The sequence below is a fragment of the Onychomys torridus genome, chromosome 2, assembly GCF_903995425.1.
Source record: "Onychomys torridus chromosome 2, mOncTor1.1, whole genome shotgun sequence".
Taxonomy (NCBI): Eukaryota; Metazoa; Chordata; class Mammalia; order Rodentia; family Cricetidae; genus Onychomys; species Onychomys torridus.
The window spans coordinates 87383264-87671621 of record NC_050444.1 but is presented as its reverse complement, the minus strand read 5'-3'; positions in this window follow the sequence as shown (position 1 = coordinate 87671621).

Sequence of the window (288358 nt, the reverse complement as noted above, 5' to 3'; positions counted from 1 at the left end):
GCAAAAACCAAGCAATGGGCAAGCTGATTAGTGTCTTTGTCTCCAACAGTATTGTGCACCTGTTAATGGGGGATACCCTCTGACACAGGCACACACTTTGTGTTTACCATGATATCCATAGGAGGCAAGGTCATGGTAATGGGGCGTGTTGGAGGTTTTATTTCAGTAGGGAAGGACTTTATGAACAAGTGTTGTTCCAGAAACTTGATTAAAGCAAGAAGATGCAAACGTGGTGTCAGGGACAGGGTGCTTTCTGATGAAGCTACAGCAAAACCAACCTCCTTAACATTGGGTCCTTGCTCATCTGCCCCATAAAGGCTAGTATAGCTGGTTAAAGAATGGAAGGATTTATGCTTTAATGGAGCACACGCAAGCACCTGTGTGGTAGAAACATAGTAAAGGTGAAAACAGAAGCAGAGAGGCCAGGATGGAGACTACTGTAGTGCATCTATGTGTAGAAGGTAGAGACAGGGTTTTGGTGAATGTGATCCAACTCGGGATGTGACATGATGCTGTATGCAGTTGAAGGAAGGAAAGGACTCCAGACTAACTAGGACAAATGCTTGTTCATTCCCCAAATGGAGAATACTGGGTCAGAAGCAGAGTTGTTACTGTTTAGGAAGTTAGTGTCAGGGCTCATTTTGGAAACTAAGCTCATGGCAAGTGTACATCTCAGATACATAGTTCCACAGGGATGGTGTTGAAGCCCAAGTCCTTACTCTGATCTCTTTGGTGCAACTATGCTACAGGAGTTAAGGTCTTCTACATAAGGTATCTGTCATTCATTGCTAAAGGAGTAGAGAAGGAAGTAGAAGAGGAGACTGAGCAAGAAGCAGCTGGATCTATAGGAGAAAAATCCAGGAGCCAAATGTCCTCATTTCCTAGGGATTCTTTTTCAGAGCCCCACATCCTGGGTGTATCAAAACAAAAGGATCTTGTTTCCTCACTTCTCTGTAGGCCAACAGTCCAGAGTCAAGGTAGTGGCAGGGTCATACTCCCTCTAAAGTCCTAGTTGAAGGGAAGGACCCTTCCTTGGTTCTAGCTTCTGATATATTGCCAGTCTACGATACTCTTTGATGAATGGCAATGTGACTGCATCTTCTGTCTCTGTCTTCTCATAGCTGTGTTCCCATGTCTATTCTCCAAATCCGTCTATTGTTATTAGTATACCCCTTATTGGTGTTATGGTTCATCAAAATCCACTATGACCTCAACCTGTTTCCATCTACAAAATCCCTGTTTTCAGAGAAGGCCACATTCAGTAGTACTAGGAGCTAGGAGTTCAGTCTGCATTTGGAAACACATAACTATACCTACAAGGGGAAAGCATGCAGTGTCTGCTGAACTCTTTGCTCTGCATCTTCTGTTTGTGATCATTGTTAACAATCATATATCAACTCTCCCTTCATTTCTCATTAAGGTGAAGTCAGCATGTATGCATTTCTATATAGTTGCAATGCAGACATTAAGAAAGTATTGATCTGAGCAGATTGATATCGGTGAAATTATTAAGGCCACTCCATGTAGTTAAAAGGGAGGTTTATTTTGTGGGGTAACTTACAAATGAAGGGGTAGGTTGCAGGGTCTGGCAAAGGTATAGGGCAGTCCGGCGGTGTTCTCTGGAGAACTCTGCTCGGTCTACCTCCAGCGTCCAGCATCCCGGAACCAAGAGAGCCACCTCCTCTTGCTCCATGGTCTTCTGCTCCCTCCTCTGCCCCGCCTTGTGGGCATGATCATTACTGAAGCCTCAATGGGGGTTGGAACTTCCAGGCCAATGCTGGGATGGCTATCCACTACAGATTTCTGTGATCAGATACACTGAAGCAATACAACATAAAACATACACAATTAAAAATGCAGGTCTTCTCAGTGCAATAGAGGTGGAAGGGAATCAGGATCTTCAAGAAAAGGAACATGGCATATATATTGTCTTTAGATCTTAGAATCTTAAAGAACATATCAGATTGAGATAAAAGGGAAACATGGGTGAATGAAAAGTAGGGCTTTGTGACAGAGCTAAAACACAGAGAGAGTAAAGAAGATGGCCTCATCCACATAAATAACATAAATAACCTTTAAATTTCTACCTCCTAGAGGATGCTCTTGAAAACACCACATAATCTGATCACTATCACACCTATCACAATGCAGATGAAATTCTGGAGAAACTGAGATGAGAAAGACAAAGGAAGGTAAATCTACTTCAGGTATCACAGTAATAATGAATACTAGGTAGTAATAAACTGTGTTCACATCCCATGATTTTTCTTGTCAATTCTGGGTGATTTCTGTATATTTATTTCAAAATATTGGGCAGGGGAGAAACCTCAGTGGGTAATATTCTTGATGGGCCATCAGGAGGACTTGAGTTTGAATTTCCAGAACACATGTAATGCTGAGAACTATAGCATATCTGTAATTCCAGCATGTCTAGAGTAAAATGGAAGACAGATACAGGAAAATCCATGGACTACAGAGAACCACAGAGACCGTTTCTCAAACAAGGTAGAAGGCAGGGACTAGCATATGAAATTTTCCTCTGACCACCACACACACTATGACATGCCTGAACCCTCCCCTAGCCACCCATGACCACACATACCTCAAAATGTCAGTGTATTTAGAGACACTTATTTAATGTTAAAGATATAAAATAGTCCAATATACAAGATTTGAATTTTCAGTTTTTCAAAAGAATAAGGAAGAAGCAGAAAGGCTAGCATTACATTAAATAAGGGAACACAATTGTTAATGATAATAAATAATAGTTATGTGTCTGACCATTGGCAGATGCTCCTGGTTCAATTATCATAGCCTACTTGTAAAGTGGACATTTATATTCCATTTTACAGATAAGGACATTCAGTGAATTTTCCAGTTTATAATTGCTATAGATGAGACTAGACTCCAAGTCTGACTTGAGACTTTGGTATTTTTATCCTCTCTGTGTTCATTTTTGGTATTTTTAAATGAGGTCCACCATTTGATGGGAGTGGGTGGTTTTAGCATACAGTGGCATTTGTTTTAAGCACTGTTTCTAGAAGGATTCTGAAGCTCTGTCTCCTTTTGGTGAGATAAAAGGAACTTTAGATATGGCGATTCCACACCACACCACACACACACACACACACACACACACACACACACACACACACACACACACTGGGACATGTGCTTCATGTTCCTCTGTCTCAGGTCTTCTACTATTCTGAACCACTGACAATTCTAGCTTAGATTTCTTCATTGCATCTTGAAGTGACAAAATCCCCATCAAATGCAACATAAGGAAGTATGGTTTCATTGTGGCTCACAGTTTATGGATATAGTCCATCTTGTTAGGGAAGTCAAAGCACCAGGAGAGTGAGACAGCTGGATAAACTGCATCTGCAGTCAGGAGACAGAGAGAGATGAATGCTGGCACTCAGTACACCTTCTCCTTTTACCCAGTTTTGAACACCAGCCTTTGGTATCTTTCCATCCACATTCAGGGCAGGTCTTCCTTCCTCAGTTAACCCTCTCTGGAACCTCATAGACACACCCAGGGGATGTTTCCATGGTGATCTAAGCCTGTCAAATAGACAATGAAATTTATTATTGGTGGAAGTATTAAGGCAACTCCATGTAGTTAAAAGGGTGATTTATTTGGGGGTTTTACTTACAACAAGTAAAGGGATAGGTTACAGGGTCCAGGAAAGGTGAAACGCAGTCCAGCTGTGTTCTCCAAAGAACTCTGCTCAGTCTACCATACAACATCCAGAATTACCAGGAACCAAGAGAGCCTGTGCATCTTGGGTCTTAAGGGCTCCTGTCTTGGCCCCGCCTCAGGGGCAGGCCATAGATAGGCATGATAGTTACTGAAAACCTCACAGCCAGTAGTACTTCCAGGTCAAAACTGGAACAGCTACCTACTACAATTTATTATCACATTGACCTTGAGTTTTGCCTTTATAGACATAGAGTTAGTGAATCTTCCATCTAGGCATTCAAGGTTAACAGTATAGATGAAAGAATTGAGGCTCAATGAAGTGTACTGATATCTTCCTGTCCTCTTCTGGTTTCTAAGCTCAGTTAATAGAATGGGGTGCAGATCATCAGTTTTTAAAGCCTAAAGTCTTTCTGTAGCCCTAACACTTCTTGGTTTTATCTGGCCATTACTGATGGCTCACGGCTGGCTTAAGATGGATATAAGATTAGATCTGGTGATTATGTTTGCATGAAAGAAATGATAGCCATAGATAGTAGGAAGGAGTAAGTTAGGAGCAGAAACATCTTAATATTGTTCCTTGTCTTCAATACATCTAATTCTTTGCTGTAGTGACTAATATTAACAATATGATTATCAACATTTTTAAGATTCCAGATATGAGCCAGGGAGCTTGCCTGTTAACTTAGCTGGCTGATGTAATTACATCTCAATGACCACTCTTTAATTAGGTCTAATTTGCACTGCCTATTTTGAGGATAACAAAACTGAGTCTCAACAGGCTTTATTTGACCCCTACCCCCAAAAGTTTTGAGCTAGCATGGGAATTTAAGGGATTCCAGAGCCAGTATGCTCTGTGATTCTATGATACGGCAGTGACAGACATGCTCAGAACTAAGGGTCCCTTTTGCATACCTATTTGGGATCCCAAAATTGTTTGCTTATAAACATAGCTCTGTCACTGGTGTAACACACAGTACAGAAAGGTCATCATCACAGAGATTGGACTAGGCTAGGCTGTGACCCAGCCAGTTAGTTGCTCCCCCTGTTTCACCATGATTATAAATACAATCTTCTCAGCTGATGCAAACCCAGTCATTTTCTCCACTTCCACAATTCTGACTTCAAATACACTTTCTTCCAGGCTATCTGTCTTTCTTCAAACACATATAAATCTTCAAATTTGTTGTTTCTCTGCCCTGGATCTATTTTCCTCTACTTTGTATTGTTTTAAACAGTAACAAAACTGTCTTTTCCACCTGTTAAATTCAGTTTAATACCTCACTTAGAGTTGCCTCGCCAATCAGGAGATAAAATACACCAGACAAACCCTTAAATTCATTCCTGTCTTCATATTTTGCCATGTGAGTCTTGAAATTTACACAGCCTTGGTTCCCACTCTAATTGATTCTTCTAACCTGACCGTGACTTTTACCATCCTGTGGTTAGAACACTTGGCTGGCCTTATTTCTCCACTGTCAGAACATATATCACCTTTAAAGGGACCTAAAGTGTCAGGAAGTTTATGTCTCAAATTTAAGGTTTCTTGAATGAAACAAGAACTGTTGAGCAGTTTAGAGAGCTTAACATGAATAATAAAACATTCAGAGATGAGGCTTTCTCTTCCTGAAAAACTTTATATATAAAAAAAAGATATTCACTGTTCCCTGTAGCATGGGCACACTCAAGGCAACCAATCAATTTCCTTCAACCTTATAAAATTTGTAACTACAGAAAACTTCCCTGCCTTCAACAACTGTGATACTGTTAGATGTGGGTTCATAAAGAGTGACCCTTGCCCTACCTGTTCAAATAAGCAGAGATTGAGAAAGATGAGTACAATGCTGAGAGGCTGTAGCTGCTGTAGTCAATCTGCTTTGGGAAGAAATCAATTTGTGTTGCCTTGAAGAAAGCTCTGCCCATAATAGCAGGTCATTATGTATGCAAGGTCATTATGTATGCAAATAATGTCCCAAATTGTAGAGATTTGGAGTCTTACTGGAACACACATCAGGCTTAGAGACTAAAATCCTGGACTCAAGGCTCTCTTGTGTCACTAAGAGCCCCATTTACTGTGTACAATCACTCTAAGTCTTCATTTATATCTTCTAAATATGTAGCTACTACTTTTATCTCCTGTTGACCAATAAGAAAATTAAATAAGGAGTTTAGGAAAACCCTCCTAAGGGCATATATCAAGTCAATGAGGAGTTGAGGCTTGAGCATCAGTATGCCCTGCTAGCCACTCCTATTGTTTGTGAGGAGGTGATTAGGATCTATAGGAGGTAGAGATTGCTAAGGGATTGTTGAGAATATTGTCCCCAGAAACAGTTGATTCAGTTCTCATAGAACCGTGGAGGGTGCTGTTCCTAGAAATTGATGTAGTTCTCCTGAGATCATGGGGGATACTGTTCCCAGAAGAAATTGATGCACTTCTCTTGGGACCATTGTAGGTCTAGCACAAAGGTTGCTATAAATGAAGTGCTGTGTTCTCTAGTTGGTCATTTTCAAGTTTTCTGTCTCACTGTGTGATTTCCAGTTCTTGTACACAATCCTGCTACTATGATGTTATCTTCCATGAGGCCTCACCTGGAGTCAAATAGATGATGATACCATGCAGTTTAACATCTGAAACTGTGCTAAAAACAAAACGGAGACTTTGCTCTAGAAAGGATCCAGTCTTGGGTACTTCAGCATATAAGAAAAAAGAATACCACTGCCACCATATTGGATCATTGTGTTAACTTTTACCAGGTCAAGCCATTTCTTATCTGGGTATGAGTTTTCTTCTTAATTGTCTCTTACAAATTAAAGTAGTTGAGTGTTACAGGAGAATTGTCACCCCAGCATCTGACATAGCAGTGTAAGATTTGAGGACGCTACAGATTCTTAAAAATGTTAGGTCCAAACACATAAAGTCTCTAAAAAGGTATAATGTGCTTTAAAATGTGTGTAGGCTTAAAAAAGAAAAGAAAAAGGGTATAGACAGTCATAGAAAAATCAAATGGTTTATAAATAATAGGATAATGTTTTTAAAGAGAAAATAAAATAACTTTTAAAAGATAAGGCACATTAAGATGGAAAACACACAGAAAATCTGGATCCCATATAGTGTCTTGTTGATTTTAAAATTTTTGAAAGCTAATGAACAGAGAACAACAGCTACTGAGAGAGAATTGAATTTTGGAAGAGACTGCTGAATTAAACTATCTTAGATCCTTTAAGAATGCCTTAACTTTAAAATGGAAGTCAAAAATATATCACTTTGGGGAAGAGGTTATGCTTTTATTTACACAGAAAAATAAAGGCTGTGAATTCATTCAAGGTTAAAGAGGATCAGGTTTGATCAGGGAGACCCTATGAAAATCCTGGCTAAAGAGGTAAATAAATAAACCAACCACTAACCAAACAAACAAAAAACTACAAGACAGGTAATATATATTTTATCTACTCAAATAGAAAACAAAAGAGCAAGGTCATCTTTGGCCGGCTTGTGTACAACACAGTCCATGCTTGTGTTAATACAGATATGTATGTTACCTTTGAAAGATTGTGTGTTTTCAGAGGAAGGGGACATTGCATCAGTGAAAGCAGGTGGCCCAGCTGATTGAGCCTCTGAGAATGCCTCTGTTGCAATTTCCTCAGAGTTCTACATTAAGAACAGCTTCAAAGCTGCTGAGTGAGATGGTCCAGCCTCACAGACTATTCTAACCAGAACTACAGATAAGCCTTGCACTTTCCCGTTGTAATAAATGTTACAGCTGGCTCTCCCAGGACTTGACCATTATCCCATTTTTCTAGGGTCCTAAAGATGTTGTTGCCCACAGACAACAGAAAACAGTATAGAGAACATGATACCTATATGGGGATGGGTGGCTTTTGGTAATTTGATGTTTTTCATTATTTAGGGGCATTGGTTATATGTTGTTATTGGTCACCGTCCCAAAAAAAAAAAAAAAAAAAAAAAAAAAAAAACTAAACAAAGGAGATTAGATTCAGGGATCTCTTTATGGAGGGAAAGGGGAAATGTGATATAGAAATGACAGGAAGAAAGGGTAGATTATTGAATCTACTTTCAAACTAAAAAAGCAATAACTAGTCTCAAATATTTTACAATGGTATGAATTTTTGTATATGGATACAAATTTATGGTTATTTTTATAACATTGCATATGTTTCTATTCTTGTTTAAGGTACCTATATATCTCATTTTAAAATGCAGTGTAAAGGTTTAGTCTATTGAGAATAATAGCTATTACTTAGAATTTAGAAAATTCTAAAAGCTATTTAGAATAATAAATTAACACAGGTTAATAGTCATCTATATATTTCAAGTTCATACAGTGATCGATTTTAGATAGATAGGTGATTTTTAAATATTTCAATGACCTACAGAATATGACATTTAAAATATTTTAATAACTTTAATATTTTAAGGCTTTTCATGAAAGTGAGACACATCTGCTCCTGGCAGCACCAACCTACTTCATAAAAGGAAATTGGGCATTGAAGAACCTTGTTGTGGAGTTTATTTTCATTGTGTCAAAGCTCACCAATTTGGTCAAGAAACTGTCCTTGCCTCAACTGCTGACAACATGTTGTTCAAACTGGACAAACAGGATATACACACACAAAAGCTCCTGCTGAACTTTGCCCAAACAAGATAGGACAGTCCTTCAAAATTTCTTCATTACAGAAAAGTCTGTCAGATATTCTAGGCATGTAGGCCAGAGATGGATGACCCAACATTGCAGAGGCACCTTCTATGACTGTCCATGCAGACAGATAATCTCTGTAATTTTATAGTTTTGAAAGTTGCTTCCTCTGCACTTTGTGTTTACTCAGGTAACATTTTATTCTTCTTTAGTCTTTGATGGGAATTAAAGACTAGATAATTACAGTTTTATGGTTTTTCTTGTGACCAAATTCAGAAAGGAAATGTATGAAAGAGATGTAAAGTTTATAGGTTGAAAAACATAAACATTTAAGTTGTTTAATCTAAAAAGATGTTGTAAGGTCTAAAAAGGCATTTTTAGGATGGTATTACAAATTATAAGAAAATTGGTTTAGGTATAAAACTTTGGACTGAGATAGAATAAACAATGGAGTAATTTCTCTAAATTTGGCAAATACAAATGAGATAGACATTGTAAATGTAATTGTTAACTGATAATTGTTCTTTTTTTAAAAAAAAGATTTATTTATCTATTATGTACATGGTGTTCTGCATGCATGCATGACAGAGAGAACCAGATCCCATTATAGATGGTTGTATGCCACTACATGATTGCTGGGAATTGAATTCAGTATCTCTGGAAGAGCAGTCAGACAAAAAGGGGGAAATGTGCAATATTTGGTTACACTGTGAAAAGATATGTCACTGTAATTGGTTTAATAAAAATCTAAATGGTCAATAGCTAGGCAGGAAGTATAGGCAGGACTTCTGGACAGAAAGAGCTCTGGGGAAAAAAAAGGGAGGTACAAGCCAGACATTGAGGAAGTAGGATAGGTAGTATAGAGTATAGGTGACCAAGCCATGTAAAAGAACATGACATGAGTAAATGGGGTAAGCCTAAGCTAAGGTCAAGCTTTCATAATTAATAATAAGTCTCTGTGTCTTTTTTTTTTTTGATAGCCCAAAGAAAAACCCATATACAGTTGAGGTTTTAGTTCAATGACAGAGCACTTTCCTAAACAATCAAAGGTACTGGGTTGTGTCCTCATGGAAAACAAAATAAAGTAATACTAAAAGACCTTGGATTTTAGAATCTTTCTTTTAAAATCTAGAATACCATCAGGAGTACTGGTGTAAGTTTTCTGTGGTTCTGATTCTTTCTCTATATGTATAAAATGGGGGTAAAATGTTCAAAGTGAGATAAACTTTAATACAAAAGATGAGAGTGTTGTACATAGTCAAGGGTGTATTATTATTTGCTAAAAATTATTATTACCATAGGACTTAAATATGGAAATATTTCATCATGTTATCATATAGTGAAAAATACATGTATAGCCTGGTGTTGTGTCAATCCCCTGCAATTTCAGCACTTGGAAGGTAGAGTCAAGGGGATCAGGGTGTTCAGGTTATCTACCTTGAGCTACATAAAGTTCAAGACCAACTTGAGAAACAAGATCTTTGATGAAAAGGCAATATATATATTGGCAAGAAGCTCAACTTCTCTAAGATTCAGTGTCTTCTGGGAATCAATGAGGTGACCCCTTGTAGTAGGTGTGAATATTAATGCTCATGAGTCACTTAGTACACTGCCTCTCACACAGAAGAGATGTTCAGTGTGCACTGATGAGAAAGAAAGTGTTTTGGCTAAGTGGTACATAGAGTAGCCTGGGTTGCAGCACAGCCTACCTGGCAGTTCTCCTGGCTCTTGATCATTGTCATTAGGACAGAAAGACATCCCCTTAGCTTCCCAGGGATGTATACTCTCTTGACCTTTCCTTCCACCTTCCTAGCTGACAACAGTATCAAACCTGTAAAAACTAAGTCCTTCTGCTGGAAGGAACCAGGACAAGGTACTCAGATGGAGCAAAAAACAAATGATGTAAAATCCAAGTTCATAGACACTGCTTCACTGACATTCACCTCCTCCTCCCATGCCTTGGCTTTATTTCAAGTTCTGTGTACGAGGTCTACCCAGTTTATAGAAAAATCCATGAATTAGAAAGCTAATATTTAATTTATTTTTATTGTGTCATTAGAAAATTTTTATTTAAAAAAATACTTATTATAGTATTTTTATCTTATTCTTTCCTCTCCTGAAGCCATTACCAGATTCTCCCCACTCAACTTCATGCTCCCTACAATATCCTTAACACCCCCAATATTCAACTGAACTAAGCAGACAAAACGTACTAAAACAAAAGCAAGAAGATTGTTTAAAAGACGATGGAGTCTGTTTTGTGTTGTCCAGCTACTCTAGGCACAGGGCTGTGCTGGAGGGTGGGACTAATTTTCCTTGTCTCAGCACATGTCAGTCACAAATACCTTTTTGTCCCACCCCAACCAAGAAGCTATTTGCAAAAGAAAGCTAACATTTTTGGTCCTACTTGAAAGTCCAGAAGACAGAGGTTCAGGAAAGATGAATCACTTGTAGTCAAATAACCAGTGTAGCAACCATAACAAAATGTAAGCATTCAAAAATGGATGAATGCAAAAATATATCCATTATATATTCACATGAATCAAAGTTATAAGCATGCACTTAATCATGTATTGTGTGCATATATGTATATGTATATATATACAAACATGTAATTTCATTTTTCTCTTGTTTGTCCAGCTGATTCCTTTAACTTTTAGAAAGAGAGTTGTTTGCCATTTGGAAGCTATAAGGTACAAGATGCTTGAAATGTTTGGAAGACACACTTTGGAAAATATATTTAACATCTGTAGTGTATTGGAATTATACTTCTAAAATGATAGTAAAATCTGTCTTTTACAACTTTATTGTTTTTGGTTTTTGTGAGACAAATAACTGCCATGCAAAGCCGCCTATCAGAATTTAAGAATATGTTGCCCTGCCTGGCAATAGCTTCTATACAAGTATGACTGGGATGTCTCTTTTTTTTGTAATTTCTCTTATTTTTTATTCTTTCCTAGTTTTACATATGTATTTAATGAATTTTAGTTGTTTTCATCCCCATTACTTTCTCCCACCACCAATCTCTGCCAGTGAAAACACCTTTCTCTCAACAATTGTCTGTCCTGTTGTTGCATGTGCATTTTATGTGTGACTGACTGAATTGAATTATAATTGCTTGCATGATCAAGGGCGGGAGGTTACTCATTGCAGGATGGGAGACTGAGCACTGATGAAAGTGACATCCTCTCCCCCAGTAACCATTAATAATCAGTAGGTCTGCAGAAGAGAGTCAGAAGCCCCTCTTCATCCATGATGAAGTGTTGACCTGTGAAGAAGGTCCTATCTTGAGCAAGTTGTGTGCAGGTAACCAGAGCTTCAGCCAGTTTATTACGGCAATGGCCATGTCATATCCAGAAGATGTCTTTTTGCTGTAGACTTCATCTTCTGCCTCTCACATTCTTTCCACCTCCTTTTCCTCAATGGACCTTGAGTCTTGGATGTGATGATATAGAAGTCTCACTCAGAACCAATCCATCCACTACCACTCAACATTTTCACAAGTTATAAGTTTCAGCATTGATTACTGCCTGCAATAAGAAGCTTCAGTGAGGAAGGCAAGCTCAGCACTAATTTATCGATAAAAACATGAGTATTTAAAATACAGTTTGACAACAGGAGCGTATGCCTTCCCCAGACAAGAATAAAGATTTGAGATAGGAATTTATCTCTAGTTATCCATCTGAGATCTCTGTGATTAAAAAAGACCTCATAAAAATGATAAAGGTAGATTGGAATTATAGAGAAACATGATGGTAGGAGCTTGAGGGGCCTTTTAAAGGTTGGGAGGGGAAGTAATTATCTCAGGAGAATCCATTCTGACTCATACTTTGACTTTTAGCTCAATGAGATCCATATCAGACTTCTGATCTTCAAACTTTTAAAATAAATTTGTCTTATTTTCAGCCCCTATTTCTATTAATTTGTTATAGCAGAAATTGATAACTAATACACCTTTCTGTTTATTTGGATGACTTCATTTACCTCCAAATTAGTCTGTTTCTCTTCTATTTTGCTATTCTTCCATGTATAAAATCTATTCTACATACAGTAAAGAGAAGGTTCATGTAAAATAAAAACCCACTAATGATCTTTGTGATTAAAATTCTCCACAGCATTTTATATGCAGGTTAAAGTGGAGACCCCTTATAATGACCATACTTCTCTAAGTGAGGCACAGTGACTAACTAGACTTTCCCAACCATCCCTAGCAGGTAATAGAGAAAGGGGAACAAGAACCTCGAGATCTGGCCAAAGTTTCATATAACAAATGTATTCATATGCTTTGATCTGGATTAGCTTCTTGCAAGGAAAGAAATAAAGAATTTTGTTTCTCAAATGTGAGAGAAATTACCCTACAGTATCTGCAGATTTTAGATGGAAGGCTGAACGAAACTAAAAACATTTTTGGAAATTTTTCCTTCTTCTCAGAAGTAAACAAAGTACTTAAAAAAATCAATGACTCGGGGGCTATATCTTGGGAAAACAAGAACTCTTTAATGCATAAATAGTAAACAAATAGTAATATACAATATACTTATCTATGCAGGGCTGTAAACATGAATGACTGCAGTAGTGGACTGGAAACATATGGCTTGGAATAGAGGACAAATGTTGCTACATCTTATGACTTTCCAAGAGAAATTACAAATCTGGAGTTACATGCAAACCTAATTTAAAAATACTGACAATATATTCAAATAATTATTTTAAGCATGTAAAGATGCAGTGAAATATTCTGGGGTCTCAAGGGCCCAGGGACAAGGGCCCATGGTCCTTAGCTGTATTAGAAAAGAGGCTGAGCAAACCAATAATGAGCAAGAGTCTGCCAAGAGCTTTCCAGAAGCCATCTGCCACCTGGTAGTTCTGGGTTCAGGAGCAGCTTCTTTTTACTTCTAGGCATTGTGTGTTTTTGTGTGTGAAAGGGTGTGTGTTTTTGGACAATACACTTGTGTAGGTGTCATGTGTCTTTGCATGTGTGTACATGTGGAGCCCAGAGGTCTATGTTAATTGTCTCACTCTATGATGCGCTACCTTAGATTTTGAGACAGAATTTCTGAGTGAACCTAGAACTCATCAGTTTGATAGACTGCCTAGGCAGTAAGATTTTTCCCTCTCTGCCCCTCTCAGTGCTGGGTTGCAGAGGTGTGCTGCTGCAATAGGCTTTTGTGAGGGTCCTGGGGTTATTCATATTCTTATGTTTCCATAAGTTCTTTACCCACTGAGCCATTTTCCCAGCCCAATTTCCATATTATTCTGCATGTTAGTCTTTAGCCAGCAGATGGAATCCAGCAGTGCAACTTAGATCTAGGGCAAGGAGTCTCAGAGCAAGTACTCAAGGACATAGTCCAGAGTTAGCTCAGGCTGAGATGTGGGCTATACTACACCTTTGGGCAATGATGGCAAAAGCCAGTCTCTATTTTCAATCTAGTTAAGTCTGTATTGGGGCTGCTAATGATTCAAAATTGATATTGGTGATCAGTCAGTGAAATTGAAAATGACATTTTTAGTGCAGTGAGTATCTAGTGTGGGATGGGGTGGTTCTGAGGCCCATAAACAAATAATCTTCATCATTTGGTCCATGTTTACAAGGACTAATAAATCAAAGAATGTAAGGATGTAAGTTGGTTCATTTTGTTTTGCTTTTTTTTTTGTCAACTTGACAAAAGCTAGAATCATCTAATGTTTCTATTAGATTGGCCCACAGGCAAGGCTGTGGGAGTTTTCTTAATTAGTGATTGATGTTGATATGGAAGGGCTCAGCCTACTGTGGGTGGTGCTATCCCTAGGCAGATGATCCTCAGCTGTATAAGAAAACAGGCTGAGCAAACCAATAATAAACATTTTCTCCATGGCCTCTGCTTCAGGTAATGCCTCAGGTTCCTATCTTGAGTTCCTTCCCTGTCTTCCATCAATAATGGACTGTGACTTGAAAGTATAAGCCAAACAAAGGCTTCTTTCCCCAGGTTGCTCCGGTCACCCTCAAACTAATAGAAATCACCCTAGGACAGGGTACATGATTCTGTCGGGGAAGCTGTTCATCAAGGGAAGGTTGTTAGAGAAAGTGATGAGGGATTATTTAAAAGGGGGAAAATTGTCCTGGATCATAGCTCAGTGATAGTGTTCTGTCTTTGTGTGTGCAAGACCATCATTTCAATTTCAAGCACCAAAATAAAGGTCAAAACTTTTTCTTTTCAAGACTAAGGTTTATAGTGTGTTTTGGAAAGGGAACTCCATGGGTGCAGGTCTTTGCTCTGAGAATAACAGATGAAATGTGGTTAAGGAGAATGGACTTAATATGAGAGCATACTAGATAGGATAAATTGAAATGGATGGAGCAAGATAAGTTACCAGACAGTGTGAGGCAGAGGACATATGCCGAAAAGAGATAAGATGTGCCATTTGCAGGGTGACAAGTCCTCATGCTGTTTTCTTGACTTTGCAGTGATCTTTCTGCAAAGCTTAGTCTTCTCCCCAGAATGCATCTTGTGCTTAACAGCAGGGCTCTTGTGTTGATAAGGGAGGGGTCCTCTCTGTTTCCTATCAGATACTGATGGATCATCTTCCTGGTCATAGAAATGATTCCTGTGCATAGTCTAGGGTTAGACACTGGAGACTAAAGAGGACATCTGTGCTCATGTCAACATTAACAAATAATGTGGATCACAGTTGCCCAGGCTAAGAAAGAGAGAGTAATAGACAATCCAGATGTCTTCCTTTCAACATGATCTCTGTGCCCACAACACTCAAGGATTCAATAGTTGTTATCTTACTTTCTTGCTCCTTTCCTTATAGACATTAAGTATTGTTAGATGTCTCACCATTATGCTGAATTTTCTCTTGAGACCTGCTAAAATATCATCTCCATCCTCAAAGTCCTACTATTTTAACAATTGTTTAAATCCAAATGATATTTTAGGTTTTCTTTGACCATTCTATTTAAATCCAGCTGAAAACTTTCTATCTTCTCTTCTACTCCATTTTTCACTAAAACGTATAGGGTAAATGTTTCTGCTGTTTAATTTACTCCTTTATCCTAATACTTCCAGCAGTATCTAGAACAAAGCTGATTGTCTTTCCCATTGATATTCGTTGCAGATGGTGCATACTGGACTCTAACTTTGCACCAATTATCACATACTTTATCTGCCACTTGCATGTCAGTCACATGCCAGGAAAACAAGTGCATCAAGTCCACCTCAGTATTCCTGAATCTAGGAGGATGTATAATATATAGAAGTTGCACCATGCATTCTTATTAAATGAATTAATCTAGTTATGGTGGCTCCCAATCCCACCAAACAGGAATTCTTAGTAATCTTGAGGAATTCTTTGCCTCCTGAGTCTTTTCAACCATTATCTGCAAATGTGGATTTCAAGTTCTATTTCTAATATCAGTCACTCATGCAGTGATGCATTGAGATACTAAAAAGACAAGCTCTCTGGTTAAAAAGATGTGGCTTAAAACTCAGTGGCCCAATTTACTGCCTCTGCAAGTGCGGCTATCTCCTTTAATCTCTCTGAAACTTGCTTTCTTCATTTTCAAGCTCAACTAAGCAACCATGTGTCTTTCAGTGGCTTAGTCTAAGTATGAAACAAGGCTATGAAATGTAAAACACAAGGTCTAATAAGCACTTAATAATTAACAAATATTAATAACATATGTTTTAAAAATACTTGAAAATTTGAGTGTGTGATTCTAACACTTCCTGTCCAGTTTTCCTGGGATAGCATTTGCTTGCCTATCAACAATTGTTTTCATATCAGTCTTGCTTCATAGTTGCATTCTCTACCTGGGATGTGTTTATTGCAAATGAGTGAGGTGGTAAAAGCAAGGGTGGCACTGCGCAGGTGAGCTCCTGTGTTGCTGTGCAAATAATCATAATCACAGCAACTCACTTCTATGACCTCCACTTCATTCTGTAATCTGATCACAGCAACTATGTACAATCCAGAGCTAATGAGGATGTTCCAAATGATCCTGTTTAAAGAGAGTCTAGAACTCATTTTGTGGTTACTCCCTAGTAATGACTGTGCCTTGTCTCTAGGCTATTTAAAATCACTTGCAGGAGAATGGAATATTTGTGGCAACCAGTGACAGTCTCCTTACTTCCTTCTGGGGCCCTGAACCTTTTGCATGATGCCCTTTTATATTTCACACAATCTCACAGCGGCAAGAAAGCCAGATAGAAATATCTTCCGGGCTCTTGTGGATGATTGGTTTACACCCAAATCACAAAATCTGATTATATCTTCGTAAATGTCTCTGCTTGCAAACAGAGAGACCCATATTATTAATGGTCATAAAATTAAATTACCCGGTGCATTTCTATTCTAAAAGAAAAACCAATTCACCAGTAGCCTGTATAGTGAAGACATATAAACAAAATAGGTGTGGGGTATATCAGCCTGTTATTTATTCAATTCCAAAACAATTTCCACATACCATATGGCAAGATTTTTTTCATTCTCAAATCTTTTTTTACAGATGTAATTATAATTCTTTTCACCTTTCCCAGAGGGAATATCTTGAGTATAGTAAAGATAGTGTGAAACTTAAGATCTTAACACAAATTTGTCACTGTGGAAATTTTTCAGCTGCTAGATGATGGAGATTTTGCTCTGAAGATCATCAGGGCTAAGATTTTTCTAAAAATACAGTTTTAAATGGTTGGTCAAATGATGGAATTAATGAAGGTCAAATGTTTTGTCAGTTTTCACAGGAATTTCCATCTCTCTGTTAGGGATTCAGTTTAGCTGAATCTGTGGTCTATACTAATATCCTGAAACAGACCCCCATATTTCTGGTTTTCGTTATCATCTTTAGATTGTTCTTCAGTCCCATTTGGGAGGTATCTTTGGCAACTTTTCCAGCCCACATTTGAGTCCGAGAGATCTTAGCACATATTTTTCATTTATTTCATATGGTGCCAAGCAAGGAATTGAGCATGACATTGAATAATAGTTGTATTAGTCAATTTGAGCCTTTATAGGAAAGTGTAAGCAGCAAGTTAGCTTATACAAAGTTTAAAACTTACTATTTTAAAGTCTACATGATCCAAGGTCAAGGCACAAGAAATGTCAGCATCTAGTAAAGGCTGGTTTTCTGGTCACTGTGTTCTTATATAATGAAAGGGACTAATAGATATCTGGTGTCTCTTCGAAGGGACTAAAGCCATTAATGACAGTTATGTGCTCATGACTTGAATGCTTTTGAAATGCCACATATTTAGATACTTTGCATTAGTGGATATGTTTCAATATTTTAATGTTGAGAATACAAAATATAATACTTGTTGATTCAAATTCTCTGGTGCATATAAGCATTAGTAAGTGGTAACTTAGTTACATTTATAAAAACCTATTTAAATACGGTCACACATTTTGGAAGGCAAAGACGACCTCCTTCCCCTACCTTGCCAATACTTGTTTTGTGTCAGGCTTTGTATTAAATACTTTGTGTTTGTTAACCCTTGTATATATATCCTAACCTTGTTACACAAATACAACTTTACAGATTTACACATATAATAAACTCAAGCAAAGGGTTCTTAACTGCTGTACTCAAGACCATGGGTGGTTTCTCTATTACAATGTCATGAACTTGGTACCAGATACATCCCACAGTGACCCCAGTATTGTTATAAAAGGTAACCTTCACTGTGTTAGAATTATTTTCACTGTTAAAGAATACATGGAAGAAACACATTTAAGGGGTTGAGGAGAGGATAATTTTGGCTCTTGGGGTTTAGTGTACAGCCATCCAGCTCCATTGGACTTGTGGTGAGACAGACCACAATGATGGGAAGTGGAGACCAAGACAGGGAATGAAGATAAATCCCAGTGACCCCTTGACCCTTACAAAGGTGCATCCTCTCCTCCTAAATATTTGGCAACCCCAGAGGATCAAATCCTTACTTACATGAGCCTTTGGGGAACACTACAGATTCAACTCTAACATGACCTCCTTTGAAAGTGAGGAACTTGGGCTCAGCAAACATAAAGACTGCATGCTTGAGTTCCCAGTGCTCGCAAATATGCTCTTATTCAGTTCTCATTCAGTTCACCACCTAAAATATACAGCATGTCACATACCCTCTGAGTTTTAAAACATAGGAACTTAACCTCCATTTATAGCCTTGTTTCTGTGGGGTGATATGTTCCAAACTCCAAACAGCTGAGCTACACAGGCACTCTTGGCACCCTAACCTGTTTATGTGTTGAAGACTGTCTGTAACTTCCATGCTGATAGTGTGCGTCTGGCAAGAACAAGACTGTCTTGTGATTTACCAGATGGTAATTCTGTTCTCCAGCTGGATTGGGATTCCCAGGGGGCCCATCCCTCCCCGAAAGATTCCAGCAGTGCCACCCTGCACTGCCACTCCACCACCAGACACAGGGCTTTACGAGCCCAAGAACCAAGCCATGTTGCTCTCACTGAATGAGGAGGTTCAGAAGTCCAGAAGGTCTGGTAATTGATGTGATCCTCCAGGATTACCTCAGTGGATATGAACAGTATAAGAATACCCAATGCTGTGCACATCCTCTGAAACTACATATGCACAAACCTTTAGGTCTAGAAGATCGAAGAAATTATTGCTGTGGAAGTCATCTTCAGCAGGACTAAGGTCAAAGTTTTCAAGTAATCTGTAGGCAACTTTCAGAAATGCATAATTCATATTATTACCCAGGTCACACATAGTATATGTGCATATATGCATATAACTGAATATTACATTTAAATCACACTTATATATTCACCTATAGCAAAAGTTCTCTCTTGTCTGTCTTTCTCTGTCTCTGTCTCTCTCTGTTTCTCTCCCTCTTTCTGTGTGTGTGCGCGCACGCGTGCGTGTGTGTGTGTGTGTGTGTGTGTGTGTGTGTGTGTGTGTGTATGTGTGTACAGGCCAAAAGTCTATGTAGAATATCTTCCTGAATCTCACTAACTTCTATTGGTGAAATTATTAAGGCTACTCCATGTAGTTAAAATGGAGGTTTATTTTTGGGGGTAACTTACAAATGAAGGGATAGGTTGCAGGGTCTGGGAAAGATATGGTGCAGTCTGGCAGTGTTCTCTGGAGAACTCTGCTCAGTCCACCTCCAGCATTCAGGGTCCTGGAACCAAGAGAGGCCTATCCTCTTGATTCTGGGTCTTCAGCATCTTCCTTCAGCCCTGCCTTGTGGGTGTGACCCTTACTGAAGCCTCATTGGGGGTTAGAACTTCCAGGCCAAGGCTGGAATGGCTACCCACTACATATTCCCCTTTTGTTTAAATAAGAAAGTTCTAACCTAATACAAGATTATACAAAGAAATGGTTATCAAATATTGTCCAGGAGTAATGAGCGATAATGACCTAGATGAGTTGGAAATACAATAAATGCAAACAATATCAAGCAAAAAACACATACTAAAATCCAGGGAAATCTAGAGTGTGGGTAGGTGGCATGTTACAAAAATCATTCCAAAAGGTGTCCTATCCTAAAGAACTCTCCAGCCCCCGCCAAGCCTGTTAGTCCAACAACCCATTTATAAAATAAACACACAGACATTTATATTATTTAAACTGCTTGGCCATTAGTTCAGGCCTACCATTGTCTAGCTCTTACTCTTATATTTAGCCCATTTCTATTAATCTATACTTTGCCACGAGGCTTGTGGCTTACCATTACCTTATCTCTTTCTTGCCATGGCGGCGGCTGCCAGTATCTCTCTCCCCTAGCCTTCAACCTCCCAGATTTCTCCTTTTCATTGTCCCACCTACCCAATCCTTCCTGCCTGGCTACTGGCCAATCAGCACTTTATTTATTTTAACCAATCAGATAAACACATTTGACATATAGAACATCCCACAGCACTTCCCCTTTTCCTTTTTTTCAAAAAGCAAGGTTTTAACTTTTATATAGTAAAATTTTAGATAATAAAACAATTATCAAGCAAGAATTACAATACAATATTAAAGAAGGTATCCTATCTATCTTATATTTGTGAGTCTAAGGTTTTATATCTAACTTATCTTTTATCATAACTGAGGAAATTGTAACTATCTAGTCTTTAACCACATCAAAGACCTCAGAAGGATATAATATTACCTGAGAACTGGGAGAAGGATGCAAGCAACTTTTGGGAGTCTTACAGGGTAGACAGAGACAGCTGGCAACCTGGACAGTCAGCTAATGTTCCTTTGTAAAGTTAGGGCATTTGTCTTTAGCCCACAGGGATAGAGTCTCTCGGGCACTTCTCTCATTGTCCTGTAGAATGTCTGGCAGTTTCTTCTGCGAAGCAGGAACCTGAAGGACCATTTTGTCAAGCAAAGTTTAGGGGTCACCTTTCTATGGGTACTGTATGTCCAGTTGATCAAGCAGTCCAGGCAAGAGCAGTTTCTTGCCCAAATGGCTATTTTTGTCAAGGTGAAGATAAGATATGAAGTGTCTTCAATGCCCATCCTCCTCTCTGAAGTAAATTGGTGCTGCCAGGAGCAGAAATGTCTCACTGTACAGAAAGTCTAAATTTTAAAAATATTTTAAATGCCATATTCTGTAGGTCTTTGAAGTATTTGAAGATTATCTATCTGAAATATATCTATGTATACCTAGCAAACCTAACTAACATGTTACATACAAGTGTGACTATCATAGATGACTAATTATTAATCTATTTTTTAATTATCCATTACAATTTAAATGAGTTGCATAAACATAATATCTCAAATGAGAGTAGAAGTATATATACAGTATAACAAAATTAACTTTAAGTTTGTATCAATAGACTAAAATCTATACAATGTAAAACATTTTAAACAAGTTGTTCTTTAAAAGTAAGTTCATTAATCTACACTTTCATCCTATGATATCTATATCATATCCCCTTTTCTTCTTTAAAAAGATATCATATTTATAATCAACCTTATTTAAATAAAAATATTGGTTTTTCTCTGTCCTACATCAGAGGGCTCTTCTGATTTGGGACACAAGAATCTCTTAACCTTTTCTTTTAGCAATATGCCTGGGTTTAGAGAAGGAGTTAGCCAATTCCATCTCCAAAACCAGCTTGATAATTTTGGGAATTTGGGCGTAGTTTCTCTTACTACTTCCTGCTGGAGGGGTGCCCTGTATCTTATGGGGACACAAAGAAAATTTTAGGATTATGGAGCGGTCCATGAGGGTAAACCTCTGAGCCAGTTGCCTTGAAACCATTCTGGATGTTAGATCATCTAGGCCATTCTGTCATTGGAGACCTTTCTGGTAGTCTTAGCTGATCAAACCTGATGTGTCTTAATCTGGAACAAATCCACAGCCTCTGGCTCTCTGTGGAAACAAAAGCAGAGCCTCTTTTCCAAAGCAACATATCCTTATATCCAAATTTTGAACTCAAGGTGTCTTTAAAATTTACACATTTGTTTAACTCAACAGCTTTTACAATCAAATCTTTTTCTGCAGTTAAAAATCACAAAGACAACATAAACCAGATTCTCTGTGTAATATCCATCTTTGTAAGACTGAAATGCCGCTGTGGCTGCTGGCTCTACCCACCTCAGCTTCCAAACATGGTGGTGGTACAGTTTACTGCCAGCTCTATGTCTGCAGCCATGTGTACCATCAACTATCAGAAGCGGTGCTATCAAAGCAGTGCATAGCTCAGAAACTTTTTTTTTTTTAAACTAGTAAAGATCTACCATGCAGCAGATTAAAGTGCCTCTTGTAGACTCCTCATGCCCACCACACTGCAGGTCAGACGCACACACCAGGAACCCACCATAGTAGCTCAAACAGGCAGGCTGCTGCTAACTTGAGAGAGACAACTAGGAAGCTGCTTTTAGCTCCATTTTATAATCTTTTTTCCCCCTCAGGTTTTAGGTGGAAACTCTTGCCAATACGTTGGGTGCCATTTGTAGTTAGAGTTTTCCTGCCTGGCTCACAGTGAGGACAAATCTCTTTCACCCACCAGGCCCATAGACACTCAGACCCAACCAAGTAAACACACAGAAACTTACATTGTTTACAAACTGTATGGTCCTGTCAGGCTTCTTGTATTCTACTTCTTCTATCTTAAATTAACCCATTTCTATTAATCTATACTGTGGCTTGTGGCTTACCAGTACCTTATCTCTTTCTTGCCTTGATAGCGGCTGGCAGTATCTCTCTACCCAGCCTTCCACTTCCCACAATTCTCCTCCTCCTTGTCCTGCCTACCCTATCCTTCCTGCCTGGCTACTGGCCAATCAGAACTTTATTTATTTTAACCAATCAGATCAACATATTTGACATACAGAACATGCCACAGCACACTTCTCTGCTTTATTTCTTGAGGCAGGACTTCTTCTTGAACCTAGAGCTCACTAATTTGGCTAGTCTGGCTGGTGAGCAAGTTCCAGGGAGTGTCCTGTTTCTGTATCTCAGGACTTGGATTGCAGATGTGTACTGATATATCCAGTTTTGACATGAGTGCTGAGAATTCAAGTTCAGGCCATTATGACTAGTTGGCTAGGACTTCATTGCCTGAACCCCAGCTTCCTGTAATATTTGTTCTGAACTCTGTGTAGTCTCTCTTCTTTTTCCATTTTAACATACTCCAATTAATTTCTTTTTATTCCTTCCCATAAAAAATATTCATTACAATGCTCTGAGTTGTGAGTACAACCTACAGTTTTCAAACCAGTTTATTAAGTGTCACAGTTACAACTCTTGCCATTCAGCCTCAGTTTCTTAATTTGTAAAATACTTGGTTCTACTATTTTTTCTTTCATCTGTTGAGAGACTTAAATAAGATGTCTGTTTCCAATCTTCACTAAGTGATTATTTTGCAATACAAATTATGAATTTCTATTTAAATCACTCATGTCTTACCTTTTAATGTTGGGAAACAGAGTTACTGAAAGGTTAACATGACTTTACAGATGTCACTATTTTTTAATGTTAGAATTTTTTGTTTTGTTTTGTTTTCAATGCATCACAACCACAGTTTCCCCTCCCTCCACTCTCCCAATCTTCACCTCTTCCCACCTCCCCTCTCCCCCACATCTACTCCTAATCAATTTCCCTTCAGAAAAGATCAGTTCTCCCAGGGATATCAGACAAATCATTATTAAAACAGTGTTTCTGAGAAAACCCAAACTTTTGGCACTACTTACTCTCAGCTACCTCAAAAGCATTAGCACTCAAGAGTACCAGTGACCAGCTTGCATCAGATATAACTCACCTTCCGTGCCTCTGTCAGGCTCCCTGAAACCCATTCTTACAAGCTTCCTGCTGAGAGTCTTTAGAGAATGCCAGCATCTCAGGAGAGAACTGAATTTTGCTATTTGCTGAGTGTAACAGCTAGGAAATGGCTGTTGGCCAGGAGATAAGGCTATGGGGTGTGCAACTGGGAGGTAAAAGGTTCCCTTAGAGCTCTGTCTGGTCCTTCCAAGGCCCTTGGAGACATTGGCATAGGAGGAGAGTGATGATAGAGCATCCTCAAGTTCTGAATCAGATTTGAGAAAACAGACTAGGTATTAGCTCAGATTTTTGAGGGGAACTTGACAGCCACAAATAAAAGATACCTTCATTATCTTTTTAGAGATTTTGGATGCAGTAATGAGACTGTAGTGCCCAGCACCAACATTTTTATGGGATTACCCAGGGCTTCCCATCCAAGTCTTAGTCTAGTTAGTCCTTCCTCCCTAAAGCTTCAAACTCTTCATTTACCACAGTCCAAATGCTCCTGACCCTGATATTTTCTCTGATGTTTGTTCGAAGGCCCCAGCTAGAAGACACATTGTGATAGCTGGTGTATTTGGGGTGACACAAATTTTTTATGTTTCTTAATGTGACATAGATTATTACATATTTTTTTCTCACTAATCTGCTTTAGGGGGCAAGGTCTATATTTGATCCTTCTTTATATCCTTCTTGGTACCTAAAAGTATTTTCCTTTGAACAACACACTGTGAAATGGGTGAATGAACAAATGAAAAACAATGGAGTGTGAAGGTAGATGAAAGCTATCAGACTGCATAGTGGGATTAGGATAAATCATTTAAGATGTATTTACAATTGTGTGTGTGGGGTTGTGGTGTGTTCCATCAGTGAGTTGCAAACCAGAAGTTCTTGCTTCTAGGTGCTCAGGGGTACAAACATAATAGCCTCAATACAAGAAATTCTATTTAAATTGTTCAGGGATAAGACCTGTAACAACCATATATTTAATATTCTCTCTCAGCTATTCTAACAGCACAGTCATGGTTCAGAACCACTGCTCTTAGCTTTCAGATTAAAAGGTATATGATACATGGAAGTAGCTGGCAGAGAAGCTACACTCTGTAAATGTAGCTGGTAGGTGTAAATGGATATAAACACATCCTCTACTTCCTTCCTCTTGAGGGTTGGGATTCTATATTATCCTCTTTTCCCTGTGCACAGAGTTGAACCCAAGGGATGAGTTAAAGAGAAGGGAGCAGGTGCTGCAGGGGGGAATATGGGCAGGTGACCAATGAGCCAGCCCAGAAACAGCTTTACACACTTGGATGCGAAATCAAATCATTGCTGACTAGTGCACTCAGGGAAAACTTTGTGAATAAGGTTGGAAATGAATGTATCCTCAGTGGGCAGATAGAATTTGGTGAGCTATTTAAAAAAAAAAAAAAGAAAGATACCATAAAAGAAATGTAGTATCATGAAAGAAAAGAAAAAAGGGGAGAGTCATTATGTATCAGGCATATTACTAACTACTTTGCACTCATGATCTTATGTACTCATGGGAACTGTTGGCTGTCCTCATTTTATATGCAATGGGGTATGGTTCAGACAATCAACAGGAGGTCACATGCAGAGTAATTAATGGTGTTAAGATCTTAATGTGGCTTGATCTGAGATATTGCCTGATGGAAAAAAAAATGTGAATCCAAGCACCCCACCCAGTAGATGACCAGAGAGAGGGGAAAAGAGGTAGATAGGTCACAGAGCCATGTTTAATTGAGAATGCAGATTATAGTGGATCTCAAGTTATGGAGGTTTACCTTGGGGTCCACAGGGAATCATGAATTTTTGAGTGACATGATAGATATGACTAACAGTGCAGAGAGTCAAGAGCTAACAGGGTTGACAAGAGCCCTAGGCAAGCTGTTTAATGCATAACTTGACTAATGAGAAAATTGATTTTGCCATTCTTAAATTATTCTTGATGGGGAGCAAACCCAACAATTGAACATTTTAGAAAATGCTTGTCAGCATCACCATACGCAGAACTAGCAGTCTCGTCTCACTTCTTTTCTAGGGACACTTCAACAGGTCTGTTACATGTGCCTGAGTATTTGTACTCTGACCTTCAGAAAAAAATCTGACAAAGGCTTTCCCTGAAACTTTCTCCCTATAAGGTGTCCTTAGACCAAGGAATCGAGAGCCTTCACTTTTCGCCACACTCTCTGTTCTCCGAGCTGAAAAACGCACAGAATTACCTTAGTATTCCCAAGTGGTCTTACTTTCCAAGTCTCGCTCATTCTTTGTTTTTATTTCCTTTGAACTACATCCAGTTTTTCACACCACACCCCCCTTTACTTTCTGGAAACATGATGCTCAGAATTGAACACAGCCATCCAATTACACTTAACCACAGCCAACTAGGGTATCTTAATTGTCTAGCTTGTCTTACATGGTGAAGTCTTATTAATAGGTAGATGGGGAGGGGGATGCATACATGGGAGGGCCACTTGAAGTCTCTTTTGAAGCTATACATGAAAAGGTAGGCAGCAGAAACTAATAAGCTCAACAAGCTGCATTGAAATCATTCTTATTTAATTTGTGGATGTGTTTTATTTGAGATGGTTTTGTATTCAGTTATGTTATTACCTTGAAATGTTCGTACCCCTGGTAACATATTTTTCATAAGTTAAGCTTTTACTTAGGTATAGTGTGCTTGAGATGAAAGCCATTATCTGATCCAGAGTTTAGTGTTTAAAAGTTCTGAAGCTAGTGAATCTGAAGGTATTCCCTGCATAATTGTATACTTAAAGGCAGAGAGGAGAGGAGAGGAGAGGAGGAGAAGGAGGAGGAGGAGGAGGAGGAGGAGGAGGAGGAGGAGGAGGAGGAGAGAGAGAGAGAGAGAGAGAGAGAGAGAGAGAGAGAGAGAGCGCTTCATGTTCTGTTTGAGATTCCAAAAACAGACAATTTATTTTTAGGTGAACTGGGAAGAAAGGGAGAGACTGAGAAGGGAGGTGTTGGACTGAGTGATGGAAATACCATATGGAGGCTTGGCTGGAGCAGAAGAGAAGCACTAGAAGGAAAGGGAGATGGAACACCAAGGCTGAGAAGGGGCCAGCACGTGCCAGAAAATGCAGTCTGCTGTAAACTAATACAGAACTGAGAGATGGGAGATAATGTGCCCCTTGGATAAGAAACACAGCCATGAAATTCTTTATAAATTGTAATATAAAATATAGAACATAAAATTTATCACTTTAACCATTTTTGAGTGTCTAGTTTAATAAAATTAAGGATATTTTTATTTCATTGTGCTAACATTGCTATCCATCTCTGAGGATTTTTTTCATCTTCTGAAACTGATTAATGATAATTCCCCATCTACTCTGGCAGCCACTGTTCTGCACAAAACAAGAAAAGATGCAAGGAAGCAAAGAGTCTTGTACCAGAGCTCAACTAAGCCCACTAATTTTATAAAACATCTTCTAGTCACTCCCCTGTAAACATTTGCCTCATCCAAAGTTCAATCTTTTGTTTTATGGTGGCTGTAATTCTTCAGTTCTGTCTTGCCTGTCCAAGCAGATTTTGATGTTCCTGAAGACAGGAAGTCACAAGAGCCTCCTCTTACATGCTCATGACCTCTGTAACATTGAGTGGTAACAGTTCACTTTTCAGAGTTGTTTTTTTGTTTGTTTGTTTGTTTTGTTTTTTGTCTGTTAGGACTACTAACAAAATACTTTACATCTTCTACTTCCAGAATTCTTTCAGCAATCTTACAAAAGAGGTAATGTTTAGCCAGGCTCTTGGTGATTTAAATAAGTTGCTCATGATCAAGAGGGGAAACCATTATTTCAAAACAAAACAGCCTGTTTACTGATGACAAAATAAAAAACAAACAAGAAAACAAAAAAAAAAACAAACAACAACAATAAAAACATCTACAAAGAATCAAGACTTACTTTAACCAGTTAACGATCCTGTGGGGTGGATAGTGTGTACCTGATAGGGAGTGGCCAAGCCATCTAATTGTACCATGGAAAGGAGGACACCTACTTTCTTGAAATGGTCTTCCAGGGTGTCCAGCATGCTTAAATTGGAAATGAACTTTTACATGTTTAATGCAACTTTATCTAACTTATCTAACCTTCAAGTACACAGAGGTTGACAGGCATCAATGTTATCAGTAGTAGACATCTACTGTGCTCTATTATACTGTGTGGGAGTAGAGTAGCTTATTGGAAAAAAAAACATATAGACATAAAGACTAATAGCCAGTTTCTATTGGCAAATGGGTCTTGGTTGCCTGTCTATGGCTAACAGAAGTCAGTCATCTCACTCAACTTCTCTTTAGTATATTACATTTTTCAACCCTATCTTTTAAATATCTCTTAGATTAACTAATTCTTATTTTGGGTGAATAACTCCATTTCATTGAGCACTCCTCAACTATGTACAATATTTATCTCTTACTTACCCATCAGTCTATACTGCTACAAAGATAAAGGCCCTTGACTTTCAAATTCTATTCTGCCTGGTTTTCTTCCAAGCTTATACTCGTACAAAGTAGAGTGGGAATGCATTTTTAATATTTACCAAAGGTCTCAAAAGCTTCGTAATTGTCAATCTTTGATCCTGTTAAATGTTCTAAACTTTTTTTTTTTTATTTTGACATGTTTGACTGATCTAATTGCAGGCTGACCTGCACCCCTACCTCTCTGCCTTTCTGCAGCAAGAAGAGAGAGGAGCAACTGGGCTTATGCGAAACATTTAATTCTCCTGTGAATTCTACTTTTATTCAGTCCAAGTGGCAATAATCTACCTTGGAAAACACACCACTTTGATTGATACTTGGAACCTTATCAAACAAAGATCTCAGTTATTTGTTTGAAAAATTCTTTTCCATTCTATGCACAAAGGAATTGCATTAGACATACTTTTTTTCTGTGAATATAAAGAGCATACTTAAGCACATTGTAATAGAATTATAATTTATGCACTTATTAAATTTTGGTCCTGAATTTGACATACAAATTTAGTGAAACTGAAACTACATAAGGACCACAGCTATACATACAGAAGGTTGAGAAGGATTGTGGAAAAAAAAAACGAAACTGGCTGATTTAATAGGCTGGTGACATAATGGATGAATTTTTTTCTGTTAATTTATATTCTATTAATTACAAATATGCACTCATGTGCATAGATACATGACATAGGGAATCAGGTTATGCATGGTAGATTAAGCAATGCCTTTAGAATCAGCCAAATCTAGGTTCAGATCCTGGTGCTTTTTTTTTTTTTTTTCATTTTTGTAGAATACTTGGACAAATATCCCCTCAGAATGTGGTGAATGGAAAGTGTGTTCTTTTCTTCTCTTACAATAAGATTAAAAGAAATTAAATGAAAGCACCAAATAAGTGCAAAACCCTCCAGCAGTGGAGTAATAGTTCAACTTTTTTTTTTTTTTTTTTTTTGGGTACTGGTCCTTATTTTAACCCACTGTATTCTAGATGTGGTAAGAGATACAACTGTATCACAACTCAATTTTGATTCCAGTTACCCCAAGTACTAGCTATGGCTGAACAGAGGACACCTTTGAGCTTTTCTTTCCTGGAATGTTAAAATCTAGCTTGGTTAGTATGGAACATTTTTCATGTCTTGAGTCTAGAACTTGCTGATAAAGGGGCATCTGTTGAAATGATGGAGATTAGGCTATTATCTCTACTGCTCAGGGTCACTTGGAGAATGCAACAAGGGTTCACAGTATTCTTTTGTTCCCATTCTTTCCTCCTAGGCATTACAGCTGCCTGAACTCAGGAACTCCCGCCTTTATGGAGAGGGCAGAATGCCACCAATAGAGCCCAGGCTCTTAGACCTAGTTCTCTATGCAAAACACATTGTTACATACTCAATGACACTCTACACACTGCTTTTATGTAGTAACTTTCACATGACTAGTACTCAATCAATAATGGTAATCACTGTCTGTACAATATCTTCCTCTAGCTGAAAGACTCAGCTAGTAGCTTTCATGGATGAACTGCTAGATCATGTGGCCATGTGAAGAAAGGTAGCATGGGATGGGGTTTCCAGAGCACAGACTTAAATTCCAGACAGAGGCATGGGCTATGGCTTAGTCAACAAAGTACTTGCCCTGAAAATCTAAGTACCTAAGTTCCATCCCCAGAATTCACTTAAAAACATTGGTTGCAAAGCACCATCGTACCAAAGTCGATGTACAAGAAAACACCAGCTGACTTTAAGACAATGACAAAGATTAAAGCTTAAGAAAAAGTTTAGACTCATAAAGGACAAACATCCGAAAGCAGCACCAGATCCTTCACTTGCAAAGAGGCCAGTCCAGTTCAATCTCTCCTTCTGCAGCCTCCCATCACCAGACTCTGATGGAATCATTCTCCTCGCTTTTCTTTCCTCTTAATACTCATATTTAGACTTGGCTATAGATACCTATCCACATGGATACATTTGGTCAGCCCTTGTCCACTTATTCACTTCCTCTTTTTGTAAAATAAGTGCTTTAATTATAAATTGTATAAAGGTACCTTGTATAAACCTCCTTTTGATTATTACAATAAGCTGAATTGTAACAAATGAAATGTTGATTTTTATAATAAAACAGTGGAAAAATCAGTGAAAAAAAATTGGTTGCTTAGAATCCTAATGTTAAAGTAGGACAAAGCCCCACTCTTTATATTAAGGATGGACAAGGCAACCCAGTTTGAGCAATAGGTTCTCAAAAGCCAGCTCAAGAATCAGGAACAGGCCCTGATCCCACTGCTAAGAGTCTCACAAATAGACCAAGCTATACAACTGTCACACATATGTAGAGGGCCTAGGTTGGTCCCATGCAGGCTTTGCCAGTCCAGAGTCTGCTTTGTTGACACCCATGGGCAACCTGCTCCTTTCTGAAAAGAAGCAGAGGAGTGGATGGGTCAGGTTCAGGGGGAGTAAGGAGGGAGGCCAGGGGGAGGAAATGGGAGGAGAGGAGAGAGAAGAAACTACTGTCGTGATATAAAATAAATGTAAAAAATTAATTAATAAAAAAAGTATAGAATCCCAGTGTTTTGCAGGAAGAGATAGGAGGCCAGGGCTTTCTAGCCAGACAGTCTAGCTGATTGATAAATATCAGAGCAGTGAGAAACCTTGTATCACAAAGCAGGGGAGGGTAGCCAGAGAGATAGTTTAGGAGTTAAGAGCTCTTACTGGCTTTGCAGAGGGCCAAATTTCACATTCCAGCACCCACACAGACAGGTGACAGCCACCAAAAACTTCAGTCCCAGAGATCAAATGTCTTTTCTGACATCCGTGGGTTGTACATGATGTACATACAATACTCAATCTCCCACAGAAACAAATAAAATTTAAAAATAAATAAATCTTTAAAAATAAGTGAATGAAGAAACAAGGTAGACTAGTCATCTTTGTTTTACATCTAGTATTCTCCTATGAGTGAGTACATACCATGTTTGTCCTTCTGAGTCTGGGTTACCTCACTCAGGATGATTTTTTCTAGATCCATCCATTTGCCTGCAAACCTCATGATTTCATTGTTTTTCTCTGCTGATTAGTACTCTATTGTGTATATGTACCATATTTTCTTTATCCATTCTTCAGTTGAAGGGCATCTAGGTTGTTTCCAGGTTCTGGCTATTACAAACAATGCTGATATGAACATAGCTGAGCAAATGCCAATGTGGTATGATTGAGCATTCCTTGGGTATATGCCCAAGAGTGCTACAGCTGGGTCTTGGGGGAGATGGATTCCCCATTTTCTAAGGAAGCGCCATATTGATTTCCAAAGTGGCTGTACAAGCTTGCATTCCCACCAGCAGTGGAGGAGAGTTCCCTTTGCTCCACATCCTCTCCAGCATAAGCTGTCTTCTGGGTTTTTGATCTTAACTACTCTGACAGGTGTAAGGTGGTATCTCCGAGTCATTTTGATTTGCATTCCTGTCCAATAGTTGAGAACGAGGAGGGACTGTAAGAGCGTGAATTGTTGAGACCAAGATTGGAAAAAGCAGAAGGACAAATAGCCAAACAAATGGAAGCACATGAATTATTAACCAAAGGCTATGGAGCCCCCAGCTGGAGCAGGCCCTCTGGATAAGTGAGACAATTGAATAGCTTCAACTGTTTGGGAGGCATCCAGGCAGTGGGACCAGGACCTGTCCTTGGTGCATGAGCTGGCTGTTTGGAACCTTGGGCTTACACAGGGACACTTTGCTCAGCCTGGAAGGAGGGGACTGGACCTGCCTGTACTGAATCCACCAGGTTTAAATGAATCCCCAGGGGAGTCTTGGCCTTGGAGGAGATGGGAATGGAGGGGAGGGGATGGGGAGAAGGTGGGGGTGGGGGCGGGAGGGGGGAGGACAGGGGAACCCATGGCTGATGTGTAAAAAATAAAAATAAATAAATAAAAAAGAAAAGAAACAAGGTAGAGAAAGACTGAGGAGGATAGACACCCAAGGCTGAACTTTTGCCCACCAAAACATGCATACACACATGCATGTGCACATACACACACACACACACACACACACACACACACACACACACATACATAAACACAAACACACATAGCAAACCACACTCATAACAAGACAGTCTTGATATGAATCCCAGTTCCACAAGTTTGGCTGCTTGACATTGGGCCATTTATTTAACCTCTATACAGTTTAGCCTCTGCATCTGTATAATGGGGTAGGAGCAGTAACTACACATAGAGTCTTTATGAGAATTAAACAAGTTAATATTTGTGAAGCACTTAGAGTAGTGCTGACACATAGTAAAAATGTTTGCTAAACATCAATAAATAATGATGACCTAGACATTAATGATAGGGTCTCCCACATTCCACAAGCTAAAAGAATTTAGGGCACCATGATGACATGCTGGACCATCAATATTAATGAGCAGAGATAGTTCTCAGTCCTGTGAAACCTTCTATCTCTTCACATTTTTGTTGGAAAATGTCTATGCTTGGAGAAAGAAAGGATTCCAGGATAAACTGCAGAAATTTAGTTTTCAGATCTATAACTTTCTTCATTCCTCCTAGTATCCTAAATTTCTTGGTTAAATTCCCAGCAAGATGAGGATTATTTATAATTTGGCCCTAACTGAAACACAGCAGGAGAACATGTTAATGAGTTCATTAATTAATTAACTTTCATTTGCATAGTACTTTAGCATTTGCAATACCCTTTCAGATTCATTATTTCATTTTGTGATCACAACATCCCAGTGAGGAACAAGGCAATGGGTTATCCAGATTTCCAGACAAGGAGGTTGAGCTTCTAGGGCTCTAATTTGTCTGTCCTCTTAAAAAAGCTTGGTGGATATGATCAAACCCAGCCTTCCTTTCATTTTTGGCAGGAACTCTGGAGTCTTGCAGACCCTCCTTTAAATGATACATCCAATCTATATTATTCATGGGGTCCTATTGAAGTTATTCAGGCTTTGTGATCATAAGTTTTCCTAGGTTTTAATATAAAGATAAGAGTAGTACTAATCTTATTATGACTATTGTTCATATCAACTAATACTATACAGGGAAACCACACACTGCAACAGCATGGTCAATGATGTTACGATTTTAATAAAATATTGTAGTAAACTTTTATTAATTACAGACATCATATGCAGGCTATGGAAGCAACCCACGCAATGAGCATTGGCAGAAAACAGGCATGCACTGGAACAGAATTTTGCCAAGTGGTTATTAAAGTTACTAGGGAAAGCACAATGAAAGAAGAAAATCACAATGATTAAAACTAGTTTGTATTACAATGGGGGTGAAGTATTTAATGCCCTTAAGAATGAAACTAATATTTTAGGGGGCCAATAAAGGGTACTTAGTAGTTTTAAGGATTTTGGAGATATGAACATAATGATAGCATAGCATTCTCATTGTTTGCAATGGTGGCAGGCTCCTTCACATACATATTGTGTGAAGAAAGAACCTTAAAATTGGGTGATGTTAGTGTATGGGCATAATGATAACATATGGACCCTTGTGGGAGATATGGTGGTAGAAATATAGGTATGGAGTGGATGGACTTTTCCATCACCAAGGGGTTTTGATTTATAAATCTGTAGAAATATAGGCTTGTATGAGACTTCAGAGACTTCTATTCCAGATACTTCTCCCTTGGCCTCTGACTTTTTATACATGTGCTAGTAGAATTCTGGCATATGCATATTCAGGCAAACATGATATTTTTCTCACTGTTAGACACAAGGTCATCAGAAACCATTGTCTCCTGTACTGCAAAAGTGTACTTGGCGAAATAAAATTTGGAAGGGCTGTTGTGATGGTAAATTTTATGTGTCAACTTGACAGGGTCAAGCAGTGTTCAAATTCCTGACAAGACATTGCTAGTGGCTGTGTTTCTTAGGTTTTATTCTCTTTTTTTCCAGAGGAGATCTGCATTTGAGTTAGTAGACTAGATGAAGTAGATTACTTCCACTGGTATAGATAGATATCACCTAATCTGTTGATGTCATAACTTGAATGAAAATTCAGAGTAGGAAAGAATTAGCTGTATACACACACACACACACACACACACACACACACACACACATGAGCAGAGCCATTTATCTTCTATTGCTCTGGACTTTGAGTTCCTGGACACTGGCATCCCTCATCCCTTGTTCTGAGGACTCTACACCTGAACTATACTACTACATCTCCTAGTTCTTCAGATAGCATATTGGAAGATTTTCAGCCTCTATGGTCATGTGAGCCAATCCCTAGAATACATCTCTCTCTTCTTTGCTCTCCACACAGCACATGAAAGCGTATATAAGTGTATGAACACTCTTATATTTCAAACAGCCACGGTTCTCATTGGAAATTAAAGACTCACAGAAAGTGCATCAAAAGTAGGCAAGAAATAACATTGTCCCAAATTCATAGAGCACTGAAACACCATTGTTATTATTTTTTAAGGTAGACTCCTTTTCACAACCTGCTTTGAGACCTATTCAATCTGGTCTCCTGTCATCAGGTGAGACCTGTAACTTTTCTTGAGCTTCAGAAGCAGCTATCTTTACAACTCTGACTGGATTGCAAGATCAACATTTGGATATATTTTTTTTTTGTAAAAATATTTGAAGTTCTGGCTTTATTGGAATTGTGTCTCCATTATAAAGATGGATTCAGGAGAGTTTTGGGACACATGAACATAGCTATCTATCGGTTTTGACATTATGAGTCACAAGAGAGTTTTTCTCATTCTAAGTATCCAAATGTACTGGCTCTGTTTTGTTAGAAAATGTCTAGAGTAGTGAGGATTTTACTTCTATCTCATCTGTTTATTGGCATCTCATATTTGTGAGCAATTCGAGCAATTCATAATAACATGTTTTGTCAAAACAAAGTATTCATTGAGAAAAGATTATTGGTTAGTGATTTATTGGAATGCTATGTTGTTTAAAGGTGTATAATAATTTCTAAGTGATTAGTAAAAAAAAAAAAAAGAATGCCTCCTTTTTATAGACAAAGGCATAACAGGAAGGTCACTACTTCTTCTAATGTGTATACAACTGGGTCTTTGGTGGTTTGGTAAGGACAGGCTTGAAGCTCCTCAATACTTCTTAGACATGAAAGGAGAATATATTTGACTGTATCATTTAGAGTTAACTTAGGGACTTGGGATATGGATTTTACTAATAAGATATGGTTGGTAATATTCTACTTCCTCTTTTTGGATCATGAAGTTATTGTATTGAAGATGGGACCATTCCTGTGTAAAAGAGACTGTTCAAGAGCCAGGTATAAATCTCACCACTATGACATCTCTTGAGCCTACCTCTACAAATTATGGCAGAAAAGGATATAAGTATTTGAAATGGAAGACCGCTTGATTGGAGGGTTGATCACTTATTTTTCCCTAACTTACCTTAATCAATATAAAAACCATGCCACTTAATTTGTTTTTTGTAACATATGTAAATATAGCCTATTAGAAGGGAAGATTTATTCATTGGGATATATCAATTTGTACAGTACCTTACAAAGAGAGTTCCACCTCTCTTGTCCCCTTTAATCCTTCCAATATCTCTTGAAGAATGTCAGTTTTCTAAGATCAATGTATAGGCACAGGGTACATAGCTCAAAAAATATCTGAAATAATTCATGGGGCTGATGTCTCAAGTGAGTTCTAATATCCAGCTCTTTATTTCCAACTCTGCCATATTCTCTTATTATGAATATTCCACAAATTGCTATAGGGATATCACAGGGCCAAATAAGCTAGGACATCAAGTGTGACTCATTTCAAGTCATCTGCATTCTGAAGCTGGGAGAAAGTTAAACAAAATTCTGAAGTGGGTATTATTTCTTGATGAAAGAGCAAAGTCTTCCCATCATTCTGTTATTTTGCTTTCCTGATAGTTCTATATTATTTCTATCATACATTTTTGTGATAACTCAATATATTAGAACAAGTGTTATTTTTGTCTTAAAGATGAGTATGGATGGATATTTTCTCACTGCTAGAGAATACAAGAGTCTTTGACCATTTTAGTTTTTTTTTTTAATGTGTTCATTCCTTTATATTATTTTTGTGTGTCTTCTAATTTTATAAATATTGAATCTGATGAGACATTCAAATAACTGTTACTAATATTTCATACAATCAATATATCAGTTTACTATATCTCTGTTTACATGTATTTGACTTGATAGGCATTGGTGTTTTCTGCCATGAAGATCTATTGTTCATGAATTTTCTTAGTTTTGTTTATCTGAAATTGTCTTTATTTTGCTTTCATTTTCCAGAAGATACACAATCTGTTGACAGTTATTTCCTTTCAGACTTTGAAAGTATTACCTAATTTTCTTTTAGCCTTGGTGATGTCTGGTAAATGCGATCTATAATGCCTACTGTCTTGCCTTTGAAGATAAAACTCATTTTCCTCTCCAGTTACTTTCGTTTTCTTGTTTTTTCTTGTGTTTCTTTCTTCTTTTTTAAAATTCATTTTACATTCCAACCACAGATCCCCCTATCATCCCTCTTCTCTCTCCCCTCTCGAGTCTCTCCCCATCCCTCATCCCCTTCCTTCAACAGGTAAGTTCTCCCATGTGAGGAGAGCTAAGCCTGGTACATTTGGTTGAGGCAGGACCAAGACCCTCCCCCATGCATCAAGGGTGAGCAAAGTATCTGACCATAGGCAATGTGATCCAGAAAGCTATCCCATGCACGAGGGATAGATCCTGATCACTATCAGGGGCCCCTCAAACAGACCCAGCTACACAGCTGTCTCCCGTATGCAGAGGGTCTAGTCTGGTCCCACATATGTTCCACAGCTGTCAGTCTAAAGTTCCTGAGTTCCTTTGAACTTGGTTCAATTGTCTCTGTAGATTTCCTCATCATGATCTTGACCTCCCTGTTCATACAATTTCTCTCTCATCTCTTTGACTGGACTTCTGGAGCTCAGCCTGGTGCACGGCTATGGATCTCTGCATCTGCTTCCATCAGTTACTGGATGAAGGCTCTATGATGACAGTTAGGGTATTCACCAATCTGATTACCAGGGAATTCCAGTTCAGACACCCTTACCAACTACTGTTAGCAGTCTATTCTGGGGTTGTCCTTGTGGGATCCTGGTTATTTCCAAGTTTCTCCCTTACCTTATATCTCCCTCTATCAAGATATCTCTTTCATTGTTCGTCCATCCTTCCTCCAGCTCAACAATCCCTCATGTTCTCAACCTCCTTCCCCTCCCATCTATTGCCTTCCCTCATCCCCAGTTTGCTCATGTGGATCTTCTCTGTTTTCCCTTCCAAAGGTGATCTATACATCCCTCTTAGGGTCCTCCTTGTTTCCTAGCTTCTCTGAGGTTGTGTAATTATCTTTTGCTTTACCTCTAGTGTCCACTTATGAGTTTTGACCAAGAGCTCCAATTGGAGCAAAATCTCTGATTGGACTACAAGTGCTGATTGGACCAAGGTGGCTTCCTGAGACACAGACACTGTTTACACTGATTGGAGGAAGAGATAGGTAGATGCCAGTGCACAGATAAATTCAACAACATAAAGAGGAACATAACACCACCAGAACCTACTGTCAGCAAGATCTGAACATCTCAATGTAGAAGAAGCAGAAGAAAGTGACTTTAAATATGACTTTAAGAAGATGATAGAGGCCTTTAAAAAGCAAATGAAGAACAGTTCAAGACTTCCTTGTGGTTCTTATATAAGTGATTTTTTTGTGTGTATGTTGATGGCCTTTGCAGTGATTCTCAACTTTGTGACTTGATATCATTCATCAGAAAGTTCTCTAGAATTATTTCTTCAAATATTATGTCTGGATATTTTCTATTCTTTTCTTTCTTTCCAGAAGAATATATAAAGTTTCTTTTTCAAATGCCTTTCACAATTTCTCATTGAGTCTTACTTTTTTCATGTCTTACAGAGTTTTATCTCCTTGTGCTTTAGGTTAGTTGTTTTCTTCTATCCCACCTTCCCAATTTTTAAACTTTTTTGTGCTCTCTCTAATTTTCATTGCATCTAATGTATTCTAGTTTTAAAATTACATATTTACATTATAGGAGTTCTATTTTATTACCTCTTCTGGTGTTCATTTCTTTGCTGAAACTATCCATTTATTGTATATACTAACCCTGTAGACAAAAAAGCATTTTTCTTTAATGGATTAGGAGTGGGTATTAAAAATCAAATAATACTGAGCTAATTTGAAACTGGTTGTTAGTACTTTTGAACACTTCTTATATTTTTGCTCATCTGTATTTTTAGAATAAAGTCTTTCAACAACCCCAAGAGAAATGTCCTCCTTCTTGCTGGATTTGACCTTCAACTTTAATTACCTCATTTCTATGAGATTCCTCTATTCAGCCCTGTTCTCTAAGCCACCACTTTATGAGCAGACTTTCAGTGCACAGACACCCTTTAAGTCATCACAGGCCTGTAGGGACAAAGCAACACTTAACATCAGGCTCATTTCTTTGTTTTGTTCTCTTGTTCTCTCTCTCTCTCTCCCTCTCTCTTTCTCTCCCCCTTCCCCCTCTCTCTTTCTCTTTCACATTTCAACTCTCAGTACCTCTAGAAGGTGTTCAGAAAGATGACTGTATTCATAATGGGACTAATAGACATGCTCTCTAGTTGTTTGTCATGGGATTCCTGGTTAGAGATAAATTAGCCAGAAGCTGAATTTCCATTCTAAGCACTTTCTGGTTAAAAACTTTAGATTTCCTTTATCTAGTCTTTTTTTCTTTTCAGAGTCTGGTTGCATTTAAATGTAAATGTGATTCTTCACGCAGAATCGGGCAGTTATGGGTCTCAGAATAGAATTTCTAAGAATTGGTATAATTAAGGGAATGTATCTGGTTCTTAAAACTACAAGAACATATCATGGTCCTGAGAAGTGTGTTTCAGATCTGGAAATGGAAACACGTGCAAGAGAGAGAGAGAGAGAGAGAGAGAGAGAGAGAGAGAGAGAACCAGAAGCTTGGCCTTTGAGTCTCATGGGAGCTCACATCCGCCAGGAGTCCTTCCATTCTCTGTTTAGAACCATCTCTTACTGGCCAAACAGAACCAGAGTGGCCTTTTCATTTTGTAAAAGAGACAGGAAACACTTGTTGGGAAATGTATTATACTGGAATGTAAATATAACCTGCTGAGTGTGTTCAGTATTGACTGAATGTATATTTCTAGGACTGACCACTCACTATTGAATTTTACAAGGCTCCACACCTAGATGAAGAGCTACAGACAATTAAAAATTGCTAAGATATGCTGGGCACATGCCCTTAATCCCAGCACTCAGGAGGCAGAGGTAAGCAGATCTTTGTTAGTTTAAGGCCAGCTTGGTCTACAAATTGAGTTCCAGGACAGCCAAGGCTGTTACACAGAGAAATCTTGTCTTGGAAAACAAACAAACAAATAAACAAACAAACAATAACAACCACACCTCCCAATAAAAACAAAAATGCTAAGAAAGGGTTAAAGACTGACTACCACCTCTTTTATAACAGTACTCAATACTAAGGATGGGCACCCTGGTGTACAATGTTGATAAGAAAACCAGTTTGGCTATTTTTCCCATCACTGGAATTAGGCTAACAGTATCTGATATGTGATAGTTTTGACATTATTTTTGCAAGCAAAAAAGGGTGGGATTTAGAAACCTCTAGTGCCCCCCATTAAAACTTGAAGTAGAAACTCTATACATCACCCAGTTCAATGCTCTTGTTTAACAAAGTTGGAAAGTATGATTCATATTTGATAGGTTATTGCTGAAAGTAGGTATTTGCAAGCAAAAGAATTAGTGCTTGAAACAAAACTTTATAACTTAGGCATTGTTATAAAATTACCAATATAAAAAATATCTGCATTAGTTTATGCATACAAAATATTCTGAAATGTAAGCACACACAAACAGAAATAATTTAGTCAAGAAACTGGATAAAGGACATTTTCAGAGTTATTGAAGGAAACTTTGAGGAAGCCATCCAGCAAAATAAGTAATACTTTTCTCAAATGTGTTCACTGTCTACTGAAAGAGTAGAAGCTGTCTGCCGTGTGTGTGTGGGGAGGGGTGAGTGAGACAGGGACAGGTTTGGTAGATTGGCTAAATTGTCTTAGTGAAGGCAAATGCTACCATTTACTACTAGAGTCATACTTTCTGTTATTTTTTAAGTGCTTTTATCTTTACCTGTCTTTACCTTTATCTGTAAAGAGATAATCTGCTATCATTATTTGCCCATTGACATTTAAGTCTGCAGCCTTTGGGATTAAAAGAAAAACACTACTTAAATCAGATGTCAAATCTTAGTTTTGAAATTGAAACTCATATTACTGTCTGAGCTGATTACCAAAATGCAGATCTAGAAAAAGTAATTTTATTTTAGTCAGTGCCCCACAAATTTAGACCATGAGGTGGATTAACACTGACTTTCCTCTTTTCTTTATTAGATTATCTTTGAAGAAAAAAAAGCGACCCTCATTTTTAATTTGTATCAAATGATTCTTTGCTGACATGTTATCTGCTGATATAGATGCAGTATCCTGGCTAATTTGGAGTAGAGTTGTTTTGTAACAATTTAGAACACAGCTTGGGAATTAGCCATTCAGCAAGCCTACATTAAAATTAATTTGATAAAGTATACATTAACATCCTTGACACTTCCACGAGCATAGATTTTAATAGATCAGAGTATGGGGGGGGGGGCATGACCAGTAAAATCAAAACCTCCTCAAAGAGATGGAGAGAGAATTTCACCATTCTGCCCTCCCACACTGCATGACTAAACCCTTTAGCTATCAGCACAGTACATCAAATTTAAGAGTCTTTAAATATTAAATATCAGTGTGCACCATGGAATGTAATAAACCCACTTTTCAAATAATGTTTCATTCTCCGACATCAAAATGTGTGAGGAGTTTTCTTTTAAATATAGTGTAGAAGTTAATTAAGTTCACTCAAGTTTATTGCATGAGCTCGCTAAGACTACATGGGGATATTTATGATCCACCCAGAATGCAACTCAGTGAAACTTTTGATATGTTGATAAGTGATAAGGATGTCATTTGAGGTTTATTTTTTAATAATAATTTAATTGTCATTGTAAAATGCCTCATAGTTAGGACAGATTAAATTGCCACCAAAACCATTACTAAAATTCATAACCTCTATAAATGTAAAGTGTTTGCCACTATGTCATAAATAACAGCACTTGTTCCAGGAAAATGAGGTGCCTGAAATAAATTAAGAAAACCAAAACATATAAATGCATTGGATTGCAACAATTTCTGCTTGCTGATGGGAATGCAGCTGAGTAGGGAGGTAGGTTCTTTTACTGAGCAAGGGTTACTTATGATCTCAATAAATCTTAGGTCCTGGAGGATTTTGACTGATTTTTTTTTTTAACTTCTTGGCACATTTGGAGGATGCTGCTTTTTGATTGAGAAGTAAGACCACCTGGGAACTCCAGTAGAAAGTTCACTACCAATGAGTTGGCCTTATGGACTTCTTGATTTCTAAGCTCTTCATTTGCAAGATGGGATCAGATTTTCCAATCATTTTGAAGGCAGATTGCCAAGCTGGGTTTTCTCATGAGGTCTTTCTCTGTCTTAATCTCCATGAGATATGTTTCAGTAGGCTTGGGCTGTCCTTCTCTTTCTGCCATTCATCTAGTGCCATTTATCATATGGTTCTCATTACATGCTGAAAGACTGGGTTTTCTCATGAGGTTATCAGCTACTCATAGCCAGTACCTGTGTTGTTCATTTTGGTATCCAACGTGTGTAGTATACTATTATCCATACAGTGGATGAACAAGAGATAATAAAGGGATAAATAGATAATTATACCATCTGATGAAGAATGTTTTCATAGGCTTAAGGGTTTATGGGAGATACTGTCTTAAAGTGTCCCTTTTTAGGATATAGCTTATTCACGATGAAGGACAGGCTGACTCGATAGGATGGACTTCGCAGGGATAGTTGGGGTTAGGAGAATGATGTAAAGAACTGGCTAATTAATTTACAGAATGAGGATCATTCTAAAATGTAGTGAACAAGTAAGTCATGCAGCTGTGTGGTGGTATTGTGTTCCCCAATATATTGTGCACCCTAATACACTTATCTGGGTCAGAGACAGAACAGCCACATAGAGGACTGGCAGTGGTAGCACATACCTTTCTTTAATCCTAGCATTTCAGAGGCAGAAATCCATGTGTTCAAGGATACAGCCAAGCATGGTGACTCACGCCTTTAATCCCAGAGAGTGATGGCAGAAAGAGAAAGATATATAAGGCGTAAAGACCAGAAATGAGAAGCATTTGGTTGGTTAAACTTTTAGGCTTTGGAGCAGCACAGTTCAGCTGAGATTCATTCTGGATGAGGACATAGAGGTTTACAGTTGAGGAAACAGGATCAGCTGAGGAACTGGTGAGGTAAGGTAGCTGTGGTTTGTTCTGTCTCTCTGATCTTCCAGCATTCATCCTAATAACTGGCCTCAGGTTTGATTTTATTAATAAGAACTTTTAAGATTCCTGCTACACAGCTGCCTTGAAACTCACACAGAGAAGTAAACACACAGGCCATATGTAATCCATTGTTTGTGTTAATTATAAATTTAAAAAAATTTTAAGAGTACCAGAAAGAGTTCCAAGAATTGATCACTGTGAGCATGGGTCAGTAGGTGGAACTGTTAAGAAGTATTATCTAATTTACATAGTGGGAAAAATCAACTTTATGTTCAAAGCTGGAAGACTTGGAATTCAGCTCTGATTCAGTATTATTCCTAGTCTGTGATCTTGAGTCTCAGTCTCTCCTCCCCCACCAACCCCACACCGCACCCCATCCTCTCACTCTGCCTTGCTTTCCTTACAAGTGAAATGAAGAAGGTCTAATGAATCACTTGTTATCTACTTCACATTGACCATGACCCGTCTCTGGATGGTCAGATGGTTCTGAGAGACAGAGGCACTCCAGGTGAGAGATGAAGAGAGCTGCAGTTCTGGGAAGATGGAACTTTAAGTCATCAAAGTTGGGAGGCTGGGATGACCTAGCATTTTTAGTTGAGTTCTTATTACCCTTTTGAAATCAGAGCCTAACTAAAGAATGATTTTATACTTGCAAGACATCCAAGATAAAGAGATTGAAGAAGAATGAGAAAGTTCAGCTTCCTGGCCCTCGCAGCCAATTACAGCACATACCTTCACGTCAGGGTCCCTACTGTGTTTAATAACCCAGCAGGAACTAGCCTTGAAGAGGCTTTACAGTTTTTGTCCTAGACATGAAATGAAACAAAAGCATCCCTATTAGTGTGTTGAAATCCCAGGAAAAATAATAAAATGATAAAAATTCTTACCTTTTTAATAGAGTTTTATGCTAGTACTACAAATTAATGTAAATATCATTTTAAAATAGAATACAGAATAAAACTCTAATAAAGTTGGATAGCACCACAGGGGTAGTCAGTAAATTGGAAGAACATCTGATTAGATTTCAAATGTTGCTTTTTAATTTGTGGGCCTTCTTTTTTCCCTTGGTTTTCAGATGTGTTGGTTTAGAGTAAGGTACTTGGTCTACCAGGGGCTGCACCTCACTTTTACTTCCATTATTAATTAGTAGATCACAGCAAGGATTTAGCACTAGTGTAGGTTGTTTATCAAGTGTTTTGGATTATTATGCAGGTTTTATTTTGTTTGCTTTGTTTTGGCAGGAGTAGGGGGAATCAAATTTAAGCATTGACTATCAAATGACAAGTGAAAAAAATCCAACAAATAGTATGGAGCCAAAGTTAAGTCAACTGGGATTGTGAAAGAGACTAAAATCAGGTCTGAAATATGTCTATTTGTGCTTAGCAGTTTCTATTGATGAAGATAAACCCCAGCTTAGACTACTAGCAATAGTGGAGAAGGTGCCTGAACTGGCTTACCCCAGTAATCAGATTGGTGAATATCCTAACTGTCCTCATAGAGCTTTTCTCCATTAACTGATGGAAGCAGATGCAGAGATCCACAGCCAAATACCAGTCTGAGTTCCAGGAGTCCAGTAGAAGAGAGAAAAGGGGGATTCTATGAGCAAGGGGCATCAAGATAATGTTGGGGAAACTGACAGAGACAACCAAACCACACTAGTGGGCACTCGTAAAATTTAGACCAACGAGCCTCCATGGAACTGAGCTAGACCCTCTGCATAAATGAGACAGTTATGTAGCTTGATCTGCTTAAGGGGTCCCCTGGCAGTAGGATCAGGATCTATCCCTGGTTCATGAGCTGGCTTTTTGGAGCCCACTACCTATGGTGGGACATCTTGCACATACTTGAGGCAAATGAGGGCCTTGGACCTGCCTCAACTGAATGTACCAGGCTCTGCTGACTCTTCATGGGAGGCCTTGCTTTCTTGTAGGAGGGAATTGGGGATGGGTTGGGGGAAGAAACTGGAGGGGCAAGAGGAAGGAAAAGGGGAACCTGTGATTGATATGTAAAATTAATAAGAAATTTCTTAATAATAATAATCAAAAGATTAAACCCTCACTCATGTACATACCAACTAATTAGGCAGATGCTCCTGATGACCAGGCACTAAGTACTGGCTATATTTTAGGCTTTGTAAGTGCTCAGTTTTAGAAAATGTTTATTAGGAACTCTTTAGTTTTAAAGATTCGCTATGGATACCTTATACTTGAGACATCACTCTCACATCTCAAAAAACTTTCTAATAGTCAATGGCCTTGAGAGGGAGAGTTCTTCATAAATGAATGAAGAATGTACTGACAGTAGACCAAGAATGTTAGAAGTCTTGTTCTGACTTAGTGTTGTAGTAACCCAGTGAGATTGAGTAAACCCTTTGCACTGGTCCTCAGAGGAATCTATTTGACCAGCTCTGATGTGTTCTACCCATCCCTAGTCCCACAACACACGTCTTGACAGAAGTTCTATCCATGACTATGTATCTCTAGTTAAAGATGTAGATTATGCTGGCTTCTAAGAATACACACACTCCTCAGCATATCAAAGACTCTGATAAGTACTGAAGTAAAAAAAGACTATTGCACTTTAAGTTATTCCTAAGAAAAACAAGTTGCTTTATGAATCTGTTTTGGGGAAGTACCCATAGAGAGACTTTAGGTGTTTCATAGGATATAATCTAGCAAGTGTTGGATAAAATGATCTTAATATACTCTTCTATCTCAAAATTTATTGCTATATATGTGACTATATAGCTTTATAAATAAGAAAATTTGAAGTCTAGAGAATTTAAGTAACTATCAAAGTGACTCATGAGCTGGTAGTTGAACCTGACATTTTAGAATCTGAATATTGGTTCCTTTCTCTGTTAACATTTATCCTATAGATGTTGGGGAATCAACAGATCAATCTAATCCACAAAGGTACATTTATCTCTACAGAACTCACTATCCAGAAGATCTAGGCATCCTCTAAGAATGTGGTGCATTAAAGAAGCCCATCCTGAAAACTGGATAGGCTTGGGCTCTGGATGTCCTTGAGTATTGGATGCAAGATGCTTCATTTAAAGCAGGCATTTCTGACTCTCACAGACTGAGATAGGAAGTGGTTTTGTCTGCATGTCTATACATGTGATTCTTTTTGAATTTCTGAATTTTAGTGTTTTCTCTTTTAAACTGAAAGAGGAACGAATAAATAAATGAAAAAAAATGAGTGAAAAATTGAAAAAGAATTACAATGCTATGGATCTACTACCGTCACGGCTGTATTGGCTTAGAACTGTAACAACTTTGCTAGAGACTCTAAGCCCAAACTGCCTTCTTGTAGCTCACTCATCTGCCATTAAATTCTACAGTTTTCTTCTATTTTTGTTTTGTTTCTAACTTTACCTTTGGTAATGCTTTACCTTGAAGAATTCATCCATTAATACAACACATAGATTCTAAGGACAGGCAAGTTCTTCTTATTGGCTATGTCTCCTTCTTTCCACAGAGTTTGTTTGTGTTTTAAATAATTAAAGCCATCTCCCAAATATTTTTGGTGAAGTGACATCATGTCAGGAAGTAATACAAAGTTTAAGTGATATGACAGTTGCTGAACTAAAAAAAAAAAAGTTAGACTATAGACTAGAAATGCCCGACTCTTGAAATCAGAGAAGGAGAGCTAAACAGAAAGCTGAAGAAAAGGAGTTAGTAAGAAAAAAAAAATAAGTTAAGGCATAAGAAACTAGGTGAAAATAAAAAAAAAATAACATGAGCATGAGAGAAAAGTCTACATTTGGGAAAATGAAAGGTATTCTGTGTTGGGAGCCAGGCTTATCCAAAGCTTCTCAGAGGTTCTGATGAAGAGAAAAGAGGGAACACTAGTTCTATGTTCTTTCCCAGAGGCAAGATAGAGTTTGAGACTGGGGCCAGGGCCTTAAAGTTCCTGGGAACCTGACTTTTTCCCTTGAAGAGCTGCAATTAACAGTCTCAAGGCTACTGGGTGCTTAGTCTGTCACACACTTGAGATACCCTATAATCCCTTTGTATAAAATTGCTTGATTAGCCTTTGCTAACTTTGTCCCATTGTGTAATAGCTTTATGCTGACTCCGTCTTAATCTTTTCCTAGTAAACAGAAGGCGTACTTCTTAATAAACTTGCAGTCATGAGTCATCAGCTCATGAAGACCTCCCCTGATGCCAGCTTTTTATCTTTTTAATTTTCTTATCAGTGGTCCTCCTTCTTGATACCTGGCATTTTGGGCCTCTCATTATTGTGGGCTTAGGTCAGTTCTGTATAGTCAAGGAGAGCTTTGTAGGAAGGACATGAAAGAACTATAAGCACACAACTGGAAACAGAATTGCGTGATTCACCTGGGTGTGCAAAAGGCTCCAGGGGTGGGGCCCTGGAACATTTTTAACAGGTCTATTATGAGAATAAGACTTTTAATATAAATTGGCTAGATCTATGTATGGCTGCAGAGGGGAGAATAGGTCATGAAAAGCAAAATTCAAGGAGCCCAAATAAGATCTTTCTTGAATATTTGAAGAAGTGATTCAATACTTAGCTAGGATAATAATAGAGAGAATAAGAACATTGTTTAGCTTTGTGAGGTTTTTAAAAGGAAGTTGAATCAAATTGGAAGCTGTGTTAACTTGATGATTAATTAAATATGAGAGATGAGCAAGATTGATGAATTAAATACTACTATGTTTTCTGGCCTGACAACCAGATAAAAATCTAAAGATACTATTCATTGATGTTGGAGAAACAAGAGAAGAGGCAGGGTTTTAACAATGGGGTTTCTGAAAGTAGCATTTAAGTCATTCATGCTTCTCTTCAGGGTAATCTGTCAAGGACTCTAACCACTTGTTCAATAATTTATCGGTCACACACAAAACAGTATTTAAAAATGAGTTGAGGTCTCATAGAAAGAAGAGATCATTTATACACACAACTCTGCATCTATCTATAAATAGGCTGTTGGGATCTGTCTGATTAAAATAGAGAATTAGCAATATTTTGAAGCAACTGCTCTGTTTCAAATGGTTCATTAAATTTTATAAGTCCAGTCACTCACACCTTTGGACAGTAGGATAAACAAAATAATAAAAATACTGCAGAAAATAGTTGTGAGCTATTTGGATTTTATGTATTTTTGATGACTCAGAGAAATTGTGGAATAGCTTTTGTTTCAGTGTGTTACCTTCAACTGAAGTATTGCTTTCAGAGAATTTCTGGACTATGTTGGTTTAAAAATGAATTCAAATGAGTATGAACAGAAGGTTAAAGAGACAAAGTGATGTAAGGCTCTGTTAGAGGAATTTGGAGTATTATCTGGAAAACTATCATAAGGAGATTGGGGAAATGACTCAGAGGATCAAAATACTTGTTTTGTAACCTTGAGCACCTGAGAGTGACCCCTGTAACCTACATAAATAGCCAATGCATCTGTAATGTCAACCATACTATAGTGAGATGGGAGGAAGAGACAAGAGAATCACCCAGAAGCTCCTGGCAAGCTAGCCTGAAGTACGCAAAGCAGTAACAGAAACAAGTTAGACCCTGCCTCAAAGAAGGTGAAAGGTAAGAATTAACTCCTGAAAAAGTTCTCTGACCTCTACTTGTGTGGCTTGGGTATGCATATAAGCACATTTACACACACATACAAACATGTATACACACAAAAATTAAAAAGTTAGTAAGAAAGTATAGTTATAGTTCATAAGCATAAACATGGCTCTTGTAGATAAGAAGGGGTTGAGGTTTGGAGATAGAAGAGCATCAGTGAACAATGATAGGAGAAGGCAATACATTTATATAATTGTATTAAGCCAATAAAGTTTGAGGATGGCTTGTACAGCCATCAATTGTCTTTCAATCATACTTTCTCTGTTTTCAAGATTTCTCCCAAGCATCACTGTTTCTGTATACATATCATTTTTCTCTTTCTATTACTTGTTTCCCCTCCTTACCAATCAGTAATGATGTTATCCTTTATTCAGTAGTCTTTATTGAATAAAAAATTAGACAACCCAAGTAAAATGCCAAGACCAGAATGAATATTGGTTTTTGTTATGGTCTAACATTGCTCCAAAGATCAGAGTGACCAGTCCTGAGAATTAATCATAAGTAATTCCATCAGAGTTTTTATGAAGTTATTTTAGGGTATAGATAAGAAATTCACAGAAATGTAATAAAAAAATAATCACTTAACATTTCATAAAGTCAGTCTGATGAAAGGAGAAGTTGGTGGTTATTACTATCAGGGTATGATCCTGGAGAATAGAGATTAAAGCACACAATTATGATAAGGCTACAGGGATTGAAGTTGACCAACACTATGGGACATAGTTTTGTTGTTATCCTCAGTTTCTTTAAAACCTTACTACTGAAATAATAGACATTGAAGATTCTGAACCATTAGTTCTAAGTGTCATGACACATGCATTTCTTGTTCCTCATATATCTTGTTTGAATAATCATGAAGTACACAAAGTAACTTCCTATCATCCAGTTGCACCCAGCATCTCAATGTGTGATGTGTTCTTCCAGAGATTACAGAAATGATTTGTTAGCTAGCCTACTAAGATTGCAACTAATTTGGTTTCCACCATGTCATGGAAAAGCCATAGTTGTTGACCCAAGACAGACTTCTTGGAATCCTTGATCTACCATTATTATGTAACCCATAGTGAGTGATTTACTTTAATTCATGAAGTCTCAGTGTCACCATGGTAAAATGAGTTCGTGATGAAAATACTTTCTTTTTTTTTGAGAACTGTAGATAATCAATGCAAAGTGACTGACATGAAATGCTATGCACTGAGGAAACTGTGACATGGTTTTATACTTACATTTATGTTATATGCATCTATAATTACACGCAAAAATTGTTCTTTACATTAAGCTATTCAATCTCTCTTATGTAAGAGAAAACTGAAAGTAGGCAATTTCATGGCTGGCACAATGACAACAAGATTTTACCAAGAATACAGGATTCTGTTTTCCTACTCTGTGATTCTAAGGTATTAAGTTCAACCCCTGGCCACTCTATGGTTAAATTGTACTATCTAGTTATTCACCTGTTACCTAAACAATGTAATTTGCGAAAGAGGGGAAAGGCAGAAGGGATGGAAAAGTACCATGAAGGGTGAGTCAGTTGCTCCCTAAAGCCTTTCTTGAGATTCCACACACCAGGCTCTTGCAACATATTGACTAGAATTGGATGATAAAGTTGGTTGAGTCTAGCTGCAAGGGAGTCTAATAAATGTAGGGTTTTTTTTCTTGTTGGCAATGATACAACATAAAAATTTAAAAAAGAGGATGGTTAAGAGTGAAAAGTACTAGTTTAGCCTAGCTATTATTAAGAGATTTCAACCTACAGACTGATTCCATTAATGCATAATGACTCCCTGGGACAGAAGGCTAAGTAGATTCCGTAGCTATAAAGGATGCTGGTGTGTGTAAGTGAACATGACCTAGTGACTACCATTAGCATAGTTTGCACTCTGTGTTTACTGTTTGTAGTCTATCCCATTAGAGTGTTAGGATTTCACAATTTTAGCCTCCATGCTTTTAGAATAACAATATTTTATACAAATAACAACAATAATTTGTACTTTTAAATTATTTTCTAATTTGACCTGATTTTCTCCTCAAAAGATGGGGTGGAAAAAGATTATCATCATTTGCACCAGGCATTTGAAAAAAAAAAGCATAGAGGGTGAAACAAAATGTATAAGGTCACATAGCTACATAGCTATCAAGTAGCAGTGCTAGGATTTAAACTTTATCCTCCTGACTTTTGAGTATTGAGCTGTTTACATTGCACTTGACAAGCACTCAGATGCAGCATGGCTTTCAGGTCAGGAAAACAATAGGGCATGAATTCATGACCTACACTTTTGATACAAAATGCAGAAGTAATCACTTTTTGCGACACAGTCCTTTTAATGTTAATATATGCTATGGTTCTTGTTAACACTACCAAAGTAGGACACCAACATCTAACAATTTCCTGTGTGGGCTTTGCTGTAGAACTAGTGTAATGCTTCTACTTCTGTTCCTATAGATAGATGGTCAAAATTCAAAGTTATAGTACAATGCTGCTTATGATGGATATATTGGTTACAAAAGTTTTAGCTGCAATGAATAGAAAAAATGTGACTTGAGAACAAATATATCATTTTATCTCTTGGGAAATCCAGTGCTCAAGTGACTACAAGTTTGTTGTACAGGAGCTCCTAGCCTACTTTTCTCTGAAACTATTGGTCTCATGCTCAGAATATTCATAAAATAACCTATGGATATTTCAGCTTTTACTTTCAGGTATCAGATATCCAAACACATAAAGGTACCACATTCATTTAAATCCAACTTAGAGAAATATGTTTTTGTCTATAAGGCCCAGAGCAAACCCTCCTTTTCTAATGTCAATGACCAATGCTGGACCACATGCCAACTGGTTAACTAACAAATCATGGGAAGGGGAAACATAATCCTTAATTGGCTGGTGCCAGTCATGATACAAACATGAAAGCCAGCATACTGTAAACTTCCCATGATGAACATAATTGTACAGTAGAGTCTATTATACTTTGGAAATGGGCATTGCGGATAATGGATGGAAAGTGAACTGAAAGTCTGAAGGCAGATTTCTGATGACAGTTAACCTTCTTATTCCAAGACCACAAAATCCCAGTCTGAACTGGCCTAAGATTTAATTATCAGTTTAATACAAATATCTTCCCTCTAGACAGAGCGTTTGTGTCTTGTGTGTGTGTGTGTGTGTGTGTGTGTGTGTCATTAGAATGGGAGAGAATACCAGAGGAGGAAGAGGAGGAAGGAGGGGAGAGAGAGAAATCGGGAGAAAAGGAGAGAAAGAACATCTGCTAGACATCTTATATGGAACATACTTGAGTACTACAATAACCATGGTATGTTTTTATTTATTTGTAAATAAAATTAAAAACATATCAGAAGCTTATTAATTATAAACCACTCGATCTCTTCACTCTATAGTCCCAGAAAAACAATTATTGTAAACCAAAACAAGGTGGAGAAGAAAGAATTACTTTATTTGAGATGTAAAAGTTTAATTAATTCAAGTATTTAGTTTTTTTTACTATGTAAGATGAATAAAAGTGTTGTATAATTAATGCATAAATTATCTACAAGATTGAATACTGTTTTAAAATTTATTTTTGGCTAAGATTTTCAGTGTTAGTCTGATAGAAGACCAACATTTCTAAGAAGTTTTAAGATGATATTTGATGGAGTTTCTTTCAGTGATGAGAAAAGATAAGCACAGAACAGCAGGATGTGTTAACAGAGGTGAACTATTGGATTGCATCTGCTGCAGGATGATGCCATTATCTTGATTCATGATCCATTTAATTTAGTCTATTCTATTTATTACTTTCAGAATGTTCATAAATATGTGCATTCCTTGAGGGCAGAACCGTGTCATATTGATCTCTTTGTATCTACATGCTACCTACCACTGGGTCTGGCCCGACATAAGTGCACTATAAAGTCTGTCTGAACTGAACTTAGAAATGGCATGTGGGTGTCCTTGCTACTTGCGATACCTGGTTTACTTATCTTTATGACATCTTTGTTTATGCCAAAATACATTTATTTGTCATACCTTTTTTCCTCCAGAAAGTTTATTTTGGGTAATACAGAAATTCAAAATGATGGAAGAATCTTTCCACTTACTATTTTTTTGTCTTTGCTTTATGGCAGGATACTGAAGCAAGAAATACAATGGTTTTGCCCAAAACCAGGGAAGTTATACCATCCCTAGACTCCCTAGACCAAAATTTCAGTTAACTCAAAATAGGTATTCTATAACCAACATTTTGTAATGCAGTTTGCCATTTGAAGGGGCTTTCTCAACTCAAAGATGCATCTTGCCCCTTCAAGTCTGTCTGAAACTTAACTATTAAGTTTGGTCCCTTTGCACAGATATTCTGATTATTTTTTAAGAATTTTATACATGTGCACACTATAATTACATTATTTCCAACCTTCTCTTTCACCCTCCATTTCCTCCTGTGTCAACAATCTTTATCCCCTCTAGATTTCATGATCTATATGTGTCCAGAGTTGACCATTAGAATGGATAAATGTATCAGGGTTTTGTCTCTGTAGAAAACTGATTATGTCTTCCTCACTAACCATTAAATGACTGTAGTTCATTATCCTGGGATGAGAAATTGTTGAATTTTCCTTACCCACATTGACATGGTGACTGGTATGGTCTTATACAGGTCTTGCTTAGGTAAATACATTGTTTATATTCTCAAGGTAGAGCCTCACTATTGTGGGTATATTATAGAATCTTGAATCTGTTGTCCAAGTCATCTGACTCTTAAAAATGTCTTTGCCTCCTCTTCTTTAATGGTCCCTGTGGGATTTATGTAGTGTGTGTAGCATGGGGACTGGGTATACCACAGTCATTCATTCTCTGCTTTTGACAAGTTGTGTCTCGTTTTCACAGAAAAGGAAGCTTCTTTGATGAGAACTGCGAGCTACAGTAATGTATGGGGAGAAGGTTAACTATTTAGAATACAGCTGGAGGCTATATTAATTTAGGAAAATGAAAGTAGTAGGTTCTCCTCTATGGTCTATTTCATCTCCAGCCATGGATTCTTTTCTCCTTCAGTTGTTTGCATATCATCTTCTGATATTATGAGAGTTAGCTCAAAGGAAGCAGGCTTCCAGATCAGTATCAGCTTGATTCTCCCAGTTTAGTGACCAAAGCATATGATATCTTCAGCAGTAGGATCTTATCTTCAAGTACTAAGTACTGGGATGCAGTCAAGGAGAAGAACAATAGATTTTCTAACTAATTTGCATTTTTTTTTTTTTTTTTAGTTTAAAAAGTACTTTAAACATCTCTTTTGATCTTTAGAGCATCAGAGAGATTGGGCAGGGCAAGCATAATTAACCCTGTCTTCGAGATTAGGAGACTGGCTTTCAGAAAGGTTAAATACCTTGGACCCTGTAAATTCTGAATATTGTTTTCAAATGAACCAACCCTTTGTTTAGTGTCTGCACACCCTGTGAACCTTCCCTGTTTCCACAGATTGGAATTGTTTCTTCCATGATCTATGTCCTTGGGCATTTGTTACACTCTGTTATAGCATTTATTTGTATAAATGTTCAACACTTCTGGAAGACCTAATGTTAATCTGTTCTAGACAGACTTTTTTATAGTTTTATTTTTTTGGTTTTTAGAGACAGGATTTCTCTGTGTAGCTTTGGAGGTTGTCCTAAATCTCGCTCTGTAGACTAGGCTGGCCTCAAACTCACAGAGATCCACCTGGCTCTGCCTCCCAAGTGCTGGGATTAAAGGCATGCACCAACACTGCTGGGCTAGACAGATTTTGAGTTTGGGTTATATCCATACTGTCCTCTATAAGGGGGTCATTCTGTCTCCTTGAATACTTTGTTGACAGGGAATTCACTTTTGATGCATTCAGTTTCCTTATAGTGCCCTGGATAATTTTTATTCCATTTTATACATGTTTGTAAACCCTTTTCAGACAAAACTGGTTTTCCTTATCATTCTTGCATCTCATCCACATCTTCCCATTGTAACAGAGGCTCAATAAAGGTTTGCTGAATGAATAAATCAGTGGGTGAATGGTTGGATGAGTTTCGAATAAAATCTTCAAATAGCTCTTTCTTGTATCTTTCAAAACTATTGACCTGTCTCCCAAGGTGTTTTTAGTTGCTAATTCATTTTCCTTTGGCTGGCATTTTAAAATCCCTAATGCAAATATTTTTAAATATAAATCATTGGTCTAGCTGCTCATAAACTGGATGCATATTACAAGTGAGTGTCAGAGATGTGTGATATGAAAGTGTAATAGTCTATGGCACAGTCATCAGCAGGAAGAAATAAGTAATACCTGTTTGTAACAGAGATAGCTGCTAAGCCAGGGGAGAACCAAGGGTAGAGTTTTATGCTAGAAAAGAGCATAAAACAGAATGATCAGTTTGTGGCAATAAATATGTAGGCAGACAGAGGCATGACATTCTAATGATTAAGTTTTGTACATGTCAGTAAACAAAACAGGCATTTGCATCATGTATGTTCTAGCCATGTGGTGCTGGAGAATGTTTCTATTGTGTACTCTTCTCACATAGGAACTGGAGATGGAAAAAATAAACTAGGTGAAAACTACCAAGATAATTTTAAACAATTACATATGGGGACTGGACAGATGGCTCAGTGTTCAAGGAAACTGTTGCTCTTGCACAGGACTAGGGTTCAGTTCCTATCATCCATATGATACCTTGCAACCACTCTGAACCCCAGTTCTAGGGGACCCAATGCCCTTCTTACTTCTGTGCACACCAGCCATGTAATTGGTGCACAAACATATGTGCAAGCAAACATTTATACATAAAATAAATAAATCTAAAAAGTGTGTGTGTGTGTGTGTGTGTGTGTGTGTGTGTGTGTGTGTGTGTCTTTGTGCATGTAAATGCATATGGAGGCTGGAGGATAACCCTAGGAGTTATCCTCAAGAATGCCTCTCACCTCCTTTGAGATAGGTTTTCCCATTGGTCTGGACCTCCTTACTTAGGCTAGATAAACTGGCAACTAGCCCCAGGGATCTTCCTATCTTCTTTTGCCAGGGCTGGATTTACAAGTGCATATCAATGTGCTCAGCATTTACATTGGTGCTGGGGCTAAAACTTGGATGTTTGTATTTACAGAGCAAGCATGGTAGCAATTGTACCTCCCATTCATCCTGCCTCAAATTATCTTTATGACAGATTGGTAGCCAGTGAACCTAGATTACCACCTTGATGTGCCTCCAGCTAATGGTGCAGTTATATCTCTGTGTTCTGTCAAAGTCATGCATATGAGGTGGCTGTGTGCTGCAGAGAGTGGTGAACAGGACAAAATGAAATGATTCCAAGATCTTATTTGTTAACCAGTTGCCACCTTCTTTCAAATACTGACATTCCCTTTAGAATTTGCCTACATTTCTTATTATAGGTAAACTAACTTTCCCTCAAATCTGAGGGACCTTCTGGGGCAACTACACCTGCAGTACACAGGCCTCAGAGTTCCTCTTGTATTATGGAAAACTGGCTTCCTCTGGTATTGTATGATTCTGACATAAATTCATCCTGTTCTTTGGTGATTTTTATAGTAATCACAACTAGCTCTTAGTCCAGATACTTTTGCAATAATTAAACATGAAGAAAGGGTAGTTATGATGAAAGCCAATGCCTACTCTCAGCTCTTTCTCCAACACTCTCTCTCTCTCTCTCTCTCTCTCTCTCACACACACACACACACACACACACACACACACACACACACACACACACACACACACACACAGAGAGAGAGAGAGAGAGAGAGAGAGAGAGAGAGAGAGAGAGAGAGCTCATTTCTTTGCTTTCTTTTATTTTTCATTTTCTAACATGTAGCTTGTCAAGGAAACCCCAAATTAACATGTGTTTTCTAAAGTGCAATTGATCTCTTCCTCAGACATTCAAGTCTGAATTCCCATCTTCCCACCTAGTAAGGATTTATTTTTTTCAAATATTGACAGTCCTCCACTCCTATCATCCCCCAAATCTACTGGCAAGTTGACATAGTTGATGAAAACTTCAATATATGTTGTTTCAATCTTACTTGATTTTGACTCCATTACTCCCTCTTGTTCCTATCGGACAACTTCCACCTGGCTAGGTGAATTCTGTTCCAGTATCATGGAAAGGCATCAGATGAACGCTGCGGACCCAGCACAGCTCTGCCATTGCCTACTGGAAGCCAAGGTAAAAGCCACTCACTTTGTAGTAAATCCTGACTCCTCCTTCCCAGTTGATATTGATAACTTGTTCTGAATGGAGAATCTAAAAATGTCCCAGGCACAAAGGGAACAATCAGGCAATAAATACCTGAAGAGGAGCCATCCAAGTGCAGAGGAAAAGAATGAGGCTGAAAACTGATCTGAACATTTCTTTCCAGACTTTGACACTTTTCCTCTAGCATGCTCTGATAATTCCTCAAAGGCCAGGCTTACTGTGCATGTGGAATAGAAAGTAAGTGTCCATGCTCCCCCTTTTTTTCTAAGAATGAAACAAGATCTTCCTCTCTGTAGTTTACAGAAAAATTTCAAAGTGATAAGCATTTTAAAAACAAACAAAAAACAACAAAATTTACTTTGGTTTTTAAAGGCAGGAGGATTTAGAATAGGAGATACCTATGTGCTTTATCCTAAGCTGCTGTCATCTCTCCTAGAGAACATCCAGGAAAATTTCCACATATTTCATTGAATAAGAATTATAATTGAGAGCTAAACACTGTTCAAAGATCCATGGATCCTGAAGACAGAAATAACCATGGACAACACAATGTTCACATGTTAAGCAAACAATTGTTCAAACTATTTTGTTATGATAGATTTCTATGTGGTTGAAGACAAACCACAGGATACCAGCAAAGTACAATAGCAAGCCTTGAGGCATCAGCACTTTGAGGAGTATGCATTCAAGCTGACATTTGTGATGACTTATAAATGAGTTGAAGTACATAGCTTATCTGGAGTGTGTAGTACCCAGGTATTTAACTGAAAACTAGCATAGTTGCTACTACAAAGATATTTTGTAGTTGTGGTTAAAATCTATAACCAATGGACTTTAAGTTAAAAACAGCTACTCTTGAATAATGTGGACAAATTGTCTTCAATCAATAGAAGGTTTTAACATTATAAGATTTTTCCAAGGAGAAATTCTTATTAAAAAATGACATCTATTCTTTTTTAGGTTGTGAGTCTGTCAACCTGCCCTGCTATTTTAGGGAGCTTTGCAGTGATGAATTCTCTCTCTGTGTGTCTCTGTCTCTCTGTCTCTGTCTCTCTCTGTCTCTGTCTCTGTCTCTGTCTCTCTCTCTCTCTCTCTGTGTGTGTGTGTGTGTGTGTGTGTATGGAGAGAGAGAGAGTGAGAGAGAGAGAGAGAGAGAGAGAGAGAGAGAGAGAGAGAGAGAGAGACTGTCTGTATTGTATGCATGAGCACACATATATGGAAATACACATATACACACATACTTCCATTGTTGCTGCTTTGCTAGATAGAGACCCTGCCTCAGCATTTGAAAGCCAATGATGAGAAATTGAGGAAAGTTGTTCTAACAGAGAAAAAAGCCATTGTGACTGTCTCATTCACCATTTCTTCTTTGTGCCTGTGGTTCCTCAAATAATATGCTTTTGCAATAACTCAGAGGATTTTTTTTTCTACTTATCTACCTCATACTTATTTATCGACCTTGATTCAAATGGGGGTCCTGAAGATGATGCACATCCCATAGACAAGCAAATCAGTAGGCAGCCCAGAGAATCTCTTCTGAAAACTGGCCTTTCCTTTGGGTTTGGAATCTGGTGTCATATTGTAGCCTAGACCTCTACTTCTTTTATAGAAGCCTTGATTGCACAAGGCTTTCGTCTTTCTGGGACTTAGCGTTGTGTTGTTCCATAAAATGAGAAAGATACTGATAGTTCATATTATTGAGTGATTATTGTGTTCTATACTCTATTCTTAGCATACAGGTGTTAGTTCTGCTAATGCCCTCACTAAAGCAAGTGAGGACATGCTTATAGTCCCATAGAAAACAGGTCTTGGGTATAGGCCTTTGCTCAAATAAAAGTCTAGCTCTTCAACTTTTGCTCACAATTGCACCAATAAAATGACCCATGTGGTCTGCCAGTATAAGGATGCTGTGAACAGTAGCTAGTGAGGAGCCTTTACAGCCCAGACAGCCATAAAAATGGAAATTTTTAACTATTTCCCTGTGAATCTCAGCAGAAGGATCTGATATATTCACCAAGTTTTCCTAAGATTTGCTTTATTTTTATTGAGAGTTTATTTTCTAACTTTTCAGGATCTGCAAAATATCATTTCATCCTGGTCCTATAAAGAAGTCATTTCACCTTTTGCAGAGTGAGACATGTTAAGGCAGTGAGAGATTAATATTGCGCTTTTAGTACCACAGCTGCAAATTGTACCCAAGTTTATCTAAGGGCAGTCTGAGCAGAAGCCCACTTTATCAGCTCTGTGTCTCCTTGCCTTCCTCCTTGCATGCATGCTTTAATGATGCCAGGCTGTGCCAGCATCACTTCTTGTCTTCCTCTTTGGACCACCACTCCAAAGGAAGAAAGTGTTTCATTGGCCTTTTAATGAATTTACAACATCAATTCTGAACATGTGTTCTCCAAGATGTAGATTTATGAGTGTACGCTGCCTCCTCTCTCCACCTGCCCTCCTCTTCCTTCCTCCCCCTTCCCTTCTTCTCTTTTCTTTCCTCTCCTCAGTAAACTCTTGGGCATTATTAAATGTGAAAGTACAGGAAGCCCTATAGCCTTGTCCTCCCTTCCACCATCTTGCTTATCCCAAGGGGCTTTCATTCTCTTGAGCTCTCTTTTCTCTGATTCTGTTTCCTTTCCACTCATATCTCTGCTTGCTCTTCCTTTACATTGCAGCTAAAGCTGCTGATGCAATGGTGCGTAAGGTATTCTGATGTTCTGCTCTATTGTGGAAATAAACTCTTCTTCACACATCCACATACAGCTTGTATTCTCCTGATGGAATATATGCTAAAAGTTGCTATGCACTTCTTGTGCAAAAATGACTATTGAGCTTAAGAGACATCCAGGCAGGTATTCCAATAGCAGAGGTCTCTTTACCCAGAGGGGAATCATACGATTCATTCAAATTTCATTTTGCCTTCATTCCAGGTAGCTTCCCGCTATGTGCTTAGACTGCACTGATTAATCCCATACCAAAATTCAGTGGATATACTGTCTCTCCCTATCTGAATTCATGAGGATACCTGGGAGCAGATAAGAAACAAACACTTGTAATGAGAAGGATAGAGGCAAAGGGGAGAGATTTACAGAATATTCTAGAAACAACTAACGGGGTCAGCTGTACAAAAAGTGCAGGCTATGTTCCTAAGTGCCAGGGTGTGGGATGGTTCTGGCAAATTATGCAAATATGAAAAGGGGACTTATAGAGGAGTTAGAGCTCTTGAGGGTTATAAAATCCCACATACTAGAAGAAAGGAATGCCGAAAAACAGAAATAGAACACTATGGTGCTGCTAGTTTGATATTATTAGTCTTTAGACATTTTGATGTGGCCTAAAACAAAAAGCTTTCAACCTTAGCCTTTATTTTATTGTGAAAAAAATGCAAGCAGAATATTACATCAGCCCAACCATGACCTTGTGCATAAGTCAAAGTCCACATGTGGTACTTAGGTTCCATGTCCTGGTATCTTTGGGTTTCCTTGCATCCTAGCATCTTAGTTTATCCTTGATCTTCTGTTAGCCTGTTTTTCCTGTGGTTGTGACAAACAGGTCTGCTTTGGGATATATGCCTGGTTGAGCAGAAAGAGTCCTGTCACAGCCATGTTGAACTGAGTAAATCACACAAAATTTTCCCAAAGTATCTGTCCACTTGAGGAATGAAGCTAGGCTGCATATCATGTCAAACAAAGAGCCTGGCAAGGAAGACATCAGCAGAGGCCTATGGCAGTTTTGATTTAAAGTCTATTTTGTTTGATGTAGATACAGCTACTCCTGCTCTTTTCCCTGGTGGAACTTTTCTTATACTTTCATGTGAATCCTGTATTTTAAGTTTCAGTACATAATTTGTGGACAATGTACACTCATGTATTTCCCCCATCTAGCTGCTTTATATTTATTAGTTGGAGATCTTAATTTTCATTTAAAATAACCATAAATGGGAAACACTTACTATTGGCATGCCATTGATTATCTCGTCTTTTAAAGTTTTATTTTTCATTTTCTCTTTGTATTTCATTGGCTAAGCCTTGATGTATTTTTGCCCATTACATTTTTCCCCTTTTGTTTGATATATATACCTTTTGAATTTGGGATGGGAATTACATGAAGCTTTGAGTTGTTAAATGATAGTTTTCTGTAATCTAGCAACAACTTAAATCCACAAGAGTCAAGGTTATTATATAATAATGAAAGTTATCATTCATCAGAATGACAGACAAATGACACATATATGTAGCCAACATCAGAGCACCTAAAAATATAAGGCAACCATTGATGAAAGTGAAGAGGGGAATTGGAGGCCATTTATAATAGGATGATATAACAATGCTTTATTTTTGGTCATTAATAGGACACACAGAGGACAAAACAAAAAAGAAACCTTAGCTTTGAGCACCACCACAGACTTCACACATAAAATATTTCACCCAATAGCAATGGAACATATGTATTTTCAAACACATATGTTCTTTAGAATAGAACATACCTTATCAAAACAAGCTTCAATAAATCTAAGACCCTAGTTATACCAAATATCTCTATCTCTTTTTACTACAGTGGAATGAAACTAGCAATAAGCAGCAGAGGGATAAATTGAAAAATCCATCAATGTGTTGAATTTAAGGACAACCCTTTTGAACAAACAATAGTTAAAATAATCAAAAGGGAGATAAAAAAAAAAGCATATTCACACACACACACACACACACACACACACCACCACCACCACCACCACCACCACCACCACCACCTCAACAACAAAAACTAGAAATTAGTAAACATTTCTCATTTGTACGTCTCAATACCAATGGTCTCTAGTCCTCAATAAAAATGCAAAGATTAGCAAAATGAATGTGAAAGCATGATTTGCTGCATCTAAGAAACACACCTAAACATCAGAGATCGATACCACCTCAGAGTTAAAAGATGAGCAAAGGTATTCCAAACAAATGGAACCAAGAAGAAAACTTGTGTAGTAATTTTAATATCTAACAAAATAGACTTCAAAACAAAACTAATCAGAAGAGATAGGGATGGACACTACATACTATTCAAAAGAAAAATTCACAAGGGAACATTCTTAACATCTATTGACCAAACACAGAACACTAAAGATCGTAAAAACAAAACAACAAACAAACAAAACACCAAAAATACACTACTACAACTTTTATCACATACTGACACCCACACAACAATGGTAGAAGACTTCAAAACTCTAATCTTGCCAAAAACAGGTCATCCAGCAAAACCCAAACAGAAAGCTGGAGCTATCAGATATTATAAATTAAATGAACCTAAAAGTATTTTACAGAACATTTCACCTAAGAATAAAGTAATATATTGTATTCTCAGCACCTCGTGTAACTTTCTCCAAAACTGACCATATACTCAAACACAAAATGAGTCTCAACAGATAAAGAAAATTGAAATAACACCCTGCATCCTATCTGACTACCACAGACTAAAGCTGAATATCATCAACAACCAAAAGAACAGAAAGCTTACAAACTTATAGAAACTGAATAACACTCTACTGAATAAAAAATATATCAAGACACAAATTAAGAAAGAAATTAAAAACTTTTTAGAACTGAATGAAAATGAATACACAATATACTCAAACTACAGGTAACAATGAAAGCTAATTTAAGAGCCAAGTTCATAGCACTAAGTGCCTACATTTAAAAAAAAAATGGAGACATATAATATGAATAACTTAGTAGCATGCCTGAAAACTCTGGAACAAACAGAAGAAATCACACATAAAAAGATTAGATGTCAAGATATCATCAAACTCACACTTAGATCAATAAAATAGAAACAACAACCACAAAACAATACAAAGAATCAATGAAACAAAAAGATTTGGGTGTTAGTTCTTTGAGAAAAATAATGATTGGCAAACCCTTATTTAAATTAACTAAAAGGTAGAGACAGAATATTCAAATTAACAACATTAGAAATTTAAGGGGGACTTAACAACAGATAGATATCAAGGAAATCCAGAGAATCATAAGGACATATTTTAAGAAACTTTACTCCACCAAGTTAGAAAAATCTAAAAAAAAAAAAAAAAAAAAAAGAATAATTTTCTTGATATATACCACTTACTAAAGTTAAATCACAATCAGCAAACCAATACAAAACAGACAGACCTATAACTCCTATTGCAATAGAAGCAGTAACTAAAAGTCTCATATGTATAAAGAAGCTCAGAACCAGATGATTTCAGGGCATAATTCTACCCAATATTCAAAATAAAGTAAACTCCAATACTCCTCAAATTATTTCACAAAATAGAAACAGAAGAAATACTGTCAAATTCAGTTTATGAGTCCACAATTACTCTGATACCCAAACCACCTAAAGACTCAACAAAGAAACATTTACAGACCAATTTTCCTTATGAACAAAGATACAAAAATTCTCAATAAAATACTTGCTATCTGAATCAAAAAATAAATTGAAAACTTTATCTACTATGATCAAGTAGGCTTTATTCTAGAGATGCAGGGATTGTTCAACACACACAAATCAATAAAAGTAATCCACCATATAAATAATACAAAAGACAAAACCCACATGATCATCTCATTAGTTACAGAAAAAAATTTTTGCTCAAAAAGCAACACCCTCTCATGATAAAAGTCCTGAAGAGATTGGATACAGTGGACAAAACTAAACATGACAAGGGCAGTTGACAACAAGCACATAGTCAACATCAATTTAATTGGAGAGAAACTCAAAGCAATTCCACTAAAATCGGGAAGAAGACAGAACTTGGTCCACTCTCTTTCTTTTTGTACCTATTTAGTATAGCGTTTGAAGTCTTAGCTAGAGCAAATAAGACAATTGGAGGATATCAAGAGAATATAAATTGGAAAAGTACAAGTTTTAGCATTTGTATTTGCAGATGCTGCAATAGTATGCAAAAGTGACCTTAAAAATTCCAACATGAGGCCAGGTGGTGGTGGCGCATGACTTTAATCCTAGCACTTGGGAATCAGATCCAGGAGGATCTCTGTGAATTCGAGGCCTGCCTGATCTATAGAGCAAAATCCAGGACAGGCACCAAAACTACACAGAGAAACCCTGTCTCGAAAAAAAAAAAAAAATTCCAACATGAAACTCTTACAACTGATAAACACTTTCAGTAAAGTAGCTGAATGCAAGATTAACTCCCCATATCAGTAGCCCTCCTATATACAAATGACAAACTGACTGAGAAAGAAATCAAGGAAAGAATACCCTTCACAATGGCCTGAATGATATAAAATATCTTGGGGTAACTCTAACAGAACAAGTGAAAGATTTATATAATAAAACTTTAAGACATTGAAGAAAAAAATTGAAGATATCAGAAGATGGAAAGATCTCCCATGCTCATGGATTTTGTAGGATTAATAAGTAGCAAAAATGGCCATTCTACCAAAAGTAATCTACAGATTCAGTGCACTTAGCATAAAAATTCCAAAACAATTCTTCACACATCCTGAAAGGACAATTTTCAGCTTCATGTGGAAACAAACAAACAAACAAAAAAACAACAAACAACAAAAACAAAACAGTAACAACAAAAACCCCAAGATAGCTAAAAAAAAGTCCTGAATAATAAAATAACTGATGGAGGTATCACCACCACAGATTTCAAGTTGTACTACAGAATTATAGTAATATAAACAAGCATGTTATTGACACAAAACCAGACATGTTGATCAATGGGCTTGAATTGAAGACTCAGCTATAAATCCAAGCACAGACACCTGATATTTTCTTCTTTTTATATATTTTTTTAATTAAGAAAAGTTTTCCATTCATCTTTACACACCAATTAAAGATCCCCCTCTTCCCTCCTCCTGCCCTCTAAGTCTCTCATTCCTGACCCACCCCCCCCTCCTCCACACAAGAAGGCAAGGCCTCCTGTTGGGAGTCACATCCAGTAGAGGCAAGTCCAAGCCCTTCACCCTGCCTCAAGGCTGCAACAGGAAACACCTGTTTTTTGATAGAGAAGTCCAAGATACAACTGGAAAAAAAGACAGAGCATCTTCAACAAGTATTTCTAGTCAAACTGGATGGCTGCAAGTAAAAGAATCAAAATAGATCTATACTTAATCACCATGCAAAAAAACTTAAATCCAAATGGATCAAAGACCTCAACATAAACCCAGATACACTGAAGCTGATAGAAGAGAAAGTGGGAAATAGCTTTGAACTAATTGACACAGAAAGAGACTTTCTGAATAGAACATTGTTAGCACAGGCACTAAGATAAACAATTAATAAATGGGACCACATGAAACTGAAAAGCTTCTGCATGACAAAGGGCACAGTCATCTGTCCAAAGCCACAGCCTATAGAATAGGAAGAGATTATTTTTATCAGTTACACAAAAGATAGAGGGCTAATATCTAAAATATATTTCAAAAAACTCAAAAAATTACACATCAAGAAAACAAAGAACCCAATTAAAAATGAGTTGTAGGCCCAGAGATTTCCCCAGGGAGGAAACTCAAATGGCTGAGAAATACTGGAAATGTTAATCGTCCTTAACCATCATTGAAATGCAAATCAAAACAACTACTTTAAGATTTTATTTTACACCTGTCAGAATGGTTAAGATCAATAAAACAAGTGACAGTTCATGTTGGCAAGAGTGTGTAGTAAGGGGAACACTCACTCTATTGCTGGTGGGAGTGGAAATTTGTACAGCCACTGTGGAAATCAGTGTGGTGATTTCTCAGGAAGACAGGAATCAATCCAGCGACACTAGTCTCAGACATATGTGTCAACTTCTATTTTATCTTATTATACTTTATTTTATTATCTAAACAAGAGAAATACAGTGGTATAAAAATCTGTTGCTTTGAGAACAACAGAAGTTAGAGGACAATTGTTCTTTGGAGGGAACCCTCTGCCCACCTTTCTTCTTGCTCCTGCTTTATGGTTTCCAGGTTGTGGTTATGTTTTGGAAGAGCTGAGATGATGTGGCATACAATGTAGCAAATAGGTCCACAACTCACCAAATCAGTGGGTTTTCAGTTTTAGTTCAGTGATATCACCAAATACTTAAAACTGATTGAGATTATACCTGTCAATATTACCCTAGCAGCAGCAATTAAAATGGAGAAAATTTTAAAATAGAATTGTATGAAAATGTTTGTAGTTAACATGGTACCATGTACAATGAACACAGTTGATGAAGTCTTTGAAAAGTATCCCTCTACCTAAAAATAACAATTGTATTAGGAAAGTACACTTATTCCATGTGACCCACCTGTAGCACCCCCTGGGTATGGACACAAAGGGCTTCAAGTCAACCAATAAGGCACATGCTATTATAATGTTAGAGAAGTTCTGTTTTGTTTTCTAAAGACTGGACAAAGCCCAGTTTTGCTGGAGTAGTCACTTTCTATTCCTAGATCTGAAACCGCAGCTCCTGAGATCATGCACAGTGACTGAAGTCAGGAGATAGTTGGGAATGGAAAGAGTTATTCAGAAATTTGCACAGACATCTGGGGCAGCTGGTGGGATATTCAAAAGCTCTTAGAGAAAAGTCGACAGATGACTTCAGAATAAATGATCCTTTAAAACATTCAGCGTGTAAAATATTAATGGAACCAGTGCTTGGCCTCCAAAACATTTGAGAATTTTTATTGATGCCAAAACATTTGAAAAATAGTTAAGCAATGTTTAACGACCTGGAAAAGCTGTGCTGTTCACCCAATTTTGTGTTATTTGTGAAGTGCTTGGATGAACCTCTCACACAACAGCTCCTCTGCAGGGATTCCATTAAGAGCAGGCCCCTTGGAGTTTCTTTTTAAAGGGGGTGGGAAGCCAAAGCATAGTAAGAGCCTCATAAGGGAAATGAGAAAACTGCAGAAGTGTTTCCATATTGCATGGAGTTGCATTAGTCAGTCTTCTGGAAAAGGTTCCTGTGTTGTCAGCAGAACAATAAGGGGAAGTGTCTAATATATGAAGATTGCAGTTTGTATTGTAACAATTACTACACAGAGAGAATGATTTATCTGCTCTGATAAGGGAAACAGGGTATGGTTTGGAGTTGTGGGTAATTATTGTTAAGAAATGTTATGCCCCTCTTCCCTCCTGTGATTGGTATATAAAATGAATAAAAAATTTCTTAATTAAAAAAAGAAATTATCCCCCACTGAATTGCCAATGGAATTTTTTGGAAAGGTTAAGAAGATGGGGAGAGAGTTGAACTTGGGGAGCATATTGTAGTCCTGGCACTGTGATAGATGCTCACACAATACTTACCTTAATATGAATTATGAGGCATTATTATATCTATGCCAGAGATTATAAAATTGAGGATAAGGGTGATGAGTAAATTGCATAAGGTCACACAATGGATGTATGGCTGTACCTGGATTTGAATCCAAGTATTTATTTCAAGGAAGGCGTTCAAGGAAGAAAATTTTATAAATGCATATAACTTAATTTGGCCATGCCCCCATATTTATCACCTGTCCCCACTCTTCCCTCTGGCTGTCCCTCTTTCTTTTCCCAAATAGACTTCTTATCTCTTTTCTCAACAGTAGCTTTTGCTTTCCATGACAGAAAACAAAGTATTTTGGGTTGTGATCCAGGTATTTTAAATTCTAACGTTGATTCAGACACTCCTTATTTCATGGGTGTGGGAAGTTCACATAGAAGCTGTTAAAATGTTTTCATGAACCACATTTTAGCAAAATATAACAAGTCTCTTATTTAGATCATTTCCATAAAGGTCAAATAAGTGCAAAGTGATCAAACAAAACATAAAAATTAGTAGACCATCAATAATCAAAGAAGTCTTAGACAAAGAGAACAAAGACGTACTGACTCCTAAACCTGCCTTCAAAATATGCTACAAAGCTATACTAATCATAACAGCATGTATTGATCTTCAAACAACAACAACAGCAGCAGCAACAACAAAACTTTGCAAGTCAAAGATGACAGATTGGCTAGAAATAATTCCCCACATTCATAGTTAATGGATTTTTAACAAAGCTATCAGTAGCATACATTAGAAAAGGATGGTATCTTCAATAAATGGTGTATTGGTAACTGGTTATCAATATGCTTAAGGGTAAAATTACACCCATGTCTCATACCACATAAAAGTAAGTTGAAATGGATTGAAGACAAATGCAAGACCTAAAATTATGAAAGTTTTAGAATCAAACATAAGAGAAAATCTCCATGATATTGGTTTGGGTAGTGATTTTTTTTTTTAGACATGCCCCCAAAAGCACAGGCAACAAAGCAAACATAGACAAATGGGATGACATTAAAATGCATCCACATTCACAGAAAAAGAAATGGTCAGAAGTAAGCAGACAAAGTTACAAAATGATAAAGATATTTTAAACTCTCTGTCTGACAAGAAATGAACATCCAAAATATGTAAAGAACTAAGGAAACTCAATAGCTAGAAAATAAACTCATTTTAAAAATGGGCAAAGGACTCAATTAAACATTTCTCAAAAAAGCCATGCAAATGCCAACTGGATAATGAAAAATGCTCAAAGTAACTAATTATCAAAGAAATGCAAATTAAAACTATAATTAGACATTACCTCATATTGGTTAGAATGAAGATGATAAAAAAGACCCAAGATAGAAGATAGGTGTTTGTGAGTATGTGGAGAAATGGGGAATAACTACACCGTGTGAAGGAACTGAAACTGTTGTATCCACTCAAAAATGCTTTCCATAAGGCTGAAATATGAGAAGTTCTTCAAAAGTTAAGAAAAGAATCTCCTTATGACCTAGAAGCTCCTTCCTTTCTGCTTTCTTTTCTTCCCCCTTCTTTCCTTTGTTCCTCTCTCCATTCTCACTTTGTATTGTCCTTCCTTCATTATTTCTTCCTCTCCTTCCACTCTCTTCCTCTCCCTGCTTTTATGCCAGAGTTGAAGACTGAACCCAGAGAGGCTCACATATGCAACAGAAATATTCTGGGGCTAGGCTACATCCCAGCTCTCCTTTATATGCTTGGAAGAGCTTAACGTGCTAAATATAGTGTACTGGTAATTGTGTTATTCATAGGATATGGGCTGCACACACATCAGGGACTTCAAGGAAAACACAAACACTGGTAAATTTCACTGGAGATTCAAACACTTGGTCTGGAAAACAAAAACAGATTCAACCAGACAGGGCCTTGTGTTATTATAGATAGACTTGACATTCTATGTAAGCTGTGAACATTCCTTGTTGGGAAAAACTTCAGTTCCTATTAAAACCAAAATTGTTAAACAAGTAGCTAATGTTTTTTGGAAAGAACTCAGCTGGTGACTCCCACTGGTCTTCAGAGTAGTAGATCCACCATGGCTCCAGTGACAATATCTGTGGTATGAAAATTTGTACTGCTTATGATCAGTGCTGATTGTCCTAACTCTTGCTTGTCCATCACTTGCTTTCTGCCTTAACTTTCCCTGCTCAAACAGGCTTGCTTGTGTCCTTCCCTGCATGCTTGGTCTTTATAGAGAACTTTATTAACAATAAAAACAAAAATTATATGGTGCTCACACTTCTTAAAAGGCCTGAGTATCTATTAACATATTTAATTGTCCCAGTAAGCCAGTAAAATAGCAACTAACAATTTCACTCTTTTTGACACACAAGGATTTTGAGGCTTCAAGGTTAAGGTACATGATTAAGGACATCATTTTTAATGATTCAGTTTGTATTTCGCCCAAGCCTCCTCATTCTAGAGTCTGTGATGTTTTCAATTTATGTGGTTATTTTAAGAACAAAACTTTGTGAATTTCCTAGTCATTATTTATTGTAAGCAATTGTGACAGATATACATGAGAAAATAATCTGGGCTTCAAATATATTTGGGCAACATTAAACAATGTGTCTAAACCTATGTTATTGGTGGTATATATTTAAATATTAAATATTCCTAAAAGATGAATAAAATAGTCTTGCTTTTTGTTTGACTCAGAACTTTTCCAGTTTTACCTATAGATCATTTGTTAATATGGAGTACCCACTTCTGTAAAATGTGATACTAAAATATCATAAATATAATGGGGGGAAATATTGCCTGATCTTATATTCTGACACTTGACCTTTCAGAATTAAATTTTATCTTCCCTGAAGACTGGCATATAATCGTTAGTTGTATTTTGGGAAAGCCTGTGGCTAGCTGTATGTTAAGCACACATGAGCTAACTTCTATCCAGAACAGGTGACTGAGGAAAGTGACTTCAGTATTTCTTAGAATTACTTTGTAGTAAAATACCCAGACCTGATAGTCCATGGTGTTTTGTACACCTCTTGTATTATATTTTGTTTTCAAATTGCAAGTTTCAAAATGCCCTGTGGGCATTAATTATTTATTAGGCTTTGAAGCCCTCAATAATTCCCTCTCATAAAACAACTATCTTTGAATAAAGTTATTTGTAATGTGGTATCTATTAGTAGTTGTTCAGATTAAGAAACAGTAATAAGAAATTAATTATCTAACACAGCTGGAAAGGAAATAGAAGAAATAGTGATAGACACTGATAAGGAAACATGGGTCATGTTGCACCCAATGAGAATGTCAAAGATCTGTTTCACATTTTTGGGAAAAAAATTTGTTTCTATTTTTCAAATCTCCTCTCTGTGTTCTAAGTAGATTGCTCTGTGGCCTTTTATCTCAAAAAAAAAAAAAAAAAAAAAAAAACCACACTAGACACTGCCTTGCCAGCCTTTCAGCTCCTGAGCATGTAGAGAGGGAATGGAGGAAGAAGAGATGGGGTTAATTTTCTACCTTTTCTTGGATGTCTAAACCCAAATCATTAAAGATTATGTCCTTAATCATGTCCCCGTAACCTGGAAGCCTCAACATCCTTGTGTGTTGGAGAGTGAAGTCATCATTTATAAAGTGAATAAATGAAGTTAACTGAGGTGTCTACAAGGGTTTGGGAATTCAGAGTAAAGGTTAGAAAGTTGCATGTTCTCTAGTAATAGGGAGAAAGAAATGTGCAACAATGGCCATGCATTCTATAAAACAAATAAAACAGAGATATGAACTACAAAAGTGGGACAACAAATTCTTATGAAGTGTTAACCTAGGAATGTCTCATGGAAATGACATTGAAATTGTGGTTTAAAGGTGGACAGATCTGTTCCTGCCTTCCCTTTGGTTCTCATCTACTGCCCTTCTAACCTCTATTTACCAATTTCTAGCTACAATGGTCATCTCTGTTTTCCACTCCAGGGCCTTTGCATGCATTACTCTCTCTTCTAAGAATTCTTACTTCTCTGATGACAATTGGGGTAAGCACCACTCTATGAATATAGCAGAATATCATTAGACTTTTTTTTCCCCTCCAGTCATGTTTGGTACTGTCCTATGTCTCTGGGCCATCCAATCTCTGGGACCCAGTAAGTACTCCAGGTAGTGTTAGGAGTGAGCTCATTCTCTGTGGCTTGGGTTTCAGGTGCTTCATCCAGTAACTGATGAAAACAGATGCTGTGACCCGAAGCCAAACATTAAGCTGAGCTTGGGGAATCCTGCTGAAGAGAGGGAAGAAGGAGCCAGAGGGGTCAAAGACATCACAAGAGAACCCACAGAATCAACTAACCTGGACTCATAGAAACTCCCAGAGTCTCAACAGACAACCAGAGAGCCTACATGAGACAGCTTATGTGAGAGTTGTGTAGCTTGATCTACTTGCAGGACTCCCAACAGTGGGAGCAGGGGCTGTCTCTAACACTTTTGCGGGCTTTTAGGAACTATTCCTCCTACTGGGTCACCTTGCCCAGTCTTAATACAAGGGGAGGAGCTACTTAGTTTTAACACAAATTGACATGCAATGTTTTGTTTATACCATGGGAGGCCTACCCCTTTCTAAACATAAATGGAGGAGGAATGGATTGGTGTGGGGGCAGAGGGAAGGTGGGAGATGAAATGGAGGAGAGAGAGAAGGGAGTGTAGGCATAATTTCTCTCCACCTGCCTTTTCCCAACTACTCAGCTGTCACTTCCCAAATAATTGGCTTGGATGCTTAATATTTCTTATAAATGCTCAGCCAGTAGCTCAGGCTTATTACTAACTAGATCTTACACTTAAATTAACCTGTAATTATTATATATGCTTAGCCATGTGGCTTGGTACCTTTCTCAGTGTGGTATTCTCATCTTGTTTCCTCTGCATCTGGCTGGTGACTCCTGACTCCACCCTTCCTCTTCCCAGAATTCTTAGTCTGGTCACTCCACATGTACTTCCTGCCAGGCTGCTGACCAATCAGTGTTTTATTAAAACAATTTGAGTGACAAATATTTACAATGTACAAGAGCATTACCCCTCAGCATTTCTAATGTCTAATTTAAAAAATTACTATAAAATATAGTAAAATTATATACAACAAAACCAGTTATTAATAATTACAGTAACAATATCCAACCAATTTGCATTTGACAAAATTAGAGAAAATACTTAATTACCTATTTTATCTTGGTGAATTTTGTATCTAATTTACTTTCTATTATAACTAAGGAAAACCATACTTATAACTATATACTTATAACTTATAACTTCAGCTCCATTGAAGACCCCAGAAGGGTGAAATGTTACCTAATAACAGGGAGATCATACTATCTGGATAGTCACTGAAAATTATTCTGCAATGTTGGAGCATCCATCTTCGGCCTACAGGCCTACCATATCTGATAGACTTTCCTGTGAAGCAGGATTTTTGAAGAACTATCCTACCTTGTCTTGTCAAAGTTCTACAGTCACTTTCCTTTGTGTCCTGCTTGTCCAATTTGTATAGCATACTGTCAGCAGTCAAGGCAAAGGTACTCTCTTTGCCCATATGCTTACCTTTTGCCATAAAAAAAAAACCCAAATTTCATATGAAGTTCCTTCAGTGCCTATCATCTTCTTTGAATTTTAAATGCTGTATTCTGTAGGTCTTTGAAGTGTTTTGAGATTACTTGCCTAATTGAAACATATCTTTGCAAATCTAGAAAACAAAACTTAACATGACTATAAATTTAATTATCATAGATGACTAATAATTACTTTCTATTTCTTTATTCTTTTTTTTTTTTCGGTTTTTCAAGACAGAGTTTCTCTTGGTAGCCTTGTGCCTTTGCTGGAACTTGCTTTGGAGACCAGGATGGCCTCAAACTCACAGAGATCTGCCTATCTCTGCCTCCCAAGTTCTGGGTTTAAAGGCGTGCGCCACCACCACCTGGCTTTACTTTGTATTTCTTAATGATATATTACAATTTTAAATGAGTTGCATAAACATAATACCTTAAACAAGAGTAGACGTATACATACAGTGTAACAAAATTGACCTTAAATTTGTATCACTATATGAAATTCCATATCAATGAAAAGTATTTTAAAATGAATAGTTGTTTTTTATTACAATAGATTTATTAATCTACTTTTTTCATCATTTATATATCATACCCCCCTTTTAAATAAAAACAAACACTCATAAACAGTATTTTGGGAATTTGGGCATAGTTTTTCATACTACTTCCTGGTGATTTGGAGGTGCTGGCAATCTTATGAGGATCCTGAGAAAATTTAGAATTATGGTTAAATCTTGGCTGTAGTAGTCTGTGAGGCTCCATTGTCTCAGAAGCTGTTCTGGATATTGGATCATCTGGGCCATTGGTGTCATTGGAGACCTTTCAGGGTGTTTTGGTTGATCAAATTATATTAACCTGGAAGCAATCTACAGGTTCTCATCTTCTGTGGAAACAAAAGCAGAACCTCTTTTCCAAAGTAGCATATCCTTAGACCCAAATTTTGAAGTCAAGATACCTTTAAGATATATATGTTAGTTTAACTTAGCAGACTCTACAATCAAATGTCTCTCTGCAGTTAAAAATCACAAAGACAACACAATAATATACTGTATTTATACTCTTTGTATTTTGTATCTTTATGTACCTTTTTTGTTACTCTATTTCTTTTTTAAGGACCTTCTCTACCCTTTTTCTTTTCTCTCTCAAGCTTACCTATATTTTAAACATATTATAACCTGTTTAGAGGTGTTTTTTTTTTTTTTCCAATCTGGATCTGTTTTATTATGTATCTGTAATCATTTTCTGACCATTGCTTCAAACTGCACTGTCACTAGGACCAAAACAGCTCTCCATTCAAGTGCTCAGGAGCAGGATCTCTCTAAAGAACCATCTGTGCCATCAGCACAAACCGGGAAGCTGTCTCTTAAAGGAGCCATACATCTGTTAGCCACCAGCAAATCTGGAAAAATGTGACTACCAAGAAGCTGCTCTTGCCTCACATTTTTGTGGGTCTAGACTCCCTTTTTAAGCTTTTGTCAGGCTTTATGCTGAAATTCTGGCCCCACACTCAAATGCCATTGTAGCCAGACACTTTTCTCTATCCCACCCTGGTCCCAAAGTCCTGCAGCTGCTTTTAAAAAAGCTGCTTTGGGCCACAGGGGGAGCAAGATGTAATGGAACACAGGTAAAGCCATGAGACACAGATTAATAGAAATGGGTTAATTTAAGATAAAAGAGCTAGCTAACAATAAATCTGAGTCATAGACCAAACTGTTTGTAATTAATATAAGCCTCTGTGTGGTTATTTGGGGCTGAGTGGCTGTGGGACGCAGGAAACTTCCAGCTACAAGCAAGGGAAAGCTTCAGTCAGAATGTAAAATAAATAAGTTTAATTAATAAAAAAGGAATTTTTACTTCTCTCTTTGAATAAAGCTTATTCTATTTGTCCTGTAATTCTCAGTTTAAAGACTTCCTGATGCCAGTGATATTTACATGATACCCATTACATTTTTTATATGGCACTTTGATGCTCTCATCTATTACATATACCATGATTTTTCCTGTTGGTTTTTATTTGGTTGGCCTTTTCCCAGCCTCTTTTAACATTATTTTAGAACTCATATGAGGTTACTAACTGGTCGATTTTCTTTTGTGCTGGAGTCCCTAGTCTCTTTCAGTGCCTATGCTTAAGTCTTCATTCTTAAAGTTGATGAATGAAGTTAAGCAAGGTATCTAAAGTGACTTGGGAATTCAACATAAACTTACTAATATAGAATAAAGTGTATGTGAGTCATTAGCAGATCCTGAATTATAATGGAATCCATCTCTGACTCTACCTGATAAAAGGTGGTACTCAAATATGTCTAAGGATGAAGGCACAGCATAACAGCACATAAAAGGCTGACACAATCATTGAGGCAGACAGAGGCAGCAAATGAACCTGTTTTTTTTTTGTTGTTGTTGTTGTTGTTGTTGTTGTTGTTTTTGGTTTTTGGTTTTTCAAGACAGGGTTTCTCTGCAGCTTTGGAGCCTGTCCTGGACTAGCTCTGTAGACCAGGCTGGCCTTGAACTCACAGAGATCCACCTGCCTCTGCCTCCTGAGTGCTGGGATTAAAGGCGTGTGCCACCACTGCCTGGTGAACCTACACTCTTAACATCATATTTGGCCTTGAAATTAGTGACCCCACCCTCGTGCTAGGTGGTGGCTCTGTGTTTTAGAGCAGTTCTTCACTTCCTTAGGCTTCACTCTCATGTTTCCCAGTATATCAGAATGTTAGATCCTTAATGGGAAGAATTATGGCATGAATCTAGATTTTGGGTCTCAGGCCGCCCTTGAGATTACCTTTAATTAACATCTAGGACTCAAAGAAGCCTAGAAGCTTTCCAGATTTACGCAGAGTCCAGCACAGCTTCTCAGGGTTAGACAGTCCAAGAAGAATATTCATAGTAGATATGTATTGGGCACTAACCACACGCTGGGCACTGAACTGAGTATGCTTATGCATTTTATAAATTGGTACTCACAATGATAATCTGTGAGGCAGGTCCTGTGTTATTTCTACTTCATTGAAGGGAGACTTCAGGGGCTGAGATGAGACTGAGAAAGTCAGCTTCTACAATGGAGAGTGAATCTGCTCCATTTTGTAGTTTGGTCCATTCCCCCAACCCCATGTCTGGGTGTATAATCTGCAGCCATTCTAAATGGATCCCTGAAGATTCTATGACTGCAACCTGATAAACTACTCCACTAGCAGATCCCAGGTGAGATAGGCCATACATGTTGTACTTGGCAGAACTTGGAATATAAGGTTTTTGTTTTTATTTTTTTTTATTCTATTTATTTGACCACTTCATGTAATGTATCTTATTCATAATCACATCCCTGTCCCAGTTCATCCCACATCCATATCTTTCCCTTCCCACCATACCAAATGTCCCTCCCCACCCCAGTTCAAAGCTAATTTGTGATGCTTAAATATTCTTGAATGTCTGACCTGTCTTTGATGCATAGTTGACTTATCAGGGACTATATTTTTAAAGAAAACAAACACTTGATCCCAGCAGCTACAATCTGCAATTAACTCCATAGCTAGAGATGGAACTTCATGCTCGACTCCACTTTCCAAACTGGGATTGGGTCTGGCTTTGGCTTTAGGAGGTCTGTGCATACTTCCACACCTACTGTGGATTTACATGTGCACTGCCCTGCTGCGTCCAGAATTAATGGTTTCCTTGTTATTCACTACTTTGTACTCTCCTAGTACAGACAAAAAACAAAAATGTTTCTGGGTTAATGCTGCTTTGATAGAAGCACAGACCCACAGCCTCCCAGAGTCAGTGGACAGCATGGCTTCCAGAGCTGGTGGTGCATTATCTCTACCATGTTGAAAAACTGAGATGGGCAGAGTCAGCAGCCAAGGCTGCTGCTTCAGTACTAACCACTGCAGTTTAAAGCAATAGATTCACAATAAGGCAGATTCAGATGGAATAATACTTTAAATGGTTTATAGTGTGTGTAAAAATGTACTTAGGCTTAGAAGAGAGAAGAAAGTGAATTTAGACAGTTATATAAAGAAATAGTTTTAAAAAATAAATTCTTTAAAAAGACAGTACAGGTAATATAAAATAATTAAAATGGAGATTACACAGAGAGCCTTTGGGATTTTTTAACTGCTGAGAGACATTTGATTGTAAAAGCTGCTGAATCAAATCAATACATACATATATATATATATATATATATATATATATATATATATATATGATTATTTTATATATATTTTACTATATTATATATTCAAGGTATCTTGATTAAAAAATCTATGGTTAAGGATATGTTGCTTTGGAAAAGAGGGTTCTGCTTTTGTTTCCATGGAAAATGAGAACCTATAGATTACTTCTAGGCTAATATGGTTTTATCAAGGAAGACCCCTTGAGAAGACTTCAGATGATCCAACATCCAAAATGAGCTTCAAGAAAACTGGCTCAGACAATGCAGCATCACAGACTACTCCAGTCAGGACTTGACCATAATTATTAATTTTCTCAGGATCCTCATAAGATTACCAGTGCCCACAACCAGCGGGAAGAAGTAAGAGAAGCTATGCCCAAATTCCCAAAATATTGTTTATAAATGTTTATTTTTATTTAAAGCGGGTTGATTATAAAGGCAATCTTTTTCTAAAGAAGAAAAGGGGATAGTATAGGTATGATAGGATGAAAGGGTAGATTATTGAATCTACTTTTAAAGAGCAATTGCTTGTTTAAAATGTTTTACAATGCTATGGATTTTACTTTATTGATATAAATTTAAGGTTAATTTTGTTACACTGTATGTATATTTCTACTCTAGTTTAAAATATTTTGTTTGTGCAACTCATTTGAAATTATAATGTATAGTTGAGAAATACAGATTAATTGTCATCTATGACAATCAAACTTATAGTCATGTTAAGTTTTCTAGGTATACATAGATATATTTCAGTTAAGTAGGTAGTCTTCAAACACTTCAAAGACCTACAGAATATGGCATTTAAAATGTTTTAAAAACTTAGACCTGCCTGGACTGAATCTACCAGGTTGAGCTGAATCCCTAGGGGAGTCTTTGCCCTGGAGGAGATGGGAATGGGGGGTGGGCTGGGGGGAAGGCGAGGGGAAGGGGTGGAGGCAGGAGGGGGAGGACAGGGGAACCCATGGCTGATATGTAAAATTAAATTAAATTATAAAAAAGCAAAAACAAAAAACAAACAAACAAAAACACTTAGACTTTCTGTACAGTGAGACACAACTGCTCCTGTCAGCACTGATTTACTTCAAAGAGAAAGATGGGTGTCAAAGACACTCCATATGGAGTTTATCTTCTTCTTGGCAAAAATAGCCATTTGGACAAGGAACTGTTCTTGCCTGGACTGTTGGACAAAATGTTGTATTGACTGGACATGCAGGCCCCATAGGAAGGTGACCATTGAAATTTGCAAGGCAAGATGGTCCTTCAGGTTCCTGCTTCACAGAAGAAACTGCCAGACATTCTATAGGACACAGAGAAAAGTGACTGAGAGACTATAGGCTGAAGAATAATAGATGGCCCAACATTGCATAAGAACTTTGGGTAACTGTCCAGGTAGCCAGATGTGTTTGTCATTCAAGATTTTTAGAAGTTGCTTACAATGCTCCTGTTTACTTAGGTAATATTATATCCTTCTGAGTTCTTTGATGTAGATGAAGACAAAATGGTTATAATTTTCCTTGGTTATGATAAAAGATAAATTAGATATGGAATTTTGACTCAAATATAAGATATATAGAATGTCTTATTTTGACAAATACAAATAGACTAGATATTGTAACTGTAATTCTTGCTTGATAACTATTCTATTATATGTAAAATTATACATATACATATACATATGTTAAAGTTAAAACCTTTTTTGATTAGACAGAAAAGGGGAAGTGCTGTGGTATATCATTCTGTATGCTATGAATGTGTGTTGCTCTGATTGGTTGATAAATAAAATGCTCATTGGCCAGTAGCCAGGCAGGAAGTATAGGTGGGATAAGCAGACAAGGAAAATTCTGAGAAGAGGCAGGCTGAGTCAGAAGTGACCAGTCAGACACAGAGGAAGCAAGATGACAAGGCAGAACTGAGAAAGGTACCAAGCCATGTGGCTAAACATATATAAGAATTATGGGCTAATTTAAGTGTAAGAGCTAGTCAGTATTAAGCCTGAGCTAATGGCAGAAGCAGTTATAATTAATAAAAGTCTCTGTGATTTATTTGGGGCTGAGCAGCTGTGAACCAGGCAGGACACGGAAAAACTTCCAACTACAGTCTGTTAACTTGTCTGTTGAAAGATGGTTCTTTATTGGCCCAGACTCTTCAAGTAAGCCTGGTTGGTTGCCAAGCTAGCCCCAGAGATGGACCTACCTCTGCTATACCCAGTGCTATAATTACATGTACGTGCCACCACGCCTGGATTATTTTCATTGCGATCACTGTTTTTAATGTGGTTCTGGGAACTGAACTCATGTTTCCATGGTTTTGCAGAATCAGTTTACCAATTGAGTTATTTCCCCAACCCAGCAAATACAGTTGTAATGACTGGACACAATTTATTAACACTTTACCAAGAAGCATATATTGGCTTAATCTCTGAAGAAGTGTGAGTTCCTGGAATTTCCTGATGAAAAAAATGCTTGATGTTAAAAAGGAAATTGGATGTATTTGAAGTAATATTGTCGGGGGAAGGTGGTGGTGGGGGCGGGAGCGGGGAGGACAGGGGAACCCATGGCTGATGTGTAAAATTAAAACACAAATATAATTTTTAAAAAGTTAAAAAAAGACTGCATTTCTGCATTAGTTCTACTTAACAATGTGTTGATAAATGCACATTTATCTTCTTCCCTGCATGGCTAAGACACTATAGTAAGTCTTAGGTTTTCTTCTAGACTCCAAGTGTCTCCTAAGAAAGGATAATGGCTTTCCTTCTGTGCCTTCTGCACAATTCACTTCCTAAACATTTAGTTTGCAGTTACCTGCCACGTTCCGGGCCCTAAGATACAGCAATGAACAATCAGACAAAGTTCCTGCTCTTGTGAATCATAATTTTCATTGAGAACAATAGAAAAATAGACAGACTTGCTAGATTCAGACACCAAGTATTAAGCAGAGCATGAAAGTACACAGTGAGAACAAAATGGAAGGGTCATTGATTTGGAGTCAGCAAAGGATGTTTGAGGAAATAACTTGGGCAAGTTCTGCATGGTAGAAAGAAGTTGACCTTGCTGTGATCTAGGAAAAAGCATTCAGACAGTGAAGAAGCATATGGAGAAGGACCAGAGGTAGAATGCATTCAGAGATCAGGAAGGGAGCTCATGTGAACTGTGTGTGGTAAGAGAGGGGGGGAGGTTGATTGAGATCAGACCCAGAGTTTTTCTAGGAGGGGACTCTAAAACCTCCAGTGAAAATTCTGAATGTCTATAAGTTCTCCTGCGAAGGCCAAATTCAAATCCTTGAGATGCTCCCAAAGCCTGCTCTCTTAGAAGTCTTAGAAGAAATAAATCCCAACCCCCAAAAGTATACCTAACTTATGTCTCCAATAAACCTTGGGAAGTGAATCATGACATTCTCACCTCATAGTTTAACAGTCTACACTTTACAGAACTTGTCAGAAATCATAAGGATTTCACACAGTTTTTTAGAGTTCAGTCTTTGTCTTCTTAATCCAGGCTCTGGGCATCTAGTCCTATGTTGAAACCTTTCAACTCTTTGGTGACCTCCTTGCTTCATCTCTTCTTAAATTGACTTATGGAGGCATAGTATGATGGTTATTTTTAAATGTCAACTTGCCATAAGTTCTTGACCAGCAAGTGATCTTGAGTGAAGAATTGTCCAGACCAGGTTAGCTTGTGCATGTATTTGTGAACCATTGTCTTGATTGCTTTGATTGATGAGAAAACTGACCTTGAATATGGGTGGCACCATTACATAGGCTATGAACTGTGTAATAATTGGAATGAAGAAGCAAGCATGTGTTTATTTTATTTTGCTCTTGACTGTGGATGTCCTCTGACTGGATACTTGCATCCCTGCCTTGATTTTTCTGAAATAATAAAGGGCTGGAGAGATGGGGCTTATGGTTAAGAGTTTTTTTGTTCTTCCATAATGATTGAGTTTAGTACGCAACACCCATGTGTGTCCACTCATCTCCAATTCAAGAGGATCCATCTCCCTTTCCTGGCATCCCAGGATACATGTACTCACATGACATACATACACATAGGCATGCACACATATATGGAAATGATCGAGTGTAACCTGCAATTATATGCCAAATACAATTTTCCTTCCATATGTCTCTTTTTTTTGTCAGAGTATTTGTTACAGAAACAGAAATGTAATTAGGACACACAGGGAGTCACCTCAGCTCACTAACTATATGGCACATTGTAACATCACTATTACCAGAATAATTCTAACAATGGCCATATTTTAGTCAGCATTTACCACTCAGATTATCCAAGAAATCAGCTAGGCTCTTTGCATATGTCATTAAATTTTCTTCTCATGGTAATGCTAACAACCTGCCATAATTATTACCTTCACTTTATATGAAAATCAAATAACTTCTCCAAAAGTTTAAGTCATTTGCCCAAGGTCACACTGCAGGAATCTGGAATTAACTCCAACTCTGAGCAACACCAATATTCTCCTCCAAATGCACTGGAGAAAAAAAATCAGTCCATTTGCGGCCTCAGGAAGGAATCAGGTAGAGTTTCTGACCTTGAGAAGGTCCCTGTGTGGATGTGAAATCTCTCTCAAGGGAGCTCTTTTGTTCTACCTACCCTACACTCCCAGGTGGACTAAAAACAGAACTGGATTCTGTCTGACAACTCAGTAAGTTAGCATCTGTGGCTGCAGAGGAAGAGAAGCTGGGCAGGAGAAAGCTGTCCAGTACTGTAAATCTGCACAGCATCTTGGGAGGGAGCCTGTAAGAACCTAAAGCCCTGTGAACACTTAAGAGGCTGGCTCCACCTTGCCATAGGGAGATAAGTGAAATTCTGATTTCCCCAGACCAGACTATTGAACCACAATCCAGGCTGTGGTTATTTATATTCCCTGAATAGCATTGTTTACACAACCTTCCTAGATGCAAATCAGCACTTGAAAGCAGTGAGGCTGCATGGTGTGCAGCGGAAAAGGACTTGGGGATTGGTTTTAGTCATGTAGTATTAACACAGCCACACATGGCTGCTCACACCCTTGCAGCTGAGGGATAGAATAAAAACAGACTGTCTGCAAAACCCTTGCTCAGCCCTGCCTGGCAGAAAGATAGCACAAAGAGTGGATGGACTTTCATGATCTGAATTTGCTCCTTCACAACTGACCCCTAACCTTTCTTCTTCACCTCGCTTACTTACTCATGGTGTCTTCTCTTCCTCTTTCCTCCAGCATGCTCAGATATGTCCACTCCTAACCCTGAAGGCATCAGGCTTTTTATGCTCTGCTCAGACCTCTCTCTCTCTCTTCAGGATGCCCTTTTCCTTTCTTTTTCACAAAGTGTATGATGTGTACCGCTGACAGGGCACAGATGGCCTTAGAGAGAACGCAGGCAGAATTCTTATTTTATGCAAATATTTGTTATGTTAGACCTGAGTCAATTTAAACAAAGACTGAATATATAATAGTATAAGTGGAATAGAGACAGGGCAAATATCTTGATGACAGTGGAGGGATTACTGCTGTTTGGGACACAGTGCTGTTATTTATTTATAACATGGGAGATGGAATTGGAGTTATCTTTCCATTTACAGCACCTCCTTCAGACCCTCACGTTTACAGAACTGGTCAGATCTTTCTACATTTGTAATGGCTCATGGTCCCACATGACTCTCAGAATTTTATTCCTCCAAAGGCCAAATCTGCCATTTCAGTGAAACCTGTCTTGGCTCACAGATAAATCTTCCATGATTCTGACATCTTCCCTCCACCCTTTCCATTCACAGTCCCTCCATTTCTCCTTCCCATCTACTCTCCATTTTAACCTTCCTCCCTATACTGTGGCGATCACTATCCTATTCTCTATGCCTGTAATGCATTTTTCCCATTTGTGATATATCAGAGGAATTATACAGTATATACTTTTGAAAGCATTTGTAAAAAAAAAATCTTAATCCTATTGAGATACATTTAAATGGCTATGTGAGTCATTGTTTTATTCTTTTTCGTTACTGAATAATATTCTGTGGTATGACTATTGCATAGTTCAACTACTCAGTAAATGAAGGACATTTAGATTGTTCCATGTTTTATACTAATGTGATTAAAATTGTTATAACATTCATATACAGGTTTTTATGTAAATATATTTTAATTTTTATGGGATAAATATTCAATTTTTAGATTTTCTGATAAGTGCATGATTAATTTTATAAAATTCAGAATTTAAGAACCTATCAACTGTTCTTGCAGAATACCAGGGTTCAGTTCTCAGTATCTGTGTAAGATGGTTCACCATCACTTGTAACTATAGCTTATCTGACGAACTGTTCTGGTCACTCTGGGCACCTAGACTAACACACACACACACACACACACACACTTTAAAGTAAGTTAAAATACTCATTTTTTTACTTTAGTTATACAACTTTTATTATGGCTTGCAAGGGACTAATGTTAAGATTCTCTGTATCTTTGTAGCACTTGGTGCTGTCACTAGATTATATTTGTTTGTATTTGTTTGTTCTGATACAAAGTCTCACAGTAGAAGGAAGACTAACCTTGAGCTCATTATATAGTCCAGGATGTTCTTAACACTTGCATTCTCTTTTGTCTACCTCTCATGAGCTGGTATGAAAGCATGTGCTACTGTACCCAACTGCTTTATTTTATTGGGTAATTCTAGTAAGTATGTAGGGATAGCTCATTGTAAGATTAATTTACAATCCCTTAATAATTATGCCATGTCTTTTCACATACATACTGAGTATGTGTCCCCTTTAGCCACATCTTCATGATCTTTGCCCATTGCTACAAGCATATTTTGTGTTATTTTGTTTTCTTGTATATTCAGAGTCCCTTACATGTTCTAGGCATTTACTAGAGACACAATTTATAAATAATTTTTCCAAGTCTACCTAGTTTCTCATTTCTTTAATTTTGTGGTGTCTTTTAGCATAAAGGCTTAAATTTTGATTTGATCTGATATATCTATTTTCCCTTTTTTAATCTAATCTAAAATTGAATTGTGAAATCTTAAACTCCAATGATTTTCTCATTATTGATGTCAGCTTTGTATTTTTATGTTTTATTTAATTATATAACCTACTTGACTTAATTTTTGTAATATGTGAATTTTAAGCTGGGACTTATTTTTTCCCTGTGGATATCATATTGCTCTAACATTAATTTTTAACATTACTTGTTGACACACACATCTACCTTACCATTATACTGCTTTTGTACTGGTCAAAAATTACTTGGGGATTTGTTTGCGAGTTCTTTGTTCTATTTAAACCCTCTGTCTCAGTGATCATGACTTAGTCATCTTAATGTTGGATAAAGTAGTGTTTCTTGTTTATTCTTTGTCAAGAGTGTTTTAGTTACTATAGATGATGGAAATTTCCATATAAATTTTAGAATAAACTAGCTTATACCTGCTGAACTCTTTGTAATGACCTCAGTAACAATCACCTGGAGCTTACACATCAATTTAGGGAAATTGACATTTTTATTATGCTGAGTTTTGTCATCAAGGAATATTGTATGTTTAATGTGTCTTTTAGGCCTTTGATTTCTTTCCCCATGTCTCATTCTTACTTGACAGGATATTATGGTGATGTGAATGATAACTGCCTATCATAGTCTTGGGAATTTGAATTCATGGTCCTTACTTGGTAGCCTTGTTTGGGTAGTCTTAGGAGGTTTGGCATATATATATATATATATATATATATATATATATATATATATATATATATATATATATATATATATATATGGGCTGTGTCTCTGTATACAGCCCTGGTTGTCCTGGAACTCACTATGCCTATATGGTTGGCCTCAGACTCACAGATATCCACCGGCCTCTGCCAAGGGCAGGTGCATGCCACAAAACCTAGCTCAATTAGTATATTTTAAAATTTGGCTTGCTAGCATTTATCTGTGGATTTAAAAATTTACTTTTAAGAAAAGTTTTGGTTTTTCTTTGTTCTATCTTTGTTTGCTTGTGTTTTTCATTATTGGAGTAACTTTATACTTGTGAGATATCTCTCCCTACTATTTTCTGTAAAGAGTTGAATAAAGTGAGTACTCAGCTTGCAACTGGATTTAAGATTCAAGAGAGTCCTAGAGGAAACTCTCTGGGAGTGGATGTTTCTTTAATGACACTTTTAAGTATAAATTAGATTTATTTAATTGTTACAGGAATTTTAAAATTATCTGTTTCATCTTATCTGAGTTTTTTGATTGATGATTTTTAAGGGATTTAACCTTTATTCTTAATTTTTAAATTGCAATTTTTATTTTTAAGGGACAGTTGTCACATTTCTAGGTCACCTGGTGATTTATGTGTATATGAAGGTGTGGTCACTTCTTTTCTGTTTTAGTTCCATGCTTCTGCTAACCAATTGCCTTGGATTTAGTGAATTAAAATAATCCAAGTTTATGCTATAATTCTGAAGAGTAGGAGTTCAAAACGGATCCCACTGACATACAGTGGAAGTATCAATAAGGCTGCATTACTTGTTATGAGCAGTAGGGCATCCATTTCCTTAATTTTTACCTCTTCTAGAGATTGCATTTCTTGACTTTTGGAACCATCCATTGCAAGGTTTTTTGTTTGTTGGTTGGTTTTTATCTAAAATATTCCACAAGAGATTTGAGCATTAGAATCACCTGGATAACTCTTCAAATGTTATTTTCAGGCTCAAGTCATATTTTATTGGAATATTTACCTGATGTACAGGCTAAGAATATATGTATTTAATTAAAATTGTCCTGTTGGCTCTAATTATCAGCCCAGTTTGGAAGTACATCACTGATGCATCCTTGAGAATTCAGTGCCATCTGGAAGGTCAACTCTGTCTCCCTTCTGAAAATATATAGTCAAGGACACACAGACTTTCTAGGTGCCCTGAATTTGGATTTTTCCATAAAGAGATTGTTTTGGTTTCTTTTCTTATTGCTGTGATAAACATATCCTAATAAAAGTGACTTAATGAAGAAAATATTTATTCTAGCTCACTGTTCAAGATGTAGTTCATCATGTCATGGATGTGAAGGGAACAAGAGCTTGAATTAGCTAGTCATATTACATCCAGGAATAGGAAGCAGTGAACAATAAATACGTGCTGTGACTCAGCTCCCTTTCTCCATTTTAAAGTATAGGATTCTATCCAGGTAATGATATCCTCACAATGGGAAGGTCTTTCCATATCAATTTATGTGATCAATATAATCTACTTATAGACATACCTGGAGGCACACCTTCCAGATGTTTCTAGATTCTATCAAACCAACAATACTAACCATCATTCAGACTGGAGGCAAGGAATCAAGTTCAGGAAATAACAAAAGGGCAGTAGGGGGTGAGTGAGAAAAAGCACCTGTTGAGACTTTTCTCTGGGTACAGATGACTACCACATTGGGTTTCATCCGAAGTACAAAGAATCTATGCCCTGCCCCATACAAAAACAATGACCAACATCAATATAAATGTTCCAGTGTGGTGATCATTTGTGCCCAGAGAAAACCCTCCACAATGAGAATATGGTGTCAGCATTTACAACTACACAGTGTGCAATGACATGATACAGCCAGAAGAAGAGTAGATCACCAGCTGCATCTGCTACACCTTGACTGCTGAGCAAAACATTTACTAAAGCCAACAAGCAGATAGAATTTACAGAATAAAAGAAAGATAAAAGGAATTTTGTTATATCCTACAGGAGCTAGGGATTAATGGCTTGAACCAACAAAGAGCAAGGACCCTAGCTTCTCTTAGTGTCAGAATCTGGAATCATTCTGGCTCATTTTCCTTGGTGCATGTTCATCTTAACTTTCCAAACTTAGCATCTCTGTTGTCATTTTCCAAGTCCAGAAGCAGAATGTCACCCCCAATATACCACATTCACAATTTAGGACATATAGAATAATAGTGCATAAACAGATTATAGGATTAGGCCAGGTTTCTTCTTTTTGTGTGTGTGGAGGATGGTTGTATTTGTGTATGCAAGTGCTCTTATCCATGGGTCTTACTCTTTCTTGTATGAAGGTCAGAGGTTGATATCAAAATGTTTTCTTCAATCCTGTCTTCTAATTTTTTGAGACAAGATTATTTATTTCACTGAACCCAGGGCACACCATTTCAACTCAACTAGCTAGCCAGTGAGGCCTCATAATGGACCTGTCTTAGCCCCTGGCATTGGGGCTACAAATATGTGCCACCACACCCAGCATTTATATATGTGTGTGAGATTCAATTTCAAGTGCTTATGCTTGTTCAATAAACATTGTACCCACTGTGCTACTGCTCCAGTGCTGGAGTCAAGTGTCTCAACAATGTCCATATTAATTGATTGTTGTATATCAATGGTCTTTATGTACCTTGCTTGTCCTTTTAACACAGTGTTTAACCTTCCTGCCCAAATAGAAACTATGAAAGACCCTTTACAAAACATAATATGCATGCAAATCTTGGATATTAGAATAAGGTAGAATGTCTTCACAATTAAGTCAGATCATCAGATGTTGCACTGAGAGATCTTCCTCTCTGTATGGAATCACGGAACTCAAAGCAGGTCAACTAGGGTTGTGGTAATTGTGCTCACTTCTTTTATAAATCACTCTATCACTAGTATCTTTTCTCCTTGCATAAACAGGATGCTTGTTTTGCTTCTGGAGTCAGATATCTAGCCTGGGTTTATTTATACATATTGAGACCCATTCTTGACCACAAGATCTATGATCTGCTGTGGCTATTTGCTACTGACACTGAGTTATCAGGCCCAGGTTTAGCCCTTCTTTGGAAGCCAGCTCAGGGAATTTGAGTTGCTTTTAAGTCACATGTTGGCCTTTTATCCATTGTTAAGGCTCCTCATTGTGATTCCAAACTCAATATTCTCCCTCCACCTTCTCAACCAGCCTAAGTTTTTCAAAGAAAATAATGCAAAGTGGCTCAGATTTACAAGTGTGGTGCTGAATCGTCGGTTAGGAAAATAGTTACATACAAACAAGGAGGCTTGCTATATAGTCTTCATTTTAGTGAGCAAGTTTTTCCATAGTGTTATTCACAGACATGCATTTACTCTTGACATTTCCTACTCTTTACCCTGAATCCTCTTTAGCATAACGCATCCTACAGCCAACCTGTGATGCAATAAATAGGCATGAAAAGGGTCTATCTTATTCAGCAAACCTATTCTCTGAGGTGTTTTTCTTCTCTCCATAGAAAATAAAATGGGCATTGTTGCCTAGGCATAAATTGGGCCAGAAACCTTTTAGAATGCTGCTGATTTTGTATATGTCTTATGAACATTCATGCACTTATCTCTAAGCTAGCCTGATACACATTATGCTGTGCTAGCTAAATGTTAAAGTCACCCCTGAGTCACCCCAACAAAATGGCATTTTTGAGACAACTTGAACTTAGCATAAGCTCTATATACAAAATCAGTTCTGTGAGACAGTGTGCTCCTTGCCAAAAGGAAGAGGGTGGACTTACTAGAGTAACTTAACTTGAGGGAAGCTTCTACTTTCACTATATCTGTACTTTCACCCCACCTCCAGGACTGACTCCTAAACAAGAGTTGGGACAGAGTGTACATAATTCATAGGATGATAAAGTAATGCATATGGAAAAGCCTTATAATGCCTCATACCCCACTCTTCTGTGCTTAAAAAAACTGAGGCCTCGGGAATTAATGATTTCCTCATGGTCACATAGCTCCCTTGAGGGAGCCCCAGAGAGACTCAGCATATCACTCTTCGATCCTCCATTTAAATAAAAGTCTGACTCTCTGTATCCATTCACAGGGGAGTTATCTTAGTTAGGGTTTCTATTGGTGTAAAGAAACACCATGATGACTGCAACTCTTATAAAGGAAAATATTTAGTTGTGGTGGCTCACTTACAGTTTCAGAGGTTCAGTCCATTATTATCATGGCTGAGAGCATGATGGCATGCAGGCAGACATGGTGCAGGAGAAGGAGCTGAGAGTCCTACATCTTGCAGGCAACAGGAAGTTGAGACATTGAACATTATCTTGAATACACAAAACCTCAAAACCCGCCCCCACAGTGACACACCTCCTCCAACAATGCCATACCCATTTCAACAAAGCCACAACTCCTAATAGTGCCACTCCATATGAGATAATGGGACCAATTGCATTCAAACTACCACAGGGGCCTAAATGAGAAGTACTCATTGCAGAAAAACAAAACAAACCAAAAAACAAACAAACAAACAAACAAACCAAAGATCTTAACTTAGGAAAACTGGCTCTGGTTTAATCTTGAGTACCTCCCAAGGGTCAATTAATGAAGGCTTCATCTCAGCAAGGTGTTCTTGGGAGGTGATAGAAAATTTAAGATGAAAGGCATAGCTAACCTCTGTGCATTTGGATGTACCCATGGGTCTTATATGGAAAAGGGAAAGACCTACTAGGATATGCTCCAAGCCACCAGTATTTAAGCAATATGAGGTCAATTGATCAAAGTCTAATCCCCACAAACTGATAGTCAAAAGAAACACTTTCATTATATAAGTTGAACATGGCACACACTAAATATTGCTATCCAGAATATTAAAGAAATGAAACCAAACTGAATCAAAGCATTCAAACAAGCAAGCAACCAACCAAACAAAGTATCTTAATGGACCACAATAAAGTCATTGATGTCACAATAGCATTTGAGAGAGATGAATTTGAAAAATCCGAAATGAAACTTTCTAAATTCCCAGCACAATAGAGAATGTTATCAGGTCATAGTAATGTGAGAAAGGTGAATGAGTGCCCATACCATGTTGCTACCATGATGCAGGAGGAAAGTACTAGAGTGTTTATAAAATGACCAGACAAGAACATACATTCTCTAGGTAGAGGAAGTGGGTTAGAAGAAGGCATGATAACATACTTGGTGGTGAAACTTCATTCCAATGATGCTTGTTTAGAAAATTTAAACTATCAGGTCATGGAACTCATGAATAAAACTTCTTCTTTTTTTAAAATTATATTTGTGTTTTAATTTTACACATCAGACATGGGTTCCCCTGTCCTCCCCCCTCCCGCCCCCAGCCCCACCTTCCCCCCATTCCCTCCCCTCCATTCCCATCTCCTCCAGGGCCAAGACTCCCTGGGGATTCATTTCAACCTGATGGATTCAATACAGGCAGGTCCAGTTCCCTCTTTCCAGGCTGAGCACCCTTCAACTGAAGAATGGATAAAGAAAATATGGTACATATACACAATGAAGTACTACTCAGCAGAGAAAAACAATAACATTGTGAGGTTTGCAGGCATATGGATGAATCTAGAAAAAAATCATCCTGAGTGAGGTAACCCAGACTCAGAAGGACAAACATGGTATGTACTCACTCATAGGAGGATACTAGATGTAAAACAAAGATGACTAGACTGCTACACAACTCCAGGGAGGCTACCTAGAAAACGTGACCCTAGGAAAGACACAGGGATTGCCCAATGACAGAGAAATGGATGAGATCTACATGAACAACCTGAACAACAGTGGGAGTAATGAAGGGCAAGATTTGAGGGAAAGAAAGCTTAGGGGAGTAGGAGATCCCAGCTGGATCAAGAACAGAAAGGGAGAACAAGGAATAACAGACCATGAAAATTGATGACCACATGAGAACAGGAATAGACAGAGTGCTGGAGAGGTCCCCAGAAATCCACAATGATACATCCTCTGTAGACTGCTGGCAATGGTTGAGAGAAAGCCTGATCTGACCTAGTCTGGTGATCAGATGGCCAAACACCCTAACTGTCGTGCTGGAACTCTCATCCAAAAACTGATGGAAGTAGATGCAGAGATCCTCAGCCAGGCCCCAGGTGGAGTTCCAGGAGTCCAATTGTCGAGAAAGAGGAGGGATTGTAAGAGCGTGAATTGTTGAGACCAAGATTGGAGAGGCACAGGGACAAATAGCCAAACAAATGGAAGCACATGAATTATGAACCAAAGGCTGTGGAGCCCCCAGCTGGATCAGGCCCTCTGGATAAGTGAGACAATTGAATAGCTTCAACTGTTTGGGAGGCATCCAGGCTGTGGGACCGGGACCTGTCCTTAGTGCATGAGCTGGCTGTTTAAAACGTCTTCTTATTTTGACTGAAAAGGAATAAAGATTTATTACCATCCTAACCAGAGAAACAGTATTGACCCATGGGCTATTTGAGATTTTTAACACTGTGGGCAAGAATATTTATTGCTTTTAATTATCATAAAGTAGCAAGGATCTTGTTTTAATTGATTTTTTTCCTCCCATTCTTGTGCTTTGCTTTGCAATTTGAGTTGTAGGAAAGAAAATGCTATTTCAATCGTAAGTAAAAATTCTCAGACAAAAGTGATAAATTAGAAATGACCGTAGCTTGTTTTCAATCTCTTTCTACTTTCTGTTCAATCTCAAGACATCAAAATAGTATTCTGAGAGTGAGTGGCTGAGTTGGTGAATAGGTAGATGAAGGGGAGAAAAGGAGAGAGTATCAGAGGTGGCTCTGGTCTACTGTATGACCTTCAGCTCTCTCAATCCCCAGGCATTAGACTCAAATAAGGTCGGGGACCACTTGGGGTAGAGAAGAGCCAAGCAATTATCTCCCTCTATCCAGAAGACCTACACTTTTAGAGTCTTTGAGGCAGAGGAGCTTTGTAGGACAGGTAATACCAGGACTCATTGGTCATCTCTATTTGACCAGGAAATTCCTTTACTCCTCTAAGCCGAAATTTTCTCATTTACAGGATGGGGAAAGCAATCTCTTTGCAGCATTATTTTGATTATAAAATTGGATAATGGATTGTAAAATACTTGGCAGTGTTCTTAGTGTACATAATTCAATAAATGATGGGCTTTTTTTTTTTTATATGTATAGTTACAGCCAGTTGCTCAATTCCTCAGCACCTCCTTTACTCCTACCCACAATGAAAACAAGAGATTATGAGATCTGGGTGTAGTAGCACAGATATGTATTCCTAACATTTTGGAATTAAAGTTAGGAAAATGAGAAATTGAAAGCCTGTCTTGGCTATGTAATGCATTTTAGAAATATAAGTTTCCATTTAAAAATTGGTTTGAATCTTCAGATCAGTTTTTTTGGATATTGCTCTTTCCAAGGAGGAATTCTTCAGATGCAGCAAGCATCCAGGTTTTGTGTGTCTGAGTCCACTTGGGTTTTATGTGGGCAAAGGCAAGAACCTACAGCAATTACAAGTAATGTGTTAGCAGCTAATGCTCCACACTATTGTGGAGGAAGTTCTCTTCATTCTATGTTGACAATGGGGGACTAAAAGTACTTGAAAATAGTACTTTGAGGATGCACTGAAGAAGAACAGTCAGCAAGTGGTGTAGATCCTCAGACATGGCATCCATAGGGTATTAGATTCAATTGCAATACCTTATTGGGTAGACTTCGTTTACCGAATGCTGAGCCTATAGTTCTACCTTTGACTCCTCCTTTTCTATTGCTGTTGTGCCTCATCCTCCATGGGCCTAGGCTCTGTTTCCAGGGCCTGTGGTGGAATCACAATCCAATGACTGAGTGTTGAGCTACATTAGAGGGAAGTTTTGATGAATGCTGAAGCACCTTAGATTTTCTTTTCCTCTTCTCTTGCTTACAATCCTTGCTGCCCTGACTTACTCATGTTTCTGTTGGCACTATATTCAGGGAACCTGGGCTGCATAGAAGGTGACCATGTTTTTAAGGTGTTCTCTCAGGCTGGAAGAAGAAATCAAAGTCTAAAACTTTATTCATCAAGATCATAATGGATGAAACCAATTTTTATATTTAGTACCTTTTATGTGACAAGCAATTTGGTAAGTGCTGTATATAGAGCACAGACTTGGGCTGGTCTTGAGCAAGGGCATCTTGGAGGCTTCATGTGTCATGGCATTCACTGGTCATATAATCATGTCCTAACACTTAATTTTTCTGGACCTCAATGTCCTTTCTTACACAATTGTGCTAACAACATTTAATTTAATGTGCCTAAGGTAATTAAGTGAATGAATACTTGGAAAACACATAAAAGATTATCTGGAGGCAGAGCCAAGTGGATCTCTGTGAGTTTGAGGCCAGCCTGGTCTACAGAGCAAGATCCAGGACAGGCACCAAAACTACACAGAGAAACCCTGTCTTGAAAAATCAGAAAAAAAAAATTATCTGGCTTATTGGTAGAACTTATTGGTTAGCTAAGTTTACTACTCTACCAATGTTCTCTGGCCTTCACCACAACAAGAAATGATCAAACTCATTATCTTTACTTTATAGAAAAAAATGGAGACTTGAAAACTGGCCTAGTTCACACAATAGCAACATCAGAGACAGAAACATATGATTTGTTTATGTATAATGAGCCTCCATCATTTATGTTGTAAATCCCATACAATCATAACTACACAAACAAAGATGTGCAAGACAGTGTCTTGCTTTAGGGGTTTGAAAGACTAAAGAAAGAGAATGGTCAGGAGCACTTATTTTTCAAATGCAGGGAGGGCAAACATATGCTTGTGTGCAAGATATTAAGGGGTGACAGAGAGACTATCTAATCAAACAAGCAAAATGTTATGGGGATTTACAGGGAAGTTCACAAGTATCTGTTGACTCAGAAGAGATATAGGTACAATAAAGGTTAGTAAGGGTCATTTGCAGATAGAAAAAAAGCTTAGAGGTGACTATGAGAAATTACAGAATATGAAGTATGGCTGAGAGCATGTGAGCCTCAGTGTTGGCTATGATTGTTCTGGTGGACTGCACAAATGCTATCCATTAGGTTATCACAGGGAAGAATGAAGAATGGTCTGTGGATTATGTGTCAGGAGACCTGGATTTCAATCTTGATTCTGTCACTAGCTCACTAGGGGAATATCCTCTATATATTTGTAGTGGAGTGTCTTTATAAACTAGCAGGAGTGAGTACTGGAAAGATTGTGAAACTAGATGACCCCAGAGGAATTCAAGTAAGAAAGCATAGCAAAATACTGTGTAGTGACACGGCATGCCTATTGAATAGATGATGATCAGAGAGAATGGACTTGCTCTGGGTCCCATGATGGTAAGATGGTTGAGTGTGCACTGGAATTCAGATGTTCAATTCCAAATCCCATGTCTTACCCCCTTTCAGACTAGAGAGCACACCATACCTCTCCCACCCTCAGGCATTATGTAAGGCCATTTATAAACCAAGTCTGTTGGGGAAATATCCTGCGAGCTCAGCCACTCCATACATATTTTATTTTTTATTTTAATTGAAGGCCAGGGGTCAATCAGAAAATTGCTAGGTGAGTACTTATCTCTTTGTTCTGCCATTTCTTATTTGAACTTTTGCCCATTCCTAACCTCCTAAGGCCCCGTTTTCTCTCCTGTAAAATGGAATAAGCATGGCATAATTATTTCATCATTGAATTCTCATGAGATAACTGAGAAGACTGCACAATGTTTGTGAAGCTTCTGTATTGTGTCAAGCTTTAACTAAGAGTCTACCAATGAGAGGAAGGTGTAACATATGATCTCTAGTATGTTGCTTTTCTTTTTCTCCAGGTAAATTCTGCAGAGAAAATACCTCAAACTTCACATTCCTTAAAGGAAATAACAAACTCACACATACATCTTCCTGTTGTTTGACACAATTAGAGTAGTAATTGTGAATCAGGTTAAAGCTTTCGGGTTTTGTATCACCCCTGCTTTATGAGAACAGCCAAATTTTATAGTAGTGTTTGCCTTTTGGAAGTATTATACATGCACCAAGAACAGGAGGGGCTCTTTGTAAGCCAAAGAGAGTAGAGTTATGTTGCCTTTGTGGAGGTTTAGATAACAAATCTATATCTCAGGGTGTTCAATAGTGCTAGTTAACATATCAATATTAAAGGAAATTTTAACAAATTTACACATTAATGTACTAATTTTTATCGATGCTAAGAATCTATGATGAAGTGTGGATTGGACACACACAGCAGTATAATGTATGGCAGCAATCATATTTAAGTGACTGTCTAAATTAGGGTTCTCTTCTTGTGAAGACACATCACAACAAAGGTGACTTTTATAAAGGAAAATATTTCAGTGGCTTACAGTTTCAGAGGTAGTCCATTATCATTGTTGTGGGAAATTCAGGCAGACATAGTGCTGGAGAAGGAGCTGAGAGTTCTACATCTGGATCTGCAGGCAGCAGGCAGAAAGAGTACCATTGGGCCTGGCTTTGGCTTCTGAAAACCCAAAGCCCATCTCCAGTGACACAATTCTTCCAACAAAGCCATATCTACTTCAACAAGGCCACATCTCCTAATAATGTAACTCCTTATGGGGACCATTTTCCATTAAACCACCACAGAGGGAGATAACACAGAATGAAGGGCTGAGATATAACAAATAGACAAGGATGATGTGGTGGTTTGAATTGGAATGCCCCCCATAGACTCATGTGTTTGAATGCTTGGCCCATAGGGAGTGGCACTATTAGGAGATGTGGCCTTTTTGGAGTAGGTGGGGCCTTGTTGGAGGAAGTGTGTCACTGTGGAGATGTATTTTGATGTCTCCTATATGCTCAAGACACACCCAGTGTGACAGTCTCTCCCTGATTCCTGTGGATCAAGATGTACAACTCTCAACTCCTTCTCCAGCACCATGTCTCCCTGTATGCCACCCACCATGACAATAATGGATTGAACCTGTGAAACTGTATGCCAGCTCCAATTAATGTTTTTCTTAATTGCCAAAATCTTGGCGTTTCTTCACAACAATAAAACTCTAACTAAGACAGAAGCAGATAAATGTTCAGGGTGAGTGAAAAAATGGAAACAAGGAGGGAGTGAATGGTGAAAGCAGCAGTTGTAAAAGCAAAAGAAGAGATGGGAAAGCAGGAATCAGGAAGAGATAGGGAAGATCAGCAGTGAGGAAGACAGTAAAAAGACAAAGCAGAAAATGAAAGGAAAGAAGAAAAGAAAGAATGAATAGAGGAGGAAAATAGGAAGGAAGAGGAGCAAGACTTGTTTTAAGACCAAATCTGAAATATTGAGTCTGGGCTTGTCTTTCTCCATCTTGATGGAAGAGTTCAGCAATGCTTTTAAAGCAGGGGTCCAGCTGTGCTCTGTTAGCTTGCCTGCTTCCAGTTTCTCCTGCTGGGAAGACAGAGATGCTCTCTACAGATTAGAACAGGCCAGTGATGTTTCTTTCTTCCTTGCCTAACAACTCGCCCTTGGAAACTTTGTTTCTGGTTCCTGCCTTTCAATTCTTTGGAAATAAAGAAAATAATAAGGGAGAAGAGGAATTGAATTCTTTTATATTTTCACAGAAAATGACCATGGACGGGAAACTTTTCTAAGTCAATGGCTCTCTTGTGGGGTTTTACATTTCCTCTGTACCGGCAATCAGCACAACCAAACATTGTCTCCTTTATCTTTGGGACCCCTTCAGAGCCTGGTGCAGTGCCTTTTCTTGTTGTGATGACAAACAGATGTTTGTTGAACGAATGGCACTGCTTTCTTGCTGCCCTTCTAGACTAAATAGAAAACAGCAGAACAAACAGGTGCATTTTGTTGATGTTTGACTTGAGTAGACCTGAGCCAGGATTTAATGCAATGAAAGATGAAATGACCAAAGTTTAGAGAGGTAAACAACTGGCTTCAAGTCACTCACTTGACTGAGTGCAGAGCCAAGCCAACCCAGGTATGCAGTTCTTTCTCTGGTACATCCATTTCTTTTTAATCTTTTTGGTAAGTTTGTATAATGAAATGAAGGAAAATTTCCCCTAACAAATCTATAGTTCACTATAACCTCGACATTCTTCAGTGACTTAAATGCTTTTAATTTACTTATTAAGTACATAAATGCCTCTTCTCTTCCTACAGAAGCTATTACTCATGGTACTTAATGATCATTATGGAAATCCTTTAAATGATTGTCTGATTTAACTTCAAAATGCAAACACACAAACAATTTTCTATATGTCAAAAATCTTTCTGTAGAGACATATTTCCAAAAATATTGCAAATGAGTGTAATGGTTAATAAAGACCATATTTGTGCTATATCCATCTGTCTAGAAATAATTTCACACTCATGGTCTTGTTTTATTTTTATAATACCAATAAAAAAAGATGAACAGAGACACAGAAGCTCTGATGCACAGCCAACAATCACAGGCTTGTTTTGTTTTGTTTTAAATAAGATTTAGAGTTAAAGCACTAGACATTCCTGTTGATTTAGGAGCTGTTCAAATGACTGGGGTCTGGAAACCAGTCTTACCATGATTTTAGAGCTTTTCATAGCATCTTTAGCTTTGTGATTTGCATTTCTTAGGCTTACTTTTCTCTTCTGTAAAATGAGTATTCATGTAAGATCTCATAGAGTTTTTGCAAGAATCAAAGATCCTACATAGAGAGTTCCAAGCTCAAAGTAGGTGCTCAGCTAATCTAAATTATCATCTTATGATAAAAACCTCTTCTCCACACTCAGTGACTGACAACTTCTATATTTCTCCATTTCATCTTAGATGTGCAGACAAGATTAGGTTTCTGCAGTCACAGGAAACACATTTTTATATTTGGCAGCAGTTAACCTGCCCCTTCTTTCTGCAGAGTGTAAACCCATCCACTTCTCAGTTTAAAGACAGTCAATGCTGATTCATGCCTTTGCCTCATCTCCTGTCTAATCCTGTTTCCCCATCAGAGGAATGAATTTTCTGCCAGATAGTCTCCTTTATAAAAGCTGTTACATTTGTGATTTTTTTTTAAAATTCTGTTTCAGCAAGTCAAGCTTTCTCCTGTAGAGAAACATAAAGCATCAGCAACTCTGCTTGGTCCTGAGGAAAGTCAGAGCACCAAAAATAGTCAACGAATAAGCTGAAGTTCTGACTTTCCTTGGAATAAAAGAAGACATAGGCTTCCCTCTGCTCTGGGGACTTATGGGCATCAGGAAAATTGTTCAGTCAGGAGGATGCTCTCCAGACAGGATGTGAAGAAACTGGATGCATAGGCTGGGCTCTGTTCTTAATTTAGCATTTTACTTTGGATGGAAGAGGTTACCTTCTTTTGGAGCCTCAGTTTGCTCAGCTATAAAATAAAGAATCTGAACTAAATGATCTCTAAGGAACTCTGAGCTTGTGAATTTTATTGCTTCTATAACTGAAAATCTGTCAAAGCCCAAAGGAATTAATTTTAATGATTGTATTTTTTACACTGTTGGGGTTATAGCCATGGCACATAGTCAGTGGCTTTCAAATCAATTTACCTGGTGAACCCCACCACTGCCTAATTGTATAGAAGGATATTTCAACAAATCTACAAATAGATTGAATCACAACTTAGACATGTCTGTAGCCAGAGCAGAGATGTTTTATGGGATATAATTGCATATGGCCAGCACAGGAAAAGCTAGCTCACTTGTCATTCTATAACCTAAACCCTCTATTACTTGTAAAGACTGCATTCCACTTTTATGCAAAAATAAAATGGAAAATAATTACAAGTCAACAAGCTGGTATCTTTTTTTATTAAATATTGAATTTTTCTAATTTTGTTTTATAATTAATTTAATTTTACATATCCACCGTGAATTTCCCTGTCCTTCCTCTTCCCTTCCCCCAACCTTCCCCCACAACCCACCTCCCATTCGCACCTCGTCCAAAGCAAGGTCTTCCCTGGGGATTCAGCTCAGCCTGGTACATTCAGCTGAGGCAGGTCCAGTTTCCCTCCTCCTATACCAAGGCTGAGCAAAATGTCTCAGCATAGGCCCTAGGTTCCAAAAAGCCAGCTCATGCACTAAGGACAGGTCCTGGTCCCACTGCCTGGGGCCCTCCTAAATAATTCAAGCTAATCAACTGTCTCACTTATCCAGAGGGCCTGATCCAGTTCCATGAGGGGTCCTCAGCTATTGGTTCATAGTTCATGTGTTTCCACTAGTTTGGCTATTTGTCCCTGTGCTTTTTCCTATCACAGTCTCAATATCTCTTGCTCATATAATCCCTTTTCTCTCTTGCTGATTGGACTCCTGGACCTCCAGCTGGGGCTTGGCCGTGGATCTCTGCATCTGCTTCCATTAGCCACTGGATGAAAGTTCTATCATGACATTTAGGGTGTTTAGCCATCCGATCAACAGAGTAGGCTTTCTCTCAACCATATCCAGTAGTCTACAGTGAAGGTATCTTTGTGGATTTCTGGGGACCTCTCTAACACTCTGCTTCTCCCCATTCCCGTGGGGTCTTCATTTATCATGGTATCTCTTTCCTTGTTCTCTCACTCTGTTCCTGATCCAGTGGGAACCTCTCACTCTCCTATGCTCTCTTTCCCTCGACCCTTGCCCTCCAAGCTGATATCTTGTACTTATCTTGAGAAAATGGATTACATGATATGCCCTGAGGACAAGTCTGAATTTAACTCAATGCCAAACAGTTTTGGCAACCACCTCTATGGTGTACTGATGCTATAGGAGCTGACAAAAGTAAGGACACATAATAGCCCAGACATGATAATAGAGATTCACCCTAATTTCCTTTAAAAAAAAAATCCCTAAAAATATTCTACGTGCATTCACTTTAGGTACCCTTATAATCATGGTTTTCAACAGGTAAAAGATTGCTGGCTTTTTGTGCATATGGATGAAAGAATTGGACTTTGAAGAAAACTAATTACTAGAGGTAGTTGTTTGGTCATTGCAGGTGTGCTTGCATTGAGTTGCTGTCATGGTCATCTAATGTTGACATCTTTAAATCTCCATACTGTAGACAGAGACTCCAAGTCTCAAAGAGGTTAAGTATTCAGCTAATGGCCACAGAACTTACAAATGAGAAACAGAGTCTCCCACTCAAGAATACTTGGCTAGGCAAATCCATGTTGCTCATTTTTATTACTTTATCTGTGGACCTGTCACAACTTCACATTCAGTGCCATGGCAGAACTGAGGCATGGCCCAATGACTATGCTCCTCACTACTCTTGGATTCTATCTCTCTCTCTCCCTCATATTCCTTTATGTATTATGTGTCTAGTCTCTGAAAATAATTGAGAGTAACATCATGCTTTGCTGTTTTCTGTAACCAGGAGCTTTTATTTCCCAATGTTAGCTAGTTTGCTTTTAATTTTGGACAAACCTGGCACAGTCTGAAGAAAATTGAAAGTAAATCTGTATTTTGTGTAGTAAGTGTCTACTCCTAAGCATGGTTACAGTTCCTGACATACTGACTGGTTTAGAAAAATTTTGGTCAATAATGAGTTCAGATTTGTCAAATTAGAAGAAAAACCAACTTGAGTTTCTGGTAGAAGGGAGAAGAACTGAAGCAAAGGGGTTCTAGGTATTTTGCTAGCAATGAGTATGGAAGGACTTCTCATATACCCATCCTTCTTATTTTCTCTTTTCCCTAATCAGTCTTGTATCTATTCTATGGAAGGAAAATTGCATTATTTAAAAAGAACATTCCTGTCAAATATCTGGACTATTGAACTAATTTATTGATAAGTTGGGAATAAGCCACATAGGCCCAGACTATAGAACACATGATAGATTTTGAGGTGGTGTATCTACAAAAACTTTTAAAGACAGTATTCTCTGACAAAATAGATTTTTCTTCTTCCCTATATTTCTCATTCGCAAAGAAAAATGTTAACAAAATATTTTTACCTTCCTAACAGCCACAAAGTTGTTCATCAGTTTCACACATGTTTCCCCTCTGGGGTGTTCAAATCTACCAATAATGAATAGAAGATTAATGTTTCTCTCCAAATGTTTCCATAATCACAAAGCAAATAGTTGATTTCACAAAGATGAGAGTGTAAAATCTGTGCTTAGGAAGAGGCTTCTGCCACAGTTACCCACATCATTTAGCCCAAATTCAAGGATTGGACTAATTACTATAATGAAACAAATGTGTATTACAGTACCTTGAAGTTTGAAATAGGTGTACAATATACACACCATTTGACTATTATTCACTACTGTGTTGTTTTGGTGCCAGGTTTATAGAGTTTTACTTGAATATAACACTTTATTTTTTCAAAGTGCTTTCCAAATATTGTGACTCAAGTCAACCTAAATTGAAATATTTTCTAGACAAGTAAATTTGTTTAATTACCATGTTCCAAGAACTAGTTTTCCGCTACAGCTCATATGTACACAGAATGGATGGACTGTTACCAATTTATGCATTAGAGTTCTGTTTATGCTTCTCTTTTTAAGAATCAGCATTTAATTGGTGTTGATTGCAAAGGAGAACACATCGGCATGAATAAAATGCAAGAGATGAGGAGTCTAAAATTTGCAGATGGATCCCAACTTAATCAACCCATAGGAAAGCTGTATTTACACACAGTATAGCAAGAGTAGTTCAACAGCCTTAAATATTTGTGACGGAGAATTATTTGGTGGAGGATTATCCTTTGTTCTGGTTTCTCTTTATTTAAAAAGGAAATTAATGTGGTTTATAACTGGTAAATTACAATTGCACATGTTGTTAGGTACAATATGTGTTAATTTTAATAAAGGATGTCTAATGATTAAATCAAGCTAATTAATGTATCCATCATCTAGTTTGCCTGTCTAAGTCAAAGTTTACCTCAAGAGAGATTCTTCTAACAGTATTTTGTAAATTAAATTTATTCTTCCTGCCAGGTGGTGATGGTACACCCCTTTAATCTTAGCACTTGGCAGGAGGATCTTTGTGAGTTTAATACCAGCCTGGTCTACAGAGTGAGTTCCAGGACAGCCAAGGCTACACAGAAAAACACTGCCTCAAAAAAAAATTGCTTTTCCAATTTTGATTGCCTCATGCTTCCAACCCCATTACTCTTGCCACTTACATTACAAATGGATATTTGTGGAGGAGGAGGAGTTAATAGGATTTTTGGAATGAAAGATTTTACCTTGGTACTTCATTTACAGTGCTTTCTGATTCTATTGTTCATTTGAAAAGTCAAAGTAACAATAAGACTGCCTGTGCAACTCAAGTAACTCATCAATTACATATGTTGTATTCTATGTATAAAAAACAAATGTGTTTCCTTTTAATAATATTTTTGCATTTTTCATGGGGGTTTATATTTGACAATAAAGATAAGAAACCCATCTATTTAGGTATGAGATAATTAGTAATAAACGGAAAGGACACAAGGGAAGGTCCTAAGTATACATATAACCAGTCACACTTGAAACCATCCTAACATGAGGATGTCTGCAGATGAAAGGTCTACACCCAAGTTATTAGATTTCCTTACAACTGCTATAAGCCCTTAGAAGACAGCTGGCACATAGAACAAAATGTTTTATTGTTGGCATCCTTTTCTGATTGCAAAGGTTTTTCATTAATGAGATTGCAGGAACAAGTGTGAAGATAATAAACAGAATAATCATGCTATACCAAATATTTATTGAACACTTACAATGCAAAAATCATTTTGTTAGAAACTTTGGGTGATGTGGATAATTACCATGTACTTCCTACCTTTAGCAATTGTGAAATGCAGTAGCAGATATCAAATAAACAATATAAATATGCAGTCAACAAAGTAAAACATGATCAATGTCATCTGAATCATGTATTTGAATCACTATACAGATTTTAAATAAAAAGAAATACTTGGGCTAAAGAAATGTCTCAGCAGTTAAGAGCACTGGCTCTTCTCGCAGAGGACCCAGACTCAGTTTCCAGCATCCACATGGTGGCTCACAACCATCTATGACTCCAGTTATAGAGATCAACACTCCTCTTCTGACTTCCAGGGCAACCAGGCATGTATATGTTGCATATATGTACATGCAAGGTATATCATAGTGAAGGAAATACGTTAGAAGTAGGACTTAAAAGAATGAATTTGAAAATGGGAGGTTCATCCTTGGTCCTACAAAATGAAACAAACTAAAACAGCATTAACAGGATCTTTTATTTGGAAATGTAAAGTTTAGGGTAGTGTTCATTGTAGTTTCAATGAAATAGAATGTGGAATTTGATTGCAAATATAGATTGAGGCAATTTAAATGAGAAGATTGAATGTTCAGCTAAGGAATTTGAACTTTATGCTGTAGTCAATGGGATCTTAATAGAACATTTTAAAGAACACTATGGTAAGATCAATTAGGTATTACTGTTAAATATGATTAGAATGGAAAAACTGGAGAGATATGTGTTAGAATGGGGAAAAGTTCAAAACTTTTTTTTTGAAGTTTTATTCTGTGCTAGGAGTTTGGTTAATTGTAATTGTCCATTTTTTTGTTATTAAAATGAATCATTTATTCTCATTCACCACCTTTAAATATAGAACAATTTTGAAGATAACAGAATACATACACAGTGTTATAAAACCAGTGTTAAAACTCACATTGGTAGGGTTTCTAAGGCCAAATTCCTTCTACTAAATTGGCTTATTTTCAGAAAATAGACCAAAAGAAAAATGAACTGAACCTTGAAATAGTGTAAAAGTTTGGAAATGGGCCTGTGAAACTTCCTTTGTGAAATAAGAGATAGTTTCCACTTTAGAGACAGATACAACCAGTAGAAATAAAAAAAAAAGATGATAAAAGTGAAGTACTTGATTTTAAAATAATGAATTGTTTAGCTTTGCATGAGTGGACTGATCATAGAGTTACATGATGAGCTCTTGACATCTCTCTAGTTATGGGAGAAACAAGTAAAGAATAGCTAATAGCTTTTAGGTGCCAATATGTGCTTATTTGAAGGACAACACACACACACACACACACACACACACACGCTGAGAGGGGGGAAGAAAAGAGAGACAAAGACAAAGGTGAAAAACTCCAGAGATGCACAAGATTTAGAATTCATGTTTCTGATATTAGCCCAACATGTTCAAAGTACCCAGATATTTAAGGGGAAGGAGACAATGGTCAAAGGTAGGAAAGAAGAGGTTTTTTTTATTGTTGTTGTTTGGTTTGGTTTGGTTGGTTTTGCTTATAAATATCACAGAAAGTGGTAATGGAAACTATGGAAGTGATAGGCATTTATGAAGAACAGTGGACTGAATGAAAGGAAGAAAACACTGGAAATGATGTGTTTGAGTAAAGACAAATAGCAGAAGTTAAAAAATATAAAGGGGAAGCAAAGGTAATGAGGAAGGCATTGGGAAAGGATGGTAGATTAGCACTGGTTCATTACTGATGAATAAAGGAAAAATTTCCATGATCAAGAGCATAACCACAGTTTCAGAGAATTCATAAGAATTGAATGAGAAACTAATTTTTGACATTGTAACTTTTATGATACTATGTAACAACACAGATTTCTGGAGAATAAACCTGATTAAAAAACACATTTGTTGAAACTTATTAACAAATCAAATCACTAATTGCCTAGCAGGAATATGAGGACTGTGCTATTTAATGACCTCAAATACTAGCCAAATGTCTATTGGAAAGCAAGACCATTGCATTCATTTTTAAACATTCCTGATGGAAGGCCAGCTGCTGTCCTTGGTACTAAAAGAGTCATCTGGCATTATAATATTACAGCAGTATGACAACTATAGTTGTACTGAATTAGGTGTTTCATTACATGCCTCTACTTGGGAGGATTTATTTTTTACAGAGATGAGATTTTTCAAATATATATTTCCCATCTGGAAGGTTTTTCAAACTCTCTAATGGTTAACATCTAGAAAGCAATTGCTTTTTTTCTTTCTTTCTTTTTTTCCTTTCTTTTTAAAATAAAGAAATCCCTTGAAATTTAAGTGCGAGAAACCAAGGTGAGAGGAACGCAATAAATGGAAGACATGTTTAAAAAGTTATATAAACTTTTCTTCTTTAAATCATGGAAAAGTGCAAAAACTATCATCTATTACCACCTCACCCAGTATCATTCTTAAACTCAAAATAATTCAAAACAGTGAAATTCAGATATTCTCTCAAAAATCACAATTAATGAGTGAATTGAAACAAGTGTAATTGTCACAAATAACCACAAACTACCAACGTGGTTGATACAGGTGCCTCAGTCATACATTGTACATATTATTGCTCACTAAAATACATTTTGAACTGTTGGTAAAATGGACATTTACTGTGAAAGTCAGCATAAACTTACTATTCAAAGCTGCAGAGGTAGGAAACACTTTGGAAAGTTGATGAAAATCTTGTGAATTTATATTGAGCACATTGTCAAAATAGGTTCCCAGCAACATGCACATAGTGCATGCATACATATATACATGTACAGCATGTACAAACACACACACACACACACACACACACACACACACACACACACACACACACACACACACATACACACATACACACACCAGCTTGACTCACTAAAAGACCAGGTTAGGTAAGGTTAATGCCAATTTTTTTTTTTTTTTTCATTTGTTGAGCCAGGGTTTCTCTGTGCAGTTTTGGTGCCTGTCCTGGATCTCTCTCTGTAGACCAGGCTGGCCTCGAACTCAAAGATCTGCCTGGCTCTGCCTCCCAAACTCTGGGATTAAAGGCGTGTGTCACCACCGCCTGGTGCCAATCATAATCTTTAAAGACACAGCTATGAATGACATTGTCAGAAATGTTGAAATCCAAAAAGATAAATATCCTTAAAATTTTCAAATTAAAATCCTGAATGGCGCAAAGCTACACAGAGAAACCCTGTCTCGAAAAAAAAAAAAAATCATGAATGGTGAAACCCTGAGAGATGCAATTCCCATGCAATAAAAAGTGTGTAGAAAGGTGAATTCTGTGGGGGTAGGATGCACACCACACAGCAATGATGTAGAGTTCAGCTAAAAATGCGTCAGTTGTCTCCTTTGGTATTATTTCCAGCTGATGAAATTCCAGAGGCTTCTTTTTTTAATTTTATAATTATTATTATTTTTTTTTTTTTGCTTTTGGAGTTCTTCTCTTTCCCTCTTTTTTAAAAATTATATTTGTGTTTTAATTTTACACATCAGCCATTGGTTCCCCTGTAACCCCTGCCACCCACCTTCCCCCCAGCCCACCCCCTATTCCCATCTCCTCCAAGGCAAGGACTCCCCTGGGGATTCAGCTCAGCCTGGTAGATTCAGTTGAGGCAGGTCCAATCCCCTCCTCCCTTCACCAAAGCTGAGCAAAGTATCCCTGCATAGGCCCCATGTTCCAAACAGCCAGCTCATGCACTAAGGACAGGTCCTGGTCCCACTGCCTGGGGGCCTCCAAACAGTTCAAGCTAATCAACTGTCTCACTTACCCAGAGGTCTTGATCGAGTTCCATGGGGGCTCCTCAGCTATTGGTTCATAGTTCATGTGTTTCCACTAGTTTGGCTATTTGTCCCTGTGCTTTTTCCAGTCTTGGTCTCAACAATTCTCACTCACACGATCCCTCCTGGGGCCTGGTCGTGGATCTCTGCATCTGCTTCCATCAGTCATTGGATGATTTTTTTAACCACGATAGTAGGGTGTTTGGCCCTCTGATCACCAGAGTAGGTCAGTTTGGGCTTTCTTTTTTGACCATTGCGGGAGTCTATTGTGGATTTATCTTTGTGGATTCTGTCCAGAAGCTTTTTAATGAACTAAAAAGACATTGCCTTGAAAAGACAGGAAAGTTACCAACATCTTCTGAAAGAATTGTGAGTCAGAATGGGAAGACACAAGTGCACCATGTTCTTGATGTATCACTAAGATTGACTTTACAGAGTTTGTTGTCTATACACAGACCAGGAAGAAAACTAGTGTGTTCTGAGGAACACCTTGCCATGAAAGAAAAGGATAAAAATGTAGCAGCTATTTATCACAAAGAAAAACTTCAAAAGGTAGTTAATGATTATAAATTTGGCCAGCTCTCACAGACCTCTGTACAATTGTTTGCAACTTCTCACTGTAATATACTTTTGCATATGTCAAATTTTATTTTTAGATTTGTCTTTTTGCAGTTTCCCCCTAACACTTTAAATGTCATGATAATATTTTTTCCTTAGAATTTGCTATGTGATGCATTTAATATTTACATTCTACTTAATACTGGGTTTATCATTGTAAAGACTTAGAGAATTTCAATTTTTTTTGTGCAGGTCAACAAATCTGAATCCACAACAATTGCATGATTATGATGTGGACTTTGTTCATAAGCATTATACATGTATGTGGAAATGCCAAAGGCTATTAATAACAGAAGAGCTGTCCTTTCTTCTCCTATCCATCTGTGAACTAGACAACTGTGCAAATTAGATGCTAAAGCCATTGCAAAATCAGTGGTGACTCATATTGGGTGGTGTAGGTTGTCTTTCACATTTTACTTTTCAAAATTTGAATTTTAATATTTTTAAAAATATGTGTGTATATGCATGTGTGTGTCCATGGGTGTGTGTGTGTGTGTGTGTGTGTATGTGGTGTGTAGAGAAAGAGAGACTAGAGGGGTTTTTTTTGTTGTTGTTTTCTTTTTGTATCACTCTCTGCCTTATGCCATTAGAATGGACTCAGAGAACATAAAGTTCATATTTTTGCTTAGGCTGTTGAGATAGAAAGCTCCTGGGATCCTCTTTTCTTTGTTCTTGGAGCCATGCTCAACTGTTTCATTGATTCTGAGGTTTTAAACTTTGGTCCATGTTTATGAAGCAAATTCTTTTACCCACAATGGCATTTCTTCAGCCCCACATTTTGTTTTCTGGCAAAATTCTAAATATGTTTTTCTGCCTAAACTGTCATATATGCCCAACTGTTTTGAATGTTTATGACCTGTTTTCATTGTTTCTTTCATTGTATGAAGTGATCTATGATATACTTTGTTGTTTTTGCTTATTTCTCACATAAGTTTTTTTTTGTTTGTTTGTTTTTGTGTGTGTGTGTGTGTGTGTGTGTGTTTGGTGTTTTGATTATGTTTTAAGGGGACTTTCTTTTCTGGTCCAATCTATTTGGTGATCTGTTTGCTTCTTTTACTTTTAATAGGCATCTCCTTTCTTAGGTTAAAAGAATTTTCTTCTGTGCTTTTGTTGAAAGTATTTTCCAGGACTTTGAGTTGGGATTCTTCTCTTTCCTCTATTCCTATTATTCCTAGGTTTGGACTTTTCATAGTGTCCCAGTTTTCCTGGATGTTTCTTGTCAGAAAAATTTTAGATTCAATATTTTCTTTGATCAATGTATCCCTTCTAACATATCTTCAATGACTGGGGTTCTCTTTTCTTTTTTTTTTTTTAGATAGTAGTGTTTTTAATAATCCCTAGCTCAATACATGTACATCATGCTGATAAGTGCAAACTGATTTTTTTCTTTATTATTATGTGTTTTAAATTTTACACATTAGCCATGGGTTCCCCTGTCCTCCCCGCTCCTGCCACAACCCCACCTTCCCCCAGCCCCTCCCCTCAATTCCCATGTCCTCCAGGATCAAGGCACCCCTGCGGATTCATTTAAACCTGGTGGATTCAGTACAGGCAGGTCCTGTAACCTCCATCCAGATTGAGCAAAGTGTCCCTGTGTAAGCCCAAGGTTTCAAACAGCCAGCTCATGCACTAAGGACAGATCCTGGTCCCACAGACTGGGTGCCTCCCAAGCAGATCAAGCTATTCAATTGTCTCACTTATCCAGAGGGCCTGATCCAGCTGGGGGCTCCACAGCCTTTGGTTCATAAATCACATGCTTCCATTAGTTTGGCTATTTGTCCATGTGCTTTTTGCAATCTTGGATTCAACAATTCACAGTCTTGCACACCCTCCTCTTTCTCAATAGGTGGACACCTGGAGCTCTACCTGGGGTCCAGCTGAGGATCTCTGCATCCACTTCCATCAGTTATTGGATGAGAGTTCCAGCATGACTGTTAGGGTGTTTGGCCATCTGATCACCAGACTAGGTCAAATCAGGCTTTCTCTCAACCATTGCCAGCAGTCTACAGAGGATGTACCATTGTGGATTTTTGGGGACCTCTCCAGCACTCTGCCTATTCCTGTTCTCATGGGGTCTTCATTTACCATGGTCTGTTATTCCTCATTCTCCCTTTCTGTTCTTGATCCAGCTGGGATCTCCTACTCCCCTAAGCTTTCTTTCCCTCAAATCTTGCCCTTCATTACTCCCACTGTTGTCCATGTTGTTCATGTAGATCTCATCCATTTCTCTGTCATTGGGTGATCCTTGGGTCTTTCCTAGGGTCCCGTTTTCTAGGTAGCCTCCCTGGAGTTGTGTTGCAGTCTAGTCATCTTTGTGTTACATCTAGTATCCTATGAGTGAGTACATACCATGTTTGTCCTTTCTGAGTCTGGGTTACCTCAATCAGGATGATTTTTTCTAGATCCATCCATTTACCTGCAAACCTCATGATGCCATTGTTTTTCTCTGCTGAGTAGTACTCCACTGTGTATATGTACCATATTTTCTTTATCCATTCTTCAGTTGAAGGGCATCTAGGTTGGTTCCAGGTATGACTATTAAAAACAAAGCTGATACGAACATAGCTGAGCATATGCCCTTGTGGTATGATTGAGCCTTCCTTGGGTATATGCCCAAGGGTGCTACAGCTGGGTCTTTGGGGAGATGGATTCCCAATTTTCTAAGGAAGCACCATATTGATTTCCAAAGTGGCTGTACAAGCTTGCATTCCCACCAGCAGTGGAGGAGAGTTCCCCTTGCTCCACATCCTCTCCAGCATAAGCTGTCTTCTGTGCTTTTGATCTTAGCCATTCTGACAGGTGTAAGGTGGTATCTCAGAGTCGTTTTGATTTGCATTTCCCAGATAATTAGGCATGTTGAGCAATTCCTTAAATGTCTTTCAACCATTTGAACTTCCTCTGTGGAGAATTCTCTGTTTAGATCTATAGCCCATTTCTTAATTGGACTGTTAGGCATTTTGATGTCTAATTTCTTGAGTTCTTTATATATTCTGGATATTAGCCCTCTGTCAGATGTGGGGTTCGTGAAGACCTTTTCCCATTCTGTAGGCTGTTGCTTTGTCTTGTTGACCTTGTCCTTTGCTCTACAAAAGCTTCTCAGTTTCAACAGTTCCCATTGATTGATAGTTTCTCTCAGTGTCTGTGCTCCTGGTGTTATATTCAGAAAGTGATCTCCAGTGCCAATGCGTTCAAGAGTACTTCCTACTTTCTCTACTATCAGGTGCAGAGTAGCTAGATTTATGTTGAGGTCTTTTATCCACTTGGACTTCAGTTTTGTGCATGGTGACAGATATGGATCTATTTGCAGCCTTCTAAACACATTGACATCCAGTTATGCCAGCAACATTTGTTGAAGATGCTTTCTTTTTTCCATTGTACATTTTTGGCTTCTTTGTCAAAAATTATATGTTCATACATGTGCAGGTTAATGTCAGGGTCTTCAATTCGATTCCATTGGTCCACATGTAAGTTTTTATGCCAGTACCAAGCTGTTTTTATTACAGTAGCTCTATAGTAGAGCTTGAGGTCAGGGATTGTGATGCCTCCAGAGGTTGTTTTATTGTACAGGATTCTTTTGGCTATCCTGGGTTTTTTGTTTTTCCATATGAAGTTGTGTATTATTCTTTCAAGATCTGTGAAGAATTGTGTTGGCAATTTGATGGGAATTGTGTTGAAACTGTAGATTGCTTTTGGTAAGATCACCATTTTTACTATGTTAATCCTGCCTATCCATGAGCATGGGAGAGCTTTCCATTTTCTGACATCTTCAATTTTTTTTTCAGGGACTTAAAGTTCTTGTCATATAGGTCCTTCACATGCTTAGTTTGAGTAACTCCAAGGCATTTTATATCATTTATGGCTATGGTAAAGGGTGATGTATCTCTGATTTCCTTCTCAGCCTGTTTGTCTATTTTATATAGGAGGGCTACTGATTTTTTTGAGTTGATCTTGTATCCTGCAATGTTGCTGAAGGTTTTTATTAACTGTATCAGTTCCTTGGTTGAATTTTTGGGGTCACTCATGTATACTAACATGTCATCTGCAATTAGGGTGAGGTTGACCTCTTCCTTTCCAACTTGTATCCCCTTAATCTCTTTATGTTGTCTTATTTCTCTGGCTAGAACTTCAAGTAGTATATTGAATAAGTAGGGGGAGAGGGGACACAGCCTTGCCTTGTTTCTGATTTTAGTGGTATTGCTGTGAGTTTCTCTCCATTTAATTTGATGTTGGCTGTTGGCTTGCTGTAGATTGCCTTTATTATGTTTAGGTATGTTCCCTGTATTTCTGATCACTCCAAGACCTTTATCATAAATGGGTGTTGGATTTTGTCAAATGCCTTTTCTGCATCTAGTGAGATGATCATGTGGTTTTTTTCTTTGAGTTTTTTTATATGGTGTATTACATTGATGGACTTTCATATGTTAAACCACCCTTGCATCCCTGGGATGTAGCCTACTTAATCATGGTGGATAATTGTTTTGATGTGTTCTTGGAGTCTGTTTGCCAGAATTTTATTGAGTATTTTTGCATTAATGTTCATGAGGGAGATCGGTCTGTAGTTCTCTTTCTTTGTTGCATCTTTGTTTGGTTTAGGAATCAGGGTAATTGTAGCCTCATAGAAGGAGTTTGATAATATTCCTTCTGCTTCTATTGTGTGGAACAATTCAAAGAATATTGGTATTAAGTCTTCTTTGAAGATCTGGTAGAATTCTGCAGTGAAACCATCATGTCCAGGGCTTTTTTTGGTTTGGAGACTTTTAATGACTGATTCTATTACCTTAGTGGTTATTGGACTACTTAAATGGTTTATCTGGTCTTGCTTTAACTTAGGTATGTGGTGCCTATCCAGAAAATTATCCATTTCTTTTAGATTTTCCAGTTTTGTGGAGTAGAGGTTTTTGAAGTATGACCTGATGATTCTCTGGTTTTCCTCATTGTCTGTTGTTATGTCCCCCTTTTCATTTCTGATTTTGTTAATTTGGATGCTCTCTCACTCTGTCTTTTGTTTAGTTTGGATAAGGGCTTGTCTATCTTGTTGATCTTCTCAAAGAACCACCTCTTTGTTTCATTAATCCTTTCAGCTCTCAATTTGATAATTTCCTGGGGTCTGTTCCTCCTGGGAGACTTTGCTTCTTCCTTTTCAAGGGCTTTCAGGTGTGCTGTCAAGTCATCAGCATGAGATTTCTCCAGCTTCTTTATGGGGGCATTCAGTGCTATGAATTTCCCTCTTAGCACTGCTTTCATAGTATCCCATAAGTTTGGGTATGTAGTGTATTCATTTTCATTGATCTCTAGGAAGTCTTTAATTTCTTTCTTTATTTCTTCCTTAACCCATAAATGATTCAGTTGACCATTATTCAGTTTTCATGAGATGGTAGGATTTCTGTAGTTTTTTCTGTTGTTGAAATCTAACTTTAAACCATGGTGGTCTGATAGAACACAGGAGGTCATTCCAGTTGTTTTGTATCTGTTGAGATTTGCTTTGTGGCTAAGTATGTGGTTGATTTTAGAGAAGGTTCCATGGGGTGCTGAGAAGAAGGTATATTCTTTTTTGTTTGGGTGGAATGTTCTGTAGATAACGATTAAGTCCATTTGAGCCATAACATCAGTTAAGTCTATTATGTCTCTGTTAAGTTTCAATTTGGCTGATCTGTTCAGAGGTGAAAGTGGGGTGTTGAAGTCTCTCACTATTAATGTGTGGGGTTTTATATGTGATTTAAGCTTCAGTAATGTTTCTTTTACATATGTGGGTGCCCTTAAGTTTGGGGCATAAATGTTCAGGATTGAGACTTCATCTTGGTGGATCTTTCCTGCAATGAGTATGTAATATCCTTCATCATCTCTTTTGATTGATTTTAGTTTGAAGTCTATTTTGCTGGATATTAGGATGGCTACACCAGCTTGCTTCTTAAGATCATTTGATTGGAAAGTCTTTTCCCAGTCTTTTATTCTTAGGAGGTATCTGTCTTTGAATTTGAGGTGTGTTTCTTGTATGCAGCAGAAAGATGGGTCCTGTTTTCGTAACCATTCTGTTAGTCTGTGTCTTTTTATATGTGAATTAAGTCCATTGATATTAAGGGATATTAATGACCAGTGATTGTTCATTCCTGTTGTTATTTTTATTTTCTATTTTTTTTTTTTTGGTGGAAGTATCTATTGCCTGTGTTTTCATGGGTGTATCTGCCTTCCTTAGGTTGGTATTTTCCTTCTAGTGTTCTGTAGGGCTGGGTTTGTGGATAACTATTGTTTAAATCTTCTTTTGTCTTGGAAGGTCTTGTTCACTCCATCTTCGATGATTGAAATTTTGCTGGGTATATTAGTCTAGGCTGGCATCCATGGTTTCTTAGTGTCTGCATTATGTCTGTCCAGGTCCTTCTGGCTTTCAAAGTCTCCATTGAGAAATCGGGTTTTATTCTGATGGGTTTGCCTTTATAAGTCACTTGGCCTTTTTCCTTTGCTCCCTTAATATTCTTTCTTCATTCTGTAAGTTTAGTTGTTTAATTATTATGTGGCGAGGGGACTTTTTTGGGGGGTCTAGTCTGTTTTGTGTTCTATAGGCTTCTTGTATTTTCATAGGCATTTCCTTCTTTAAGTTGGGAAAGTTTTCTTCTATGATCTTGTTAAATATATTTTCTGTGCATTTGAGTTGGTATTCCTCTCCTTCCTCTTTCCCTATTATTTGTAGGTTTGGTCTTTTCATTGTGTCCCAAATTTCTTGGACATTTTGGGTCATGAGTTTGTTGGTTTTAGTGTTTTCTTTGACTGATGAATCTATTTCTTCTACCGTATCTTCAACACCAGAGATCCTCTCTTGCATCTCTTCCATTCTGTTGGTTATACTTGCCTCTGAAGTTCCTGTTTGTTTACTCAGATTTTCTATTTCCAACATTCCTTCTGCTAGTGTCTTCTTCATTTTTTCTATTTCCCTCTTCAGGTCTTGGATTGTCTCCCTTGCTTTTTCATGATTTTCATTCAAGGATTTATTGTTTTCTTCTGCTTTAATTGTCCTTTCCTGTCATTTTTTATAGCATTCTTTCCATTTTTTGTTTGTCTGTTCTTCTACTTTATTTTGATTTCTTCTATATAAAGCTCTAGCCTCTTCATGATGTTACTTTTAAGGTTGTTTTCTTCTTCTTCTTCTTCTTCTTCTTCTTCTTCTTCTTCTTCTTCTTCTTCTTCTTCTTCTTCTCCTTCTCCTTCTTCTTCTTCTTCCATTCTGTGATGTTCAGGTTTAGCTGTTGGATCAGGGCTAGGTTCTGGTGATGCTGTATTGCTCTTTATTTTGTTGCATGTACTTCCGCCTTGACATCTGTCCATCTCCTCTTGTGTTCGTTCTTGGTCTTATCAGTGTACTTGGTCCAGAAAGAGTTGACAGATTTAGGGAGCCTCTCTCTGGTCCAGATGGAAGCTCTGGGCCAGATGGGAGCTCTGGTCCAGATGAGAGTGCTGGCTGGATAGGAGCGGGGGGGCTGGACTCTGAGTCTCGGGAAGTCCCTGGGTTCTCCTTATTTTGTCCAGATGGGAATTCTTCTGGTCTCTCGTCCAGATGGGAGTTCCTGGGCAGGATGGAAGCTTGGGGCTGGTCTCTGAATCTCACGAAGTGGCTGGGGTCTCTGGCAGATGGGTGTGGGGGCACTATGTGGAGACTGCAGTGTCTGCTTGCAGTCTTTGAAAAGGGGAGCCTTCCCGCAGGGCCTGCCAATTGGCAGGAAACTTGGGCCAAGTTGGTCAGGTCCTCCCTGAGTGGTCTGTGTCCAGCGGTAGGACCCGGGGCAGTTGCCTCTCTGGCTATAACCCCAGGCACTCACCTCTGGTCCAGATGGGAGTTCTGGGGCAGACGGAAGCTCTCAAATAAGTTTTTTTTAAACTATTGGAAATAAACATATTCCCTCAAATTGTCTTTAATATAAATTTGTTTTTTACTGATACATATAAAACAAGTCAGGCCAGGTCTAGCATCCATGGAGACAAACAGGTGAATCATAAACTGAAGGCTTGCCTACCTCAGAGATTAAGTTCAAAGCCAGATATGGCAATCTCACACTAGTTTCTTCAAAATAAAAGTTTTTAAAATTCATTTATAGTAGAATCCTTATTCTGAAACATGAGTACCCCAGCTTCGTCTTGATGGCTACAGGCAGCTAACCAATATTAACTTCACAAATTATCAATCTGGAGTGTTCACATGTGAGACATTATGTTGCCAGGTTAAGCATATCTATTCTCAAACATACATCCTTTCTTCATGGCAGAAGTAGTCAAAATTATATTTCCTTTCCTTTAGATTTGTACTGGACAAAACTACTATCTGTAATAATTCTTCTCTTGGAGAGCACCCCAGACATTACTCTTATCTAATTATAACTTAGTGTTGCGTCCTTTCCTCTTTGCTATCTCTGGATTTTGGTAACCATGATACCCTAAATGTCTATGAGACAACAGTTTGAGGTCATGTGTAACTTATCTGTTTACCCTGAATAATCTCAACTAGCACAATGATCTCTAATACTGTCTGTGCTGTCACAAATGACAGGATTTCATTATTATGACTAAATAGTATTCCACTGTATATATGTAACACATTTTATCTTTCACAAATGACAAGTAATGGACTTGTTTCCATTTCTTGGCTATTATCAATAGTACAACAATGATCCTGAGAATACAAATGGCTTTTTGACATATTGATTTTGTTTACTTCAATATATATTCAGACTTTGGACTGGTAGATCATGTATCACCTCTAATTTAAAATTTTTTGGGAATCCCCAAATTGTTGTTCACACTGGCTGTGCTAATTTACATTCCCACCAACAGTGTGCAAGGATTTTCCTTTCTGTACATTTGTCCCAGCCCTTCTTGTCTTTTTGAGAATGGCAATTCTTACTGAAGTGAGATGACATCCCATTGTTACTTTGATTTTTCCAGTGCATATGGATATCCCATCCTCCCAAAACCATTTATTAAAATAAATATCATTTCTATAGTGTGTCTTTGTAGAAACTTTCTGGAAGACTAGTTGCATTCATATATCCAAGCTTTCATGTGGCTTTATTCTATTTCTATTGCTCTTTGTGTTGGTTTACACGATGAGACCAATCTGTTTTGATTAGTATGGCATTGTGTTGAATTCTGGAAGTATGATAGTGAATCTTGACTGGCAACTCTGTTAGACTTAGAAGCAACTGGGAGATGAGTGCATACCACTGGGTGTGTCTGTAAGGCTGTTTCATAAAAGGATTTCCAGAGAGGATTCACTAAGGGAGACAGACCTGAACAGAGAATGGTTGTCACCTTTTCAAATGCTGGGAGCTCAGAGGACATAAGTTGGGAGGGAGAAGAAAACCTTCTAGTGCAGGCATTCCCTTCTGTACTCCTGGACACCTGCTCTGGTTTATTTCATCCCCCCTAACATGGTAAACTGAAACCTCAGAGACTTTGTGCCAAAATAAACCCTCTGTCTGATAAGTTTCTTTTATTCAGGTATAGTGTTTTAGCAATGACAAATATGATTTAAATATGTAGTGTATGTAATTCCTTCTTGCATTATTTCTTTATTTTTCAAGACTATTTTGGCTGTGAATGGACATTCATTGTTATTATTCTTTACAAAATTTAGGATTATTTTTTCTAGGTCTGTGAAATGTCATTGCTATTTTTACAGAAACTGAACTGAATACATAAATTAATTCAGGTACTAAGAGCACAAGATGTCTTTCTACAGTTTTTAATATCTTTATTTCCTTTATAAATAGTTTATAATTTTCATTACATTAATTTTTCTCCTCTTTAGTTAAGTTTATTCATATGTATGTTTTATCAGTTTTTTAAAATAGGATTCCTTTTATGATTTCTGTTCCAGATAGCTCACTCTTAGTGTATGGCAATGGTGCTGATTTTTACACATTAATTTTATGTTTTGCAATCTTATTAAATTTGTTAATTAATTCTAAAGTTTCTATTTTGGAGAATCTTTGGGGGTTTCTCTACATAACATCATGCAGCCTGTAAACAGTCACAATTTGATTTTCTTTTTCCAATTTGGATAATATTTCATTTCATATTATTTTTATTTGATTCTGCTGGCTTGCACTTCTTACATGGCATTGGATAGGTCATAAAAGTAGGCAGCTTTGTCTGTCCCAGGTCTTAGAAAGATGCTTTCTTATTTTTCTACTTTTGTGTGATGCTGTTTCATGGCCAATTATATACATTCTTTATCATTTTAAGGCTTGAAGAACTTTCTAAATTATCATCAGGTTTGGGAATTTTAAAAAACAGTTTATTTAATTTCATTACATAAGTTATTTTAATCTATAATTTAATTTTTAATGAAATGTATTCATTGACAATCTCAGACGTTGATTAACTTTCATCTCCATTCTTTCTTACCTCTGACTCACTTCAATGAGCCCCCACTCCTCCAAACAACTCACTTTCTAATGTCCATGTCTTTTCATCTTCTTTTGTGACTGACTGACATTTGTCAGAGTTATCCACATGACCATGAGTCTAGAATTATCCTTTGAAGTATGGTTGGATCATCAGTGGGTATACCTTTTCTTAGTTTATTTTCTGTTGCTGTGGCATACACTATGATTGAAAATGACTTTATGATCATAATCTGTCCTTATTGGCATTCAAAGCAGAAACTCAAGCAGGAGCAGAGTCTGGAACCATGCTTCTAGTCTTTCTTTCCATGACTCACTTAGCTTGTTCTTTTTATACAACCAAGGACCACCTGCCTAGGGGCAATACCATGAACAATGGGCTGGGCCATGACACATCAATCATTCATACAAAAACACACACACAAAAACCCCCAAAAACAATACACTCAGGCTAATTTATCTATAGGCTAATTTGATGGAGGCATTTACTCAGTTGAAGTTCTTTCTGCCCAGATGACTATAGCTTGTGTCAAATTGACAAAACAACAACAAATAAATATATAATCTGTGAGTCTATGGCGTGCCTATGACTAAGAAGAAAATATATATAGGACTCACTATGAAAAGTCAAGCAATGTATACTATTCATTCATCAAAGGAAAGAGCTGGATATTGGGAAGGCTATTGTCCATTCCTAGCTGATCATTTGACACTGGAAACTGAGAGTTTATCATGTTGTAATAAGCTGTAGTAAGGAAATTTAGACTTGGCTGCTTAGGAAGATCGATACAATAAAATAGTGAATATTTACATAAGCAGTGATAAGGGCATATGCTCTTGGGTGCTCTGGGTGTAAAATGAGAGAGACTTGCTTAATAATATAGATTCTTTTGAGGCTTTCTGGGAGGCTATATCAACTCCAAGAAATAAAGGCTACAAAAATCTACAATATATATATATATATATATATATATATATATATATATATTTCAGGCAGAAAGTGAAACTTACATGGAAGCAAGAGGGACATTGAGCATATATAGTAAAGAAACAAAATTATAGCCCATTTTGAGTGTAGACTAATGTAGGAGGAAGAGCTATATAAAATGATACAAGAAAAGTAAGGAAATCATAAGATGCAAGCCATTTCTATGCATGATTCAAAGTATTGGTTTATGTCTTAGGGAACACATTGGAAAGTACATCCATTCAAGGTTTGATCTTCTTATAAGAACTAGATCTTATGGAATTTTGAAAGCTGATTAAACAGTTAATGTGAGGCTCTGGCTTCAATATCACCTAATGGAATTTGGGAATGGGAAGTCAAAAGGAAAGATGGAGATGAAATAAGGGAAGCCAAATTAGACAAAAAGCTTTGAGGATAAGTTACAAATCATAAGGCTAAACTGGAAACTTCTATTTTTCACTGTTTCCAACTTGATGATGGTGGTGACTGGCCATAGAAGCTGGCCTGTTTTGTACTGGGCAAGCATGCACCTGTCCCAGGAATGGGAAGAACTGCACGATGAGAGCAATAAAAGCTGGAGAAGGTTGCAGGCCTGCCCATAACCCCATGCTACCAAGACAAGCACAGCTCACTAGAGCTGTGGATTAGGAGGCTTCTCCAGAGAAATAAAAGTAAGAATTATATTCATAGTAAGAGATACACTATAAGGGGTTTCAGAAGCTGAGATGGGTTAATAGCAACAGCAGGCAAGCTGGTTACTCAGAAGAGCTGATGGTCCACTTTTAAGATGAAGATGACTAAGCTGGAGACCTAGGAAGGAAGAAATGAAGATTCAGATTAAATCTGACAGGAGTGGAACAGAAAGTCTCAGCATGAAGGTGCTCAGACAGAAAGTTCACCTTCTACTTGAGGTAGGATCAGTATTTTAGTTCTGATTTGGCCTTTGAATCTATATAAAAATTTGGGTATAGAGCAAAAAAGCAAAGAGAAAACTCCTAGTACCCTGTAGGGGTAAGAAGGCTAGTATATCTTTATGAAAAGGACACATTTCAAGGATTCAGTGCCAGGCTGAAATCAAATAGAATATTTGATTCTGATAGGATTTTATTAGGTGAAAATTCTTCAATGCAAACCCTGACCCTCCAATTTAAATGCTTTGAGTGCTGTTAAAATGAAGTCTATAATCATTAATATACTTTATGAGGCCATGATGGAAACAGTTTCTATCCTTGTACTGGATCTTATTGGTATTTGTACCACTATATACCCAGAACCTTCTGTTATTGTACACTGACTTTCTCTTCTTTCTTAAAGCTATAAAATTCCCTTCAAACATAGAGCTTTTATATCCACTAGTAACATGGCCTATAGTGCTTTTGATCCAACTCTTCACCTTTATAAATCTATTCATGCTTCAATCTCAGGTCTTATTTCCTGAGGAGAATTCCCCTATACTCTCTCTTCACCTCTTAGTCCTCCATTCATACAGTTTGACTACTTTCTGTATATCTATTACCATACTGATTAATACTGTAGTTCCAGGGTCATTTTTGAGATTGTGACCTTTTTTTTCATGTTCTAAATATCTATTTTATTATTCTGTTGGTTGTTTTTTCACTTTTTAAAAATTTTTTTACACATCAGCCATGGGTTCCCCTGTCCTCCCCCCTCCCATCCCCACCTCTACCTTCCCCCCATCCTCTCCCCTCCATTCCCATCTCCTCCAGGGCCAAGACTCCACTGGGGATTCATTTAAACCTGATGGATTCAGAATAGGCAGGTCCAGTCCCCTCCTTCCAGGCTGAGCAAAGTGTCTCTGTGTAAGCCCAAGGTTCCAAACAGCCAGCTCATGCACTAAGGACAGGTCCCGGTAACAAAGCCTGTATACTTGACTCTAATATCCCCATCGAGTCACAGGACATTGTAAAAATGTTAGAGCTTTCATGAATGAGTGCATGAAGGAAAAAAAGTAGATGCTTCTACAGCTTAGTCTCAGAGTCTGTTCCTTCATAGATAGATCAGCTACTTTGCTTACAAGGCAAGGTAATACCACCTTAGGTAATACCACCATCATTAACTTGCACTGTTTTCAACTTTTTCCCTTTGGAAACTAAAGTATTTTTTTTTAATTTTGGATCTGCTAAACATGGCCAGAATGCAGCTTCAGAATAAACCAAGCATATCCTAAGCATTTCGTGTCTTCCTTGAATGCCCAGGAATAGTTCATCATCTTTGTGCTCTTGTAGAGTTCAACAATGCTTTGAAAACATCTGCTCTGAGTCCAAATTCCTAGGGAAAAGGGATTTAAGACAGCATTGTATCTCTGTTTTTATGTTTACCTCATTTCCTCCACAAACTCTCTCCCTTTTGAGTTCCTATGAAGTTAAGAACCTTCTGTAAATTCTCATCTGGGAGTTGGTTGCAGAAAGAGTTCATGGGGAAAATCTCTTGTCTAGGGTGCTAGAGAGTTTGGCCCTTTCCCAAGCACTTAATGCTTTCTCTCTTTTAGAGAAGCGGGGGCTGAATTTTGGAGCTATGTGTTTTCATCTGAACAAAGAAAGTAAGGGAATAAATCGAGCAATTATTTGGTGAATAGAAATGTCAGTTTGAGTTCTTCAATCTCTAATTCCTCTTTCAGGTAAATATGAATATAATATGGGCAAAGGACAAGGCAGGGAGATTTAGATGTTGCCTAGGGAGCCAGCAAAGGCTTTATAGGGGGTGCCATTTGAGAGAGATCTTGAAAGACAAGGAAGTATTGGTCATAGAGTGGAGGAGAAAATGTGTTACCTTCAGGAGAAATGAATGACAGCAATTAAGACACAGTGTGTACAGGATGAGTAGAATAAGATCATAAGAATAATGAAATCATTTCCTGAGATGTACATTTTCATCCTTGATTACTCCAGGTGGGAACGTGAAGATAGTTTGCTGCTATTGATGTACCCAAGGGCCCTATGGTCTTTGTTCACCTGCAGAGATCATCAGTAAGGGGCAATGTAAGTACATCTGGACTTCCGTTCTGTCTGTCTCTGATGAGTGAGGATGGAGTACTTAGCACATCGTTGCTTCTCTCTCAGCATCTAAATTTAACTAATCTCTTGGATATTCAGAAACAGATTTGTTCATCATCATTTTAGCATGCATAGCTTTGTTTTGTTTGTCTTTTTGTGTGATTTCCTTCATTACTGAAGATAAAGAATTAAAAATCATACTCTTTAAGTGACAGTGAACATTTAGGATATCTATGTTTCTGGTATTCCAAAGATTCACTATCTTCAACAATTTTATGTGTGGGTATTGCTCATCATCAGCATAAATAGCATTGGCATTTGACACAGGGTACTTGCTTTGCAGCTCTGGTGAGCCTTGAACTTGTGGCAATCCTTCTGCTTCAGCTCCTTGACTGCTGGGATCTCAGACATACCTGATCATACTTGGCATTTAGAAATTGAATTTTATTAATGGAGTAATTGAAGGTTAACAAGCTTTCTCTGAGTTTCTCAGATAGCAAATAGGAAAAGCCAAGGTGTAAACTCAAGTGTGATTCTGTCTTCCATCCTTTTCTCTATTATGCTACCCTGCCTCTCTGCTATACTTTTGATCACCTTTTCCAACATTTGATATAATTTATATTTCTCATATTGTGTAATTGGCTAACATCTTTTTTTTTTGAGAGGGGAGGAGAAATGGTTTATTTTATCTTAACAACCCTCAGGTCATGCTCCATCACTGTTGGAATTCAGGACATGAACTCAAGTTAGGAATTGAAGCAGAAGTCATAGAGACCCACTGCTTACTGGCTTCCTCTCCATGTCTTGCTTAATCTGCTTTTTTATACAATTCAGGATCACCTGCCCAGGGTGCCACTGCCTACCACTGGGTCCTCCAACATCAACCATTAATCAAGAAAATACTCCCATAATCTTGCCTACTGGCAATTTTCTCAACTGAGGTTCCTCTTCCCAAATAACTCTGCCTGATGTCAAGTTGACAAAAAATATAAATGAATCAGGGTAGCCCACAATGGCTAATTCCATTGCAAAGTGTCTGTTATGAGACTGAGATTATGGTTGAAAGAACATGTGGCAGAGAGGAGAGCTCACCTCCTGGTTCCTGGGAAGCAGAGGTGAGAGAGAAAGGAAGAGCCTGGAGACAAAAAGGGCCCTTCAGAGGCATGCCTCTAGTGCCTGACTCTCCTTATTAGGTCTTGCCTTCATATTTCCACAATGCCACCATGTGATGAATCCATCCATGCCTTAGTCCATTGGTTTGGTCTGAGTCCTCATGAGCCAATGTATACCCCAAAGTCCCACTCTCAAGCATGATTCTGGGGACTTAATCTTCAGCATAAGATCCTTCAGATGACATTTCCTTCTCCTCTTTCTCCTGTCATCTTCTTGACTTTCTCCCTCTTCTGTCTCCTGACATTCCTTGAGACACTGTGATTTATTGCCCAGGCTTTGGAGTAATATCTGAATTTGCGATTCCTTGCTCTAGAAACCAGGTGCTCCAGACAAGTCCCTCTGTTGAGCATAGGTGGCCTTACCTACAAGGTATGATTGGTACATTTTAGCTCATAGGTACAAAATGCTCAGCTCACTGCCTAGGCAGGAGTTTCACAAACATGTTGGCTAACATCTTTAAAGACAACATTGAGTATTTGTTAGATCTAAATTTCAGAACAATTCTTAGACATTTTCACCAGTAAGCATGATGTTTGCTTGCTCCATCCATCTTACTTGCTTGTGGTCTGAAACATTAAATGAGATCTTAATAAAACAAACAAGAAAGTGTTTTCATCATAGTAACAGCAAAATCAGCCTCATGTAGGAACTACCACAGCTAAATATGCTTTAGGTGTGTCTCATTTCCTAGCATAGCATTTACATTCCTTTGATTTTTTTCATGATATTTTTGTTATTTTTCTCAGTGTTTGATTTGGAGGTTTTTTCCTCTCTTCACATTAAAGATGAACTACATTTAAATCCCTTTCCAAATTTAGCATCCTCTTATTTTAAGACTAGAAACTGCAGGTGTGCTGGACACAAAATCACAAGTGATCAAAACTGACTGAAGTTCACTCTGTGAATGAGTCTCACCTTGACTTTGATTGAGGATATAGTTACCCACCCTTATGAAGTATAGAATTCTTTCAACTTGGACATTAAGGTCTTACCTACAAATCTACACTATAGCACAAAATCCAACATCAGTGTTATAACAAGCTTACAGTCATTATGATAAAAATCACTTTATTTTTTACTTCAGTAACTCAGAGTTTGTAATTTCTTTCCACTCTCTATGAGTAAAAGATTTGCTAAGCAAATATGTAAAGAGGCAGCCAGAGAGAGTTCATTTACTTACTTAAAACAATAGCTTTTTAAGAAACTGAGTGCATAGAGAATAAATTTATGTTCTTTATTAAAAATTATCATAAGTATCCATTAAAGTAGATTGAGGTTTGAAAGAGGCTATGTTCTGTGGCAACCCTTCTCCAGTAATACCTGTTCTCTAATATCTATCTAAATAATTAGGATAGAGAAAAGAACACAAACCTTGGAATTTGACATACCTGAACACAAATCCTATCCCTGCTCTTTGATAACTGGTTGAGGCTAGACAAGTCATTTAATCCCTTGTTGCTCATTGTGTGGTACTCAGACCATACAAGTTATCAGGGACTTTATTTGTTTTTATTATTATTATTATTATTATTATTATTATTATTATTATATTTGTGTTTTAATTTTACACATCAGCCATGGGTTCCCCTGTCCTCCCCCCTCCCGCCACCACCTCCACCTTCCCTCCAGCCCCTCCCCTCAATTCCCATCTCCTCCAGGGCCAAGACTCCCCTGGGGATTCATTTAAAGCTGGTGGATTCAGTACAGGCAGGTCCAGTCCCCTCCTTCCAGGCTGAGCAAAGTGTCCCTATGTAAGCCCAAGGTTCCAAACAGTCAGCTCATGCACCAAAGACAGGTCCCGGTCCCACAGCCTGGATGCCTCCCAAACAGTTCAAGCCACTCAATTGTCTCACTTATGCAGAGGGCCCTATCCAGCTGGGGGCTCCACAGCCATTGATTCACAATTCATGCACCTCCATTCATTTGGCTATTTATCACTGTGCTTTTTCCAACCTTGATCTCAACAATTCATGCTCTTACAGTCCCTCCTCTTTCTCAACAGTTGGACACATGGAGCTCCACCTGGGGCCTGACTGAGGACCTCTGCATCCACTTCCATCAGTTATTGGACGAGAATTCCAGCATGACTGTTAGGGTGTTTAGCCATCTGATCACCAGACTAGGTCAGATCAGGCTCTCTCTCGACCATTGCCAGCAGTCTACAGTGGATGTATCATTGTGGATTTCTGGGGACCTCTCGAGCACTCTGCCTATTCCTGTTCTCATGTGGTCTTCGTTTATCATGGTCTGTTATTCCTTGTTCTCCCTTTCTGTTCTTGATCCAGCTGGGATCTCCTACTCCCCTAAGCTTTCTTTCCCTCAAATCTTGCCCTTCATTACTCCCACTGTTGTCTAGGTTGTTCATGTAGATCTCATCCATTTCTCTGTCATTGAGTAATCCCTGTGTCTTTCCTAGGGTCCCGTTTTCTAGGTAGCCTCCCTGGAGTTGTGTAGCAGTCTAGTCATCTTTGTTTTACATCTAGTATCCTCTTATGAGTGAGTACAGACCGTGTTTGTCCTTCTGAGTCTGGGTTACCTCAATCAGGATGATTTTTTTCTAGATCCATTCATTTGCCTGCAAACCTCATGATGTCATTGTTTTTCTCTGCTGAGTATTACTCCTTTGTGAATATGTACCATATTTTCTTTATCCATTCTTCAGTTGAAGGGCATCTAGATTGTTTCCAGGTTCTGGCTATTACAAACAATGCCATCAGGGACTTTATTAAAGAGTGCAAGGCTTGCTTGTGATCTGCCATTTGAGAAGATCCTTAGGCTGTTCATTTGCACACTGATAATTACTGAATTTAGCTCCCTGTTCCTTGGATTAATGGTGCTGTTATGTGGGGCAGCTGCCAAAAGTGGTTAATGCACAGAGAAATCTCCCAAACTGGTAGCTGTTATAATTGATGTGTTAAAGATTGAATCTGAACTATCTTCATAGATTGATGTGTTAAGGGCTTGAAGTCAAGCTGTTGGCACTATTTGGGGGCATTCTGGAACCTTTAGGAGGTGGAGCCTTTAAAGTTTTCTGTTTTTTTCTTAGTTCTTTGTTATTCTCTGATTTTTGTCTATCAAGAGGTGAGGAACCTTCTGCAGTTCACAGTCCCTCCACAGTGACATTCTGACCAAGCAGATGGGCCAAGTGACTATGTTCCGAGTCCTCTGAAATAGAGAGCCAAAGAAACCCTTCCTTTATGTTGTTTTTGGGTACTTTTATCAAAGCTACATGCAAGTTACTAACAGAGGGTGCCACTATTGATGCTTCTGTTGTGACCATTGCCCTTAAATCCTTTTTCTCTGTTATCCCATAGCATTTAAGAAAACTGGAGTTTTATTCTGTAGATTGGAGCCTACCCCAAGTCATGGAAAGGGACTTTATAACATTCTCTAAGCCTGTTTTATTGTCTTGTAAAATGAGAGAGGAATTCACACTTGGAAGTTTGCTATGAGAATTAAAGATGGTGAATAACAGTTTCCAGAGGCAAAGCACTATGCTATATCTTGCATCCTTTCTTTCATCAAATGTTCACATTGCCCTTGAGTACTCAAGAGAGGTTTAGACAGGTAAAGGCCTGTGTTCATAGCTTGTTTTTCTGCACAGTTTATGCTTAAATCTGGAGCAACTCTGAATCCAAAGCCTTTAACCACTTGATTCCAGACACTTCCTGGGGCATGAGAATTGAATGCTCAGCATCCAGATGTCTTATAAACCATCAAATGTTCCCTGCCATGAATAATTACCAACAGTGGCCGAGTGGTGAGCTTTTTGACTTTCCACCCCGTTGTGTCTATCTCAGCTAGAGCAGCTATTTTGATGTCCTGCCCACTTGGCTAATTCACTATCATCCATTTCTTTCTCTCACACACACCCCTCCATTTCCTCCAAGGGCTCAGATGGCCAGATTCAGAGTCTGCTGCTGCAGAGAGTCAGGTGTGACCACTCTTGTTAAGGAGCCAGAACATGAGCTAATTATAGTAATTAAAGCTTCCTATTTATGCAGCACCTCTGGGGCTGAAGGAATACAGTGCTCTTTTCAGGACTAGGGCTGGATAGACCAAGCTGTCCAACCTGCCACTGCGTTTCTCTTCCTTCCCTAGAGATCTGAAACAGAGGATTTGAAGGAGCATATGTTCTTGCTACACCAAATCAGCTGAGATACAGGGATGGAAGGAACACTTTTGGTTTAGGAGAGCATTTGTCAGATTACAAAACACCTAGAAAATGGGCTTCATGCAGGGCCCACCAAATCCACTGTTCAGAGATACTCACTATTATGTTTTTTAGTGGTCTTTGGGAGGAATTAACTCTGCATTCAAATGATGTCAGGTACCATCATGCATCTGATGTCCAAAATCTCAAGATAAGATCATGGTTACAAATCCCTTTTACAGATAAGGGAATTGAGGCTTAGAGAAAGAAGATGATTAATTAAAATTGTACAAATACTGGGTGATGTGGTTTGCTATTTCTTCACTCTTAATGTGTTTAATTTAAAAAAAAATGCCAGGTGGTGGTGGTGGTGGTGGTGGCGCATGCCTTTAATCCCAGCACTCTTGAGGCAGAGCCAGACAGATCTCTGTGAGTTCGAGGCCAGCCTGGTCTCCAAATCGAGTTCCAGGAAAGGCACAAAGCTACACAGAGAAACAACAACAACAAAAACAAAAATAAAACAACAAAAATCAAGAGTCCACCATAACACACTGCTCTTAAGTAGTTCACCACTTAACCAGTATTCATTAATTGTTAAAATTTTATACTTGAGTGGATGTTTCTTCTATATTAAGATTAAGCATAGCCTTAAATAGATACTGAGTGAAAACAAATATGGAGTTATTTACCACCAAAGTGATACCTTAGTTCTTTAATCCACTTAGAGTAACTAACATTGACTGTAATCGAACATGCTTGATTTTTTTTTTTAATATGGAGCTCTATTTCCTCATTCTGTCTGTGCAGGCCAGGCCATGATAATCTTTAGCTCATCAGGGAAGTGATTTCCACTTTTGTATGAGTAGATCACTATGTGTTGTTCAAAGCCTCCTTGGATCTACACAGCTGGTGGATACAAATCCAGATTTGAAAGGCCACTGTATTTGCAGTCATATGCATCGGAAATCAGTGTGAAAGGTGATATAGTCTATCATTCAAATGATAACTAAGCAGTTATTGTACACTAGACATTGTGCTAGAGCCAGTTTGAGAGGAATATGACAATGTTTTATTCTTTATAGGTAAGAAAGACAATAAGTAACCAAACATACACACAGACCCAGATAGACACAAAAGGTTGGACAGTGATGGAAAAGGTATAGATAACAATTGGGGCATTCTGCATGGCCCTGAAAGAGCATTTCTAAGGAAAAGAATATTTAAACTGAGATCGAAAGTATAAGAAGGACAAGTCTAGTCAAAAATGGAAGTCACTATCTGTGGTGATATTGTGTTCCCCAAAACATTGTGCACCCTAATAAACTTATCTGGGGTCAGAGAACAGAACAGCCACTAGATATAGAGGCCAGATAATGGTGGCACACATGCCTCTAATCCTAGCATTCCAGAGGCAGAGATCCGTGGATCTCTGTGAGTTTAAAGCCACACTGGAAACAGCCAGGCATGGTGACTCACACCTTTAATCCCCGGAAGTGAGCCTTTAATCCCAAGAAGTGATGGAGGAAAGGTATATAAGGTGCAAAGACCAGGAACAAGAATCTGGTTAAGCTTTTAGGCTTTTGAGCAGCACAATTCAGCTGAGAGGCATCCATTCTGAGGAAACAGAATCAGCTGAGGAACTGGCAAAGAGAGGTGGCTGTGGCTTGTTCTGTTTCTCTGATGTTTCAGCATTCACCCCAATACCTGGTTCCCGGGTTTGTTTTTATTAACAAGACCATTTATAATTCATGCTACAACTACCCCATACCTAGGAAAGTAAAGACGTTGAAGGACCAATAAGTTGAAGTAAGAGCAGGGTTGCTGGGAATAGGCAAGAAAAAGGCAAAATGGGTATGAGGAAATAAGATTTAAAATATGCAAAGAAAACAGGAGGCTTTACAGCACATGGTAAGGATAAGGATTCTTCTTTAATAAAAAGTACATTTTGAAAATAGTGTTATTATTTTTTAGGACATATACCAATGTTTTTATATTTAATGTTTTGCATTAGATGAGGGACTGGAATTTTGAGTCAGAAAGATAAAGGTTTGATCCTGCCATAGCTTTGTGTTTTTCTGTTTTTGATTCTGTACAGATCCTTGTTTAATTTTTTTCATTTTACATATCAATCACAGATTTCCCTCTCTTCCCTCTTCCGGCCTCCCTACCTCCTTCCCCAATCCACCTCCCATTCCCTCCTCTGACAAGGTAAGGCCTCCCATGGGGAGTCAGCAGAACCTGGTACAATCAGTCCAGGCAGATCCAAGGCCCTCCCCCTGCATCAAGGCTGTGCTAGGTGTCCCACCATAGGTAGTGGGCTCCAAAATGCCAGCTCATGCACCACGGATAGATCCTGATCCTAATGCCAGGGGGCTCTATGGTGGTATTGTGTTCCCCCCCAAATATTGTGCACCCTAATAAATTTGTCTGGGGTTAGAGAACAGACAGTCACTAGTACAGAGCCAAAAATGGTGGCTAGAAAATGGGTCAGAACAAACCATAGAAGAAGCTGGGCGGTGGTGGTGCACATCTTTAATCCCAGCACTTGGGAGGCAGAGCTAGGTGGATCTCTGTGTGTTCAAGGATACAGCCAGCATGGAGACACATGCCTTTAAACCCAGAAAGCAAGCCTTTAATCCCAGGGAGTGATGGCAGAAAGAGAAATATATATGAGGCATGAAGACCAGGAACTAGCAGCATTTGGCTGGTTAAGCTTTTAGGCTTTGGAGCAGCAAAGTTCAGCTGAGATCGATTTGGATGAGGACTCAGAAGCTTGCAGTCTGAGGAAACAAGACCAGCTGAGGAACTGGCGAGGAGAAGAAGCTGTGGCTTGTTCTGTCTCTCTGATCTTCGTATTCACCCCAATAACTGGCCTCAGGTTTGATTTTATTAATAAGACTCTGTAAGATTCATGCTACAGGGCTCCTTAAGCAGATCAAGGTACACAACTGTCTTCCTTATGCAGAGGACCTAGACCAGTCCCATGGAGGCTCCACAGCTATTGGTCTAAAGTTCATGAGATTCTATTAGCTTGCTTTAGTTTTCACTGTAGCATGATCTTCATGCTTCTTGCTTATAGAATCCATTTTCTCTCTCTTCAGCTTGGACTCCTGGAAGTTAGCCTGGTGCTTGGCTATGGACCTCTGAATCTGCTTCTGTCAGTTACTGGATGAAGGCTCTATGATGAAAATTAGGGTATTCACTTATCTGATTACCATTCCTGTCTGGACTTCAGTTTTTTCACCAATGAAGTTAAGTAAGCTATGTTGTATATAATGACATCAAAGTTTTTTTTCATACTCTCATTGGCTTAGTAAGTTTTCCACATCTGCATAAAATTAACTGCAGACTTGCTGTGATGTTCCAACATAGTATCCCCAAACACCAGCTTCTATCCTATAGTATGCTCATTTTGGCATATGCTATTAAGGCTTAGGAGACTTTGTCATCATGCTTGAAGACAGTCTGTTTGAGGAGTGGAACTTATCATATGTATATACTCACATCTTTTTTTTTTTTTGTAAGCCAATCAACCAACAATTTTATTTATTTATTTTTTAAATATATTTATTTTATTTTATTTTTTCATATGAATATATGAGACCAAGATTGGAAAAAGCACAGGGACAAATAGCCAAATTAATGGAAACACATGAATTATGAACCAAAAGCTGTGGAGACCCCAACTGGATCAGGCCCTCTGGATAAGTGAGACAATTGAATAGCTTGAACTGTTTGGGAGGCACCCAGGCAGTGGAACCCAGGTACCTGTCCTTAGTACATGAGCTAGCTGTTTGGAACCTTGGGCTTATGCAGGGACACTTTGCTCAGCCTGGAAGGAGGGAACTGGACCTGCCTGTACTGAATCTACCAGGTTGAGCTGAATCCCCAGGGGAGTCTTTGCCCTTTAGGAGGTGGGAATCAGGGGAGGGGCTGGGGGGAAGGCGAGGGTGGGGGCAGGAGGGGAGAGGACAGGGGAACCCATGGCTGATATGTAAAATTATACTCACCTCTTAAAAGATAAAGCAAACCCCATGCCCATCCCTAACTCAGGGGCAGGATGAGTGATTCTTGTTTGGTGAATGTCAGACTACAGTGAAGTGGTACTGATTCCTTCTTCCCATGGTGAGACTTGTTAGAGATGAAATGTCCAGTGACTAGACTGCTCCTAATACAGACTCTGTGAGTGACTGTGAATTTACTTGTCTCCCTTCAATTGTGGCTGCTTCCCCCAGAGAGAGTTTCCAGCCCTGTAATTGGACATTGTGATGTTCTGTTACAGTTTGATTGTTAAATGTGCCTATTCCTCAGTTGCTGGTGGTGTTGCTTTGGGTGGCTGTGGAACCAATAGGTGGTGGAATCTCACTGGAGGAGGTAAGTCATTAGGGAAGAGCTTCAAGGATTTAGAACTTGACCTTCCTTCTTGCTCACTGTCTGCTTCCTCTTCCACAGAGATGTGAAGTGAACAATCCCAGCTTCACACTCCCACTATCCTGCAGCTACCTACTACAATGCCTTTCCATCACTTACTTCAGGTGGTCCAAATCTGGCTGACACCTACTTTTGTAACTGGATTCTCATTTATTTATATATTCCCTATAGATATTTTCATACTACTATAGCATGGCTAAGAACACACAACATGGGCCATTTGGTTTCCAAACCCCAAGATGTTCATTATCTTAACTTTTGCAAAAAGAAAGTTTGTTAACCATTTCTATGTCTCGTAGCTTGACTTCCTGTAGCTATTAAATTCTTTCTGAGGGGTTGAAGAGTTAGTCAACTCTTTCACTGGGTAAAATGCTTGGTATACAAGCATGAAAACTGGAGATCAGGTCCCCAGCACTAATGTAAGTGCTAGGCATGTATGGCTGTCTGTATCCTCTAACCCATCAGTGCAAAAGCTGGAGGTGGAATGAAGACTAGCTGAATCTGTGAGCTCTGGGTTCAAGGGAGAGACTTGGCTTCAGCATACTGAGTTGTGAGTGATCAAGGGAGACACCCAATATCAACATGTGGCTTTCAAAGGCAGACATATGCATGCACATTCATAAACACACACAAACAAGCATACATACATGAATGCGTGTGTGCGTGTTCACACACACACACACACACACACACACACACACACACACGTGTGTATATGAGCACACCCCCATATATATAAATTATTCTCCTTCTGTAATAGTCTCAATTATCTCATTACCTACAGACAATCTAACTTTGCACCTACAACTTACATCTTTGTTCTCCCAACATTAACTTTATTTTATATCAGTCTCCTCACCCCTAAACACAAGAGAAAGCAATCAGTAGGGGGACTTGTTCTTATCTTGCTCTTTTCATTTACGGTCTCTTTCCAGTAGCTCTGGCAGTGATTCAAAGAAGACCTGTGAGCACTGAAAGCCAGACTGCAAACTGCCTGCAGGATAGACTTTCTGGTTTCTCAAGAGGGTGGCTTCACAGAGCTGTTTCTCCTTTTTCCTTATCCCTGACACCAGTTTCAAACTGCAATTAGGGTACCACTTTCCTTCTTTTCATCTCTTGACATAAGCACTGTCTGATGGGGAATGGATCCTGTGAAGATCAGGGGTGTTTGTCAGCAACCATGGAACTTTTTTTTTAAAAAATCATGTTAGAGGGGAGAAAATGGCTGTAAATCCTGTCAAAAAACATACTTTATAGAGCCCACCTGTCCACAATGGATAAATCAATTGCTCTAAATTAAATTCTCTACACCTGAAAGACCTTCGTCTGGTACTGGATTTATTTAGACTCTAGGAAAACAGTAATTTTCTAAGTCAACATCATGACCCTGCTTGACTCAGCTACTGATCATGATAAAGCCTTTCCTTACCACTTGCTTCTCTCTTTGAAGGATTGAGACACACATCCTGGAGGGAAAGGAACTCAAGTCAAAAAGACAGAAAGCAGTCAAGGTGTATCAGCCAAGACAGTAGGAGCACTGCATCACAGATGTCTGCTGCCAAGTTCAGAGGCTGCTGGCCCTGGCAGGACTGAGCACATCGGAGATAGGATGCTGCAGCTGCTGTTAGAGCCTCTGCTCATAAGTGTCAGAGGGGCATCAGTTGAGACTCCTTCCTCCATCTTCTCACTGGATGAAAGGGCATGATTATTTGTGCCATGGATCTTCTGTGCCCCTTAAACTCCTCCATAGTCTACCATATGAGACAGGTATAGCATCAGTGTGTATTTGCATACTGGAGCCACAACTTCATAGGACAAATCTGAATGCTAGGCACCAATGTGTAAACATGTTAGCCTCCCGGTGACTCCAATACAACTCAAATCTACTTCCAAAACAAAGAAATTGTTACTGTGTAGGTTTGATGTCTGATCATCTATTTCTTAAGAAGAAAGGACCTTTTAAGATCATGTGGCTTGATTCCTTTCCTTGGGAGAGATAAATCTGAAACTCCAAGCAAAACTGAAGTCACCCAGAGGAACCGGTTGTGGCACCTTTTGCCCCCTGCCCCACCTTTGAGGTAAACTTAAATGTAACCACACTCCCAGGACCATAACTCTTTCAGCTTAGAGATGTTGCTGAGTGAATGGCTTTCATAGTGGTGAGTGTTAGGATCATTTGTAGAAGTAATTATTATAGGAAGTATGCTTCTAGAATTAATGCATGTGATGCTTGGGCACATGAACAGAATCACAGGAAGGTTTCCTGGGAGCACCAATGAGCCATGGGAAGGGTTTGTGAATTTAAAACATTTTCTTTTGGGGCCATTCCAGAGTCTTATTCTCTGATTCATCTGTTTATAGAAGTTGATCTTTTTTCTTTGAAGCTACTACTGTGATGGAGTCTTACCTCTTTATCATTTAACATGACAGAACAAGACAGCAGTGAGACTGTCTATAGAATGAGCTGCAAATGTGATGTCTTACAGGTTCTTACTCTCTAGTTTTCCTAGGCCCAGCCCATTCCTGAAAATTTTGGTTTTACTTCATGCATAGCCTGAAAGCAAGTAATTTAATCTACATGTAATTGAAGATGTACATTCACTCAAACAAGGATATGCTATAGACAGACTGCAAAGTTCTTCAGAATTTTTAATATAAGCAAACACATAACTTCATAGACATGCCATTTGGTCCACTCATCCTTTTCCTAGTTTCCCATGGAGATCTTTCATTTGGTCTCTGAAATTTAGCATTACTTTGAAAAACAAAGTCCTTGGACTGATTAGGTCATCTTATTTGCAAATGAGAAAATAAAACCTTCTTCCTTTTGAAGACTTCTTGGGTAACTTTGGAAACTATGATAAGCTAAGAAAATAGACCTGGTGATCTAGAAGATTTGCATTTGATTTCTCTCTCTCTCTCTCTCTCTCTCTCTCTCTCTCTCTCTCTCTCTCTCTCTCTCTCTCTCCTAAACCACTTTGAGCATCTTTCAACTATTTCATATAGTTTCTGACACAGTAAAATAGCTTAAGACAAGATTGTGTAAATTTTGAGGAAGATATTTCTTGTAAAGTACCTAGAAATGATTTAATAACTGCTAGGTACTTCTCCCACAAGGTAGAGGCAAAACTAAAGCTAAATTCTAGTGTCCTTTAACTGCCAATAGGTTGATTTACTATGATGCACATTTTTATAACTTTTCGAATCCTACTGTCTATGATCACATTTAGTTCTTATTGAATATTAGAAGTGGTGACATTTCCATTTTCATTTACTGGGTAAACTTTCTTCCCTCATCCATCTAAGAATTCTGTCCCTGATTATTTCCTTTCTTCCATCCCTTAAATAAGTACTGAAAGTCTGACTCCTTCATGAAATGCCCCTTTCTCCCTTCTTTGCCATGTCTTTCTACTTTTGCCACCTCCTCAAGTCTTTATAAGTTTATCTTTTTCAATATTTAGCTTGCCTTGTTATAATTATCTATTAATTCATCCACTTGGATTTGAATTTATAAGCCCAAGTGTAGTGGTTCACATGTGTAGATGTTCAAAGGCTATAACAATGCACAGGTGGCTACACCAATGATATTTATCATGTTGCCCATACCTATTTCAACGGAGAGATTTTAAGATCCAAAATGCTATGCCGGGCAGTGATGCATGCCTTTAATTCCAGCACTTGGGAGGCAGAGGTAGGTGGATCTTTGTGAGTTCAAGGCCAGCCTGGTCTACAGGGTGAGATCCAGGAAATTTGCAAAGCTACACAGAGAAACCCTGTCTCAAAAAAAAAAAAAAAAAAAAAGATTCTAAATGCTGATTTTATTTAAAAGAAGTTGAAATCTCAACTGGAGGGAACAAAACAAGATTTAAAAAATGAATTGCCTAAGGAAAGAGTTCCATCTCAGCCATTCTCATAAGCCAGGCGGCCCCCAATTCCTGTCTGTCCCTACTGCATTCTGACCTTCAAGTTTGTGGTTCCTCTTCTGTCTCCCCTTGTGTAACCTGCTCTCCCTACAGTTTGCCTCCCCTGTAATTAGCATTGCCAACTCTGGCTCTGAATGCCAGACCAAGACTAGGAGTAATTGCTGCTCGAGACTCCTTCTGACACAAATGTTGACATTCTGTTGGCATAACTTGCAATAATGTATGCAGATTGCATCCTTCCAGGGCCATAATTATTACTTCTCAGCAAGAAATAGTCAGGTTATTCCCTGGCTTGATTTTTAGGAGTTTTATTCCCATTTGGAGCTGCCTTGTGAAGGAAAATGAGGAGAAAAAAAAACAGATGGGAGGCTTCTGGAGGATTAGGGAGCACAGAGAAGTAGGAGACAAAGTGTAAGCATGGCTTGGGAGTCTGGGGACCTGAAGAAGCCCTATTCTCAGGTTCCTGTAAGCTTTATTATTTCCTGAGCCTGGGAGTCTTGGAGTAGATGAGTTGGTGGGCTTTCACTCCCAACTTCCTAAAACTTTCATCCTTTCTAGAGCTCCATCCAAAGAAGGCACTCCTTGTAAAACCCTCAGTTTATTCTTAAATGCAGCAGGTGATCCCAGAGGAAGTTGAAGGCTTGCCAACCTCACTTCAGTGACTCTGATATGAGTTAAAAACAGAATGAAAATCAGGTTGATCAATGGTGCCACAACAGTGATTTTTAGAGGATGACTGAAACATTGGAAGCTATTTCCAAAATTCATTTCTTTTTGTTGGAAAAAAACTCAAATGGATCATCACATTTTAGAAACTATTCAACCTTTTGACCTTTGCCTTTTCCAATTAGGTATCAGTTACCTACAGTTTAAGAAGAAAATGGTCCACTTTATCAATATTATTATTGATATAATCAATCTTATTGATACAATCAATCTTATTATTGATTAAATATATTCTTCAACAATTTCATGTGTGCATATACTGTATTCTACTTACTCTCTTCCAATATAATCAATCTTATTATTGATATAATAAATCTTATTATTGATTAAATGTATTCTTTGACAATTTCATTCTGCATTCTATTTACTCTCATGCTTCACTCTACCTCTTATCAACAATGTCCTACCACATCAGTCCCCCTTCCTACAAATCCTTTTCCACATTCTTAAGCTTTGTTATTAAGAATAAGCCCATGTACTATATTAAAACTCTCTAGCAAGACTGATTGATTTGAGAAAAAATTTTCAACCCACTTTATGATCTCCTCTGTCAAGTTCCTAGAATCTGTTTATTGCATTTGACCTCAGCTTGAGATTGACTGAGATCTCAGGTTCTTTTCTAATTTGTTTGTTTTGTTATCCCCATTTGAGGATGATATGATGACATGTCATTTGACACTTCCTATTTAATAGGTGCCCAAATACAAATCTTCTCAATGTCCACTAATTAAAATTGAGTAGAAATATAGCAGGATTGATTGATTATTCTTTAGAGACAAGGATTACTATACAGGCCAAATTTGCATCCCATCTTTAGGCTTAAGAAGAAATCATCTTGGTAGGTATTGTTGGATAAACTGAATCATTCTCAAGGATAAGGATCATTTGTCACCTGCTTGTGTTTTTTACCTTGGAAAAGAGAGTTATGAAGGTGAGAATGGTAGGCTCCCCATTATGGGAAACATATTCTAAGAGCAATGCACAGGTGACAGTAGTGCTGTAAGACTCATGGTACTATCTATAATGTGCTGTTTTCTCCCAAATTGGGACTGCAGACTGGAAATGCATCATACCTCCACTCCTTTTGTTTCATAGAAACCTCACCACAATGTACATCCTTCAGGAGGTCTCCCTAGGGAACTTTATTTTTCTTCTCATTTACATTTTTGCTCTAGCTTTCTGAGTTTCTGGCAACCACTGCTGCAGATCTGTTGTTCGAATGTGGGAGATAGTGGGGCCAAGAGCCTCTTGTCAAAGCTCCTCATTAATATTCTTGATGGGCAGACTCCAGACGTAGCCAGACCCATTAGGAGATGGTGGTTAATTTAGTGTTTTGAGCAGCTATGATAAATTTAAATCAATGTCATTCCTCTCGGTACCTAGATGAAGAAGAGGGTACAAGCATTCCCTCCTTGATATGTAAACCCCAGTCTGTTGATAAAAAAGAGATGGAATCAAAGGATAAATATGCTTCTTGACTAAAGGTTATGGAGAGTAGACTTTGTGAAATGGGCATCTTCTAACTATGTCATTCCTATTCTTAAAGCATCTCAGATTCTCCAATCCACCAGAGGATGGAGTTTCTCCTTTCAAGCATTTCCTTCCAATAATTTTATGCATGGAAACAAACTTTCTTTCCAATGTGAGAGCCCTTTAGCTTCCCCTTCCTAACTGAATAACAACCAAGTCACCCTCTTTTTCTCCATTATGTCTGTCTCTGTGCTTCCCACAATCCTTTGCAGATTCTATTTTCTCCATCTAGACTTACTATCCACCAAAATACTAAATAAAAGAACCAGGAAAATGCTCTGTTCTTACATAATGTATTTTTATTTACTTTCATAGAAATTAATTTTCTTATTTTCCCTCTCATCATATTCAACATGGAGTTAGAAGGGTGTGTTTGTTGCTTCTAAACAGTCTCCCATTGTGGAATCATAACTTCTTAGATATTCACTTCTTATTTATTTTTTCATCTTTGATACCAAATGTAGGACCCTGCATATTTGAAACAAGACTCCAATGTCTGGTTTTCTTTGAGATACATTATCTGGCAAAACTAGTTTGAAGATGGACTCTGAAAGAAAATGTGTCTTCCTTAGCACTATCACCTTGGAGGTTTGGAGTAGGTTGGAGGCTTTTCTAGTAACACATTATTGATTTCTACCTGATCATTAAAGTTTAAAAAGGAAAAGAAAACAAAACAAAGCAAAAACCTAAGTATTCTAGTTACAAACCTTCCAGATGTGCATCTTTTTTTTTTTCCAGAGCTGAGGACCAAACCCAGGGCCTTGCACTTGCTAGGCAAGCGCTCTACCACTGAGCTAAATCCCCAGCCCCCAGATGTGCATGTTACATACACTTAATAAAAGAGAAAAAATTTCTAAGTTATTTTTGCTTTGATCAAATAAAAGTGAACCAGTTATATACTTCTGCTGTGGTTTTTAACATCACTCAGTTTTTTTAGGGAGAAGGGTTATCATCTGTGGATACTCTGTACCAGTGGTTCTTAACATTTTTCCATTGTAACTTCCCTTCACATGATAAAATTTTAAATGAACTCAGGTGTATAGGTACATAAAGTAGATAAAGATATTGAAAAATTACTGTAGCCTCCTCAGATAGAAAAGTCTTAGTATACACCCACACCATGGATTACTTTCAAGCCCTGGGCTGTCTGGAGGCTGGTCTCCAAGGCAGCAATAATAATCAGCTATAAAGGAAAATTTTTGTTATATATATAATTTTACCATTTATGAAAGATGGAGGGAAATTTGCATGATAATGAGATGGATGTGTTTTTATTTTTACAGGAAGAATTAAATCTTGACTGAGTATTTAGACTGAGGATGTGCAGCATCTTCAGTGGTCAATTGATGTTTTGATTTTACAATTGTTAATGTTACAAATACCAGCACTTAGAACAAACATAAACTATAAATGGGCAGAAATATATTTAGGACCATTACAGAAATTTTTGGAAATTTTGTCCTAATCTTAAACTAAAATTCAATGAAAGATTTTTTAATGGAACTCTTATCAGCAACCCAAACAACAAACTTTAAAATCAAACATTCTAACTCAATACAGTCCAAAGATATATTCCTTTGATACTTACATACTAAAGAATGATGCTAGGAAACTACTGTTTTTGTTTTTGGCAATTAAACAAGTTTCTTTCTGTAAGAGAAGAAACTTCAGTGTACAATAAAAACATTACAATTCATAACAAGCATTTGTATTGAATATGGCCTTTCAGATTTTCATTGGTGTTATGTGATATCATGTCATAGATAATATGGAGTATTCATGTATATGCTCAGAAAAGAGACTGCATTGTCACATGGGCATCATTAGATTCATTATATATTTGATTCTGAATAAATTCTATATTGTTCAGAAAATTTTCATTGTTGTCAAAATTTTCACAATCTCCACATTAATTTATACTAAGGATACTTATTTTAAGAAAACAGGCCTGACATCTAGTACATGATTATATGATGGTTGAATTGTGAGATTGCATCATAAAGCTTTTCATTTATCTTCTCTATGCCTACCATAAGTTAAACATCCCAGAGAGATGATGCAGCCAAATTTACATTCTAGGACTTAGACTATGGCATTCCCCCTGCCCATCCAGAGGATATGTAGTAGCATCATCACACACTTCATTATAGAAAAATTATTTTTGGAATCACATGTTTTAGAGATTCATTTGTTCATTTATATTTTCATTTTTTCTTATTTATTTTACATGTTTGGTAATATTGCATGCATTGGTATTATTTAATATCTATGCTAGACATGCTTTGTCCTTTATAAGTACAGTTGATATATTTTATTTTTTTATTTTTTTTTTAAGCACAGCTACACTTTTATTTAAAATGACTCTTTCCTTGGCCGATGTTTTCATGTACATGAAGGTACAATTCCCATAAGTAATGGAGACAACAACCATGTGTGAGGAGAAGGTGGAAAAGGCCTTTCTCCGTTGTTGAGCTGAAGGGAACTTGAGGATGGTTTTGATAATGAATGTGTAGGAGAGGATCACTAAGATCAAGGTGATGACCAGTGTCATCACGGCCAATGCAAAAGCCACAGTTGATATCTTTCAATTATCCATAGAACAGAATGAAATTTCCTATTTTCCATCTGTCTAGTCACAAATATATTCTGTACTCTATAGTCTGTTATGCATTCTTCTCTAATCTCATATTCTATTCTCCACCAGCCAACGTTTCAGTCATTCTCTATTCCTTGTGATTTATTTCCCTCACCATATCTCTCCTGAATTAATTCACATAATTGATCTTTATATTTTGTTTCAACTTCTATGGAAAAACACTCTACAGAGAATTTTTTCTGGCCCTAAAAATACTGTTGATGTCTTGTCCATTAGCCTATAGTTCCAGTTAATACTTATCATAACATTTTATCTCATAATGGTATAATTTCTGTCCTCTTCACTTTCTTTTTCTGATTAAATTGTAAGATTCCTGAGGACAATCCCATTTGTTTTTTTCTTAGGGATTTCTTAAACTCAATGGGGTCTATACATCGAAGGTGCTTAAAATATTTATTTAATAGATGTGTGGGTAGTTTCATCTGTTCTAGAAGAGAATAATAAATAATAACTTCCAATTCAGAGTCTACATCCAGTGGGTAAAACAGCATGTAAATTGAATAATTGTCAAACAGTGTGATAATTGATAAGATGAAGTCTGAGTGAATGGGGAGACAGTGTTACCATGCTACTTCACAAGGAGAGGGTAGGGAAGGATGAGTGAGACATTCTAGCTCAGGATGAGGATTCACAATTGTGAATAAATAGAGTAATCGTAATTTTTGCTTTAGTACCTGACTCTTTTTTTTTTTTTAATAAACAGAAGACAAACACCAAATGCCTTATTCCATCCTTATCAAAACCTTTTCCCATTCAATGAATCCATTCTAGGTGCAGTCCCTTCATGTATTTTTTCCTTATTTTATTTTATATACCAACTGCAGTTTCTTCCTCCTCCTCTTCTCATGTTTCCTCCCTCAACCTCTCTTCAACACCCCCCCCCCATCCACTCCACCTCCCTCTCCATTCAGATGAGGTAAGTCCTTCCTTGGGAATACACAAAGCATGGCATATCACATTGAGGCAGGACAAAGCTCCTCCCAACTGCATCAAGGCTGAACAAGGCATCCCACACATAGGGAATACATTCCAAAGAGCCAGTTCATGCATCAGGGACAGGTCCTAGTACCACTACTAGGGGCCCCACAAAAGACCAAGCTGCACAACTGTCACCAGATGCAGATGGCCTGGGTCAGTCCCATACCAGCTCTCTAGCTGTCCATCCTGAGTCCAAGAGCTCCCACAAGCTCAGGTCAGCTGTCTCTGTGGCTTTTCCCATCATGATCTTGATGCCTCCATGCTCATACAGTCCCTCTATCCTCTCTTCAAATGGATTTGTGGAGCTTGGCTGTGGATCTCTGCTTCTGCTTCTGGATGAAGCCTCTATGATGACAATTAGGGTAGTCACCAATCTGGGAAAGTCTAGTTCAGGCACCCTCTTCACTATTGTTAGGAGTCTTAGATGGGGTTATCCTTGTGGTTTCCTAAGAGTTTCACTGTCACCAGGATTTTTCCTAGTCCTATAATGCCCCTTCTGTCAAGATCACTTTTATTACTCTCCATCCCACACCCAATTGGGTCATCCTGATCCCTCATGTTCCCATTTCCCCTCTCCTGTACTCTATCCCTGCCCCCAGTTTATCCAGGACATCTCATCTATTCCCTTTTCCCAGAGAGATCTATGCATTGCTTTTAGGGTCCTCCTTGTTACCTAGCTTCTCTGGGGCTAAGGATTGTAGTCTTGTTATCCATTGCTTTACATTTAATATCCATTTTTAAGTGAGTACATACTATGTTTGTCTTTCTGGGTCTGAGTTACCTGACTCAGGATAATTTTTCATAGTTCCATCCATTTGCCTGCAAATTTCATGATATCATTGAATTTTACAGCTGAGTCGTACCCCATTGTGTAGCTATACAAAAATTTTCTTTATCCATTCTTCAGGTGAGGGGCATCTAAGTTGTTTCTAGGTTCTGGCTATTACAAAAATGCTGCTATGAATGTAGTTGAGCAAGTGTTCTTGTGGTATGGTTGAGCATCTTTTGGGTATATGACCAAGAGTGGTATCACTGAGTCTTGAGGTAAATGGATTCCTGATTTTCTGAGAAGCTGCCATACTGATTCCCAAAGCAGCTGTAAAACTTTGCACTCCCACCAGCAGTAGAGGAGTGTTTCCCTATTCCACATCCTCTCCAATATAAGCTGTCAGTAGAGTTTTTAATCTTGACCATTCTGACATGTATAAGATGGTCTCTCAGAGTCATTTTGATTTATGTTTCCCTGATAGCTAATGATGCTGAACACTTCTTTAAGTGTATCTCAGCCACTCACGATTCTTCTATTGAAAATTCTCTGTTTAAATCTATACCCCTTTCTTTAATGGGATTATTTGGTATTTTGATACCTAGTTTCTTGGGTTCTTTATATATTTTGGATATCAGTCCTCCGTCAGATGTGGGGTTGATGAAGATATTTTCCCTTTCTGTAAACTTCAGTTTTGTCTTATTGACAGTGTCCTTTGCCTTACAGAAGATTTTCAGTTTCAGGGGGTCCCATTTATTAATTGTTGCTCTCATATTCTGTGCTACTGGTGTTATATTTAGTAAGAGGTCTCCTGTGCCAATGTATTCAAAGATACTTCCCACTTTCTCTTCTGTCAGCTTCAGTGTAACTGGGTTTATAGTGAGGCCTTTGATCCACTTGGACTCAAGTTTTGTGCAGAGTGATAGATACGGATCTGTTTACATTCTTCTACATGCCACCATCCAATTATGCAGGCATCATTTGTTGAACTTGCTTTGTTTTTTCTATTGTATAGTTTTGTCTTCTTTGTAAAAAATCAGATGTTCATAGGTGTGTGGATTTATGTTGGAGTCTTCAATTCGATTCCATTTTCCACATGTCCATTTTTATGCCAATACTAAGCTGTTTTTATTATTGTATCTCTATAGTAGACCTTGAAGTCAGGGATGGTGATACCTCCAGAAATTCCTTTATTGAACAGGATTGTTTTTTAGCTATACTAGGTTTTTTGTTTTTCTATATGAAATTGAGTATTGTTCTTTTAAGTTCTGTGAAGATTTGTGTTGGGATTTTGATGGGGTTGCGTTGAACCTGTAGATTGCTTTGGTAACATTGAAATTCTTACTATGTTAATGTCACTGATCTATGAGCATGGAAGATCTTTTCATTTTCTGTTCTCTTCCCCAATTTCTTTCTTCAAAGACTTAAATTTTTATCATACAGGTTTTTCACTTGTTTGGTTAATTAACCCTAGGTATTTATATTATTTGTGGCTATTTTAAAGGGTGTTGTTATTTGATTTCTTTCTCAGCCCACTTGTCACTTGTATATATCAAGGCTATTGATTTTTTTGAGTTAATCTTATATCCTGCCACATTACTGAAGGTGTTTATTAGCTGTAGGAGTTCCCTGGTAGCATTTTGGGGTCACTTATGAATACTATCATATCATCTACAAATAGTGAAAGTTTGACTTCTTCCTTTCCAATTTGTATCCCCTTGATTTCACTTTGTTTCCTTATTACTCTAGCTAGAACCTTGACTATTACAATAAATGATATGAAGAAAAGGGACAGCCTTGTCTTGTCCTTGATTTTAGTGAATTAGATGTGAGTTTCTCTCTGTTTACATTGATGTTGGTTCTCAGCTTGCTGTATATTGCCTTTATCATGTTTAGATATGTTCCTTGTATCCCGCTTCTGTCCAGAACCTTTATCATGAAGGGGTATTGGATTTTGTCAAAGACTTTTTCAGCATGTAATGAGATGATCATGTAGGGTTTTTTCAATTTGTTTATATGGTGTCTTACATTGATAGATTTTTTTTCATATTTTGAACCATCCTCACATCTCTGGGATAAAGTCTACTTGATTACAGTTGATGATTTTTTTGATGTGCTCTTAGATTCAATCTGCCAGATTTTTTTTCATTTATCTTCTTTTTTTCTTTTTATTTTTTTTAAATTATTATATTTGTGTTTTAATATTACACATCAGCCATGGGTTCCCAGGTCCTGCCCCCTCCCGCCTCCCCACCTTCCCCCCATCCCCTCCACTCTATTCCCATCTCCTCCAGGGCTAAGACTCCCCTGGGGATTCATTTAAACCTGGTGGATTTAGTACAGGCAGGTCCAGTCCCCTCCTTCCAGGATGAGCAAAGTGTCCCTGTGTAAGCCGAAGGTTCCAAAAAGCCAGCTCATACACTAAGAACGGGTCCCTGTCCCACAGCCTGGATGCCTCCCAAACAGTTCAAGCTATTCAATTGTCTCACTTATCCAGAGGGCCTGATCCAGCTGGGGGCACCACAGCCTTTGGTTCATAATTTTATTTAGTATTTTTGTATCAATGTTCATGAGGGAGCTTGGTCTGTAATTCTCTTTCTTAGCTGCATCTTTGTTTGGTTTGGCTATTGGGATAACTGTGGTCTCATAAAAGGAATTTGGTAATATTCCTTCTGTTTCTATTGTATGGAACAATTTGAGTACTATTAGCTCTTATTTAAAATTTTGACAGACAGAGTGGCTAAGTTCAAAAACACAGAAGACAGCTTATGCTGGAGAGGATGTGGAGCAAGGGGAACTCTCCTCCACTGCTGGTGGGAATGCAAGCTTGTACAGCTACTTTGGAAATCAATATGGTGCTTCCTTAGAAAATGGGGAATCCATCTTCCCCAAGACCCAGCTGTAGCACTCTTGGGCATATACCCAAGGAATGCTCAGTCATACCATAAGGGCATTTGCTCAGCTATCAGCATTGTTTGTAATAGCCAGAACCTGGAAATAACCTAGACGCCCTTCAACTGAAGAATGGATAAAGAAAACATGGTACATATACACAGTGGAGTACTACTCAGCAGAGAAAAACAATGACATCATGAGGTTTGCAGGTAAATCGATGGATCTAGAAAAAATCATCCTGATTGAGGTAATCCAGACTCAGAAGGACAAACATGGTCTGTACTCACTCATAGGAGGATACTAGATGTAACACAAAGATGATTAGACTGCTACACAACTCCAGGGAGGCTACCTAGAAAACGGGACCCTAGGAAAGACCCAAGGATCACCCAATGACAGAGAAATGGATGAGATCTACATGAACAACCTGGACAACAGTGGGAGTAATGAAGGGCAAGATTTGAGGGAAAGAAAGCTTAGGGGAGTAGGAGATCCCAGCTGGATCAAGAACAGAAAGGGAGAATGAGGAATAACAGACCATGATAAATGAAGACCCCATGAGAACAGGAATAGGCAGAGTGCTGGAGAGGTCCCCCAAAATCCACAATGGTACATCCTCTGTAGACTGCTGGCAATGGTCAAGAGAAAGCCTGATCTGACCTAGTCTGGTGATCAGATGGCCAAACACCCTACCAGTCGAGCTGGAACTCTCATCCAAAAACTGATGGAAGTAGATGCAGAGATCCTCAGCCAGGCTCCAGGTGGAGCTCCAGGTGTCCAATTTTCAAGAAAGAGGAGGGACTGCAAGAGTGTGAATTGTTGAGACCAAGATTGGAGAGGCACAGGGACAAATAGCCAAATGAATGGAAGCACATGAATTATGAACCAAAGGTTGTGGAGCCCCCAGCTGGATCAGGCCCTCTGGATAAGTGAGACAATTGAATAGCTTGAACTGTTTGGGAGGCATCCAGGCTGTGGGACAGGACCTGTCCTTTGTGCATGAGCTGGCTGTTTGGAACCTTGGGCCTACACAGGAACACTTTGCTCATCCTGGAAGGAGGGGACTGGACCTGCCTGTACTGAATCCACCAGCTTTAAATGAATCCCCAGGGGAGTCTTGGCCCTGGAGGAGATGGGAATAGAGGGGAGGGGAGGGGGAAAAGGTAGAGGTGCAGGCGGGAGTGGGGAGGACAGGGGAACCCATGGCTGATGTGTAAAATTAAAACACAAATATAATAATAATAAATAAAATAAAATAAAATTCTGACAGAATTTTGCACTGAAACCATCTGGACCTGCCAGTGCTAGTTTGGTTAGGGGACTTTTAATGATTATTTCTATTTCCTTAGGGATTATAGTCCTGTTTAAATTGTTTATCTGGTCTTGACTTAACTTTGATATGTGGTACCTATCAAGAAAGTTGTCCATTTCTTTTAGATTTTCCAATTTTGTCACGTATAGGTTTTTGAAGTATGACCTAATGATTCTCTCTATTTCCTCAGAGTCTGTTGTTATGTCCCCCCTTTTCATTTCTGATTTTGTTAACCTGGATATTTTCCCTCTCTGTCTTTTGGTTAGTTTGGATAACGGTTTGTCTATCTTGTTGATTTTCTCAAACAATCAACTCTTTGTTTCATTTATCATTTGTAACATTCTCTTTGTTTCAATTTTATTTGTTTTCATTCCTGAGTTTGATTATTTCTTGCCATTTACTCCTCCTGGGTGAATTTGCTTCTTTTTGTTCTTGAGCTTTTAGGTGTACTGTTAAGTCACTTGTGTGTGATTTCTCCAAATTCTTTATGTAGGCACTTAGTGCTATAAACTTTCCTCTTATCACTGCTTTCAATGTGTCCCATAAGTTTGGGTATGTTGTGCCTTCATTTTCATTGAGTTCTAAGAAGACTTTAATTTCTTTTTTTATTTCTTCATTGACTCAGAGATAGTTCAGTTGAGAGTTGTTCAATTTCCATGAGTTTGTAGTCTTTCTGTAGTTTGTGATCTCTAACTTTAACCTATGGTTGTCTGATAAGATACAAATGATTATTCTAATTATTTTGTAGCTATTGATATTTGCTTTATGAGTGAGTATGTGGTAAATTTTAGAGAAGGTTCCATGTGGTGCTGAGAAGAAGGTATATTCTTTTGTATTTGGATGATATTTTTCTAGATGTCTATTAAGACCATTTCAGTCATAACATCTGATAGTTCCCTTATTTCCCTGCTAACTTTCTGTCTCACAGACCTGTTCATTGGTGAGAGTGGGTGATGAAGACTTCCACTATTAATGTATGGGGTGTGATTTAAGCTTTAGTAATGTTTCTTTTACAAATGCAGATGCCCTTGTGTTTGGGGGACAGATGTTCAGAGCTGAGATTTCATCTTGATGGATTTTTTTTCCTTTTGATGACTATGAAATATCCTTCTCCATCTCTTTTGATTGATTTTAGTTTGAAGCCTATTTTCTTAGATATGAGGATCGCTACTTCATCTTGCTTCTTAGGTCCATTTGATTGGAAAAATCATTCCCAATCTGTTACTCTGAGGTAATGTCTGTCTTTGAAGTTGAGGTGTGTTTCTCATATGCAACAGGACAGATTCTATTTTCATATCCATTCTGATAGTCTGTGTCTTTTATTGGTGAATTGAATCCATTGATATTAAGAGATATTATTGAGCAGTGATTGTTAATTCTTGTTTTTTGCTTTTGGTGGTAGTGATGGTAGTGTGTGTTTTCCCCTTCTTTGGGCTTTACTTTTGTGATATTGTCAATTGCCTGTGTTTTCTTTGATGTAACTGAGTTCCTAACATAGGGGTTTTCCTTCTAGTATTTTCTATAGTGCTGGATTTGTGGATAGGTATTGTTCTAATCTGGTTTTGTCATGAAATATCTTGTTTTCTCCAATTACACTGATTGAAAGTTTTGGTGGGTATAGTAGTCTGGGCTGGCATCCATTTTCCCTTAGTGTCCTTAAAATATCTGTTCAGTACCTTCTGGCTTTTAGTGTCTCAACTGAGAAGTCCAGTGTAATTTTGACAGGTCTGCTTTTATACATTACTTGGTCTTTTCCTTTCCAGCTCTTAATAATCTTTCTTTATTTTGTATGTTTAATATTTTGATTATTATGTAGCAAGGGGAATTTTTTATCCAGCCTTTTTGGTGTTCTGTAACCTTCTTGTACCTTTATAGTTATGTCCTTATTTAGGTTGAGAAAGTTTTTTTTCTATGATTTTATTGAATATGTTTTTTGTGCCTTTGATCTGGAATTCTTCTCCTTTTCTGTCTATTTTTCTTAGGTTTGGTCTTTTCATGGTGTCCTAGATTTCCTGGATGTTTTGTGTTAGAAATTTATTGGATCTAACATTTTCATTGACTGATGAATCTGTTTCCTCTCCTGTATCTTCAATGCTTGAGATTCCTTCTTCTATCTCTTGTATTATGTTGGTTATGCTTGTATCTGTACTACCTTCCCCAGATTTTTTTGTTTTGCTTCCCCAGATTTTCCATTTCCTGAATTCCCAAAGAATTGTTTCTATTTCAGTTTTCAAGTCTTGAACCATATGTTTCACCTGTTTGATTACTTTTTTCTTGGCTTTCTTGAAGGGGTTTATTGATTTCTTCCATTTTTTGTTTGTTCTTTCCTCAATTTCTTTAAGGGAATTTTTTCATTTCCTCTTTAAGAGCCTCTATCATCTTCATAAAGTAAATTTAAGTTCATTTTCTTGTATTTCAGCTGCATTGGAATGTTCAGGTTTTGCTGAACATTGGGTTCTGGTGACTGCTTAGCAATGCATCTACAGGGGATATTATCTGTCCTAGGACTACATATGTGTTTCAAAACCCAAAGATAACCAGTTTCTTTTATATATTTCCCAAATATAATGTATTTATGACAATTATGGGTTTGCACAGGATATCATGAAACACACCACTTTGTATGTAGGAGTACCTAAGTATAGGGTCCTGATGGAAAAGGAGAGCAGAGCTGAATCTTATGGGATAAGCAGTTATACAGGTCAAGGGACTTAAAGTTGCTTTTTGAAGCAGGAAACACAAAACCCAAATAAGAAGCAGTAAGGATTCGTGTATGTATGTTTGTTAGTGTAAAATGTTAAGTGATACTACACAGTATAATGTGAATAAAAACAGTGGTACTGAGTGGAATACAAGATGGTACTGTGAGCTTGTTAATGAGAGGTCTTCCAAATTAAGTAAAGAAGCTGGTGATGCAACTCACGTAGGTACTTTCTAGAATATGTAAAACCTTGTGTATTGGTTACTTTTCTCTTTGCTGCAACAACACACCCAACAAACAAAGCAATTTAAAGAGAGAGAGTTTTTTTTCCTGGACTATAGTTCCATTGAGCAGCAGTCCGTTATGGCAGAGACAATACATCATCGGAAGATTTTGGCTGGTCATATTATCTATAGTTAGGAAGACAGGAACTGAACAAGAAATGTGACCAGGTTACAAAATCTCAAGACTCAGCACAGAGATTCACCTCCTCTGGTCAGACTCCATTTCTTAAAGGTCTCACACATTATCTGAGCCATTAGCTGAGAACCAAACTTCCAAATACATGGACTTATGGGAAACACATTCAAACCACACCACTCTGGGATGAATCTCAGGATTGCAAACCAAATGGATAAAAACAAGAAGTTAAAATCAAATATACATACCTGTGGTTTTTCATTTTTTTTAAACAAGAGTAATGCAGATCCATCGAGAGGTTGTAAGCACCAGAACACCTTGGCAGATTTGTTAGATAAAAGTAACTATAAAGAGAGACTTATGTTAAGCCCACATCTATTTCTTCTTTCTTCTATGACTTTTAAGAGCCATATTGCCCTAGAATTAATATGATCTACACCTAGTCCCCAAATCCCTATGGTAGTTCTCGCTCCTCCTAGGGGAAGAACAAGAACAGCTGGTCACCATCCTACTTGAAAACTATTCTTGAGATGTTTCCCAAAATGTGCTTTATGTCTCATTCCAATTGAATTTATTCCTGTTTTCACAAGCAGCGCCCTAGTTAGCTATTCCATCAGAGGTGGCTTGATAGACGCATAATAGATGCAGGAGCTTGAAATGCTGTATATGGTGAGATGCATGGGATCATTTTCCCTTAGGAACAAAATGCAATCACAACTCTAGCTAATCAGCTAGAGCTATTTCCACCACTGTGTCCTTATGTTTCTAAATATCCACTCAATTTTGCTAAATTCACAGGGAACTTTATCACAGCCTTTATGGAAATGCTTTTCTTTGGAGGCAAGCTACAATATTATACCCATTTTGTAGATGAAGAAAAAGACAAATTATGTCATTGGGGATGGTAGAGTGGAGAGGAGGCGGGATTGCGAAGCTGGAAACTAAAGTCTTTATCTTATTGCAATGTTTGTAAACTAGTGTTGAGTTTATTTGCACCTTAAATAGACAAAGGTTTTTTTTTTTTTTTTTCCTGTGGGTATTTATTACAAACAAAATATATATATTGTGTCAGGAACTGTTCCAAAACAGAATTAAATTACACAGAACTATCCCCAGAGAGCATATACTCTAGCAAAAGAATTAGACAAGAAATAGATAAGCAAATAAATACATAACATATTCTCAGATATATGTATACAATGGCATTCACAAAGCATAGTGATAGAATATTAAACTCGATGATGATACGTTAAATAGAAGGTTGAGAGGTCGCCTCCATGAAGTTGTTACTGTTAAGCAGAGAAATGAATGAAAACAAAGGATGAACAGTGTATCTGCTGTATAGAAAGCATTCCAACTGAGAAAACTAAATCAAAAGGTTCTTGGGTGTTCATATTATTGTTATGTGTTCTAAAATCATGAAGAGAGTATTGAAGAGATCAAACTAAGCAGGTTCCAGAAGGGCCAGGTGAGAAGGAGGTGTACTTTGGCTCACATCTTTGGGGGATTCAGGTTGGAAAAGACATGGTGGCTGAAGCAACTCAGGAGGTAGTGGTAAGAGCTTGTGGTACAGCTCATTTACATCTGTCTGATCATAAAAACTGAGAGCTTAGGCTGGAACAAACACCTCTAGACTCAGCCCCTGTGAGTCCTTTCTATTGGATGGAGTAGCCCCAAAGTTTCCACAGTAACCTGGTACAGTGCTACTAGCTGCAGACCAGTAATGTAAGCACATGGTCCATGTGGAACATTTCACATTCAATTTTTATTAAATTTAAATATTTTCTTTCCTTCCTTCCTTCCTTTCTTCCTTCCTTCCTTTCTTTCTTTCTTCCTTTTACATCCTGACCATAGTTTCCCCTCTCCTCCCATTCCCTTTCAATCTGCCCTTCTCTATCCACTCTTATTCTGTTTCTGTTCAGAAAGGGGCAGGTCTCCAATGGGTATCAACAAAAGCATGGCATATCAAGTTGCAGTAAGACTACTAAGCACCTCCCCTTGTATTAAAGCTGGACAAGGCAACCAGTATGAGGAATAGATTCTCAAGAGCCAGTGAAAGCATTAAAGGACAGCACCTGCTCCCATTGTTAGGAGCCTTACAAGTAGACCAAGCTACACAACTGTCCCATTTTAACAGAATATAACATGAAAGTAAGTACTTTATATTCAATAGTCATGCAAGTCTGTCATTGCCACAGATTTCTATCTTGTTAACAAAAATAACATTCACAAGGTTACGTTGAATACGACAGTCCGTGCTGAAGTTGTTGTTGAGGAAATACCTTATTCATCCTATGGAGTTGATAGATGTTCTTAGTATCTAAATGAGAGAGGAAGAGTGGCAGACAGAATAGAAGAAGAAATGAGAGGCAAAGGTAAAAAACAATGACTATACTCGTGCCAAAGGCATCTGGGAAAGGATGTGGCTAGCAAATGTGTCCCACTTCTTCAAGAGAGTGACAATGATGTGCAGAGAGAACACTTTTGGAGGTTGTCAGTGAGGACAGACAGGAGTCCATCTACACACTTCAGGGTCATAGGTCATATGATATGTCAGGAAGTCATGGCAGGAGATATAAAGATAGTCAAGATGCATCCTCTTTTATCTTCTCAAATTGTAGAAGGTTCTGTCTTCTATATTAAAGGTACTGGAGGAGAAGACCTTAATTTTATCCAATAACAGTTCTACTTTACAATTAATGTGTTAGTAAGAGAGGACACAGGCCTCTGGGAACCATGTCAGTACTTGGTGACATTTGTTAAAATTAGCTGATGGGAAGCCTTCTTTCTCCCAAGAGAGACAGAGGGCGGCTCACATCCACATTCATCCCTTTCACTTCCCCTTCCCCTATCATTTTCCTTAGATGAAAATAAAATGTGACTTTTCTCCTAAGTAATTGATGTTCTGTCTCATTCCCAGAAACAGTGTAATCTTAGCAAAGGGGACAGTGTCTCATCCTCCTTGTTCTTGGTTCTAATGAAATATAACTTGATTGACATCTTTTAAGAAATGAACAGTGAGCAAGAGGACCTAGCATACTTCTTACTTGCCTTGCCCTGACCCCAAGGACTATTGGATTTAGATATAGAGGAGAAATGGGGAAGCGTAATTTGAATGAGAGAGGAGCTAGACTATAACTCTATTTATTTGCTTAATTGCATTTATGTGGACCTGTCTTCTCACCTGTCCATTGTTCTGTTAGTTTTACTAATTTACCTACATCCATGCACTCATTTATATAAATTTTATTATGTTCTTTGATTACAAACAACTTAAATCTGAATGTTTTAAGAAAGGGTAATATAATAGATATATGTATGAGCTCCTATCTCCAGGAGCTGAATCATTCTTATAGGTGGAGCTTTGCTCTCCCAATATTCATGTGTTAAAGTGTCAGCCTTTAAAACTTTAGACTACAACACTGCTTTGTCATTATAACATGACCTCCATTAAAGTAAAGCAAACTAACCAAAAGTCAGAGACCTTTGGCTGAGGCAAGGCCACTTGGGCCCATGATATATTTTAGAATTTGTAAGCTGAGGTCAGGTTCTAGTGAGATCAAGGGACCCTTGATCCCCATCATCTAATGTGACTAGCAGAGAAATTTGGATACAGAGACAGACATAGTGAGAAGATAATGTGAACAGACATGAGGAAAAGGAGCCATCAAAAAACCAAGGAGAGATGCCAGAACAGATCTTTGCTCAGATTATAGAAGGAACCAACCAGGTTACCACCTTAATTTTAGATTTCTTACTTCACAAACTTTGAAAAGATAAATTTCTGTTCTAAAAGTCACTCACTTTGTGGTGCTTTGTGATGGCAGCCTTAGCAAATTAGTGCAATGACAGATATAGGAATTATTAAAAAATGGGCTGGGGAGATCTATGGCTCTTCAGGCAAGAGCTCTTACTGCACAGACATGAGGACCTTAGCTAAAAAACACATGAACCCATTGTAAACATGCTTGGCATGAGCACATGGGCCTGTACTACTGACTCAGAGGGGAATGTAGAGACAGGAGGACCTCTGGGGCTTCCTGACCTCCAGAATAGTTCTAAGTTCTGTGAGAGACTCTGTTTCAGTAGAATAAGGTAGAGAGTGATAGAGTAGGGTGCTAAGTGTCCGCTTCTAGCTTCTTTGTGTGAGCATATAAACACAAATACCTTACATACACACACACAAACACGCACACACACACACACACACACACACACACACACACACACACACACACACACACTTGCACCCTAAAAGTATCCATCCCCCACAGAAAAAATAATGGTTTATTAAAAAGAAATAAAAATATTAAGAAACACTGAACAATTGTAAAGACCTTAGCAGTTAGATTTCCATGCTTCTTCTTATAGCTCCAACTATGAAAAGACTCCACTTCACTGGTCTTTCAGCTTATAAATGTCTTCATTTACAAAAATATTTTTTAAATGTAAATTATGTGAAATTGGGTATATCTGTATATGGCAACATGCATGTGAGCACAATGCTTATGGAGATCTGAAGAGGGCATTAGATCCCCCAAAGCTGGAGTTACTGGCAATAGTGTGCCATTCAACTTGGGTGCTGAGAACCAAACATAAGTCCTTCACAAGAGCAGTGCATGTTCTTAACCACAGTACCATCTCTCCACTTCATGTCTTCATTTTCATTTCCACAACAAGGAGTTGAGGGGTTCAAAGTAACTCAGATATATTTGTCTTTGTCCTTTTAAATTTATTCACCCACCCCTGTCTTCCTCCCCCCCCTCTCTCTCATGCTTACATGTGTGCATGTGTACATGCATGTGTGTGTGTGTGTGTGTGTGTGTGTGTGTGTGTGTGTGTGTGTGTGCGCGCACGTTTGGGCAGGGACATGTGAGTGAAGTACAGATGCTTGTTTAAATGAGGTATTAGATCTTCTGTATCTAGAGTTACATATGGTTATGACCCATCCAACATGTATGCTAGAGATCAAATTCTGGTCTTCTTCAAGGGAAATATGTACTGTTAACCATTGAGCTTTTCTATTCCTTTTACCTTTGCCTGAATTAACCTTTCTAAGCAGGGAATGTGGTGGCATATAGGTAGTCAGTGAATTAGCTTCTCTAAAACTCTGATAGCAACTCAAGTGAGATTTATTATACATGCACTGAACAATTTCTCTTGTCCCTGATCTGAGTTAAGGCTCTAAAGAAACTGCCCTCAACTAAATTTTCCTTTCCCAGATGAAGGAAATAAAACATGTATGCACCTAACCAGTTAGAAGGACATGTATTCCAAGTTACAGGTAGAGGAAGAGACAATCATAGATGAATTCTGCAGAGTTCCAAACAAGGCTTTGTGATAGGTTCTATCAAATATATACCATGATGTGTGGGTAAAACATAAACCTGGCAGTATAAAAGGAGAAAGTACCATTAACTAGGTGGGAAGACAAGAAAGGATCACCCATGCTGTCAAGCAGAGGATTCTACCTTGCAAGGGATTACATTAAATAATGACAGGTTAATTTAGAGACGATATTGTTCAGTTACCCAAGGTTAAGTCCCTTGATTTTGAGGTTAAACTCCATACAGCTGAAAGTGGAAAATCGAAATATAACCTTAAAAGGGCAGCACCATGATGGTGACTCTGAACTAGGGAGTACAGTGATGGATAGCATAGACTAGAGACATCAAAAGTGAGCGAGCAAGAGAAGGGAGAATGAGGCCTCTAGACGGTGTTCTACATATTTAGCCTACACATTTCTGTTTCCATCACTGGCTTTAAAGCAATCAGCAAAGACCTACTGTTTGCCAGGCATTGTAATGGGCACTAGGGCTCCAGAGATGACCTAACAGCCTCTCTGTATTAAAAAAGCATTGTTTTGGAGCATACCCTTGTGGTGAGTCCTGTAATTGCAGCTACCCATGAATCTGAGGCAGAGGGATCACAGCCTCATGGTCTGCTTGGACTGAAGAATGAATTCAAGGCCAAATAAAAGTAAAAAGACACAGAATGGACTGGGGAATCTCATTGTGTAGTGGAGTAATTGCCTAGCATGTGTGAGGTCCTGGGTTGAGTGTCCCGCACCATATCTTTTTTCTTAAAAGTTCTACTGTGCAAATCCATTCTCTCTTTCTGGGCTGTACGGTCTTCAAAGTTATACACCATAGCCACTCACATTGTTTATCACATTTCCCAGGCACAGAGTACAATCCCTACATCTATGTCAGTGACAGATAGCAATGCCTTGTTTTTTGAAGTGAGGGCTATATTTTACACTAAACATATAAATCCCCAAATACATACTCTATGACCTTTGATACAGCCTCTTGCCACTTACATGGACTGAGCTTATAAAACAGAAAATGATAGGCTGATTGATTCTTTATCTTAATCACAAATCTTTTTATGTTTTTCTGTGCCTATAATATTTTATTATGTACCTGAAACGCCTGCATGCAAGTACCTCTCAATGGTGACTGAACATTCAACATAGAGCTCATAGGAGCTACAAATGGCTTCATTATTCCTTATGGCATCTTGAAGAGGCAGCTTAGAGACAGGCATCATTTTCTGTGCTTGTTAAGTAAGAAAACAGATACTCAAGTTGGTATGGATATGGCCTGAGGTCCCAGCCATATCCACATTAGAAACCAAAATTATTTCACATGACATAGAGAAGTCTTTTAGTTCATATATAAAGCCTTTCCAGTTGAGCTCCCTATTTACAGATTGTGAAACTAAGGCTAAGTTGAGAAAATGACTAAAGCTGAGACATGAGAATGGATTTGTCAAGTTGAAGCTTTTGTTTCCCCCATTTCTAATAATCAGTGATGAAAGCTCACACCAAATGTTTTCCACTCAGCAGTCAGAAGATGATAATAGCACACCTTCCAAGTGAAAGCAGGTTGTCCAGAGCCTAGTAGGGCTATCTAGAGCAGTAATCCTAGCACTCAGGAGGCTGCAGAAGGAGGATCACAGTGTCAAGATCCGCATGGTTACACCGTGAGACTGTGACTAGGAAAGAAATAAGAACAATACCCATCACCACCTCCATCCAAACTAAACTTGGATGCTGGTAGTTTATTTGATTCCCCATGCTTTTACTCTGTCCTTGTGTTTTTATATCACAGTAACCCTTCATCTCCTCTCCAGATTTCTGGGGATCTCTGACTGTTGCCAACATCTATTGCCAAGGAAAGATAAGAATTAATGTGTTAAAATCATGGGACTTTAAGCCCTTCAAAATCCTTAATTCAGATGTCTTTAACTGCTGGTCACCCAGGGATTTCTTTGTAACTAACTCCAACAAGGTGAACTCAACATACTGTGTTTGCACAGTTCATGGTTTTATGAACAACCTGTCATTTGTCAGTAGGGTTCCATCTAGTAAATATGCATAGTGAACTTGTTTCAAGTCCAAATGAAGTTTTCAAGGCATCTGAAAGTCTACCTTTTACTTTCCCAGCTAAATATTCCCATCCTTCCAAAACACCTTCCAGTGAAACAGATTCCATGACATGGATCCAGGTTACTTGCCTGGACTTATCTCTAGCCCTTTGGAACTCCCTTCAGTCCCCTTTGTTCTAGTCTTGATACTGTAGACCTATGCATGTCTGAAATGCACGTTGAATTAATGATTGTCTAAAACTTCCAGCTCTTTTCCATTAGGCAGTGTTTCTCAACCTTCCTAATGCTGTGCTGTGGCCCTTTAACACAGTTCTTCATGTCATGGTGACCCTTGGACATAAATTTTTTTTGGTTGCTACTTCATAAGTATAATTTCACTACTGTTACAGATCATAATGTAAATATCTGATACACAGCATATCTGATATGGGCCCCTCCCAACTAGTCATGATCTGTAGGTTGAGAACCACTGCCTTAAGGCTTTGCAGAGTCACAATTTTCCCCAGTTAATTATGAGAAGCACACTTCTTCCAGGGATGTATGCTTAGTGAGGGATGTCTGCATAGTTTAGATAATATTATACTCCAGGGGATGGCTTTCTAATGGCAGGCATTAAGACGTAGTGCCCTTGAGAAGAGGTGAAGGTTACCCTTACAGCTATGTCTCTTATTGCTTCTCTTTTCTGCTACCTATTCCCTGTTCATCTCTCCCACACATGAGAGGAGGGATGGAAAGGCGTTGAGAGACATATCCATCTTTTATTCAATTCCTCTTCTTAAATATGGAATGTTGATTCCCAAAATACATAATTAGCCTCACATCCCACTTACTGCTATCCATGTGGTCTGAAGTCCTGCACTTCTTATAGTTATGGATTTTAATAGATATTTCATTGACATTGGAAGATGGCACCTTTGTGCTAATGATTGTCTAATATTTAATAAACAGTTTTACAACCGGTTAACTTGCAAGTGGCAGCAATTAACCAAAAATGGTAAATAATTAAGGCCTAATTACATGGTATCAGTCATTTCATTTTCCAGCCTATGCAGATCCTGGTTTGTTTTTTTGGTTTTTTTTGGGTTTTTTTTGCTGCTGAATAGAGCTCTTTCTCCATCTCTCTGCCACTTTCTGAATAAGGCTGGAGAGGCTCTGGGTCCACACATGACTCAGGGGTGACAAAGGGTAAATTGACTTATTTGATTGGTAATTGAACTGTTTTCCTCTTATAAGCACTTTGCCATGAAATTAGTTGTGCACTATGAGTCTGGAAGAACAAAGATACGTGGCAAGTGGGCTGAACTCTCCTGTAACTGACTGTAATAATAAAAGTGAAAAGTTCTTCTCTTAAAGCCTCTGTATATGTGTTTGCATGTGTCTGTGGGATAAAACCAACAAAAACATTGTGGGAAGGGGATCTCATTCACTGAACTATCTAGAAAACAAACAGCATTTCCTTGGGTGGATAGATAGATATAAATTACCATCATCCACAGAGGTTATATTATTCCATACTGATGCCCAGTTATAAGGTGTGGAGCCGAGTTGATTTTCTCAAAATGAATAATTAAAGGAAAGATAATGGTGAGGAGTAAGCCAGAGAAGATGAAATTGAAAACAAATATTTTTGAACACTTCTTACAGCCTAGTAACTAGATAAAATATGCTCTGATCATCATGTAATTCACTACATAAGGCTGTAGGTGCCATTGCACTCCCCCTTTTGTGGTCTGCATCAGTTCACTGGAGTAAGTATGAAGTGCATTGGAGTTTGAACACTAGTGGTCTTTTGAACATATGCAGAGCAATTTCCAGTCATTTTGGTGTTTGTCACCTCATCAGACCCCTGACTAGAGCTCTGTAGATTATGTATATCCACTTTCATTTCACAGGTCTTATATAGGGCCAGGTAAGGTAAGCTATACTTTATAAGTGGTACAGCTGCCTTTATAGAATGAGGAATTTGATCAGGTTACAGATTTGAAGTCTTTGGACTCTGAATCCCTAGTCCTGAAGTTTTTTCAAGAACTATTTCCATGAATAGGGCAGAACAATCATGACTTCTGAATCTCAATAACTCTCCATTAAATCAAAGCATCTGAGCTTACATATTGGAGTTTGGTTTATAATTGATTGGGTGCCACCATCTTACTTTCGTTAAAAGAAAAAAAAACACAGGTGATTCACACTTATAATTCTAACCTTTGGGAGGCTGAGGCAGCAGGGTTGCTGTGAGTTCTAGGCTTGCTTAGACTAGAATGTGACGGTCTCTTAAAACTCTACTAAAGAGGAAAAACATTAGTCATTAATACACCAACAGCTTCCTTTCATCTTCTCAGATGCCGAATTTATGGACATTTCTTGGGCTTGCCCTACAGAAAACACACTCCATGGTTCTTTGTTCTCTTCTGAGAAGTAGCAATTCAGGAATATATAGCATCTGTGCTTTAGTTTCAGGATAGATGGTTGGCAAGTTGTCACAGAATTATACTGCAATGGAAGATGGAATTTGGAAAATCCAAGATTGAACACTATACCGTCTTTGGGTTTTGGTTGCCATGATAATAACAGTTGCTATGATAATAGAATGAGGATTTTCCATCTAGACTTTAAGTCTCATAAGGAGAGAGCCCAGGTTGTCTTGAAACTCAGTGCAGCACCCACAGTCAGCTGCTCAAACAGGTCTTGCTGAGCATCCAAATAAAAAGAAGGGGTTTTATCATGACATACAAGCTCTTTCTCAAATTATAATCCTCCATGAGGTGTATGGTGAGTGTTGTCTTGAGAGAAGAAAGAGAAGTTGGGATATCTGCTCTAGCTTCACATGAAAGAACAAAGGCTCAGGGGAAATCTTGGAGCTTTGCCCCATCTTGAGTAAGAGTGGATGGAAACTGATTCCAGGTAAAGCCTCTGATGGAGGGGCTGTTAGACCTATGAAGAAGATAAAATACAATCTGGGTTTTGGCACACTGATAAGCATATTCTTGCTTTATGTGAGACTAATTCTAGCTGCCTTCTGCTGTGTTCTAGCTCAAGCTCATGACTGAGGGGAAGAAATTGCAGGGATAATAAGCCGCCAGAGAATGAAACAGGACATGCATCTGCCTGCCTGTCTCCCTAGGGTCCTGAGCCCCAGAATGAAGGGCTCAGTTGCCTATTATGCATGAGGAGTTAAAAGAAATTTTACTACTTGAAATAAACAGCATCTGTTGCCAAACTGATGTGAGGTCCCTGGTTCATCCTTGGGAAGAATTTTAGAAAATTCTTGGTTTACCAAGAAGGTAGGAAACTCTGTAATAAAGATCTTGCCTCATTCACCACCTCAAAAGATATACTATCCTGTGCTCTTAACAAAGGATTCTTGGAGTATAGGTTAGTTTGTGTAGAGAGTCATACATGGCCTCAGCAGTCTAGTACGTCTTGCTATGAAGGAGTCAGGTGACCTGAAAGAGGCTGTTCATCTTCTCTAGTATGATATTTGTTAAACTCAAGCTTGGTGTTTTTCTACTGGGAAGCTAATTACTAACTCAGCCTGGTACAAAGAAATAAGCCTCCCCCACCCACACCTCTGTTCTCTGCTCTGCTACTGTCTGTCTGAGTTTCTCCCAAGGGGAATGAGGCTGACAGATGGTGGAGGGGAACAGGGAGAAAAGGGGGCTTAGGTCTATTTTTGGTTCCTGCTTTTGAGTTCTTAAGGAACTTCAGTAAGAGGCACTCTTTGCCAAGTTTTCTACCTGCTCTCACTTCATACAACTACAAAGGGATACTAAGTCAAGTGGCTAAAAACATGTATATGTGGATGTGTACACACCCACACCCTTCCACACCTCCCACACAGAAAATTTCCAGTCACAACTCTATGCTATTCTTAATTACAATTTATTAAATCAAATGCAAATACTGTACTTTGTCAAAACTCCTTGTACATTTCACCTAGAAACCCCACCCCATTTTGCTTTTGGCAACAAGTCTTTGTCTTTATGGGGCTTTCTAATGAATGATCTGAGTTAAGTAAACAGGTGTTACCATGGTGGCAAATCACCCTTTGGGTTGGGACTCTGAGTCTGTTCACTACAAAAATGTCTTCCTTGATTTATCCTCAAGCTCCCATAGCAGTTTTCCAGGCCTGTCTTATTGATACTCACATTACACAGTCATTGGCTGGTTGCACCCCCTTCTGGTCCATGGTGAGCTTTGGTACCACAGGATCTCATCTACCCTTACTCTTTCCATGACCCTAACCTGTTTTCAATCTTGGCAATATGTTGTGTTCAAGAAAATAGAAATTATTCTTTGAGCTGTCCATGATCTCTGCAATCTGTTTCTTCTCCTGTTGAACAGGCTTTCCTCTGCAGAGTATATACACCTGTAAACATAATTGTAACCTCTCAGAGGGATGCTCATGTCATCCCACCTCGATTTTCATTTTGCTTGTACTAACTCCTTCAAGGGTTGCATCTTCCAAGTAAATAAATACTGAAAGTGATAATAAACATACTCCCTCCAGTCATTCCCATGCTTCATATTTTGCAAAGCAGCTTCATCTGTGTTCTTATTTGAGCAACTGAATCTGCTTCAAAGACGACCTGTCTTCCCCTCAGAGAGAATGATGCTTCATAGACCAATCTCCATTCAAGTTCCAGCTCAATTGGCTTATCATCTAGAGCTTTATTTCCTTAGCACACCCCAACCCTATATACCTTGATGTTTCTCTATTAAATATTCATTCCAGAATTCATTATTTGTCTATTAAATATTCATCAGCTTGTGAGCCCATATCAGAGGATATGTATTTCTTTCTCTAGGAACAGGCAGATAATTAAACCTGAAATCCAAGTATGTCTACAAAGCCCATATTTTTCTCTTAGTATTATCCTCAGAGAACTGGCCCCTTATACACTTTACTACTTATTCTTGCTGCTTTTCCTGCCAGGTGTTTTTTGTTCCTTCTGGATTTTTCACCAAAGGCAGACTGATTTTATATTTTTGTTATTTTTTTTCTACAATGTGAAGTTCTGAGAAATCATGTCTAGTGTTTTCTGGGCAAGGTTAGAGGTATAATAATGATGTGTTAATTAAGTGGGTTGCCCTTTGATGGCATGGATTCTCAAGCTATGGTATTATTCAAAGAACCTCTTGTTGATTTAATTACAGGAGTTAATGGGAGTTTTGGTAACATTTGTATTTTTTTTTATCACATTTGTTTTTATTGATTCTTTGGGAATTTCACATAGTGCAGGACAATCCTATCAATTTCCTAGTCCCTCTGTATAATCCCTTCACCCTTTTATAATCCCACCCAAAAGAAAACTTAAAAAGAAAGAGCAAAAATAAAGTAAAAATAAGAAATAAAAAGTACAAAATACAAATAATATTAATTAAAAACAAACAAAAAATTAAAGCAAAACATCAAAATCCAACCAAATAAAAATACTATGAACAAAAACAATAACAAAAACTACTTCTCTCCTCTGTTTTTCCCATCCTCTATTGCCTATTCATTCATTTTAGTGGCATTGGGAGATGCTATGTATCATGCAATATATCCTTTTGTCCAAACAGCTTTACTTGCAAATGTTCATTGACTAATGTGTTGTTGGTCAGGTTCAAGGCCTCTGACTTCTGGTGTACTATCAGTACTGGACTGTCATTGAAACTCCTGTGCCAGGGACCAGCCTCAGCAGTTTCGGGGGTCTGAATGATGGGATACCTGAAAGGTGCAGTAACGACTCAGAGACAATGTTCATGCACGCTGACAGGTCACTTTGGACTTCTGAAGTTCCTAGTTTGTTTTGCTTCTCTTAGCTTCTCTTAGTTTTACTTAGCTTCTCTTAGTTTTTCTTAGTTTCTCTTAGCTTCTCTTAGTTTCTTGTAGCTACTTCTCTAACTTCTCTCACTTTGGCTTCTGCTTTTGCCCTGGTAACCTCAGTCTTTCATTATCGTAAGTAAAGGGGGAAGAGAAAGGAAGGGGGAAATTACCCAATACAAAATGTTCTCATGATTCCAAAAATTATTCTGAGAAAATCACCAATATATTCTTCATCATCTTTTAATAAACACAGGAACTATCCCAGACTTAACACCAAAGCAAGCATAATCTATTTTTATTGTTAATGATTACACAATCTTTTGAGCACTTGACCCAAAGGCTAGCAACATGCAATTTTGCAAAAAAGGTAAAAATAAGAACAGTGGTCAATGTACTAGACAGTCATTTCCTTCTCACACAGCCTGCTCCAACCTCAAGACCCCTGTAGCTGCTTAAGTTCCTTCTCAGCCCTCTGCAAACACTAAGCCCCATGACTGGTTACAATGACCCCAGACAAGAAATTCTATCCCTGCAAGTCAGCAACTTCTGTCCTATATCCAACAATTCCAAGGAAGACCTAATCTAATTTATAGAGCTTCTATGAAAGGAAGCTCACCTCTATTGGCAGCTCTTTTCAATCTAGGAACCCAATAAAGCTTGTAGCAATCACTCCATCAATTGTCACATAATCTCCACACTCCTTCAGGAGGAATAAAAAGTATCTGGATTAAAGTTGCCGTCTTCCTTTCTTGGTGGAGGCCAATATTTTCCTCCTATTCTAGGTTCCCACACTTTTAGTTTGTCATCCCATCCCTATGTTATTCCATCCATAGTCTTCAGCTAATACTCCTTAGGGCCTCAAGTTTTACACAATGTCCTTGGAATATCCTCAGAAACTGAATTATTCATCATGGCCAATTTAAGTCCAGTGTGTTGATACACATCATACCATGTGCTGTAGTTGACCACACATTCGGTACAGTTCATTCAAATCTGCAGGTTCTTTTCCATGATATATAAAACTTCCTTAACCCCAGCCTGAGTCATCATCTCTGCATAAATTTCTGTAAAATTTACTTCACTCCTTTCCTGCATCACAGAAATCACCATTGGTCTAAGAACACAGAACATGAAGATCAGATAGAAGAAGAAGAAGAGACTAATATTACAAGAAATATTTATATGGAGGAGGATATGGCATGTGCACGCCATAAAGCATGACTTTAGGACACGTAGGAATTTCTGCCTTGGCCCTCTAGAAGCATGCTAAACAGAAGACCCAAAGGGGAACACACGGAGGGTTGATGGCCCACAATCTTGGGTTCCCTTTTCTCCAGTCTCTGCTGGCAGCACATCAGCCATCTTATATGCCATCCCGGCATTCCAGTTGGAAATCTTGCTTTTGCCCCAAGTCAAGGATATCCTGTGGCTACGATTCATCAAGATCAGTCCCTTCACATGCTCCAGCAGGTCATAGATGGGGTATATATTGAGGAGTGTTAATTCAAAGCCCTGGATGTGTTTCTGGATGGTAGCTGAGTTGGTTAGTCTGGGACCACTCACCTCAGGTGAGAGACACAGCCAGCTCTCCCACTTCCATGGTGAGTGATTTGGCCAGTTTTCTCAAGTAAAGGAGCTAACTCTCTTATGAGGGGTGGGGCCAGCTCTCCCATGACAAAGTCATGGATGGGCAGGGTCAGTTCTCTGGTGAGTGTGGGGGATAGCTCTTTTCAGGCCAGTGAGGGGTCAGGTCAGCTCATCAATGCCCATGTACTTCCAAATATGGTTCCATATGGCTCTACTGGGCCCCTGTGATAACATAGACAACAGACATCAACACAGACCCCAGTTGCAGCAGGACATGACCCTAAACTGGAACTTAGGCCTGGACATCACCATGACCCAGGTGGCAAAGCAGGACATTCAGATCTGTATGGCCCCAGCAGCAGCATGGTCCTCAGATACCAACCTGGCCTCAGGTACCAGTCCAGACCCCAGGCAGTCACATGGCCATTAATGACAACAAGAGCCACAGATATCAACATAGACCCTGGCTGTTGTAGAGCCAGACACCCAGACATGGCCCCTGACCACAACCTGGGACTAGATGTCACCATGGCCCTGAATGGCAGCACAGGCTATCTCAATTTGTGTGGCCCTGGGGGCAGCATGGCCCTTGGGCACCAACTTGGATGACCTCAGGTGTCAGCTCAGGCCATGGGCAACTCCACACCCTTCATTGGTAATAGGAGTCACAGACATTGATGCAGACCCTGGCTGTGGTAGGTCCATGGACCCAGACATGGTCCTCAGCAGCATCGTGGCCTGGATGACTCCATGCCTCTGGGTGGTAAAATAGGCCACTCATATCAGAATGGGCCCAGCAGAAGCAGACCCATCAAGCCAATGTCGGTAATTTTTAATCAAATGAACTCATAGTTTTCAATGGAAGCTTGAAGAATGAAGACTTCAACATGTAAAAGTGGCAGCCATTTTTCCCTAGATTCCTCAAAGTAACTTTAGTTGTCCTAGAGGGGATTCTGGCTGCTGAGTCCTCTTCTCCCAGAGTGGCTGCATTGAGCATGCAAGTTCACTTTATATCCCAAGACTATCGTCTTCCCTAGTCCAACCAGCTCTGTCCCTTCTATAATTATTTAGTCACCTGACCTCATTTCCAACAAAGCAAATGCATCTTGGAGAGAGATGGAACCTGGAATCAGAATCTGTCCTGATTTTAGAATAAATGATATAATATCATTAGGGAGAGAACTTTTTATACTTATGTTGGGGTATATTAGTAGAGTCGTTGTGGAAATAAGTTTGAAGCTCCTCAGAAAACTAAAAGCAGAAATTACCCATGATACAGACTCACATCTGATACAACTAAACTGACCCTGTGTATTTACTCACAATAATCAAAGTCCATATACCAAAGAAATATCTGCACATCCAGCTTTGTTGGACAAGTTATAGAATTAGCTTATGCACCCATCACAGGTGCATAAGGAAAATATGATGTCTGTACATAAAAGATTATCATTCTATTATAAAGGTAAACAAAACTATGCTGTTTGCACAACAGTGGATGGGACTGGAGATCATCATGACATAAAAATGAGCTGGTCTCAGAAAGATAGTTACTGCATGTTCTCACTCATATATTCAAACTCAGCTGAAAAATAAATGAGGGGGCTATAGAGAAATACAGATATAGGGGTTGATGGAGCATCAATATGATTTCAAGTAAATTGCACACATGAATGAAAAAGAAATTAATCTTATTATTTTATATAATTAATAAACATTGTTCTTTCTTGCTACTCAGTCCCTGAAGGGGTTCTGTTGGATTTTTAACAGGAAACTTTAAACATAAATAAAATATTTTAGGTGTGGTATCTTTAGACTCTCTTAATCCCATGTGGTCATTTGCCTTACTTTGTATATGTGAAGGATAATTTTGTTGGGAAAATTTAGTGAATACTTACAATGTAGCAAATCAGTGATGCTGCAATATCCCATGAGACACACATTCAACTTTATGTAAAGTGTGCAGCATCAGAGAAAGTATTCAAAATATTATAGAAACTTAGGTGGTGATAATAATTGGATCTACTAAAGTAGGGCTCTGTAGGGAATCTCCAAATACCTTAGCTTTCATTCTTCCCAAAGCAAAGATATTGTAACACATTCATTATAGGAAGCGGGTCTCAAAAGTCATTATTGTATACCCATGTTGAAAGTAGAGACCATGGCCAGCAAGCCAGCTCAGTGCATAAAAAATACAGATGACACTAAACCTGATGACTTGAGTCTGATCTTCAATACTCATAGGATAAAAGAAAAGGACCAAGTCTCACAAGTTGTCTTTACACCTCCATAAGTGAGCAATGGAGCACATGCCCTCAATAAATAGACAAAAATATAATGAAACTTATTTTTTAAAAACCAGAGACTGCATGTGGCCAAATATAAATAGAGGAGAGCATATGATACCTCATTGATTACAGAGGAAAACAGTTTATGTTTGGATCCCTAGCTCATGAGTTTCTTTTCATTTTGGCCTATGTTACATTGTCAGTAGTGTGGTGACATTGAATGAGATGAAGTACCATGAATAAACACTCAGAAATCCCAGTTCCATTTGATCTAGCTATTTCTTCATCCTTTTATTCTGAAGTCAGTATACCAAATAATATTCTCACTTACAAGTTGTCCTGAAGGCAGAGAAACTGAAGTACCCAAGACCTTTCACATACATGGTGAACAGGGTTCCATGAATCAGCATCAGAACCACCAGGGATCTTATTAAAAACATGATTTTGAGGGGCACATCCTGGACCTAATAAATTAGAAAATCTGGGGTGGAATACAGAACTAATTATGTTTTATTAAAACTGTCAGTTGATTCTGATGTAAATTCAAGACAGACCATGACACAGCTGCACTGTATGGAAGCCCACTCCTTAAAAGAATACTTTTCTTGTCCTTTCCTTCATCCCACATCAACTACTAAAACCCTTCCAAGTTAAGCCAATACTAACATCACAGCTCTGGTGACGGCTGTTTCTGCATTATTACATTGAAGAGCTGCTGGTGAACCAGAACTAGCAGCCAATCCTGTGTTCTTTGTTTTGCAGTCTGACCAAAAAAAAAAATTCACTGCTCAGATCCTCTTGTGTTTCCAAAAGCTAGTAAGGTCCCACAAAAATATGAGCTCAAGTTTTGGTAACTTCAACCTAGCCTGGTCCTGGGGTGAAAGGAAACAGAAAAGAGAGACCAGTAGTGTCCTCCTTGGATTTAGTCAAATTTCTGTAATTCTACCTCTATACATATTCCAGCCATATTTGAACAGAAGAACCCTGCCCATCTTATACAGACTTCTAAGTAGTGTCTTTATTTATTATTTTTATTTTCTACACTTCTACCATAGTTGTGGTTACACAGTAGGCACTCAGTAAATAATTTTGAATAAATCACCCACATTAGACATCAAGTAGCATCAAGAGGCTACTAAAATTGTCTGCAAAACAAATCAATACATTCATAGTAGCTGACCCTTTAAGACAAGTCAACTTCTTTTAATAAATTCAGATGTCTCTCACAAAAATAAAATACCAATTCTTGAACAGAAATGTCAGCATAGAATATCATTTGCCAATGTTGATTTATATAACTTATTGTACTTTCATTTCTGATAAGGTAGAATTTTATCAGAACTAAATTTTAGCAAACAACTACAGATTCCATTATCATACAAAGCAGATTTTCTCAAGTTTGCTAAGAGCACAATAGTTTAGGGCATGTAATCTGTCATACTTTAGAGAGAGGAAATGAGTGGTAGGAATAGATAGGATTTTTTTTTTTCTCCAGCTCAAGGAATAAAGAAAAGTAACTAAAACACACATGCATACACATACACATATCTTTTTGCTTTGGAAGAGTTGGTTGCCAGAATTAATCAGTAGAGCAATCTATAAATTATGAACATTCACAGTGAGGTTTTCAGCCACAGTACTACCAAGCCCTTCTAGCAAATGTAAAGTCAAGGTTGAAGGACCTTTTGCAAAATGTCACCCTGAGAAGGGAGTGATTGTTCTCAGAAGTAATATGGGATTCAGAATAAAATACTTTAAATAAATGCCAAATAGGTCCACACCAAATGGGGTTGTTCACAGCTGACAAACATCTGTCATGAGATAAGCTGCAGAAAAAATTTCTCAAATAAGGCTTGGGAGATAACTGTGGGTAAGAGCAATTGCTGAACAAGCAGGAAAATCTGAGTTCAAATCCCCAACATCCATCTAAAAATCTCAGCATGACCATATAAGGGTCTGTAATCTTACAACTGGGAAGGGAAGGGCTGGCGGAACTGCTTGGGCTTACTGACTGACAACCTAACTCCAGGTTCAGTGAGAGAACCTGTCTCAAAGGAGTAAGATGGAGAGTGATAAATTAGCATGACACATGATGTCCTCATCTGGTCCTTGAACATCAAACACATACATGCTTGTGAAGTTTCCATCACACAAGGATTTTCAGACTGATTAGATTTGGAAGACCTTCTTTTGTTTGGAAGGCCACAATGTCATGCACTTCTTAAAGTTCTTCAGGAAAGACTTTAATATAACTAAGAACCTTTGTTTGACCAGAGGTATAACTGATTATCAAAACCTCTTGTTTATATATTACCTATTAACTATTAACCCTGTAGAGAAAATTTTATCCTGGAAATGTTGATTTCAGTTAATAACCTTAGGAAAACATAACCTGTAGCTAGAAATTGTTATGAATGATGACTATCATATTTGTGTCTCTCCTGTGCAGAGAACTCAGAGAGTTATCAGGGTACTCATAACCTCTCTGTGGTAAATTTTTTGGTCATCTGACTCATGGTATTAATACACTGTGGATACTGAGCACAGTTTGACATGAATTCAGTAAGGTTTGATCCTGAGAGAGAGACAATGGATCTTTCTTTACTGATAGATCTCTGGAGATTTGCCACTGCTCCTTAAGATGATAGCAAGATGAGTTTATTTTATGGAACATGTAATTAAAATGGCCAATGGAAGGATGCCATTCATTATATCTTCTGGAGGGAGAATAACACTATATTTTAGAAAGATGAAAATTCATGGGGAGTATTGATTAATGAATTGGGAAAGTACTGGGCGCTCAGTCTGCATGAAGCCTTGGAGTAAAGTAATATTTCAGTGAACAACTGAGCTCCCTAGTTCTAGTCTCTGTATAAATCTTCCCCAAACAAAAGCTATGATTTCAAAAGTGAAATAACCACCACCCTGTGTAATACAAACACTGAATTTGTTTATCCAGTAAGTACAATGAGAAGAAAGGAGGTTAATTAGCATTTCATAGAACATAAGAAGAAAGATTTAGAGAATCAGGTTATGATTTTCATTATCATATCAGATAGATCTAACTTATGGGCTTTTTATGGACCTATGTGGAACAAGAGACATGAGAATGAAAAACATGGTAAAAATCTGCTAGTCTTCCCATGAATTTTCTAATGGCAGAAGCAGTCATCAAAATATATGCTGGATGAGATTCTTGTTCAGAGGTTAAATGCATATACAACCCTTGACAAATTTAAGCACCATGCTTCCCTCAGTACCTCTCCCTAATTATCTTCAATTTCTGTTGGGCACATTCCATTCTTTGCTATGGACTTCCATTTTGCTTCCATACCTATTTCTCTCTTTGACTGGGGAGCTCCTTTGGTGAAGTCCCTCTTAATCTTTATGACTTGTCACAGGTATCTCTTCCTTTGTGAAACTTTATCTAGACATACTGAGCAATATTCACATTTTCTCCCATTTATTATAGTGTATAATTTTGCACATACTTCTATTTTGAGGATATCTGAATGAATACAAATTTTCATTTGGAATAGGGACTTATGGTCCTTGCTAAAGTTTGAAAGCAGATTTGAGGAAAGGTCAGCATGGAAAAGCACAGTGATGGTGTACCTGGAGTCTGATCATAGGTCTGTAAGCAGGAGGGCTCAGAGCACTTCAATAGTTTGCTAACCTATGGATGACTGGTAATTATCAGCTCAGTATCAGTTCTGCCTCTACCATTTCTCATCACATATATTTTTAATGGTTTACTTCTATGCCTTTTCCATTAAAATAAGAATTTTCACAGAACAAAGATCTGGGATCTTACTCATCTTTGTGACTTCACTGCCTAGTATGGCACTGGACATGGAACACATCTATTGATTTATGCGAAGAAATTGAAGGCTTTCCTTACTTAGTCAAGGTGAAAGCTTTTTCTTCCAACCCTGAGGAGTACCATGAACTTGGATGGCCATCTGGAAATTCACGTATTTTTATTTATTTTATTTTATTTTTAGTTTGTTTGTTTTGTATTGAAGTGGAAATTGTCAAAATATCGGAGAAAATGTAATCAGAGTTGTGAAAAACAAAGGGTAGCCTCGATCAATCCGATGGCAGTTTCCTGCTTAATTTACCATCTTAGATATTTTGGATTTGGTTCAGATAAGTTACTTTTCTTCCTCATATCTTTGCTATGGGATGGTCTTTCTGTATGCTGTGATTATGCATTTCTCTCATTGGTTGATAATAATGTTGTTTTTACCTATGGCAAGACAGGATAAGGTTAGGTGAAAGAATCAAACTAGAACTCAGAGGAAGAGGGGTCAAGTTGGGACAGATGCTGTGAGTCACCCAAGATGCAGGATGCTGGAGAACTGGTAAGCCACAGACCATGTGGCAAGAAATAGATTCACAGGAATAGGTTAAGGGTTAGTTAATAATGAACCTGAGCCATTGGCCAAACATTTATAATTAATGTAAGCTTCTGTGTGGTAATTTGGAAAGTAGCTGTGGGGTATTTGGGAGTTGCTGGCAGGAGAGAAACTCCATTCCCATTACATATCTTTGTGGTGAGATTGTTTGGGCTTAGCTATTCTAGGTAATGAAATAGTCTACTTTGATATGAAATTATTTAGGGCTAAGATTAAGGAGAAGAATGATTGTAATCTAATTTACTAGTTTCCAAAATTCATGTTTTATACTAACTCTGGGGCTATTTTGTAACATTAGTTCATATTTTGTCAGGCACTTTGCAATGAGAAATTTAGGATGCTATTTGAAGATCTTCAAGTTATTGTGTTTATGACACCACTTTTATATGACCTGAACAGCATTTAATTCTAACTATAATTTCTAACACAGAAATATTGGTCTTTGTGTCCTTTTGTCTGTCTGCTTGCATGCCTATCTGTTGATTATATATTTACATATCTGTCGGCCTTCCTGTCTGTTTGAACTATCAATCATCTATCTATCTTTCATCTATTTATCTGTCATCTATCTATTTACCATCTATCTATCTATCTATCTATCTATCTATCTATCTATCATCTATCATCTGTCTTTCTCTCTGTCTATCCATCTATCTATTTGGCTATCTATCAAAAGAAAGAAAGAAGAACAGGAAGGGAGGAGGGAAGAAACAAGGGAAAGAGGAAGGGAGCAAGATCTATAGAAAGTCACCCGACAGGCCTCAGTGAGCTATTGCATAGGCCAAAATGGGAACACAGTCTGAATGTCTTAATAACTACTAAACTACATCTGATTTTAGGAAACAGTGACATCTTCACTGAGGAAAAGAATAAATGAACCTATTTTCTTGAAGATTCAGAGCATTAGTATTCTTTTCAGTGTCTAGGAGCTTTTAGGGTAGTATTTCTTTCACAAATAATATATACAACATCACAGACCTTGGCTAACTTTGATCCATGTATCTCATTTTCAGCCTGTCAATGCATCCCTTCCTAGTCAGAGCTAAATGCATATTATTTGAGGGCCATTGTAAAGCAAGTCTAGTCCTGTGGATTCTGGCTAATCTGTTAGCTTTGTACAGTTGTCCACAGGGTAAGTGAATTTCCCTTTAGTTCCAAAGAGGGAGCCATCACTTGTTGAGTCATAAATAATGGAGCAAAGAGGGCGAGAATCTAGTGATATGACAGTACACAGATGGAAGCATTAGATGCTGAGCTTGGACGTAGTTTAAAGGTTGGGAAGAAACATAGTGAGAACATGTATAATTCAAAATGGGAGAAGAATGTAAGGGCCATAGAATTAACCCAAATGATCTAGATCTGCAAATAGAAGAAGGCATCTCTGATTTTCAGAGTAAGTAAGAACGAAGGAGGGCCTCAGATAGGTCGAAGCATTTGGACTGAGAAGCATGAAATTGATTCTCATAAGTCATTTTTATCAACAGGCATGTTAAGTAAGAGGGAGCAATGTGAGATAAAGAATGAAGTTTGGGAAATGTAAAGTGTGTTCAGAGATGCATAATGTGACTATTTGGTTGAAGAACAGAAGCTACCATGAATGGCTTTTTTATTAGATAAGTGGCAAGAAAAGAATGTTGATTTTGAATGTCCTAGGTAATTTCCACCAAAGTATTCATCTGAAACCAAACCCAGTCTAAGAGAATGACATTGACAATAAGCAGGTTATGGATTGGGTAGATAGATGGTAGACAGATGATAGATACATAATAAGTAGATAATAGATAGACACACTAGATACATGGTTTTATATTAGTATTTCAGAGAATATTTATAAAAGTTTGTGATTTGTTCTAATGTTGAAGTGAGAGCTGTGATTTTTTTTGGACTCCTATTTAAAATCTTAGTTTATTTCAGTTCAACAAGGTTTGCTTTTTCTCATTATTAAAATATTATTTTTTATTTTTATTCATTTTTTAATTAAGAAATTTTTTATTCATTTCACATACCAACCACAAATATCCCTTTCTTCCCACCTCCTGTCACCCCAACTTTCTCTCCCAACTCACCCCCTTTTCCTCCTCCAATAAGGTAGACCTCACATGGGGAATCAACAGAGCCTGGTGCATTCAGTATAGGCAAGTCCAAGCCCCTCCCCGTGCATCAAGGCTGTACTAGGTATCCCACCACAGATAGTGGGTTCCAAAAGAACCAGCTCATGCACTAGGGATGGCTCCTGATGCTACTGCCAGGGCCCCCTTAATCAGATAAGCTACACAACTGTCTTGCTTATGCAGAGGGCCTAGTCCAGGCCTATGGAGGCTCCACAATTGTTGGTCTAAAGTTCATGAGTTCCTACTGGCTTGGTTTGGTTTTCTCTGTAGGTTTCCCCATCATGATCTTGATGCCCTTGTTCAAAGAATCCCTCTTTTCCCTCTTCAACTGGAATCCCAGAGCTTGGCCTGGTGCTTATCTATGGATCTCTGAATCTGTTTCCACCAGTTACTGAAGAAAGGCTCTATGATAACAGGCTGTTCACTAATCTGATTACTTGAGTAAGCCTGTTCAGGCACTCTCTCCACCACTGTTCATAGTCTAAGCTGGGGTCTTCCTTGTGGAGTCCTAGGAACTTCCCTAGCAGCTGGTTGCTCCCTATCCCCATGATGTCTCCCTCTATAATGGTATCTCCTTCATTGCTCTCCCACTCTGTCCCTGTTCTAGCTTGACCAGTCTATTCCCTTATGTTCTCATCTCCCATCCTTTACCCTCTATTGCCCCCGCCCCCCATGTCCAGTTTACTCATGGAGATCTCATATATTTCCCCTTCCCAGGGCAATCCATGCATCCCTCTTCAGGTCATCTTTCTTAGTTATCTTCTCTGGAGTTGTGGGTTGCAGTCTGGTTATCCTTTGCTTTACATGTAGTATTCACTTATGAGTGAGTAAATACCATGTTTTGTCTTTCTGAGTCTGGGTTACCTCACTCAGGATGATATTTTCTAGTTCCATCCATTTGCCTGCAAATTTCAAGGTGTCATTGTTTTTCCTGCCAAGTAATACTCCATTGTGCATATGTACCACATTTTCTTTATCCATTTTTCAGTTGAGGGGCATTTAGGTTATTTCCAAGTTCTGGCTATTACAAGTAATGTTGCTATGAACAGACTTGAGCCTGTGTCCTTGTGGTATGATTGAGCATTCCTGGGATATATGCCCAAGAATGTTATAGCTGGGTCTTGAGGAAATTTGATTCCCAAATTTCTGAGAAACCACCATACTGATTTCCAAAGTGGCTGTATAACTTTGCATTCCCACCAACAGTAGAGTTGTCCCCTTGCTCCACATCCACTCCAACATAGGCTGTTATAAGTATTTTTGATCTTAGCCATTTTGACAGGTATAAGATGGTATCTCAGAGTCATTTTGCTTTGTATTTCCTTGATGACTAAGGATGCTGAGGAATTCATTTAATGTCTTTTGGCTATTTGAGATTCTTCTGTTGAGAATTCTGTTTAGACTTGCAGCCCATTTTTTTTATTGAATTATTCAGTATTTTGATGACTAGTTTCTTGGATTCTTTATATATTTTTGACATCAGCCTTCTGTCAGATGTGGGGTTGGTGAAGATCCTTTCCCATTCTGTAGGCTGTTGTTTTGGCTTATTGACTTGGACTTACAGAAGCTTCTCAGTTTCAGGAAGTATCATTTATTAATTGTTGCTCTCACTGTCTGTGCTAATGGTATTATATTTAAGAAGTGGTCTCCTGTGCCAATGCATTCAAGGGTACTTCCTACTTTTTCTTCTATCAGGTTCAGTGTAACTGGATTTACATTGAGGACTTTGATCCAGTTGAACTTGAGTTTCATGCATGTCAATAGATAGATAGATATTTATCTATTTACACTCTTCTGCATGTTGACATCCAGTTATGCCAGCACCACTTGTTGAAGATGATTTCTTTTTCCATTGTACAGTTTTGGCTTCTTTTTCAAAAATCAGGTGTTCATAGCCATGTGGATTGATGTCAGAGTCTTCAATTTGATTCCAATGGTCGACATGTCAGTTTTTATGCCAATACCAAGCTGTTTTTATTACTATAGCTCTGTAGTAGAGCTTGAGGTCAGGGATGGTGATGCCTCCAAAAGTTGCTTTATTGAACAGGATTGTTTTAGCTATCCTGAGTTTATTTTTTTTTTCATATAAAGTTGAATATTGTTCTTGACAGGTCTGTGAAGAATTGTGTTGGGATTTTGAAGGTGATTACATTGAATCTGAAGATTGCTTTTGGTAACATTGCCACTTTTATTATGTTAGTCCTATCTATCCATGAGCATGGGAGATCTTTCTGTTTCTAATATCTTTTGCAATTTCTTTCTTCAGAGACTTAAAGATCTTGTCATACAGGTCTTCCATTTGCTTAGTGTTACCCCAAGGTATTCTATATTATTTGTGGCTGTTGTAAAGGGTGGTGTTTCTCTGATTTCTTTCTCAGCCAATTTATCTTTTGTATATAAGAGAGCTACTGATTTTTTTGAGTTAATCTTGTATCCAGCCCCATTACTGACGGTGTTTGTTTTCAACTGTGGGAGTTCCCTAATGGAATTTTTGGCATCATTTGTGTATACTACTATATTATCTGCAAAGAACAAAAGTTTCACTTCTTCGGTTCTAATTTGTATCCCTTGATCTCCTTTTGTTGTCTTATTGTTCTAGCTAGAACTTCAGTATGATATTAAATAGATATGGGGAGAGCAGACAGCCTTGTCTTGTTCCTGAATTTAGTGGAATCACTGAGCAGTTTTAATTCATGTAAGCCTCTATGTGTTTACTTGGGTCCAAGCAGCTGCAGGGCTGGTGGGTGAGAGATTTGTCCTGACTATGGGCCAGTTGGGACACAGGAAAACTTCAGTTACATAATGTTCTTTGTATTCCTGATCTCTCAAGGTCCTTTATCATAAAGGGGTGTTGGATTTTGTCAAAGGCTTTTTCAGCATCTAATGAAATGATCATGTGTTTTTTTTTTCCCTTCAGTTTGTTTATATGGTGGATCACATAGACAGATATTCATATGTCAAACCATCCTTGCATCTCTGAGATGAAGCCTACTTGGTGGATAATTTTTTTTTGATGTGTTCCTGGATTTGGTTAGTCAGTACTTTTGTTTGTTTGTTTATTTGTTTTGTTGTAGTTGTTGTTTTTTTCAAGTCAGGGTTTCTCTGTGTGCCTTTGTGCCTTTCCTGGATCTTGCTCTGTAGACTAGGCTGCCCTTGAAGTCACAAAGATCTGCCTGCCTCTGCCTCCTGAGTGTTGGGATTAAAGGCGTGCGACACCACCGCATAGCAGCCGGCATTTTTTGAGTGTTTTTGTATCAATGTTCATAAAGAAGATTGTTCTTAATTCTCTTTCTTTCATCTTTGTATGGTTTGGGTATCAGAGTAACTGTAGCCTCAAAATAATTTGGTAACGTTCCTTCTGTTTCTATTGTGTGGAAAAATTTTAGGAGTATTGGTATTAGCTTTTCTTTGAAATTCTGGTAGAATTCTGCATTGAAAACATCTGGTATTGGGCTTTTTGAGGGGGGACCTTTTAATAACTGTTTATATTTCCTTAGGGGTTATAGGTCTTTTAAAATTGTTTATCTGGTCTTGACTTCATTTTGGCATTTGGTCCCTATCCAGAAAATTGTCTATTTCTTTTAGATTTTCCAATTTTGAGGAATACAAGTTTTTGAAATATGACTGATGGTTCGCCAGATTTCCTCATTGTTTTCTTTTTTCTCCCTTTTCCTTTCAGATTTTGTTAATTTTTCATGTTCTCTCTTTTTTCTTTTGGTTAGTTTGGATAAGGGCTTGTCTATCTTGTTGATTTTCTGAAAGAACCAAATCTTTATTTCATTGATTCTTTGTATTGTTCTCTTTGTTTATATTTTAATGATTTCATCCCTCAATTAAATTATTTCCCGGCATCTATTCCTCCCGGGTGAGTTTACTTCTTTTTGTTCTAGAGCTTTCAGGTGTGCTGCTAAATTGATAGTGTAAGATTTCTCAAACTTTTTTTATGTGGGCAGTAGTCCTGGTTTTTTTTTGTTTTTTTTTTTTCCTCTTAGCACTGCTTTTTATTGTGTTCCATAAATTTGGGTATGTTGTACATTCATTTTCATTGAATTCTAGGAAGTCTTTAATTTCTTTCTTTCTTTATTCCTTGAACAATTGCTGATTCAGTTGAGCATTATTCAGTTTCCATGAGATTATAAACTTTCTGTAAGATTTGTTGTTGTTGAACTTCAACTTTAAGCCAAGGTGGTCTGAACAAATATAGGAGGTTATTTTAATTTATTTTTGTATCTACTGAGATTTGCTTTTTGACCAAGAATGTCTTTGATTTTAGAAAAGGTTCCATGTGGTGCTGAGAAGAATTTATATTCTTTTGTGTTATGATGGAATGTTCTGTAGATACATATTAAGTCCATTTGAGTCATAACATCTGTTAGATCCCATATTTCTCTGTGAAGATTCTGTCTGGCAGACCTGTGTGTTGGTGAGAGTGGTATGATGAAGTCTCCCACTATTAGTGTGTAAGATTTTATGTGAGATTTAAGCTTTAGTAGTGTTTCTTTTGAATATGTGGGAGCCCTTGTATTGGTGGCATAATTGTTCAGACTCGAGATTCCATCTTGGCGTATTTTTCCTGTGATGAATATGTAATAATCTTCTCAATCTCTTTTGATTGATTTTAATTTAAGGTCAATTTTGTTAGATAGTAGGATAGCTATACAAGCTTGCTTCTCTTTTTATAACATTTTTTGAAATTTTGTAATTAATTTAATTTTACATATCAGCCGCAGATTCCCCTGTCTTCCCTCCTCCCCTCCCTCAACCCTCCCACCAATCCAACCCCCATTCCCACCTCCTCCAAGGCAAGGTGTTCCCTGGTGATTCAGCTCAGCCTGGTATATTCAGTTGAGGCAGGTCCAGTCCCCTCTACCCTTCACCTAGGCTGAGCAAAGTGTCCCAGCATAGGCCCTAGGTTCCAAAAAGCCAGCTCATGCACTAAGGACAAGTCCCAGTCCCACTGCCTAGGGGCCTTCTAAATAGTTCAAGCTAATCAACTGTCTCACTTATCCAGAGGTCCTGATCCAGTTCCATGGGGGCGCCTCAGCTATTGGTTCATAATTCATATGTTTCCACTAGTTTGGCTGTTTGTCCCTGTGCTTTTTCCAATCATGGTCTCAATATATCTTGCTCATATAATCCATCCTCTCTTGCACAATTGTACTCCTGGAACTCTACCTGGGGCTTGGCCATGGATCTCTGCATCTGCTTCAATCAGTTACTGGATGAGAATTCTATCATTACAAATCACCAAAGTAGGTCAGCTCAGGCACTCTCTCAACCATTGCCAGTAGTCTATAGTGGAGGTATCTTTGTGGATTTCTGGAGACCCCTCTAGTACTTTGCCTCTTTCTATTCCAATGGGGTCTTCATTTATCATGGTATCTCTTTCCTTGTTCTCCCTCTTTGTTCTTGATCCAGCTGGGATCTCCTACTCCCCTTGCCTTTCATTACCCACCCCTTATGTCCAGTTCGCTCATGTAGATCTCATCCATTTCTCTGTGGTTGGGTGATCTCTGTGTATTTCTTAGTGTCCTCTTTACTAGGTAGCCTTCCTGGAGTTGTGAGTAGCAGTCTAGTCATCCTTTGCTTTACATCTAGTATCCACTTATGAGTGAGTACATTTTTCTTTCTGAGTCTGGGTTACCACACTCAGGATAATTTTTTCTAGATCCACCCATTTGCCTGCAAAACTCATGATTTTTTTTTTTTTTTTTTTTTTTTGGTCTGCTGAGTAGTAATCTATTGTTTATATGTACCACATTTTCTTTATCCATTCTTCAGTTGAAGGTCATCCAGGTTGTTTCCAGGTTCTGACTATTACAAACAATGCTGCTAGGAATATAGCTGAGAATTTGCCCTTGTGGTATGATAGTGCATTCCTTGGGTATATACCCAAGAGTAGTATAGCTGGGTCTTGGGGAAGATTGATACCTGGAAAGAACAATACTCAACTTCATATGCAAAAACAAAAATCCCAGCATAGCCAAAAGATTCCTATAAAATAAAACAACCTCTGGAGGCATTATGAGTCCTGACTTCATGCTCTATGATAGAGCTACATTAATAAAAAACAGCTTGGTACTGGCATAAAAACTGACATATGGACCAATGGAATGCAATTGAAGACCCTGCCATTAATCCACACACCTATGAACATATGATTTTTGAAAAAGAAGCCAAAACTGTACAATGGAAAAAAGAAAGCATCTTCAACAAATGGTGCTGGCATAACTGGATGTCAATATGTAGAAGGCTGCAAATAGATCCATATCTGTCACCATGCACAAAACTTAAGTCTAAGTGGATCAAAGACCTCAACATAAATTCAGTTACCCTGAACCTGATAGAAGAGAAAGTAGGAAGTAGTCTTGAACACATTGCCACTGGAGATCACTTCCTAAATATAACGCTAGTAGCACAGACACTGAGAGAAACAATTAATCAATGTGACCTCTTGAAATTGAATTGAGAAGCTTTTGTAGAGCAAAGGACACAGTCAACAAGACAAAGCGACAGCCTATAGAATGGGAAAAGATCTTCACCAACCCCACATCTGACAGAGAGCTGATATCCAGAATATATAAAGAACTCAAGAAATTAGAAATCAAAATGCCCAACAGTCCAATTAAGAAGTGGGCTATAGAACTAAACATAGAATTCTCAACAGAGGAAGTTCAAATGGCTGGAAGATTTAAGGAATTGCTCAGCATCCTTAACAATCAGGGAAATACAAATCAAAATGACTCTGAGATACCACCTTACACCTGTCAGAATGGCTAAGATCAAAAACACTAAAGACAGCTTATGCTGGAGAGAATGTGGAGCAAGGAGAACATTCCTGCACTGTTGGTGGGAATGCAAACTTGTATAGCCACTTTGGAAATCAATATGGCACTTTCTTAGAAAATTGTGGAACAGCTTGCTTTTTAAGTCCATTTGATTGGAAATTCTTTTTCCAGTCCTTTACTCTGAGGTAGTGTCTGTCTTTGAAGTTTAGGTATGTTTCTTATATGAAGAATAAGGATGAACCCTGTTTTTTGTATTCATTCTGTTAGCCTGTGTCTTTTTATAGGCAAATTGAGTCTGTTGATATTAATGGATATTAATGACCAATGACTGTTATTTCCTGTTATCTTTTGGTAGTAGTGAGTATATATTTCTCTCTCTTTTTTTTTTTTTTTTGGAATTTGCTGCTGTGTGGTTATCTATTGCCTGTGTTTTTGTGGGTGCATTTAATTTCCTTAGGTTGGAGTTTTCCTTCTAGTTCTTTCTGTAGAGCTGGATTTGTGGATAGGTATTGTTTAAATCTGGTTTTGTCTGAGAATATCTTGTGCACATCATCTTTGCTGATTGTAAGTTTTGCTGGGTATAGTGGTCTGGGCTGACATCCATGGCTGTTAGTTTCTGCATTACATCTCTCTAGGACCTTCTGCCTTTCAGAGTCTCCATTGAGAAGTCAGATTCTATTCCAATGGATCTGGCTTTATAAATCATTTGACCCTTTTCCTTTGCTGTTTTTAATATTCTTTCTTTATTTGTATGCTTAGTGGTTTGATTATTTTTTGGCAAGGTGACCTTGGTGGGAGGTATAGTATTTGGTGTTCTACAAGCTTCTTGTACCTTCATGGGTATTTCCTTCTTTAGGTTGGGAAAGATTTCTTCTATGATTTTTTTAAAATATATTTTCTGTGCCTTTGGGTTGGTATTCTCCTTCTTCCATCTTTATTATTTTTAGGTTTGCCTTTTCATTGTGTCCCAGATTTCCTGGACATTTTTTGTTATGACATTTTTTTTTGGCTTTAGCGTTTTCTTTGATGGATGAATCTATTTCTTAAAGTGTATCCTATGCCAGAGATTTTGTCTTCCATTTCTTGTGTTCTGTTGGTTATACTTGCATCTCTAGTTCCAGTTATTTTACTTAGATTTTCTATTTCCAGCATTCTCTCAGTATGTGTCTTCTTCATTTTTTTATTTCAAAATTCAGGTCTTAAATTTTTTTCCTTAACCTGTTTAATTGCTTTATTTCCCTCATTTCCTTGGCTATTTTAAGGGATTTATTAATTTCTTCCTTTTTTGTTTGTTTTTTCCTCAATTTCTTTAAGGGAATTTTTCATTTCCTCATTAAAGACCTCTATTTTCTTCATAAAGTTATTTTTAAGGTCATTTTCATGTGTTTTTTCTATGCTATGATGTTAAGGTCCTGCTGTTGTAGAACCACTAGTTTCTGGTGGTGCCACATTGCTCTTTATGTTGTGTATATATTTGCACTAGTGTTTACCCTTCTCTTCCTCCAATATATGCAATAGGTGTCTGTGTCTGAGGGAGCTGCTCTTGGTCCAATCTGTGCTTGCTCTGTCTGTGTCTCAGGGGGCCACTTGGTTTCCAATCATAGCCCTTGGCCTAATTGGATCTGATGGATTATTTGTCTCAGAGACCTGCTCTTGGTCAAATCAGAGCTCCTTGTCCAATCAGAGCTGGCAGATTCTGTGGATCTGGAAGCCACTGAGGTCACAGGGGTTGGATGGGTTTGGGGTAGGGAGTGGGTCATGTAGATTGCATGGTCTGATGGGGGTGTTGGTGGGGAAGCCTGCTCACAGGGGTCTTCTCTACTGGCTTACAACTAGGACAGCATTGAATGGGGGTTAAATGGGCACAGGTTATTCCCCAGGGCCTATGTTCCAGAGAGGTAGGAATCTCTGGGTGGGAGAAGGATCACTCACCTGTAGCATGAATCTTAAAGGTACTTGTTAATTAAAAAAAAAAAACAAAACCTGAGGACAGTTATTGGGGTGATTGCTGGAAGATCAGAGACACAGAACAAGCCACAGCTATCTCACCTTGCTAGTTCCTCAGGTGACCCTGTCTCCTCAGGCTGGAAGCTTCTGAGTCCTCCTCCACATAAATCTCAGCTGAACTGTGTTGCTCCAAAGCCTGAATGCTTAACCAACCAAATGCTTAACTAACTACATGCTTTACTCCTTTAGTTCCTGGTCCTCACGACCTTATATACCTTTCTCTTTCTACCCCCACTCCCTGGGATTAAAGGTTGGGTTTCTGGGATTAAAGGAATGGGTCATCATGCTTAGCTTTTCTAAAGTGGCCTTGAACTCAGAGATCTGGCTAGCTCTGCCTCCCACCACTGCCCAACTTCTGCTATCGCTTGTTCTGACCCATTTTCTAGCCACCATTTTTGGCTTTGTTCTAGTGGCTGTCTGTTCCCTGACCCCAGATATGTTTATTTTGTGGAACACACAATATTTTGGGGAACAAAATACCACCACACTCACCTCTTAGTCTAATCAGATCTGGTGGATTCTGTTTCTCAGAAAGCTGCTGAGGCCAAAGAGAAATGGATGGGTTTGGGATAGGGAGTGGGTCTTATTGATTGTTGGGTCTGATGGGGGTGATGGTGTTGGGGAAACCAGCCTGCAGGAGTCTTCCTTGCTGGCTAGCAACTGGGACAGTGATGCATGGGTGTTGGGGGACATGGGTTATGCCTCAGGGCTTAAGTCCTAGAGGTAGGACTCTCTGAGTGGGAGAAGAGTCAGTCACCTCTTCAAATAAAGATTCTTATTTAAAATGTTTTCTTGGGGTTATTTTCATAACTTTATCACTATTAAAATTACACTTTGAAATAATAAGTAACCAATATGATTTTCCTTAATGTCAATTTTAGTATAAAAAATTTGAAGCTCACTTATGAAGGATGTTAGTGTTGTGAAAAGACATAAAACTTTTCACTGTTAAGATAATTCCATCCTTTTTTTTTTTTTTTTTTTTTTTTTAGTTTGTAGCCTTCATCAGTGGTGCTGATTTTTAGGATCTCAAGGTACTCTGCCTTGAGGTCAAAAAGAAGATAGAGTTCTTGAAGGCAAAGAAGTAGCCTGCTAAATTCCTCCATTCTGATTATTTCTCCAAGACTGTGCATGCTAACTCTTTAAGAAAAAAGATATTCATATAAAGGCAGTATTCATGGGCCTGTGGCTTCACAAGAAACAAAATCCATTGCTTTTCCAAATGTTTTTGACTGGATGATTCCATTTAAATCCCGTTGCTGGAGACTTTGAAGCTCTCCACCAAACAGTTTAAATTGTGTCCTATCTTAATTAATGTGATGTTGCTTTGATTCCTAATTATGACAAGGACTTAAAGATGTGTTTTGGTGACAGGTCCTTCAGCATATCATCTGAAGAAATGTGGAGCAATTGATCCTAAGAATGAGTCATTAACACAGTTTTCCAGCTGCAAAAGATAGAGAAATAACATTTATATCTTGGTGACATCTCACTGAGAGAATGAAACATATAATATGTGAAAATATTGCTACTTGCCAAAAATAAGAGTTCAAATACTCCAGTGCATTGAAGAGAGCTAAATAACAATTTACAAGAATGACCATCTGGGAGTATGTGTGTGTGCACACTAAATATATTATATATCATATTATGTATAACACTATAGCACACTATATATCTATGTACATAGTGTGTGTATGTTTATGTGTATATACACAAAGAGTGTAATATATGCCTTACTCAAAGAGCTAGGTCTTGGTATTTATCTATTTTATTTCTAAATCATTTTAGACCTTGAGTTCTCCTTCATATTCTTTATCCCCACAAGGTAGTACATCTGCTTGTGGCACAAAGTAAAATGTTTTCTGGAGCCAGATTCTAGCCTTTAGTGTTAAGACTCATGAAAACTGGAACTCTATGTGGATTTCTGTGACCTCACTGAAGATGGAGTAAGAGTGACCAAGAAGGATCATTTTCTGAGGGGGAATGGCATTTGATCTAAGATTTGACTCATAGAAATTTGCTCAGAGAAGCCAATAAAAGGAAATTTAACAAAATATATAGCACTGTGAGGTATAGGATGGAAAGATGGGAGGGTTATAATAGAAAAGAATAGGAAAGATACAAGAGGCATGAAGGCACATGCTAAGGGGATGCTCTATAGTCTTGCTTGGTTCTGTCTTTGTAGAAGTGAATCAGGTAATGACTGGTGAGAAAGTTGGGTTACAGACAGAGGGAAGAGTATGCAAGAGTCAAGAGGTTGAGAGAGATGTCATCTTGTCTGAAAAGTGAAATTTCACCAGCAAGGTTAGAGCATGTGTACACTTTGAGTAGTTACAAACTGCTAGACCATGAAGGGTCTTGCAGGCCATATTGCTGCTTTTGATTTTGTGTTAAAGGCAATGGAATAATCACCAAAGAAAACTATGCCAAACAGACATGATTGATTGGATACATGATCAAGAAATGTGTGGATTATGAGGACACTGGGTTAGAGTGAGAAAACACCAGGGGCTGACCAGGTCCCTTTGTGATCAGGCAAAAAAGCAGTCCTACAGGGTGAGTGATGTTGATCTGGAATAAAGGATGGCAATGGGATGGAACAGTGTGAACCACAGGGTTGGAAATAAACTGGCTTTGTATATATGTGACATAGAAGAACCTGCAGTGTGTGAAGAAAAAGTTCATTATGGATTGAACATAGGCCACATAAAAGGAGATGTGCTTGAAAAGAGAAGTTAGAATCAAGCTATAAAGGGCCTTGAGTGTTCTGAGGAGTTTGGCCTTATCAACAGGATTTACGAGCTATGCTCTCTAACTTCCCATGTCTTGGTAACCTAAACTGTTCTAAACATCTATTATAGGATTTCAATTTCATTAGCATTTTAACACATTACCACATTTTCACCCTTGAGCAACCAAGCATGGTTATATCTTCATATTGGAGAGTAAGTCATAATCAGACAATTCAATACTTTCCACTCCATAAGGTTATTTTCTCGACATTTCCCATTGTGTAATAGCCAGCTATTTGCATGGTTCATGTCGAGGTTTCACTTACTCGAATTGGCAATTTCCATATTGTATCAGTGCACAACAGCTCTCAGGATGGGATTGCAGTGTATGAACCAGAGTTGATCACTGGGAGCAATGTCACCAGTCTCCATTTTATGGTTGGGGGCTTAGAGAGTTGAAATGATTGGCTTAGACAAATCCTACTTCTTCAGGCTTAAGTGAGGGAATAAAATACTTAAATCTACAAGCTACAATTTTTAGTAAATGCAACCTATGCTTAGTTCAGTTCGGGACAGCTCTGTGTACCCACCATCTAGTGATCTGAGATCATAGAGTAATAATTATGTGTGAACAGTCTTGGGGCATTTTCTACCACTTTTCTTTGTTGTACGCAATTTTGCTCAAGGTGCTTACCTTACAAATTATGCTCTACTTTCTTGTGATTGGGTGGAAATGATATGTGAGATATTGAGCCCTTCTTGGAGAAAACAGAGAGTGACACTGAGGAATAACAATGTCATTAATATTTAGGAAGCCACTAAATGTGCCATCTACTTAACAAAGTACTTGTAGCTATTATTAACACATATAACTTTCACTATAACCCTATGAAATAGATTTTGTTATTTACACGATTTTTAAATGTAGAAAATCTGACATGAACAAGCCAACTGTAACTAAGGAGCGGTACTTGGATATGAGCCTAGGCTATTGAACAAAAGAGCCTTAACCACTGTTACCTATTCCACCATAGTGCTAATAACCACTATGGCACAAGCACAGAGGTGTAGCAAAGTATAAAAACATCATGTTAATGTTGATGCATCAAACACTTGTACTATCAATTAATTTGTTGATTTTAGAGGTCCACAGCATCTCAGCATCCTGCTGTTTTGTTTTAGAAGTATTCACCAGCTCATCTAAAACATACCTATTTTAGAACAGTGGAATCACAGGGGATACAATTGGCATTAGGAACCTTTACTAGAACAGTAAAGGAACCTGTTCTCAGAGGAGGGAGCTTTGAATTACAGTATTACTTTAATATGTCCATCAAGCAGTATCCATAGTGTCTGTCCTACCTCATAAAAGAGTAGAAAAGGAAAAGAGTTGACATTTAGGTAATTGCCAACTGTTACTGGAACATGAATATGGATAATTTATCTACAAATATAATTTAAAAGGCAGACTCCTTTTTCAGGCAATGTTCTGATAAAGAAAGATGGGCAATAATATCTATCAATTATCAGTACAGCAATTTTTGTTTTTTCAGGCATAATTTTCTGTCTTTCAGGTGATCTGCTATATTCATTGATAGATATTTTATTTTACATATAAGAAAACTAGAACTTACTAAAATTAAATAGCCATTCAAAATACACAAAACTATTGGCAGTAGTAAATATAATTCTAATTAGCTTCCGTAATCAAAACCTCCTAACATTAACACAAATGTGTAACAACATTTCAGTTATGATTACTATATTTTTTGCCAACTAGTAGCATGGAAAATTTTGTCTATGCTTTATTTGTGAATATGAATATTCTCTTATATTGTAATCTCAATTTCTAATCTATTTTTGCCCAGAGTAATAGAATTTATAGAGTAAAAATAAATGTGTTAAAAAATAAATGTGTTATGTTGCAGCACTATTCACAGCCTAGCATAAACTTTTGGCATTCCAATCCCACAAGGCTAATCTAGGATCTCCAAATCTCATGCCCATTCCCTAGGAATAGTACTAACCGAGATGTACAGGATACTTATAATGTGTTAATAGCTCTTAATTAGTTCTATCTATGTCTTAAACTGATCCATTCTCTTACCCTCCAAACCACTCTCTTCAGTTGCTCCCTAGAGCTATAGAGTACTAGCTCTCTCTCTCACTTAGTTTCCATGGGAACTATTACTTCTTTTCACAACATTTTCATTTTCTTCTCTTACATTTCATGAAATACATCTATCTCTGACATTATATCACCTACAATAATTCCTTTATATATTGCACCTATGCATCAGTAGATGGAGAACTAAAGTTCCTTCTGTCCATTGTTGATTCCCTGGCATTTGCAAATGTCAAATCTTGCAACAAACTCTCTGATACTTTGATTCGTACAATCTTTTCACCTCTCTTCCTCAGTTTCCCTGAGACTTAGGTATGAGAGTTATTCTGTGGATATATACATTGTCACTGGGCTCCACAACTCTATATTTTGATTGGTTGTTGTTTTCTGTAATGGCCTCTTTATGTTTCAAAGAAAAGTTTGTAAACACACATGTAAGTAATTCTTATAAGGACTAAAGAGGTTATAATTAGGAATATATGTATGTAATATTCACATATGCATTTAACAACAATGATAAAAAGAGGCCATGAATTTGAAAGAGAGCAAGTAGGGATATATGAGAGTGCTTTGGAGGAGGGAAGGGAAGAGGGAAATACTGTAATTATATTATAACCTCCAAAATAATAAAATAAATAATTGTAACAAGTCCAATCCTTAAAAACGTTTACTACTTTCTATTTCCTTATGGTGGGTAGCAATCAAGGCCTTTGTTATTCTCTAATTTAATTCCTGGATTATTGCTTTCTGTCTTTAGCAGTTGGTGATTTGTTAGGAAGGATTAAGAGGTCTGCCCTTTTTGGAGGAGGTGTGTCATTGGGGGTGTGTTTTGAAGTTTCAAAGCCTTTTCCAGGCCCTGTCTTTTTCTTTCTTCCTCCTGCTTGGGGATCAGGATGTACGCTCTCAACTACTGCTCCAGTGCTACTTCACTTTATCATGCTTGGAAATGCCAAAATCCATTTATCTAAGGAACCCAGTACTCACATCTAATTTCATTGCTATTTCATGAAAACTTTTTTTTATTCACTCAGACTCAGACACATAGTGCTATCATCACAACTTGTGTCTCTTAGAATGTCACTATATGCAAAATCTCTGGTGTAAACATCTTGTCATGCCTTTCAGTTCAGTACTCTTTTCTACTTAAATATTACAAACAACACCTTTCACCTTTGTTTCCTTTCTGATTGCATTTGGATACTCTAAAGATTGTCTTATGATTACCACACTACAAATAGTCTCTGTGCATTTATTGTCCTCTTATTCATAGTGTCTCCTCTCTAGAAGTGGGGTGTCCTTAATATTTCTCCCTAGCCAATTTTGCATACAGGCATCTGAATGTATCAAGGGAAAGAAACCATGTCCAATCTCAACAATGCTTCACATACTATACCACAGTGTTCATACACCTATAGTCAATTTACTTTTCTACAAACATGAAAGTAACACCATTCACACTCTATAGTCTTTGGAAAAGTCTTTCTCTTTGCCAACTTAGCTTGATAACTACTTCAGTAACAAAATAGAAAACAACTATAAAAAATTAAATCTACCTTTACTCATCTTTGTCTTTACATTTAGTACTTCTAGGAAATTTCCTTTCTTATTTCTTCCTTCCTTCCTTTCTTTTTTCTTCCTTTGTTTCTTCTTTTTCTCCCTTGCTAGCTTATTTTTTTTTTTTACACCAGAGATCAATGCTTCCCTAGGCTCTCTGATTCCATTTTTTCACTTCCTCACTGTTTTCTGCTCCTGCACCTACATAGCTTCTGTATCACCAGCCTTTCCTTCCCTAGATATCACTTTCTTCCTTGTACACATGTTGGTAGCCCCTAGATCAGTAAAATAGCTTTCTGGTTTCTATTTCTCTCCAAAATACTCCTCAATCTATTGCATACAGTTTTCTAAGAACCCACCAAAGCAATTTCTTTCAATAGCACTGATTTCTTTTGTCAAATTAATTTGATTTTGTCAAGAAAATTAATGTCTTTCAAATACAATGGTTACTTTCTTGTCCATGTTGTTTCCAAACTCTTAATTTCTTAGTCAAAGTTTTATACTTTTCCTCTTATGTGAAATAGTCATTGTTAATTCTTTTTCTCTCTAACTTCTCCCTTTTTATATTCTTCATGAACATCTCATCTTTTACCTGATCTGTAAAGATTGAAGAAACCACTCATCCTCCTACTTAATTCATATATTTTCTGAGATAGAATGATACATTTTCATAGTCCTAAAACTGACGCCCATCTGGACCAGAGCTCCCATCCTGCTCTGAACTCACATCTGGACAAGAGAGAGGCTCCCTAAATCTGTCAACTCTGTCTGGACCAAGTGCACTGATAAGACCAAGAATGAACCCACAAGGAGATGGGCAGATGTCAAGGCAGAAGTACATACAACAAAATAAAGAGCAATACAGCATCACTAGAACCTAGCCCTCCTCCAACAGCTAGACCTGAACATCACAGAATGGAAGAAGAAGAAGAAAACAATGTTATAAATAACATCACTAAGTGGCTAGAGCCATATATAGAAGAAATCAAAAATAAAGGGGAGGAACAGACAAACAAAAAATGGGAAGAACACTATAAAAAACTAGAGGAAAGGACAAATAAAGCAGAGGAAAACAATAAGTCCCTGAAAGAAAATCATGAAAAAGCAATGAAACTGATTAGGGAAATAGTCCAAGACATGAAAAGGGAAATAGAAAAAATGAAGAAGACACAAGCAGAGGGAATGCTGGAAATAGAAAATCTGAGTAAATGAACAGGAACTTCAGAGGCAAGTATAACCAACAGAATGTAAGAGATGGAAGAGAGGATCTCTGGTGTTGAAAATACAGTAGAAGAAATAGATTCATCAGTCAAAGAAAATGCTAAAGCCAACAAAATCATGACCCAAAATGTCCAAGAAATTTGGGACACCATGAAAAGACTAAACCTAAGAATAATAGGGATAGAAGAAGGAGAATAACAACTCAAAGGCACAGAAAATATATTTAACACAATCATAGAAGAAAACTTTCCCAACTTAAAGAAATAAATGCCTATGAAGATACAAGAAGCCTATAGAACACCAAACAGATTAGAACCCCCCAAAAGACCCTTGACACATAATAATTAAGCCACTAAATATACAGAATAAAGAAAGAATATTAACAGCTGCAAGGAAAAAGGCCAAGTGACTTATAAAGGCAAATCCATCAGAATAACACCTGAATTTGCAATGGAGACTTTGAAAGCCAGAAGGACCTGGACAGATATAATGCAGACACTAAGAGACCATGGATGCCAGCTTAGACTAATATACCCAGCAAAACCTTCAATCATCACAGATGGAGTGAACAAGATATTCCAAGACAAAGCCAGATTTAAACAATACTTATCACAAACTCAGCCCTACAGAAAACACTAGAAGGAAAATTTGAACCTAAGGAAGTCAGATACACCCTCGAAAACACAGGCAATAGATAACATCACAGCAGTAAACAACTAAGAAAAGAAGTACACACTGCCAAAATAAATAAATAAATAAATAAATAAATAAATAAATAAATAAAACAGGAATGAACAATCACTGGTCATTAATATTCCTTAATAAGAATGGACTTAATTCACCTATAAAAAGACACAGAATAACAGAATGGATACGAAAACAGGACCCATCTTTCTGCTGCATACAAGAAACACACCACAAATTCCAACACAGACACCTCCTAAGAATAAAAGGCTGGGAAAAAGACTTTCCAATCAAATGGTCTTAAGAAGCAAGCTGCTATAGCCATCCTAATATCCAGCAAAATAGACTTCAAATTAAAATCACTCAAAAGAAATGATGAAGTACATTACATTCTCATTGCAGCAAAGATTCACCAAGATGAAGTTTCAATTCTGAACATTTATGCCCCAAACACAAGGGCACCCACATATGTAAAAGAAACACTACTTAAGCTAAAATCACATATAAAACCCAACACATTAATATTGGGAGACTTCAAAACCCCACTTTCACCTCTGTACAGATCTGCAAAATTGAAACTTAACAGAGAAATAATGCACTTAACTGATGTTATGACTCAAATGGACTTAATATCTAAGGAACATTCCACCTGAACAAAAAAGAACATACCTTCTTCTCAGCATTCCATGGAACCTTCTCTAAAATCAACCACATACTTGGCCACAAAGCAAATCTTAACAGATACAAAACAATTGGAATAACCTCCTGCCTTCTATCAGACCACCATGGTTTAATGTTAGATTTCAACAACAAAAACAAACAAACAAACAAACAAAGAAAACCTACACATGGAGTACAGGGAACATACCTAAACATAATAAAGGCAGTTTACAGCAAGCCAAGAGCCACGCATCAAATTAAATGGAGAGAAACTCAAAGCAATACCACTAAAATCAGGAACAAGGCAAGGCTGTCCCCTCTCCCCATACTTATTCAATATAGTACTTGAAGTTCTAGTCAGAGCTATAAGACAACATAAAGAGATTAAGGGGATACCAATTGGAAAGGAAGAAGTCAAGCTTTCCCTATTTGGAGATGACATGAGAGTATACATGAGTGACCCCAAAAATTCAACCAAGGAACTGATACAGCTTATAAACACCTTCAGCAACATAGCAGGATACAAGATCAACTCAAAAAAATCAGTAGCCCTCTTATATACAATAGACAAACAGGCTGAGAAGGAAATCAGAGATACACCACCTGTTACAATAGCCACAATGATATAAAATACTTGGTGTTACTCAAACTAAGCATGGGAAGGACCTATATGACAAGAAGTTTAAGTCCTTGAAAAAAGAAATTGAAGAAGATGTCAGAAAATGGAAAGATCTCCCATGCTCATAGATAGGCAGGATTAACATAGTAAAAATGGCGATCTTACCAAAAGCAATCTACAGATTCAATGCAATCCCCCATCAAATTACCAACACAATTCTCCACAGATCTGGAAAGAATAAAACTCAACTTCATGTGGAAAAACAAAAAACCAAGGATAGCCAAAGTAATCCTTTACAATAAAACAACCTTTGGAGGCATCATGATACCCAACTTCAAGCTCTACTATAGAGCTACAGTAATAAAAACAGCTTGGTACTGGCATAAAAACTGACATGTGGACCAATGGACTCAAACGGAAGACCCTGATATTAACCCGCACGCCTATGAACATATAATTTTTGACAAAGAAGCCAAAAAGGTACAATGGAAAAAAGAAAGCATCTTCAACAAATGGTGCTGGCATAACTGGATATCAATGTGTAGAAGGCTGCAAATAGATCCATATCTGTCACCATGCACAAAACTTAAGTCCAAGTTGATCAAAGACATCAACATAAATCTAGTTACTCTGAACCTGATAGAAAAAATAGTAGTCTTGAACGCATTGGCACAGGAGATCACTTCCTAAATACAACACCAGTAGCACAGACAGAGAGAAATGATCAATCAATGGGCCCTGTTTAAACTGAGAAGCTTTTGTAGGGCAAAGGGCATGGTCAACAAGATAAAGTGACAGCCTACAGAATGGGAAAAGACCCTCACCAACCCCACATCTGACAGAGGGCTGGTATCCAGAATATATAAATAGCTCAAGAAATTAGACACCAAATGCCCAAAAGTCCAACTAAGAAATGGGCTATAGAACTAAACAGAGAATTCTCAGCAGAGGTAGTTCAAATGGCTGAAAGACATTTAAGGAATTGCTCAACATCCCTAATTATCCGGGAAAAGCAAATCAAAATGACTCTGAGATACCACCTTACAACTGTCAGAATCGCTAAGATCAAAAACATAGAAGACAGCTTATGCTGGAGAGGATGTGGAGCAAGGGGAACTCTTCTCCACTGCTGGTGGGAATGCAAGCTTGTACAGCCACTTTGGACATCAAAATGGCGCTTCCTTAGAAAATTGGGAATCCATCTCCCCCAAGACCCAGCTATACCACTCTTGAGCATAAACCCAAGGATGCTCAATGATACCACAAGGGCATTTGCTCAGGTATGTTCATATCAGCTTTGTTTGTAATAGCCAGAACCTGGAAACAACCTAGATGCTCTTCACCTGAATAATAGATAAAGAAAATATAGTACATATACACAATGGAGTACTACTCAGCAGAGAGAAATAATGACATCATGAGGTTTGCAGGCAAATAGATGGATCCAGGAAAAAAAAATATCCTGAGTGAGGTAACCCAGACCCAGAAAGACAAACATGGTATGTACTCACTCATAGGAGGATACTAGATGTAAAACAAAGATGACTAGACTGCTACTCACATCTCCAGGGAGGCTACCTAAAAAAACAGGGCCCTAAGAAAGACACAGGGATCATCCAATGAAATGGATGAGATCTACATGAACAACCTGGAAGAGAGTGGGAGTAATGATGGGCAAGTTTCTAGGGAAAGAAAGCTTAGGGGAGCAAAAGATTCCAGCTGGATCAAGAACAGAAAGGGAGAACAAGGAATAATAGACCATGATAAATGAAGACCACATGAGACCAAGAAGAAGTAAAGTGCTAGAGAGGTCCTCAGTAATCCACAATGGTTCATCCACTGTAGATTACTGGCAATGGTAGAGAGAAAGCCTGAACTGACCTAGTCTGATGATCAGATGGCCAAACAACCTAAGTGTTGTGTTGGAACTCTCACCCAATAACTGATGGAAGTGGATTCAGAGATCCTCAGCCATGCCCCAGGTGAAGCTCCAGGACTCCAATTGTCGAGAAAGAGGAGGGACTGTAAGAGTGTGAATTGTTGAGACGAAGATTGGAGAGGCACATGGGCAAACAAACAGCCAAATGAACAGAAGCACATGAATTATGAACCAAAGGTTGTGGAGCCTCCAGCTGGATCAGGCCCTCTGGATAAGTGAGACAATTGAATAGCTTCCACTGTTTGGGAGGCACCCACGCAGTGGGACCCAGACCTGTCCTTAGTGCATGAGCTGGCTGTTTGGAACCTTGGGCTTACACAGTGACACTTTGCTCAGCCTGGAAGGAGGGGACTGGACCTGCCTGTACTGAATCTACCAGTTTTAACTGAATCCCCAAGGGAGTCTTTGCCCTGGAGGAGATCAGAATGGAGGGGAGGAGCTGGGGGAAAGGCAGGAGTGGGTGTGGGAAGGGTGGGGGGGGGGCAGGGAAACCTATGGCTGATATGTAAAATTAAAACACAAATATAATTTTAAAAATATCCACAACATCAAAAACAATCAATCAATCAAACAAGCAAACAAACAAAACCTGCATGTAGGCTGGTAACTCTCAAATAAATCTCCAGTGCTAATAATGTCTCATTTAACTTCTGATTTGTCTAATTGTCTGCCTGATGTGTCTTCCATATGTTTTCCAAATTGTTTTCTTTTTGACTCCTATTATTTCATAAAACTGTACTGTTATTATCCAGTTGCTCAAACCACTAACTAGCCTTAACATCATTCTTCACCATACCTGACCCTTTGCTGCCTCTGTGACATTCCAATGGTTCAACAGTGTTCTATTGCATCAGCTTAGCAGAGATATTTCAACTGTACAGGCTTCTGTGCCTTTCCTCCATGCTTTCCCAGCTTCCATAGTCTTTCTCTTATAGTGTTTCTTTGGATTATTCCCCTCTTACCTTCACCAAATCTCTTCCTCATAGGGCAGTGAGAGAAAGCCTTCAGATTCCTAACCACAGAACATTAGTCTCCTACTTTAATACCCTATTGACTTTTTTCATACCTATTATAAAACTACCTTCCATGTCTATGAAGCCTACATAATCAGGACTCTGTTAACATATCTCACCTTGCCTTGTACTGTAGCTTCAGGATCTGTGTTCTAGGATCAGGAAAAAAAAAAAAAAAAAGACTGGATTCTTCAATAAATGTAGGATATCCATCCAGCAGAGGTTTTATTCTGCTTCATAAACGTTTGTATGTTCTATCCCAAATCTTGTAAGTTATATGATTTGGCAAATTGTGAATTTTAAATTAATCATTTATTGATTTCTTTTAATGATTTTCTACTAAGTTACAATCTCTATGATTGCAGGTTTTACCATTTTAATCACTAGTACATATCAACAGGGAGAAAGTTGACATTTTACAAATAATCACTGAGTGAATGTATGATGTCGGAAAATTATTATCAGATAACAGATGTAGAAAAATGTCACAACTGACATTTAAAGATTCAATGTTGAGATTGTACTTTGTACAACTTTAGATTGTTTGCTGATTTCATCCTAAATTCGATGTGGTATGCGTCATTTTTAGCCATCTAGAATATTACAAAGATAAACATGAAAACTAGTGATTTAGCACAGTCACTGTTATTGCTGTGGTCAACATCACAGCAATTAGTTTATTGAGAATATTTCTGAACTTAAGGACTGCCTAGGTATAAAGTTGAGAAAAGGGCGATGTCTTTCTTGTCTCAAGCATTTTTTGAGGGAGGGCACAGTGAGAGTAGATTGTAAACAAGTACCTATGGGGATATGACTCTGTGGCATAGATTGCTAATCGAATTCCCTTTGATGATATCAGAATGAGGACAAGTGGATCCAGGTACTTTTAAATGCAAATATTATCTTCATGTCCTAGAAGCAGCACTTTAAACCCAGAGAAGAGAAAACTAACTTGCAATCTCTTGTCTCAAGCATTTCATATCCCTGAGAAATTAAACTCCAGCATTCTTATTATATTAATCTACACTCCAAATAGAGGATGTATTTCTGTTTTTATCCATAACGTTTCTGCCAGATTAATAAGAATTTTCAAGATGTTAATGGATTGATTTCAGCATAATTGTAACTATATTAATTCAGTGCAATTACCTCTCAGTAAAATTTAAATGAAGCTAAATTGAAGAAATTAGAAATATTTGAAATCTCTAGCTGGAAGCCTGAAGGCATTGTCTGTTTTCATTGCAGAGCACCCATAGTTGAGCCCTGCATAGTGGCAAGGCTTTCACAGAATCCAGAGATTCAAACCATATCAGCAGTTTACAATTTTCATTTAACAGAGTGATATAGGGGAAGTTAAAAAAAAAATACAACAACACTTGAGCTTCCCTGGGGTTGAACAAATGTACCCAATGGCTCCAACACAGTTTTATACTTCTAATATATAAATAGATGCCCAGAAGGAAATAACCTGACATGCCAAGGTACTGTGGGGAATATAGAGAATAATGCTATTGAGGAATTGAGAAAAGATCTCAAAGTGAAACACTTTTTCAAAGAACTCCTACTTAGAGTAGTCATATAATGTCATGGTGAGAGCTTCTCTTAGCCCAGATGTAAAGGACCAGTGCTAACACTGAGAGCTCCATCAACTTCAGATAGGCTATTTTGTTTTTGCTTCTTTTGTTATTGTTGTTGTTGTTTTGTTTTTTGTTTTTGTTTTTTGAGACAGGGTTTCTCTGTGTAGCTTTGTGCCTTTGCTGGAACTCACTTTGGAGACCAGGCTCTCCTCAAATTCACAGAGATTCACCTGCCTCTGCCTCCCGTGTGCTGAGATTAAAGGCGTGCGCCACCTCCTGGCTTTGCTTCTTCTTCTTCTTCTTCTTTTTTTTTTTTTTTTTTTTTTTAATGGTTATTGCTCTTCTTACTTTTCAGAGTAATTGTAAAGACCAAATGTTGTGTAAAAAAGTTAAATACTAAAGCTTTGCAAATATAACTAAAAGGGATGACTGAGAAAACATTTTAGAATTATAATTAACTGGAAGCAAGTTGATAGCAGAATACTCTTGAAGACAATGAAAGACTTGTTCAAAAATATTCCCTAAACCCTGGTCTTAAAAATACACTCTTTTTGTTTTTCTCAGGTACCTAATAAAAAATGGTGACTCAATCTTTTTGATTGCACATGACTTATAACAAGGCTGTATGACAGTATCCATGATGACTGGGAAACACAGGCTGTCATTTCACATTCTGTGCAATGGCAGCAACCAATTAGCAGAGACAAAGCCAAAGCCATATTTAAATGTTTTCTTTTTGCTATCACTTCACACTTTGTTTTATATAAACATTGCAAAAATCAGTGGAGGGGGCATATTCCCATTTCACCAATGCAACTGTTGTGTACAGATGCTAAGAAGAATGTCTAAGGTTGGGCTAGTATACATTTATAGTAAAAGAGTGATTTTTGAAAGCCATTATAGCTTCTGGTATAAACAGTATCCTCTGCAAATTAAAAAAAAAATTGTGAACAAAAATTTTTTTGCTCAGCCTTGGTGTAGGGAGGAGGGGATTCGACCTGCCTCAACTGAATCTACCAGACTGAGTTGAATCCCCAGCAGAATCCTTGCCTTAGAGGAGGTGGGAATGGGGGGTGGACTAGGGGGAGGGTAGGGTGGGGGAGAAGGGAGGACAGTGGAATCTCTGGCTGATATATAAAATTGAATTAGTTAAAAAATTTTAAAATTCATAAAAAATATTTTCAACTGCAGTTGGAAGTTTTCATGTGTCTTGCCTCATCCTGCAGCCACTCAGATCCAAGTAAACACAGAGAGGATTGTATCAATTATAACAGCTTCGCCATTTGCTTGGGCTTAGGACAGACTAGCTCTTACACTTAAATTAACACATAATTCTTATCTATGTTTAACCACATGGCTTGGTACCTTTTCTTAGTTCTTCCTTGTCATCTTGCTTTCTCTGTGTCTGGTTGGTCACACCCAGAATTATCCTTATCTATTTATGACCCCTATAGTTCCCACAAATCATCATTTTATTTATCAACCAATCAGAGAAACACACATTCACAGCATACAGAACAACATTCCACAGCATTCAACTAATTATTTGCTATCAAATCTGTGGTAGAAACTGTAATAACAATCATCTCTCTCTGTTTTTCACACAGTTGGTGTTTTTCAGCTTCCCCTCTGAATTTCACCCACTCAGACAAACTTGCCATCTCACTTATATGAAGCAAGTTCAAGAACCATGGACAAGATTAATGACAAATAGCCTTTTTTTTGAGGGGGTGTTTTGTTGTTGTTGTTGTTTTTGTTTTTGGAGGGTGTTTTTTTTTTTTCACACTGTCTAACCCTAGCTAGTTTGGAGCTCATTAGGTAGATCAGGCTGTCCTTGAACTCATGGAGATTCATATATCTCATGCCTTCCACCATGCCAGGCCAATGGCTCAATACTTTTATTTTGAGACAGGGTCTCATTATGTTGCCCTGACTGTTCTGAAACTCACTAGGTAGACCAATCTGGACTTGAATTCACAGAGATCTGTCTACCTCTGCATGTATCATTATAGCCTGCTAAATGTCCTATTTTTATTCTGAGAACAATATACCCCATTATCTTCTGCATAAGGAAATATAGACTGGTAGTACTTTGCATCCACTTATTATGTGTTGAGACAGGTTGTTGTTACATAGCCCATATAGCATACCTTCTTATATTTTTTTTTCCTTTTTGAAACAAGATATAATGAGTGATCATTTGGAATTCACTCTGGTTGTCCTTGAATAAGACAAAATTTGTGTTTCCTCTCTTAGCCTCCTATGAGCTGAGATTACAGATGTGTAACACTTCTTACAGGTCATTGCTTATGCTTATAGTTGGCATCTTAAAATTTATTGAGAGACTGTGGTTTGGAATCAGAACATCCCCCATCTTTTAGGAAGGTTGCCGTGGACATCTGATTGAATCTGTGCCTGAATTTACTCATGAGATAAATGGAGATTGATCCCTAAATATTTAAGAATTAACTATGATGAAACACACAAATCATCAGAAATATTGACTAGTTCTGTGGATCCAGTTTTAAATGTAATTACCATTTTAATATTACTGTGTGGACATAAAGAACATTTTGAAATTTTGAATTTTAAGTTACAATTTTTTTCTAGTTATGCTAAACTGTAGCAGCTAAATCCTCCATAGTGACGTATCTGTAAAGTAAATCTGTCCCCAACGTTTTCAGTAATCCTCTACTACCTGTAAGCAGATGCCATGATGCAGTTCCAACTTTCCACATTTTGGACCTCAGCAGTATCATTTCCTCTTAATTCTTTAATACTATAATCTAGCCATACTGCATCTTGCAGATTCTCCAAAATAGCTTATTCTTATTTGCTGAATGGCTTACTTAATGATTATTTCACTTGTTAACCTAATTTCTCTACTGTCATTATTTACTTGCCTACATGTGAAAGTTCATGAACTCCAGAATCCATGTCACATTTCATACCTAAAGGAAGACAGGTTTTAGACACTACAATATACATAGAACATTTTGTGATGTATTTTGTTCCTCATATGTTATCTTCTCTTGTTAGATTGACATAAGTTTGAAGGAAGAATGCAGATTCTACTTATGTGAGTATCTTCTTCATCTAGCATAAAGTAGATGTTCTCCAAGTATTTGTTAACTTGTGAATACTTATTCTATAAACAGTGGGTAAGAAGATTGCTAGCTACTGAGAATTATATTAATAACAGGCTATTACAGTTCAGGTCTGATTTGCATGGGTTATGAGATGATTGTCTGTAAACCTCAACTTCTTTAAGGAAACTGCCTTACATAGTAGAGAAAGATTAAAACCAATACCAGTACTTCAGTTATTCGCCTTCAGGAAAACACTAACTGCTCTTGGCTTATAAGGTAGGGTTTTTCCAGTTGTGTTTAAATCTCCCATCTACTGCTGGCCATAGATGTACTAGCAAATGAAAGTTTCTCTCTCTGTGTGTGTGGGAGGGGGGTGCACAAAGTTTTGCCTCTTCTAGCAGGGAAATAGTTTGAGGCTATGTTTTAATTAAAATGAATATCTGTGCTATCTTAATGTTATTGCCAGTTAAGTGCAGCAGCGTGATTTAGCGTTCTATAACACAATTATACTCTGGTAATGAAGCTCTGCAGAATTATCCTCGGAATTTAGAATGCAGAAGGGAGCAGTAGCTCTCATTTGTAACCATGTTACGGCCTTTATTGTTACAGTATTTTCTGTTTTCTTCAAAGATTAACTCAATCGTATTTAAGTCTCTGGCTACATTACAGAGAGAAGGGAATGGGGCAATGGGAATCTATCCCTGCAGCTTTTCTTAATGCTGTATTCTGAGGACAAAATAGCAGGAAACTTTTACAACGGTATTTTTACAAGTACTTTTCTAGCTCAAGATTTCTGGAATAAACTCCCCCGAGGTTGGTCTTTGCAGTGTCTGAGTGATTATTACTAGGGATGGCTGGACAGGAGACTTAGGGTTTAGAAAAACAGCCATAGATGGCTACATCCTAAAAAAGGAAGGAAAGGCTGCACTGTTCTTTTTCTTGAAAACATATTAGACATGTAATATGGTGTGAGGGCAACTAAGGACCCAAACAAATATTTATAGTGGTTAAAATGGTAAAATTGAGAACAAATTCAAAATCAATCATGAGACATAGGACCTCAGGTAAGGCGGTCTTCAGGTTTCAGTACATTGATCTGTAACTTGTAGGTAATCACAAAAGCCAAATACTTCAGTGACTTCTTAAGAATGATGAATATAGGTGGTTGTACATGTCTATAATCTCATCATTAAGGAGACTAAGTGAGTAATATTATGAATCCAAAGCTAGTATGGTCTACTTAGAGAGTTTAAGGTAGCCTGCACTGCATGGAAAGATCCTGTCTTAATAAACAAAAGCAAAGGGTTAACTAAAAAGAATTGTATATGTAACTTAAAGCACTGTCTGGTGCTTGGTTAAGAGGGCAGTACACAATAATCAAGTTAATTACTAGAAAAACATCCCATCTTAGGAAACTCCTATTCAACTGCTTCTGATGGCATCATCTGAAGATTGGCTAGATCTGTGATTCTTGACTGCATAGTGTAAACAACTCCTCACACTCTTGCCATCATGCCTTTTCACCACAATGGATATTCTTCTCAAACAGTGAACCCAAATTTGCATCTTTAAAAAAAAGTTGAAACACAAATTTCATCTTATTTTAGGCAATATTTAACACCTGTTGTGCTAAAGATTTCACAAGATTCCTTTTAAGTGAAGCATGGATGAATTATATGCTGATTCAATCTTCACAGAACTTGCAACGTAATAGGAAAGCTAAACATGCATGCTAAGGCACTCCAAATTAGGGCACTGATTAATTGTAGTTAGAGTTTTCCTGCCTGGCCCAGTCAGGACAAATCTCTCTTACCCGCCAGTCCCATAGTTGCTCAGACCCAACCAAGAAAGCACACAGAAACTTACATTGTTTAGAAACTGTATGGCCATGGCAAGCTGCTTGTTATCTACCTTTTCTATCTTAAATTAACCCATTTCTGTTAGTCTATACTTTGCCACATGGCTTGTGGCTTACCAGTGTCTTTACATGTTGCTGCTTTTCATGGCAGTGGCTGGCAGTGTCTCTCTCCAGTCTTCTACTTCCCAGAATTCTCTACTCTCTTTTCCCGCCTATACTTCCTGCCTGGCCACTGGCCAATCAGAACTTTATTTACACAGAGCGATATCCACAGCACTTCCCCTTTTCTTTTTTTTTAAGGAAGGTTTTAACTTTTACATAGTACAATTACATATAACAAAACAATTATCAAGCAAGAATTACAGTTATAATATTAAAGAAGATATCTTATCTTATATTGGTGAGTCTAAGGTTTTATATCTAACTTATCTTTTATCATAACTGAGGAAATTATAACTATCTAGTCTTCAACCACATCAAAGACCTTAGAAGGATATAATATTACCTGAGAACCGGGAGAAGGATGTAAGCATTTTTCAGGAGTCTTGCAAGAGTAGACAGAGACAGCTGGCAGCCTGGACAGTCACCTAATGTTCCTTTGTAAAGTTGGGGCATTTGTCTTCAGCCCACAGGGCTAGAGACTCTTGGTCACTTCTCTCAGTGTCCTGTAGAATGTCTGGCAGTTTCCTCTGCAAAGCAGGAACCTGAAGGACCATTTTGTCAAGCAAAGTTTAGTGGTCACCTTTCTATGGGTCCTGCATGTCCAGTTGATCAAGCAGTCCAGGCAAGAACAGTTTCTTGCCCAAATGGCTATTTTTGCCAAGGTGAAGATAAGATATGAAGTGTCTTCAATGCCCATCCTCCTCTCTGAAGTAAATTGGTGCTTCCAGGAGCAAACATGTCTCACTGTCCAGAAAGTCTAAATTTTAAAAGTATTTTAAGTGCCATATTCTGTAGGTCTTTGAAGTATTTGAAGATTACCTATCTATCTGAAATATGTCTATGTATACCTAGAAGACTTAACTAACATGGCTATGAGTATGATTATCATAGATGACCAGTTATTAATCTATTTTTAATTATCCATTACAATTTTAAATGAGCTATATAAACATAATACCTTAAACAAGAGTAGAAATATACACACAATATAACAAAATTATTATTATTTTTTTGTATTGTTTAGAAACTGTAAGGCCATGGCAAGCTGCTTGTTATCTACCTTTTCTATCTTAAATTAACCCATTTCTGTTAGTCTATACTTTGCCACATGGCTTGTGGCTTACCAGTGTCTTTACATGTTGCTGCTTTTCATGGCAGTGGCTGGCGGTGTCTCTCTCCAGTCTTCTACTTCCCAGAACTCTCTACTCTCTTTTCCCGCCTATACTTCCTGCCTGGCCACTGGCCAATCAGAACTTTATTTACACAGAGCGATATCCACAGCAATTAATGATGATGTAAATTAAGAAAAAATTGTTATTGGTTGTGGGATTATGAAGTGACATATAAACTTATCATTGGGCTGAAAATGAAATTTTCACATGAAGAAAATATCAGATTGAGAGAAAATTGGTACTAATTTTAGACTCATATTAGGAATGATTAGTGTACTAGTTAGTTTTCATGTTACAGAAACAAAATGACTGATAAAAGTCTACTTTTATTACTTCAGCTCATAGTAGGAGGACAGTAAGAAAGCATAAATGGTTGAATAATGTTATTTGTCTCACTTTCTTCTTTCTTGCCTTACCATTTATCCCAAGATTCTGTTTCAGAGATAGTACTACCTGTGTTAGGGTGTCTTTCTTCATCTGTTAAACTTCACTGAAGGACTTTGTTGACATATAGACCCAGATGTGTGTTCCCTTGGCGATTCCAAATTCAATCAAGTTGACAATGTAAATTAGACAAACCTTACTGAAATTGTTCTATAGAATTTTTGACATTGGAAGATCAAGGGATGGACTGGAATGCAAGAGATTTTTCCAAAGGTCAAAGTGATTTTTTTCAATTATACAATGTAGGTGAAAGAGTTTCAATATAACCACAAAATTTAAGTTTACACAAGTTTCCAGTTCATATCCACATAATCTGGATTGATACCCAAACACTGGAAAACACAAAGAAATTTCATTGTTTACAAAGAAGTAGACCTCTTGATGGCCATTGATACTCAGTCTGTTGTAGTTAGAGTTTTCCTGCCTGGCCCAGTCAGGACAAATCTCTCTTACCTGCCAGTCCCACAGTCACTCAGACCCAACCAAGAAAACACAAAGAAACTTACATTGTTTAGAAACTGTATGGCCGTGGAAGGCTTCTTGTTATCTACTTCTTCTATCTTAAATTAACCCATTTCTGTTAGTCTATACTTTGCCACATGGCCTGTGGCTTACTGGTGTCTTTACATGTTGCTTTTCATGGCGGCAGCTGGTGGTGTCTCTCTCCAGCCTTCTACTTCCCAGAATTCTCTTCTCTCTTGTCCTACCTATACTTCCTGCCTGGCCACTGGCCAATCAGAACTTTATTTACACAGAGCAATATCAACAGCACTTCCCCTTTTCTTTTTTTTTTTAAAGGAAGGTTTTAACTTTTACATAGTACAATTACATATAACAAAACAATTATCAAGCAAGAATTACAGTTACAATATTAAAGAAGATATCCTATCTATCTTATATTTGTGAGTCTAAGGTTTTATATCTAACTTATCTTTTATCATAACTGAGGAAATTATAACTATCTAGACTTCAACCACATCAAAGACCTCAGAAGGATATAATATTACCTGAGAACCGGGAGAAGGATGCAAGCATTTTTCGGGAGTCTTGCAGGGTGGACAGAGATAGCTGGCAGCCTGGACAGTCACCTAATGTTCCTTTGTAAAGTTGGGGCATTTGTCTTCAGCCCACAGGGCTAGAGTCTCTTGGTCACTTCTCTCAGTGTCCTGTAAAATGTCTGGCAGTTTCCTCTGCAAAGCAGGAACCTGAAGGACCATTTTGTCAAGCAAAGTTTAGTGGTCACCTTTCTATGGGTCCTGCATGTCCAGTTGATCAAGCAGTCCAGGCAAGAACAGTTTCTTGCCCAAATGGCTATTTTTGCCAAGGTGAAGATAAGATATGAAGTGTCTTCAATGCCCATCCTCCTCTCTGAAGTAAATTGGTGCTTCCAGGAGCAAACATGTCTCACTGTCCAGAAAGTCTAAATTTTAAAAGTATTTTAAGTGCCATATTCTGTAGGTCTTTGAAGTATTTGAAGATTACCTATCTATCTGAAATATGTCTATGTATACCTAGAAGACTTAACTAACATGGCTATGAGTATGATTATCATAGATGACTAATTATTAACCTATTTTTAATTATCCATTACAATTTAAAATGAGCTATATAAACATAATACCTTAAACACAAGTATAAATACATACACAATGTAACAAAATTAACTTTAAGTTTGTATCAGTAGTCTAAAATAGACTAAAATCTATACCAATGTAAAATATTTTAACCAAGTTATTGTTCTTTAGAAGTAAGTTCCTTAATCTACCCTTCATCCTACCATATCTATATCATATCCCCTTTTTATCTTTAGAAAGAGATTGCATAAATAATCATCCAGTTTTAAATAAAAATGTTGGTTTTTCTCTGTCCCACACCAGAGGGTTCTTCTGATTTGGGACACAAGAATCTCTTAACCTTTTTTTTAACAATATGCCTGGGTTTAGAGAAGGAGTGAGCCAATTTCATCTCTAAAGCCAGCTTGATAAATTTGGGAAATTGGGCTTTTACTACTTCCTGCTGGAGGGGGGCGCTGTATCTTATGGGGACACAAAGAAAATTTTTAGATTATGGAGTAGTCCGTGAGGTAAACCTCTGAGCCAGTTGCCTTGAAACCATTCTGGATGTTGGATCATTTGGGCCATGGTGTCATTGGAGACCTTTCAGGTGGTCTTAGCTGATCAAACCTGATGTATCTTAATCTGGAACAAATCCTCAACCTCTGGATTTTCTGTGGAAACAAAAGCAGAGACTCTTTTCCAAAGCAACATATCCTTATATCCAAATTTTGAAGTCAAGGTACCTTTAAAATTTACATATTTGTTTAACTCAACAGCTTTTACGATCAAATCTTTTTCTGCAGTTAAAAACTCCAAAGACAAGGCAAACTAGATTCTCTGTGTAATATCCATCTTTGTAAGATTGAAACACAGCTGTGGCTGCAGGCTCCACACACTTCAGCTTCCCTGACCTGCTGTGTGGTGGGAATGAGGAGTCTACAAGCAGCACTTTGCTCTGCTGCATGGTGGATTTAGCCTTTGCAAGTTTAAAAAAAAAAGTTTCTGTGGTATGCGCTGCTTTGATAGAACTGCTTCTGATAGTTGATGGTACACATGGCTCCAGACCCAGAGCTTGCAGTAAACTGTACCACCGCCAGAAACCTGCCACAGTAGCTCAAACTGGCAGGCTGCCACTAACTTGAGAGAGATAACTAGGAAGTTGTTTTTAGCTCTGTTTTAGAATCTTTTTTCTCAGGTTTTAGGTGGAAATTCATGCCCCACGTTGGGCGCCATTTGTAGTTAGAGTTTTCCTGCCTGGCCCCATCAGGACAAATCTCTCTTACCCGCCAGTTCCACAGTCACTCAGACCCAACCAAGAAAGCACACAGAAACTTACATTGTTTAGAAACTGTATGGCCATGGCAGGCTTCCTGTTATCTACTTCTTCTATCTTAAATTAACCCATTTCTGTTAGTCTATACTTTGCCACATGGCCTGTGGCTTACTGGTGTCTTTACATGTTGCTTTTCATGGCGGCAGCTGGTGGTGTCTCTCTCCAGCCTTCTATTTCCCAGAATTCTCTTCTCTCTTGTCCTACCTATACTTCCTGCCTGGCCACCTGCCAATCAGAACTTTATTTACACAGAGCAATATCCACAGCAGTCTGTTGTCTCCACATAATCACCATTTGGTATAATTAGTTATGACCAGTTTATTTTGGCTTCAGACACTATGTTTTGTGAATTTTTTCTGTTCATAGCAATTGAGAAAGCATATTGATAAAGTTGCCTAATATTTATTGACTGTTTATTCTACTACAGGTGGTTAAGCAAATGTTAACCTGAATTGTCTTCTTTCACTCTCAGTCAATGCTATTATGTCATATGAGTATAAGATATGCTGTGACTTAAAATGTTTAAGTAAATTGACAAAGAATTTACATCTAATTGAAGGTCAAGGAACTCATTACATAATCTAAGCCAGATTCCAGAATTCCAGAATCTATTTCTGTACTTCCCTTGCAGTTCCTAGATTTCTAGATTTGTTTGGACTCGCATATTTAGAGAAAAAAAAAAAAAACAAAAAACAAACAAACAAAAAACCCACAATGAACTCTCTTTGAAGTGACTGGTTCAGACTTTATTCAGTATGGATACTATATTTAACACTGGGAAATAACCAAATGTAATTCTCAAAGAGAAGATAAATAGTGTTTATTACAGGAATGAGAACTGGACAGTGTATTACTATTCCAGTGGTCACTCTACCAGAAAGAAGCCTGTGTGGGATAGCTGAAGGGCATGTGTTTTCTGTCCAGAGAACTGTACTAAAATATAGATGGAATATTCTTAAGTCACAGGACTTTAGGGAAGTTATTCTTACTTCAGTCCACTATCTTCTACTACAAAGCAGGTATGGTTATGTTCTCACTTCTAAAAGAAGAAGGAAATAGCTGAATAGATGTGTCAGTGTTTAAGAGCACTTGTGGTTTCTGTAAAGGATCTAGGTTCAGTTGTTACAACTCACATGACAACTTGCAACTATCTGTAACCCCTCTTTCAGGGAATAGGCTACCTACTTCTGATCTGTGTAGGCAATAGACAAACAAGCAGTACATATACATAAGGGCAGGTGAAACATTCATAAATATAAAGTGAATTAATCTAAAACATAAATCTTTTATGTTTAAAATTTTATACAAATAAACCAAAATTTAAAAGTAAGGATAAATTTTAAACTAATGCATATCAGTCAGAAAAAAAAAATCTGGAACACTCAGTAAGTGATAGGGAACACTGTTCTTAGGTCTACGTGCTGGTTACTACCTCTTTCTCATTTTAATAAACATTTATGTGTGTTCCATATTCATTTCCATAAACAATCCTTTAAAAAAGATTTACTTGGTGTGGGGTGTGGGTGTGTTGGTGTTTGTTATTTTTACGTGGCCTGAGAGGCCAGAGTCTTCTACAAGAACAGCAAGTACTCTTAACCATAGATCAATCTCTCCAGGCCCCAAATCCTTTAAATAAATGTAACCCATCATATGTTCATGAAACCTCAAGTCCAGTAAACACAGTCAAAATCATATAGTGCCATCTGAAAGACTTATGAAATAAAGCCATGCTTATAATTTTACAAATAAGAAATCTAAGACGTAGAGAGAGTATACCTCTTCTCAAAGGTTATTAAGCAAAATATAAATGAAAAAAGGAGGATAGAATCCACCTTGATATTTAGTTCTTCCACAACCTTGAAGACTTACTGGAAAAATTATGGAAGGGTGCTGAGACATGGCCAGGAATCACTGTCTTGGGAGGAAGTAAGTGAGCAAATGAGAGACAGAGAATGCACAGCAAAGCAGTGACATTCTTTATCTCATGGTTGGAAGGATTTGGAGCTATTATTATCAAAAGAAATGTTGACTCTACTTGCTGTTGCAAAAATTGTGCACAACTTTTGAAATTGGCACAAAGAGATGACTAGAGGTTCCTTATAGGCCATTATCAGAAAAAAAATAATAGAAGTGAAGTTTCCCTTTTGAAATGACTGGTCCAACAGTTGAGTATAGATAAAAATATTGAGCATCCTCATTGAACTGTCCTCATCCTGGCTCCTATCTTATTGTTCTTTAACTATTTTACTGTTCCTTGAATTGAGAAAAAACTGATACAAATTCAAATAATTGTTATCTCCAATGAATGGAAAATGTATCCAGTAAAAGTACACTTGAGGAATTTGCTCTAGATATTGACAAATTTTACATTTACTTGGAAATCCATGTTAACCTTCCTACACTTTGTGAGCATCAATCCCCTAAGCTATAAAATGATGAGGCATGTATTTATTTTAAATGTATATAAAAGTAATAATTTTAGCTTTTGTTAAGATTTTCTTAGCTAGTTCAGAACTCATTGCACAGTAAACCCATCCAGGTATAAACAACTGGCTGGGATGGCAACATCAAGAGTTACTTTGTATTTTGAACATTCAATCTATCTAAAAGCATTTCTTTGCAGTTGATGGAGGGGAATGATATATGGGATTGAAAAGAGACAAGTATGAAGGCTTTCTTAACCTATTTCCAAAAACTGTTCTCTAAAAAGCAAACATCATAGTGTCTTTGTTGGAAGCCAGAGAAGGCAGCATGTGAAGTGGACAGTTAATTCAATCATCTAGAACCACTGAGGTCTATGCCCAAAACTGCTATTCACCAACTGTGTGACTTTGTCATCCCCTCATCTATAGAATGAGAAGGAAAAGTCAAATTGTCTCTAAGATCTCTTCCAAAAATGACATATAGGCTTATGATGCCAATGATACTTGCTTGTTGAGGCTCAATGCCTTGGAATCAATTACTACCCTGTAAGCTAGTAGGCATGTGGTAGAAGCCAAGACTCAATGGTTTATGGAATATGGAATGAACTCCCTTGTTATCATTTTCTTCCACCAAGGAAAATAATCTTTGGCCAAAAGATAGATATTAGTGAAAAATACCAAATCCTCCATGAGATGGACTTAAACTTCAGAACTGGATACTTACAGGATATTTCTTTAAATGATTTCAGCCTTTTACTATTGTGTGTTTAATTGTTTCTAAAAGTTAGAGGTGAGAGAAAACTAATGCTTGTGAGAGATTTAACTTCTTCATTAATTTAGTCAGAGATTACCAGGTTCCTCCATTCTTAGTGCTTACAGACAGAGCAGGTAACTCTTTGAAACTATGAGAATAGAGTAAGTACTATTTATGGTAGATTAAATGACTTCTAACTTTCTCTATATCCCACTTAAATCCAATAATTATGATAGGAAACAGTTCATTTTCATTGACTGTTTTATATTTCCCTCAATTCAAGTAAATGTGAGTCATATTCATTGAGCATGGAATGAGGGCATTTGGGTAGATAGCCATGCCTAAGACATATTGCTGAACCTTCATAATGGAGATATTGGCTTAGATATTGTGGAGGTGTTTGAATTCTGAAGTGAGAATATTTATTAGCAACCTCACCATGCTTATTATCTGATAGCTCATGATTTTTGATTTTAAAAACAAGGCAATTGACCATAAAAACTTAAACTTGAAATTTTTAAGATATTCATTAGGTACTGCATTTTTTTTTTTTACATTTGTGTGTTTGTGTGTGTGTGTGTGTGTGTGTGTGTGTGTGTGTGTGTGTATGTGTGTACAGCACATATGTCATGGCACATAAGTGGAGGTCAGAGGACAGCTTTCAAGAGTCAGCTCCCATCTTCTTCTATGTGAGTTCTAAGGATTGAACTTAGGTCATCAGACTTGGTAGTATATGCCTCAACTGATTGAACCATCTCACTGGTTATCTAAAACTTTTTAACTGTGCATTTCTACTTATGAATTTAAATGATATATAAGATTTTATTTCATGTGCCTTTATTTCCAAATTTCTAGATTGCCTAGGAATTCTTCTCACCAAATCCCACACATTTTTTTTTTTTTTTGAAACATCAAATTCGTGCACCTCTACAGAGGTTTCCTCCATGTGCCAACATCAAAAATTATCATCCAGTACATTTCATGAATGAAGTTCAATGGGAAGAAGCCTGAAACTTTGCAGGCTGTGCTTAATCATATAAGAATTTAAAAAAACAATGGCAAGTCTCCAGCTTCCTGTCATTCAGAAGTAGTGGCATGATTTCAGTCACAGCTGGTCATTTCACTTAGTATTACTTAGTAGATAAACTCATGAACTCTTCAGGAAGTCATAACACCAATCTACCTGCACAACACATGTGGTGGCCTTCTTCATTCCTTCATCTCTTAAATCATTCTTCTGATTCTAAATATTTTGGAGTTAAATTAGAAAAGGTTGTAAAGCATTTGGTATAACAGCTAGCCTACAACAAGTACTCTTTACATGAATTTTCATGTGAAAATTGTATCAAGGGTCACCTAGTAACTCTTTTCCATTCACGATTTTAGAATGTACTGACCTTGGGTCAGCCACTTCACTCATCAGGTCTCAAATTCCTCCATCTGTAAAGATAAGGTGATGGTGAGATACACATCAAAGGCAGCTTTCTATGGAAATGCTTATGATCAACAAAGTAAAGAGGTTTCATTACTTGTCTAAACTCAAAGATAATGGTTTTCTCTAATGTTCGTTTTTATTATTAAATTTTTATTTATTTTACATACCAACCATATATCCCCCTCTTCCCTCCTCCTGCCCCTCCAGTCTTCTCCCCCCAACCCACCGCCTCATTTCCTCCAAGAAGGTAAGTTGTCATGAAAAGCCAACTCCCAAATCCCTACATGGGGAGTTAGCAGAGCCTGGTACATTCAGTTGAGGCAAGTCCAAGCTCCTCCCCTTGCCTCAAGGCTGTGTGAGGGGACCCATCACAGGTAGTAGACTCCAAAAAGGCAGTTAATGCACCAAGGATGGATCCTGATCCTACTGCCACAGGGCACCTTGAGCAGATCAAGCTATACAACTGTCTTGCCTATGCAAAGGGCCTAGTCCAGTCCAATCGAGAAACCTACAGAGACAACCAAAGCCAAACTAGTAGACACTCATGAAGTTTAGACAAATACCTGTGGGGCCTCTCTAATGTTCTTTAAGATAGCATAATGGCTTAGTGCACACCATCCATTGCCAAATTGCCAAAATCTGTATCTCAGTTTTCTCATTTGTCTACCATGACTAGAAGCTACTACTTATTCTACATTTAGTTATCTATGGATAAACAGAGTAACAGCTTTTACCACATATGATGACTCTGATGACTGAATAATTCCATGAAGATTTCTTATTGCTTCATGTAGTAAGGTACTGGACAAGTATGTATCATTAGTCTACTCTCTCTCTCTCTCTCTCTCTCTCTCTCTCTCTCTCTCTCTGTGTGTGTGTGTGTGTGTGTGTGTGTACATCAGAGCCTTGTTACCTGTTAGAAGCTCTTGCTTCTGGCAGAGTTTTTTTTTAATTCTGTCCAGAGGATTGAAGAAACAATCCAAACCTCTCAAGTCTATTAAAGTGAACCTGGCATAGAGTTTAAAAATCTGATCATAATTTTGTGGTGATAACAATGGTATGTTTCATTTTTTCCTATCCTTCCTTAGGGAACTGAGGATTTTTATTTTTAGTAGCCATTTTCTGATGATGTCAAGTTTAACTTATACAATTCAACTACAGTGTCATGAAAAACCAACTCCCAACTCTGATTTAAATAGGAAGTCTTGACTATTCCTAAAGCTTCCTGTGTTCAAACAGATACTTCTGCTGATCTGAATAAGGGACTTCCAATATTCATTCACAAAGCTCACTTATGCAAAGGCAGTAAGATGGCATATCAAGTTAGGGCTGGATTGGATGGGATGACCCCACTCTCAAACCTAACACTGCCTAGTCAACAGCTGGTGTGTAGGCAGATAAATTATACTATGCATCATTCATCATCTAGTGAATTATCCCAGGATTGTTATGATTGTAATAGATTTTGTTGTATACATGTTAACTAAAGGAGAGATATGTGGAAAGAAACAAGCATCACTGCAAGGTTCCTTGAAGACTTAAGTTTAAAACTGACAGACAGTGTTACTTCTTCACATTTTATTGATTAGTGCTGAATAAGAAAAGTGGAAAACATGCTTCTCCTGGTGGAAGGGCCTGTGAAATTCACATCACAGAGGGTATAGATATAGTGAGTGGTAAAGGATTGAAGCCTCTCCCTTAAGTCAATTAACCATAAGGTCCTGTAAATAAAACAAAGGTTTGCCATAACTGAACCATTCCAATACCTATACTTTTAATGACAGTACAGTATAGATCCACCATACCTATTATTGCCATTTGGATTTCTGGCAACTTTCTTCCTTTGTAGGAAGACTTCAGTCTCACTCTTTCATTTCAACCATATTATCCAGGGTTAACTATCCACAGCAGTTTCTCCCCCAAGCATCTTGCTCAAAATGATGGATCACATTCCATGCTTGTATTTTTCCAAAGAAAAAAGAAGAGCACAATAAAAAGAATTGACAAGATTTTCTTTTGATTTCTAGTTCTCTGTCCAGGGAGGATTTGGGACCCATTAAACTGGGGTTCAGCTGTAGTTAGAGTTTTCCTGCCTGGCCCAGTCAGGACAAATCTCTCTTACCCGCCAGTCCCACAGTCGCTCAGACCCAACCAAGAAAGCACACAGAAACTTACATTGTTTACAAACTGTATGGCTGTGGCAGGCTTCTTGTTATCTACTTTTTCTATCTTAAATTAACCCATTTCTGTTAGTCTATACTTTGCCACATGGCTTGTGGCTTACCAGTGTCTTTACATGTTGCTTCTCATGGCAGCAGCTGGAGGTGTCTCTCTCCAACCTTCTACTTCCCAGAATCCTCTTCTCTCTTGTCCCGCCTATACTTCCTGCCTAGCCACTGGCCAAACAGCATTTTATTTGTACAGAGTGATATCCACAGCACTTCCCCTTTTCTTTTTTTTTTTTTTTTTTAAGGAAGGTTTTAACTTTTACATAGTAAAATTACATATAACAAAACAATTGTCAAGCAAGAATTACAGTTACAATATTAAAGAAGATATCCTATCTATCTTGTATTTGTGAGTCTAAGGTTTTATATCTAACTTATCTTTTATCATAACTGAGGAAATTATAACTATCTAGTCTTCAACCACATCAAAGACCTCAGAAGGATATAATATTACCTGAGAACCGGGAGAAGGATGTAAGCATTTTTCAGGAGTCTTGCAGGGTAGACAGAGACAGCTGGCAGCCTGGACAGTCACCTAATGTTCCTTTGTAAAGTTGGGGCATGTGTCTTCAGCCCACAAGGGCTAGAGTCTCTTGGTCACTTCTCTCAGTGTCCTGTAGAATGTCTGGCAGTTTCCTCTGTGAAGCAGGAACCTGAAGGACCATTTTGTCAAGCAAAGTTTAGTGGTCAACTTTCTATGGGTCCTGCGCGTACAGTCAATCAAGCAGTCCAGGCAAGAATAGTTTCTTGCCAAGATGGCTATTTTTGCCAAGGTGAAGATAAACTCCATATGAAGTGTCTTCAATGCCCATCCTCCTCTCTGAAGTAAATCGGTGCTGCCAGGAGCAGACATGTCTCACTGTCCAGAAAGTCTAAATTTTAAAAATATTTTAAATGCCATATTCTGAAGGTCTTTAAAGTATTTGAAGATTACCTATCTACCTGAAATATCTCTATGTATATTTAGAAGATTTAACTAACATGGCTACGAGTATGATTATCATAGATGACTAATTATTAATCTGTTTTTAATTATCCATTTTAATTTAAAATAAGCATATAAACATAATACCTTAAATATGAGTAGAAATATACACATAGTATAACAAAATTAACTTTAAGTTTGTATCAATAGACTAAAATCTATACTAATGTAAAACATTTTAAACAAGTTGTTGCTCTTTAGAAGTAAGTTCCTTAATCTACCCTTTCATCCTATTATATCTATATCCCATCCCCTTTTCTTCTTTAGAAAGAGATCTCATTTATAATCAACCCAATTAAAATAAAATAGTGGTTTTTCTCTGTCCCACACCAGAGGGCTCTTCTGATTAGGGACACAAGAAGCTCTTAACGTTTTCTTTTAGCAATATGTCTGGGTTTAGAGAAGGAGTGAGCCAATTCCATCTCCAAAGCCAGCTTGATAATTTTGGGAATGTGGGCGTAGTTTTTCTTACTACTTCCTGCTGGAGGGGGGCGCTGTATCTTATGGGGACACAAAGAAAATTTTAGGATTATGGAGTAGTCCATTAGGGTGAACCTCTGAGCCAGTTGTCTTGAAACCATTCTGGATGTCGGATCATCTGGGCCATGGTGTCATTGGAGACCTTTCAGGTGGTCTTGGCTGATCAAACCTGATGTATCTTAATCTGGAATAAATCCACAGCCTCTGGCTTTCTGTGGAAACAAAAGCAGAGACTCCTTTCCAAAGCAACATATCCTTATATCCAAATTTCGAAGTCAAGGTACCTTTAAAATTAACATATTTGTTTAACTCAACCGCTTTTATGATGAAATCTTTTTCTGCAGTTAAAAATCCCAATGACAAGACAAACCAGATTCTCTGTGTAATATCCATCTTTGTAAGACTGAAATGCCACTGTGGCTGCCGGCTCCGCCCACCTCAGCTTCCCAACATGGCGGTGGTGCAGTTTACAGCCAGCTCTGGGTCTGGAGCCATGTGTACTATCAACTATCAGAAGCAGTTCTATCAAAGCAGCACATAGCCCAGAAACCCTTTTTTTTTCTTTCTTTCTTTTTTTTTTTTTTTTAACTAGCAAAGGCTAAATCCACCATGCAGCAGAGTAAAGCGCCGCTTGTAGACTCCTCATCCCCGCCGCACTGCAGGTCAGACACACACACCAGGAACCCGCCATAGTAGCTGAAACCGGCAGGCTGCCGCTAACTTGAAAGAGACAATTAGGAAGCTGTTTTTAGCTCCGTCTTAGAATCTTTTTTTCTCAGGTTTTAGGTGGAAATTCTAGACAACACGTTGGGCGCCATTTGTAGTTAGAGTTTTCCTGCCTGGCCCAGTCAGGACAAATCTCTCTTACCCGCCAGTCCCACAGTCGCTCAGACCCAACCAAGAAAGCACACAGAAACTTACATTGTTTACAAACTGTATGGCTGTGGCAGGCTTCTTGTTATCTACTTTTTCTATCTTAAATTAACCCATTTCTGTTAGTCTATACTTTGCCACATGGCTTGTGGCTTACCAGTGTCTTTACATGTTGCTTCTCATGGCAGCAGCTGGAGGTGTCTCTCTCCAACCTTCTACTTCCCAGAATCCTCTTCTCTCTTGTCCCGCCTATACTTCCTGCCTAGCCACTGGCCAAACAGCATTTTATTTGTACAGAGTGATATCCACAGCATTCAGCCATGAGCAATGGGAAAGAAAGGAATATGTGTCCTTTCAGCTGATCTCTGGATTATAAGCCAATAATCAATCCATCTTGAACTTCACCTGGTGAGCCAACCTGTCTTGAGCCAAAATATTTATGGGAAACAGAAGAAACTCATGCCAGAAAATGACATCATTTTATTTTCAGAATGGAACTGGTCCATTGTGAAGCAAAATAGATGACCTGGATGCCTGTGCTCTGGGAAACTCAGGTTTCAAAGACTGTCTTCAATCTGAATATATACATTAAAGGTATATAATTTTCATTATTGTATGTATTTTTCCCAAATACTTGTCAAGGTATCAGAATAAAAAATTAAAATGCTCCCATGACAATTCAGGAAACTGAGGTAAAGTGAAATGAGATAAGCTAAAGGAAATACACCTGTGATCTTAAATTCTAATTAGGATTTGGGGACACTAGGGAAGTGGGAGGGAGGTGGAGATGGGTGGCTATGACCAATATATATTGCATAAATTTATAGAACTTTTCAAAAATAAAAATATTTAAATATTTAAAACTTTCAAAAATAAAAATATTTAAAAACTTAATTAATGGGGCTAGAGAAATGGATCAGTGGTTAAGACCACTGATAACTCTTCAGGAGGACCCAGGTTCAGTTCCTATCATCCATATGCTAACACACAACCATCGGCAACTCAACTCCCAGGGGATCCAACATCCTTATCTTGCCTCTGTGGATAACAAGCATTTGCATGGTGAGTGAAACACCCATACATATAGAATTATGAACAATAAATTAAAAAGTATATATAACTTGGGCTTTTATTTCATGACTTACATCACATAGGTATAAAAATGAGCACCCAAGTGCCATTTATTCTTGGGGCTTTAGGGTGACCAGGTGTGTAACAAGATAGCAAAAATTGTGACATTGAAAAGCCTTCAAGCACAGCCTGCAAAATTTCAGTCTATAAACCATAGCTTCTTTCAGGCATTATGTTTGAATAGCTCAGTGTTTTTAAAATAACTACTTTTAACACAGTCTAAGGTTTTGATCTTTCGTGTTTAATAAAAAAGCTGGAATTTGTATTGTTTTAAAAAGTATGATCTAGTAACACTAGGCTCACATTTCTTTATGAGTAATAACATAACAGCATGTAAGAGTGGGAACCTTTTGGAATTGTCCATTCATTATTGAGTTTCCCATAGTCTCTATCTGAACAAGTCTACACTCATGATACGATCTGTCCTTCATGGGTATAGATATGTTGTATTATTACTTGTCTAACCTCTTTACCAAATGCCTGAAAGCATACATTTAATAAAGGGGAGGCTTAATTTTACTCATGGCTCATGAGATACAATGTATCACAGCAAGGGAGAGTATGGTGTCTGGGTTGGACCCAGTCTATGGCAGAAGCTTATGGGTATTCACATCATGGTAGTTGCTGAAAAACAGAGAAGGGAATAGAAGAAGAAATTAACTATATAACACTTAATGTCATCTGTAGTAGGTTAGATCTGCCAGTCAGGCTCTAAGTCCTAAGGCACAGCAGCCTCCCAAAACAATGCTATCAGGCAGGGTACAAACAAGTGTTTGGGTACATGAGCCGAATAGGGCATCTCTGCCTCAAACTATCAAAGTGGCACTTGTATAACATAAAATGCACCCAGTCTGACTTCAAAAATACCCCAAATTGTTCAAAATGTTAAAGCCCCAAGTCCTTTCTGAAACTTAAGGTAAATTGTCTATTGTGAACTTCTGAAAAAAATGAAAGAATCACATACTTCCAATCCACAAAAGCAAAGAGTAAATACTTCAGTTCTAAATGGGAATAATATTGGGTGTGCACCAAGAAAAAATTAGGTCAACAAAAGGTGGAAATTCAACAAATACCAAATCCTGAAGCTTCATGTTCAATATTTGTGTCTTTCCATGGCATTATATGGACTGTAAATGGCTTGAGAAACCACTGCCCCTTTCACTTTACTACCTGTAACACATGTGGCTCTTGGTCCTATTCTACTAAAGTTATATAGCCAACTTAGTGAATGTACCACAGTTATGGCATCTGCAATATCCTGGATTTCCACTGAAACTTAAGTTCATAGAGTCATGAACCACTCATTCAGGAGCACCAAAAATGGAATCTGACCATGCTAGACATTAGATTACATGTGCTCAAATGTAAGTGTTTTCTAAGCTACAAACTTCCATATTCTGGACTTGTATTCTGCACATTTACAAATACATTACTTGGGTGATACCAAGTTCTGCTGGCAACTTGAGATGTAGTATAATGTCCTTGGACTGTCTACAATTACCTCTGGGTACCTTCAGGAATGAACCTGGGAAAACATTTCCCTAGGTGATGTCATTTTAGCAAAGAACTCCTGTGTGGTACTCTCTGTCCAGTTATTCTTTTATAAGAACACTATCTTTAAATATAGTTATTTTATTGGGTTTGTATTTTTATAGCCCAGAGTTATTCATGGATAGATAACACCCTCAAAGTACTTTTCCTATTGTCTCTATGTGAGTCCTGTATCTCTCTCTAAAGGTACTAATGTCTAAAAATTGAATCCACTTTATGAGCATATGCCTTGTTTGTCCGTAGTTTTAAGTCTACCCACATTCATTTTCTAACCAAGCCTCACTATTTCACACCTTTCTGTTTTGATTTGGCTTTGAGTGCTCATAATAAACACATTAAGTGCAAAAGCAGTAACCATGCTACTTGCTGAAAGTTATGCTGTCCTGCAATTTCCTCTAAAAGCTAAATTAGTCTACTTCTTTCTAATTCACAGTTACTCAAATATTCAAGATGTGGGAATAATGAAGCCAGATCCTTTGCTGAATGTAACATATGTGGCTTCTAGTCAAACTCTTGATAGGGGTCTTATTCTTTTTTGTGATCTCATATACACAGTTCTTACTATCTGTATTTCTATTGGCTCTCTGCATCTTCTGCACTACCATTTGAATGGCTTACTAAGTTCTGCTTATATCATTTCAGGGCTTCTGACACCATCCTGTATTCTTCCCAAAATCTAGCTCCAAAGGCCTAAATAATTGCCTTGTTAATTTTCTCGTAGAGCCCTCTTCTCTTGGTTCCATTTATTCACTGCTGGTAGTCAGGAAGCTCTTTGATAAGGTATTCAAATGCATGACAAAGAAAATAGGAAGTTATTTATTCTGGCTCATGGTTCATGAATTACAGTTAATATCAGGGAAGTCTAATGGCTGCCATGGATGTAGTTTCTAGTGGCAGGGACTTGTGGCTAGTCATATCATAATTAGAGATGAGAAGCATCAGGGGAACCAGAAGATATACCTCTCCAGAACTAGTGTTAGTAAACCTTGTGTCACAACTAGACTTGTGAGCTAGACCATATCTAAAGCCTATGTAACTTCCCCAAACATTACGACCAGTTGGGGAACAAACGCTTAAATGCATGAGATTTGGAGAGCATTTTAGGTTCAAACCATCATACATATCAGATTCTTAGATACATGATTCTTTAGAACACACACACACACACACACACACACACACACACAAACACACACACACTTGTACTCATGTATGCATATATGAACACATGTATTCATGCATACACATGCATACATACATACTCACATCTTGAGTTTCCATTGCATTTTCTTGGAAAAATATCCCTTTAGTATACATTTCAGAATAACTTCTTCTACCTTAATATAAAGATATCAGGGTAAATTTGTTCATCTTTGAATAGTAGGCTTGTGCTTCCTCATTTTCACTCCAACTTGTGTTAGTAGGGGAAGACATGATTACCTTAAGACCTCTTACTTAGATTCCTGGAGTAGCTCTTGATAGGGCTTTCTTGCTTCCAACTTCTCCTGTCATTAAATCTCTCATTTATGTAGCTGCTGACAATCTATTTAAAATACACATATTACCATGTTATATTGTGGATAATTTTATTCTATGTTTAATACCCTTAACTGTTTTGTATTGTTTATAAAATTGTCAGTCTCCCTTTGCCTGTTATATAATGCTTTTATGACCTTCATACAGCTTAACAGATCTCAATTCCTGAAACTCTTATGTCACAATAAAGGTTGCTGCCTTGGTAGGTGATAGTTAGCAGGGTGGTGAGTAAAAATGGGAAAAACAAATGTGGCATGATAATGGTACCCTCTTGCAATTCTGACACTTGGGAGGCTAAAGCAGGAGAATCTCTCCTGCAGGCCAAAAGAATATATTATAGAGATTCAGCTGTGTATTAAAGCTGTACTTTGACTGGCCAAGGGTCTGTCAAATGGGAAGCCATTTATCATGGAATATTTGGTGATATCCAGTTTTTAGTATTTTATCTTTCTTCTGCTAGGAAATTCTTGTGTGCCCAAATACTTCCAAACCATTTTGGCAAATAGCTAAGATTCTCAGACACTGTTCCACTAGGTACTAACTCCCCTGCTGAACCTACAAGACAAGCAGGCTCCTAGATGCATAGCTTTGTTTCTCATGCAAATGAAACTCAGACTATCCCCTTCCTTCATTTCTACTGGCCTAGCAGAGAGATTGACTGAGAACAATAGAGCTTTTTGCAATACAAGGAGCAGAATTCCAGAGGCAGACACAGAACTTCCCAGCCAGAGAGAGAGAAGAGGAAGACAGAGGTTCTTTAGAGGGTAAAGCAAATTTCTTGTAGAGATTAGCCAGAAAGGATAGATGGAGGACGAAGGAATAGAGGATGAAGATCAGGTCAATCATCATAGGAGCTTACTAAAACTATGCAGACAGGAAAACTGGGCACATAGAGGAGCTGAATATGAGGACAGAGCTGAAGCTGTGTTGATAGAATTTTGTCATAAATGGATGAAAGAGTGCAGTGTACATAGATTCCTTTCCCTCAGATACCCCATGCCATACGTAGTGTCTTTCCCAGGTCTCTGGGAGGAATTTTCTCAGGGCAGGAACTTGGGAAAATTCCATTATCCATAGATCTCAAGTGTAAGGATAGCCTGAACTACAAAGTGAGAGCCTCCAGGAATAAAATCAAAACAAAATAACAACTAAGTGAAGAAAAAGACACACACACACACACACACACACACACACACACACACACACACACACAATTTCCAGTAGACAATGTACTCTAAACAAAGGCAAAGGAGTTTCCTGTATACTATTGGATGAAAGCAAATCCAAGGCTGCTACTTTACTGTAGGGAAGTTTCAAGAGCTGAGACCCATTAAGCAAGGCGTAGGTCACAGAGGCATTGTATAACAGACAAGGGAGCCTGACAATTATTTTATAGACAATGAAAAACAGTTAAGGGTATTAAACAGAGAATAAATTTATCCACAAGATAACACGATAATATTTGCATTTTAAATAGATTACCTTCAGCCACATAAATGAGAGATTTAATGACAGGAGAAACTGGAAGCAAGAAAGCCCTATCAAAAGCTACTCCAGGAATCCAAGTAAGAGGTCATAAGGGACTCATTTGAGAATTCCTCTAGGAAGAAAATGCAGCAAATCAAGAGATATATTATTTTGACATTTATTGAACATTAATTGTGTATAGGATACTGTGGGAAAAATTAACTATCTAATCCAAGTTTCTATGAATGTTTCAATCTGCTTTACAGCCTCCCTGGTAAGCAGCTCCCCAGATCCTGAAAACTTCCAATGATAGGGAGCTAAATCCCTCAAGGTGCACTCAACTCCCTCTTTAATTATTAGAAATGGCTACATCCTATGGCTTTCTTAGATTGATTTCATGTTGATCCTGCCTCAACTTCAAGTTCCATCCTCTGGAGCTACAGTGACAAAACATATTTCCTGCTCTGCTTGACAACATTTTTGACATTTGAAGGGAAAAATCAAGTTTCTCTAAGGTTTTATTTTCACCTAAAATTTTTATTTTAACTTTTTATGTTGTGCAACATCATCCACCTACCTGATTATTTGCTGCAAACACCCTCATCTAAAGTACAGCTTCATTATCATCACAAAGCCCTGAAGTCATGTGTCTATGAATGTATTCTACCTCCTAGTAGGCTCTCAGACTTGAGCCCTATCTTAAAGGAGGGGGTTGGGGAAAGGCCAATCAAAATGGACCATACATTAAATAGGTATATGGGAACTTACAATCTTGCAACTCAAGCTAAAAACAATAAAATAAAGAAAAGAAGTAGAATGCATGGGTCTGAAACAACAGAGAAGAAATACTAGATGTTAAAGGTTTAGGCAGGGATGGGAGCAGGGGCATGAGGTAAAGCTTGATAGGGTAGGTTAGCCAAAAGTAAGGGTGCATGAAGAAGCCTTATGAGAACCTTCTAGTTTGTAATATACATATCATAACTGGTGACAATGCTGAAAAGTGACAGAGTGCTCAGCCATGGGTAGGTTATCTACAACAACCTCCCCTACTTCAAGATTTAGGTAACATCACAGGAAAGAGCACAGCGTTGTGGTATTGTGATCCTCGAAATATTGTGCACCCTAATAAACTTATCTGGGGTCTGAGACAGAACAGCCATAATATTAAACATAGAGGATAGGCAGTGGTAGCACACGCCTTTAATCCTAGCATTCCAGAGATAGAAATTTGTCTGGATCTCTGTGAGTTCAAGGCCACAAGGGTATAGCCAAGCCTGGTGACATATGCCTTTAATCCCAGAAAGTGACCTTTAATCCCAGGGAGTGATGACAGAAAGATATATAAGGTGTGAAAACCAGAAACCAGCATTTGACTGCCTGGTTAAGTTTTTTAGGCTTTTGAGCAACAGTTCAGCTGAGAGCCATTTGGAATGAGGACACAGAAGCTTCCAGTCTAAGGAAACAGGATCAGCTTAGGAACTGTCGAGGTGAGGAAGCTGTGGCTTGTTCTGTTTCTCTGATCTTCCATCATTCACCCTAATACTTGGCTCCGGGTTTGATTTTATTAGTAAGAACTTTTAAAATTCCTGCTACAACACAGGAAGAATTTGAGTCCACAGATGAAGAGTGCTGACAAGTGCTTTCTTCCAAACATTATATGGCTGTTGCATGTACAAATTCACATGAGTTGTTCTGTCCAGAATAGGACCCCCCAAGGAGACCACTGGAGACTGAAGATTGTCCAGAATGCAAAAGCAATGTTTATTCGATCCACCCACGCACATGCATAGTTCAAGCTATCAGGGAACTCTTGTCCACCACACCTGATGCTGTGAGGCAGGGAGGAGAGTTCCTCTTTTTGGGGGGAAGTTAGTTTTTATAGGCAAAACCCACAAAATTCCTTAGTGGGGAGGGGGTTAGTATGGGTCCTTCCTTGATTTGTCCAGTTTTTCCCGGGTCTGGACTTTGTCTTATTTCAGCTTATCTGTTTGCCCTGTCAGGAGTTTTACAACCCATCACCGGGGTCTGGTCACATTATCTCCAGAGAGGGGCATCTCATGGTTAATCTGTCACCACCAGACATCCTGGCTTTGTTCTTTTGAGAACACCTGACTTCACCCTCTCCAGGGAGGGGGAATAGACTCAGTTCTGTTTGTTTTAAGATATCTCTTCCCTCACCTCTTTTAGGTTTCTGGGGGAACTGTGTCTGCGACTTTGGTGGGGGCATCTTTCAGAGTTATGGTTAACTGTACTAGATCTATGTAAACCAAGAAAGTTAAAATCAACATGGATGAAAGGGGAGATCCTGAGGTCTGATCCCTAGCTGAGGAGCCATACAGATGATTACTGCTAGGGTAGAGAGAATCACTTTTTCTTAGTGGTCTGACCATAGGTTACCCATGCTCTTGTGTCCACTCCACATCCATGTGCACACAGGCAGCACTAATGGGATTAACAGGTTTTATTAAAAAGAATAAAGAGGAATGGGCATGAAATTGAAAGGGAGATTTGTTGGGGATACAGAGGGGAGAGTTGGAGGTGCTTATGTTCATTAAATATATCCCTGAATGAAATTTTAAAATAATTAATTCAAATATTAAATTATTTTTATGTTTAAAATTTGTATTGTACTGGATTACATACCACCAGTTTTAGGTAAGAATGTAGTGTATTTTGAGCACAAGCCTCTATTCTTCAATACTCTTCCCTCTCTCACTTCTCTCCCAAACATTAGTCCCTTTGTTCCCTAGACAGTTTAATTTTTGCTTTCATGTCATCTATAGACATATAATTTCATGTGTATACATAATATCTAGGACCCACAAATGAGAGAATATTTGTGATATTTGTCTTCCTGAGACTGACTTAATTTGTTTAATGAGATTATTTCTAGTTTCATCTACTCTTCTGAAAATAACATAATTTCATTTTCTTTTAGCTGAAAAAATCTACAGTGTATGTAAACCATATTTTCCTTATTTGTTCCCTTGTTGACAGACACCCAGGCTGTTTCCATAATTTAGTTATTGTGAATAAACATTACTAGGCAAGGGGCCCTGAGTCATTGACTTTGTGTCTTTGGGATGGATAAGCAGCAGATGCACAGCTGGGTCTGAACCCTGGTTTTCTGAGCAATCATACTTGAAATTACAGCTCAGCTCTCTCTTTGCTTTTTCTCATTTTGGTAAGCAAGGTCACTACTGAGACACTTAATCATTAGGAAAGGTCAATTGGTTGAACTGGGGCATGGTGATAGAGCAAGGTTGCTCAGGGTCTAAACCTGGGGCAGGTGGCATCAGAATGGTCTGAACAACATACAAAAGTGGAACATCTCAGGCTATGGAATGAAAATTCTCACCCAAATGTAATGGTTAGAAGTCTGGGGCATAGGGTGCTGAATCTGCCTTTTCATAAGCTTTCAGGGTACTTTCTACAAATGTTGAAGTTTTAGATGCATTGCTTTTGCAGGCCTCTGACAATGTGTTCAAGGAGATTTCCAAAGCCTATACACTTAAGATTTAACAAACAATTGTCCTTTCCACAGAGGAAGCTTAAGCAGTCACTTTGGGGAACATGGGCAACATCAGCATAAGATGCTGCTATTTAAACACTGGGGGAGGGGAGCACTGTCCTAATTATGTTCTACAATCCTCTGGTTGTTTGGAATAATTTTTAAAAATAGAAAGAAAAAGAAAAGAAAACAAAACAATATGCCTTTGGTCAATCCATTACAGAAAGGACTGAGCTGCTGACCTTTTCATTCTGCTGGGGCTGTGTATGCAGCAACACAGTAACCTTTTCCAGCTGGAATAGAAAGTTCAATTAAGTTTGTTGGCTCAGAAATCTGCCGTGTCCCGGAGAGCAGATTAGGCATTTAGGGGCTGCAATTATCCATCTGCTGCTTCTGCAAAATGGAAGAGAATGTATACCCATCATACCTATCTATGGGCATATACAGAAGCAGATACAGGCATATCTCTGTGTATCTAGAAATGCAGAGGCTACAGACAAGCAGTGGTAGTATCTGAGAAATTCGGTCTCTCAAAGATGGATTCCTTATACATTGGTGATAAGTTTTAACTTTTTTTTCTGTTGTCCTTAGATATATCTCATGGAATATATTCTGACTATATTCCTTCTCCTCCACCAACTCCTCCTTGTTCCCTCACCTTCCTAACCCTCAAAATTTTTCTTCAATCTATTTCAAATAAGAAAGCAAAACCAAACACACACACACACACACACACACACACACACCAAACACATACACAAAAATAAAATAAAATAACTTACAAAATCTTAAATCAAAACAAACAAGCTAAAGAGAAGAGAAAAAGCTAAAACAAAGTAAAAACTCCACAGGAAAACAGTCTAGTTCATTTTGTGTTGACTAGATTCTCCTGGATATGAGGCCTAGCCTTGAGAGAGGTCAATATACCAGTGACACATCATTGGAAAAAAATTAGATTTCCCTTTGTTACTATTGTTATCAGATGCAAAGTTTGGGGGTGTCACTTTGTGGGACCCAGGGTTCACTTGCGCCTTTCAGTGCAGGGAATCCACTTAGTTGGAACCTGAACAGGTCTTACATATGCTGTCACAGTCTCTATGGGGTCATATGTGTATCAGTCCTGTTGTTTCTGGAAACACTAGTTTCTCAGAGTCATTTGTCATGTTTGGGTCTTACAATTGCTGTACATTCTCTTCCACATAAATTTCTGAGCCTTTTGGGGAGGGCTTTGATGAAGACATCCCATTTAGAACTTAGTGCCCCAAAGTCTCTCACTTTCTGCAAAAGGTCTAGTTATGAGTCTCTGTGTTAATTTGCCTCTAGTGAAATAAGGAGCTTCTCTAATGTGGGGGGAGTAAGGCTTTGATCTGTGGGTAGAACAGTACATCATTATAAGTCATTTTATTACTATGTTGTTTTAGCAGAAAAACAGGGTTTCCCCTAGGCTCAGGTCCTATCTAGTCTCAGGTTCTTGACCACTGTAGCAATGCCAGGTATGGGTTACTGCTCTTGGGCTGGGTCTTAAATCCAATAAAAAAGTGATTGGTTACTGTCATAACATTTATGCCATGAATGCACTGGTATATCTTGTAGGCAGGTTACTGTTGTAGGCTGCAGGTTTTGTAGCTGGGTAATACTGATAACTACCTTTCTTTTCTGGTACTGTTAAGGGTATCATCTTATACCCTGAATGAGTATGGTATGGGTGAAGCTTGTATAGGCACCAGCTCTACTTCTCCATGTTTGAGAACTTTGTATTTTCCTTGGCAACAGAGTCTTACCATTAGGCTATGGAGAGCAAGCAATAGCCTTGGAAATAGCCTGTGATGTTTGGTGAATTCCATTGGAGATCCTTAGACAATGACTCTGAAAGATGTAATCCCTTACTGGCAATAGAAGTTTTACTCAGTGGCATAAGTTATCCAGTTTACTATATTGTCTTTTCAATTATATATGACTCCATTTAAATTTATTTCATGTATTGTAGGAAGCTTCTATATTAGTAAATTTTTACGTGGTTTGGTATATGACCTTTAGTGTTAATAGTTTCTCCCATATTCCTTTCTTTACCCTTTTTTCTTATTCCCCTTTCTTCTTGGTTTCTGGTTTCTGGCCATCATCTTCACCTGTTCTTCATAGCTAGGCCTTCTGATTGGCTCCTTAGTTATTTACTAGTTTTAAGGGAAGAACATAGTCTTGACCTATGATATCTGTATATGAGATATACCCTTTGTTATTCAGGTGGCTATATACCCAATTTGTTTTCAGCATAGTAATTTGCAAAATGCAAAAGCTTGAATGTGTCCTTTACCTCTCTGAGCTTCAATTTCCTGATCTTTAAAATGGATATAACAGTATTAACTTCACAAAAGGATTGTGAAGACTAAACATGACAAAATTGATTATTTGATGGGTAGTTTGCAAAATAAATGGTAGTTACCATTTTCATGTTATTGATTATTGGTCTGATTTCATGCTGTGCCTTTGGTGGCTAGGTATTCATTTTTTTCCTCTTAAAACTATATTTCATGTCTAGAAATGTAACATCATCCACCTTTGCCTTAACAATATTCTTTTTTCCTTTCCCATGCTAGGACTTATCCCTGCTTTGTTCTCCAATCAGAATTGGTTGGATATGAGTAAATCTCACATCTACTCTAGCATGTTCTAAAGGTTACTCTTGGAAAAGAAGAGAAGTGAGATTCTTTAAATGTAAATTAGATAAATTTCTATCTTCATTCCCTTCCAGCTCTCTGAATAAAGCTCTCTATAGTATTTAAATATGATGACACTTTCTCAACGTGGCCTATAAAGTTTAGAATGATCTGTCTCTTACTAACCCAGCTTCTGTTCTCTGACTTCTGGATTACAATGTGTTGAACACAATAGCTGTTTTTAGGTACCCAGATCCTTCCTGACTCATGACTTTTACATATCTGTTTGTCTAATGTGCTCTTTCTCCAGTTGTTAGTATCATTTCTCTTTCTTCCAATATCATGCAGCCACCTTGGAGAGCCTTTCTAGATTGTCTCTTTTAAACTAATCCACAAATGTCATGGTACCATCTATTTACTTTTTGTCCAGGGCCATTCTTTATTTCCTTTGTATTTCACTTCTTATTTTGTCATCTATCTTCTTACCATGCTGGAGTTGCCCCATTTAGGCTCTATCTGAGAATAAGTCTTGCTGTGCATCTCTGCACCTGTTCCCATTGTCTGCCTGAGGAAGCCCCCATATCATGACCATCTCTGCATCTATTTCCATCATATGCCTGAGGCAGCCCCTCATATCATGACCAAATAAGACATTGATCTACAAGTACAGAGGTGGAACAATATTTTTAATGAAATATAAAATTCTTAGGTAGGTAAGACTTGTTGTCTTTTAAATTCTGCTTGGTATACTCGATATGTTTATGGACAATGAAATGTTCAGACCATATATAGCAATAAAACTTTTACCTACAAGCTTATAAAATCCAGCCTAGGAAGCCAAACCTTATTTCTGGGTTGTACCTATCAGAGAAAGCTAAATTTGGCTTCCCAATAGATCCTTGTCTTCACTTTCCTAAAACAACAGCTTTCAATCATCACTCACCTAAAGATAGTGTCTTTTTGCCCTAAAACTGATCAAATATTGAAAGGTTGGTACACACATGGTAGCCATACTTCTTAGACAGAATCATCTGGCCTCCAACAGGTAAGAAGCATATGATTCAATACTTGTGAGATGGATTTCTGGGGCACAATACCATTGTTGGGAGGTAATGGAGAAAAAAAAAAGATGGAGGTTAGTAGGTAGGAATAAGTCACATGCAATACAAGTTTGAAGGGGAGAACATGCACTGGCTCTGTTCTGTTACTTTACTTCCTTTTAGCTATCAGAAGTCAGTTGCTCTGATTTACCACATGGTCACTACTATGAGGCTCAGTTTTGTTTTAGACCCACAGCAATGGTTCAACCAACTGCAAACTGAAATATCTAAAACAATGAGCCATAATAAACACCACCTTATAACAGAGGACTGGTACCATTATAATATAGAAGAGTATGCAGACTGGGAAATATTGTTGTGACCATCTGTGAACATACAATCTTACATGTTTCTTTTCACTTTGTATTAGCTATAAGTAGAGTCCCTATTTTCTTATCCTGAGTACAGATACTTCTTATGTTTTCAAGGTTTAGGGTGTTGGCAAAGTGCTATGAGATGTCTTTCTGTATGCTGTGAATATGTTTCTCTGATTGGTTGAAAAATAAAGCTGTTTTGGACTATGGCAAGGCATCTTAGAGGCAGGCAGGAAATTCAAGCAGATAGACAGGAAGAAGAAAGGAGACAGAGAAGAGATGCCAGCTGCTGCCAGAAGAAGCAAGATGTGAAAGTGCAGATAAGTCACAGCCATGTGGCAACTTATAGATTAATAGAAATGGGGTAAGTTATAGGAGCTAGCTAGTGAGAAGCCCAAGCCATTAGACCATACAGTTCATAATTAATATAAGCCTCTGTGTGTTTATTTGGGTCTGAATGGCTGTGGGACCATTCAGAAGGGAAACCTTCTGACTACAGCAAACAGCATTATATCTGCCTGTAATGCTTTCTTTCTCTATTCTTGTATAGTTAAATTTGTCTTTCACAGATGATACTATCTATAGAGTCCCTCCCTGACATGTAATTATTCATGAAAACATTTTCAGATATCCTTCAACAAGCCTACATATAGAAACTAAAACATACACTCCCCATTTTCTTCTTTCATAGAATTTATCCAAGTATGTAAATATATACTTATAATATTGTTGAGTGAATTCTCAGCTTTTTCATTCCATTGTGAATGTAAGTTGTAGTGGACAGTATATAGGTCTAAACTCATCATAATTTTGTATATGGAGTAGTAAGTCTAATTCCTGCCACATAATAGCTTCTTAGAAGATTACTGTCATACAAAGCAGGAATTGACATTACTAGTTTTATCCTTGAACTTATTGAATAAATCAATACACATGGTATTCCCACTTTCAGATTGTCGTTAGGATGCATGGTTCTCTTCTCAGTTGTTTTGCTGCCATTAGTTTTTAAAGAATACAGATAGTGCATATTAAAAGTATCCATTCATCATGGCTTATTGTGGTGGGTATTGTGTTCCCCGAAATATTCTGTGTTCCCCGAAATAAACATATCTGGGGTCAGAGAACAGACAGCCACTAGAACAGAGCCAGAAATGGTGGCTAGAAAATGGGAAGAGTAAGCCATAGCAGAAGTTGGGCGGTGGTGGTACACGCCTTTAATCCCAGCACTTGGGAGACAGAGCTAGCCGGATCTCTGAGTTCAAGGCCACTTTAGAAACAGCTAAGCATGGTGACCCATGCCTTTAATCCCAGAAACCCAACCTTTAATCCCAGGCAGTGACAGCAGAAAGAGAAAGATATATAAGGCATGAAGATCAGAAACCAGAGCAATTAGAGTAAAGCATGTAGTTAGTTAAGCATCTATCTGGTTGGTTAAGTATTCAGGCTTTGGAGCAACACAGTTCAGCTGAGATTCATGTGGAGGAGGACTCAGAAGCTTCCAGCCTGAGGAAACAGGATCCCCTGAGGAACTAGCAAGGTGAGATAGCTGTGGCTTGTTCTGCTTCTCTGATCTTCCAGCATTCACCCCAATAACTGGCCTCGGGTTTGAGTTTTATTAATAAGAACTTTTAAGATTCCTACTACAGCTTATGGCTTGATGTACCCATAGACAAATGACAAAAGACACTGCAGACCCTTGGTCATATGACTATGATTAGAAGCTCAAGCTCTCTGAAGTCACCCGGGATTGTGAAGAATCTTGTGACATATTTGTAGCCCAGAGAAAGATAAAAATTCTAAATTTAAAGTATGGTTTCTACTGAATATGTATTATTTTCACAAAAAGTTGAAAAATCATAAGTCAGACCATTAAGTCAGTGCTGTCTGCATAGTGATAATGGCATTGACTTTGTCCTTAGGCAAACCTAGGTTTGAATATATTTCTACTGTGTGATTTAGGGAATTTATCTAGATATCTCTCATCTTCATAACTTTTCCTACTATAGATTAGCGACAATAAACAATGTATGTTTCATGAAATCTTTTTAAGACTATGGCAGGTAAAATCATAAAATATTTGGCATATTTATATATAATCTCTATAATTATATAATATATAATCTTTATAATCTCTATAATGGTATAACTATATATGAAATGGGAAATAGACAAATTTATCATAGTCAATGCATGATGCATGATGCAACTTTTGCTCAAACCTTGGAATATCTAGTTTTGTCTGATACAACTATCTTTGTCAAGGTAACTAGAAAATAACTCATTTTTAGTCTATAAAAGCAATTAGGGATGACTTCTATTAAAATCAGAATAATTGACTTATTGGTTCTTTATGAAGATAAATAATTTGTTTTCTGTGCTTATTCAAGCTGTTAACATTTTCATCCCCTTGTCTTTTAAATGCAGGCTGGGTAGAATGACAAATTAAACATTTGAAATATTTCTCTTTTTTGATGGGAATATAACAAACTGTGTATAGCTAATATTTAGGAAAATTAAGTTGTTACAGATAGAAGAACAAAACAAAAACAAAACAAAAACAACAACAACAACAACAAAAAAACCATTTTATAAACTCTTCCAGGACTGGTGATTGAGGCAATGTATTGCCCCACAGAAAAACAGTTTACTTATATATCATGGGGTTTGTATGTACAATCTGTTAACACAGCCCCATTTTAAAGATGATTACATTGAAGGTCAGAGAATAAACATTGTTCAGTGATATAGCAAACATTTGCACCAGAGTTGGTGTCGGCTTTCACAGGTGCTCTTCTGCTCCAAGTCTTTTCACAGCTTGTTCCAGCGGGGAAGAGTCAGGCAAAGACATCATAAAGTTATCCCAGCAGAGAAAATAATTTCAATTTGCTTTAGTCATCATTTTCAGACTTCAAAGCACTGACATGGATTAGCAGCCTGGCAACTTCCTCTAATAGGAACTGCCAGCTATGTTTGTTGGTGGCTGGGGTGGCCCTACAGATCCTCTGCCAGTCCTGCCATTAGACAGGATGTGTCTGGGAAGAAAAATTTGCAGCCAAGTGTTCTGCCATTCCGATCCCCATCTATGTCAATTTTGTAATTTATGGATGTACTTTTCCCTGTAGTGAAAGAAGATGCACAAGACCTTTGGAAATAATTCAATTTCTTTCAAGGAAACACATTTGGGGAAATTATTGTTAATGCATCTGAGTAAGAGGTGCTCAACCTCAACAAATATGTCATGCAATTATAGCTAAGATGAGACAGTGACAACCGGTGAGTATCAATCATTTTCCAGATCAATATTAGCCATGTAACATGCAATCAAACCTAATCAACACCCGTTGATTAAAGAACAGAGCTTTTATTGCAGCTCACAGGGTCGCAGTCCCTGGAAAGAATTGGCCTGGAATCCTTGACATGAAACTGGAAGTGGAAATAAACATGTAACTGGATGATAGAACTAAACAAATTTGTATCAGAGCCTATAAAAAAATATTTAAATCATGTATTCATTTGTGTAGTGATGATAATGATGAAGACTTGTAGTATATACTTTTGGTACTGTACATTAAGCTAAGTATTTAATCTGTAATCTATCATTTCATATATTATTGTATGTGGGGTATGTGTTTCAGTGTAACCTCTTTCCAATGAGAAGACTGAGTATCAGGGATAGGTGACTTAATGAAGATGAAATACCCATTACCCAATGCTGGTCTCAGAATCACTTGGGAAACCTTAATGCATATTTACTTATTTTTGTGTTTTTAAATGGATTACATTGAGAGTCACACTCACACAGCTGTTATTGTAGTGAGAACTTGAATAATGTGTCAAGTGGGCTCCTTTCTTTTTATACTTTCTTGTCAACTGCAGTCCTATGGCTTTACAATAGATCCTCTTCAAAATTTCTTCCTCTTACATAATATCTATATTAGTCCTTCTCCTTATCAATTGAAGGATCTAATAACCACTATACTACTCTGCACTTCATGAGATCAACAACTTCAGATTCCATATGAGTCAGATCATGTGATACTGATCCTTTTGTGCCTGGCTTATTTCACTTAAAAATGTTTCTAGTTCTATCCATGTTATTGTAATGACATGATAATTGATCTTCTGTAAATTTATTCTATTGTCTTCCCTTACTTCATTCATTCATTCTTCTTTTGGTGGTCACTTCGTTTGCTCTTGTATCTTAGCTATTGCAAATAGTGCTACAACAGCATGAAAGGACAGATCTCACTTAGAATACTCATTTGAAAATATGTGAGTATAGATCCAATACTGAAATTACTAGATCATAGGATCATTTCATCTTTATTTTGTATTAAGAAATTTTTTATTCATTGTACATAACAACAACAGAATACCCTCTCTTCCTTCCTCCCCACTCAGGTTTCCCCTCCATCCTACTACCCATGCCCTTCTCTGACAAGGTAAGGCCTCCCATGGGAATGAGCAGAGCCTGGTACATTCAGTTGAGGTATGTCCATTCCCCTCCCACTGCATTAAGGCTGTGCAAGGTGTCCCACCATAGGTAGTTGGCTCCAAAAAGCCATCTCATATACCAGGGATGGATCCTGATGCTACTGCCAGGGGGGCCCTTAAGCACATCAAACTACACACCTGTCTCGCTTATGCAGAGGGCCTAGTCTAGGCCCATGGAAGCTCCACAGCTGTTGATCTAAATCTCATGAGTTCCCACTAGTTTGGTTTGGGTGTTTTTGTAGGTTTACCCATCATGATCTTGATGCCCCTTGCTCATAGAATCCCTTTTCCCTGTCTTTGACTAGATGCCTGGAGCATTGCCTGGTGCTTGGCTGTGGATCTCTGCATCTGCTTCCATCTGTTACAGGATGAAGACTATGATAAAAGGGTATTCACCAATCTGATTACTGGGGTAAGCCAGTTCAGGCACTCTCTCTACTCTTGCTAGTAGTCTATGCTGGAGTCATTCTTGTGGATTTCAGGGAAATTCCTTAGCACTGTTTTTTCCCTATCCCTATGATGTCTCTCTGGTATCCCATGGTATCTCCTCCATTGCTCTTCCACTCTGTTCCTGTCCCAGCTCACCATCCCATTCCTTTATGTTCTCATCTACCATCCCCTACCTTCTATTGCCCTCTTCATCCTCTAGTTTACTCATGGAGGTCTCATCTATTTCCCCTTCCCTGGGCGATACCTGGATCCCTCTTAGGGTCCTCCTTATTAGTTAGCTTCTCTGGAGCTTTGGTTTGTGGTCTGGTTGTCCTTTGCTTTACATCTAGTATCCACTTATGAATAAGTACATACCATGTTTGTCCTTTTGAGTCTGAGTTACATTACTCAGGATGATATTTTCTAGTTCCATCCATTTGCTTGCAAATTCCATGATGTCATTTTTTTTTTTTTTTTTTTTTTTTTTAACACTGAGTAGTACTCCACTGTCTTTATCCATTCTTTGGTTGAGGAGCATATAGGTTGTTTCCAGTTTCTGGCTATTACAAATAATGCTGCTATGAACATAGTTGAGCAAGTGCTCTTATGGTATAATTGAGCATTCCTTGAGTATATGCCCAAGAGTGGTATCATTGGGTCTTGAGGTATTGATGCCTAATTTTCTGAGAAACTGCCATACTGATTTCTAAAGTGGATGTACTAGTTTGCACTCCCAGAAACAGTAGAGGAGTGTTCCCCTTGTTCAGCATCCTCTCCAACATAAGTTGTCATCAGTGTTTTTCATCTTAGCCATTCTGACAGGTGTTAGATGGTATCTAGAATATCTGTGATTTGCATTTCCCTGATGATGAAGGATGTTGAGCAATTCCTTAAATGTCTTTTGGTCATTTGAGATTCTTCTCTAGAGAATCCCCAGGGGAGTCTTGGCCCTGTAGGAGATGGGAATGGATGGGAGGGGCTGGAGGGAAGGCAGGGGTAGGGGCAGGAGTGGGGAGGACAGGGGAACCCATGGCTGATATGTAAAATTAAAACACAAATATAATTTAAAAACACCCTATAATAAATGCATTAATACAAAAAAAATGAAAAAAAAAAGAGAATTCTCTGTTTAGGTCTTTAGCCCATTTTAAATTTGATTGTTTGGTTTGATGTCTAGTTTCATGAATTCTTTATATATTTTGGAGATCAGCCCTCTATCAGATGTGGGGTTGGTGAAGATCTTTTCCAATTCTGTTGGCTATTGTTTTGTCTTATTTACTTTTTTTTCTGCCTTACAGAAGCTTCTCATTTTCAGGGGGTCCTATTTATTAGTTGTTGCTCTCAGTGTCTATGCTACTGGCATTATATTTAGGAAGTGGTCTCCTATGCCAGTGAGTTAAAGGCTACTTCCTTCTTTTTCTTCTATCAGGTTCAGTGTAACTGGATTTACGCTGTGGTCATTGATCCACTTGAACTTGAGTTTTGTGCATGGCAATAGATGTGGATCTATTTACAGTCTTCTACACATTGACATCCAGTTATGCCAGCACCATTTGTTGGAGATGTTTTCTTTTTTTCATTGTATAGTTTTGGCTTCTTTTTCAAAAATCAGGTGTTCATAGCTGTGTGGATTAATGTCAATCAGTGTCTTCAAATCACTTCCATTGGTCCATATGTTGATTTTTAATGCCAATAACAAGCTGTTTTTAATTACTATAGCACTATAGTAGAGCTTGAGATCAGGGATGGTGATGTTTCTAGAAGTTGCTTTATTGTACAGGATTTTTTAATGCTATCATGAGTTTTTGTTTTTCAATATGGATCTGAGTATTGTTCTTTGAAGGTCTGTGAAGAATTATGTTGATATTTTGATGGGGATTGCATTGAATCTGTAGATTGCTTTTGATAAATTTGCCATTTTTGGCTGGGCGGTGGTGGCGCACGCCTGTAATCCAAGCACTGGGGAGCAGAGGCATGCAGATCTCTGTGAGTTCAAGGCCAGCCTGGGCTACCAAGTGAGTTCCAGGAAAGGCGCAAAGCTACACAGAGAAACCCTGTCTCGGAAAAAAAAAAAACAAAACAAAAAAAACAAAAAACAAAAAACAAAAACAAGAAAAAAAACAAGACAAAAAACAAACAAACAAACAAATGCCATTTTTACTATTTTAATCCTACCTATCCATGAGCATGGGGATGTTTCCTTTTTCTGTTTTCTTTTTAAATGTCTTTTTTCAGAGACTTAGTTATTGCCATACAGAACTTTTACTTGCTTAGTTAGAGTTACCCCAAGGTACTTTATATTATTTGTGGCTATTGTAAAGGGTGATGATTCTCTCTTTCTTTCTCAGCCTTTTTATAATTTGCATATAGGAGAGCTACTAAATTTTTTTTAATTAATCTTGTATCCTGCCACATTACTGAGAGTGTATATCAGCTGTGGGAGTTTTCCCATAGAATTTTTGGGGTCACTTATATATACTATTATATTGTGTGTAAAGAGTAAAAGTTTGACTTCTCCCTTTCCAATTTGTATTCTTTTCATCTCCTTTTTGTCTTCTTATGCTTTAGCTAGAACTTCTATATTGAATAGATATGGGGAGAGTGGACAGCCTTGTCTTGTTCCTTAGTTTAGTGAAATCACTTTGAGTTTCTCCCCTTTTAATTTGATTTTGGCTGTTGGCTTGCTGTATATTGCCTTTATTTTTTTCTGATCCCATCCTCTCATCAAAAAGCATAAGGTCTCCTATGGAGAGTCAGCAAAGTCTGGTACATTCAGTTGAAGGAGGAGCAAGTCCCTCCCCCCTGCATCAAGGCAGAGCAAGGCATCCCACCATAGGTAATGGGCTCCAAAATGCCAGCTCACGCACCAGGAATAAATCTTGGTCCAACTTGTTCCCTCAACCATCCCAAGCTACACAACTCAAGATCATGATGGGGAAATCTACAGAGACAACTGAACCAAGGTTGTGGGAACTCATGAACTTTAGACTGACAGCTGTGGAGCCTGCATTGGACTGATAATATTTTTATATTAAAATTATCTCAAAATTGTATACATACTGTTAAAGAAACACAGGAAGCCTGATCTGACCTGGTCTGGGGATCAGATGGCCAAACACCCTAATGGTCACGCTGGGACTCTCATCCAATAACTGATGGAAGTGGATGCAGAGATCCTCGGCAAGGCCCCAGGTGGAGCTCCAGGAGTCCAATTGTCGAGAAAGAGGAGGGACTGTAAGAGTGTGAATTGTTGAGACCAAGATTGGAAAAGCACAGGGACAAAAAGCCAAATGAATGGGAAGCACATAAATTATGAACCAAAGGCTGTGGAGCCTCCAGCTGGATCAGGCCCTCTGGATAAGTGAGACAATTGAATAGCTTGAACTGTTTGGGAGGCACCCAGGCTGTGGGACCCGGACCTGTCCTTAGTGCATGAGCTGGCTGTTTGGAACCTTGGGCTTACACAGAGACACTTTGCTCATCCTGGAAGGAGGGGACTGGACCTGCCTGTACTGAATTCACCAGGTTTAACTGAATCCCCAGGAGAGTCTTGGCCCTGGAGGAGATGCGAATGGAGGGGAGGGACTGGGAGGAAGGTGAGGGTGGGGGTGGGAGGGGGGAGGACAGGGGAACACATGGCTGATATGTAAAATTTAAACACAAATATAATAAATAACAAAAAAATAAAGAAAAAGTCAGAAGGAAAAAAAAAAAAACAACACAGGAAAGAAGATACCTGCTGGGGAGAAGGCACAGCTTTGTTTCATGCATAAAAATATCACATTTCCTTCAGTAACAGCACTTGTATGCTTTAGTAAGGATGACTCTGGTCTCAAATAAAAATGAACAGTACTGTGTGATTTAGAAAGAGTAGAGTGAGAGGCATCTTGGTTAAAAGATCCAATGATTATAGGCATGCAAGAAAAACTGAATGATTTAGCCTCAGGCAATAGGAAGTGATCAGCTCCAGGAATGAACAGGTCTATCTGCCTTGATCTCTTAGATCTTTCTGCTGGATATCAGCTCTTTCTTATGTTTTCTTTCCCATGTATTATCTCCTCTCACTTTGTCTTGCGTACTTCTTTGTATGGCTATGCTTTGGCCTTTTTCCTTTCTCCTCTCTAGAATTCTGTAAGTTCAATTTTTGTTTTTACAGAACTTCAGCTTGCAGGGGCTTTATTCGGGTCCTTACATTTGTCTTGAATCAAATTTCTGGCTTCTACAGATTTGCAGTCCCGGTGTATTTTAAACTTTCCAGTTATTTCTTCATTTGAGTTACCAAGAACACCACTGTGCCTTAGGAAACCTTTTAGTATTACTTATAATATCAGAAGCTGAACCATGGCACATAGAAGTGTTTAAGAAACAAAATTTTGACATAATCAATTGATAATGGATGAGGATTTACTTCATATGAGCCTTAAACTGTTTGGATATTAGACAGGAAATGTCTTTAAATGATTGAGTACAACATAGATTGAAAGATGGGTAAGGTCTTCTGAATGTGTAATCTTAATATTTAAAATGTACTTGATGGATAACTAGAGATTTGTAACTCAAATCTTAAAATATCTTATTAATTAAAAAACAAGCCCAGAGCCAGATATAGAGGTGAATGCTGAAAGATCAGAAAAGCAGAATAAGCCTCACCTCACTAACTTCTCAGCCAATCCGGTCCTCATGCCTTATATATCTTTATGCTTCCTGCCACCATTTCCTAGGATTAATTATATGTGTCTTTCCCAAGCAAGACATGGGATCTCATGTGCTGGGATTAAAGGTATGTGTCACCATGCCCAGCTGTTTCCAGTGTGGCTTTGAACTCACTGAGCTCCAGATGGATCTCTGCCTCTGAAATGATAGGATTAAAGGCATGTTCTACCATTTTGTGGCCTCTATATCTAATCTTGTGGCTGTTCTGTTCTGTGAACCTCAGATAAGTTTTTTAGGGTACACAATATATCAAACACAGGGATTCTTCCTCAGAAACTGAAATTTCTGTTTTAAGGCTCTGAATACTCAGTTCATGACTTCCATAAGTATTAATTAATATAATTTGTAATAAATTAATATATTTCTTTGTTCTGTCTTTGTAACAAGCATGGTCTCCTTACATGGCCTTAACCTTGAAAATTTTCTGTTTTAATCATTCAACAAATATTTACTGCACATCTCCATTGTTCAAGGTACTGTCTTACATATGAGATTTTTAATAATAAATTGGGCAAAGCAGCTCTTTGCCTGTAGTAACAACATTAGGAATAATAATAAAGTTTTGGGCTTACTGTGCAGCTTGCATTCTATTATCAAGTTAAGTATCCTCTCCTCTGCCCATGCTATTCTGTAATCTTCAGATGCTGGCAATGTACACACTGGGATCTTAAAAACAGACTGAGTGATTTGGAGGCTGTGTCTGAGATTCTGAGATCATGACTATGTAGGACAAAGCTTTTTTTGGACATCTACTAAATATTCCCTTGTAAAATTTCAGGAACCTGGATTCATAGAAAGCAAGTGATGAGATCAAACATAGATAATGAGAAGAAAAGTCTTGGGTGAACCTAGGAAGTCATATGTTAAAGGTACCAAATGGATGTAAAGGAAAAGCAGTGTGGAGAAAGAATATCCTGAAGTTTTTAATGAAATAATAATGTTTAGATGTGGTTGTAGTGATGGTTCACCCCATGCCATTCATGTGTTAGTAGACATATCATGCATTACTCTGAACATAATTTGGTTGAGGAAAATAGGAAGATGATTTTGAGGAATTTTTAGAGAAGTCACACAATTGTCAACAATGGGTAAGAATTTATTTCACAAATACTGAGAGAAAAGGGGAACACATACAAGGATTGTACCAAAACACACAATGGATAGAATTTGAAAAAAAAATGTCTAATTTCTCTAGTGTGCTTACAGTACACAGAAGGACTCTGGCTAGAAGAAAATCCTATAAATGTAAAATCTATGATGAAGAGTTTAGTTATATATAAAATACAACTCACAATGTAGAGAAGCCCTGTAAATGCAAACAATATGGTGAAGTATTGTGATGTCATAGTTGCTTTAGGAAATATGAAATCACTCATTTTGGAGAAAATCCATATAGATATAAAGCATGTGATAAAGCCCTCAGATATTCTGATTCCTTTTATAGACATAAAAGAACTCACACTGGAGGGGAACCTTATGAATATTTGAAAAGTAATAAAACCTTCAGATATTGGTTGTCTCTTCAACTACCTGAAAGAACTTATACTGGAGAAAGCCCCCATGACTGTAAAAAATATATATTAAGGCTGTTAGATGTTCCAGTTCCCTTCATAGACATGAAAGAACTCATACTGGAGAGAAACCTGATTAAATTGAGGGATGTAGAGTACCTTCAATGTCCTCATTTCCTTTAAAGACATGAAAGACTTTGTGATAAAGAAAACCCCTGTAAGGAATGACATAACCTGCCAGATGACTCAGTTCTTTTTAGAACATGGAAGAGAAAAGCTGACTCCATCCTATAGGAAAGAGTTGTCAGTGTAAAAAAAAATGTGCTAAGTCTTTTGCTTTTTCCAGGGTGTTTGAAAACAAGAGAACTCTTTCTAGAGGTAATTGCTCAGAATGAACAGAATATGAGAATTTCTTTTTCTCATATCCAGTCTATGATCCACACTAATAATCTTTGGAAAATGTTTTATAAATGTAATAATATGCTCTTGATTGAGATCCTAGCATTTTAGAAATTAAAGTAAATATTTCTGTTTTAGCAATTATGGTAAAAGTCCTTGGAGAATTACCAATGCAAATAAACCCTATGTTGTAAGGAACTTTAAAGTCTTACACAAGTCAATTCTTATATCATGCTCTATGCTTTATAATGTTCATATACCTGAAATGCCACCTTATAAGTGTTCCATTACTAGGTTATATGCATAATGTGTCATTGGCTCACTTACCAAGTGCAAATGAGTTAACATATGAACTGAAGGAAACACTGCAGTGTGAATATTTTCATATGCTTTAAGGAAATGTATTGGGCTTAATAAGTGGTTATTTTTTAATATGATTATAGGATCTGTTATTTTTAAGTATGATGTATTTAGTGATAAAAACAAATGCAATTCTAACATATAGTAGATTAATTTGTTTTATCCTCACCTGGCCTCATTCTTCCTCTCTGTGGTAATGAAGATCAAGCCCAGTTCTCTGAACACCCAGACAAGCATTCTTCCACTGAGCAGCATCCCTATTCTGTAGACAGATTTAAGTTTATAAAACTGTTTAATTGTTCTATGGCTAATAACTCCATGGAAAACTAAGAGTATTTTATGTTTCCTGGGATTTTCCAAGTGTCATTATATGATAGGTTCTGTATATACTTTTTCCATTATATAGTACCTTTCTATTCTTCCCCACAAAATTTAAACTTTCATTTTCATAAAATTTTATTGTATTTTTGACTAGTGGTTGATATCAGGTGGTAAATATATGGAGTTTATCATATATTCTTGTTTGAATTATTATTTTCATCTCCTCATGTTGTTATTATTTCTGGAGGCTTTATAGCTAGTTTTTTAAATTATACTGTGAAAACTATTATAGCTCCTTTAATATTCAAATGAGATTTTGAAATGTCCCTGACACTGAGCTCCATGTCTTTCAATCAAAATATTTCCACGTACACATACACTGTGAAATTGCAGTTACAGGATGAAATAACACATGGCTTTTAATTTAATCTTATGTAACATAATAGCTCTGAGTATTTTAAAATATCTTAAAGCAAACTGAGGGCCTTTATTTGTTGTCATTGTTCATAGTTTGTGATTTCACCATGAGACATGGGGTTTTTGACTCATTTAAAGTTTTTGTCATATACTATATTTCAATAATATTTCCCCCTATGACATTTTTAATGTTTTTAAATGTTTTTTTCTTCATCTGGTAGGATGATCCTGTATTTTTGCCCAATTATTTTTATTAATATGAATTTCACTAATTATGTAATTGACTTTCATATGTGAAAAAGAACATTATATTTGTAGACTGAGTCTTTCTTAACTATGGAATGCAAATTAAATTATAAATCAGCCTTTTGAGTTTTCTACTGTTTAATTGTAGCCTTTTGCACCCATTTTTAAGGAGAATTGTGTGCTGAATATAATAGCGTGTAGTAAAATGTTGTCTAATGTATATAGCATGTGGATATATAAGTGTAATGTAGACATCAGCGTTGTTTACTACACGTAATTAATTTATATGTAATTAAATGCATGTATTTAGTGTAAAAGTTTATAAAAATAGAGTTTTAGATTATTACAATTTAGTACCATGGACTTTAGATTTATATTATAAATACGTATTTTAAATTTCTTGTAAGCCCTTAGAATATTCTTAGTCTCGGTGCCACCACTGGACACAGGCCACCCCTGGAGGACCTGACCAACTTGGCCCCAGTTTCCTGCCAATCGGCAGACCCTGCATGAAGGCTCCCCTTTTCCAAGACTGCAGGCAGACACTGCAGTCTCCACACCTTGCCCCCACACCCATCTGCTGGAGACCCCAGCCACTTCCTGTGAATCAGAGACCAGCCCAAAGCTTCCATCCTGCCCTAGAACTCCCATCTGGACCAGAGAGCAGAGGAACTCCCATCTGGACAAGAGGAGCTCCCATCTGGACCAAATAAGGAGAGCCCAGGGACTTCCCCAGACTCAGAGTCCAGACCCCCAGCTCCTATCTGGCCAGCACTCTCATCTGGACCAGAGCTCACAACTGGCCCAGGGCTTCCATCTGGACCAGAGAGAGGCTCCCTAAATCTTTCAACTCTCTCTGGACCAAGTACACTGATAAGACCAAGAACGAACACAAGAGGAGATGGGCAGAAGTCAAGGCAGAAGTACATACAACAAAATAAAGAGCTATACAGCATCACCAGAACCTAGCCCTGCTCCAACAGCTAGACCTGAACATCACAGAATGGAAGTGGATGCAGAGATCCTCAGCCAGGCCCCAGGTGGAGTGCCAGGTGTCCAAATGTTGAGAAAGAGGAGGGTCTACAAGAGCGTGAATTGTTGAATCCAAGATTGCAAAAAGCACAGGGACAAATAGCCAAATGAATGGATGCACATGAATTATGAACCAAAGGCTCTGTATCCCCCAGCTGGATCAGGCCCTCTCGATAAGTGAGACAATTGAATAGCTTGATCTGCTTGGGAGGCACCCAGTCTGTGGGACCAGGATCTGTCCTTAGTGCATGAGCTGGCTGTTTGAAACCTTGGGCTTACACAGGGACACTTTGCTCAGTCTGGAAGGAGGTGACAGGACCTGCCTGTACTGAATCCACCAGGTTTAAATGAATCCCCAGGAGTGCCTTGATCCTGGAGGACATGGGAATGGAGGGGAGGGGCTGGTGGGAAGGTGGGGTTGGGGGCGGGAGGGGGAAGGACAGGGGAACCCATGGCTGATGTATAAAATTTAAAACACATAATAATAACGAAAATAATGTAGGAAAATAATAATATGTAACATGTAAATGTTGAGAGAAAACTGGATGTAGAGTTTGTAATTATTCTCTGCATTATCTTTTCAACTTCCTGTGGATAAATACTCCAAAATAAACAAAATGTAAAGATAAAAAAAAAGGAATATTCTTAGTCTCTCGTATACACCAAGGAGCAGCTTACCTTCTTCATCATATGATACTTTCCTTCTAGTACTCTTGCTATCTTCCTGAGACCACAGCCACTTCCTGAGAGCACCCAGCTCTCTCTGCCCTGGAACTCCTATCTCAACCAGAGGTGAGTGCCTGGGGTTATAGTCAGAGAGGCAACCTCCCCTGGGTCCCACCCCTGGGCACCATGCTGGGAGGACCTGCCCAACTTGGCCCCAGTTTCAGGCTAATTGGTGGGCCCTGTGGGAAGGCTCCCCCACACCCTGCCCCCACACCCATTTGCCTGAGACCCCAGCCCTTCCTGAGACTCAGAGACCAGCCCCCAGCTCCCATCTGCCCCGGAACTCCCATCTGGACCAGAGACCAGAGAGACCTTCCCGTGGACACTACAACCTCAATGCCTTGCCCCCACACCCATCTGCTGGAGACCCCAGCCACTTCCAGAGACTTAGAGACCAGTGTCCAGTATTCCATCCTATCCTGGCTCTCCCATCTGGACCAGAGAGCCCTCAGCTCCCATCTGCCCTGGAACTCCCATATGGACCAGAGCTTCCATCCTGTCCCAGAACTCCCATCTGGTCAAGAGGAGCTCCCATCTGGACAAGATAAGGAGATCCCAGGGACTTCCTGAGACTCAGAGTCCAGCCCCCCGCTCCTATCTGGCCAGCACTCTCATCTGGATCAGAGCTCACAACTGGCCCAGGGCTTCCATCTGGACCAGAGAGAGGCTCCCTAAATCTGTCAGCTCTGTCTGGACCAAGTACACTGATAAGACCAAGAATGAACCCACAAGGAGATAGGCAGACACCAAGGCAGAAGTACATACAACAAAATAAAGAGCAATACAGCATCACCAGAACCTAGCCCTTCTCCAACAGCTAGACATGAACATCATGGAATGGAAGAGGAAGAAGAAAACAACCTTATAAGTAACATCATGAACGGTCTAGAGCCTTATATAGAAGAAATAAAAAATAAAGTGGAGGAACAAACAAAAAAATGGGAAGAACGTTATGAAAAACTAGAGGAAAGGACAATTAAAGCAGAAGAAAACAATAAGTCCCTGAAAGAAAATCATGAAAAAGCAAGGGATACAGTCCAAGACCCAAAGAAGGAAATAGAAAAAATGAAGAAGACACTAGCAGAAGGAATGCTGGAAATAGAAAATCTTAGTAAATGAACAGGAACTTCAGATGCAAGTATAACCAACAGAATGTAAGAGATGGAAGAGAGGATCTCTGGTGTTGAAAATACAGTAGAAGAAATAGATTCATCAGTCAAAGAAAACACTAAAACCAACAAAGTCATGACTCAAAATGTCCAAGAAATTTGGGACACCATGAAAAGACCAAACCTACTAATAATAGGCATAGAGGAAGTAGAAGAATACCAACTCAAAGGCACAGAAAATATATTTAACAAGATCATAGAAGAAAACTTTCCCACATTAAAGAAGGAAGTGCCTATGAAGATACAAGAAGCCTATAGAACACCAAACAGACTAGAACCCCCCAAAATGTCCCCTTACCACATAATAATTAAACAACTAAACGTACAGAATAAAGAAAGAATATTAAGGGCAGCAAAAAAGGCCAAGTGACTATAAAGGCAAACCCATCAGAATAACACCTGATTTCTCAATGGAGACTTTGAAAGCCAGAAGGACCTGGACAGATATAATGCAAACACTAAGATACCATGGATGCCAGCCTAGACTACTATACCCAGCAAAACCCTCCTAGTACCCTTGATTATGTGGTCTTCTTGTAAGGGAAATTCATCTAGAGGTCTGTGCAGATTACAAAGCCTCTGCCTCTTGACTATGAGTATGTGTAATCAACAACCTTCCATCTATTACAAGAAAAAAAAGTAAGTAAGGTATTGAGGCAGAAGTGGGGAAGATATTTTTGTTTGTTTATTAATTTGCCTTATATTTTCAAGATATAATTGACAAAAGTTCTATGAACTCTAGGAATTTCATGAGATGATTTGAGACACAGATGGACCATTCAAATGATTGCCACAATCAAATTAATTTATACATCAGGTTTCACATATATTTATCTTTGTATGTGCATTGTCTTGGGTGCTGGTACACTTAAAATATGACTTTGTAACTAAATTTTAAATAAAAAAGTCAAAATTAATAATGAAAATCACTACACTTCTGTTAGAATTCCAGTTAGATTCAGTTTTATAGTTGAAACATGTTGGTCTTTGTTCAAAATTCCATTTCTTGTGCTACCTTTCAAACTTACACTCAATGCTTCCACTAACTTAATGATTTAAATTTAAGTGCAATTGAGTTTGTGCAGTATGTGTTTTCCCATGTCATCATTCTCCTAATTTTCTCAATACTATCACTGCTGCAAATGACAGAACTTGTTTCTTTTCATGGGTAGGTAATATCCCATAGGCATATGTATATATGTCTATACATATACATAATTGGAGTTAGTATACATCAAGTAATGATACCTTTCTTTCACTGTGACAAAATATCTAAGCTAATAGTCATGGGAAAATAGTTTAGCTTTGTACAGTAGAAGTTTCAGTCTCTGATTCTTTGGCTACATTTATTTATTTATTTGTTTATTTATTTATTTAATTGGGAAGGGACCTGTTCTGTAGTGGGTCAGAACGTCATTGCAGAAGTATTTGAAAACATAAACTTGCTCACTTCCTGGTACCCAGGAAACAACAAAATAGAGAAGGGGCTGAGATCCTATATCCTCTTCAATAGAACACTCCAGTGAGCTGACTTCCTTCTTGTAGCTCTCCCTCATTTTTTAAAGGTTCTAAAAATTCCTATTTTGTTCCAAGCCAGTAACCAAATCCTGAGCCTATGGATATTGGAGGATATTTAATATGAAAAGTTAACGTCTACCAGCCTCACTTCCCTTGAGATATTGATAGTCTCACAACTGAACCTCTTCTCTTTTTAGTCATGGTATTTCATATGCAAACATTATTAAATGATTAGCATTTTCTTTTGTGAGCATGGTGGCAAGGTTTAAGATCTACTCTTAAAAAATTTCAAGTATGCAAGTTGATATAGTGCTATTTTCATATTATTTGCTGTGTTTGTGATCAAACCCGGGGCTGTGTACAAGATAGCCAAGTACCCTACTAGAGTGGTACATTTCCTGTCCAATATACTATTATTATATACAATCACTATTCTGTACACTGGTCCTCCAGAATTATTTCTTCCTGAACAACTGAGACTTTTATTCCATGATAAGAGGGTGACAATTTCAGACCTAGTGGTCCTGGAATCTCTGTTTAAAGATACAAGTTGACTAATTGATTATGTGATAGTGGGCATCAAGCATTGTACAATCTAAAGAAATAACCTCCCACGAGAAAGAATACCAACAAAGCCCATGATGGAATAATTTCTGCAAGTTTATTGCATAGAACCTAGTATAATAGCTGGACTCCAGTGTGACTCAATGGTACTTACTCAAGGGCATTTTGTTCCCTGTACATTTTGTTCTACAGTTATTCAGTGCTGGTATGTGTGACCTTACAGGATGAGAAAGGTAACATGTGACTCATGATAAATTATATGAGGCATTAGTAGGGTAGTCTGCAGTCACTCAGTTTTGATGTCAGCCATTGTGCTACAGAGTTGCATAGGTGCCCTAGGAGTTTGCATATGGATGAGGTCCAAGCACACATCAGCACCAAATTTGCTAGCTATGTAAGGGACTTCCCTTAAGTGGTCATGTTGGCCCCTTTTGATGACAGCACCCTCTTTGAACACTACGAGTAAGACTTTTATTAATAGAACAGTCCAGGTAAGCTTCCCCAAACTCACGACTCATCCAAACTGGAAGAATATTAAATATTTATTCATGCTTTTCAGCCTCTAAGATTTGAGATAGCTTGCTGAAGAAAAGGGATGGCCATTCCAGGTGGCCAGTTAGTCCAAAACATAGTTTGCTATTGGAGTATAATATAGGGTCATCCAGAGAAGAAGCACAAAGCACTATTATGTAAGACTTTGTGATTTTGGGGGTCATTTTAGTTTATTCAGCATTTGATAAAAAAATAACATTGCAAGGTTTGCTCATAGGAGTGGCATTAGACTGTGAAAACAAAGATTTCCCAGGTCGCCATGTAGACAAATGAAAGGGAATAAGAGCTAAAGCAGGAAGACATGTTAGGATGTACTTTGATTGGGAGAAGTCCAGCCTGGTCATACCACTAAATTTTCAGGGTCTATTTTGGAAGAGAGAATCAATGGAATTTCATGAGTTGTACAAGATGACAAAGTGTAGCTGGAAAAGTTAACAGTCTTTTACTCCATAGAATATAAGGGCTACCTCTGATGGAAATGAGGACACCTATGGTCATGGTAGTAAAAATACTAGGCTTGTAGGTTATAAAATGAAACATTTACAATGCAGTAAGTAGATAGTGAATCACCAGAAGATTGAGAAAGAAGTAGGGAAGAAAAAGAAGGCACAAAGAGTATAGCGTTCTTGAGGTCACAGAAAGTGATTTAAGAAGCAGAGAGTCAGCAAGTGGGTCAATGTCTGTTGAGGTTTTTTCTTTTTTCTTTTAAGATGAGCAATAAGAATTGCCTACTGAATCTGGAAAGATGAAGACAGTTGTTAACATTAAGGATGGAAAGCAAAGCCTTACAGAGATATTTACAGATCTGACAGCCACAAAGTACAGTTTTCTAAGTTTTTCCTCTTTCTTTTTCCATGGGAAACCAAATAAAATTGCACGACTTGACTGTCATCTGCTAAGTTTACACAGTGATCTATTTTGTGTGTGAGTCTACTGGAAACACTAATTTATCAGTGGTTCCTGGATTTATATCCCTAGGGACTTGTGGCTAGTGAGAATTGTCCCTGAACCTTCAGAAGGTAAGAGTGCCAAGTATATATTGGAAGGAAGAAGAGCTAGAATGCAAGGACTAGAGGGGCAGAGTCTAGCAGCCATCATTTGGTCTGAGCCTATAATGACAGGGATCTTATAAGGCTGTCCTACAAGTATTTCATATTCCTGTTTTGTGTTTGTTCATTCCTACTTGAGCAGGTAAAGTGAGAAGAGGTTACTATTCTTACTGCCTATAATTACGAAGGCTATTGTTAAAAATATTAATAGGATTTGTGTAGTGGTATTGTGTTCCCCAGAATATTGTGTGTTCTCCTTAATAAATTTATCTGGGGTCAGAGAACAGACAGCCACTAGAACAGTGTCAGAAATGGTGGCTAGAAAATGGGTCAGAGCAAGCTATAGCAGAAGCACTTGGGAGGCAGAGCTAGCCAGATCTCTGAGTTCAAGGCTATACTGGAAACAGCCAGGCAAGGTGACACATACCTTTAATCCCAGAAAGCGAGTCTTTAATCCCAGGGAGTGGGGGCAGAAAAAGAAAGATATATAAGATGTGAAAACCAGGTACTAGGATTAGTTAAGCATTTAGTTAGTTAGGCATTTGGCTAGTTTAGCATTCAGGCTTTGGAGCAGCACAATTCAGCTGAGAGCCATTGGGATGAGGACTCAGAAGCTTCCAACCTGAGGAAACAGGATCATCTGAGGAACTAGCAAGGTGAGATAGCTGTGGCTTGTTCTGTGTCTCTGATCTTCCAGCATTCACCCCAGTTACTGGCCTCAGGTTGTTCCTATTAATAAGCCCTGTTAAGATTCATGCTACAGATTTGATTCATAGAGTCATTGACATGAAATGAAGTCTTTGCTGAATTTTAGAGATCTACATAAAGTCCAGAGAAGGTGTATTCATGATTCATGAATCCAAAATATCCCCTTACTTATAGACTGGGAAATCCAAATGACCAGGGGTGTTGCAAATTCATTGCCCTACACCTATTTATTCACAGGCTTTCCTGAAAGAAACCAAGAGAAATTGAGCCTCCCATATCTGCCAATAGCCACTTACTCTCAGAGAGATAAGCTGTTCATGCAGGTGAACTGAACAACCAACAGATGAGGTAAAGTAGGCTCTTCCTCCTCTGCTTCTCTACAGCTCTTGGATTTTTTACACCACTTTGGATTTTGTATAGGATTGTCCACGTAAGATGCTGGCACTTAGAAGTTTCCTGGACAATATCACTTAGCAATATAGATGTGTTGATTGCCTTATATTATCATTCATGTGCATAACATCTCCTTTCCCAGTAGGGAGTACCTTGAGTGGAGGGATGCTTTTTATCCACCTTCATGAAGTCTAGTGTGGTCCTTGCCAAATAATAAGTGCCTAGATTGATGTTGAGTTTAAATTTAAACTTGGTGATTTTGGGGAGGGGGCAGCGGAGAAAATAGGTTTTTTGAGTATAATGCAAACAGTAGTGGTTGGTTGAACAAGAGTGTAGCCACAACTATTTCAGTGAGTGTTTCTGTTGCTTTACCATTTTTGAAACATTTCCAAAAGGTCTTAAATGATTGCCAGTATCCCAGGAAATACTAACGGAACATGATTATTCATTCATTAATTCATTCTTTCTAAGGATTTAGTTGGTTGTGACAGATTTTTTAACCAGTTAAACAATGTAAATGTAGTTATGTCCTTGTAGAGTTTACAGTAAAATATCAAATTTTCTCTAGCAACCAGATTCACTATGGGAACTTTAAAAAAATATATATCTACTGAGGGAGGGAGATGTGTTCCAATGGGTAAAGTATTAGCCTTACAACTGTGAGAACCTGATTTCATAGTCCCAAGGATCCCCCAAATAACAAGCTTCTGTAGTGCATATTTGCAATCCCAGTGTTCCTATATAGAAAAAGGAGCGTCAGACACAGGGGAATCACAGAAGTGCACAGACCAACTTACCTGGAAAAAAACAAAACAAAACAAGAAACTATCACTGACATGGTGGAAGATGAACACTGACATACTGACATCTGAGTTTCTCATCTGACTTTTACTCAGGTGTGGTAACACACGTATGCCTGACTCTCCCACACAAATATGCATGCACATATACATCACACATATACACAAAGACAAATAATAAATATCTACTTCCCATGGCCAATCTTCTAGCCTACTGATTACTAGTTTTCAGAAAAAAGTAAGTCTTTTCAAGAAATCTCATGTAACTCTGACACTGTACTACTTTTCTGTTGGAAGGTATCACACACACACACACACACACACACACACACACACACACACACACACACACATATATATATATATATATATATATATATATATGAAATTTCTGGCTATGCTGTTTTCTTTAGGAATATAGGAAAATCCCTCAATGTATCTGGCTTTAAGTTTCTCTACCTACCACTTGGAGAAAAAACAAAACAAAATAAAACCTCTTTCTACTTCCAAGGGCCAGAGCAAAGTGAGTGAATATAATTAACAGCAATGCACTTGGGTTGCTTTACATTTTTGTGCACAAGCTATAATTGTTGTTAGCCATTAAACAGTGTTTACAACTGCTGCTTGACCCTTACTTACTACTTTAAAATCACCTTATTGGGTCTTACAACATGTAAGTGTGAGGGTCTTGTATCTCTCTTAGATAATTAATAAGGTTTTAGTAAATTGCTAGTAAAATTAATGGCTGATGGCATATTAATGTAGTATCTCTCCAAGTCCATTTGTATTTAGCATCATGAAAAAAATTGTGAAATAATATAAATGCTAATAGCAGTCATCACTCCATTCAAATTTTCCAGTGTGCCAAGTGCTGTGCTAAGCATTTCATCTGGAACAGAAAATGACCCTTGGAAATGTCTACTGGGGACAAAAAAAATAAACTTATATTTGATCAATTTTTATCATCATGGTGTTTTCATAGACAGTGCAACTAAGAAATAGACATCTTTAATGGAAATATAAAAATCAGGATGCCTGCAAAGACTAATGGTAGATCTTGTTACCATCTGCTTGATCCCAGAGTTAAGCTTACCCTTTCCAGTTTGCATTCTTAGAATCTAACGCTCAGCATGGCTGCCTGGCATCTATGCAGTCATCCAGATCTGTCTAAGTACTCTGGCTTCTATTTTATTATTTTAAATTGCCTCTTCAGTGTAGCAGCCATCACATTCTCCAGTCAATTAACCTCTTGCCTCCACAGTCCACCAAGTTAGGTACCATAGTCTGAGCAAAGTGTCTTCCTTTACAGGCATGACCTGATGTATGATCCCTAGCCCTTGGCATCTCTCAGGAGACTTTCAGGTCCTCTATCTTTCAGATATTATCTCCTCTAGCCCTTCGGACATCACAGGCAGAGAAAAGTTCCATCAGGCATTAATTCCTGGTGTTTCCTCTCATGATCTCCTATTCACCTCATTAGCCACTTGGTAGTCTTTGTCTGGAAGGCAGGCTTCTGGTACAGCAATTTAAGCAGTCAATTTAATGGGAAGATAAGGGAAGACCTAGTGCCCAAACCATCATTTGAAAATAGACTGAGTAATAGCCCATTTTGAAGCTTAATTCTACACTTTCAATTTATGCATATTTTACATAGTTCCCAAATTCAAGAAATTCATATTTTTAAGCCACCATTTCCTTTTCTTGTTTACCTGTCTGTCAAAACACTGCATCTACAGAATTTCTTTTTAACAGTTCTCACTAATGAGGCCATCCTTGCTTCCTGCGACTGCACTGTAGTCGTATATTGATTGTTGGCCTTGTGTTCTCATCCATTTTGTTTCCTTACCCTTTCTTGGTGACCTGATCATTCTTCACTCTAAATGAGACGTGGCAGACAAAATGTAAGGTTAGCCAGAAGCCACCACTACTGAGTATTCATATCTTTGTCTAATTCCCTCATTTTGAGTTTGGGCAGAACACATGACTTGTTCTAAGTAATAGGAGATGACACAAATGGTGGTATTGGCTAACAAAATGAATTGTATTACATTGTGACAATGTTAGTTACATAAGATCTCACCAGTTACTATCATTCCCCACTGTTTCCTCTGAAGGATCATGATGCCAGAGAGTAAATAGACTCCCTGTAAAAGCCCATGTACTCAAAAGCAGTGATATTTGGAGTAAATGAGAAACTGGATTCTTTGGATTTAAAATCACATGAAATTAATGTGGCGAGCTATCTACGTGAGCTTGGAAGTGTGTCCATCAGCAGGTGAACCTCCAGATAAAAACTGCACCTTGCCTGATATCTGACTTGCAGCCTGGCAGAGAAACATATTTGACCCTCATAAGCCAATAGGTTATTAATGTGATTCTTCTAATTCATTATGCATTTTCTATTCATTACTATAATATATATTTAAATATGCACTAGCAATTCTTTTAGCGTGTTCTGTTCATTTTAATCAGGATTGCTTTGTCTTTCTGAGATCATTTTCACATCTATGTGAATGTTAGGATTTTATTTTTCTTATTACTGTGAAGAACAGTTTGGTAATTTATATTGGGATTACATGGAATCTGTAAATTGCATTTGGTAAGATGGTCATTTTCACAATATTAATTATATGAGTCAGTGGACATGGGATATATTTCTTTTTTTTTAATGTGGCCCCATCTCTTTTTTCAGAGATTTGAAGTTTTCACCATAAAGATCTTTCACTTAGTCAGATTTATACTAAGCATTTTATTCTTTTTCAGTCTATCATAAATGGGAGGAGTATGTGCATGATTTCTTTCAGTTACTTTTTTGTATAGAGAAGAGTTGTACTAATTTTGTGAGTTAATCTTTGGATTCTACTACTTCGATAAAATTATTGTTCATTTCTAGTATTTCTCTCATAAATATTTTCATTCCTTTTATATAACATTTATCCCTACAAAACAACAAATAGGGATATTTGACTATCTTAGTTCTTATTTGAATCTCTTTAATTTCTTTCTCTTGCATTATTACTCTAGCTAGTACTTCAGACACTTTATTGAAATGAAGTGGAGAGAGTTGACATGCTTATCTCATTCCTGATTTGATAGGATTGATCAAGTTTTTGTTTGGTTTTTGGTTTTTCAAGACAGGGCTTTTCTGGGTAGCTCTGGCTTTCCTGGAAATCCTTCAGACCAGGCTGGCCTCAAACTCACAGAGATCTGCCTGACTCTGCCTCCCGAGTCCTGGGATTAAAGGTATGTGCCATCATTGCCCAGATATTTAGGGTACTATTTGATGTGGGTTTGTCATAGGTAGTCTTTATTATGTTGAGGTATGTTCTCTCCAATCCTACTTTCTCTCTAGGATTTTCCTAATGAAAGCATGTTAGTATTTGTCAAAGGCTTTTGCTATGTATATCTATGTATATTAAGAAGGTAATATGTTTTTTTGTCTTTAATTTTGTATGATTTATTAAATTTATTAACTTATGTATATTGAATCATCCCTGGATTTCTAGAAAAAAGTCAGTTTGATCTTTTTATTATTATTATTATTATTATTATTATTATTATTATTATTATGTGTTTTAATTTTATACATCCGCCATGGGTTCCTCTGTCCTCCCTCCTCCTGCCCCCCCCCCCACTTTCCCCCCAACCCCTCCCCTCTGTTCCCATGTCCTCCAGGACCAAGACACCCCTGGGGACTCATTTAAACATGGTGGATTCAGTACAGGCAGGTCCAGTCCCCTCCTTCCAGGCTGAGATTGTGTCCCTGTGTAAGCCCAAGGTTCCAAACAGCCAGCTCATGCACCAAGGATAGGCCCAGGTCCCACAGCGTGGGAGCCTCCCAAACAGATCAAGCTATTCAATTGTCTCACTTATCCAGAGGGCCTGATCCAGCTGGAGGCTCCAAAGCTGTTGGTTCATAATTCATGTGCTTCCATTCGATTGGCTCTTTGTCCCTGTGCTTTTTGCAATCTTGATCTTGATAGATGATCTTACATGAGCCTATATTCAGTATGTCACTATTTTTTTGAGATTTTTTTTAACCAGTAAGGTCAGTTTTTAATGTAAAAAGACAATACTCTTTCTAGAGAACACAGAACCCTGGTTAGTAGTCAAAAGACCTGAATTTTATTTCTATGTTCATATAGGATATTTGTCTGTAGTTTTATTTTTTGTTGCGTCCTTAACTGATTATGGTATTAGAGTAATAATGGCTTTCATTGATGAGTTTTATAGCGTTGGGGGATATTTGATTACTCTGTGAAGCCTGAGTTTGCATATCAGATCTCATAGAAGTCTACCAGGCCCTCTAGCACAAGGTAATTATGACACTGATCAGCTATTGGTAGAATATGTTCTAGAAGCCTCAGAATTTCATAAGAAATATCATGTTAATAGCAAAGGTTTGAAGAAAGATTTTTCTACCACTTGGCACCTAGTCAAGGAAATATCCTACTGCTTTGTAAAATCAAACTCCATTACCTGCAGGAAATAACCCAAAAGCTAACCAAAGAAATAAAATTTGGCAAATGGATGTGTTTCATTTTGCAGAGTTTGGAAAATGAAAATATGTGCACCATACCATAGATCCATATTCAGGATTTCAATGGGCAACTGCTTTAAGTACTGAAAAGGCTGATTCTGTAATTACACATTTATTAGTAGTCAGGGCGATTATGGGGATACCTGTACAAATTAAGATTGACAGCATAAGTCTCTAGTAAAATGAAACATTTTTTGCATATTACTACATAAAGCATTTTACAGATGTACCACACAATCCTATGGGACAAACAATTATAGAAATATCTAATCACACTTTAAAAGATATGATTAATAAACAAAATGGGGTAATAAAGACCACTAGAGATTTTATACCCAGTGCTTTATTGACTTTAAATTTTTAATTGCTAATGAAAAAGGAAAAAAAGGCTAAGAAAAGATAATGGATAATAGAAAATTTGTTGAATTGAATCAGCCTATAAAGATTTGTTGACCTCAGAATGGAAACCAGCATATATGTTAGACTGGGGAAGATGTTTTGCTTTTGTTTCCACAAGAGAATAAAAGCTATGGATACCATAATGATTGGTAAAGTTTAGATTCAAAAAGGAGTGATGATAGTTCTTCAAACAGCTTGGTCACTCAATACAAACTAATTTATAAGATTAACAAATGCATATTCATTTGATCAGACATGAAAAATTATTTTTATTATTAAAAGATAATGCTTTTTCTGTTGTCAAAAACATTTTGTCTTAACAAAGATATAACCTAATAACAAATGAACTGCCCAAAATTGGGCTTGGGGAAGGGTTTTGTATTTGCCTTTTCAGGAGAGTAAAAGCATTCAAGTAAGGAATATGCAGACCACTAAACAAAAGAGACATCTGGAGAGAGATGGATCATCCAGAGAAAAATGACCCAAGAAAATAAAGTAAATTGGCCTATTGGTATATCATATTTCAAACAGGATAAAATCTCATAAATCTTCCCAAACATTTGTTTCTGCTGTTCTCTACAAATATAAAAGGCAAATAGTCTTTTTTGTCGTCCCAGTACAATTAAAACTTAAAGTTGGCTTTGGAGTTGAAACTGGGTTTCTCCTCCTCTAAATTCAAGCATGCTTTTTAAAGGAAAATCCAAAATTTCTGTCTTCTGTGAGAAGAGCCACCTGATATGGAACAGAAGAAAAAAATTAAAGGACTATTCTATTGCCACTAATCTCATAATCTTTTGGTTTTATTTTGACTTTTCTTAAGCTATAAATATTATGTATGTGTACATACATACATACACACAGACACACAGACACACAGACACACAGACACACACACACACACACACACACACACATATATATATATATATATATATATATATATATATATATATTAACTAATTCTAGAAATAGGCTTCTGCTAGCTTCTAGTACATGATTTGAGGTTTGAGTCTGAAGCAGGTAATTAGAAATTAAGTTTGTGTATCATGTATATACTTATTATATTCTGATCATTTAAGCTCATTAAGATCTGCTGCATATAACATTTAAAATGTTTCACTCAAAGGCATCTCTATATGTAAAAGAAACATTACTAAGGCTTAAATCACATATGAAACCCCACATATTAATAGTGGGAGACTTCAACACCTCACTTCCACCACTGGACAGATCTGCCAATTCAAAACTTAACAGAGAAATAAAGGACTTAACTGATGTTATAACTCAGATGGACTTAATCAATATCTACAGAACATTCCATCCTAACAAAAAAGAATATACCTTGTTCTTAGCATCCCATGGAACCTTCTCTATAATTGACCACATACTTGGCCACAAAACAAATCTCAACAGATTGGAATAACCTCCTGCGTTCTATCAGACCACCATGGTTTAAAGTTGGATTTAAACAACAACAAAAACTACAGAAAGCCTAAAATCTCATGGAAACTAAATAATGCTCAACTGAATCACCAATGGGTTAAGGAAGAAATAAAGAAAGAAATTAAAGACTTCCTAGAGATCAATGAAAATGAATATACCACATACCCAAACTTATGGGACACTATGAAAGCAGTGCTAAGAGGGAAATTCATAGCACTAAATGCCCATATAAAGAAGTTAGAGAAATCTCACACTAGTGACTTAACAGCACACCCGAATGCTCTAGAACAAGAAGAAGCAAAGTCACCAAGAAAGAATAGATGCCAGGAAATACTCCAATTGAGAACTGAAATCAATAAAATAGAAACAAAGAGAACAATACAAAAATTAATGAAACAAAGAGTTGGTTCTTTGAGAAAATCAACAAGATATACAAGCCCTTATCCAAACTAACCAAAAGACAGAGAGAGAACATCCAAATTAACAAAATCAGAAATGAAAAGTGACACATAACAACTAATACTGAGGAAGTCCAGAAAAATCATCAGGACATACTTCAAAAACCTCTACTCCACAGAACTGGAAAATCTAAAAAAAATGGATAATTTTCTGGATAGGTACCACATACCTAAGTTAAATCAAGGCCAGATAAACTACTTAAATAGTCCAATAACCCCCTAAGGAAATAGAATCAGTCATTAAAAGTCTCCCAACCAAAAAAAGCCCTGGACCTGATGGTTTCACTGCAGAATTCTACCAGATCTTCCAAGAAGACTTAATACCAATTCTCTTTAAATTGTTCCACACAACAGAAACAAAAGGAACCTTACCAAACTCCTTCTTTGAGGCCACAATTGCCCTGATTCCTAAGCCAAACAAAGATACAACAAAGAAAGCGAACTACCGACCGATCTCCCTCATGAACATTGATGCAAAAATACTCAATAAAATACTGGCAATCAGACTCCAAGTATACATCAAAACAATTATCCTCCATGATCAAGTAGGCTTTATCCCAGCGATGCAAGGGTGGTTCAACATACAAAAGTTCATCAATGTAATACACCATGTAAACAAATTGAAAGAAAATAAAAACAAAAAACTATATGATCATCTCACTAGTTGCAGAAAAGGCATTTGACAAAATCCAACACTGCTTCATTATAAAATGTTTATGTTTTCTGCAGCAAACTGTGAACATTTCTAACAGTGGCCTTTAAAATCTCCAAAATAATGATGAGGCCCTACAACAACAATTATACTTGGGCTGTAGTAATGCCATTAAGCTGACCAATACCACCCAAAGACCAGCATTGAACTACAAACTGCTCTGAACATTTCAAGGCAGTTAGCTGAGATGGTCCAGCCTCACAGACTGCTCCAGCCAGGACTTCAGATAGTCTCTGCACTTTCCCATTAAACACAGACTGGACAACCAATGTTGTAACTAATTTTCCCAGGCCTTGACCCATATCTCAATTTTCTCAGTGTCTCCTAACATTGTCATTGGCCTCTAACAACAGGAAGTAATTTAAAGAATATGATACCCACATTCCCAAGATGTGGGGTAAATGGTTTTTGTTCCTTTGGTGGGTTATGAATGTTAGTCATCATTTGGGGGTTCATATGGTTGCAAATTGTTACTGGTCATGATAAGGGAGGAAACTAAGCAAGGGAGGTTGAATTTAAGGATATCTTTCTGGCAAAAACAAAAAACAAAAACAAAAACAAAAACATGAGGGGCATGGAATGGATAGGATAAAAGGTTATATTATGGAATCTACTTTAAACTGAAAAGTAACTTTAATCTCAAATACTTTACATTGTTATAGGTTTTTGTATATTGATATAAATTTAAGGTTATTTTTTCTAGAACATACTCTGTGTATGTTTCTATACTTGTTTAAGATATCTCTGTATATTGATATAAATTTAAGGTTTTTTGGTTATACTGTATTTTTGTTTGTTATTTTGTTTCTACTCTTGTTTAAGGTATAAAACCTATGAAGATCATTTAAAATGTATAATTATATAATTAAAAAATAGAGGTTATTAGTTAGTCATCTACAATAAACACGGAGCCATGTTAGTTATGCTTTCAAGGTTAAACAGATGTATTTTAGATAGATAGTCTTCAAACACTTCAGAGACCTACAAATATGGCATTTAGACATTAAAAATCTAAGGCTTTTCATGACAGTGAGATATGTCTGCTCCTGGCAGCACCAATTTACTTCAAAAAGGATGATGAGCATAAAAGAACCTCCATATGGAGTTTGCTTTTATTGTGGCAAAGTTGCCCACTGGGCAAGAAACTGTTCTTGCTTCAACTGCTGATAGTATATTATCCAAATTGAATGAGTAGAACACAAAAGAAGGCAACTGCCAAACTTTGCTAAGACAAGGTAAGACAGTCTTTCAAAACTTCTGCTTCACAGAAAAGTCTAGCAGATATTCTAGGCCAAAGATGGATGCCCCAATGTTGCAGAGGAACCTTGGGTGACTGTCCAAACATCCAGTTGTTTCTGTCATATATATAGTTTTGGAAGTTCCTTGCTCACACTTCATATTTATTCAAATAATATTACATTCTTCTTGGGTCTTTGATGGAGTAGAAGATGAGATAGAGTTTTCTTTTTTATCTAATTCAGAAAACAAACTCACAAAAGAGGTATAAAATATACAAGTTTGAGAGACATAATGCTTAAATAATTTATATAAGAAAATGTTTTGAAGGTCTAAAAAGATAGTTTTGGTAATACAAGTTAGGATAGAAAGTGAATTAGTTACCAAATTTTAGATTCACCAAGATAGGATAGATAATAAAGTAGTTTCTTTGAATTCACTAAAGACAAATGGATTTGACATTTTGAATGTAATCCTTACTTATTTTTTCTGTTGTATATAGTTTTATTGTGTTAGAGTTAAAAAATTTTCTTTTTACTTAGACAATACCTGATAATTGTTCCTATTGTAAACAGTTTTGCTGTGTTTGAGTTAAAACCTCTCATTTTTATTTAGACAAAAAGAAGAAAATGTTCAGAATATTTGATCACAATGTGATCAAACAAATGAGTTTACACTTGTGTTAATTAAATAAAGTTAACCTTGGTTCAGGAGTTTAAGTTAGCAACTAGTTGATAGAAAGTAGTCATAGAGCATCAGAGGGCATCTGGAAGAGATAGAGAGGTGCACCAGAAGTAGTAGGGAGGGATTTGGAGTGATGAGGATTTTTTTTTATTTTTATTTTATTTTATTTTTATTTTATTTATTTATTTTTTTGGCAGAGCAGAGGATAGGTCTTTTCAGGAACCTCCAACAAGGAGAGGTTAGCTAAGTGCTACTCAACCTCTCTGGGCTACAAATTTTCACCCTAGACTTTGAATTTCAAAATTTATTTATAATTAGAATGAGGGGAGTTTAGTTAAAATTACTGTTAGCAGCAGCATCAGAACCAGTACCTACAGGAAAAGATTATTGCCAGACTATAGCCTGAATGGTCAGGCCGTTGCTAGAGAAGCAGGCCAGTAACTGTAGAGTTGCAATTGCTGGCTGAAATAGCAGTATATTAAAGCAAAGCCACTGTGCCTAGTATAAAACAATATGGGAGAATCTCTCTTTTTCTATTATTTTGAGTAATTTAAGAAGTATTCATTGTAGATTATTTTGAAAGTCTGGTAGAATTCTTCTGTAAATCTCTCTGGATGTAGAAATTTAAGTTAGAAGGCTTTTTACTACTGTTTGAATATACTTTACTGTTATGGGTCTGTTTAGGTTAATTATCTCTTTTCTGTTTAACTTTGGTGGCTTAAACATTTCTAGAAATTTATTCATATCTTTTAGATTTTACAACATGAATATAGGTTTTTAAAATATTTCCTTATAATATTCTGAATTTCTTTGGTTCTGTTGTAACATTTCCTTGTTTATTCCTGATTCTGTTAATTTGAGTTTTCTTTTGGTTAGGTCTGTCAGTCCTGATTATTTTAAAGAATTGATTCATTGATTTTTGTGTTGTTTTCTGTGCTCCTATGTCATTAATTTATGGTCTAACTGTTTATTATTTTTTGATTTGGGTTTGGTTTGTTCTTGCATTTCCAAATTCTTGAATTGTACCTAGTAGTCTACTTATATTATCTATGATTTTTTAAATGTAGGCACTTAGGATTCTACATTTTCTTCTTAAAACGTTTAATATGTCCTAATGTTTTCCTTGTGCTCCTTTTTATTTTTATTTAGTCCAGGAATATTTTTAATTTTTTCTGAGTCTTTTTCTTTGACTTATTCATCATTCAATAAGAAGCTATTTAATCTCTGTATGTTTATACAGTTACTAGAGAGTTGTTTCATGTCAAATTAAAGTGTTGTTAGTGATAGGTTAGGACACATGGATTTACTTCATGTTTTCTGAATTTGTTAAGGTTTCTTTAATGTCCTGGAGAGCACTGAGTAGAACATCAGTGAATCCATTCAAATGTATGTCATTTGAAGATAGATTTTTGTGTGGAGTGTGCGTGTGTGTGTGTGTGTGTGTGTGTGTGTGTGTGTGTGTGTATGTGATATTTTTTTCTGGATTATACATGAAGACATTCATACCTCTTAGATTTTGTAGCTTTTAAGTTGTGACAATTTTATCTATAATCAGAAGTTTTCAATGAGGAGTAAATGCACTAACTTGTTGAAACTTGGTTAGCACAGAGTAAGTTGTTATTAAATGTTGAAAATTAAAATACTTTACTGTTCTGTATTCTCTATCCAGCTGGTAACTTTTAAGTGTGGGACAGGAAACCTGCATCTGAGTCTAAAAATGTTTGAGAAGAGAATGGAAGTGGGTTTTTAATGATTACTTCATCATGTATCTTCTTTTGGTAATAAAATTATTAGGTCATTAAACTGGTACTTAACTTTGGAATATAATTAGGAATCATAACTAAATGTGTAAAAGAAAGAAGGGTTCAGTACAGTTTAATAATAGTAGTAGTGATAATTATTTGCTATTGACACAGAGATAAAGGGGTGCTCAGAAGATGCTCAAATGCTAAGAGGACTTAAAATGCTTCCTCTTTTTTACCCATTCCCATTAATGATATTTTCATCTCAACCATCAGCTGTATCTTTCCAATCACTCATCTACCTTATTTTCCTTTGACTTCTTCATGCTGAAGCTAGAATGAACTCTCAAACCCTAATCAGATATATCCTCTTCATGGCCTTCAATAATTTCCAAATAAACACTAGACTTCATAATACTGTTTCCAAGGATGACCTTTGAATTTTCTTTCACCATACCCCTCTTCATTCACTATATCTAAGATAAAATTGCACTTGATTTCCAAGTCATTCTCAGATCTACATGGTGTTGGTGGTTGGAGGAAATCAATATATTTCTCCCTCTATAGAACCCGATTAAATTGATATAACAGATATCATATTTTAAGCTAACCATGCTACAAGAGATCATGGCTTTAGTCACAATAGTCAGAGGAATTCTAATTCTTTAATCCCTAGCTATATAGCTTGATTTTTCCTAAGCCTTAGTTTATGTCAAAACTATATACATTTCAAAAATAAGAATATACCTTCTCTAAACAAGTGCATGGAGAAGCAGAGTAGAAACTCACTGGAACTTTGAAATAGACAGTTCTCATAGAGAAGATTCAATAGTGGTAAAAAGGAAAATCTTATGGTAAAATTCATGGAACCCAATGATCTTCAAAGAACAACAACAAAATGAAAAATGATGACAAGTCACAGACAGGGGCAATAGCTACAAAAACATACCTGATGAAGAGTTTATGTGTAGAACTAACAGAGAACTAATTAGAGAGCAATTTTAAAATGGGAGAAAGAATTCAGCAGATATTTTATAAAAGGTACAGTGACAAGCATGTTAGTAATACTCCACATTATTAGTCATTAGAGCAGTGGTTCTCAACCTGTGGGTCAGGACCCCTTTGGGGACAAATGACCTTGCATATCACATATTTGCTCACAACAGTAGCAAAATTACAGTTATGAAGTAACAACAAAATAATATTATTTACATAACATTATAAAATAAACTGTATTAAAGGGTCACAGCATTAGGAAGATTGAGAACCAGTGCTCTAGATGAATATAAAGTATATCTATAAACTATGAAGGTGGGGTAGAAAGATTGCTTAGTGGTTATGAAGACTGGCTGCTCTTGCTGAGGACTTGGGTTTGATTCTCACAACACACATGATAGCTCACATCTGTAATTTCACCTCGAGAGGATTTGACACCCTTTTCTGTGATCATTATATACACATGGTGTACATCTATGCAGTCAATATAAATACAATGAATATACAAAAACAGCAACAATAAACATCACTCAAGCATACAAAGTAAAAATAATAAATATTTTAAATCTATGTGAAACCACAAGTGATTACTATTATCAAAATTAGGAATAGAGACTTGGATTCTGTGTAGGATTATACAAAGGTATATAGCCAGTTTAGAAAACATTTGGAAGGTCTTCTAAAGCATAATGTGTATTTGCTACATGTATCACTTATTAGGGTTGGCATAACATACTGTATAAATTTAACGAAACAGTTGTTTTCTGTCTTAAAATTCTAGAGGCTGTAATTCTAAGATCAATGCTAGTTTTGTTTGTTTTTGTTTTCTTCTGAAATCTGTCTCTAATATATACTGATCTCTTAAAATACATTTATATTTTGAGGCATTAAGTCTTAAGTCTTTAACATATGAATTTTATTTTGTGGATGCCATATGACATTATACACCCAAGAAATCTCACATAGGTATTTATCCAAAAGAAATGCAAAACTGCATGTTCACACAGAGCCACAGATAAGAATGATTATGGTGTCTTTATTCATAATTACCGCAAACTTGAAATAACCCAAATGTCTATCAACTGGTGAGTGGATAAACACATTATCATGTATCCACACAATGGATTACTTTTCTACAACAACAACAACAACAAAAATGAACAAAGGCAGCAACATAAATGAACCTCAAACATTATGTTAAATAAAAATAAGTTAGATACAAAAAAAGCTACATGTTATAAGATCTTTTTAATATAACATTCTGAAAAAGAAGAAACTATGGGAACAGAAATGAGATCAATGGTTGCCTGGCACCAGGGAAAATGGAGAGAAGTGAATTAAAATGTGTCACAGGGATCTTTTGTGAATGATAGAAATATTATACCTTAATGTCAGTCAGTGATGTTTATATGACTTTCTGCTTGTGAAATCCCATCAAACTACACACTTAGGAAGGCAATTTTTATTAAGTGTAAATAATAGTTAAATAAATCCTGCTTAGGAGATGGATGAGTAGGAAAGGGTATTGTTGTGCAAGTGTGAAGCCTTAGGTTTGAATCTGCAGAACCCATGTAAGGCAGGAAAACTAGCATATGTCCGAAATCTCAGTGCTTGAAACAGGGAAATGGGAGGAGGAGACAGGATATTGCTTGTACTCTCACAGACTAGCTACTCTGGGGTACACAGAAGCAAACAACAAAAGGACCACGTCTCAAATAAGGTAAAGGGAAAGAACCAACATCAGAGACTGTTCTGTGGCCTCTATTGTGTGCTTTAGCACATACTCACACACACACACACACACACACACACACACACACTCCCACACCATACACACACTCATCTAAAAATAAATACATTAACTAAACGGCACTTAAAAAATGAGCTGGCTGTTTGGAACCTTGGGCTTACACAGGGACACATGCTCAGCCTGGAAGGAGGGGACAGGACCTGTCTGTACTGAATCCACCAGGTTTAAATGAATCCCCAGGGGTGCCTTTGTCCTGGAGGACATGGGAATGGAGGGGAGGGGCTGGGGGGAAGGTGGGGACAGGAGTGGGAAAGACAGGGGAACCCATGGCTGATGTATAAAATTAAAACACATAATTAAAAAAAAAAAAGAAGGAGAAAAGAAATTGATTGTGAACCAGAGGCTTGTAGATATACATAAAATCTCCCAAGAACTTATTCATACAGCTTCAACTTGTACTCAGCATTTTTCCCTTTTTCTTTTTCTTTTTTTCCCAAGATTTATTTATTTATTATGAATACAATTTTCTATCTGCAAGCATGCCTGCACACCAGAAGAAGGCACAGATCTCATTATAGATGGTTATGAGCCACCATGTGGTTGCTGGGGATTGAACTCAGGACCTCTGGAAGAGCAGCCAGTGCTCTTAATCTCTGAGCCATCTCACAAGCCCCATTGCCCTTTTAAAATGTATTATAGAGATGATTCTGTCCTACATAGCCTCCATCTGCATTGATGACAGTCTTAAAACACTTACTCTTGAGTAAGGCCCTTTGGGGAGAGAAAGGCATGTTTGTTGCAGAAGCTTTATGATCTTGAATCCCAGTTTTAAGACAGTTACATATATTTATGACTGACCCACCTTTTTTCCCTAAATGTGTATCACTCCTTATGTCAGGACCTCAGTTTTCCCACTCCAAGGTACAAGTGGTTGGGTTTCTGTATAGGTGAGTCCAGTGCTTTTCTTTAAGAGAGACAATATCTAACATTTTAGGAGCTTAATGAGTATAGCACACTATGCCAATAAATTCTGTTTGTGATAGATTATATTTTCATTTCTTCAATAGGTCCTTCTTTGTAGATCAGATGCCTAATTCCTTAGCCAGGCAACAGGGGTAGTTCTCAGGGAGATACAGCATGCTTCTTCAGCCCATTCCTCTGGGCTGACTTCTAGGTACCTGAGATCTTTCCATACTGAACCTTCAGTCCCAATCTATGGTGATTAGAAATGAACCTGTTTCACAAGAAAAGACATACAAGTATCCCAGATCGTGCCCATTCATGCGATGACTAACGTCTATGTTCCAAACCAATTCTTATGAATTTCATAGGGCTTTATCTCCTTGGAATTTCACCCTTTGATGACTGCCTGCATGCCTTTTTGACTTGCATGTTTTTTAAGATTATTTATATCTTCAAATGGACTGGAGAGATGGCTCAGTGGTTAAGAGCTTTGGCTGCTCTTCCAGAGTACCTGGATTCAATTCTCAGCACCCACATGCCAGTTCATAATTGTCTGTAACTCCAGTTCCAGGGAATCTGACACCCTCATAGAGACATACATCCAGGCAAATATACTCTTAATGTGGGCACCCTAATCCTTACCTCATGGTCTGCACCTGACAAGACAGACTAAGAGCCATGATTGGTTATTGCATGGTTGCTGTTGGAAAAGCCATGAGAAGTTCTTCTCAAAGGAAGAGGCTCAGAGATCATTAAATAGCTTTTTAGAGTACAGAAAATGCTCTAGAATGTTTGGAGTGAATTTACAGAAAATTACAGTACAAAAGAAAACCTTTCCATAAGTGCTGAGTTCAACATTTCATCATGACTTCTGTTCAGCTGATATCTGCTGTCTTACTTGCAAGGTATGAATATGGATTGCATTACCATCATAGATTGAAGAAAGCATTTTTGTCACTGCAAAGTGCGTGGATATAAGGTATGCCATAGCCCCAAGACAGACAGATACAACATCCCTAGATGTTTAATTTCCTAAAATACTACTTCTATAATAGGCAGTCCTCTTCTATCTAGACAGTTGAAAATAAATTAATACTGTGTTCAACACATGGGTTGTCATAGGTCAGGTGACCCACAATCTATGAGGGTCTGACTGGCTGACCCTTATCCCAGGACTTGGTGAGACACAATATTTTGAAAAGGTGCAGCATGAAATCTAGGACTGACTTGTTTCTTTCTCAGGTTCCAGAAAGAACATCACTGAGTCCTGGACATCACTCTCTGATAATTTTACACATGGAACCTGTATTATGGAGCCACATCAGGGAGTTAGCAAAGAGTAACCTCATGAGTGGCCCTGAAATAATGTGAGACTTGTTTTCAGGGGGTATCCTTAACCCATAAATAAAACGTTAAGGGATATCCAATGTTCTCTACTCCCCCTTAAAGACATTTGTGAGCTTAAAGACGTATGTGTGGTGTGCTATCACCAGGCTGAGGCAGTATTGTTAAATACATGGAAGAAGGTTGATATCTGTATAGAGACACAGGCCATGCCTTTGCCTGAATGATCCTCCTACACTTAGTCTACCCAAGAGAAGAGAAAAAGGAAATTTTATCCTGAAACTAGTATTCTTACATTTCAGTAAAACTTAGTTACAGGGCTCTTCCAGAAGTTTATGTTACAAGTCTCTCACTCCTTACTATCCAGATCCACTTTGGGCTAAGAAACACAGCTATTGATGGGATTATTGTTTGGACCAAAACTGGAGTCTATATGAAGCAAAATATGTGAATCCAATCTGAACCATCATCATGGTCTGCCAAGTCACCAGATCTCTTCTGTCTATCCCTGACCTGTTGTCTCCCCATTGCTTGTTCCATTTCCACAAAAGGAAGTCAAGATATCACCAAGAAAAGAGAACATCAGTGTTTATCTGCTCAACTCTGGAAAAGGAAAGAAAACAATGTTCTCAGTGACCATCAGGCTAGAACTTACATTTCCATCTTCGCTTTCAGCTTGGCACTTGACATTGTTCTTCTGCACTATATTCTACCTCTGCTCTTACTCCACCTGCCTTTTCTTTTTTTGTTCCATTTGTTTCCTAGAAATGAGGGGGTTTATCTTTTTTTTCCCTAAAAGGAAGTTGCTTCATGAAAGTGGCCAACAAGGGACAAAGAACTGTCTATTTTTTTCTTAAATCCTGATCTGGGATTCAATTGTTTTTCACTGGCTTTTTGCTTTCAGTTTATGAAAAATCAATAGTTTAATATAGAAAAAAAGTCTCCTGGCTATCTATTTAGAGGCACATTGCCTTCACTGCAAAACTTCTCTGTATCTTGCCTGCTAAGAATTCTTAAGTCAGTTTGCCTCACAACGAATCAACCCGGCACTTTGGGGCCTGTTCCCTAACTACAGGAGGATAACAACAAGAAAATGACTAACAGAGCACAGAAATGGGTCTAGGGTTAAAGACTCCTTGGAGGTATTTCATGCACATAGTCAACAATAAATGTTTAACTGAATTGCCTTAAATTGAAAACCACATCACTCGAGTTGATGAATTAAGTGCCAACATCTCTATAACAGTGTAGAGAAACTTCTATGTGCTGAATGCCTACTGGGCTTTCCATTGTTGATTTAATTGTGCCTCTCCTTCAGCATATATCCCCTATGAAAGGAATATGATTTCCTTTTAACACATGAAGAAACCAAAGCTGAGAGTTTTTCTAACTCACCTAAGGTTCCTGACAGAATGTTCAACTAAGATTAACAGCATCTTCTTCATCTTGATAACCCCAGAACTTGAGACTTTAGAAATTGAGGAAAATATGATTCTGATAAATTTAGTGCTCATCTTCTCATCCTCCATGTCTTCCACTAAACCTTGCATGTTGAATTTCATCAGGGCAGTAGCAGGGTATGGCAGAAGAACTTCTTTATCTGACGTTGAAAAGGAAGCATCAAGAGTAATACAGCAAAAGGGACCTTCCCTGTAATGAACTACTTTCTCCAGTCGGGCACCATTGTCTCAAGTTTCTACAGCCTCTTAAAATACCAGGACAATTTGTCTTAGTTTGTTTTGATTTTCTGTGGTAAAGATGATGACCAAAAGCAACTTGGGGATGAAAGGATTTATTCCATATTATAAGCTCTTAGGTCCTAGTCCTTTACTGAGTGAGGTCAGGGCAGGAACTCAAACAGGAACCTAGAGGTAAGAACTAGAGCACAGATCATGGAAGAATACTGCTTACTGGCTTGCTCTTCATGGCTCACTCAGATTGCTTTCTTACAGACCCAAAGACCACTTACCCAGAGGTGGCACTTCTCACAGTAGGCTTGATCCTACATCATTAATCATGAAAATGCCCCACAGGACAATCTGATAGAAACATTTTCTCAATTGACACACACTCTTATCCGATAATTTAATTTGAGGTCAAGGTGACAAAAATCACTAACTATGACAAGAATTCAATATTTGAACCTATGGGAGGTACTTCACATTGAAATAATAGCATCTTTCACCAACTCAGATGGAAGAAATTAGAACTAAGCAATATAAACCCTTGGATGGATAATAATCAGTAAGCTATCATCGGAATAAAGATAAGACCACACCACTAATAATGGCTCCATTGGGGGTTTAGGGATGGAGAAATGTAGTTTGTTGGATCACAACCATACCCATGTATCAACATACTAGTTATGGATATCTTAAGGCCACAAAGGCCCAGTTGACTAGCTGCAAGAAACATTAGAAGATCACAAACCTTCAAGTTTCTAATCTGCACATTGTAGGAAGTTGCTGCTGTCCTTGGTGCCCAAGAAATTAATGTTGTGCAAGACTTGTGCTTATAACTAACATCATTTTAAAATCGCATGTTTGATTCCTTACTTAGAAAAGCCTTACAAAAGAAAGACACGTCATTTCCACATTAGTTGTGTTTCCTCAAAACAGATAATACAGAATAAAGGATTATAGAGTTGACACACTGTTACATTTTGGGATATTTAAATTGCTTATTGAAAATTTTCATTTTTTTATTTTTAAAATGAATTGCTATGTGTGCATGTGTGTATGTGTGTGTGTACATGCATACATGAGTATGTGGGCACACCTGTGCCACAGTGTGCAAGTATGGGTCAGAGGAGAGATTACTGGAATCTGCTCTCTCTTCTCACCATAAGGGTGCCAGCAACTGAACTCAAGTCATCAGAATTGGCAACAAATACCTTTACATTCATAGCTATTTGCTAGCTGGAAACTATGAATTTTGTCTCTTCAACTTTATAGGTTGCATTTGTGTGTGATTTGAACTCAAGCTTATTGATCCTTGTAAATCTGACAGGTTTGTAGTTTGAGCTTATATATACTTGTTGATAAAATATTCAGGCTCCTAACAATTGAAATGTCACTGTCTCACTTTGCTGTCTCCAACCTATTGTTTTTGAAAGCTCCACTGAGGTATAATTTACATGCTATAAACCTCAATGATTTTACAATTTTTTTACAATGAAATGTACAATTCAATAATTCTCTTCAAATTTGCAGTTGTGCAAGCATCACTCTAATCTACTTTCCATCTTTTTTTAAAGGCAAGTTTATATGCTTTCTTATACCATAGTTTCATTTTACTCTTTCTTTATCTAAACAGCTTTTTACTTTGAAAAGGTGATGTGTTCTATGAGAATAGACCTGTGTTATACTTAGCTTCATCGATGGCCATATTGACTTGAACATTCACATATCTTATACTTCATTCATATTATCTTAGTGTCATCTTATGTTCCTTAAATATACCAGAATCAGTTATTCACATTTCAAAAGAAAAATTATTTAGTTTTGTGCATTCTGCTGATGTGGAAATCCACCTGGGTATTTCAAGTATTGTGAGAGTTCCTCATTTTTCAAATCTTGAGAAGATTAGATAGTATTCTATGTATCCCAATTTACCAAACAGAGTTCCCTGCATTGTTTTCAGAATCATGGTATAGTGGTTAAATTTGGGATAAAATGCTGGTTCTACCTTTCATTAGCTCTATGATATCATTTTTTCATTATTATTTAAGAAATTTTCTACTCACTCTATATACCACACACAGATACCACCTCCTCCCTTTTTCCACCTCTCAGCCGTCTCTCCCACCCCTCCCCACATCTCCCAAATCAAGGTCTCCCATGGAAAGTCAGGACATCCCAGCACACTGAGCCTAAGCATGTCCAAGACCCTTCCCTCTAAACCAAGGCTGCACAAGATGTCACACAACAGGCACTAGATTCCCAAAAGCCTGCCCATGCACCAGGGATGGATCCTGACCCCCAACCTTGGTGCCCACCAAAACACTTTGAGCCAAACAACCATATTCCATGTCCAGAGGGCCTAGTCCAATCCCATGGGGGCTCCACAGCCACTAGTCTACAGTTCATCAGCTTCCTCTAGTGTGGCCAGTCATCTCTGCTTATCTTCGCATCATTAAGTCAACGTCCTCTGCCTGCAGAATCCCTCCTCTCTGACATTGATTGGATTCCCAGAGCTCAGCCTGGTGCCTGGACATAGATCTCTGCATCTGCCTCCATGAGTCACTGGAAAAAGGCTCTACGATGACAGTTAGGGTATTCACTAGACCAATCACCAGAGTAGACCAGACCAGGCACCCTCTGGATCACTGTCAGGAGTTTAAGGTGGGGTCATCCTTGTGGATTCCTGAGAACCTCCCCAGCCTTCTGCCTCTTCCTATTTCCATGATGTCCTCATCTATCATGGTGTTTCCCCTCTGACCTCCCACTCTGTCCCTGTCCCAGCTTGACCCTCCCATTCCCTATGTTCTCATCCCCCAACCCTCGCCCTCCACTACCTCCTAACAACCAGTCTGCTCACGTAGATCTCATCCATTTGTCCTTTTCTGGGTCTTCCGTGTGTCCCTTCTAGGGTTTTTCCCTGTTAGCTAGCCTCTGAAGCTGTGGGTTGCAGTCTGGCCATCCCTTCTCTCACATCTAGTATCCACTTACAAGTGACTACATACTATGTTTGTCCTTCTGAGTCTGGGTTACCTCATTCAAGATTATATTTTCTAGTTCCATCCATTTGCCTGCAAATTTCATGATATCATTTTTCTTTATATCTGAGTGTATATGTGCCACATTTTCTTTATCCATTCTTCAGTTGAGGGGCATGAAGTTTTTTTTCCAGTCCTTGCTGTTATGAATAATGCTGGTATGCATAGTTGAGCATGTGTCATTGTGGTAATATTGAGCATTCCTTGGGTATATGCCCAAGAGTGGTATAGCTGGGTCTTGAGGAAGACTTATTTCCAGTTTTCTGAGAAACACCCATACTGATTTTGAGAGTGGCTGTACAAGTTTGCATTCCCATCAACAGTGGTGGAGTGTTCCCCTTGTTACACATCCTCTCCAACATAGGCTGTCTTTAGTGTTTTTGATCTTAGCCATTCTGACAGATGTAAGATGATGTCTCAGAGTTGTTTTGGTTTGCATTTCTCTGATGACTAAGGATGTTGAGCAATTCCTTAAATGTCTTTCAGCAATTTGAGATTCTTCTGTTGAGAATTCTGTTTAGCTCTGTAGCCCCTTTTTAAAATTTGATTGTTCAGTATTTTGAAGTATAGCTTTTTGACTTCTTTATATATTTTGGAGACAGGCCTCTGTCAGATGTGGAGTTTGTAAAGACCTTTTCCCATTCTGTAGGCTGTTGTTTTGTCTTATTAACTGTGTCCTTTGCCTTACAGAAGCTTCTTGGTTTCAGGAGGTCCCATTTATTAATTGTTGCTCTCAGTGTCTGTGCTACTGGTGTTATATTTAGGAAGTGGTCTACTGTGCAAATTCATTCAAGACTACTTTCTACTTTCTCTTCTATCAAGTTCAGTGTAACTGGATTTATGTTGAGGTCTTTGATCCACTTGGATTTAAGTTTTGTTCATGGTGACACATTTGGATCTATTTGCAATCCTCTGCATGTTGACATCCAATTATGCTAGCACCATTTGAAGATGCTTTCTTTTTTCCATGGTACTGTTTTGGCTTCTTTATCGAAAATTGTATGTTCATAGGTATGTGGATTAATGTCAGGGTCTTCAATTCCATTCCATTGGTCCATGTGTCAGTTTTTAATGCCAGTTCCAAGCTGTTTTTATTACTATAGCCCCATAGTAGAGCTTGAGGTCAAGGATTGTGATGCGTCCAGAAGTTGCTTTAGTATACAGGATTCTTTTAACTATCCTAGGTTTTTGTTTTCCCATATAAAGTTAAGTAGTGTTCTTTCCATGTCTGTGAAGAATTGTGTTGATATCTTGATAGGGATTGCATTGAATCTGTATATTGCTTTTGGTAAGATTGCCATTTTTATTATGTTGATTCTACCTATCCACAAGTATGGGAGGTCTTTCCATTTTCTGATATCCTCTTCAATTTCTTTCTTCATATACCTAAAGTTTTTAATCATATAGGTCTTTCACTTGCTTAGTTAGAGTTATCCCAATGTATTTTATATTATTTGTGGCTATTGTAAAGGGTGATATTTCTCTGATTTCTTTCTCAGCCAATTTATCATTTGTATATATAAGCGCTACTTTTTTTTAGTTAATTTTGTATCCTGCCACATTACTGAGGGAGTTTATTATCTGTAGGAGTTCCCTGGTAGAATTTTTGGGGGTCACTTATGTATACTATCATAATAGGGAAAGCTTGACTTCTTCCTTTCCAATTTGTGTCCCCTTGATCTCCTTTTGTTGTCTTATTGCTCTAGCTAGAGTTTCATGTACTGTGTTGAATAAGTATGGGGAGAGGGGACAGCCTTGTCTTGTTCCTGATATTAGTGGAATTGCTTTGAGTTTCTCTCCATTTAACTTGATGTTGGCTGTTGGCTTGCTGCAAATTGCCTTTATTACGTTTGGTATGTTCCTTGTATTCCTGATCTCTCTAGAACCTTTATTATGAAGGCGTGTTGGATTTTGTCAAAGGCTTTTTCAGCATCTAATGAGATGATCATGTGTGTGTGTGTGGTTTTTTTTTATTTCAGTTTGTTTATATGGTGTGTTACATTGACAGATTTTCATGTGTTAAACCAGCCTTGCATCCTTGGGATGAAGCCTACTTGGTCATGGTGGAAAATTTTTTTGATGTGTTCCTGGATTTGGTTAGCCAATATTTTGTTGAGTATTTTTGCATCAGTGTTCATTAGGGAGATTTGTCTGTAATTCTCTTTCTTTGTTGCATCTTTGTGTGGTTTGGGCATTATGGTAACTGTAGCCTCATAAAAAGAATTTGGTAATGTCCCTTCTGTTTCTATTGTGTGGAACAATTTGAAGAGTATTGGTATTAGCTCTTCTTTGAAAATCTGGTAGAATTCTGTGCTGAAACCATCTGGTCCTGGGCTTTTTTTTTTGGTTGGGAGACTTTTAATGACCGTTTCTATTTTCTTAGGGGTTATTGGTTTGTAGTGGGTAGCAATTCCAGCTTTGACCTGGAAGTTCCAACCCCCATTGAGGCTTTGGTAATGGTCTTGCCTACAAGGTGGGCCTGAGAGAGGACACTAAAGACCAGAGATCTGGATGTGCTGGCTCTCTTGGTTCCTGGACCCTAGATACTGTAGGGAAACTGAGCAGAGTTCTCCAGAGAACACTGCCAGAATGTGCCACACCTTTCTCAGACCCTGTTACCTATCCCTTCACTTGTAAGTTATCCCACAAAATAAACCTCCCATTTAAGTATGTGGAGTGGCCTTAATAATTACACCAATATTGGTCTATTTACATAGTTTATCTGGACTTGATTAACTTTGGTTTGGGTTATCTATCCAGAAAATCATCCATTATTTTCAGATTTTCCAATTTTGTGGAGTAAAGGTTTTTTTTAAATATGATCTGCTGTTTCTCTGGATTTCCTCATTGTCTGCTGTTATTTCTCCCTTTTCATTTCTGATTTTATTAATTTGGATGCTCTCTCTCTGTTTTTTTGGTTAATTTGGATAAGGGCTTGTAAATCTTGTTGCTTTTCTCAAAGGACCAACTCATTTCATTTATTCTTTGTATTGTTCTCTTTGTTTATATTTTATTGATTTCTGCTCTCAATTTGATTATTTCCTGGCATCTGTTTCTCCTGGGTGATTTTGCTTATTCTTGTTCTAGGGCTTTCAGTTGTGCTGTTATTTCACTAGTATGAGATTTCTCCAACTTCTTTATGTGAGCGTTTAGTGATATGAATTTTCCTCTTAGCACTGCTTTCATAGTTTGGATATGTTGTGCATTCATTTTCATTGAATTCTAGGAAATTTTTAATTTCTTTATTTCTTTCTTGTTCCATTGGTGATTCAATTGGGCATTATTTAGCTTCCATGAGATTGTAAGCATTCTGTAATTTTTGTTGTGGTTGAAATCTAACTTTAAGCCATGGTGGTCTGATAAGATACATGAGGTAATTTCAAATTTTTTTGTATCTGTTGAGATTTGTTTTGTGGCCAAGCACCAAGCATGTAGTTGGTTTTGGAGAAGGTTCCATGGGACACTGAAAAGAAGGTATATTCTTTTATGTTAGGGTGGAATATTCTGTAGACATCTATTAAATCCATTTGTGTCATAATGTCTGTTACTTCCCTATTTCTCTGTTAAGTTTCTGTCTGCCAGACCTGTCCATTGGTGAGAGTGGCTTGTTGAATTCTCCCACTACTAGTGTATGGGGTTTGATGTACAATTTAAGCTTTAGTAATATTTCTTTTATGAATGTAGGATATTTATGCCCTTGTATTTTGGGCATAAATATTCAGAATTGAGACTTCATCTTGTTGGATTTTCCCTATGATAAATATGTAATATCCTTCCTGATCTCTTTTGATTGATTTTAGTTTGAAGTCTATTTTATTAGATATTAGGGTAGCTTCACCAGATTGCTTCTTATATCCATTTCATGGGAAAAACCTTTTCCCAGCCTTTTATTCTGAGGTAGTATTTGTCTTTGAATTTGAAGTGTATTTCTTGTATGCAGCAGAAGGATGGATCCTGTTTTAGTATCCATTCTTTTAGCCTGTGTGTTTTTTATAGGTGAATTGAGACCATTGATAATAATAGATATTAATGTCCAGTTATTTTTCATTTTGTTATTTTTTGGTGGTAGTGTTGTATGTTTCCCTTCTTTGGTATTGGTTGGTGTAGGACTATCTATTGCCTATGTTTTCATGGATGTATATAACTTCCTTAGGTGGGATTTTTCCTTCAAGTGCTTTCTGTAGGGCTGGATTTGTGGAGAGATATTGCTTAAATCTGGTTTTATCATAGAATATTCTGTTTACTCCATCTATGTTGATTGAGAGTTTTGCTGGGTATAATAGTCTGGGATGACATCCATGGTCTCTTTGTGTCTGCATAACATCTGTCCAGGACCTCTTGGCTTTTAGAGTCTACATTGAGAAGTCAGGTGTTATTTTTATGGGTCTGCCTTTGTATGTTACTTGGCATTTTTCCTTTGTGGCTCTTAGTATTTTTTTCTTGATTCTGTATGTTTAGTTGTGGTTGATATATTGTGCACCCCAATAAACTTAGCTGTGGGTCAGAGAATAGAATAGCCAAAATATTAAACATAGAGGTTAAGCAGTGGAAACACATGCCTTTAATCCTAGCATTTCAGAGTCAGAGATCCACCTGGTTCTCTGAGAGATCAAAGCCACACTGTAAACAGCCAGGTATAGTGACACACATCTTTAATTCCAGGAAGTGATGGCAGGAAGCAGATATGCATTTAAGGCATGATGATGAGGAACTAGAGTTGGTTAAGCTTTTAGACTTTTGGGCAGCAGTTCAACTGAGACCCATTTGGATGAGGTCAGAGTGGCTTCTAGTCTGAGGAAACAGGATGACCTGATGAACTGTCGAGGTAAGGTAGCTGTGGCTTGTTCTGCTTCTTTGATTTTATAGCATTCACCCCAATACCTGGCTCCAGGTTTATTTTATTAACAAGACCTTCTGAAAAGCCATGATACATTTAGTCTGTTTGATTATTTTGTGACAAGGGGACTTATTTTTGGATCCAGTGTATTTGGTGTTCTGTAACCTTCTTGTATCTTTATAAACATTTCCTTCTTTAGGTTGGGTAAATTTTCTTCTATGATTTTGTTGAATATATTTTCTGTGCCTTTGAGTTGATATTCTTCTCTTTCTTCTAGCCATATTATTCTTAGTTTTGGTCTGTTCATGGTGTTCCAAATTTCCTGGACATTCTGAATCATGATTTTGTTGGCTTTAGTGTTTTCTTTGAATGATGAATCTATTTCCTCTATCATATCTTCAATGCCAGAGATCTGCACTTCCATCTCTTGTATTCTGTTTGTTATGCTTGCATCTGTTCTTGTTCATTTACTCAGATTTTCCACTTCCAGCGTACCCTCAGTTTGTGTCTTCTTTATTATCTTGATTTCAGTTTTCAAATCTTGAACTGTTTCCCACACTTGTTTAATTGCTTTCTCTTAGGGATTTACTGATTTCTTCCCATTTTTTGTTTGACTTTTCCTCGACTTCTTTAAGGGAATTTTTTATTTCCTCTTTAATGATCTCTATCATCTTCTTAAGGTAATTTTTAAAGTCGATTTTTTAAAATTTTTTTCTGTGTTGGGATGTTCAGGTCTTGCTGGTGCAGGTTCTGATGGAGCCATGTTGTTTTTTGTTGTTGTTGACTGTATTTTTGCACTGGCATCTACCCATCTCTTTCTCCACTTTGTGCAAGCAATGTCTGTGTCTGAGGGAGGCTCTCTGTCTGTTTCATACTCTTGTTCCAGTGAGAGTTCTTGGTCTTGTCAATGCTGATGGACTCTTTGTCTCAGGGAGCAGTTCTTAGTCCAATTGGTGCTTGTGGGCTCTGTCTCAGGGAGTAGTTCCAATCTTGGCACTTGGGTGGGTTTGGAGGGGTGGGGCTTGTGTGTTATAGGGTCTGATGGGGAATGGTGGGAGTCTGACCTGTCTGCAGTAGGTCTTCCTGCAGACTGACCTGAAAATGTGACAGCAATGGGTGGTGGTGTAGGGGTACAGGGTTGTGCCCCTGAGTCCAAAGCCTAGGGGCTAGGGTGTTCGGGTATGAGGATAAAGACTCACCTTTTAGTCCAATCTGGGGCTTGCTCTATGATATCATTGATTTGGATTTCTCTTCTATAGGAAAATAGCAGTAACAGATGCTTTGTTACTTTGAAGGTTGAACTAGTTAATCCATGTAAAAGACCCAGAATGGCATTTGAAACAGTGAACAGCAATACATTTGGAAATAGTTCTTACTAAACAAAAGAAATATTTCTTATCAGTGTATAATTAAATTTATTTATGGAATCATTTGATAAGTCTGCTTAAAGTCAATACTGATTGTGTTTGTCTATTATCTGGCACTATAATAGAATATTGTAGACTGGGTAGATTGTGAGCAAGAAACAATTTCAATTTTGGATTCTAATGCTGGTACCTGGTAAAGAACTTTTTATGGTCATAACATGGTAGAAAGCATCACAAAGAATGTGAGAGCAAGAAAAAGGAGACAAACCCTCTCTTTTTATAACTATCAACTGACATAGTAGTAACTAAATTCATTCATAAGTATGGGGTTCCTATGAGCCACTAACAATTCGGAGTGCCAGTAATAATGCCTTATACAGATGGAATTAAACTTCACAAAAGTACCTCAGAGGAAACATTCAAAATATATCCATTCAGAATTGGTAGGAAGAATTGCAGAGGATGGAAGATGGAGAAAGAGGCTGGAATACTTTGCAGTAATGATTAAACCCTCACATCCCACAGTAACAAAGGCTGGATACAAATCAATGATATGTCTCAGGAAAGAGGTAAGAATTGGAGGAAGAATGAACATGAATGAACATCATTGTAGAAGCTGTGTTATAAGGATTCTCTAGACTCTGACAATATAAGATGGTCACCATATGGAAACATTGAAAGATTTGGGAATATTTTACCTTGAAAGCATGAGCATTAATACTACCCTACCCTGTCATTCAAACTAAGATACTAGCATCACATTGGAAGTGCATATGTCATTTGAGGGAGGTAAGAATAAGTACCCAGACTCCTCAAAGAAGAGAGAGAACCTTCATTCAGATCAGCTGAGGGACCTAAAGAGGAAAACACAGAAGAGGAGACCTTTGAGAAATGAGATGTTTAGAAAATGAAACAGTAAAGACAATGGGAAAAATCTGGGCTGACAGAAAGCTACAATGGACAGCATGCAATTATTTTAGGTTAAACAATAATATGGGCAATAATAGATATCATATATTCTGCCATGTAATATACTTCAATAAATTATTTCTTTTATTGTTGTAATACTATAAGATCAATACTATAGTGGTTCAAAGAAATTAGACAACTTCCTTAGGGTGACAACCTTGAGATTCCTGAGGAAGATTTGACTTGTACCTAAGACAAGTGTTGTTAATGTCACCTTTTGAAGATCTGTTGTGGTTGATGGGGTGGATAGGTAGGAAAGAAAAGAGTAGATGATAACCATCAACTCTTTAATTTATGAGTTTACTTACTGTAAATACTATTTGATGGCTTGGAGAAGATAATATAGTCATCTGGAGCCTTGCACAGGTCATGTCCTTCCTTTGAGTATTTCTTTCCACATTCAAAAGAGAGTAGTTAGACTAACTACTTTCTAGGTTTGATCTGAAAAATAAAGGAGATAAACCATGTTAAATTCCCATGTAGTGCTCTCTGTAGGAATAAAAGGCAACTCATAATTGTATTAAGGTCCTAGGAATGCCATAAAGTATTACCACAAAATAGATGGCTTAAAACAACATAAATACATTAAAGATATTTGTGAAAGTTAGGGTTCAAAAGTCAAGGTTACAGTATGACCATACTGCCTTCAAGGGACTCTAAGAAATATACTTTCTTTGTTTCTCCCTAGGTTACATCACTTACTGAAAATTCTTGCTACTCCTGTACCAAGAACTCACCTTTATCACATTTACAAACAGTGATTTCCAAATGAGATCACTTTCTGAAATTCTGAATGGGTATGAAATTTTAGGAGATATTTTCAACTTTCTATAATATTATCATTACTGTTTAAGATGAAATATTACATTCCTGATAAATTCTGGGATAGTGATTATCATTGATTAAAGGCAACATTTAATCATAATAGTGAAATCAGCAAGAACAATAATAACTAAAATGAATTTATATAAAAGACCATCAATACTGTTCTCTAAAGCACCCAGCACATAGAGAGAGATATGTGTACTAGTGTTCTCAGTAAATATTGGTTGAAAAATAAAAACATACTTCCTTGGACAAAGTACTACCATTTGTCTCCAAGAACATGACATCTAATGCAGGATAAAACAGACAGCCAGGCTGTCACCTATGAGCAGGAAGTGTGAGTAGATGATGGGTTAGCTCCCTGCTTCAGACACAGATGGTTGTACGTAATAAGACACTGTAAGAAATGAGCAGCTGGGCGGTGGTGGTTCACGCCTTTAATCCCAGCACTCGGGAGGCAGAGGCAGGCAGATCTTTGTGAGTTAGAGGCCAGCCTGGTCTCCAAAGCAAGTTCCAGGAAAGGTACAAAGCTACACAGAGAAACCCAGTCTCAAAAAACCAAAAAAAAAAAAAAAAAAAGAAAAAGAAAGAAAAGAAATGAGTTATGTCCATGGAGCTAGACTTCAATCCTTCCAAAGTCCACAAGGTTTAAGCACAGTAACACCAGCTGTTTTTAGATTCCTTTCTAGAAAAGGACAAGTTTCTTTTGCCTTAATAGTGCAAAGAGGTACCCATAAGACCCATCCTATCCTCATCACAGCTGCCAATAGTGACAGAAAGGAAAGCTAAGAAGCATGGGATTCCAAACCAGACTTTGTATAGAGGTTCTGAGTCTTGATGGCCTGGTACTCTTCTATCTGTAACTTTTGTTCTCTTCATTTGGAGGGTAGCTACAACTTGCCTGCCATAATGAACTGTATTCAGGAGTAATTGGATAATAAGACTGAAGAGGACTGTATAACCTGGAAAGAAATTTAAGCATACATGTTTAGTAGTCCAACTCTACTTGATATAATAACCTTTGTCTTATAGACAGCAACTCCATGCTGATGGAAGTGGCTTGCTCTCTCTCAAATCATATGCTTAGGAAAACATACCAAAACTACTTAGACTCTGGTATTCATGAATGATGGTGTCAGTAATTACTTCCTTATTTGTTTCTTTCCAGTAGTGCTCAACCTTGATCAATGTATATGTTAAGCCATTCAATTATTTAAACATTTACCCATTTGTCCTTGTAGCTATCATGCAGCAAACCACTGTTTATGGTGGAGTTGCCTCATGCTGAGAAATTTACACTTATAAAGGTGAATGCAGTGGGGACTCAATGTTTAATTGAGGACTCATAGGCACAGGAATAAATATTACATGAATCCAAAGAACTCCAAATAAAGGCAAAACATTTGTGGTTCAAGGCAAGAGTGTTCTACTGTCTGAACCTCAGTTCCTTATCAGTCAAATAATTGTCTTGAAAGAAAGCTCCCTTCTTTAGAAAGGGAAGAAACTAAAATTCAGTTGGAAGCTGGAAATCATCATGGTCCAACTGTGATGCTAACTGTGTCAGCACTTTCAACATGAACTTAGAAACTTTATTTCCCTTCTACAAGCCTCAGCCACACTGCACAAGGGAATGGTATAAAAAAAAAATCCCCAATATCTGTATGGCTTGGAAAATTTTAGTAGATGAAATGACTGACTGCCTTGTCCTGCAGTCAGTGCCACAACCATCACAGCTTTGATTCAGAAGACAGCTGCTGAAGGTGCAGAGAGTAAAGCTCAGAGGACCCTCAAGTGTCAGCAAATGTTCCTGATATACTTGACATCCCACTGGGCTCATGATCTCTGTCTTCTGCTCTCACAAGTTGAGCACTGAAACATCATATCCAGAGAATAGACACACACTTTTCCTTACCCAGGATATCCTATTTTGTCACCATCTCTGTGTTTTCTAACCTAGGGAAAATGATTAGGAAGGTGGCAAGGTTTGACCTCAAGAGGGTAGGGATAGGGAATAATGCAGTAGATAGGGTATATAATGTGGGTGAATCAACTTTTCAGGGGAGGAAGAGGTTAATGTCATGGCCTGATCACCACTGATGTGTGTTGTTCTTTGACTTTCCAAAGACTGGTGTGATATGTGGGATAGGTGGCTACACAGGCAGGTTGGCAATGTGTGAGTGAAGGGAGTCAAATAGTAGACATGCAGCTGCCAATGTTTCAACTAGGACTCATGTCTCAAGCCAGTAGATGAAATGGTCTAGAGTGAAATCCCATGGGACTTCAAATTAAACAAACAACAATAAAACACTACCCTGCTGTATATGCTCTTCAGAACACCAAGCCTTTGAGATGTTTCAGCTTACCCTAGTAACTAAAACCATGGGGTTAAGACTCATGCTGGCAGCATCTGATTTTTAATTTCTCTTGCTTACTAGCTATGTGACCTCAAGTATATTTCTTTACTTCGTACATGTTAGTAGCACCCTGTACACAATTCAAACAGTAATTCAGGTTGCTAAGGTTGTTAAATGAGCTTATCATTTAAAAAAAATTGTATAATAAACATCAGGGAATTTTAAACTCTATAAATAGTGAGAACTGATGATACTATTTATATTCTTTCCACTAATGAAAATAAGAACCTTTTGGTGCTTCTTGAGACATAGAGGTGAAGTCAGGGTTTTGAGATGTGATCTCCTGAAATAGAAACCTTCAATTTCTTCTTAATTATTTATTTATTTTTTCATTTACCTACTAGCCCCAGTTCCCTCTCCCCTTCTCCAGCTCCCTCCACCTCCCTACATCCCATGCCCCATGTAACTCCTCAGAGGGGGTAAGGCATCCCTTGGGGAACCAACTAATCTGGCATATCAAGGTGAGGCAGGCAAGCCCTGCCCCCCCTTGCATTGAGGCTGAACAAGTTATCCCTTCATAGGGAATGGGCTCCAAAAAGCCAATTCATGCACCAAGGATAGTCCTGGTTCCACTACCAGCAGCTTAACAGACAGATCAAGCCACACAACTTGTCACTCAAATTTAGATGGCCTACTTCAGTCCCATGCAGGTTCCTCAGCTGCCAGTACAGAGTTTGTGAGCTCTCACTACCTTGGGTCAGTTGTCTCTGTGGTTTTCTCCATCATGATCTTGATCTCCCTTGTTCATATGAACCCTCCTTCCTCTCTTCAACTTATCTTCAGGAGCTCAGCCTAGTGCTTGACTGTGGACCACTGCATCTGCTTCCATCAGTTACTGGATGTAGGTTCTACAATGACAGTTAGAGTAGTCACTAATCTGGTTATAGGAAAAGGCACCCTTTTCACTACTGCTAGGAGTTTTAGCTGGGGTCATGCTTGTGGATTGCTGGGAATTTCCCTAGCATGAGGTTTCTCCCTAACCCCATAATGGGTCTCTTTATCAAGATTTCTCTTTCATTGTTCTTCCACTCTTCTCCTCTCCTCCCCCAACTTGGCCATCCTGATACCTCATGTTCCCATTCTCCATCTCCTCCTTTCTACCCTCCCCCACAGTTTACCCAGGAGATCTTAACTATCCCTTTCCTGGGGCCCTCCATGTGTGTCCCTGTTAGGGTCCTTCTTTTTACTTAGCTTCTCTGGGGTTGTGGATTGTAGCCTGGTTATTCTTTGCTTCACATCTAATATATACTTATGAATGAGCACATACTGTGTTTGTATTTCAGGGTCTGGGTTACCTCACTCAGGATAATTTTTTTTTTTTTTTTAGTTCCATCCTGCCTACAAATTCCTGATACCATTGGTTTTTTTTTGTTTGTTTGTTTTTCATTTTGTGTTGTTTTGTTTTGTTTTGTTTTACCACTAAGTAATACTCCACTATGTAAATGTACCACATTTTCTTTATCCATTCTTCAGATGAGGGCTGTTTTTGACCATAATCCATTCTGTAACTTTTGGGCACTGAAGACAAAAACCTTCAAACATACATGGGTAAAAATTACAGCATGTTGATGGTTATGTACATCAAAAGTCTTTTCCTCTGTAGACCCTTTGATGTGTCACTGCCAAGTATATTTTTAAAAGATGTAGAGACAGGGTTCATGGAGAATAAGACAATAAGTAAATGCCCAGAGAGATTAAATTAAAGAACAATTTATGTTACATATAAGGTTAATGTGAGTAGATAAAAGAGGGTGAATCTGTGAAATTAGGTTAGCAGTGAGGAGCTAGAAGAAAGTTGCATGTTAATAGAATGTGGTGGGGAGTTGTCAAGAACTTTTGACAAGATGAGGCAGAATGATCTAGTGGTATTAGATGCAGGTCCTTGAAGTCCCGAAGGAGGGAGGTCCACTTCCAGTCTTCTTGGAATTGGAGCTGCCTGTAAATGTCCTTCCTCTGCTGAATTACCTCCATCTTTACCACAAAGCCAGATGGATGATCCTAAAAAACAAAGCAAAGCAAAGCAAACAACAAACAGACAATAGAAAGGAACCACACAGTAAGCAACAGAAAATCTGAATTCCCTTAGCTGAGCTCCAAAAATGCTCTGCTGTTTGACATGTCATTGCATCAGATTCTTGCTTTTATCCTGTGATACTTTCCTCTGAACAAATAGCATATCCACTTTTCCTGAACAATTTTTCATCTTTCAATGCTCTGAAGATCCCTCTCTTGACTAATAGTCTTCTTTCTCTGCTTGGCTATTGTGCACTGAACATGTCCCTTAAAATGAGTTGTTGCTGTTCTAACTTGCAGTTTATGTGAATGTGACCTTACTGAAACACTGGATCCTTGTTGATATGGGTATGAAAAATAAAGTCATACTGGATCAGAGTAGACTCCAATATGATAGTTGGTTCCTTTATTATGATAAAGAAAAAAAAAATATATATATATGTGAATATCACGCACATATACTGTCCAGGACATCACTAATGGCCAGTAGATGCCAGAAGCAATAGAGCAACAAGAAAGACATAAAAAGATATTTTCTAGATATTTTGATTGATATGTGGCCTAAACAACACCTTTGGTTCAAGATTTTACCCTTCAAAATTATGACAGAGTAAACCATGTTTTGGTTTAAGTACTTTATATTATGGCACTTTATATTGACAGTCCTTAGCAGTTAATGAAGTTGCTTTTCTGTCTTATTTTCCCAGTGAACAGCTATTTTTTTTATATTGCTTGATAATTTCACATATCTAAATAACAAAGTTTTCAAATCCTCTTATTCCCCTCTCTCATTTCCTCCTCCTTCCCACTAGAATATTTCTTTTTAACCTATTCTTTTTCCCCCCTCTGGTTTTTAATTTTATAATTTAATTTAATTTTACATATCAGCCATGGATTCCCCTGTCCTCCCCCCTCTGCCCCTTCCCCCCACTCCACCCCCCATTCCCATCTCCTGCAGGGCCTGGACTCCCCTGAGGATTCAGCTCAAACGGGTAGATTCAGTCCAGGTAGGTGCAATCCCCACCTTCCAGGCTGAGCAAAGTGTCCCTGCATAAGACTCAGGTTCCAAACCACCAGATCATGCACTAAGAACAGGTCTGGGTCCCACTGCCTGGGTGCCTCCCAAACAGTTCAAGCTAATCAACTGTCTCACTTATCCAGAGGGCCTGATCCAGTTGGGGGCTCCTCAGCTATTGGTTCATAATTCATGTGTTTCCATTAGTTTGGCTATTTGTCCCTGTGCTTTTTTCAAACTTGGTCTCAACAATTCTCGCTCATACAATCCCTGCTCATACAATCCCTCCTCTTTCTCACCAATGGGACTCCTGGAACTCCACCTGGGGCCTGGCTGTGGAACTTTGCATCCACTTCCCTCAGTCATTGGATGAGATTACTAGCATGACAATTAGGGTGTTTGGCCATCTGGGTCAAAAACTAGGTCAGTTCGTGTGTTCTCTCAACCATTGCCAGTCGTCTACAGTGGAGGTATTTTTGTGGATTTCTGGGGACCTCTCTAGCACTTTGCTTCTTCCTATTCTCATGTGGTCTTCATTTATCATGGTCTGTTATTCCTTGTTCTCTCTGTTCTTGATCCAGCTGGGATCTCCTGCTCCCCTAAGCTCTCTTTCCCTCGAACCTTGCCCTTCATTGTGCCCCCTCATGTCCAGTTTGCTCATGTAGAACTCATATATTTCTCTGTCATTGGGCAATCCCTGTGTCTTTCTAAAGGTCCTCTTTACTAGGTAGCCTCCCTGGAATTGTGAGTAGCAGTCTAGTTATCCTTTGTTTTACATCTAGCATCCACCTATGAGAGAGTACATACCATGTTTGTCTTTCTGAGTCTGGGTTACTTCACTCAGGATGATTTTTTCTAGATCCATCCATTTGCCTGCAAACCTCATGATGTCATTGTTTTTCTCTGCTGAGTAGTACTCCATTGTGTATAAGTACCACATTTTATTTATCCGTTCTTCAGTTGAAGGGCATCTAGGTTATTTCCAGGCTCTGGCTATTACAAACAATGCTGATATGAACATAGCTGGGCAAGTGTCCTATTCTTATTTTTGTATCTTCGTTTTGTGTGTTGTCTATTGAGTTAAATTAGAGTTCCTTGCCCAAGTATAAGTGTGAGGTTATCATCAGTAGCTAAGCCAAGGAAGAGAATGGCACCTTCTCTTCTTACAACTAGTAAATGAATAGATCATCAGGAAAGATTGGGGTCTGATACTCCTCTCCCTTATTCATAATAAAATATTCACAGGCCCAATCTTGTATGAGTCTTTTGCTGATGACTATTGTTGTAGTGTTAACATGAGTGCAATGGCTATATTATGCCTGGGAAACATCCTTATTTTCTCATTAGCACATCTTACCTGGGAATGGTAGCACCAAACTGCCTCTCGTGGCTTTGAACATTTTTTTAACCTAAGATTGGACCGCTGACCTGCTACGCAATTCAGATTATAGTGATACTTTATTTGTATTGAAATGTGATTTTATTTGTATGTCAATAAAGTTGCCTTGAGGTCAGAGCAAGCCAGAGCAGAAGCCGAGCAGTAGTGGGGTACGCCTTTAATCCCAGCACTTGGGAGGCAGAGCTAGGCGGATCTCTGTGTGTTCAAGGACACAGCCAGCATGGCAGACACACACCTTTAATCTCAATACCAACCATAGACGACCTGGAGGTCTGTACAAACAGGCAGTGACAAGGAGGTCATGTGGCTGGGTTTACAACCAATGAGAAAACAGAACAGAAAGTCTTTAAATAGACAGGACGCACAGAAGTAGGTCTCTTGCGGAGAGGAGGAACCGCAGAAGCAGTGAAGGGTAAGGTTTTCCGCTTTTGCTCTGACCTCGTGGTTTTTAACTCTGCAATCGGTTCTGTGTTTCTTATTTAACAAGTAGGATACATCTACATCAGATATCACCACTGGAAGTCTAGCTGTTAAGAATAGGGTAGCAACTGTGTACAAATGGTTAGAGCCAACATCTCCCTTAGGCAATTGTAAAAAGAATCTGCTCTTGTTTTGCTTTTCCCTAGATATACAGCCAGCTTATTTCTCTATTCTCTATTGTCTACCAGATTCATGGGTACAGGGGGACACACAATTATTTAGTTTTGAATGATTAAATGAAAAAAAAATCCCACTGTAGATTCTCCCACAGTGTTCTACATTAAATGTTAAGAACGATAAAAATTTAGTATATTTTTCAACATCTCCTATCATAACTCAAACTAGACATCTTTCAAGATTCTCATGAGAGTCATACTAATTTGCCTCAAAGCCAAGAACAGAAATAAGTAAATAGTAATACTTCCTGTGTTGGGGGGAGACATCCAAAATTTAAGGAGTTGTTCATTGCAATGATCAGAGCAGTATGAGTGCTATTCTTGAGAATAAGTGTTTCCTTAAGAGAACCCTAATGTGCTTTTTTTTCAATTAAACTACTCAGTATTCCAGAAATTAAATACCAAATCTTCAACCCTTCATTATAATGACCAACTCACTGGTAGCATTATTTCATTTTCTTATGGAGATGACATATATGTTACAAGGTTTGTTGGGTGTAATTACAAAAAAGAAAAAAATAATAGAAGAAAGAAGGAGAGAAAGAAAGAAAGGAAGAAGGAAAGAAAGAAAGAGAGAAAGAAAGAAAGAAAGAAAGAAAGAAAGAAAGAAAGAAAGAAAGAAAGAAAGAAAAGGAAAAGCTGTCAATTAGAAGTCAGAAAAATGGGTCATATCTCTGCACTGCTTTTTAATAGCTTAATAATTTCAGAGACATTTGTTCCATTTGTATGTTAATTCTATCATCTCTGAAATGGGAGGTGATAATAATAATGTTAATTATTATGTGGTCAAAACAGTATGAAAAATGGGAAGTTCATGGAAAGCACAATATAAAGGTTAGTTGTGATTATTTGTCTGGTTGGTTCTGGGTTAAACTTTTTTCCATTTTCCTAAAATGAGGCTTAATACTGTTCAGCTATGTAATAATGCTAGTAATATATAGCATTGTTGTGTATTTTGACATTTCAAGAGAAAAGTATGGAGTGTAATGATTGACCCAACAAGAATTAGTAATTTGTAATTGGGAAGTTTATGTTCAGCTGCCATTTAAATATTCCAGTTTTAACTCAGACACTTCTTTACCTTATGATTTTCACTACATCAGGCTAATTTTTGAAAACTCACTCTGGCCTCTTAAAATAAAGGAAGTACTAGTTTCTTCCTTATAGAGGTTTACACATGCTAAGGAGAAGTAACAGAGCAAACGCTTTGTTTGATTCTGACACACAGGGTGGAATCAATGATGAGTAATTGTTATTATTAACCTTGTCTACCTTTCTGTTAAAGTGAGGGTTAAAACAGCAGTTGCCTGTGAGTTGAGAGAGTGATTTATAGGAGCCAATGGTTCTCTTCAGCAGGCCCTGGGAAAGATATCAATCCGGGAAAGTAAGCTGTAAGTGAAAATTGAAACTGTCAGATGGTGTGGACTCCCTGCTCAGTCTCTGGCAGTTTTTTCTTCCATCTTTTAATTAAAAGTTTTTGTCTTCTGATGTAGAATTGGAATAAATCACTCCTGACCTTAGCCTTCTGGGGACCTACCTCGAGCTTTAGACTATATAGTCACTCAGATGCCTTCCTTGTGTAGGAAGGCAGAACTGAGACTTGCTCCTGAAATGTATACACGAGTTAGCACAGGTCACAATGGCTTTGTATCTTGAATCCAGCTTTATAACTAACTCTGGGGCTGGAAAGATGGTGTACCAAGTAAAGGTGCCTGCCACCAAGACTGACAGACTGAGTTTGATTCTGAGGACCTGTGTGGAAGGAGACAACTGACTCCTTCAAGTTATCCTCTGTCTTCCACATGCACATGAATTCATTCAATGTGTGGCCCTTCCATTACACGTGTGTGCACATGCAGGCAGGCAGGCACACACACACACACACACACACACACACACACACACACACACCAAACAAATAATTAGATGTAATTTTTAAAAGTTTTAAATAGCCTAATTTTGATAACTCCAGGATTTGGAGTCTGCCAAATTTTCCTGAAGGACAGTTAGTTCTGAAAATCAAATAGAGACGACAGTGTCTGATTTTGAGGTTTAATTTTTATTCTTCAATAATTTAATTAAAAGAAATATCTTTGGAGGTATTGGAGGAACAAAAATGACCCCCAAACTCAGTAAATAAATAAATGTATGAATTTGTTAAGAATCATAAATTAAAGAGAACATATCTCCACCCAATTATATACACAAACTTCTGCATGATTGTTGGTCTTTTCCCTACATCCCTTCTGTGTCTTTCATGTCAATTTCTCTTAAGCATATGCTATTGCAAATCTTAAAAACTAGACTTAATGACACAGTGTAGCTACATGTTGAAGAGCACAGACTATGCAATAGCACTGCCTGGGTTTGGGAATCAGTTGCCATATGCATTGTGTGGCTTTGATTGTCTTAACTTATTATGGTTTTTAATACTATCATGTGGTTCAAAAATTCAGAGCTCAGATAGATAATTCTGGGCACATGTCTTGTTAGGTGGGGTGGAGGGCTCATTTCCTTGACTGGCTTATTCTTGGATGGCATCTTCATTCACTTGCTGGGGTTCTTAGCACTTTTAGTATGTTTCTATCTACACAGGGTATCTCATGATTCAGCATCTCTTCCTATGGTTTGGTCTCTTCATACAATGAAGAATTATTGTGATTTTTATACAGTTCCTCAATGTTTCATGAGTGAAAAAGTTCTATGAAGTCATCCTAACCTAGGCTCCAAAGCCTCAGAATATCACTCCTGCTGCCTTCTGATACTGAGCCTAGATTCAATGAGGTGGGAATTGAAGCCCATCTATATGGGAGATGCAACAAAGAATTTACACTCATATTATCTTAGCATTCTGTTTGAGCCTTAATTTCTACTCCATGGATTTTTTAGATGATTGAGATAATGAACAGAAAGCATTTTGCAGCCTGCCCAATATATAATTATCAATCACTAAAGTTTAATTACTATTTTCAGTTGTTTCTTCTCTAGATAAACCTTTCTCATGGCCCATTTCCCATTTACTACCCCCTCCTCAGATACACACAAGTTATAGTTTTCCCCATTTATGAAGATGAATATGAGAGGCAAAATGGTAGAGACAAGTTTAAAGTGCTTTTGTAATTCAGATTTGGTCAATAGCTATATCAAGGGCATGTAGGGTTTAACTAAGTTCAAATACTGATTTGGAGTTACAGTAATAATACCTCAGTGACTGATGATTGCTTGATGGAGTTGATATAATTGACAAAAGAAGGAGGTGAATCAGGGATGGTGCCCAGTTATTAGCCAGAATTACTCAGCTGGTAGTGATTTTCCCTGAGATAAACATAAAATCCAGGTCCTGTCAACTACCCCTATTTTTCTTATACATGCATCTTCCTCATATCTGGCAGCATGTAGACATTGTAGGAATTTAGACATTGCCCTTTCAGTGACAGAAAGTCTTGAAGCTTGATCACAGGAGTGACATGAAACAACTTGTTCCTCTGGGAGATTACATGCTCATAATGAAGCAAAAAAGATGATCCCAGCTGTGTCATTTTGGTCTGTTCATGTTTAAGACTACTCATTTGGGCTAACATGACCTAATCTTCTATGTGGATGAATTGTAGTCCTCCAGTGGAAAATTACAACTCTAAAGGATATTTAACAGATTTTGTTTTGTTTGGTTTCCAACTAAATAGCCTGGGTGATCCAAAGTTCTGGAGTCTCTGTCAACTTTATCATTATTATTCTCAGGTCCCTATCTTTATATTGCCATTAGCC